The 214,092-nt window shown below is 43.5% G+C and overlaps 6 protein-coding genes and 1 non-coding gene across 10 annotated transcripts; 3 read left to right on the top strand and 4 right to left on the bottom strand.

Annotated features, from left to right (window-relative positions):
• Positions 1–36,197: 36,197 nt before the first annotated feature.
• LOC131740689 (cytochrome P450 3A29-like) lies at positions 36,198–76,952 on the top strand. The gene is made up of 13 exons (XM_059036799.2): positions 36,198–36,268; positions 38,684–38,777; positions 40,625–40,677; positions 43,027–43,126; positions 49,436–49,549; positions 49,811–49,899; positions 51,226–51,374; positions 56,109–56,236; positions 59,961–60,027; positions 63,029–63,189; positions 65,608–65,834; positions 74,015–74,177; positions 76,851–76,952. The coding sequence occupies exons 1-13, from the start codon at positions 36,198–36,200 to the stop codon at positions 76,944–76,946; spliced, it is 1,512 nt and encodes a 503-aa protein (XP_058892782.1). The 3' UTR covers positions 76,947–76,952.
• Positions 76,953–76,990: 38 nt separating this feature from the next.
• Positions 76,991–139,198, top strand: LOC136791942 (cytochrome P450 3A29-like). 3 transcript variants are annotated; one of them, XM_067012148.1, is made up of 16 exons: positions 76,991–77,075; positions 92,839–92,932; positions 94,878–94,930; positions 97,289–97,388; positions 101,344–101,457; positions 101,929–102,017; positions 103,249–103,397; positions 106,224–106,351; positions 107,446–107,512; positions 113,221–113,381; positions 115,803–116,029; positions 119,050–119,212; positions 121,505–121,584; positions 135,830–135,931; positions 138,027–138,079; positions 138,801–139,198. In XM_067012148.1, the coding sequence occupies exons 1-16, from the start codon at positions 77,068–77,070 to the stop codon at positions 138,812–138,814; spliced, it is 1,602 nt and encodes a 533-aa protein (XP_066868249.1). In that variant the 5' UTR covers positions 76,991–77,067; the 3' UTR covers positions 138,815–139,198. The 3 variants fall into 3 exon arrangements, 2 of the variants coding, with proteins under 2 accessions (XP_066868249.1, XP_066868248.1); XR_010836325.1 differs by lacking the exons at positions 121,505–121,584; positions 135,830–135,931; positions 138,027–138,079; positions 138,801–139,198 and adding exons at positions 131,618–131,954; positions 134,830–135,033; XM_067012147.1 differs by lacking the exons at positions 135,830–135,931; positions 138,027–138,079; positions 138,801–139,198 and having other exon boundaries at positions 121,505–122,013.
• Positions 139,168–148,354, top strand: LOC136792605 (vomeronasal type-2 receptor 116-like). Its single transcript, XM_067013711.1, is given in 7 exon segments — positions 139,168–139,184; positions 141,086–141,143; positions 142,040–142,267; positions 142,645–142,704; positions 142,706–142,760; positions 147,434–148,002; positions 148,004–148,354. Coding segments are annotated over 7 exon segments (1,338 nt in total).
• An 8,219-nt stretch (positions 148,355–156,573) lies between these two features.
• Positions 156,574–157,304, bottom strand: OR2AE1 (olfactory receptor family 2 subfamily AE member 1). Its single transcript, XM_067013710.1, is given in 6 exon segments — positions 156,574–156,691; positions 156,693–156,750; positions 156,753–157,058; positions 157,061–157,141; positions 157,144–157,180; positions 157,278–157,304. Coding segments are annotated over 6 exon segments (627 nt in total).
• Positions 157,305–164,660: 7,356 nt separating this feature from the next.
• TRIM4 (tripartite motif containing 4) lies at positions 164,661–182,198 on the bottom strand. Of its 2 annotated transcripts, XM_067012150.1 has the most exons (7): positions 181,546–182,198; positions 179,173–179,247; positions 175,022–175,117; positions 174,098–174,328; positions 173,063–173,085; positions 172,699–172,796; positions 164,661–168,699 (listed from the first exon to the last, which is right to left on the bottom strand). In XM_067012150.1, the coding sequence occupies exons 1-7, from the start codon at positions 181,936–181,938 to the stop codon at positions 168,113–168,115; spliced, it is 1,503 nt and encodes a 500-aa protein (XP_066868251.1). In that variant the 5' UTR covers positions 181,939–182,198; the 3' UTR covers positions 164,661–168,112. The 2 variants fall into 2 exon arrangements, with proteins under 2 accessions (XP_066868251.1, XP_058892816.1); XM_059036833.2 differs by lacking the exon at positions 179,173–179,247 and having other exon boundaries at positions 181,546–182,196.
• Positions 182,199–187,845: 5,647 nt separating this feature from the next.
• GJC3 (gap junction protein gamma 3) lies at positions 187,846–188,676 on the bottom strand. The gene is given in 3 exon segments (XM_059036815.1): positions 187,846–188,115; positions 188,117–188,212; positions 188,215–188,676. Coding segments are annotated over 3 exon segments (828 nt in total).
• Positions 188,677–204,148: 15,472 nt separating this feature from the next.
• LOC131741921 (U6 spliceosomal RNA) lies at positions 204,149–204,255 on the bottom strand. The gene has a single exon (XR_009331274.1). It is a non-coding gene; the product is annotated as a U6 spliceosomal RNA (small nuclear RNA).
• Positions 204,256–214,092: the final 9,837 nt, after the last annotated feature.

Below are 214,092 nucleotides of genomic sequence, written 5' to 3'. Positions count from 1 at the left end.
TGTGTTATTTACAGCTTTGCTAATGGAGGGGTTGGCAAGTCTGTGTCATACTCAGTGTTCAAGAGGAAAACTATCCTTAGGATATTCCGGGTTGAGGGGAGGGTTAGGGTTCATGCTGTCAAGTTAATCAAACAAGGAGACCATTAGAGGTGATTCTAAAGCTTTGGCAGCCTATATAAGCAAACCAAAACCTCCGCCTGTAAATGCCTCAAGGTTAAAAAAAATCGAAACCCAAGGACGGCCAATCACACACAGCCCACTTGACTTTCCTGTATAAGGCGGCCTAAGCTATAGCCACTCAAATAATTTCCTCTGCCTTCTTGTCTTCTCCGTGAATGTCTTGCCCCTACCTCCGGTGGCTGGAGTGATTTTTGCTCAGATAAACTTAACATTTTTACCGTGCCTCAGTTTATCTTTTAACAGTGCTTTTCAACAGAGGTTCTCAAAGTGTCATCTGAAAACCACTTACATCAGAATCACCTGGGGAACTTGCTTAAAGTGTAACTGGGGAGGGAGCAGTTTTCCGTTGGGACCTAGGAGTCTTCATTTTACCCAACTTCCCAGGTGATGATACACATGTACATTTTGAGAAAGACTGCTGTATCATCGCGTGGAATACTGGCTTCACCAGAACACTCATGGAAACATTTGAACAAATCCAGAAATGTCCCCCCCCACCAGCCCAAAGCAGATATGAGATGGTCCTACAAATGAACAGCAAAGCATGATCTTCATGGCAAAGTGCTGTTAATACTTTCAGCTGGTAGCCATAACGCAGGAATCTCTTAAACAATACAGGGTAGTCACATTTTGATTTCACACTAGAAAAAGACTTTGGTGTTTTTTTTTGTGGGGGTGATCCGAAGTTCATTTACTGCTATGTCTTAGCACTCAGCACAATGCCGAGCTTAATAAAAGTGCTTAATAAAGATCTCTTCAATGAATCCATTTCTTCAATAGCTACCTAGTATCTCCTTCTCCGCCTGGTGCCCCTTCCCTAATTTTCGCGGTTGCCATCGCTCCACCCCACTTTACGACCCACGATGAGGGAGGCAAATGAAGCACTTTTCTTTGGGCATCCCAGGAGCGTAGCTCTACAGTAAACACTTGAATTCTGTTATAGAGGAGGTGGTGCTTATCCAGGACCAGGTGCTGGGTTGGGGATGGAGAGCACAGCAAAGCCAGTATGGTGGGGTTGGAGTTGAGTGCTGCGGAGGATTCACCGGGAACTCTCACAGAACCACATCTGTGAGTTATTCTGAGGGCCCAGTTACCGCCAGGAAGACGAGACAGCAAATAAATGATTGCTGTTACTTTAAGTCACTGAGTTTGGGTGGTTTGTTATGAAACAATAGATAACTGAAGCCCTACCCTGCCACGCTCCCTGTCACCCTTGGTCCCTGATCTGGATTTATTTTTCTTTATAGCACTTAGAACTCTCTGACATATTGTATGTTTATTTGTTCTTTTTTTTTTCTGTTCTCCTTCCCTATTCCCTGGCACATCAGCTGCTGCATGAACGTAGAAGCGTTGTTTTTTTTTTGCTGATACATCCCCAGTGCTTATAAGGTACCTGGGATGTAATTTTCCCTTGAGCTCAAATTACATTTGTTAAATGGATGGGGTACCTGTGGCCCCTGGTGTGGAGACGGCACCCGCCGTGAGCAGAGGCACTGTTACGTGACTTGGAAAATGTGATGTAGGAGATATTTTTTATGCTAATTATTCTCGAAGATACTTCCACTTTCCTACTAGTGGTCCTTAATAATACTACTTTAAAAATGTAGATAATGGAACTGTTTTTTTCCCCTTTAAAAAAAAATTTATTTACATTTATTATTTATTTATTTAGGCTGCACCAGGTCTTTTCGTGGCGCGTGGGCTCTTCATTGCGGCACGCGGGCTTAGTTGTGGTATGTGGGATCTCAGTTCCCCTGTCAGGGATCGTACCCGGGCCCCCTGCATTGGGAACTGGAGTCTTAACCGCTGGACCACTAGGGAAGTCCCCTCCCCTTTCTTCTTGAACATTTGATTTTTAAATAAAAATTAACATTTTGGTATCTTCACAGGATTGGGTTTATGCTACCAGGTCTCTAAGAGTGGCTGAGCTTCTGAACTTTTTATAATTGACCTGTGTGCAGGTCATTCCTTCTTATTTACCCTGCAGTAAGCCGCCTCCGGGCCAGGACTAGAGCCAGGCTGCAAAGGTGTTTGCTGTAAGAGGAGGGTTATCTTATCCTCCGTCCTTCCTTGGAAGAGTAGGCCTCAGAGCAGGAAGCGTCCACACAACCCACTGATGAACAAGGTCAGCTGAAGGTCTTTGCAAATTTATTCGTTGATGCCTCCCTCCCAACTTTTACTTTTAATCTTTTTCTTGTTCTTTTTTTTTTTTTTTACCTTGAGGCCAAACCATTGTATTATTCACCATTATAGCAAATGCATACGAAGACCTCTTCTCCATGCTGACGTCAGCTTTTCTTCACATCATTTTCATGGGTTTGAGGTAAGATTTTATTGCTATTATTGTAGTTTTATGATTAGAGACCCAGGAAAGCTGAAATCCAATAATTCCCAACTCCTGAGGGATCCCAAGGAAACAATAGGTTCAAGGAACAGTAGCAAACTTTGAGCCAAAGTACAACTCCTGTTAGCATCTGAGTTATACCCAGTAACCTCCATCATGGGCTCACTGGTAAAAGGGGGGCTGAAAAGTAGCTTTGGCCTCCCTTGCTTCTCACTCTCAGCCCCAGATCTGAACCGAGGACCTGTGTGCTCAGGCATGGTGGCGAGAGAGAGAGAGAGAGAGAGAGAGAGAGAGAGACAAGAGAGCGAGAGAAGGGACTGGACCTAAGTGGAGACTCCAGCCAGACATACAGATAGAAGATGAGCAATCGGGGGCCGGCTAGGGGACCAGGCATCATTCATGCCTGGATGATGACCCTTTCGGGCACACTGCCCTTCGTAAAACATGGACCAGTGAACTCCCTGGGCTCTGATCAACCAGCTTGGTAACTCTTCTTCCTTGTCTGGTGTTGGGGAAATAGAAAAGTATTGGTTAAGGCAAAATCATGGGGAGGAAGGCCGTAAGTGGTCTTTTTCCATGTCTGCTGTCAATTTAAACCAAAACAGTAACAATTAAAAAAAAAATCTTTAAACTCGACTCCAACAATCCTGTTTGGGGTAGAGTTGAGGTGAACTCTGCAAAGTAGAGCATGAAAGGGGCTACAATGGAATTCAAATTATGTGGAGTTCCAGAGGAGGAAAAAATACTTCCTTTTGACTGGGGAGACTTGAGGTGGCTTCACGAAGGGCACGGTATTTTATGCGAGCCTTGAAGGACAACTAGAGTTTTGATAGAAATGAGCAAAACGGGGTGGCTGGGGTAGCATGAGAGGGACAAAAATGCACGGTGTGTTTCGTAGAATGGTCAATTTCAGAGGGGCTGGAGTCAAGCGGCTGCTAATCGGAGGTTAGCTAACAGTCCTTAGGCTAGGGAGCTGACATTTATTGAGCACCTGCTGCACCAGGTTATTATATTAATAATCTGTAAAATGGATAGAGTCATAATATTTGCTGAAAGGGGCTGTTGTGAGGATTAAATGAGAAAATACCCATAACTTGTATAGGACAGTGCATTGCACTTAGTAAGCAGTTAACTAGGCTATTACTATTACTATTATTATTCAGTTCACTTTTAGAGGTAAATATTTTAAACTCAAGCTAAACAAAGACAAAGGAATATTTTAGACCAATTTTGTTCATAGATATGGATATAAATGCCCCAAGTAAAATATCTGCAAAGAAAATAACACATTAAAAGAATTGGTCTTCCCTGGTGGCGCAGTGGTTGAGAGTCTGCCTGCTAATGCAGGGGACACGAGTTCGTGCCCCGGTCCGGGAGGATCCCACATGCCGCAGAGCGGCTGGGCCCGTGAGCCGTGGCCGCTGGGCATGCGCGTCCGGAGCCTGTGCTCCACAACGGAAGAGGCGACAGCAGTGAGACGCCCACACGTACCGCAAAAGAAAAGAAAAGAAAACAAAACAAAAACTGTTAAACTCAAGGAAATCCAATAACCTAGTTCACCATGAACAAAATATAAAAATAATGTAATTAGGGGCTACCCTGGTGGCGCAGTGGTTGAGAGTCCGCCTGCCGATGCAGGGGACGTGGGTTCGCGCCCCGGTCCGGGAAGATCCCACATGCGCGGAGCGGCTGGGCCCGTGAGCCATGGCCGCTGAGCCTGCGCGTCCGGAGCCTGCGCCCCGCAAGGAGAGGCCGTGACAGTGAGAGGCCCGCGTACCGCAAAAAAAAAATTAATTAATTTAAAAAAAATGTAATTAGACCTGGATAAAGCATCCAGATAAATGTATCATTGCCTTATAGATTAAAACTCTGAAAACATAAGGAGAGTTTTTTCTTAATATAATAAGCTGTGTATTTAAAAACAAGATTCAACATCTTGTTTACTGAAGACTTAAACCTTTTCCCTCAAAAGAACAAGAAATGGATGTTCTCTGTTATTATTCCTTATATAATATTTCACTAGAAATGCTGGTGATGGTTATCTTAAGAGAAAGAGATAAAAACATAACTTTTTTACACAATATCTTTTATAACTAAAGTCTTAATAGAAATGAAATCATTGCTAAAAATAAAGTTGAGTAAAATTGTAGGCTATAATATCACACAAAAATCAGTAAATTGGTTACTGATATATCAATAATAAAACCACAAAAAAAGCACTGAAAAAGATGATTTCATTCCCACTAATGATAAAATAGATTATTTGGATTTTAATTCAACTTAAAAATGAAATATTTGTTCAAAGAAAGTTGTAATGGATAAAGGTATATATATGATATAAATAGATTTTAATTGAAAGGTTTAGGTATATTTAGGTGATCATGCTTTCCAAGTAAGTATATAGATATTTTATTAGTAGTAATAAATTAATAAATATATAATCTACAGGAGGCACTGTACTAAGTACTTAAATATTAGCTTTTAAATTCTACCCCAGACTCAACAGATAGGTACTATTATCTAACTTACAGAGGTTTACAAGTTAAGTAAATGTAATAAATGTAGGAATTTTACATTAAGGACTGTATAGCAGGAAACAAATCCTTTGGAAAAATAAGATAATTTGTTCAGATATTTGTTGAAACATTATTCCTTCCTAAATTAAAAAATTGGAACAACCAAATGCTCAAAATAGCAAGAGAATAGCTTTGCAGCTATGATGTATCAATGCAGTGGAATACTATACAGATATTAAAAACAAAAGAATGTGTCAGTATGTGGCTATTTGTGATACAGACTTTGAAAGAAGAACATAAGGTAGCATGTACATACAGATGACATCTATTTCAGAATGTACATCCGCCAACAAAAATAAGGTGTTAATTTGGAGGGTAATGGGAACAGTTTGAGGTTTAATTTCCACTAGTTCTTTCCTTGCTAAGTTGCTTACATTCAACGCGATGTGAAATAGGCCACGGTGGGCAGTCACTTGCTCTGCTTCTGAGCCGGGTTTTTTTGTCTTTTTTTTTTTTGCGGTACGCGGGCCTCTCGCTGTTGTGGCCTCTCCCGCTGCGGAGCACAGGCTCCGGACGCGCAGGCTCAGCGGCCATGGCTCACGGGCCCAGCCGCTCCGCGGCATGTGGGATCCTCCCGGACCGGGGCATGAACCCGCGTCCCCTGCATTAGCAGGCGGACTCTCAACCACTGCGCCACCGGGGAAGCCCCTGATCCGGTCTTAATGTCAGCAAACATTATCAATTGTATCTGCCAGGGATAAGCATTAGAAGTGGGTGGAATTACTGGATAGGCCTCCATAGTCGGGAGTGAGGGCAGGGGCTGAGTGAGGTTGCCCAGGAGTTGAATCCTTTGTGATTTTAGGAAGTTTGTGCTCTGATTTCTTCTCTATAAAGTGATGGGGTTGGAGTCCTAGCTGGTTTTCATGGTCCCGGGCTGGTCTCTGGTCCGGCCTATCTTTGAGAAGTAGAGGAGCTGCCTTTGGGCTTGTATGTTTTGGGGCATTGGGAGAAGAGCGTCTCCTCTCGTCCCTACGCTGGCACTGTCCTGTCCAGTTCTGATTTCTGCCAACCCCACCCAAGGAATCGGCCTCCTCCTGACTTGCTCCTCTTCCTAAGGAGGGGCAGACAGCTCAGAAGCAGCCTATAGCCAGAGACGCAACCTCTGGCCCCATGGAAAGCGGGGCGAGGAGTGCATCTGTGCCTGGAATGCAGGGTGAGCAAGGAGGCTCCAGTCCCTGATTCTTGGACCTCAGCGAGGTGTGTGGGCCTCACACTTGCATTATTTGCCGAGCTACTCGTGGCCTCTAGGGAGCAGTACCTAATGGGCAGTGTTCAAAATAAATGTGCAGTGATTACCTTGGGTCTGGCTAGACCCACTTCTCCTGGGCTCCACATCATCTCCTTTGGATTTTTCTACTGGAAAGTTATTGCTTTAATGGTTTAATCTGTAACTTTTGTCTACAGGGTATATCTTAATAGTTTCTTTTAATCTTCAGTCCAGGGAACTCATCTTGTTTATTCAATCAGATCAGAACTCCAATGTTCATGTTTGGTTTTTTGTTTTTTGTTTTTTTTTTTTGCGGTACGCGGGCCTCTCACTGCTGTGGCCTCTCCTGTTGCAGACCACAGGCTCTGAACGCAGAGGCTCAGAGGCCATGGCTCACGGGCCCAGCTGCTCCGCGGCATGTGGGATCTTCCCAGACCGGGGCATGAACCCACGTCCCCTGCGTCGGCAGGTGGACTCTCAACCACTGCGCCACCAGGGAAGCCCACCAATGTTCATGTTGATGGTCATTTTTAAAAAATTGTGATTTTTAAAATTGAAATATAGTTGATTTACAATGTTGTGTTAGTTTCAGGTGTACAGCAAAGTGAGATATATATATATGAATAAACAATGCTATTGCCTACTTAATAGAATACAGTATAGTGTAAAATAACTCTTATGTACACTGGGAAACCAAAAAATATGTGTGGCTTGCTTGATTTTGGTGCTCTGATACCAAACATGCAGTGTAATATCGCTGAGGTATGCTTTTGTGTGTGTGTGTGTGTGTGTGTGTGTGTGTGTGTGTGTGTATACATATATATATATTATAATAGATATATATATAATAGTAGCCATCCTAATGAGTGCGAGGTGGTATCTTATTGTGGTTTTGATTTGTACTTCCTAAATGATTAGTGCTGTTGAACATTTTTTTCATGTTTGAATAAACATATGGCTTAGCCATTTGTATATATTTGGAGAAATGTCAATTCAAATCCTTTCCCAATTTTTAAATCAAATTTTTAAAAATTGTTAAGTTGTAGGAGTTCTTTATGTATTCTGGATATTAACCCCTTATAAGATATATGATATGTAATATTTTCTCCCATTTCATAGGTTGCTTTTTCACTGTTAATTGTGTCCTTTGATGCACATTTTAAATTTTGATGATCAAGATTATCTATTTTTTCTTTTGTTTTCTGTGCTTTTGGTGTCATATCCAAGAAATTATTCCCAAATCCAATGTTATGAAGTTTTACCCCTATGTTTTCTTCTAAGTGTTTTATAGTTTTATTTTATTTTATTTTTGTTTTATAGTTTTAGATATTACATTTAGGACTTTTATCCATTTTTAGTTCATTTTTGTATATGGTATAAGGTAAGGGTCCTACTTCATTCTTTTGCATGTGGATATTCACATTTCCCAGCACCATTTGTCGAAAAGACTGTTATTTCCCCACTGAATGGTCTTGGCACTCTTGTCAAAAATCACCTAGCCATTTTTATGAGGGTTTACCTTTGGGCTCTCTATTCTTTTTTTTTTTTTGTGGTACGCAGGCCTCTCACTGTTGTGGCCTCTCCTGTTGCGGGGCACAGGCTCTGGACGCACAGGCTCAGTGGCCATGGCTCACGGGCCCAGCCGCTCTACGGCATGTGGGATCTTCCTGGACCGGGGCACGAACCCGTGTCGCCTTCATTGGCAGGCGGACTCTCAACCACTGTGCCACCAGGGAAGCCCCCTGGGCTCTCTATTCTGTTCCATTAGTCTATATGTCTGTCTTTATACCAGTACCACACTGTTTTGATTACTGTAGCTTTGTAGTAAGTTTCAAAATCTGGAAGTGTGAGACCTCCAACTTTGTTCTTCAAGATTGTTTTGTCTACTCAGGGTCCCTTGAGATTTCATATGAATTTAAGGATGGGTTTTTCTATTTCTAGGGAAAAAACCCCTGCTGTTTGGGATTTCATAGAAATTGAATTAAACCTGTAGATTGCTTTGGGTAGTATTGACTTCTTAACAACATTAATTCTTCCAGTCATGACCATGGGGTGTCTTTCCATTTATTGGTGTCTTTAATTTCTTTCAGCAAATTTTTATAGCTTTCAGGGTACAGGTCTTTTCCTCCTTGGTTAAATTTAATTCTAAGTATTTTATTCTTTTGGCTGCTATTGTAAATGGAATTGTTTTTAAGAGTTCCTTTTCATACTATTCATTGTTAATGTATAGAAACAACTGATTTTTGTATTTTGTAATTTTAAAATATTGATTGATTGATTGATTGATGGCCACGTTGGGTCTTTGTTGCTCTGTGTGGGCTTTTTCTAGTTGCAGCGAGCGGGGGCTACTCTTTGTTGTGGTGTGAGGGCTTCTCATTGCAGTGGCTTCTCTTGTGGAGCATGGGCTCTAGGTGTGAGGTCTTCAGTAGTTGTGGCATGAGGGCTCAGTAGTCGTGGCTCACAGGCTCTAGAGCGCAGGCTCAGTAGTTGTGGCACATGGGCTTAGTTGCTCTGCAGCATGTGGGATCTTCCTGGACCGGGGCTTGGACCTGTGTCCCCTGCATTGGCAGGAGGATTCTTAACCACTGTGCCACCAGGGGAGTCCCTGTATGTTGATTTTATATCCTGCAACTTTGCCGAATTTGTTTATTAGTTTCAACATTTTTTGTGTGGGGAATCTTTAGGGTTTACAACATATAAGATCCTTTCATCTGTGAACAGAGATAATTTTACTTCTTTCTTTCCAATTTGGATGCCTTTTATTTCTTTTTCTTGACTAATTGTTATGGCTTGGATTTCTAGTATTATGTTGAACAGAAGTGGTGAAGGCCCTTGTCTTGTTTCTGATCTTAGAGGTAAAGCATTTAACTCTTGACCATTAAGTATGATGTTAGCTGTGGGCTTTTCATATATGGCCTTTATTACGTTGAGGTAGTTTCCTTCTATTTCTAATTTGTTAAGTGTTTTTATCATGAAAAGGTGTTGAATTTTGTAAAATAATTCTTCTGTATCAATTGAGATGATTAAGTGATTTTTTTCCCCCTTCATTCTGTTAATATGTTCTGTTACACTGATTGAGTTTTGTGTGTTGAACCATCCTTACATTCCAGGAATAAATCCTACTTGGTCATGGTGTATGAGCCTTATAATGTTCTTTTGAATTGTTTGCTAGTATTTTGTTGAGAATTTTTGCATCAATATTCATTAGGTGTATTGGTCTATAGTCTTCTTTCTTGTAGTGTCTTTGCATAGCTTTGGTATCAGGGTAATGCTGGTATCATAAAAGTGAGTTTGGAAGTCTTCCTTCCTCTTTGATTTTTTGGAAGAGTTTGAGAAATATTGGCATTAATTTTTAAAAATGTTTGGTGGAGTTCACCATGAAGCCATCTGGTCCTGGAGTTTTCTTTTCTGAGATATTTTTGATTACTGCTTCAATCTCTTTACTAGTAATAGGTCTGTTCAGACGTTCAGTTTCTTCATGATTCAGTCTTGGTAGGTTGTATGTTTCCAGGAGTTTATCCATTTCTTCTAGGTTAGCCAAGTTTTTGATGTACAGCTGTTCATAGTAGTCTCTTATGAACCTGTGCATTTCTGCAGTGTCAGTTGTGATGTCTCCTCTTTCATTTCTGATTTTATTTAATTTATTTCTTTTCTTTCGTTTTCTTAGTCTTGCTAAAGATTTGTCAATTTTATTTTTTCAAAAAATCAGTTTTATTGATTTTTCTCTATTGTCCTCTTAGTCCCTATTTAATTTATTTCTGCTATGGTCTTTGTTCTTTCCTACCTTCTCCTAACTTTGGGCTTAGCTTCTTATTTTTCTAGTTCCTTGAGGTATAAATTTAGGTTGTTTATTTGAGATTGTTCTCTTTTCTTTTTAATGTAGGCATTTACTGCTATAAACTTCTCTCTTAGAATTGCTTTTGCTGCATCCCCTACGTTTTGGTATGTTGTGTTTCCATTTACGTTGGTCTCAAGATATTTTTTGATTTCCATATGATTTCTTCTTTGACCCATTGATTGTTCAGGAATGTGTCATTGACTTCTTCCAATTTTTAAAAATAGATCTTTATTGGAGTATAATTGCTTCACAATACTGTGTTAGTTTCTGTTGCACAACAAAGAGAATCAGCCATATGCATACACATGTTCCCATATCCCCTCCCTCTGGAGCCTCCCTCCCATCCTCTCTATCCCACCCCTCTAGGTCATTGCAAAGCACCAAGCTGATCTCCCTGTGCTATGCTGCTGCTTCCCACCAGCCAACTATTTTACATTCGGTGGTGTATATATGTCAATGCTACTCTCAGGAATGTGTCATTTAATTTCCACATATTAGTGAATTTTCCAGGTGTCCTTCTGTTATTGATTTCTAGTTACATGCGATTGTGGTCACAAAAGTTGCTTGATATAACTTCAGTCTTCTTAATGTTGGTTAATACTTTTTTTGTGGCCTAACATATGATCTATTCTGGAGAATGTTTTGTGTGCACTTGAGAGGAATGTCTATTCTACTGCTGTTGGATGGAATGTTCTGTATGTGTCTGCTAGGTCTATTTGGTCTAAAATGTAATTCAAGTCCCATACTTCCATATTGATTTTCTGTTTGGATGACCTACCCATTGCTGAAAGTGGGGTATATCATTATATGCTTTCAGATATGTTAATATTTGTTTAATATATATAGGTAATCCAAGGTTGGGTGCATGTATATTTACACTTGTTAGATCTTCTTGATTAAATGACCCCTTTATCACTATATAATGACCTTTTTTGTCTCTTATTACAGTTTTTGACTTCAAGTCTATTTTGTCTGATGCAAGTATAACTCCTTTGCTCTTTTTTGGTTTCCATTTGCATGGAATATATTTTTTCTGTTCCTTTACTTTCAGCCTATGGGTGCCCTTAAAGCTAAAGTGAGTCTCATATCAGCAGCATAGAATTGGGTCTTATTTTTTAATCCATTCAGCTACTCTGTGCATGCAGAGTGGTCATGGAGTCAGGGTCTGAAGTGTGGGTGCAGGCAGAACAGCCATGGCTCTGGGGCCTGGGACATTCACAAGGTTAAGGAGGGCTGACAGCCCTCATCCTGAAGTGGTGCAACAGCAACTCCTTCTTGGGAGGGGTGTGGAGTGGTGTCTCCCTCTTCAAGTAGTCTGTAGTCGCAAAGGCTACCTGTGTCCTCTGCAAAGCAGGTCATTGGGATCCATGCTGATGAACACTGTGTGACCCTCCACTGGGGTATCTGTGGGAGCCTGCAGTTTTTGAATTAGAGTCTATTTTGTCTGATATTAGAAGACCCATCCCTACTCTCTTTGGGTTATAATTTACACTGAATATCTTTTTTTAACCTTTCACTTTCAACCCATGTATGTCATTAGATCTAAAACAAATCTCTTATAGACACAGTATCATTGGATTCTATTTGTTTTACCCATTCTGACAATCTCTGTCTTTTGGCTGGGTAGTTTAATCCATTTATATTTATATTTAAAGTAATTACTAATAGGGAAGGACTTGCTATTACCATTCTGATATTTGTCTTCTGTATGTCTTCTAGCTTTTTTGGACCCTCATTTCTTCCCTTACTGCCCTCCTTTGTGTTTAGTTGATTTTTTTTGTAGTGACATGTTTTGATTTCCTTCTCATTCCTATTGTGTGTATTCTATAGATATTTTCTTGGTGGTTACCATGGGGGTTACATAAAACATCCTAAAGTTATAACAACCTGTTTTTTAAAAATTAATTTTTTATTAATTAATTAATTTATTATTTTATTTTTGGCTTCGTTGGGTCTTCGTTGCTGTGCACGTGCTTTCTCTAGTTGTGGTGAGCAGGGGCTACTCTTTGTTACAGTGCGTGGGCTTCTCATTGTGGTATCTTCTCTTGTTGCAGAGCACAGGCCCTAGGTGCATGGGCTTCGGTAGTTGCGTCTCAGTAGTTGTGGCTCACGGGCTGTAGAGTGCAGGCTCAGTAGTTGTGGCGCATGGGCTTAGTTGCTCCATGGCATGTGGGATCTTCCTGGACCAAGGCTTGAACCTATGTCCCCTGCATTTTCAGGTGGATTCTTTTTTTTTTTTTAACATTTTTATTGGAGTATAATTGCTTTACAATGTTGTGTTAGTTTCTGCTGTATAACAAAATGAATCAGCTATATGTATACATATATCCCCATATCCCCTCCCTCTTGCGTCTCCCTCCCACCCTCCCTATCCTACCCCTCTAGGTGCTCACAAAGCATGGAGCTGATCTCCCTGTGCTATGTGGCTGCTTCCCACTAGCTATCTATTTTATATTTGGTAGTGTGTATATATGTCAATGCCACTCTCTCACTTCATCCCAGCTTACCCTTCCCCCTCCCTATGTCCTCAAGTCCATTCTCTACATATGTGTCTTTATTCCTGTCCTGCCCCTAGGTTCTTCAGAACCATTTTTTTTTAGATTCCATATATATGTGTTAGCATATGGTATTTGTTTTTCTCTTTCTGATTTACTTCACTCTGTATGACAGACTCTAGGTCCATCTGCCTTACTACAAATAACTCAATTTCATTTCTTTTTATGGCTGAGTAATATTCCATTGTATATACGTGCCATATCTTCTTTATCCATTCATCTGTCGGTGGACACTTAGGTTGATTCCATGTCCTGGTTATTGTAAATAGTGCTGCAGTGAACATTATGGTACATGACTCTTTTTGAATTATGGTTTTCTCAGTGTATATGCCCAGTAGTGGGATTACTGGGTCATATGGTAGTTCTATTTTTAGTTTTTTAAGGAACGTCCATACTGTTCGCCATAGTGGCTGTATCAATTTACATTCCCACCAACAGTGCAAGAGGGTTCCCTTTTCTCCACACCCTCTCCAGCATTTATTGTTTGTAGATTTTTTGATGATGGCCATTCTGACTGGTGTGAGGTGATACCTCATTGTAGTTTTGATTTGCATTTCTCTAATGATTAGTGATGTTGAGCATCCTTTCATGTGTTTGTTGGCAATCTGTATATCTTCTTTGGAGAAACGTCTATTTAGGTCTTCTGCCCATTTTTGGATTGGGTTGTTTGTTTTTTTGATATTGAGGGCAGGTGGATTCTTAACCACTGTGCCACCAGGGAAGTCCCATAACAACCTGTTTGCAACTTCACTTACATAAAACTCTACCTCTTTACAGCTCTGCATCTTCCCACTTTATGTTATTGATGTCATAAATTATATCTTTATATGTTGTGTACCCATTAATATAGAGATATAGTTATTTTTTATGCATTTGTCTTTTAAATCCTATAATAGAATACAAAGTGCAGTTCAGTTAGAAATCAAAGTTACAATAACACAGGTATTTATATTTGTCCATATATTTACCTTTACTGTAGATATATATTTTTGTATGGTTTTGAGTTACTGTGTAGAAAAGAAAAAAGGTGACTCCATTTCTACCAGCCTGTCAGAGACTAAGGACCTCCTTCTTGAGGGGTATTTGAAAATTTCTGGCTTCTGTTACTGCTAAAGTAACTTCATAAGCGTTGACTTAGTAATTAAATAAGTTAATAATTTAAATAATAATTTAATGGGTATGAGCCTATAATATTTCAGGCAATATACATAAGGCCTTTTTTGGGGCAAATATAATTTCTGGGCATGCAGGTAACAAACTTTTAGGTTGTCTTTCAATGTATATATTCTTAGAGAATTGAAACTGTCAAAGAAATCTTGACTTTTAGTGGCTGGTGCCAGAGTTGTCCCATAATAGTGTGTTGCTGGGGTGAGCTGAATGCATATTCTCAACTTTCCTGAGCTAGTCTGATTATGATCTGAACTTCATAAAGTTCATGTGCCACACTGAGGTCATTGTTTAATATTCAACAAGGATTATGCCAGCAAAGTGGTGCTGCAGGAAAACATCAGTTAAGTGTTGCCACTGGTGTGACTTGATGTGTGTTGCATCATATTCCACCTGGTTAATGATCTCAGTCACCACCCTTGCCTTGTATCTCTGTCTTCTAGGTCTGTAACCTTGTAAGTTTTGAACTTAGCTCATGGAATCCTAGTACCTGGAACTGAGAACATGTTGTACAGCCTCCATATGTGACAGATAGCGAGCTGAGAGTGCAAGGGTCTTGTCCATCAAGTGAGTGAGCGACAGATTGGAGTGGGACCTTGGGGTCTGGACGCCCACGATGACTTTCTCCTAACAGCAACTGTGCCAGTTATTCCTTCATTTCCTCTATAATCTCATGTCTGGTCAGATCCAGCTGATTCCTGCTTTCCACTCCCTGCCTTCTCCAGTGCTCCCTTCCATAGGTCACTTTGCCTCAGAGACCCTCTGTGGCCCTTGACCACATTCCTAGAAGGAATGCTTGGCCTCAGTTTACACAGCTGTTCTGGAGGAAGCCGATGGGAGGCCTGGGCCCTTCTCCACTTGCCATCATCATCTTCTGACCTCTGTTTCCCACCTTTAGGGGTGGTCCTCGCTCGAAAAGAGCTGATCCAGAGGGTCAGACTTGACCCTTTGGCTGACCTTGCAGTGCTCACTCAAGCTGCTGCCCTGTTCCTTTCTGCTCCACCTTTCATCTCTTAGACATATCCTCTGTTCCAACCCAGCAATTCTGTGTGTTGTCTCCCTGCGGAGACTTTGCCTTCCGGGGCTGTGCCGGGCTCCGTGGGGAGAGCTGTAGGCACTTGAGAGTGGCTTGTAGAAGGCTCTGGAACAGGAGGTAAGGCCAGCATCAGCAGTTGGCAGGGCAGGAGGGAAAGGCTGGGCCTCAAAAGGCTCTCACTGTCATTCCGTTGGATAAGCATGTCTTCCTAAGCTCTCTTGCCAGGAATGGTGCTTGATGGTGGAGAAGTAAAAGCAAACTTACTTCCCTGCGTGAAGCAAGTCTCTGAGCACCATTTATTTCCCAGCAGCGTGTGCTCAACTTCGTGTCTCTGTCACGTTTTGGTAATTCTCACAGTATTTCAAACCTTCCACCAGCAAAAGGTTCTGACCTGCAGAAGGGCTCGGATGGTGTTTAGCAATTTTCAGCAGTCAAGTATTTGGAAAGTGAGGTGTGTGTACATGGTTGTTTTTTTTTTTTAAAAAAAAGACATGATGCTGTTGCACACTTAGTAGACTACAACAGATTGTAAACATAACTTATATGCACTGGGAAAGCGAAAAATTTGTGTGACTAGCTTTACTGCGATATTCACTTTACGGCAGTGGTCAGGCACCGAACCTGCAATATCTCCAAGGTGTGAGTACACTGTATTTGCATTCCTACCTTCCTTGAGGCACTTCTTATCCTCTCAAAATACTTCTTGGGATCACCCTCTAAATTAACTATTTATATCCAAGTAGTTATCTCAGGGTCTGTTCGGGGGAAATTAAAACTAAGAACCCTATTATGTGCCTGGGGTTTTACATCTATTTTCTTATATACTTTTCACACAGGCCATGGAATATGCATCGAATCCTTTTTAGAGATGAGGGTGCTGAGGTTCAGAGAGGTTAAAAGGTTCCCCAGGGTCACATAGCTAACGAGGGTCGAACCAGTGTTTGAAAGTATGTCCGTGTGACTCCTAAGCCTGTCCCGTTTCTACCGTTTCAGGGAAAACCCCCTGCGTCAGGGTCAGCGGCCCTAAACTCTGGGTTCAGTTCTTGCTCCACATCAAGGTGTGACCTTGGGCGGACCCCTTGGTTGTTCTTGGCCTAAATCTCATTTACATATTTAAAGGTTATCTCCCTGGAGCTGGACAGGATCAGACCTTTCTTTGGAACGTGCAGGGTTCGGACAACTCAGGTCTGCTGAGTTAATCCTTTACTGCACACTTTCATAGCTCTTTCCTGTCATTCAAGACCCAGCACAAACACGACTTCCTTAGAGGCTTTTGCCAACCGACCATTCTGAACGGCCCTCATCACTTCTTTACCGTTTTGCCTTGGCTTGTGTCATCATTGCTCTTTGCCGTCTGTTTTCTTGTTTGTGTATCGTCTGCCTTCTCCTCTAGAATATAAATTCTTTGAGGGTGGAGATTTCGTTGATCATGTTGCATCTCAAATGCCAAGAAGATGGCAAAGAATAGTCATGAATAATAAACACTTTTTGCTGAAGGAGGGAATCTGGACCACCATAGGCTGATTTCTAATGTCTCTTCTAGCTTTAAACAACCATTAATCAAGTTAAAGTATTCATATTTTTTAAACTAGATTTTGAGTTCTTGTAAAGAAAGACTTTTCCCCGTGATTTTCCTACCTGAAAGTTCTGAAGGCTGTTAGGCAAGAGCAGGTGCTGAGAAATGCTTGTTGAATGAATGACTCTTCTGTCCTCGAACGTCCACACCCTCAGGCTCTCCCAGGGTTTCCTCTTCCCCTGCCTTCCTTCCTCTTCACCCGTTTTGCTAATGTGACTTGTTAATCAGGCTGCTGACCTCACCTGTGGTCTCTCCTGTTATTTGGGGCTCTTTGGTAATGATTTGGCACTTCCTGAGATGACAAGCATGTCTCTCCCTTCAGAACTGTGACTCCTGATGGCTTCACTCCAGCAGGAAGTTCATAAGATGCCCAGTGGAAGCCAATCTTATTAGAGGCAGGTTTGAATGACACTTGTATTAATGCCTTAGGGCGGCCCTAGCAAATTACCATGAGCTGGGTGGCTTAAAACAACAGAAATGTCATTTGAGTGGCAAGGTCAATAGGGGAAAAGGATCATCACTGGTCAAAGCCACATGTTGCCATCATCCTCTTTGCCAGTGACTTGTCTGTTAAGTTTCCCTCCTAAGGGAATGATGGCTGCTGAGTCAGCAGAAAACCAGTTCCATTTCCTGCAGAGGCATGAGACCTTGGGGACAGCTGGACAGCTCACTCATTCAGAGTAAAGAGAGAAAACGCCCTCGCAGGGCCACTGGTCATGCCAGGCATCAGTCACTGTCAGAAGCAATCGGTTCTGTCAGAGGAGACTGGAGCCATGTGGACATGTCTTGCATATGTTCCGCAGCATTCCACAGTTTTAGTTTCTTCAGTCAATCTTTGTTGAACTCTTATTGTGTGCCAGGTACTTTTTCAGTGTTGAAGATATGAGGGCAAACTAGACAGGGTCCCTGCCCTCGAGGGGCTCGCATCCCAGCGGGGAGAGAGACAGACAACAAGGAGACAGATACAGCTATTACATATCACTTAAGCGCCAAGACAGAAGTGAACGTGGTGCTGAGAGGGCAAGTAACGGGGGATCCGATTAGCCCAGAGGGTCAGGGGAGGCCTCTCTGAGGAGGCAGTGTTCTGAGCTGAGACATGAAGAATTAGGGGAGGAGCATTCCAGGTGGTGGAAACAGCAAGTGCAAAGGCCCTGGGGCAGGAAAGGTCTTGGCTTATGTCTGACAATAACAGAAGACCATGTGTCTGGAGGGCCACGAGTGAGGCAGGTAGTAAAAGGAGATGAGGCTGGAGGGGTGGGCAGGGACCTCAGGGGCCAGTGGCAGGAGGCTGACTTTTAATTAGTGCATCTGGAACCCACCAGTGGGTCTTCAGCGGGAGAGCAACACAGGGTGCTTCCCCTGCAGGGGCAGTGGGGAGACTGGCCAGGAGGGGGCAGAGTGGAAGTGGGGGGCCGGCTGGGAGCTGCCCAGGTATTCAGGTGAAAGATTCAGGAAGTGGAGGTGGTTCAGAGCAGACAAAGCAGAAATGCATCCTGTGGGAGGAATGGACAGGCCTTGAGGATGGACTGGAGGTGGGGTGAGTGAGAGAGGAACCCCGGGTCCTGGCCCGAGCAGCCTGTCGTCACTCACAGTGGCTTCCCTTCCGGCCTGGGCCATACATACCTGCCGTGCTCGGGGGACTCGGGTCTGACTCTCTGGGGCTCCATTAGGAGAGGCTAAAGCCCAGAAAAGCGGAACGAGAGGCCAGACGGGGGAACGGGATTGCCCACTTCCTGCCTTGAAGTGCTTGGTCAGCGGCTTCTCAGCCTCGGCTGGGTAACCCGAGCTCCTTGAGTTCAGTCTTGGAGGCTTCCTCACCCTTTCCCGGATCCTCCAAGATGATGTCTGGCGTGCAGGGCGGGGTTAGGCCTTTTGGGAATACGAAAGAGGGCCTCGCGGGCCTCCGTGGTCCGGGGTGGGGTTCACTCGAGCTCTGCCCTGGAGCTTCCAGCCTGGAGGGAGGGTCCTCCCGGCTGAAGGGGAGGTGGGACACTGAGGTTCCTCACTGAGATGTCGCGGTGGCAGGGGGGAGCCGCCGGGCAGGGTGGGCCCCGGCTGCACCACGACGTCTGGAGTGCGGCCCTGCACGCAGAGCCTGGTCTGCAGAAAGCCCGTGGGTCTCCGTCCCCTGCTTCCCCCAGGGACCTTCTGCTCCAAGCGTGGTGACAGGGGCCCCGAGGCGCCCCCCTGACGGAAGGAGAAGGCACTGTATTAGTTACCCAGGGCTGCCATAACAATGTATGACAGACTGGGCGGCTTAAACAACTGAAATGTACTTTTGACAGTTCTGGAGGCTGGAAGTCCAAGATCAAGGTGTCAGCAGGGTTGGTTCCTTCAGTCTTCTCCCTGTGTCTTCACATGGCTCCCCTTCGTGCTTGTCTGTCCTAATTTCCTCATCTTATAAAGATACCAGTGAATTGTGAGATGGGAATTGACATATATACACTCTTGGAACTGTGTATAAAATAGATAACTGGTGAGGGCCTACCGGAGAGCACAGGGAACTCTGGTTAGTGCTCTGCGGTGACCTAAATGGAAAGGAGGTCAAAAAAAAGCGGGGATAGGGGCTTCCCTGGTGGCGCAGTGGTTGAGAGTCCGCCTGCCGATGCAGGGGACGCGGGTTCGTGCCCCGGTCCGGGAAGATCCCACGTGCCGCGGAGCGGCTGGGCCCGTGAGCCGTGGCCGCTGAGCCTGCGCGTCCGGAGCCTGTGCTCCGCAACGCGAGAGGCCGTGGCGGTGAGAGGCCCGCGTACCGCAAAAAAAAAAAAAAAAAAAAAAGCGGGGATATATCTATACGTGTAGCTGATTCACTTTACAATGGAAACTTGCACAACATTGTAAAAGCAACTACACTCCAATAAAAATTAATTTACAAAAAGAGGCACCAGTCGTATTGGGTAGTGCTCACCCATATGACCCGTTTAAGCCTTAATTGCCTTTTTAAAGGCCCCGTCTCCAACCACGGTCACATTCTGAGGTACTGGGGGTTAGGACCTCAACCTGTGAATTTGGAGGGGACACAATTCGGCCCCTAACAGGACCTCGGGAGAGAGCCCGTGGGCCTGCACTAGCTGTCACAGGAGGGCGGAGGGGACGTGCAGCAGTGAATGTGCAGTGTCATCAAGGCTGGGTGGAGTGGGGGGTCGGGCCCCGGGCCAGTGAGAAGGGCCCAGGCCAGCAGGGGTGACTCTCAGACCAGAGAGAACCGGACCTGTGACCTTAATCAGCGAGCTGTGCTCGGTCCCAGCAACCGCATTAGTCCCCCTGCTGGGATGAACCATCCCAAAGGGCAGGGGGGCTTTGAGGCTAATGCTGGCCCCATGGGTGTCCTTTTAGGGCCCAGCCCGCTGCTAAGCACATTGCAGGCCCTCTGCAAAACCATCTCCTGGTTGTTTGTGAAACACGCTGTGGACGCCCAGGGGCACCGCTCATCCTTATGCCATTTGGGCATTTCCCAGCACCCCCTATCAGGAGGTTCATCTGAGCCTCAAACATGCCTGGGAGGTCAGCAGGGGGTTCTTGTCCGGGCTTCTGTTTGGATTTACAGAGATTTCCTGGGTACCTCTCTGGGTCAGGCATGAAATGCTTCCAGTTTGGTGGGGAAATGTCAGACCCAAGAACAGACCAATTCAGTAGGGTGAGAGGTTGGTCCTGGGGCTTTGGACGCAAGAGACGGAGCATTTGGTCCCGAAGGGGTTTGGGGAGGAGGTGACCCCTGAGCTGGCGCTTTTAAAATTTATTGTTAAAAACCAAATTCATAGACATACATGCTTTAAAAAGCGGAACAGTCCTACCCAGTTTACAACGTTAGTGCTGCCTTGCTCTACGTGACCCCCACTCTGTTTTTTCCCTCCAGTGTCCATTTTCACCCCACTTTGAAGTTGCTTCTGGTGTCTGTTGCCATGTCATCAAATGACATGCTTATCCTACTGCTTCTTGATTACGCTGGGAGATGAGAGTTCAGGTTTCTGGTGTCCTTGTTGCCTCACACCCACTTCCCGCCTTCCCCAAACAGGGATGCGAATGGAATTCTTATTTGCTGTTTGCCTCATTATGACCTAAGTTCTCATTATTCACACTGAAGCCATGCACATGTCTATGCTTCTGTTTCTGTTCTTGGCATCTTTTCATTTTCCTTGGAATCAATAATTCCTCTAGTAACGATGAGTTTTCTGTGTCCCGATCTATCGCCTGTTTTCCACCAGAAGTGTAACTCCCCTCTCAGGGCGTTCAAGCCCCCCCCCCAGGCCCTCTCCTTGCTTAGGCCTAGGCTGCTTTTGCTTCTGCTTCTACACGGCCGTCCTCTGGGCATTCCTCTTGCCTCTCTGCTGCACTGAATTACCTGGATCTGTCTCTTTCTTGGTTTCGTCCCTTTCTTTGGTAGAAGGCATCATCTTGTCACTTTCTGGGGAATGAATCATAGGAGTAAATTTTTTTTTAAAGAACTTGCATGTCTGAATAATGTTCTGTTTTGCATTCATGCTTGTTTGGGTGTAGAATTCTAGGTGGGGCAGAATTTTCTGTCTGAATTTGAAGACACAGAGTCTTGCTTCTGGTATTGCTGTTGAGAAGTTTAATGCCCTTCTGATTTCCGTTCCTTTGCGTGTGACCTGTTTCTTGTCCCCACTCCCTTTTGGAAGCTTTTGGGATTTTCTTTTTGTCCCTGGCCTTCTGAAATGTCATGACTCTATGTGTCCTGGTGGATCTGCTTTCATCCATTGTTTTAGGGCAGAGCTGTCCAATCCACCTTTCTGCACTGATAAAAATGCTCTCTAGGGCTTCCCTGGTGGCGCAGTGGTTGAGAATCCGCCTGCTGATGCAGGGGACACGGGTTCGTGCCCCGGTCCGGGAAGATCCCACATGCCGCGGAGCGGCTGGGCCCGTGAGCCATGGCCGCTGAGCCTGCGCGTCCGGAGCCTGTGCTCCGCAAAGGGAGAGACCACAGCAGTGAGAGGCCCGCGTACCACAAAAAAATGCTCTCTACCTGTGTTGTCCAGTACTGTGGCCTCCAGCTGCTTGAGGCCACTGAGCACTTGAAATCTGGCTGATGTGACCAAGGAACTGCTTCTCTGGTTTTATCTAATTTTAAATAATTTATATTTAAATTTAATTAGCCATGTGTGACTAGGGGCTACCATGTTGGATAGTGCACTTCAATGACCTTTCAGTATGGAGACTCTTGCCCTGTGGTTCTGGGAGGTTTTCTTGAATTATTTCTTTAAGTTTTAAAAATTCTCTGTTCTGAAACCCCTATTGGTCAGATGACAAAACTCCTGCAATGATTCTTTATTTTTCTTATTTTCTTCTCTCCCATTTTCCATCTTTGTCTCTGTTTTTCTTTTGGAGTGAATCATTTAACTTCACTTTCATACCTTTCAATGGGATGCTACATCTTGTGTTATTTTTATTTCTACGAGTGCCTTTTTGCTCTCCGTTCTGATTTCACATCAGCACAGCACTCAGGCCCCTGTGACTGTTTTCCAGAGCTCCCGCCCTCCTCCCACATTGCCTCTGTTCCTTTGAGCTCCTTTCTCTGTTTATTGGGATCCTTCCCTTGAACGTTAGCTAGTCCTCGCCTGTCTGCTTGTACTTGAGGGTGTGTGGGAGTTGTCAGTGGTGGGCTTCCGTGTAGAGCTATCTAGCTGGAGGATCCCTGAATATCAGGATCTGTAGATCCTTTGGGCTGTTCAGCTTCCCAAGAAGGAATTCCCTAGTCTTCTGCCCAGGAGACGGAGGCTGGTGGAAATCTCACGATTCCTTCTGCTTTCAGTAATGCATCCTGACCTCCTGTCTTCCGGGCGTCTCCAAGTCCAGAGGACGTCCAGTTCAACATGTGCAGAGAATATCCCCCAGTCTTCTACAGGCTAGGGGAGGTGGCCATGATGAAGTAACACAACCCGAGTGGCTTAAAACAATAGAAATTTATTGTCTCACAGCTCTGGAGGCCAGCAGCTTGGGGTCAGGGTGTCAGCAGGGTTGGTTCTTCCTAGAGGCTCTGAGGGAGAATCTGCTCCATGACTCTTCCTAGCTTCTGGTGGTCGCTGGAGATCCTTGGGGTCCTTGGCTCATGGCAGCTTCACTTCAGTCTCTGCCTCCATCTTCATATTGCTTCCTTCTCTCTGTGTGTGTCTGTGTGTCTCTTCCGTCATTGAATTAGGGCCCACTCTGCTCCAGTATAACCTCATCTTATTTACCTAAGTACATCTGAAAGTCCTATTTCCAAATAGGGTCATATTCTGAAATTGCTGGTGGACATGAATTTGGGGGGAACATTATTCAACCAAGTACAAGAGGGAAGTCTAATACTTTATTACACAGACTTTAAACAGTCCTCTGTTTTCACCCTCACTTAACACTCCCAATCACAGAGGTACCTGGCGCATGCAGTTCCTGAGTCTTTCTGGTCTCCAGTGGCGTGGTTCTGTTTACTTCTGGTCTCCTGAGTGCTGTGGGCTCAGCTTCAGTTTTCTCTGCTCTGCCAAGTGAGTGCTTTCCTGGCAGATACACAGTGGTCACGGGCATAGACTCTGGGGCCAGATGACCTGGGTTTAAAGCTTGGCTCTGTGGCTGTGTGACCTTGTCCAAGTGACCTAACTCCTGTGTACCTGGAAAAAGGGGGCGATAATGAGAGAACCTTCTATGTACTGTTATTCTGAGGACTAAGGAGAGAACTTAGAAAGGTGTCTTGCACAAAGAGCTCTTGATGACTCTTGGCTACATCTACTTGTAGGTTCAAACAGTTGGTGGCTGTGATCTCCTGTCTGTTTATCTTTCTTCCTATGGATTTACGCCTTTTAAGAAAGCTCTTTAGGGACTTCCCTGGTGGCCCAGTGGTGAAGACTCCGTGCTCCCAATGCAGGGGGCCTGGGCTCGATCACTGGTCAGGGAACTAGATCCCACATGCATGCCGCAACTAAGAGTTCGTGTGCCACAACTAAGGAGCCAGCGAGCCACAACTAAGGAGCCTGCGAGCTGCAACTAAGACCTGGTGCGCAACCCAATAAAAATAAATAGCTCTTTAGTGCATTTTATGGGGGCTTCGGGCAGCTTCAGAAGTAAATGCTTGTGTTAAACCCACCATGTTTACGCTTCTGAGAGGAATCTTAAAGATGAAGAGGCATTCAGGAGGGAATAAGCAGATGGGGCAGCCTGGGCCAAGGTGGGGAGGTGTGAGGTAGCGCGGGCTGTGTAGGGACCTGCAAGGACTCCAGTCTAAAGCAGCCTAAGGTCTGAGGAGGGGGAGGGGGGTCTGGGACACAGCTGGGTGTCACCTGTCACCTGGATGAGGCACAGGCCGTGCGGGACCGTGGGAGGCGTCAGTCGGGGACGCCCTGATTAGATGTGCAAAGTCTGCCCTGTGATAGGTGATCAGACAGGAGGCTGTGGTCGTTGTCTAGGTCAGAAATGGTGAGGGTCTGCATGGGGGAGGGGAGTGAGAAGAGAGGAAATTTTTGAAAGATATTGAAACTCTTAAAAATATTGTTAGTTATTCCTTCCTAAAATTTTATTTTAAAAAATTCAAATACAGAAAATTTGAACAGAAAGATGGAAAAAATCTTATAGTAAACACCTGTCTACCACCTTCGGGACTGAATAATTAGCATTTTGCTTTCTCCGTTTCATCACCCATCTTTCCATCCCTCTATCCATCCATCAGCCCATTTCACCTTTTGACCCAATTCAGTGTACGTGCAGAACGAGAACACTTGACCCCTGAACACTGCGGCATGAGTGTCATGAACTAGGTGAACCATGATGAGTAAATAAAACGGATCTACTGATACTGTCTTTCTTTAAAGTTTTGATATTTTGTTCTTCCTAGATTTTTTTGCATCAATACTGATTTTTTAAATAGAAGGTTAGAATATAATTTGTCTTGATCACAGATTTTTGGCAATTTTCTGCTCAAGTGGAATGCCTTACTTTCCTCACCCTATTCCCTGCCCTGCCTGGAAGTCCTGACCGAATTTTATAAATACACTGTGTCTGTAAGGAGGGAATGAGCTCTCCTTACTCCTGTTTTTGGTTCCTTTGGGATTTGTTTTTTCTCTGCCAACAATGCACTCTCTTTGGGAATTTGTAGAAATCATTTCTGCCCGAGGGGAGGAGGAGGAGAGTGGGAGAGATTTCAACCCAGGGTCTTTGACATCCTGCAGGGGTGGAGAGACCTGGGGCTGGAGGTCCTGCTCAGGACCCGGAGCTCACACAGCTGGACACACACCCCCAGCCCCAATTAGAATCCAGGAAATAATGTCCTGAACATTTATGACTCAGTGGCTCCACACACAGCAGGTGGTAAGAAGAGCCATTTAAACACGATCAATAAGAAGGAAAAAGGTAAAGAGTTCAGGGTCAGCAAACTCCCAACCTTTTAATTCGTTTTCAGCTGCAACTTGAACTCATGTCTCCTCCTCTTGCTAACAAAAAATACATTCCGTAATCTGTAATTACTCGATAGTTCTTGTCTTTTTTAGCCACTAGTTGAACAGTTTTATGAGCTCATATGAGTGAACATTTCTAGAGGGTCTGCTGAGGGTCAGGTATCTGATGGGCAAGGTCATGTGTTCTCTTCACTCAAAGCCACCAGGAGGCCAGCTTGCAGGTCCAGGACCCAAGCCCTTCAGGTCACAGACCAGGGTCTGGTCTGATCTGGGCTCCTTTAGGAGGAAAAGACATAACTATATATTTTTTTATTTTTTTGTGGTACACGGGCCTCTCACTGTTGTGGCCTCTCCCGTTGCGGAGCACAGGCGCTGGACGCGCAGGCTCAGCGGCCATGGCTCACGGGCCCAGCTGCTCCGCGGCATGTGGGATCTTCCCGGACCGGGGCACGAACCCGTGTCCCCTGCATCGGCAGGCGGATTCTCAACCACTGCGCCACCAGGGAAGCCCAAGACATAACTATTAACACTCATCTTATAGATTAGTCAACCGAGGTTGAGAGGGTTTAAATGACTCACCCTGGGCCCGCCTATAAGTCACATTTTGTGGATCCCTACTAGCCAGCTGTCTACACAGCAGAGAGCATAGGTGTCCCTGGAGTCCATAGAAAGCTCAAGGACCTCCTGCGACGGGTTCCCAACCACACCCTTTGCTTGTCCCCCTCTACCTCTGGCAAATTCTCACAGATTCTTAACTAATGTGGTTGCACAAAGTCAAAATCCCTGAAATTTTGCTATTTCACAACCACTGGGACGGCTATTTAAAAAAAAAAGAAGAAAAGAACAAGTGTCGGTGAAGATGTAGAGAAATTGGACCCTCATGCTTTGCTGGTGGGGATATAAAATGGTGCAGCCAGTGTGGAGAACAGTTGTTTGGCAGCTCCTCAGGTACTTAGGCATAGAATTACCATATGACCCAGCAATTACAGCCCTGGGGAGATACCTAAGAGAACTGAGCACAGTTTCTCAAACAAATACGTGTACCTGCATGTTCATAGCTGCGCTATTTACAGTAGCTAAAGGGTAGAAACAAGGCAAATCAGTGGAGGAATGGATAAACAAATTGCAGCGTATCCATACAATAGAGTATTATTCAGCCACCAAAGGAGTGAAGTACTGATACACTGTACAAGAGAGATGAACCTCAAAAACATGTAGATGAAAGAATCCAGACATAAGACGCCCCACAGTACATGATTCCATTTATATGAAACATCTAGAAAAGGCAAATCCATGAAGACAGGATGTACTTTGGCGGTCGTGAGGGCTGGGGAGAGGAGAGAGTGGGGAGAAACTGCTTATTGAGTGCAGGAGTTTACTCTGGTGTCATGGGAGCGTTTTGGAACTAGACAGAGGAGCTGGTGGCACAAGACTGAGAAAGTGCTAAATGCCACCGAATTGTTCACTTTGAAATGGTTGGCTTCATGCCATGTGAACCGTATCACAGTAAAAAAAACCTTTAAATCCCGGGAACGTACCCCAGCAAGTACGAGAAGGGTCACTATGGTGCCTGCGAAACCCAGTGGCTTTTTCCAGAGGCCCCTGCACGACTTTCAGCCCCCTGCTGAGCTGTCCTGGAATTGCATATGCACAAATGAACGGGGTTCATTTATTTTCTGGGCATGTGGTTGATTTTTCCCATCTGATTTATCACAGGAGCCTGTGTTCTAACTAAAGATAAAGAACTCAGCTTGTGAACCTACATGATCTCTGCTGAGTGAACCTGCTGAATGAACCCTTGTTTGGTCAGTTCAAACAGCCTCACAAGGTAGAATATATATAATTTATTCAGTGATTTTGCAATTGTTCACCCTGGGATCCACAAGCTGGATTTCTGACAAAAACAAGCAATGACATTCTTTTCATTTACAGCAAAAAGTTAAATTGATGGAATTTTCTTTTTTAAAAAATCAATTAATTAATTTTTATTTATTTTATTTTTGGCTGTGTTGGGTCTATCACTGCCGTGTGCGGGCTTTCTCTAGTTGCGGCGAGCGGGGGCTACTCTTCATTGCGCTGCACGGGCTTCTCATTGCGGTGGCTTCTCTTGTTGTGGAGCACGGGCTCTAGGCTCGCAGGCTTCAGTAGTTGTGGCTCGCGGGCTCTAGAGTGCAGGTTCAGTAGTTGTGGCGCACGGGTTTAGTTGCTCTGTGGCATGTGGGATCTTCCCCGGCCTCGAACCCGTGTCCCCTGCATTGGCAGGCAGATTCTCAACCACTGCGCCACCAGGGAAGCCCTGGAATTTAATTTATTTAAAAAAAAGTTTCAGGGTTCCCTGGTGGTGCAGTGGTTGAGAATCCGCCTGCCAATGCAGGGGACACGGGTTTGAATCCTGGTCTGGGAAGATCCCACATGCCGTGGAGCAACTAAGCCCGTGTGCCACAACTGCTGAGCCCATATGCCACAACTACTGAAGCCTGCACGCCTAGAGCCTGTGCTCCACAATGAGAAGCCACTGCAATGAGAAGCCCGTGCACCGCAACAAAGTGTAGCCCCCGTTCGCTGCAACTAGAGAAAGCCCGTGTGCAGCAGCAAAGACCCCCACACAGCCAAAACTAAATAAATTAATAAAATAAATTTTTTTTAAAGTTGCTTTAAAAAAAGTTTCAAATTTTGAAAAGGCTATATGTGCATGTGGTAAAACGTTAAAATGATATAAGCAGGCAATGCTTTTATACTATGAAGAATGATGTTTTCTTAGATTTTTTGGTAGATACTTTCATTAGGTTAAGGAAATTCCCTGCTGTTAGTAGTTTAAGATCATCTTATGTGATCTGAATATTATCAAATGCTTTTTCTGAAACTATTGGAATGATATGACTTTTTAAATTGGTTAATGTGATAACTGATATTTATATTTATTCTCTGATAAGTATCCTTGAGTTCCAGGGTCAAATCCAGCTTGGTCATGATATCATCACTGCTAGACTTGGTTTCCTCCTATTTTTTTTGGGCGGAGGGGAGTTTTGCATTGATGCCTGTGAGTGAGACTGGCTTGCAGTCTGTCTTTCTTATCCTGTTTTTTGTTTGATTTAGATCCAGTTGATACTATCTTCCTAGGATGAGCTGGGCATGATTGGATTGTTTTTATGTGACGACTCAGAGGCCCTTTTGGCTTCACCTCTGTGGTCACATCCTCTAAGGTGGCTGCCAATAATGCTGCCTCCTTGTAAGTTATGCCCTGTTTAACCCCTCTCCCTGGTGTGGCTGGGACAGGTGACTTGCTTCTAATAAATAGCATATGGCCACAGATATGGGACGCCACCTCTGAGATTAGGTTATGGAAAGACTGTGGCTTCCACCTTGGGCTCCCTCTCTCAGCCCCTCACTCTGAGGGAAGCAGCTGCCATGTTGTGAGCTGCCCTGTGGAGAGAACCAGGTGGCAGGGATCTGAGGAGGGCTTCTGGGCCACAGCCAGCAAGGAACTGAGTCCTTGAGCTTGTGAGGATCTGAATCCTGCCGAGCCATCTAGAGGACCTGAAAGTGGATTCTCCCCAAGTTGAGACTCTGGATGAGAGGAAGCCCAGCCTGACATCGGGACGGTAACCTCATGAGAGAGCTTGAACCAGAGGTAGCCACACCTGGACTCCTACCCCAAGGGACTGCGACACCATAAATCCTTGTTGTTTCAAGCAGTTATATTTGGGGATAACCTGTTAGACAGCATTGAGAACCAGTATACCTATCCTGGTCTCTGTTCCAGCCACGACTGCAGGGACCATCTTCGCGTGGATTCCAGTTTAACTTGTGTAGGCGAAGCCTGGCAGTGCCTCCCAACCTAGCAAATCCTGTGTAATACAAAGTTTTAGAGACTTACTTCCCCATGGGAGGAACATTTTCCCAAAGGGAGAAGGAAATCAGTGGATACCCCCTTCCCCCTTCCTTCCCTTGGATGGGCTGTTCTGGATGTAGTGGTCATATGGCCTCTCAGAAGATGGTCTCTGTTGATCAGAGTTAGTTGCTTTCAATACCAAGTGTTGGCCAGGTTGGTTAAGGAACCTGGTATAGATTCTCCTTTCTTCCATGCTTTGTTCCTGTTTTCCTTCACTCTTGCTCCCCTGGGTGCAAATTCCCACAAGATAGTAGCACAGAAGCCTGTGTCTCGGGCTCTTCTTTCTTGGGAAATCAAGCTAAGTCATATGTGTTCTTTGAAGGGTACCATAAACTCTCTGGACATGATGTTTTCCTCGTGGGAAGATTTTGACTTCCACTGAATTTTATTTTACAACTTTTTGGACTATTTAGCTTTCTATTCTTCTTGGGTTGGTTTTGGTCAATTATGTTTTCCTAGGAACTAGCCTATTCTAATATTTCAACGAATGTTTTTCACAATTCTTAGCAACAATTAAATTAATAGGTATGATTTTCTTGAGTTTGACTTCATCCCATAAGTTTCAGATTTCAGGTGCCCCCAGGCATGTGTATTTTTAAAAGTTCCCGCTGCACCTGGATTGTAATGAGCGTCACGGTCTGAGAGTCACTGTGTGTTTCTGTGTAAGAACTGTGATCGTGCAGACGTGGGGCTCTCCCCACCACCGACATGCGGAGGCACTGGACAAGGGTAATTGGGGAAGATGGTACCCTTCCTCCCAAAGGAAGGAATTCACCAGATGGAAAATGGGTTGGGCCCATTCCAGGTGGAAGAACAGTGTACTTTCAGACACTAGGAGAAACAGTTATGTCTCATTTTGGGGGGCTTGGGAACTGGCAGATCATACCTCGTTTAGAACATCATGTGCACACTGGAAGTGGACTGAGACAAGACTGAGGAAGCTGGCTGAGCCCAGAGGCACGTGGGTCTTGTTTTTTCACCCTTTATTTTATTTTGTTTATTTTTTAATCATTTTTGAAAATTGAGTTATACTTAACATACAGTGTTATACAGCTTAAGGTGTAGGACATAATGATTCCATAGTCTAATACATTATGATTTGATCACCTCATTAATACTAGGAACCATCTGTCATCAAACAAAGTTGGTACAATATTATTGACTATATTCCCTGTGTTCATTGTATCCCTCTGACTTATTTATTATATATTTGGAAGCTGGTAGCTCTTAATCCCCTTGGCCTATTTTGTCTGTCCCCCATCTCCCTCCCCTCTGGCAACCACCAATTTGTTCTCTGTCTATGAGTCTGTTTCTGTGTTGTTGTTTTTTTTGTTTTGTTATTTTTATTTATTTATTTATTTATTTATTTATTTATTTATTTATTTTGCGGTACGCGGGCCTCTCACTGTTGCGGCCTCTCCCGTTGCGGAGCACAGGCTCCGGACGCGCAGGCCCAGCAGCCATGGCTCACGGGCCCAGCTGCTCCGCGGCATGTGGGATCTTCCCGGACCGGGGCACGAACCCGCGTCCCCTGCATCGGCAGGCGGACTCCCAACCACTGCGCCACCAGGGGAAGCCCTGTTTTGTTTTTTAGATTCAACGTATAAGTGAAGTCATAAAATATTTGTTTTTCCCTGTCTTATTACACTCAGCATGATACCCTCTAGGTCAATACAGTAGATTGGCCAAAAAGTTCATTCGGGTGTATCTATAACCTCTTATGGAAAACCGAAATGAACTTTTTGACCAACCCAATATATGTGAAGAACAACCTGATTAAAAAATGGGCAGAAGACCTGAACAGACATTTTTATTTTCCAAGCGAAGAAATACAGATGGCAACAGGCACATGCAAATGTGCTCAACGTCACCAGTCATCAGGAAATGCAAATCAAACCCACAGTGAGATACCACTTCACACCCCTCAGAATGGCTATCATCAAAAAGACAAGAAACAACAAGTGTTGGCGATGAAATGGAGAAAAGGGGGGCTCTCCTGCACAGTTGGTGGGAATATAAGTTGGTCCAGCCACTATGCAAACTAGGATGGAGGTTCCTCAAAAAAATAAGAGTAGCACTACCATGTGAGCCAGCAATGCCACTTCTGGACACATTTATCCCAAGAATATGAAAACATAAATTTGCGCACTGCAGCACTATTTACAGTAGCCAAGCTACGGAAGCAGCCCAAGTGTCCAACAAGGTTCTTGAGTTGCCACCACAAGGCATTTGGATTTTATCCTGTGGATGATGGGAGAGCTTAGAGAGATTTGAACAACAGAAGAATGTTATAAGTGTACCATTTTAGTGGGTTTTATCACGTTCTGTCTGGTGGCAGAGTAGGGGGGTCTCAGGATGAAGCCAGCATAGGGTCAAGCAGAACTCATTAGGCGGTTACTGCAAAAATTAGGAGAGACCGCCAGCCCTTCACCCCCTGTTTTGCAAAATAACCTGTGATGTTCATCTTTCCCTTCATCTGACACTTGCTGTTTCATTAATTGCCTTCCTCATGGTCTTCTGAAATTTGCCTCCCGGCCTGTGATTCCCCTTTCACTCATTGATTTCTTTTATAAATTTATTTATCTTATGTTTGTCTGCGTTGGGTCTTCGTTGCTGCGCGCGGGCTTTCTCTAGTTGCATCCAGCAGGGGCTCCTCTTCATTGTGGTGCGCGGGCTTCTCATTGCGGTGGTTTCTCTTGTTGTGGAGCAGGCGCTCTAGGCGTGCGGGCTTCAGTAGTTGTGGCACTCAGGCCCAGTAGTTGTGGCTTGCAGGCTCTAGAGGGCAGGCTCACTAGTTGTGGCGCACGGGCTTAGTTGCTCCATGGCATGTGAGATCTTCCCAGACCAGGGCTCGAACCCACATCCCCTGCCCTGGCAGGCAGATTCTTAACCACTGGGCCACCAGAGAAGCCCCACTCATTCATTTCATCATTTTTTACTTCCTGCTTCTTGGAAACCCAAATAATTCTGATTGCTACATGTCAGAACTGTTTGCAGCATCCCCTATCTGCTGACACCATGAATTCAGTGAATACATAACATTTAGTAGGCAGAAGGGTGTGCTGTCATTTTTGTGGCCAAAATCACCTCTGCAGTATTTGCATAACAGTGGAAGCATGGTGGGAGGAGTGGAAGGAAATATTTATCCCATGTGATAAGTTATAACCTGCCAAGTTATTTCAGGAGGCCCTTTGGAGCCCAACCGTATATGCCCCCGGCACAATTTTGAATCACAAGATGTGGCTCTATTTCCTGGATTCATGATTTAATTGCTTGGGCAAGACCCTTCCCCACCCTGAGCTTCTGTTTCCACGTCTGTAAAGTGGGAATTAAATAATCCCAGCACTGCTTATCTCACAGAGATTTCCTGAGGATCAACTAAGAGAGACATGAAAGAACTTTATAAAAGTGTACTTTGCAGTAGAGATGTTAGTGGTTAGTTTATAATGATAGAAATTCTGGGACTGTGGAGAAAGTGAGCAGCCAGAGGAAGTCCTCCTCCTCCTCTTCTTGCCTTTGCTGTCAAGTCTATGAAAGTGCTTCTGCTGCTGGGCATAGGGGAGGGGGTGTGTAGCGGGGCTTTCTGCATGGTGAGGTATGTGTGGTCAGAAAGAGCATAGCCCTGCCTTACCCCAGTCCCCACTGACACGCTTGCTAGGGGGCCTTGCCTCATCTCTACGTTGGGCCAGAGCACTGGGTCACTGCCCTCTCAGAGGACCTGGGCTCTAGACCCAGTCATTCCACTAATTCTTGGGCAAGGATGGGCCTGGTAAAGTTAAGACTTTGGGGTATAAAACTAGAAGATCTAGGTTTGAATCCCAGCTCTGCTAGAAGTTATGCGTCCTCGGCTGGTCACTTAACCTTTCTGTGCCCCAGTTTGCTTATTTGTAAAAAAGGGACACATATTTTGTAAGTTTAAGGTGTACAACATGCTGATTTGATACGTGTATATATTGCAAAATGATTACCAAAGTAACGTTAGTTAACTTACTCATCACCTCACATAATTACAGTTGGTGTGTGTGTGGTGAGGACATTTAAGGTCTACTCTCTTAGTAACCTTCAAGACTGTAATACAAAATTGTTAACTCAGCTTTGATTACTCAGGACTGAAAAAGCAGATAAGCCATTTACAGTTGATGAGGACACTGTGTTTCTTATATCTGCATAATTACTTTAACTGGGCTGTATTGTACTATAATTACCTGTTTATTTGTCTCTGTCTTCAACCTGATTATTGTCTGGGTCTTGGTTGTATCTGTACCCTAAGCGCTGAGAACAGAGCTTTGAAAGTACATGCCGAGCCCTTTAGGACGCAGGTGAGTAGATGAGAGACGTGGGGTGTGGGGTCATCTTCAAGCACACGTCTTCCTTCACAATCACAGTCTGTCAGACTGTTAAGTTAGGTGTTCCCTGCTGTGGAATGAAGGGGCACAGAGATCATGCCTTCTATTATTTCCCCTTGCAGAGCAGGGCCATTTGCACTGATTAGAACAGGGTACTTGCAAAATTCCAGTCCTAAACAATGACTAGCCTATCGCCTCTGGGATAGATTCCAACCAGCTGGACCAGGCCCTGAGGCGAGTAGGGCAGCAGATGGTCCTGTGGGTTTAGTGAGAAATATCATTGTAGCCCAGTATGTGTTTTGGAGGAAGATGAGGGCATGTAGTTTCCACAGTGGTTTTGTTTCCAAGAAGAAGAAGAAAGGCTGTGGGCTTAGTTGAGTGAACTAAGTTGTCAGAAGTTGTCAGATGCCACCCCAATCATCCCGTGTGGGATGTATTTTGTGTTCCTGTCAGTTGGGAACATAGAGAGGTGGATCCTACACACAAGACCCTAGGGTCCTCATGACCTGCACCTGTCTTTATTCCTGGTGAGGTGAGATAGGGTCCTTGGTTCTGGAGACCCATGGGGGAGCTCCTGGGCAGGGGTAGCCATGGAGGTAGGAGCCAGAATTGTAACCAAGTTGCTGCTGCAGCCTCGGGTCTCACTATTTCCCATAGTGACCCTCATCACGAAAGAGCAAACATTGAATACTGGCATTTCAGAGCAGAAGATTTGCCAGTCTACCTTCGTGTTAGCTTACATATGACAGGTTGTGATCAATAGCTGTTGGGAAGCCACCTGCAGTCCCTGAGCCTCAGTTTCTACATCTATAAACTGGGCATTGTATCATGACCCTTCTTAACAGCGCCCAGAGAAGGTACCGAAAGAGGGCAGAAATGTATCAGAATTTGTGGGACTTTCTATGCTACTCTTCCTGGGGACCAGCTTCCCAGGCCTGTCCTTTGTTGATACTCAAGCTTGTATCCACTTCTCTCCTTCATCACCTCTCTGTAGGGCTCCATTACCCTGGAGGTTCCAGAGGTATGCTACATACTAACCTTGGTTGTGTGTCTCACTCCCTCCTCTGGGAAGCTGCTCTCAAGGTAGGGGACTGTATGGGCTTCTAGCCCCCAGCCCAGCACAATACCTGCACCTGACATTCACCCACTTGGCCTTGAATCAATGAGTGGATGAACAGATATATTCAGGCATTGTATTTCCAGTGGCAGCTATGGATTTTAACAGGTGCCTCCTGGAGAAAGTCTGAACCCAAAGTTGACAAGCTATGATGGTAGAAATGTCATGTTGCATGACAAGGTCCCAAGGAAATAAAAAAGGCAGGTGACATAGTTGGGACTTACTCTTATTTACCAATGAGACCTCCACCCACTCGGGCCAGTGTTGGGTAACCCTGGGGACTTTCAGGCCAGAGGGAGGGAACGTACTGGCGAGAGGTGAGATCGCTTGCTCCAGAAGGACTGAAAATGAGAAGGATAAAGGGAGAAGGAAGTGCACGAGCACAGCTGAAATGTCCTGTGTTTCGATTGAGCTTTAAGAACTTCTGAGGTTTTGTTTTTCATATAATTCACAGTTTCTCAGGCCAAGGAGATGCAGCATTTCGGTCAGAGGGGAGACAGTCAACCAGTGTACATTTCGGATGCTCAGCCCTCTAATTTCTCCCATGAGCAATGGGGTGGGGGCTCACACATGCCACTGACTTCTACTACAGACCTCCTCCTTAGTAACGCCTTGCTACCCCTTACATATTTCCCATCGAGTCAGTGGTAAGGAAGCATCTGCTCTGACCGCCCCCCCTTTGCCCTATAGAAAAACCTCATTTCATCTTTATGGATGTTATCTTTATGGAGTCTTGTTTCATCTTTACGGAGTCTCGTTTGCTGTATGTGCCACATTACTGGTGGATAAGGAGCTTGGAGGTCCACCTGGTCACTGGGCTGCTTTCTCCACTTCACTCCCTTCACTCTCATTGATTTTGGACTTGTGGCCTTTCGAGAGACAGAGGGTCATTCTTTGGTTAAGAACCTGTGTAACTGCTGTCCACTGCAGGGCCCTCTGAGGGGTGGGACAGGAAGACTGAACGGATACCCCTTGGCGCAGCCACCGCCCCATGGCCCATGTCCCGTCTCTCCTTCGGGGGCCCTCTTGTCAACAGAACCCTGATGGCTCACCCTGAAGGAGCAGGGGTGGTGGCCGAGGCACAGCCAGGCCCTCCTGTTGTATTAACAATCCAGGAAGATGATGCGGTCACCAAAGAGCCACGGGAAACAGACACACAGCGGCCCAGAGTTCTCACTACTACCAGCTCAAGTCCACCAACCTTTCTGATTTCCATGCTGCAGAAAGCATTCTGCAGGGTATCAGGGGCGTAAGGGTGACTGATACTCAGACTGTAGCCCAGACTCTCAATCTGTTAAGGGAAATAGGTGTGGGAACCAACAATGGTTCTGGAGGATAGAAGGACAATAATAGAGTTGTGTGTGTGTGTGTGTGTGCGTGTGTGTGCGTGTGTTGGGGTGGGGGGGTGGGGGGCACGATAGAAGTCATCCAGAAGAGGAACTGGTTATTCCTGTTGGTTGGGGAAGTCTCTCAAACAATGTTCTTTCTGAGCTGGGATTTGAAGGATGAGTAGGTGCCTTCCAGGGAAACAAGGACATCTAGGCAGAGGAAACCGCATGGTAAAGATTAGTAGACCAAGCGTGTCTGAAGGATTTCTAGTTTTGGAGTTCAGGCAGTTACAGAGAAAAGAGCAGTTTAGAGGATACTTGTGGCTAGTGGTTTTATTTGAGTTTCTGTAACCTTTGAAATTACTGATAACACCGATTGAGTTGTTATTGAATGGCCACAGAATATGAAGTCAAGGGAGGTCAAACTGGACCGTCTGTGATGCTTTGCCAACCATCAAGGCAGGGAGGGCTTGTGCAGGTGGAGCACAGGTGGCCCTCCTATTGGCTGCAGCTCCAGCTCCACCCCCTTCCCAGGACATAAACATTTCAGCCTCCGTGAATCATCACTGGGTGTGAAAGGAGGCAGGCAGGCAAAGAGTTAACACACGCGGCTGAAGGGAAACTCAGAGGAGAGAATCACTGAGGGAATTGGCCATGGACCTGATCCCAAGCTTTTCCGTGGAAACCTGGGTTCTGCTGGTTACCAGCCTGGTACTCTTCTATCTGTGAGTATCTGTGATTCTGATCTCCTCTGGGGTTCTCATCAGGTCCCACTTTTCCTTTACTGTTTTGAGGATCAGTTAATGGAGGGAGAGTTGCTTAAGCTGTGGGTGCTACAAACACCAAAGGGGTTATTATCGATCTTAACCCCGTTCTGTTGAACGAGTAACCAACCAACAGCCCCCCTACCACCACCCCGCGAGTTTTTATCTTCTGTAGCTAGGAGGGTTTAGTGACATGATTTGCTCCTGGGGGTGATGGACTACCAGTTTCCATGTATCCAGACTAATCAACCAGAATCCACCAGGGGAAGATTTAAAACAACTGGTCCCTGTGCAGTGGGGTGCTGTCCCCTTCCCAAGCTCTGGGGATCCTGGAGACATGAAGTAACTTGGGATTTGTCTCATGATCTTCACCTTCTGGGTTCAGTATCTGCTGCAAGAGTTGTGTAGAAGGATTGGCCCCTGTGTCACTCAGGGGGTTCCTGCTTCCTTCCCTCCCTGCCCGGATGTCATTTACACAGGGCACCTTGTCACCCAGGGGCTGGAAATTGATCGCCCTTCACTTCCGATCAGCTCTTCCCCCTTTCCTGTGTCCCTCCTATGGCACCCTCTTCCAAGACTCAATTCCCCCACCCTGTCCTATGCAGAACTATCTACCCCCAAATGAGAAATCTTTAGAGGAGAGGACACTTGGAAGAAATCTTGAAATTGTATTCATTTCTTTCAGCTTTTCCTCTCGTCTCTGAGAGCTTTAGCAGCAGCATAGGAATCTGAGAGTTCATGTAACACATTGCAAGTTCAGGAAGAGAAACTGATTTGCCCGGGTTGTGAAGGTGAAGGAAGGAGCTGGGGTGGGCACGGCCCAAGTCACTCCTTGGAAGTTGCTGCTCGCACCTCCACCAGCTTTTCTGGAGGAAGGATCCGAATACCCCGCTGGGCTTGGCCGAAGTGCCTCTGCCGCCTCTTCAAGCACGGTTTCTTTCAGGCAGTTTGGGGGTTTATTTTATCACGTAAGATTTGATGGATTTGTACAGAATATTTGGAACCTGTAAGAGCTTAAAAACTAAGCTTCAAAGAGGAAAAAAGTCTTAATCAAACATTCTGGAACATGTTATGGTTATTCATTCTGTGTTGCACAATGCCTCCTTTGCTATCTTCAGGGAGGTGCCTGAAGTTTGCAAGGCCCACTTTTAGCTAGAAGTGCTTGCAGAGCGTGTTGAAGCGTTTATACATGGCATGCTTTTCAGCCGTGCCTTTCTCATTTGCCCCTACGGAGTTAGGTTTGGCGGCCTTGCACCTTCATCACTAAGACCATTGCCGGCAACCTCTTCCCCTCAACCTCTCTTCTCCTGCCCTCTGTCAGTCCTCGGAAACACCAGACGGAGAAGACCTGCAGGATTTCAAACCCCCCGGTCGTGGGATGCCACACAGAACACGTGGAGATGAGTTGCATGTACACCGGCTGTAGGAAACACCAGCCTTCATGGCTTTTTGAGGTAGTTGGCCCACAGAGGCAGTAAACAGTCTAATCTATGATCGAGGAACTTGAACACAATGAGTGTGCCTGGTACTGGGTTTAGCAGGTGAGTATCACACGTTGGAGGACCAGATACCGTTGGAGAAAGAGTGGCCTGGAAATGGGTCCTCTAGTCATTGGTTCACTTACACGGTTGTATTCAGGGAACACACGGCCAGTCACCCTTCTCTGTAGGGCAAGTCAAGCAAATTACCTGACAACAGGGACTTGAGTGTAGCTCAAAGGTGCTCACATTTCTATGGTGCCAGTGGAAGCCTTGAACACAGTTTGTATTTTATAGAAATAAGGACACTGTTATTCTCTGAGGCTTGATTATGAAGTTGGATTTAAGAGGAGTTAAACCCTAAAATGGGGTCAGATCATAGAGGGAAAGAAAAGCATAAAAATCTCCATGCAAACTGTAAAAACAATGTCACAGTAGGCCCTCAATAACTGTTACTCTGCAGACGAAGTTAAGCAGAATCTCGTTATTGGAACAGACAAAGAAATTTTCCCTTTCTACCTAGAATGAGAATCTCCAAATCATCTAAGAGTCGTTACTAAATAAATCTGAGTGAATTCCCTGGAAGAACTCCAGCCTGAACCTCAAATTAGAAATCACTCAAATTAGAAACATTTATAAAGTATTCACTCTAAGATTGGAACTATGAAGACTTCAGCTGCCTTTAGCTAATCGTCATTACCTTTTATGGGTCTCATATTGGTGGTGGGCAAGGAGATGAGGAGCGAATGTAATGATTGCTTTTGGAGCTGCTGATACGATTTATTGCCTACATGTTATCTCCTTAGGTTGACTCTTCCAGTTCTGAGTCAGTGACTGGCCAGCTCCAGCACCAGTATTCCACAATTCCTGTGACGTGGTTTCCTCTTTCACTTTATAGATATGGAACTTATGCACATGGATTTTTTAAGAAGCTGCAGATTCCTGGGCCGAGACCTCTGCCTTATTTTGGAAATGTTCTGTCCTACCGAACGGTGCGTGATGTTTGAGCTCCAGCTTTGCTTCTTATGGTGGCAAATCTCAGCTGAATAATATAGTAAAACTGCCCCTCCTCAGGAGGAAGTTCTGAGGTTTCACACTTTCCAGAAATATCATGGGCCCCACCCAGCACACGGCCAATTTTACCACACACCTCTATTTTTAGCTGTTAGGAGCCTCAGGTTTTGCCGCCTCAGACAGCCCAGCTCTCTAGCTGATTCAGCACAGGACTTGATGTTCCATCTGGTGAGTACTGTGAAGAGGATTTCCTTTCTGCCAGGTGCAGATGCCCAGGAAGGCACCATCCCCTTAGTATTAGGAGAAAAGCATGAAGAGGGTGCCTGGTCATGGCTTATTAAGCTGCGTACACTATAGTCAGGCTTTTCTGTTGGTAGCGTGAGCTCTGGGTAGCATTTTTTTCTTCCTCCTGGGTTGCTTGGTAACTTCAGTTTCTAACACAGCCTGAGTATTCAGTGTCAGGTAATTTGCACATACTTGAATTATCTCAAGAACTACCGATGCCTGCGGTTATTTCTGTGGCTCTACTCCGGTTTTGCTAACCCTGACATCTTTTGCGTTTCGAGGGGTGGAACAAGAGCTTTTTGCTTTACTTCTGTGCCTCCAAAGAAAGCACCTTATGGATGTATCTGAGCAGTGAGTAGGTGTAACGGAGACAAGATGGTGGTTGTCTAGTTACTTCAGGTATTTAACTACTAAATAAGTTGTGGGGTTTAAAAAAAAAAAAAGTAAGGCAGAATCACATATACAAAATCACTAGAAAGGATATGGTTTGACAAAATTATTAAAAATTGAACTCAATAGAATGTACTAGGTGGCATATTATACTATGAATTCTGGCCAAGCCTTGATATTAATCCAGCTCTGATGCCTTACCTGGGGCCTGGGCCCTGAAATGAAGGTCATGAGCTACGTCCATGTGTCCAGGGGGCAGAGCCTTGTGTGCAGGCTGCTCTCTGGCTCAGATTTCCTTTCCTGCAGACATAAGGCTTGTTTCTCAGATCCTGATTCTCCCGACTGAGGTCTTCATTGTCTCATTACTGCCTATGAACTTCCTGAACTATTTTCTCTCTGAAAAAGCAATAATTTATTTTCCACCTTTCCTGGATGAACTCCTTAGTGGATGCACTCCAAGACCCATGTTTCTGAGACCTTCATTTTCATAGGTAAACCATCAAATATCACAGCAGAAACTTAGTAACAGGAAGTTTTTTTTCCTTTAAGCAACAGAGGGAAAATTCAGGGCAAGTGTTTAAATTGGCGTTGTTGTTTGTAGTTGTGGTAACTCCCCATCTTTTCCGTGTTGAGCTGGAAAACTAGAAGGTGATCTACTTTGTCATTCATTCATTCACTCATTTATTTTCTCACTCAACACACACCCCTTAGACGTATTTAAATCTGCTGGACTAAAAAGGTCGCTGGTGTCTTTAACTTCCTAATTCTGCTAGAAATCTGGAGAGGGCTCATGAGATAAATGAAAAGGCTGCTTAACAAGGAGATGAAAGTGTGTACAGGCCGATCTAACTTACCCTTCGCTTCAGTTTTCTCATGAAAGACAAGGAGGTACTTAGTATTCACAGGCAAAGATAAGCATTTAGTATCTGTAATAGTTAGAGAAAATGCAAGAGTGATTTAAAATTCTCTGTTCCAGTATCTCCTTTTTTTTCCTTCATTTCCCCTAAGACGTCTCTGAGTAAGAACTTCCTTCCAACTGCCAGTGGAGAATAGTAAGTCTGATTTCATGGGTTTCAAGATATTTTTGTCCCCAAAAGAGGTAGGGTTCAATACATTTAGTTTAATAATCTAATTTTGTTTCTCCTTGCAGGGTATTTGGGATTTTGACAATAAATGTTTTAAAAAGTATGGAAAAATGTGGGGGTGAGTATTCTGGAAAGTTCCATTGGGTAGACTTGTTATGATGTGGTGCCCCCCTGTGGTATGGAAGACAATCTCAGTCCAGAGCTTCTTGGGATGAAGTCATCTATTGTAAAGCTTTGGAGTCTTGTTCTTTCTACCAGGGATCCCAGGTGTCAGCCAGGTGCCCAGGTCTACAGTCTGAATTAGGCTTGCAGATTTGCAGGTCATCACTTTTCTCCAGACTTTGAGGCCCAGGGACTCCTAGCATCGCTTTCTGTCCAGTGTCACTCTTGCCCCCTTCTCCATTTTTCTTTCCTTAGGTTGCATTTAATTGCATAAAATGCATTATTCCAGAACATTCTAATATGTGCCCATAAATGCATTTTTGACCCTTTCCCACATGATTCACTTTTAATTAAAAGCCAAGAATCCTTTATTTAAGTTTTGCATTTAATATGTCCTTTTGGAAAAAGAGCTGGGGGTTACAGGTAAAGAAAATAGGAAACAATTTCTGCTCAGCTTTTTACATTCTCTACAAGTATGGAGGTTTTTTTGTTATTGTTTTGGTTTTGTTTTTAATTTTCAGCCAAGACTTTCCAATGTAATTGTATTCAATTATTGTTTTATCTACTATTTTTCTCTGACTTTGAAGAGATGTGGGATATATCTAACCCAGAGTGTGTCATGTGGGCTTACAGATTTCAGGAGTTTTGTAGGTTTGATGAGAGCAGCAGGAGAGGTGTAATGTAGTGATTATTTGCCAAAAGGAAGTGGGAGGAGGCTCTGCCTCTCTGTCCCTCTTCATCTTCTCTGATCAAGTCCCCAGAAACCATAGGGCCCTGCTGAGTTGCCATGGCCCCCAAAGTCAATGTGATTGAGTGGACAGAACACATAGCTGTAGATGACTACTGGACCAGCTCCACTGCCCCTCCAACATTTAATACCTATGAGCTCTGGCTAGAGTCACTTTTTCATTGTGGATCCCAGTTCTCTCATTAGAAAATGGTTCTCATGCTTGTGTGTAAATGAGAACCACCTGGGAGAACTTGTTGTAAGTACAGAACTTTGACCCCACCCATCAGCATACCAAATCAATATGATCTGGGATGGGGCCAAAAATCTGAATTTTAACTGGTAGTGTAAGAAATACTAAGGCTGGAGTGACATCTGAATATAAAGCGTCACCCCAAGCCAGTATCCCTTCTCCACCCAGGTGTTTTTGAAAAAACATGATGGGAAGAAGGGAAATCATCCAAGAAATATGGTCAGTCAGATGAAAAAGCAGATTAAGTGCCTCTTCAATCCCTTCCGTAACTGCTTCAACACTACATGCACTTGACACCCACTTAAACCCTCTGAGTTTTAGAATTTTGCGGGGGGGGGGAATAATGCACTGGTTCTCATCCATTTTGATATGTGATCACAAAACCATTTGAAGCTCCTGTGTGAAGTCAGAGGAATAATAGGTAACATGTAGAAAACCTTCCACTGTGTTCTAGCCATTGCAAACGATTGATAGAGGAAACAAAATGCCGGAAGACAGTGTGATTAACTTAGAGTCAACCTCATGCCAGTGGCCCATTCCCATGAACGGGCGTCCTGACAGTCAGGAGGTCAGGCCAAACTGGGATGTAGCACATGTGAGGAGTCAGCTTTGTGTGGTACATGTGTGAAAAGTGGGCCTGCCTAGCTGCTGATGGATGTCACCTACACTTGGGACCCACGTCGAAGAATAAATATAAATAGTGAAGAGAAAATATTTTTTAAATGAATTTATACATGTTCCTCTGAATTACTTTATTCTCTCAGTCCTTTCATTTCAAATCCTTGATGCTACCAAGGATATCTCCTTATTAGTTAATATAATATTTCCTTTTAAAAATTATGCACTAGAAACCAAATTTTAGAAAATAGAGCAGAGAAAATCTTTCATAATCCCACTCTCACTTGTGGAGTATTCCAAGTCTTTCTTCCATTTGCAGACACATTTTACTTATGTATGATCAGTGTGTCTATAAATTTCGTAGGCCTTTTTCATGCTTTTGCTATATCTTCATAAATGAGTGGGTGGACTCTCCTTAATTAATATTTTTTTCATTCTTAGACAATTTACTCGCCTTCAGTTATTTACTAAGCTAACTTCCTTTTTCATAATGAAATATTTTAAACCTATAAAAGTTATGGAGAATGGCATAGGAAATACCCATGTAAACAACACCTAGACTTAACAAATATTCTAATGTTATTTCTAACCATGATCTCTAGGAGTAAGGATTATGTAATGTCAAGATGAGAGTCTGGACTTAAGCTGTGACTCCAGCGGCAGAAACCGGGTCATTAAATTTAATCACATCTCTTTTCCCTACACAGGTGTTTCGAGGGTCAACAGCCTCTGTTGCTTGTCACAGATCCAGACATGATCAAAACAGTGCTAGTGAAAGAATGTCATTCTGTCTTCACAAACCGGAGGGTAAGCATCCATTTTTTAAGTTTAAGTATTATTTATTTATTAAATATTTATTCTGTAATAATTATAAATTCACAGGATATTGTCAAAAGAGAAAAATACAGGAAGGTGCTGTGAAGGAAACCCTTCATCCTGTTTTCCCCAAAGGTTAATATCTTGCATAATTATAGTACAGTATCAAAGTAGGAAATTGACATTGATACTTTCCACATAGCTTATTCAGATTTTATGTTTTATGTGCATTCATTTGGTGTGAGTGTGTGTGTGTTACTCTAAGAAAATTTATCATAGATGTAGATTTGTGTAACTACCACCACAATCAATGTATAGAAATGTTACTTCCCCATCAATCTCCCTCTAACCATTCTTTTATAGTCACAGAGAGTAGCTTGTCTTTTCCTCTTATCAGGGTCTTAGTAGAGCAGTTTATTTTTGTATTCTTATAGTTTATTATTTTATCCATACTAAAACACTTCATGAAATCACTTACTGTTTTTTTTAACATCTTTATTGGAGTATAATTGCTTTACAGTGGTGTGTTAGTTTCTGCTGTATAACAAAGTGAATCAGTTATACATACACATATGTCCCCATATCTCTTCCCTCTTGCATCTCCCTCCCTCCCACCCTCCCTATCCCACCCCTCTAGGTGCTCACAAAGCACTGAGCTGATCTCCCTGTGCTATGCGGCTGCTTCCCACTAGCTATCCATTTACATTTGGTAGTGTATATATGTCCATGCCACTGTCTCACTATGTCACAGCTTACCCTTCCCCCTCCCTGGATCCTCAAGTCCATTCTGTAGTAAGTCTGGATCTTTATTCCCATCTTGCCCCTAGGTTCTTCATGACCATTTTTTTTTTTTAGATTCCATATATATGTGTTAGCATACGGTATTTGTTTTTCTCTTTCTGACCTACTTCACTCTGTATGACAGACTCTAGGTCCATCCACCTCACTACAGATAACTCAGTTTCATTTATTTTTATGGCTGAGTAATATTCCATTGTATGTATGTGCCATATCTTCTTTATCCATTCATCTGTTGATGGACAGTTAAGTTGCTTCCATGTCCTGGCTATTGTAAATAGAGCTGCAATGAACATTTTGGTACATGACTCTTTTTGAATTATGGTTTTCTCAGGGTATATGCCCAGTAGTGGGATTGCTGGTCATATGGGAGTTCTATTTTTAGTTTTTTAAGGAACGTCCATACTGTTCTCCATAGTGGCTGTATCAGTTTACATTCCCACCAACATTGCAAGAGGGTTCCCTTTTCTCCACACCCTCTCCAGCATTTATTGTTTGTAGATTTTTTGATGATGGCCATTCTGACCGGTGTGAGATGATATCTCATTATAGTTTTGATTTGCATTTCTCTAATGATTAATGATGTTAAGCATTATTTCATGTGTCTGTTGACAATCTGTATATCTTCTTTGGAGAAATGTCTATTTAGGTCTTCTGCCCATTTTTGGATTGGGTTGTTTGTTTTTTTAATGTTGAGATGCATGAGCTGCTTGTAAATTTTGGAGATTAATCCTTTGTCAGTTGCTTCATTTGTAAATATTTTCTCCCATTCTGAGGGTTGTCTTTTCATCTTGTTTATGGTTTCCTTTGCTGTGCAAAAGCTTTTAAGTTTCATTAGGTCCCATTTGTTGATTTTTGTTTTTATTTCCATTTCTCTAGGAGGTGGGTCAAAAAGGATCTTGCTGTGATTGATGTCATAGAGTGTTCTGCCCATGTTTTCCTCTAAGAGTTTGATGGTGTCTGGCCTTACATTTAGGTCTTTAATCCATTTTGAGTTTATTTTTGTGTATGGTGTTCGGGAGTGTTCTAATTTCATTCTTTTACATGTAGCTGTCCAGTTTTCCCAGCACCACTTATTGAAGAGACTGTCTTTTCTCCATTGTATATCCTTGCCTCCTTTGTCATAGATTAGTTGACCATAGGTGTGTGGGTTTATCTCTGGGCTTTCTATCTTGTTCCATTGATCTATGTCTCTGTTTTTGTGCCAGTACCATATTGTCTTGATTACTGTAGCTTTGTAGTGTAGTCTGAAGTCAGGGAGTCTGATTCCTCCAGCTCCGTTTTTTTCCCCTCAAGACTGTTTTGGCTATTCGGGGTCTTTTGTGTCTCCATACAAATTTAAAATTTTTTTGTTCTAGTTCCATAAAAAATGCCATTGGTAATTTGATAGGGATTGCACTGAATCTTTAGATTGCTTTGGGTAGTATAGTCATTTTCACAATATTGATTCTTCCAATCCAAGAACATGGTATATCTCTCTATCTGTTGGTATCATCTTTAATTTCTTTCATCAGCATCTTACAGTTTTCTGCATACAGGTCTTTTGTCTCCCTAGATAGGTTTATTCCTAGGTATTTTATTCTTTTTGTAGCAATGGTAAATGGGAGTGTTTCCTTAATTTCTCTTTCAGATTTTTCATCATTAGTATATAGGAATGCAAGAGCTTTCTGTGCATTAATTTTGTATTCTGCAACTTTACCAGATTCATTGATTAGCTCTAGTAGTTTTCTGGTGGCATCTTTAGGATTGTCTATGTATAGTATCATGTCATCTGCAAACAGTGACAGTTTTACTTCTTCTTTTCCAATTTGTATTCCTTTTATATCTTTTTCTTCTCTGATTGCTGTGGCTAAAACTTCCAAAACTATGTTGAATAATAGTGGTGAGAGTGGACATCCTTGTCTTGTTCCTGATCTTAGAGGAAATGCTTTCAGTTTTTCACCATTGAGAATGATGTTGGCTCTGGGTTTGTCATATACGGCCTTTGTTATGTTGAAGTAGGTTCCCTCTATGTCCACTTTCTGGAGAGTTTTTTTATCATAAATGGGTGTTGAATTTTGTCAGAAGCTTTTTCTGCATCTATTGAGATGATCATATTTTTTCATCCTTCAATTTGTTAATATGGTGTATCACATTGGTTGATTTGCGTATATTGAAGAATCTTTGCAACCCTGGGATAAATCCCACTTGATCATGGTGTATGATACTTTTAATATCTTGTTGGATTCTGTTTGCTAGTATTTTGTGGAGGATTTTTGTATCTATATTCATCAGTGATATTGGTCTGTAATTTTCTTTTTTTGTAGTATCTTTGTCTGATTTTGGTATCAGGGTGATGGTGGCCTCATAGAATGAGTTTGGGAGCGTTCCTTCCTCTGCAATTTTTTGGAAGAGTTTGAGAAGGATGAGTGTTAGCTCTACTCTAAATGTTTGATAGAATTCACCTAAGAAGCCATCTGGTCCTGGACTTTTGTTTGTTGGAAGATTTTTAATCACAGTCTCAATTTCACTACTTGTGATTGGTCTGTTCTTATTTTCTATTTCTTCCTGGTTCAGTCTTGGAAGGTTATACCTTTCTAAGAATTTGTCCATTTCTTCCAGGTTGTCCATTTTATTGGCATACAGTTGCTTGTACTAGTCTCTTAGGATGCTTTGTATTTCTGTGGTGTCTGTTGTAACTTCTCCTTTTTCATTTCTAATTTTATTGATTAGAGTCCTCTCCCTCTTTTTCTTGATGAGTCTGGCTAATGCTTTGTCAATTTTGTTTATCTTCTCAAAGAACCACCTTTTAGTTTTATTGATCTTTACTATTGTTTTCTTTGTTTCTATTTCATTTATTTCTGCACTGATCTTTATGATTTCTTTCCTTCTGCTAACTTTGGGTTTTGTTTGTTCTTCTTTCTTTAGTTCCTTTAGGTGTAAGGTTAGATTGTTTATTTGAGATTTTTCTTCTTGAGGTAGGCTTGTATAGCTATAAACTTCCCTCTTAGAGCTGCTTTCACTGCATCCAATAGGTTTTGGATCATTGTATTTTCATTGTCATTTGTCTTTTTAATGTTTTTTTTTCCCTATAATTGATTTCTAATCTCATAGCGTTGTGGTCAGAAAAGGTGCTTGATATGATTTCAATTCTCTTAAATTTACTGAGGCTTGATTTGTGACCCAAGATGTGATCTATCCTAGAGAATGTTCTGTGCGCACTTGAGAAGAAAGTGTAATCTGCTGTTTTTGGATGGAGTGTCCTATAAATATCAATTAAATCTATCTGGTCTGTCGTGTCATTTAAAGCTTCTGTTTCCTTATTTATTTTCTGTTTGGATGATCTGTCCATTAGTGTAAGTGAGGTGTTAAAGTCCCCCACTATTATTGTGTTACTGTCGATTTCCTCTTTTATAGCTGTTAGCAGTTGCCTTATGTATTGAGGTGCTCCTGTGTTGGGTGCATTGTCGCTGCCAGCACGACCGAGGGCTCGAATTCAGGCGGCAAGGGGATGAGGAAAAAGTTTAAGAGGAAAGAGTGAGGACGGGAGGGACACCAGGAGCCATTGCAAACAAGTGTCAATTTTATTGTTTATATGCACAGCTTTTATAAAATGCAGTTACAGGGAGTTCAGGGAGTTAAAGCATACTAGGTTCTGTTTAAGATTAGGTTAGTTTCTTTCTCGTGGGAACAGTCTGTCCTTCATCCTGCTAGCTTCTTGATAACAATATTTCTACCATCTGTGTTTGCACCCAAAGTTTCTGTTATGACTGGGCATATTGTTCTTGACCTTGTGATAAACATTAGCAAAAAGGGGGCTTTCATCTGTCCAGAATGGGCTTCATGCACTGATCACCTCGGGGGGAAACGTGGGTTGGAGAAGTCCCAAGAGCGTTGGCTCAACCTTATTGAGGCATGCATGAACGCCTGCCCCTATTTTGGGAGCCTGTGCTCAATTGGTCATTCTCCTCCAGGCCGAATACCCTTAACAGGCATGGCGCGCTCCACAGTGCATATATATTTATAATTGTTATATCTTCTTCTTGGATTGATCCCTTGATCATTATGTGGTGTCCTGCCTTGTCTCTTGTAACATTCTTTATTTTAAAGTCGATTTTATCTGATATGAGTATTGCTACTCCAGCTTTCTTTTGATTTCCATTTGCATGGAATACCTTTTTCCATCCCCTCACTTTCAGTTAGTATGTGTCCCTAGGTCTGAAGTGGGTCTCTTGTAGACGGCATATATATGGGTCTTATTTTTGTATCCATCAGCAAGTCTGTGTCTTTTGGTTGGAGCATTTAATCCATTCATGTTTAAGGTAAATTATCGATATGTATGGTCCTATTACCATTTTCTTAATTGTTTTGGGTTTGTTTTTGTAGGTCCTTTTCTTCTCTTGTGTTTCTTTCCTTCTCTTGTGTTTCCCACTTAGAGAAGTTCCTTTAGCATTTGTTGTAGAGCTGGTTTGGTGGTGCTGAATTCTCTTAGCTTTTGCTTGTCTTTAAAGCTTTTAATTTCTCCATCGAATCTGAATGAGATCCTTGCTGGGTAGAGTAATCTTGGTTGTCAGTTCTTCCCTTTCATCACTTTAAATATATCATGCCACTCCCTTCTGGCTTGTAGAGTTTCTGCTGAGAAATCAGCTGTTAACCTTATGGGAGTTCCCTTGTATGTTATTTGTCGTTTTTCCCTTGCTGCTTTCAATAATTTTTCTTTGTCTTTAATTTTTGCCAGTTTGATTACTATGTGTCTGAGCATGTTTCTCCTTGGGTTTATCCTGTATGGGGCTCTCTGCACTTCCTGGACTTGGGTGGCTGTTTCCTTTCCCATGTTAGGGAAGTTTTTGACTTATAATCTCTTCAAATATATTCTTGGGTCCTTTCTCTCTCTCTTCTCCTTCTGGGACCCGTATAATGCGAATGTTTTTGCGTTTAATGTTGTCCCAGAGGTCTCTTAGGCTGTCTTCATTTCTTTTCATTCTTTTTTCTTTATTCTGTTCCGCGGCAGTGAATTCCACCAGTCTGTCTTCCAGACCACTTATCCATTCTTCTGCCTCAGTTATTCTGCTATTGATTCCTTCTAGTGTAGTTTTCATTTCAGTTATTGTATTGTTCATCTCTGTTTGTTTGATCTTTAATTCTTCTAGGTCTTTGTTTAACATTTCTTGCATCTTCTCGATCTTTACCTCCATTTTTTTCCTGAGGTCCTGGATCATCTTCACTATCATTATTCTGAATTCTTCTTCTCGAAGGTTGCCTATCTCCACTTCTTTTAGTTGTTTTTCTGGGGTTTTATCTTGTTCCTTCATCTGGTACACAGTGCTCTGCCTTTTCATCTTGTCTGTCTTTCTGTGAATGTAGTTTTTGTTCCACAGGCTGCAAGACTGTAGTTCTTCTTGCTTCTGCTGTCTGCCCTCTCCAGGTAGCTATTTCTTTGGAGCTTCAAGAATAGGCTCCCAGATCTGGTCAATCACCTTGGGACAGTGCCAATAAGACTCTGTGTTTTGCTTTTGACTCTAGTCTTTTGGTCCGATGGGAATTTTGAAAAATGCCCTCTCCCTGTCTGAGGATGAACAATGGAAGAAAATACGAACGTTGCTGTCACCAGCCTTCACCAGTGGAAAGCTCAAGGAGGTAAGAAAAGAAGAGGACTTTCAATTAGAAACTTAAGGAATGACTCTAGGGACAGGTAGAAAATAAGATCACGGTCCCTTTCCAAAGAGGAGTCTGCTGAATTTGAGTTTTCTAATGATGGTCTTTTATCTTTACATCCTAGAAGAGACATTTTAAGATTCCTTATAAAATGCCACTTACTGCTGCATGCTTGGGAGAGCCAGGTCCTTCTAGGACTTGAGTCTGCATTTAACTTCCGGTGATGTTGTACTTTGTATCTAGATGTTCCCCATCATTAGCCAGATTGGAGATGTGTTGGTGAGGAACCTGAAGAAGGAAGCAGAGAAAGGCAAGCCCATCACCGTGAAAGAGTAAGTAGGGGTGAAGCTGCTGGTACCTGAGCTCCATTGAGACCTTCCAGCTGCCTGCCATGGAGCCAGATGCCCACTGCTGAGTTACTGTAGTGACCAGACAGAAGTAAGTGTGTGGCGGTACCACTCCAATGGGCCACCCCAGAATGAGTGGTGGCTCGCCAAAGAAAGCAGGGCAGCCGGGAGAGAAAGGGTCTTCTCCTGTGCACATGAGCCAGGATGAACTTATCTGCTTAACTGTCACTTTGGATACTCTGGAAGGCAAAAACACATAGTTTAGAAAGGAGAAACATTGTTGTGCACCGTATTGAGTGTAGAGGGTGTGGAGCGGAGGTGGGGAAGGCTCTTCATACATACTGGCAGGCAGTTCACTGGGCAGGAATGTTACAGTGTGGAACTTGAAACAACTTAAATCTCTTCAGTTTTCCTGAGGAAAATGCTAAATATTAATTCTTAACCACCATTTGTTCTTCCTTCAGCCTCAAAAGAGAGAAGGCCCTGTACAGGCTATGGGTAGAGTGATCACAGCATTTGTTGTCTAAACTGAGTTTTTTAAAAAAATTCTGCTGTAACAACAGGTATAAACTGAGAATGTCCCAGGAAAACTGAGGACAGAAGATCACTTAGCTATGGGATTCCCTAAGTCAAATTTGGAGTAATTTATTATTTTTTTAACTAGAAATATTTTTAGTTCTTACATTTCACAGAAATGAGTCTACCCTCAGGGCAACCACAGACCACTGGAGTTGAGGAAGTGTGGGTCTTTCAGGATCCTTAGCAGGGGTGTAAGACAGTGAGGGATGGTGTTCCTGGCAACTCAGAACAGGGTGCTGCTGGTCTGTAATTCACTGAAGAGGAATCAGCTCTGAGCACAGGTTCTGTGGTGAGGCAAGATCCAGATCAATGTCCCCCTTTCTTGACTCCCCCAGGATGAGTTAATTTTACACCTTTGGTTCAGCTCAGACACAGTCCTTATACACCGATTATTGCCTGTAGCCACAACACACTGCTGTGCTTTGTCTGATTATGGGTCCCTGTCCCTCTAGGACTGAGCGCCTTGAGTTTGTTGGGGGGGTGGTCTGACTTGCCTTAGTGTCCCCACCCCTCCCGGCACAGAGCCAGCTGCATCACTGGCACCTCAGACACACCTCACGAGTGAGTGATGGTAGCATAGACTCTTCCATGGTCCAGCATGGTTCTGAAAGAGTGTGGCTCTTTACCTGCCTTGTCTGGGCATCTGATTTTACATGCACTTCTTGTTATATGTGTTGGGTAAGGAGAGTAAAGAGGTGTTGATTTTAGTTGTTCATATCTTTCTCTACGCAGCTTCTTTGGGGCCTACAGCATGGATGTGATTACTGGCACAGCGTTTGGAGTGAACACTGATTCCATCAACAACCCACAAGATCCCCTTGTGGAACATAGCAAGAATATCTTAAAATTTAATGTCCTCTCTCCATTAGCTGTCTCAATAAGTATGTGGACTACTTTATTCCTTTTTCTTTATTCCTTCTTCCATCCCTCCTTCCCTCCCTCTCCACCCTTCCTTTATCTTTCTTTTTTTAACTATTTTTTAAGCTATTTTAAACTATTTTTGTTTTTATTTATTTATTTTTAGCTGTATTGGGTCTTCGTTGCTGCACGCAGGCTTTCTCTAGTTGTGGCAAGCGGGGGCTACTCTTTGTTGTGGTGCGCTGGCTTCTCATCGTGGTGGCTTCTCTTGTCGTGGAGCATGGGCTCTAGGCGTGTGGGCTTCAGTAGTTGTAGCACATGGGCTCAGTAGTTGTGGCACACGGGATTAGTTGCTCCACAGTATGTGGAATCTTCCCGGACTAGGGCTCGAACCCATGTCCCCTGCATTGGCAGGTGGATTCTTAACCACTGTGCCACCAGGGAAGCCCTATCTTCCTTTTAAAAATAATAGCTTTATTGAGATACAATTCACATGCCATGTAATGCACCACTGTAAAATGTATAATTCATTGGTTTTTACATCCTACCTATCCATCAACAGATGAAATGGACAGGCAAAATATATACAACATTCAGTATACACAACTGGATATTGTGTGTGTGTGTGTGTACATATACAAACATATATATGTGTGTATATATGTGTATATATACATATATATATGAGAAAGCCAGGTTCTTCTAGGACTTGAGTCTCCATATATATATATATATATATATATATATATATATATATATATATATATATATACACATACACACACACACACAATTGAATATTATTCACCCAGAAGACGAAGAAAATCCTGCCATTTGCAACAAAGTGGAAGGACCTAGAGGGTATTACGTTAAGTGAAATAAGTCAAACAGAGAAAGGCAAGTACTTACTTGTAGAATAAAAAAAAAAACTAAGCTAAAAAAAAAGAAGAAGAAAACCAGACTCATAGAAAAACAAGATCAGATTTTTGGTTACCAGAGGTGTGGGTTGAGTGGTGGGAGAATTGGATAAAAGTGGTTAAAAGGTATAAATATTCAGTTGTAACATAAAAAGTACTGAAAGTATAATGTACAATGTGAGTATAGTTAACACTGCTGTACGATATACTTGTACATTACTAAGAAAGTAGATCGTAAAAGTTCTCATCACAAGGGAAGATTTTTTTTGTAACTATATGAGGTGAGGAATGTTAACTAAACTTATGGGATTAATTTCACAATATACGTAGGTTAAGTCATTATGCTGTACCCAAACTAATACAGTACTGTATCTCAACTGTAACTCAGTAAAGTTGAAAAAAAAAGGGTTTTAGTACATTGAAAGATATGTGCAACCATCACTACAGTCAATTGTTGTACATTTTTGTCACCTCACAAGCCCTGTACCTGATAACTATAACCTCTCACTCCTCTTAGCCCTAAGCAACCACTAATCTACTTCCTACCTCTATAGATTTGCTTATTCTGGACACTCCGTATAGATGGAATCATATATGTGGGCTTTTGTGGCTGGCTTCTTTCACTTATCATGATGTTTTCAAGGGTAATCTAAATTGTAGCATATATCAGTACTTCATTTCTTTGTATGGCCAAATAATATCCCATTATATGGACATTCTGCATTTTGTTTATCCATTCATCAGTTGACAGACACTTGGGTCATTTCCAGCTTTCGGCTATTATGAACAGTGTGGCTATGCCCATTCATGTACAAGTTTTCGTTTAAATACCTGTTTTCAATTCTTTGGGTATGTAGTCAGAGGTGAAATTTCTGAGTTATATAGTAACTGTGTTTAACTTATAAGTAACTGCCAAACTGTTTCCCCACAATCTTTTTAAGATAAATGTCTATTGAAATATTTTGCCCATTTATAGTTGGATTATATTCAATACTTCTGTTGTTGAGTTGTAAGGGTTCTTTATATATTCTAGGTAAGAGTCCCTTATCAGACATGATTTAGAATGTTTTTTTTTCCTTTCTGTAGGTGTCTCTTCACTTTCTTGATAGTTTGCTTTAAAGTGCAAAATTTTTTATTTTCATCATACACAAATTCTTTATTTTCCTTTTTTTCCCTGTGCTTTTGGTGTCATGTCTAAGAATCCATTGCCAAATCTGAGGTCATGAAAATCTACCCATTGGTTTTCTTCTAAGAGTTGTATAGTTTTAACTCATATGTTTAGGTCTTTGATTTATTTTGAGTTTATTTTTGTATATGGTGTAAGGTAAGGGTCTATTTCATTCTTCTGCATGTAGCTATCCAGTTATCCTAGAACCTTTTATTAAAGACTATTTTGTCTCCATTGAATGGTCTTGTAACCCTTCTCAACATTCAGTTTACCATAGCAAGTGGATTTATTTCCAGAGTCTAAATTTTATTCTGTCTATCTATATGTCCATTCTTATACCACTATGACATTGCCTTGATTATTATAGATTTATGATAAGTTTTGAAATCAGCAGTATGAGTCCTACAACTTTATTCTTTTTTTTTTTCAAGATTGTTTTGGCTCTTTTGTGCCCCTGGCAATTGCATATGAATTTTAAATTCAGATTTTCAGTTTCTACAAAGAAGCTAGCCAGAATTCTGATAGGGAATGCGTTAAATCTGTAGAGTTGCTGTCTTGACAATGTTTAGTATTCTTATACATGTACATGGGATGTTTTTCATTTACTTAGATTTTATTTATTTCAACAATATTGCAGTTTTCAGGGTAGATGTTTTGCACTTCTTTTGTTAACTTATTCCTAAATATTCTTTTTTAAATGTTATTATAAATAGAGTTATTTTCTTAATTTCACTTTTGGGTTATTTATTACAGTGTATAGAAATAGAATTGATTTTGTATATTGACCTTGTTTCCCGAAACCCTGTTGAAATTGTGTATTAGTTCTAATAGGATGTTAGTGGATTATTTAGGATTTTTTATATACAAGATCATGTTATCTGATGGTAGAGGAGTTTTACTTCATTTTCTATACGGATGCATTCTATTTCCTTTTGTTGCCTAATTACCCTGGCTAGAACCTTTAGTACAATGTGGAGTGGAAGTGATGAGAGAGGCTTCCTAGTCTTGTTCAATTTTTTCTTCTTTAAATTATACATATGTATTTTATTTACACTTTGTATTTGATATATTTCATGATAAACAATTTTTTTCCATCTTAAACATTTTTTAAGTGTGCAGTTCAACAGTATTAAATACGTTCACATCGTTGTGTAAAAATCACCTCTGTCTATCCCCATAACTGTTTTCATCTTGTGAAACTGAAGCTCTATACCCATTAAACAATAACTCCCTGTTATTCCTTGCCCCCAGCCCCTGGTAACCACTAGTCTACTTTCTGTCTTTATGATTTTCCTAGTCTTGTTCTTTTTTTGTGTGTGTGTGGTACGCGGGCCTCTCACTATTGTCGCCTCTCCCGTTGCGGGGCACAGGCTCCGGACGCACAGGCTCAGCGGCCACGGCTCACGGGCCCAGCCGCTCCACGGCATGCATCTTCCCAGACCGGGGCATGAACCCGTGTCCCCTGCATTGGCAGGCTGACTCTCAACCACTGCGCCACCAGGGAAGCCCTCTAGTCTTGTTCTTAAACTTAGGGAAAGTTTAAGCTTCGGGGAAGCATGCAGTCTTTCATTATTAAGTATAGTGTTAGCTTAGTTTTTCGTAGATGCCTTTTCTCAAGTTGAGGAAATTCCCTTCTGTTCCTGCTTATTGAGTATTTTTATCACAAGAGAGTGTTGGGTTTTGTCACATGCTTTTTATGCATCTATTAGATGATCATGTGGTCATGGTTTTTTATTCCTTTGACATGGTTTATTATAACACTTTGTATTCCTGGGATAAACCCCACTTGGTTATGGTGTGTATCACTTTTTATATGTTGCTAGATTCAGTTTGCTAGTATTCTGTTGAGGATTTGTGCACCCATGGTGTAAGGTATGTTGGTCTGTAGCTTTCTTTACTTGTGCTGGTTTGATTGATTGATTGATTGATTGAAGCAACGTATAGTGACTTTATTTGGAAAGCCAAATTTATTTAAGTGTGTTATTTAATTTCCACATATTTGTGTGTTTCCCAATTTTCTTTCTGTTACTGATTTCTAATTACATTCCATTGTGGTGGAAACACACGCACCATATTATTTCTATCATGACTATTATTATTATTATTATTTTTTTTTTTTTTGCGGTACGCAGGCCTCTAACTGTTGTGGCCTCTCCCACTGCGGAGCACAGGCTCCAGACGCACAGGCCCAGAGGCCATGGCTCACGGGCCTAGCTGCTCCGCGGCATGTGGGGCCCTCCCGGACCGGGGCACGAACCCACGTCCCCTGCATCGGCAGGCGGACTCCCAACCACTGCACCACCAGGGAAGCCCATGACTATTATTTTTTAAACTCCACAATTAATTGAAGTAACAGATTACAGTCTGGTTTATCCAAAGAGATGCTAGTCCAAGAATTAAAGGCCATGAGGTCCCAGAATGTAATCCAGTTCCTTTGGTCAATCCAAAGATGCAGAAGGGGCCACTGATCTCACTGCTGTAGTGATGGCCCCTATATGTGGACTTGACCTTGCTCAGTCATTGGCTTCGAAGTCTGAGCAAAGGTCGTAGAGGCAATGGGTCATGATCGAGTGTCCTGGTGGTTTTACTTTTTTGATTGGTAGAGCAAATTATGATTGCTCCAAGTAAACTTTGCATTTTCAGTGTGTTTCCTTTTATCTTTTTCCCTACAGTATTCTTTCCATTCCTCACCCCAGTCTTGGAACTATTAAATATTACTCTGATTCCAAGAAGTTCTGTGAATTTTTTAACAAAGTCTGTAAAAAGGATGAAAGAGAGTCGCCTCAAAGATAAACAAAAGGTAAAGTCTGGTGGTGGTTACATGAGGGGGTTCACTTTTTGATAATTTATTGAGCTGTACACATATTTCTTATGCATATCTCTACATTTTTTAAAGGTAGGTAGAAAACTATAGTTTAGAATAGGAGGGCTCTAAAATTTGGGGGGAATGAATAAGGAGGAAGTTGGGGAAGGAAATAAGAGTATGAGCCAGAGAGCAATATTGAAATACAATAATAAGCATGCCAATTAATATGTCACTACATAACTATTATTGAGATAAGGAGTTTACCACTTTTTTTCAAAAAATGGTTAAGGGATAAAAGTTACTGATTAAAAATGATTTCACTGGTATTTCACCAAATATTAGCTTGGCAAAGAATCACTTCAGTTCCAAGCTTCCTATTTCACAGGTTGTCCAGTGGAAGGCCCTGTCAGTCACCTGATGCAGTGAAGTCATTTTAAAAGTTGAGCCCACTCATAGTTGGAGTGGGCAGGAGTCTTCTCTGGCCAATGAAGCCACGAGTGGGTTAAGCCAGCTTTGCCTTCATGAGGGCTGAAGGCCAGCACAAGTATGTCTGCAGGTCGGGACAGGGCTGGGTACTCAGGATGTCACTGAAGAATGTGTAGCATCCTGGAAGGGTGAAGGGCTTGAAGATGCTTCTACAAAAGCTGCTGCTGAACTCTGCCAATATCAGGGGATTAATTTATCTGGTCATTCATTGAGAATTAAAGTTGGAGACAAGCCTCTTAGACAGCCTCATCCACCAGAGGGCAGACAGCAGAAGCAAGAAGAACTACAGTCTTGCAGCCTGTGGAACAAAAACTACATTCACAGAAAGACAGACAAGATGAAAAGGCAGAGCACTGTGTACCAGATGAAGGAACAAGATAAAACCCCAGAAAAACAACTAAAAGAAGTGGAGATAGGCAACCTTCGAGAGAAAGAATTCAGCATAATGATAGTGAAGATGATCCAGGACCTTGGAAAAAGAATGGAGGCAAAGATCGAGAAGATGCAAGAAATGTTTAACAAAGACCTAGAAGAATTAAAGAACAAACACCTAGAAGAATTAAAGATGAACAAACAGAGATGAACAATACAATAACTGAAATGAAAACTACACTAGAAGGAATCAATAGCAGAATAACTGAGGCAGAAGAACAGATAAGTGGTCTGGAAGACAGAATGGTGGAATTCACTGCCACAGAACAGAATAAAGAAAAAAGAATGAAAAGAAATGAAGACAGCCTAAGAGACAGACCTCTGGGACAATGTTAAACACAACAACATTCGCATTATAGGGGTCCCAGAAAGAGAAGAGAGAGAGAAAGAACCCGAGAAAATATTTGAAGAGATTATAAGTTGAAAGTTTCCCTAACATGGGAAAGGAATTAGCCACCCAAGTCCAGGAACTTCAGAGAGTCCCATACAGGATAAACCCAAGGAGAAACACGCTGAGACACATAGTAATCAAATTGACAAAAATTAAAGACAAAGAAAAATTATTGAAAGCAGCAAGGGAAAAACGACAAATAACATACAAGGGAACTCCCATAAGGTTAACAACTGATTTCTCAGCAAAAACTCTACAAGCCAGAAGGGAGTGGCATGATATATTTAAAGTGATGAAAGGGAAGAACCGACAACCAAGATTACTCTACCCAGCAAGGATCTCATTCAGATTCAACGGAGAAATCAAAAGCTTTAAAGACAAGCAAAAGCTAAGAGAATTCAGCACCACCAAACCAGCTCTACAGCAAATGCTAAAGGAACTTCTCTAAGTGGGAAACACAAGAGAAGAAAAGGACCTACAAAAACAAACCCAAAACAATTAAGAAAATGGTAATAGGACCATACATATCGATAATTTATCTTAAACATGAATGGATTAAATGCTCCAACCAAAAGACACAGGCTCAGCGAATGGATACAAAAACAAGATCCATATACATGCTGTCTACAAGAGACCCACTTCCGACCTAGGGACACATACAAACTGAAAGTGAGGGCATGGAAAAAGGTATTCCATGCAAATGGAAATCAAAGCAAAGCTGGAGTAGCAATACTCATATCAGATAAAATCGACTTTAAAATAAAGAATGTTACAAGAGACAAGGAAGGACACTACATAATGATCAAGGGATCAATCCAAGAGGAAGATATAACAATTGTAAATATATATGCATCCAACATAGGAGCACCTCAATACACAAGGCAACTGCTAACAGCTATAAAAGAGGAAATCGACAATAACACAATAATAGTGAGGGACTTTAACACCTCACTTACACCAATGGACAGATCATCCAAACAGAAAATTAATAAGGAACGTGAGATTTAAATGACACAGTAGACCAGATAGATTTAATTGATATTTGTAGGACATTCCATCCAAAAACAGCAGATTACACTTCCTTCTCAAGTGTGCATGGAACATTCTCCAGTATAGATTACACCTTGGGTCAGAAATCAAGCCTCAGTAAATTTCAGAAAATTGAAATCATATCAAGCATCTTTTCTGACCACAACGCCATGAGATTAGAAATCAATTATAGGGAAAAAAACATAAAAAACACAAACACATGGAGGCTAAACAATACACTACTTAATAACCAAGAGATCACTGAAGAAATCAAAGAGGAAATTAAAAAATACCTAAAGACAAATGACTAGGAAAACATGACGATCCAAAACCTATGGGATGCAGCAAAAGCAGTTCTAAGAGGGAAGTTTATAGCTATACAAGCCTACCTCAAGAAACAAGAAACATCTCAAATAAACAACCTAACCTTACACCTAAAGCAATTAGAGAAAGCAGAACAAAAAAACCCCAAAGTTAGCAGAAGGAAAGAAATTATAAAGATCAGATCAGAAATAAATGAAAAAGAGATGAAGGAAACAATAGCAAAGACCAATAAAACTAAAAGCTGGTTCTTTGAGAAGATAAACAAAATGGATAAACCATTAGCCAGACTCATCAAGAAAAAAAGGGAGAAGACTCAAATCAATAGAATTAGAAATGAAAAAGGAGAAGTAACAACTGACACTGCAGAAACACAAAGGACCATGAGAGATTACTGCAAGCCACTCTATGCCAATAAAACGGACAACCTGGAAGAAATGGACAAATTCTTAGAAAAGCAGAACTTTCTGAGACTGAACCAGGAAGAAATAGAAAATATGAACAGACCAATCACAAGCACAGAAATTGAGACTGTGATTAAAAATCTTCCAACAAACAAAAGCCCAGGACCAGATGGCTTCACAGGTGTGGTGTGATGAGTTGGGAGATTGGGATGGACATACATGCACTAATATCTATAAAATGGATAACTAATAAGAAGCTGCTGTATAAATAAATAAATAAATAAAAGAATTAAAGTTGGAGGGAAAACAGGGACTGATGTCATGGATCTTTTCCTAAGCACACAGGTATGACAGGAGAGAGAGCAGGTAACTCTTTGGTTAAGAAGCTGTTTCAAAAGCCAGAGAAACCAAAGATCAGAGAGAGTGAGGACCAAAAAGCAGTTGGGCGTGATGGCTGGGTTTCTCTCCGGGAAACATCATGCTCTCTAAGATTTGTAGGTGGACGTTTTGGTCACTGAGGCCTCAGTCAGTTCTCGTGAGCTTCCTGCTCTTTAAGGGGCCATATTCTCAGGAAAGATGTGAGATATGCACTCCTGATTTATTTCTGACTTCACAGGTGACTTTCAGTCACTGAAATGTCTCTTTCTGCTTCTAGCACCGAGTGGATCTTCTTCAGCTGATGATTGACTCTCAGAATTCCAAAGATGTGGACACCCGTAAAGGTAATCAGGGAGAGCTTACGAGGGGCCGCTGCGGGGAGGCACAGGGCTAGGGGCTGGTTCTGAAAACGTGCAGGAAGTTTTCCAGGCAGCTGCGGATTTCTGCCAAGCTGAAGGAAGGCACACGGTCAGATAGAGATGGTAGCCAGAGGTACTTTCTAGAAGTACACAGGCACAACCTTGTTCAGAGCTCGAAGGGCAAGTGTAACAAGGATGTCATGCCCATCGGTCAGTCATGGTCTGTGGATCACCTACAGCCGGACCTCCGGGGAGCTTGTTTCCAATGTCAATTCTCAGGCTCCTCCGGACCCGGTGAGTCAGAGCCTCTGCCTGGAAATTTGCATCAAGGCTTCATCCCATCAGGAGGCACATTGCCCCAGCGTTGATGGCCTTAACTTGGAACGCTTGGCTAAAGTTGTGTTCACTAGCTTAGTCTACTGTAAAGCTCAATTTTTTCCTTTGTCATTAACAAGCACCTTATGGGGGAAGCCTTTGAGACTGGAAATATACTGTTTCTCTTCAGGTTGTCACCCACTAGTTTTACCATCCATGGATAGTTTTTGACTGAAACTATTGTTACTATGGTGGTTGCAATATGATGACCTTCTAATTCCATCATTCTTCTGTATTTATGAATTGATGTGCTTTTGTAGGGAGAGCTTTCCATTCTCCCCCAATCATTTATTTGTTTATTTATATCAGCATGATCTCATGTGTAACTAACTTACTCTCTTACATCATTCTTCATTTTGATTTTCAGGTTCTTTCAGTTTTGTCCAGTGGAGCTGTTTCAAGTGCGATCTTGTATTCTTTTTTCTTTTCTTCTTTCTTCTTTTTAAATCTTTTTTTTTTCTTTTACAGACTATTTTTTAGGGCAGCTAGGTTCACAGCAAAACTGAGTGGAAAGTGCAGAGATTTCCAGTATATACATCCTACCCCAACTACACACAGCTTCCCCACTATCAAAAGATGATACCAGAGTTGTGCACTTGTTAAAACCAATGAACGTACATTAATACATTATTATCACCCAATGTCTATAGCTGACCTTAGGGTTCATTCTTGGTGTTGTACATTCCGTGGGTTTTTGACAAATGTATAATGAGCTGTATCCACCATTACAGCACAAAGAGTATCCAGTATTCTTTAATCTATCATTTTTTGGGAACTTCCTCACTTTCTGATGTAAGACAGTCCAGGTTTCTCTTTTATTTCCCCTGAGTAGCCCTGGAATCAGCCATTTTTTCCCAAGGAACTCTGGTTCCCTTTAGTGAGCAATGGTATTTAGAAATCAAAATCTGAGATCTTAGGAATGCTCATTGCTACTAGGGTTTCTTTGCTTCTACATCCTCTCAGTGGACAGAGTTAAGAACATCAAATATATTTATACAAGACTGATGAACGTAAGGATTTCTATATCACCCATAACCAGTGATATAAACAGCCTTGCTCTTTCAAACAAGAAGGCCCTGATCTTTAGTTTATTCCATGACATGAACACTCCCACGTGGTTAATTTCAAGCTATGAATGGTCTGACAACCATCTCACAAAATTCTTGAATTTTAAAAAATTGTTCGTGAGCAGGGACGAGCTGACGCCAGCACACCACTATCAATATAGCTAAAGCTGCGTGTCGATCTTTTTCCCACTCATTTTGTCTTGTGTGTGTGTGTGTGTGTGTGTGTGTGTGTGTCATTACCTGTGGACATCCTCTGCCCCCCTTGTAGTGCAGAGACTATTGGCCCAGGACCGACCACTTTACTGAGGTGTGTGTATATGTGTGTGTGTGTGTGTGTGTGTGTGTGTGTGTGTGTGTGTCTACCCGGCCACTTTACTGGTGTGTGTGTGTGTGTGTGTGTGTGTGTGTGTGTGTGCATTGCTTGGTTGGGGCAGGTACCATATTGACCTGAGTGCTCTAAGTAACTACAGGTCCTACTTCAGTCCCATCAAATAGATGAGAGCCTGATCACGCTTCGTCTCTTGGGAGAAAATAAAAAGAGAGACCTATTTATAATTACATGGGCTGTTTAGTGAGGCTAAAGGAGAGCAAAGAGAGGGGGCGGGTACTGAGAAGATGACATTCAGGCCATGATTGAATAAGCATTGCTAATTCCACTCCCTGGACCCTATTTTTCTGTATTGCGTGCTGACTAATACCCTTCTAGGGGCACATTCTTCCTTCTGCTACTTTGATGCCATTGATTAGACTAGGGTCAGTCACAGCTCTTTTAGCTTTCGGTCAGTCTCTGTAGTTTCTGTACATATCTGAGATCCCCCAGAGCAGACTTATGCCCTAGGCCTTCCATTGCCTGATGCCTGTCAGATGTATAATCCATGCTTCTCAGGCCCGGTTTTGCTCGCAAACCATCACATATCGTGAAAGTTCTGATTCTGTAGTTCTAGTTTAGGATTGAAGACTCTGAATTTCTCGTAAGTTCCCAGATGTTGGTGATACTCATGGTCCATCAACACACTTTGAGTAGAAACAGCCTTATGTTGTTCTAAGTTCCCACAAACACGTTTAGATAAAAGATAACTTCATTTTCCCTATAATATAGCCTTAGTCGTGTAATATCTGCCAAAGAATCAAGTTTTACTTTAGCTAGAATAATTTAAATTATTCTGGAAGAGAATGTCACCCCATATTAATTACAGCTAAAGCACTTTTAGGATTCTCCAAGGGACATACTCATAGTACTGTGTAAGTTAGACGAAATTGCTGTCTCTTGAAATTACCCAGCTATGCCGTGGGGGAGGTGGTGTAGCCAGGAGCAGGGGCCGAGGAGAGTATAGACACTGGGGAAAACTGGATTCAGACCATTCTTTCTTTTTTCTGGCTCTTTAAGGAAGACATGAGAACACAAAGCACTACCAGTTTAATTTTCAGTTGCTTTTACATTTTCCCGTTAGGGATTTGGCAGTTTCATTTGGATTTCTCATCATCTAAACTGTGATGTTTTATATTGATGTGGTTTATCTAAAATGTCTCTCCTCTCCTTTTAGTTCTGTCTGACATAGAACTCATGGCCCAAAGTATTATCTTTATTTTTGCTGGCTACGAGACCACTAGCAGTTCTCTTTCCTTCGTTGCATATGAATTGGCCACTCACCCCGACGTCCAGCAGAAACTGCAGGAGGAGATTGACGCAACTTTCCCCAATAAGGTGAGAGAGAGAGGGGGAAGGTGAAGCCTTAGCAAGAATGCCTCCTCATCACTTCTTAGAATATATTTGCAAAAAGCATGAGCCTCAAATCTTTAACCTGTGCTATTTAGGAAGGATCTAAAGCGTACAAAACAAAGGGAAAAACGTAGGTTATGTGTGGCACACACAGGAATATAAGTACTGTGGAAAAAATGCTGGTACTGGCATTTCATATATTACAGTATGCCATGGAAAAATCACAATACCTCAGTGGCATCTAACAGTAAGCATTTATTGCTCCAGTGTCTGCATAGTTAGTTATCTGTTGATATGGCTGGACTTGCTTGGTTCTGGGTGTTGGCTGATGTGGGCTGGCCCTGGCTATGCAGTTGGGGTGGCTGTGCTCCACGTGTGTCTCATACCCCGCATGTCTGCTTCTCAGGGCAGCGGCAGATGGCACGAGCAGGAAGCCCAATCATGTGGGTGACTTTCAAATTTCTGCAAGCACCACACTTAGCCAACTTTCCACTGGTTCAAAGTGAGTCAGTCACCTGGCCAACCAAAGTCAGAATGGGGGGCGCCACTGGGTTAGATGCCAAAGGGCATGGACCCAGGAAGGGCTGGAGAAGTGGGACCATTCATTCAGTCAACCGCCCTGGGTAACCTGCTGACTAGGAGGAGCCTTGTAACAACAAAGGGCTTAAAGCAGGAAACGGAGGACGTGAGTTTGAGTCCTGGCTGTGGTTTTAGACAAGTTTTATCACCTTTCAGAGTCCTGGGTCCTTCAAATACAAGGTAAGGATAGATCGTAGTGCCTACCTAAGTTAGAGATGATCTGTCTTCTCTGGTAAATCTCATATTGGGGTTCTTTTGATGCAATAAGGTGAAAAGGTCACTAAGAGACAGGCTAGCTAAAGCATTGTGTTCTCCCCTTTTTATAATAATACTTATAATAACAACACTACTGGCTAACATTTGCTTCTTACGATATACGTCTATCTAAGTACTTTCTAGTTATAAATGAATCTAACCTTCATGACATTCTGTGTAAGTCAGGAGAAGCTAGGTTATGCCTCAGTAACAGGTTAGCCCTCAAATCTCAGTGGCTTTACAGAGCAGAGGTGTACTTCTAACCCACGTCTACATGGCCAGCATGGCTTGTTAGCGGAGGCTGAGAGCGGGCAGCTCCGCTCCGCAGCGTTACTCGGGGATACAGGCCGAGAGGCTCCACTTCCCGTAGCTGCCTTACCTGCAGCATGAGGGCTTCCCGTCGTCTGGGGAATAAGGGACTCGAGCGTTGCTCACTGGCTTTTCAAATGATCTGTCCCCGAACTGACGTAACGGCCTCAGGTCACAGCCCATTGGCAGAGCTGGTTTCCTGTAACTTCAGGTGGGCTGGGAAATACAGGGAGTGCATGGGTACTGCGTGAGCAGGGAGTGTCTCTGCCACACAAGCCTGTGAAGTGTCAACTCTAAGTGTCTCCGTGTAACATTGCAGAAACCTGAGCGACAGAGATGAAATACTTTCACATACTAGTCGTGTACCTAGTGGTGAAAACGCCAGCCTGTGTGCCGGGGTGTCTGTCTCCTGAGCCAACTCTTACCCTCCGCACTGTTGCCCCTTCAATATAACCCCTCGTGACAGCCACGTGTCACCCCCACTGGCCTCAGATCTCTGCCAAAAGTGGAACTCTTTGTGGTGTGAGGAGAGCTGGCCTCTGGGGCTGGAGTGGCTAGTTTCGGCCTTCGGACCTTACAGTCACCCCGAAGGGACAATAGGAGACGGTTTCAGCAGCAGAGGCTGTGGCTGAGGGTACGGTTCTCACCCTCTTGTCACTTTCCCTGGATCTGAGATTGTGTTCCTGGTAGCACCCAATCTTGCTCTTTGTTTCTGTATTTGGTTTAGAACGGAACTCGTTTCTCCCCACATTATTTATAGAGTTTTCATGTAATATAGTGCTTCCAAACTTTATATGTAATGAAAAGAATTAGCAGTCAGGAGTTTTCAACTAAAAACCTTTATGTTGAACAGGGGATTTGCTCTTTTATACATCTCTTCCCTTGGTGCAGGTGTGTGGCCTCTCTTTCGAAAGGAAACAGTGACTTTGGCACATTTCACTTGAGACTCAGGGTCATAGTCTCTTGGTCACGTTTGTTCTCGTGAGAAAGAAAATACACTAGATGATAACGTGCGGGATTTCAGGCCCTGTTTCGGGCCGTGTCCTAACATCTCCCATAGTCATAACCCCTCCACACACCTCTGCGGGCCACTGAGCGGGTCACAGCACATGACAGATACTAAAACGTCTATAAATGCTGAGGTCCTCTGCCAGCTGAAATTATTCCCTGGAGCTCCTAACAGTTCAGTAGAAGTACACAGATGGAGTTGAAGGTTGATCCGAAATCTTAGTTTATCAAAATCTCTTTTTCTCTTCTCAGGCGCCTCCCACCTGTGAGGCTCTGGTACGGATGGAGTACCTTGACATGGTGTTGAATGAAACTCTCAGACTCTTCCCGATTGCTGGTAGACTCGAGAGGGTCTGCAAGAAGGACGTGGAGGTCCACGGGGTGTTCATTCCCAAAGGCACAACAGTGGTGGTACCACTCTTCGTTCTTCACAACGACCCAGAGCTCTGGCCAGAGCCTGAGGAGTTCCGTCCCGAAAGGTACAAGACCCTGAGGAAAGGTCACCCGCCCTGATCCTTTCTGGTGCTTGCATATTTTGACAACTCTTATTATAGTTGACAAATGGGCGATCATGCAATAATTTATTTGTATATCTTTGTATCGTTGGAAGATTTTTCTCTTTAAGGGTGTTCATTATGTGAGTCAAAATTACACAAACTATAGACTAGAAAAAGAAAATTATAGCTGTCTACATTCCTAATACCTTAAGATAGGCCTCATTGATAATGTGATATATGTCCTTATGGACATGTTTCTATGCATATATCGATTTTAAAAACAGGATGGTATTATACTTTATTTGGTTTTGAACTTCTTACTTTATTTAACAGTAACGTATAAACAACATTCTATGTGTATATGTTTGTATGCATATGCCATAATTTACCTAACCACTGTCCTTCTATTTCCTTTAAGCCTTTCTCTCTGTTCTCTCTTAGCTCTCTGAATTCACCCCGTGTTCCCACATTCCATATTTTTAAACACTGGCTACATTTCCTCTAGCATTACTGTGAGTTTGCAGGCTGGGGACCCAGGGGTCTCATCCCTGGTGGTTCAGGCAGCCTCACTGAGGACGGAGGTGCACACAGGTGCCCTGGTTCTGTCTGGGGCTGCACAGCTGGGTCAGCTCCCTCCTACCTCAGTACTTGGTGACCTTCCACAGAGAGGTCCTCTGCTCTCTACATGTCTGAGATGTCCTCCTTGGATGGGTCTTGAATATCCTCTTCTGGGAATTCAGAGCCAAGATCTGGTTTGGGCACAGATTGGACCCTGGAAAGAGTTAATGCTCTCCCATTTAGTGTATGGTAAGCAAAATTTGGAATGAACTTTTTAGGCCAGTCGCTGAGATCTAGACCTTTATTACACCCTGTCAGCTCCCTGATGGCCAAGAGTTGTTCTGTTTGCCATGGTGTCCCGAGTGTTAGCACGACGGTGACACGTAGCACTTATTGACCGAAGAGTCAGAGTGGACCAAGCCCTCTGTTTTATGGGCCAGGGAACCTCTGCAGTTCCTCCAAGCTCAGTAGCTCCCTGTCCTGCAGCTTCACGAACCTGGAACCAGAGACCACTCACTGTACTTCCCTTTGATTCATTCAGTCGTCAAGCAGAGAATAAATGCTCACCTGTGGTTCAGGGACTGGGTCAGGCAGTGACCTGTGAGAAATCCAAAGGTTAGGGAAAAAGCCCATTATGGAGAATTTTTAAAATATTCACAAGTATGTGTCATTGGACACGTACACAGGAATATTCTATAGGCACAAGCCTATGAAATACTTCATTTAAAAAAAATTTTTAACATCTTTATTGGCGTATAATTCCTTTACAACAGTGTGTTAGTTTCTGTTTTATAACAAAGTGAATCAGCTCTACGTATACACATATCCCCATATCTCTTCCCTCTTGCGTCTCCCTCCCATCCTCCCTATCCCACCCCTCTAGGTGGTCACAAAGCACCGAGCTGATCTCCCTGTGCTATGCGGCTGCTTCCCACTAGCTATCTATTTTACATTTGGTAGTGTGTATAAGTCCATGCCACTCTCTCACTTCGTCCCAGCTTACCCTTCCCACTCCCCGTGTCCTCAGGTCCATTGTCTACATCTGCATCTTTATTCCTGTCCTGCCCCTAGGTTCTTCAGAACCATTTTTTTTTAGATTCCATATATATGTGTTAGCATACAGAATTTCTTTTTCTCTTTCTGACTTACTTCACTCTGTATGACAGACTCTAGGTCCATCCACCTCACTACAGATAACTCAATTTTGTTTCTTTTTATGGCTGAGTAGTATTCCATTGTATATATGTGCCACATCTTCTTTATCCATTCATCTGTTGATGGACAGTTAAGTTGCTTCCATGTCCTGGCTATTGTAAATAGAGCTGCAATGAACATTTTGGTACATGACTCTCTTTGAATTATGGTTTTCTCAGGGTATATGCCCAGTAGTGGGATTGCTGGGTCGTATGGGAGTTCTATTTTTTGTTTTTTAAGGAACCTCCATACTGTTCTCCATAGTGGCTGTATCAATTTACATTCCCACCAGCAGCACAAGAGGGTTCCCTTTTCTCCCCACCCTCTCCAGCATTTATTGTTTGTAGATTTTTTAATGATGGCCATTCTGACTGGTGTGAGGTGATACCTCATTGTAGTTTTGATTTGCATTTCTCTAATGATTAGTGATATTGAGCACTCTTTAATGTGTTTGTTGGCAATCTGTATGTCTTCTTTGGAGAAATGTCTGTTTAGGTCTTCTGCCCATTTTTGAATTGGGTTGTTTGTTTTTTTGATATTGAGCTACATGAGCTGCTTGTAAATTTTGGAGATTAATCCTTTATCAGTTGCTTCATTTGCAAATATTTTCTCCTATTATGAGGGTTGTCTTTTCATCTTGTTTATGGTTTCCTTTGCTGTGCAAAAACTTTTAAGTTTCATTAGGTCCCATTTGTTGATTTTTGTTTTTATTTCCATTTCTTTAGGAGGTGGGTCAAAAAGGATCTTGCTGTGATTGATGTCATAGAGTGTTCTGCCTGTTTTCCTCTAAGAGTTTGATAGTGTCTGGCCTTACATTTAGGTCTTTAATCCATTTTGAGTTTATTTTTGTGTATGGTGTTCGGGAGTGTTCTAATTTCATTCTTTTACATGTAGCTGTCCAGTTTTCCCAGCACCACTTATTGAAGAGGCTGTCTTTTCTCCATTGTATATCCTTACCTCCTTTGTCATAGATTAGTTGACCATAGGTGCATGGGTTTTTCTCTGGGCTTTCTATCCTGTTCCATTGATCTATATTTCTGTTTTTGTGCCAGTACCATACCGCCTTGATTACTGTAGCTTTGTAGTATAGTCTGAAGTCAGGGAGCCTGATTCCTCCAGCTCCATTTTTCTTTCTCAAGATTGCTTTGGCTATTTGGGGTCTTTTGTGTCTCCATACAAATTGTGAAAATTTATGTTCTAGTTCTGTGAACAATGCCATTGGTAGTTTGATAGGGATTGCATTGAATCTGTAGATTGCTTTGGGTAGTATAGTCATTTTCACAATGTTGATTCTACCAATCCAAGAACATGGTATATCTCTCCATCTGTTTGTATCATCTTTAATTTCTTTCATTAGTGTCTTATAGTTTTCTGCATACAGGTCTTTTGTCTCCTTAGGTAGGTTTATTCCTAGGTATTTTATTCTTTTTGTAGCAATGGTAAATGGGAGTGTTTCTTTGATTTCTCTTTCAGATTTTTCATGGTTAGTGTATAGGAATGTAAGAGATTTCTGTTCATTAATTTTTTATCCTGCTACTTTACCAAATTCATTGATAAGCTCTAGTAGTTTTCTGGTAAAGTCTTTAGGATTGTCTATGTATAGTATCATGTCATCTGCAAACAGTGACAGCTTTACTTCTTCTTTTCCAATTTGGACTCCTTTTATTTCTTTTTCTTCTCTGATTGCTGTGGCTAAAACTTCCAAAACTATGTTGAATAATAGTGGTGAGAGTGGGCAACCTTGTCTTGTTCCTGATTTTAGTGGAAATGGTTTCAGTTTTTCACCATTGAGAACGATATTGGCTGTGGGTTTGTCATATATGGCTTTTGTTATGTTGAGGTAAGTTCCCTGTATGCCTACCTTCTGGAGGGTTTTTATCATAAATGGGTGTTGAATTTTGTCAAAAGCTTTTTCTGCATCTATTGAGATGATCTTGTGGTTTTTATCCTTCAATTTGTTAATATAGTATATCACATTGATTGATTTGCATATATTGAAGAATCCTTGCATTCCTGAGATAAACCCCATTTGATCATGGTGTATGATCCTTTTATTGTGCTGTTGGATTCTGTTTGCTAGTATTTTGTTGAGCATTTTTGCATCTATGTTCATCAGTGATATTGGCCTATAGTTTTCTTTCTTTGTGACATCTTTGTCTGGTTTTGGTATCAGGGTGATGGTGGCCTTGTAGAACGAGTTTGGGAGTGAACCTCCCTCTGCTATATTTTGGAAGAGTTTGAGAAGGATAGGTGTTAGCTGTTCTCTATGTGTTTGATAGAATTCACCTGTGAAGCCATCTGGTCCTGGGCTTTTGTTTGTTGGAAGATTTTTAATCACAGTCTCAATTTCTGTGCTTATGATTGGTATGTTTATATTTTCTATTTCTTCCTGGTTCAGTCTCAGAAAGTTCTGCTTTTCTAAGAATTTGTCCATTTCTTCCAGGTTGTCAGTTTTATTGGCATAGAGTGGCTTGTAGCAATCTCTCATGATCCTTTGTATTTCTGCAGTGTCAGTTGTTACTTCTCCTTTTTCATTTTTAATTCTATTGATTTGAGTCTTCTCCCTTATTTTCTTGATGAGTCTGGCTAATGGTTTATCCATTTTGTTTATCTTCTCAAAGAACCAGCTTTTAGTTTTATTGGTCTTTGCTATTGTTTCCTTCATCTCTTTTTCATTTATTTCTGATCTGATCTTTATGATTTCTTTCCTTCTGCTAACTTTGGGTTTTTTTTATACTTCTTTCTCTAATTGCTTTAGGTGTAAGGTTAGGTTGTTTATTTGAGATGTTCTTGTTTCTTGAGGTAGGCTTGTATAGCTATAAACTTCCCTTTTAGAACTGCTTTTGCCGTATCCCATAGGTTTTGGATCGTCGTGTTTTCCTAGTCATTTGTCTCTAGGTATTTTTTAAATTTCCTCTTTGATTTCTTCAGTGATCTCTTGGTTATTAAGTAGTGTATTATTTAGCCTCCATGTGTTTGTGTTTTTTACGTTTTTTTCCCTATACTTGATTTCTAATCTCATGGTGTTGTGGTCAGAAAAGATGCTTGATATGATTTCAATTTTCTGAAATTTACTGAGGCTTGATTTCTGACCCAAGATGTAATCTATCCTGGAGAATGTTCCATGCGCAGTTGAGAAGGAAGTGTTATCTGCTATTTTTGGATGGAATGTCCTACAAATATCAATTAAATCTATCTGGCCTACTGTGTCATTTAAAGCCTGTGTTTCCTTATTAATTTTCTGTTTGGATGATCTGTTCATTGGTGTAAGTGAGGTGTTAAAGTACCCCACTATTACTGTGTTACTGTCGATTTCCCCTTTTATGGCTGTTAGCATTTGCCTTATGTATTGAGGTGCTCCTACATTGGGTGCATAAATATTTACAATTGTTATATCTTCCTCTTGGATTGATCCCTTGATCATTATGTAGTGTCCTTCTTTGTCTCTTATTATAGTCTTTATTTTAAAGTCTATTTTGTCTAATATGAGAATTGCTACTCCAGCTTTGTTTTGATTTCCAGTTGCATGGAATATCTTTTTCCATCCCCTCACTTTCAGTCTGTATGTGTCCCTAGGTGTGAAATGGGTCCCTTGTAGACAGCATATATATGGTTCTTGTTTTTGTATCCATTCAGCCAGTCTGTGTCTTTTGGTTGGAGCATTTAATCCATTTACATTTAAGGTAGTTATCAATATGTATGTTCCTATTACCATTTTCTTAATTGTTTTGGGTTTGTTATTGTAGGTCTTTTCCTTCTCTTGTGTTTCCTGCCTGGAGAAGTTCCTTTAGCATTTGTTGTAAAGCTGGTTTTGTGGTGCTGAATTCTCTTAGCTTTTGCTTGTCTGTAAAGGTTTTAATTTCTCCATCAAATCTGAATGAGATCCTTGCTGGGTACAGTAATCTTGGTTGTAGGTTTTTCCCTTTCATCACTTAAAAAATGTCCTGCCACTCCCTTCTGGTTTGTAGAGTTTCTGCTGAAAGATCAACTGTTAACCTTATGGGGATTCCCTTGTATATTATTTGTTGTGTTTCCCTTGCTGCTTTTAATATTTTTTCTTTGTATTTAATATTTGATAGTTTGATTAATATATGTCTTGGCATGTTTCTCCTTGGATTTATCCTATATGGGACTCTCTGTGCTTCCTGGACTTGGGTGGCTGTTTCCTTTCCCATATGAGGGAAGTTTTCGACTATAATCTCTTCAAATATTTTCTCAGTCCCTTTCTTTTTCTCTTCTTCTTCTGGGACCCCTATAATTCGAATGTTGGTGTGTTTAACTTTGTCCCAGAGGTCTCTGAGACTGTCCTCAATTCTTTTCATTCTTTTTTCTTTATTCTGCTCTGCAGTAGTTATTTCCACTATTTTATCTTCCAGGTCACTTATCTGTTCTTCTGCTTCAGTTATTCTGCTATTGATTCCTTCTAGAGAATTTTAAATTTCATTTATTGTGTTGTTCATCATTGTTTGTTTGCTCTTTAGGTCTTCTAGGTCCTTGTTAAACATTTCTTGTATTTCCTCCATTCTATTTCCAAGATTTTGTATCATCTTTACTGTCATTACTTGAATTCTTTTTCAGGTAGACTGCCTATTTCCTCTTCATTTGTTTGGTGTGATGGGTTTTTACCTTGCTCCTTCATCTGCTGTGTGTTTCTCTGTCTTCTCATTTTGCTTAACTTACTGTGTTTGTAGTCTCCTTTTCGCAGGCTGCAGGTTCATAGTTCCCATTGTTTTTGGTGTCTGCCCCCAGTGGCTATGGTTGGTTCAGTGGGTTGTGTAGGCTTCCTGGTGGAGGGGACTAGTGCCTGTGTTCTGGTGGATGAGGCTGGATCTTGTCTTTCTGGTGGGCAGGACTGCGTCTGGTGGTGTGTTTTGGGGTGTCTGTGACCTTATTATGATTTTAGGCAGCCTCTCTGCTAACGGGTGGGGTTGTGTTCCTGTCTTGCTGGTTGTTTGGCATAGGGTGTCCAGCACTGTAGCTTGCTGGTCGTTGAGTGGAGCTGGGTCTTAGCGTTGAGATGGAGATCTCTGGGAGAGCTTTTACCGTTTGATATTACGTGGAGCCAGGAGGTCTCTGGTGGACCAATGTCCTGAACTCAGCCCTCCCACCTCAGAGGCACAGGCCTGACACCTGGCCAGAGCATGAAGACCCTGTCAGCCACATGGAATTATCAAGATAGTGGTCACTGGCAAGTGAAACCGCAAGAGAAGAGGCCCGGGCTATGCCTGGTCCTGCTGAGCAATTTTCAGACTTCAGCTCATTCTGGCAAGAGGGCAACGGGGTCAGCGAGGCAGGGTGGGGTCCGTGAGGCGGGCGGCGCTCAGCCGGTGCGTGGCCTGAGGGGAAGGCCAACGGCGGCCCAGTCTCTGGCCTCCTGCAGCTGCGGCCTCTTTGGGGTCTCCCTCCTGGTGTCAGCTCGCTCTCACTCCTGCTTTGGCGGCTGTGCCTTTACCCTGAGCTTCTTCAGTAGGCGAATGCTCCCTGAGGTGAGGCACAAAAAGTGTGGGCCTGGCTGCAGCGCGAGAAAAGGGGGTGGAGCCACCTAAAATACTTTCAATGTACCTGTATGTGCACATTCCCTGCTTAACAGCCATCAGCCCATGTCTCTGTCCCATCCACGTGCCACTGCTGCCTTCTCCATGTCATTTTAAGTCACATTGTCTGTAAATATTACAAAACGTTTTGCAAAATAGGGCCTCTTTAAAATGTACATAACTGCAACGCCATTATCACTTTCCCCAAATATACATTTTTTCCTTGACATATTCAAATATCGAGGGGTCAAATTTGAATAGAACAGAGGTCTAACCATCAAGGAATTTATAGGCTAGTGGAACAGATAGACAAGGACATCAGTGATTATTCTGGAGTAGAGTCCTATGCCCATGTACATATTCTGACCTAAGCATCCCCTGTGTGTGGGAGAGAAAGACAGAGAAACAGACAGAGAACAACACAAGGGAATTAGAAGGGAAAGGAGAGGAAAATAATTGAAAAATAACAATTTAAATACTCAGAGACGTTTCTCCAGCTTCCTTCCCCCATGAGCACGTGACCAACATAAGTGGGCGTGGAGATGGGAACCCATGTTTCCTTCAGTCAGTCTCATTTCCTAACTGCCATTCAGAGTGTGAACATCTCACCACCCTGAATGTCATTTTAGTGTTTAAGGAGAAATTTTCTTTAAACAGCATTTATCTCATCTCCTCAACAGGACTGAAATCTCCTGTAGAGTCAGGAGAATGGGAAGGGTCCATTCTCACACAAAATAACCACAGCAGGATTCAATGACTAGACCACACAGGTATCTCTTATGCTACTGGTCCAAGAGTTAAGTGAAAACCTCACATCTGGAGCTATTGTGGTTTTTCTGTTCCATTAACTTGTTTCATCTACTTTTATGGTTACAGGTTCAGTAAGAAGAACAAGGAGAGCATAAATCCTTACACATACCTGCCTTTTGGTACTGGACCCCGAAACTGCATTGGCATGAGATTTTCTATGATGAGCATGAAACTTGCTCTCGTCAGAATCCTGCAGAACTTCTCCTTCAGACCTTGTAAAGAAACACAGGTCAGTAGTTAATTTTCTGCATGAATAACGTTTTATTGGGAGTTTGTTTCTTTAACTGATGGGTCTCTATATATCTAAGCATGTTATCAATTCAAAGAGTAATGTATTCTGTTAGCCAGAGAATCTGGAGCCCTCTGAAATCTTTAATGGTCAATCATCCATGGAGGCTAAGTCTGTGGCTTTATAAAGCCCCAACTATAAAGGTCATCTAGAGTCAATGCAGTTAGCATGAGATGATTATACACAGTGCATTGAACTTCAGAAATATCTTAAATGTGGTTTCAAGTCCACTGGAAGGAAGGGGAAGTGTGTGCACAGCCATGAGAGCACACGCTGAAGAGTCATGGCTTTTCAGTGATGCTCTTCTCCACCAGAACTTACAGAAGCTCTCCTGACAGTGGTCCTCAGCCTCTGCTTGTATAATGAAATTATTGTGGTGCTTTAAAAAATCCTGATGCCCAGGTCATCTCATTTATCCTAAAATCATTCGCCCGGAGTGCGGCCTTCAAAGCGGCCCCACTGATTCTCCTGTGCAGCCGCGGTGAGAACCCCTGATTGGAAGCATTTCCGCCAGGTGTGAAGGACTCCCACCGCCCCCTCACCTTCCAGGGGTGCTGCTGCCGTCGAGATGGGCTCCCTTTACATTCTCCTAATAACTCTATGTGTGCTCTGCCCCGCCCTCCCCCCCCGATTCTGTTCTCCCCCTTCAAGTTCTAGCTCAATCCCGGGGCCCTCCATGGAGCCTTCCCCACCCAGTCCACAGCCCATCTCTCCCCTCGGCTCTGTTATCAGGCACCACAGGCTGGCATCATGGATCCTATCCCTTAACTTAACACTTGGTCATGGAACCGTCCAGTTTGGTTCTTATGTTCTCTTTGCCCCTAAGAATGCCCTTAACTCTAGCTCCTCATTTTATTCCTTTTGTAAACTCTGAACGATGCCTCCCAGTCGCCCAGCAAATGCTTAAGGAGTTAGATGTGCAGTTGATTAGAGTTCTTGGATACAAATTGTGAACAATTTGAACTTTTGAACTTTAACAGATGACATTTGTGTACATGCCTGGTGTACATGTGTATGTCTATCTGCAGGGGACATATATGCATGTCATTCGAAATTTTAAAATAACAAGGTGTTACATTTATAGAAAGATCTGGAATCTCTCCTCCGAAGAACACAAAGAACAGTTACCATTTTTTCATCTCAAGTACGGCCCTATAAGAAGGCTTATTTCTAGGAGTCACACATTTAATAAGCATCTCCTCCCCTTGGGTAGGCTTTCTCAGGGAAGAGGAGGATAGAGACTGTTTCCACTTTACGTGTGGGCATCTGTGTGGCCGTCCTGTAGGTGTGTACAGACAGGGGACTCAGCCCCGAGAGAAAGGGGGCCTCTGGCACCCCTGGGAAGGGCAGATGCTCCCTGAAGCTCCACCCAGGCACCCACAGGCTGGCGCTTCTCCCTCCACGACAGTTTGCTTGCCTGTCAGTCAACTGAGATTAGAAGGTCACTGTTGGTTCCCCCGACTCTGGAGGAGCGACTGGGTGAGAAAGGGGCTAAAAGTCTCAGACCAAACACTGTGGTCGTCAGAAGTTCACCATTCGCACCACACTTGGAGCCAGCAGGTGTTAAGAAACAGGCATAATGCTTCACAACGACCTCTTCCCATCATGAAACTGGGTGGATTCTACTGGGAAAGGTGATTGGATGCTTTAGAAGTGGAGGAATGTGCTTACAATGAAAATTGTAACACCTACTCAGGATTACCTTGTAAGTTCCAACACACACAAAATTACCTCTATATCCTTTTCTGAGAAATTTTGCCGTAATGCCCAAGAATCTGATATGTTTTTAAAACTCAGTATTTTTGCTTAAAACTTAAATCAATAAAGAACACAGGCCAACCTGATTTTGTATCAAGCCTGGTACAGAATAGGTACTCAGTAGTTATTTTGCTGAATGAATGATGGATGAATGCTTTCACTCTCCCTCTTGACACAGCTTATAGAATAAATATAAAGAATCAAAGATAGGTAGGGAAAATTGAATGAAGGTGTGCAAAAGGTACAAACTTCCAGTTACAAATAAATACTAGGGTTATAATGCAAAACATGATGACTATTGTTAATATTGCTGTATGGTATAAGAGAGTAGGTCCTAAGCGTTCTCACAAAGGGAAAATATTTCTTTCTCTTTTCCTTTCCTATCTATATGGGATGATGGATGTTAACAAAACTGTGGTAATAATTTGATAATATATGTATAAGTCAAATGATTATGCTGTACACCTTAAATTTAAGCACTGCTATAAGTCAACTATATTGCAATAAAAATGGAAGTTAAATTCTGATAGGACATGAAAAGGGAATACCGTGAACAACTGTATTCACATATGTTTTATCATATACGTTAAATAGACCAAGTCTCTGAAAGACACAAACTATTAACATTCAGTCAAGAAAATATAGACATCCTGGCTGTCCCTATATCTGTCCCTCTATCTATCAAACATACTGAATCGGTAGTTTAAAAAAAATCAAATATACATGATGCTAAAAGTAGCTTTTACATGTTTGTAAAGAAAACATGATTGTCCATAATGTATCTTGTCTACTTTGCTTTTTTTTGTTGGTGGGGCTCCATTAATCGGTTCTCATGTGTTTGTTTAAATGCTGCAGATCCCCCTGAAATTGTCCACTCGAGGACTTACGCAACTGCAAAAACCTATTGTTCTAAAGGTTGTGTCAAGAGATGCGACCATAAGTGGAGCCTGACTTTCTCGAAGGACGTGGGCTTTGATCCTCAAGGAAGCTGTATCCGAGAACACCTGAGACTTGACTTACTTCGTGATAAAACCATTAAATGAAGATGGGCTTCACCTGCTTCCCCTGATGGATGACTAGGTATTCTGCACAATCATTTAGCTTTCTCACTGTCTATGTGGAGTGTTATATATTGCGTCTTATAAAGGAGGTGACAAGTAAGCGCTGGGTACTCGACTTCATGGGTTCTCCTAGGACCATCTACTCCTCCTGAGCACTGATCAGAATGAAAATTTCTCACAAACTCTAATGAAAATAAGAATGATTGTGGTGACTGAAGTAGTGACATTTATGTCACAGATTTTATTTTGAATATTCTAAATTAAATATTACATTGAGCAAGTCAATAAATACCTCTTTACAAAAATATTATCTGATGCCTTTGTGCACATTAGGGGGAATGTATACAGCAGAATCAGGGAGACTCAGGGGCTAAATGCTTCTGACCGTCACAATCCCTGGTGGGTGGGGCCTTTTAAAAACTCCAGGTTGACATATTAAATAGGTAAGAGTTCATTGGCTGTGACTTTGCCCAGTGCTTAGAAATCTGCCTTTTAAATCTACCTTTGTAGTTTAAATCTACCTGTTTTTGAGCACATATGTTTTCTTTCTTTCTTTTTAAAAATTTATTTATTTATTTATTTATTTATTTTTGGTTGCGTTCGGTCTTCTTTGCTGCGAGTGGGCTTTCTCTAGTAGCGGCGAGCGGGGGCTACTCTTCACTGCAGTGCGCAGGCTTCTCATTGTGTTGGCTTCTCTTGTTGCAGGGCATGGGCTCTAGATGCACGGGCTTCAGTAGTTGCAGAACGCGGGCTCAGTAGTTGTGGCACACGGGCTTAGTTGCTCCACGGCATGTGAGATCTTCCCGGACCCAGGGCTCCAACCCATGTCCCCTGCGTTGGCAGGCGGGTTCTTAACCACTGCGCCGCCAGGGAAGCCCCGGAGCCACGTATGTTTTCATACCTCTTTGTATTCTGTCCTCGACTCCCAACTGTCTTAATGCAATGAACGTGGAATAAAGGTGGCTGATTGGTCAGTTGATTGGGCAGAAAGGCTACCAGCACTGGTCAGTTTCATCTGGTATCAGAAGCAGCACAGGGCTCTTCCTTTCCCTCCCTTTTCCTTCCCCTGCCTTGCCTTCCTGGATAATCCAGCCCTAAGCCAGTAAGTGGGGCACAGAACATGGGCAGCCTCTCCCTGCAGCGCGGAAGCAGAGAAGGGCGCACAGTGACTCCAAGTCAGAGACAAAGTAGGGAATAGAGGGTGTCCACAGGGATGGAAGCCCGGCCTGGGTGTGGGAATCCAAAATACCCACTCACAGGGGTGGCCTGTAACAGCAGCCAGAGCCTAAATAGGGTGTGGAGAACCCAACTAGGGTAAGGGGAGGGGGCATCATGAGTGGAAAAGGATGGATCATGGCTTGGGTACATAAAGGAGGGGTGATCAAGTAAGTAAACATATAAAGGATGGTGGAAGGCAGAATTCTCACTGTTGGAGAAGAGAGCCACTGATTCAGAGAGGGAGAAAACCGGAATAAACCCCGTGGAGTCAGCGATTGAAACTGAACATATCAGTGTAAATCCATGCTTTTCTTTTTTTTTTTAAAGTTTTTATTTTATATTTGAGTATAGCTGATCAACAATGTTGTGAGGGCTTCCCTGGTGACGCAGTGGTTAAGAATACGTCTGCCAATGCAGGGGACATGGGTTCGAGCCCTGGTCCGGGAAGATCCCACGTGCCGTGGGGCAACTAAGCCCGTGCGCCACAACTACTGAGCCTGCGCTCTAGAGCCCACGAGCCACAACTACTGAAGCCCGCGCACCTAGACCCCGTGCTCCTCAACAAGAGAAGCCACCGCAATGAGAAGCCCACGCACGGCAACAAAGAGTAGCCCCGCTCCCGGCAACTAGAGGATGCCCACGCAGCAACAAAGACCCACCGCAGCCAAAAATAAAAAACAATTAAGTAAATAAATTTATAAAAACAAAACAAAACAATGTTGTGATAGTTTCAGGTGCACAGCAAATGGACTCCGCCATATATCCATTCTCCCCCAACCCCCCTCCCATCCAGGCTGCCACATAACATTGAGCAGAGTTCCCTGTGCTCTACAGTAGGTCCTTGTTTGTTATCCATTTTAAACATAGCAGTGTGTACAGGTCAATCCCAAACTCTCGACTATCCCCCCACCCCGTAATGATAAGCTTGTTCTCTAAGTCTGTGAGTCTGGTTCTGTTTTGTAAATAGGTTCATTTGTATCATTTCTTTTTAGAGTCTGCATATAAGGGTTATACAATATTTCTCTTTCTCTGTCTGACTTACTTCGCTCAGTATGACAATCTCTAGGTCCATCCATGTTGCTGCAAATGGCATTATTTCATTCTTTTTAATGGCTGAGTAATATTCCGTCGTATATATGTACCACATCTTCTTTATCCATTCTTGTGTCGATGGAAATAGGTTGCTTCCATGTCCTAGCTATTGTAAATAGTGCTGCAATGAACACTGGGGTGTATGTATCCTTTTGGGCCATGTTTTTCTCCAGATACATGCCTAGAAGTGGGATTGCAGGGTCATATTAAATCCATGCTTTTCTATGTAGTTAGATGATAGTAGATGATATAGACAGATGATAGATAGACAGATAGATAGATAGATAGATAGATGATAGATGACAGAGAGAGAGTTACAGATATAGATAGGTATGTGTGTGTGTTTGTGTAACTACAAAAACACGTAACACCTACTGCTTTCCACGGATATAGTGTAGAAACAGTAACACCCTAATAGCAATAAGCATACCTTGCGCCTAGATCTTGGATTATAAATATCACTTTCCACTGAAAGGAATTGGGCTCCTTAGAGAAATGGCTGATTCCAGGGCTGGGAAAGTACATCATGACAATGGACCGTCTTGGGCTAGAAAGCAAGGAAATGTAAACATTGAGGGGCATGTGTCCAAAGGACCCAGAAGCCAGCCTGAGGGGCTTCCACTGCCCAAATCAGGGACCATTAGAGCAGCATAATAAATAAGGATAGTAAGAGCTGCTAAGCCATTCAAGAAAATAGGAAAACATGAGTACATGCAGATATATGTAAATAAATTAATGAATGAATGGCAATTTGAGGAGGAAACTTACATAGCTTCAAAGCAGTGCTGCTCAAAATTCCCGTGAATTATAGAGGGGAAGGGGTAGCCAGAGCGGAGGAAGCTGGCAGACAGCCCTTTCCTCATCAGAGAGCAGCTCGGGGGCGGGGGGACTCGATCGTGCTTCACCTGATGGGACTCAGTGAGAAGAACTCGTCTCACCTGTGTGCTATTCCTGCCAAGGAGGCAAACCTGAAGCAGATCCGGAGAAGAGGCAGGCAAACCCAAGCGGAGGAACATTCTCCTGCTCGTCTGTAACGGTTTGGAATCTTCGAAGGAGTCAACGTCTTGAAAACCGAAGATAGACTGAAAATGTTCCAGACGAAGGAGACCACAGAGAGGCGACATCTCAGCGCAGCTCGAGGGCTGGGTCCTTCTGCTACAAGGACGTTGTTGGGACAGGTGGGGAACTGGGGGCTCTGAGGTTAGACGGCAGTGATGTGTCAGCGTTAACTTCCTGACTTGGAGGTCGTATCGTGGTCATGTAGACATGTCGTCGTCTGTGGGAGACTCGGGGGGTGTGAAATATCAGGTTGGCGACTTACTGTGAGATGGGTCAGGAAAATGGTTCTTTCAAAAGATTCTTCAGTACGTTTGTGATTGTGGGGAGAGGGTCACAAAGGCAGCTTCCTTTGGGCTTATACAGCTCTCCCCACTCTCTCACCTTAGTTTTCTTTGTCTTATTTTATTCTAAGGAGGCAGCGCCACACCGTGACCAAGGAGTGGCTCTGAAGCTGGAGCTCCTGAGTTTAAAATCCCAGGACTGTCCGTCCAGGACTGAGTCTAGACTAATCAGTGGCTTTGGGCAAATGAGACAAGCCCTCCATCCCTTGCATTGCTTGGCCCACAGAGTTGGGGCTGAATTTCAGTGCTTCTGTGCCCCTCAGCTGAACGCCACTGTGCACACATTAGCTCGGGCTCAGCCACTGTCTTAGGTCGGGTTCCCCAAAAGCAGGGCCTGAGGGCTCTGGCACAAAGAGTTTACTGAGAGAGTGATCTCAGGGGAAGGGAATGAGAGGAGCGGAGTAGGCAAGGGGTAAAGCTGGGTGAAGACGTGCTCTCTGTGGAGGCTGATTCCACAGGAAGCCTGAAAGAGATTTGTAATGCAGAGTAGATCCCATTTGGAGGCACAGGCCAGCCTTTTGTACCCCGTCATAGGCTGGTCTTCTTTCCCCAAGGAGGCACAAGCTCCCAGGTGAAGAGGCTTCAATTTGGCCCCGGGAGATTCTCTAGAGAGCGGGGCAGCCTTTAATCAGTAGCAGCCAGTACCCCCAGGAACTGGCGGAGGAACGTGCAGCTCATCCAGGCGGAATTTCATAAATACACCGTGTCTGTAAGGAGGGAATGAACTCTCTTGATTCTTCTTGTTGTTGTTTTTTTCCCTTGGGATCTGTCTTTTCTCGGCCAACAATGGACTCAAGTTTGGAAACTTCAGAAACAATTTTTGCCCCGGGGTAGGAGGAGGAGAGAGGGAGGTACATCACCCCCAGGGGGCTTTGAGGTCCTACAGGGGCCCTGAGCTCACACAGCTGGACAGACCCTCCAGCCCCAATTAGAATCCAGGAAATAATGTCCTGAACATTTATGACTCAGTGGCTCCACACACAGCAGTGGTAAAAAGAGCCATTTAAAAGCAATAAGGAGGAAAGAAATGAAGAGTTCACGTTCACGTTCAGCAAACTCCCAACATTTTAATGATTTTTCACTACAGCTTGAGCTCATGTCTCCTCCTCTTGCTGACAGAAGATACATTCCATAATTTGTGGTTACGCTATAATTCTTGTCCTTTTTAGCTCTAGTTGAACAGTTTATGAGCTCATAAGAGTGAACATTTCTAGAGGGTCTGCTGAGGGTCCAATATCTGATGGGCAAAGTCACATGTTCTCTTCACTCAAAGCCACCGGGAGGCCGACTCGCAGATCAGGCCCCAAAACCTTCAGGTCACGGACCAGGGTCTGGTCTGATCTGGGCTCCTTTAAGAGGGAAAGACATCATTATTAATGCTCATTTTATAGATTAGGCAACTGAGGTTGAGAGGGTTTTAATAACTCACCCAGCGCCCGCATATCAGTCACATTCAGTGGACTGTCTACACAACAGGAGCATAGGTGTCCCTGGAGTCCATAGAAAGCTCAGGGACCTCCTGGGGCAGGTTCCCATCCATACCCTTTCCTCCCCGCTTTCCGCCTCTATCCCTGGCAAATTCTTACAGATTCTTAACCGTTTGGACGTTTTGATTTTGTGGTTACAAAAGGTCAAAATTTCAGAAACGTTACTGCATCACAGCCACTAAGACAGCTATAAAAAATAAGGTAAAAAGCAAGTGTTGGTGAGAAAGTGTAGAAATTGGGTGGCTCATTCATTGCTGGTGGGGTTGTAAAGTGGTGCAACAATTGTGGGAAATGTTTGGCAGCTCCTCAGCAAGGTCAGCACAGAATTACCATGTGACCCAGCAACCGCACTCCTGGCGAGATAACAGAGAATTGGAAACAGTTTCTCAAAACCAGTACACGTATCTTAGTGTTCATTGCCGCACTATCCGCAAAAGCAAAAGGTTGGAAACAAGGAAAATCCATGGATGAGTGGATAAACAAATGGTTATATATGTCGTATACAATATGATGAAACAAACTTATTTTTAAGGCAAGATGAGAAAAAAAATAATTATACCTTAAATTCCCTCTCGGCTGGGACTTCCCTGGTGGTCCAGGGGTTAAGACTTTGGCTTCCAGTGTAGGAGGTGTGGCTTGGATCCCTGCTGGGGAGCTAAGATCCCACATGCCTCACAGCTAAAAAACCAAAACAGAAAACAGAAGCAATATTGTAACAAATTCAATAAAGACTTAAAAAATGGTCCACATCAAAAGAAAAAAAAAAATCTTATAAAACCAAAATTCCCTCTCTGCCATTTGGGCCCCGCTCCCCCTTTATTTTTTTATTTTTTTATTTTTTTTTAATTTTTGTGGTACGTGGGCCTCTCACTGTTGTGGCCTCTCCCGTTGCGGAGCACAGGCTCCGGACGCGCAGGCTCAGCGGCCATGGCTCACGGGCCCAGCCGCTCCACGGCATGTGGGATCTTCCCGGACCGGGGCACGAACCCGTGTCTCCTGCATCAGCAGGCGGACTCTCAACCACTGCGCCACCAGGGAAGCCCCCCGCTCCCCCTTTAGAGTGCATTGTGCATGTGCATTAACCACAGCTCCTTAGAAGACACAGGAATGCCTGCTTCATCGTCAAGAGCGATTTTCTCTGGTGCCAGCAAGATAGCTCCTTAGAGATAACAATCCTTTTAATCTCCTAAGGGGTTGCAATGTGCAGATCTGGCTTGTGTAAACTGTCAGTATGTCATTTGACGTATAACCCTTTGACTCAAAAACTTACATAACTGTGCTTTGACCTCTAATGGTTGGAACGGTCCTCAAAGCTTTCTGAAAGATTGTCTCCCAGGTTATAATCCTCAGATTGGCTCGAATAAAATTTTCTATTTCTTTCTTAGATTGACTTTTTTTTTTAAGGGAACTTTTAATTTTTATTTATTTATTTATTTGTTTATTTTTGGCTGCGTTGGGTCTTCGTTGTTGCTGCACGTGGGCTTTCTTTAGTTGCGGCGAGCGGGAGCTACTCTTCGTTGCTGTGTGCAGGCTTCTCATTGCGGTGGCTTCTCGTTGCGGAGCACGGGCTCTAGGCACGGGGGCTTCAGTAGTTGTGGCTCGAGGGCTCTAGAGTGCAGGCTCAGTAGTTGTGGCGCACGGGCTTAGTTGCTCCACGGCACGTGGGATCTTCCTGGACCAGGGCTCGAACCCGTGTCCTCTGCATTGGCAGGCGGGTTCTTAACCACTGCGCCACCAGGGAAGCCCGAGATTGACTGTTAATTAATTTTTTCATAAACAAATAGAATTGTATTCAGCCATCAAAGGAGTGAAGTACTGATGCATGGTGCAAGAGGGATGAACCTTGAAAACGTGAATGAAAGAATCCAGACACAAAGGCCACATATTACATGAATCCATTTATATGAAACATCTAGAATAAACAAATCCATAAAGAGAGAATGTACATTGGTTGTTATCAGGGCCTGGGAAGAGGAGAGTGGAGAGCATGTGCTGAATGGGCACACATTTTATTTCGGTGTAATGGAAATATTTTGGAACTAGATAGCGGTGTCGGTCGCACGACATTGTGAATGTGCTAAATGACATGAAATTGTTCACTTTAAAATGGTTAACTTTGTGCCATATGAGTTTTAGCTCAGTTAAAATGTTCACATCCCGAGAATGTACCCTAACAAGTACAAGACAGGTCACTGTGGTGCCTGCAAAGCCCAGTAGCTCTTTCCAGAGGCCTTGCACGCTCTCCAGCCCCCTGTTGACCAGACCAGGGTGAGACATTGACCCTAGACGCAGAGGATCCCTATCTTGGCCTGGGATCTGATCACTCCTTTATTAGCAGTAAGAAAGTTGGCTTGATTTAGACCCTGTCTTTTTCAACCAAGAAATGAGAAGCACACTCAACAATGGTGATGATGGTAAACGTGGGCCGCTCTCCCATCCTGAGATGCCCTCTCCCCTTCGCTCCTTCTGGCCAAATGCATGAGGAGATGGGATCAAGACAAGTCTGAAGAAGCCACTCTTGGCCAGATGAAGAAGAGTCTTCAGATACTACCCTGAGGCACTTAGATTTTATCTTGGGGATGATGGGAGTGGTTGTAGGATTTGAACCACAGAGGAATGTTACAAGATCTGGGGTTTTTTTGTTTGTTGGTTTTTTTAACATCTTTATTGGAGTATAACTGCTTTACAATGGTGTGTTAGTTTCTGCTTTATAACAAAGTGAATCAGTTATAGATGTATGTATATCCCCATATCTCCTCCCTCTTGCATCTCCCTCCCACCCTCCCTATCCCACCCCTCTAGGTGGACACAAAGCACCGAGCTGATCTCCCTATGCTGTGCTGCAGCTTCCCACTAGCTAGCCACCCTACGTTTGGTAGTGTGTGTATGTCCATGCCACTCTCTCACTTTGTCACAGCTTACCCTTCCCCCTCCCCGTATCCTCAAGTCCATGCTCTAGTAGGTCTGTGTTTTATTCCCAGCCTACCCCTAGGCTCTTCATGACATTTTTTTTTCTTAGATTCCATATATATGTGTTAGCATACGGTATTTCTTTTTCTCTTTCTGACTTACTTCACTCTGTATGACAGACTCCAAGTCCATCCACCTCACTATAAATAACTCAGTTTCATTTCTTTTTATGGCTGAGTAATATTCCATTGTATATATGTGCCACATCTTTATCCATTCATCTGTTGATGAACACTTAGATTGCTTCCATGTCCTGGCTATTGTAAACAGAGCTGCAATGAACATTTTGGTACATGACTCTTTTTGAATTCTGGTTTTCTCAGGGTATATGCCCAGTAGTGGGATTGCTGGGTCGTATGGTAGTTCTATTTGTAGTTTTTTAAGGAAACTTCATACTGTTCTCCATAGTGGCTGTATCAATTTACATTCCCACCAACAGTACAAGAGGGTTCCCTTTTCTCCACACCCTCTCCAGCATTTATTGTTTCTAGATTTTTTGATGATGGCCGTTCTGACTGGTGTGAGATGATATTTCATTGTAGTAGTTTTGATTTGCATTTCTCTAATGATTAATGATGTTGAGCATTCTTTCATGTGTTTGTTGGCAATCTGTATATCTTCTTTGGAGAAATGTCTATTTAGGTCTTCTGCCCATTGTTGGATTGGGTTGTTTGTTTTTTTGTTATTGAGCTGCATGTGTTGCTTATAAATTTTGGAGATTAATCCTTTGTCAGTTGCTTCATTTGCAACTATCAATGAATTTGGTAAAGTAGCAGGATACAAAATTAATGCACAGAAATCTCTGGCATTCTTCTACACTAATGATGAAAAATCTAAGAGTGAAATTAAGAAAACACTCCCATTTACCATTGCAACAAGATCTGTTTTTACCAGGCTCTGTCGGGTGGCTTAAGAAGGGAATTCCCTGGATGAGGCCAGCACAGAGTCAAGCAAAACTTGTTAGGAAGTTACTGCAGCAATGAGGAGAGACCAATGCTTTTTCTTTCTTTTCCAACATGCCCCAAGACCCTCTTTTTTTCCCTTCATCTTACACTTCTGTTTCATTCATTCCCTTCCATATGGTTGTCCGATATTTGCCTCTGTTCTCTGATTCCTCTTTTACTCCTTTTCATCACTTTTTACTTTCTGCTCTCCTGGAAACCCAAATGATTCTGATTGTGACATGTCTGAACCATTTGCTACATCTTCTAACTGCTGACACCAAAAGTGCAGTGAACACCCAATTTAGTAACGGGTAGAAGGATGTGCATATCGTTTTTGTAGTCACAACCAGCTCTGCAGCATTTGGAACAAGAGTGGAAGCATGATGGGATGTGTGGAAGGAAATATTTATCCCATGGGAAGATGACATAACCTGCATAGTTATTTCAGGAGGCCCCTTGAATCGAAGCAAACAAGCCATAGGCACAATTTAGAATCGCAAGATCTGGCTCTGCGATCTGGATTCATGGTTTAATTCCTTGGGCAGGACTTTTCTCCACCCTGAGCTTCTATTTCCATGTCTGTCAAGTGGGAATTAAATAATCCCAATACTACTTATGTCACAGAGTTTTCACGACGATCAATTAAGAGAGGCATGAAAGAACTTCATACGGTGTACAGGGTGGTAGAGATGTTAGTGGCTAGTTTATCAGGAAAGAGACCCTTCAGGATGGAGTAGAAAGTGAGCAGCCCTGAGGATGTCCTCCTCCTCCTCCTCTTCCCTTTGCTGTGAAGTGTATGGAAGTGCTTCTGCTTCGGGGCGTGGGGGAGGGGCTTTCTCTATGGTGCAATGTGTGTGGGTCTGAAAAAATACTCTCCTACCTCACCCCAGCTGTCATCGATGGGCTTGCAAGGGGACGTCACCTTGTCTCTGGTTTGGGGCAGAGCACTGCTCACCACCCTCTTGGAAGATCCGGGTTTTAGTGATAGCCCCCCATTAAATTCTTGGGCAAGGCTGAGCCTGGTTTAATTTATGACCTTGGGCTCTAAAGCTAGATAATCTAAATTTGAATCCCAACTCTGAGTAATTAGTGATGCATCCTTGAGTGGGTCACTTCATCTTTCTGTGGCCCAGCTTTGCTCATTTGTAAAAGAGAGATCATAACAACCCCTACCTCATGGGCTTGTTGGGGGAATTGAATCACTTAATGAAGGCTGAGTACTTACAACACGCAAGAGGGAAGAGATATGGGAACATATGTGTATGTATAACTGATTCACTTTGTTATACAGCAGAAACTAACACACCATTGTAAATCAATTATACTCCAATAAAGATGTTAAAAAAATTAAAAATTAAAAAATTTTAGAAAACAAGGAATTGTTAACTTTCCTTGCCTGAGGCTAGGTCTTGCTCTATGCGGGGGGGTGTGTGGTGTGTGGTGTGTGTGTGTGTGTGTGTGTGTGTGTGTGTGTGTGTGGTGTATGCCCCTCTCTGCAGCCCCAGTTGAGAAGCCAGTCTAGAATTTAGAGCTCAAGACCTAAATGGTTGGTTGTATTCTCCCAGGTCCATCCGATTCCATCTTGGCTCTCCATCTTGCCCGCAGGAACCCTTGGTTCCTGACTGGGCTGGGGGACTTGGGGACCCTCAATGACATATAAGGGAAGAAGAATAATGGAGGGAATGTTTAGAAAATCCTCCACAGACGCAGAGGCTGAGAGAGGCAGGCAGTGAAGGGACCACGTGGTTGAAATAAGTTCCTTTTAGATGAATTCAGGTCAATTTCCATCACGGACAGATGAGGGAACAGACCCAGGGATGCCCAAGGTCACACACTCCCAATGCATCAAGCCCTGCTTATTCTGTTGCCTTCATATCTTTCAAGGAGAACAGAGTTTAAGGAAAGAAAGAAAAGTCAACTATATCAATGGTAAGGGAGCTTAAGTAAGGGGTTCTTCTACTTCATAATACATGTCCTGATATGTAACTCAATATTTATTTGAGAAATGATTTGTTTATGTCTCTTTCCCCTTTAAGTGTAGGCTTCGTGAGAGCAAAGATTTTGACTTTTGTATAGTCAGGGCTTGGCATGTGGCCTGAACACAGCAGGCATGGATCCCAACCAACATACAGTGACACTGGGGGGAGGTAGCCACCTCCTCTAAGGCCAGGACAGAACGTCCTGTCACTACCTCCCCACCCTTGATACTAGGAGACCCTGAGAAGTTGTCTACTCACCTCCCCAAGCCACCAAAACTTAGCTATCACCTGTTACCCTGAAATGGCATGCTCAAGTTTTGCCCTACTGAGAAGAATGAGGGCATGGGGGCAGAGATATAACACAGACACATAATCTTGCTTTCATTGCTTATACACTCCAGACTGTGACCTGTGAAGTTTGAGTCCAACACACAAATCACTCCAGAGTAACACTGCCTCCCCATATGGTGGGCAATTCTTTCAGCCAGTGGACATCAGGACAGGCTTCCCAGAAGAGGAGCCACCTGGGCAAACAATATAAAAGGACAGGAATAGCAGACCGACAGTGCCTCTTGCATCACTGAGTCCCTGACACCCTGTTCACCTATTAGTGAGCCTAACGCCTCCCTGAGTGTTATTTGATTTTCAACTCTGACTCATTGCTAAGGACTGAGAAGATAAGCCATTTAGAGTTGAAGACACTCTGTTTCTGAAACTTGTATAATTAGTTCACCTTGGCTGTTCTATAACTACCTATTTGTCTCTGTCTTCAACCTGAATACTGTCTGGATTTTAGTCACATTTGTGCCCTAGGCATTGAGAACAGAGCTTTGAAAGTACATGCCAAGCCCTTTAGGACGCAGATGAGTAGATGAGAGACGTGGGGTGTAGGGTCATCTTCAGGCACATGTCTTCCTTCACAAGCTTAGTATACACGTCGCTTCCTGTTAGGTCTTCCTGGCTGTGAATGAAGGGACACAAAGATCACGCCTCCTGTCATTTCCCCTTTGCAGAGCAGGGCCATTTGCATTGGTTAGGACGTGGCACTGGCTACATTTTATTCCCGGGAAATGACTAGCCTATCGCCATTGGGATAGATTCCAACCAGCTGGACCAGGTCCTGAGGTGAATAGGGCAGGTGATGGTCATATAAGGCTGAGTGAGAAAATCATCATAGCCAAGTATGTGTTTTGGAGGAAGATGAAATCATATAGTTTCTATAAAAGGTTTTGTTCCCAAGAAGAAAAAAGAAAGGCTGTGGGTTTAGTTGAGTGAATTAAGTTGTCAGTAGCTATCAGACAACACCCCAATCGTCCCATGTGGGATGTATTTCATGTTCCTCTCAGTTGGGAACATAGAGATGGATTCTACACACAAGACCCTAGTGTCCCCATGACCTGCACCTGTCTTTATTCCTGGTGAGGTGAGATAGAGTCCTTGGTTCTGGAGACCCATGGGGGAGCTCCTGGGCAGGGGTAGCCATGGAGGTAGGAGCCAGAATTGTAACCAAGTTGCTGCTGCAGCCTCGGGTCTCACTATTTCCCATAGTGACCCTCATCACGAAAGAGCAAACATTGAATACTGGCATTTCAGAGCAGAAGACTTGCCAGTCTACCTTCATGTTAGCTTACATATGACAGGTTGTGATCAATAGCTGTTGGGAAGCCACCTGCAGTCCCTGAGCCTCAGTTTCTACATCTGTAAACTGGGGGCTGTAATATGACCCTACTTAACAGCGCCCAGAGAAGGTACCGAAAGAGGGCAGAAATGTATCAGAATTTCTGGGACTTTCTATCCTACTTTTCCTGGAGATCATCTTCCAGTTTCCCACGTCTGTCCTTTGTCGGTATTCAAGCCTGCAGCCACTTCCTTCCTTCACTACCTCTCTGTAGGGCTCCATTTTTTTCCCCAGAGATTCCAGAGGTATGACACATACTAAGCATGGCTGTGTGTCTCAATCCCTCCACTTGGAAGCTGCTCTCAAAGAAGGAGACCATATGGCTTCTAGCCTACACCCCAGCACAATACCTGCATCTGACATCCACCCACTTGACCTTGAATCAATGCACAAATGAATAGATGTATTCATGCATTTTACTTACCAGTGGCACCTATGGATTTTAACAGGTGCCTCCTGGAGGAAGTCTGAACCCAAAGATGACAAACTATGATGGTCGAAATTTCATGCTGCATGACAAGTTCCCAAGGAAACAAAAGAGGGCAGGTGACATAGTTGGGACTTACTGCATTTTACCAATGAGACCTCCACCCTCTCAGGCTGTTGTCCAGGAGCCCTGGGGACTTTCAAGTCAGAGGGAGGGAAAGAGTTCGTGAAAGGTGGGTATCACTCTGCAGACGGACTTAAAGTGAGAAAGGATAAAGAGAGAAGGAAGTACACAAGCACAGCTTTAAATGTCTTGTGTTTCTGTTGAGTTTAAGAATCTTTGAGATTTTGGGTTTTTACGTAATTCATGGTTTCCCAGGCCAAGCAATCCCAGGACCTGGGTCAGAGTACTGACAATGAGGCCATGTCATTTCCAGACCCTCAGTCCTCAGGTTTCTCTCATAAGGAATGGGGTGCGGGCTCGCAGACAACACTGACCTCTAATGTAAGCCTCCTCCTTGCCAGGTCCTCATACCCATTATGAATTCCCTACTTGTCAAAAAGCAGGAAACCGTCTGCTCTGACCCCACTTTGCCCCGTAGAAAGACCTCCTGCCATCTCTTTGGAGTCTTGTGTGTGTGCTACGTCACTGGAGGATAAAGAGGTGGAGCCCACTTGGCTCTCAGGCTGCTTTCTCCCCTTTACACCTGTTGATCTTGGACTTGCAGCCTCTCCAGAGACAGGGGACCATTCTTTGGTCTAGAGTCTGTCTAACTTGCTGTCTAATGCAGGACCATCTGAGGGCAGGACAGGAATCAGCCTGAATCTATACTCCTTAGTGCACCATCCCCATCCCCTCCATATCCCGTCTCTCCCTCAGGGGCCCTCTTGTCAACAGAACCCTGATGGATCATGCTGAATGTTCACGGATGGTGGCCGAGGTGCAGCCAGGCCCTCTTGTTGTATTAACAATCCAGGAAGATGGTGTGGTCACCAAAGAGCCACTTGAAAAGGACATAGGGTGGCCCAGTGATCTTACCTCCATCAGCTCAAGTCCACCAAACTTTCTCATCCCCACTTGCCAGAAAGCACTGTCTTGGTTCCAGGGACATGACGTGACGAATACCCAGGCTGTGCACAAGCTCTCAGTCTGGTGGGGGAACTAGGTAAGGAATCCAACGATGGCGACGGACATATTAGAATTGTGTGCGGAGGACAGAAGTTTGCCAGAGGAAGAAGAGGTTATACCTGTTCAAGGAAGTTGGTTAGGAAAGTCTCTAAAACAGTGGGTTCTGTCTGAGCTGGGATTTGAAGGATGAACAGGAGACTTATAGAGGAAACAAGGACATTTCTAGGCAGAGGAAACTGCATGGGCAAAGATCTGTGGACCTAGCTTGTTGGAAGAATTTCAGGTATTTTAAAGTGTGGGCAGTTATGGAGACAAGGGTAGTTTAGAGGAGATATGGTCAGTGGCTTTATGTGAGTTTCTGTAATGGTTGGGCTTACTGATAACAGTGATGGAGTTGATATTGAATTGTCACCGATATAAACTCAGGGGAGGTCAAACTGGACTGTCCGCGATGCTTTGCCAACCATCAAGGCAAGAGAGGGCTCGTGCAGGTGGAGCACAGGTGGCCCTTCTATTGGCTGCAGCTCCAGCTCCACCCCCTTCCCAGGACATAAACCTTCCAGCCTCACTGAATCTCCACTGGCGAGGAAGGGAAACTCCACACTCAGAGGCCTGCAAAGAATAGCGCACACAGCTGAAAGGAAACTCAGAGGAGGGAAACTCAGAGGAAAGTGGCCATGGACCTAATCCCGAGCTTTTCCACGGAAACCTGTGTCCTCCTGGTTACTATCCTGGTGCTTCTCTATATGTGAGTAACTGTCCAGGCTTGTCTCCTCTGTAATCTTGGACTTGGGGTGCTAATCAGGTCTCCCTTTCCTTGTCTGTTTTGAAGATCCAAGTTAATGGACCGGAAGTTGCTAAAGCTTTGGGTACTACCAAAAAAAAACCTTTTCCCCTTCTACCTAGAATGAGAATCTCCAAACCATGGAAGAGTCAAGTAACTAATAAACATGATTAATTCCCTGGAAGATTCCTGCTTCAACTTCTCAGGAACACTCAAATTGGAAACATTTATCAAGTATTCATTCTAGGATTGGGACCGTGGAGACTTCAGCTGCTTTTATCTAATCATCATTACTTTTTGTGGGTCTACAGTGCAGGTGGGAAAGGAGGTGATGAGTGAATGTAATATCACTTTTGGAATCGCTGTTATTATCATTCTTTGTTTTTTGCGGTACGCGGGCCTCTCACTGCCGTGGCCTCTCCCGTTGCGGAGCACAGGCTCCGGACGCACAGGCTCAGCGGCCGTGGCTCACGGGCCCAGCCGCTCCGCGGCACGTGGGATCCTCCCGGACCGGGGCACGAACCCGCGTCCCCTGCATCGGCAGGCGGACTCCCAACCACTGCGCCACCAGGGACGCCCCGCTGTTATGATTTATCACCTACATGTTACCTCCCTAGGTGGACTGTCCAATTCTGAGTCAGTCCCTGTGACCTGGTTTTCTTTTTCACTTTATAGATATGGGACTTATTCACACGGATTTTTTAAGAAGCTGCGGATTCCTGGGCCGAGACCTCTGCCTTATTTTGGAAATATTCTGTCCTACCGAACGGTGCGTGACGTTTGGGCTCCAGCTTTGCTTCTTATGGTGGCACATCTCAGCCGAGTTCCATAATAAAAATTCCCCTTCTCAAGAGAAAGGTCTGAAGTTTCACGCTTTCCAGAAACGACACCATAGGCTCCACTCAGCACATGGCCACGTTTACCCCATGGCTCCATGGTCAGCTGTTAGGAGCCTCAGGTTTTGCCGCCTCAGACAGCCCAGCTCTCTAGCTGATTCAGCACAGGACTTGAGGTTCCATCTTGTGAGTACTGTGAAGAGGATTTCCTTTCTGCCAGGTGCAGATGCCCAGGAAGGTACAGTCCCTCTTAGGAGAAAAGCATGAAGGGGGTGCCCAGTCATGACTCATTAAGCTGTGTACACTACAGTCAGACTTTCCTTTTGCTAGCATGTGCTGTGGGTACCCTTTGAAAAACAATTCCTCCTGGATTGATTGGAAACTTCACTTTCTGAGGCAACCCTAGCATTCACCATTTGAGTAACCTGCACATACTTGAATTCCCTCAAGAACTGCTAACCCCAGCAGTTATTTCCATGCTCTAATCCACCTCCTGTACCGGTGACTATTTTGGAGATTTGAGAGATGGAACAAGAACTTTCTGTTTTACTTCTGTGTCTTCAAAGGAGGCACCTCATGCATGAGTTCGAGCAGAGAGAGAGTATAACGGAGGCTAGATTGTGGCTGTCTTCGACTTCAGATATTTAACTACTAAGTGAACTGTGGGTTAAGAAGCAAAAAAAAAAAAAAACAAGGCAGAGTTACTTATGCCAAATCACTAGAAAGGACGTGATTTGGCAAAATTATTAAAATGTTAATTTAACTGAACAGAGTGTACTAGGTGACAGGTGGACTGTGAATTCTGGCCGAGCCTTGATATCAGTCCAGCTCTGATGCCTTGCCCGGGGCCTGGTCCCTGAACTGAAGGTCATGAGCTACGTCCGTATGTCCAGGGGGCAGAGCCTTGTGTGCAGGCTGTTCTCTGGCTCAGATTTCCTTTCCTGCAGACATAAGGCTTGTTTCTCAGATCCTGATTCTCCCGACTGAGGTCTTCATTGTCTCATTACTGCCTATGAACTTCCTGAACTATTTTCTCTCTGAAAAAGCAATAATTTATTTTCCACCTTTCCCGGATGAACTCCTTAGTGGATGCACTCCAAGACCCACATTTCTGGGACTTTCTTTTGCATAGTTAAACCGTCAAATATCACAGCCGAAACTTAGCTACAGGAAGGTTTTTGTTGTTGTTGTTTGTTTGTTTTCAAGTTACAGAAGTGAAAACTCAGGGCAAGTGTTTTAATTGCACTGTCCTTTGTCCTTTGCGTAGTTGTGGTAACTCCCCATCTTTTCCGTGCTGAGCTGGAAAACTAGAAGGAGATCTACTTTGTCATTCATTCATTCACTCACTCACTTTCTCACTCACCACACGCCCTAGATGTTTTTAAACCTGCTAGACCCAAAGAGGTTACTGGCGCCTTAACTTCCTTATTCTGCTAGAATTCTAGAGGGGGCTCATGAGATAGATGAAAAGGCTGCTTAACTAGGGGATGAAAGTGTGTGTAGGAATCTCTCACCCTCAGCTTCAGTTTTCTCACTTGTCCCTGGAGGATTAACTCAGAGGGTTATGAGATTTTAGAGACAACACGTGCTCAAGCAAAAACCCTCAGAAAGACAAGGAGTAATTAGTATTCATTGACAAGGGTAAGTGTTTAGTGTCTACAATACTCAAAGAAAATTAGAGTGATTTTAAATTCTCCATTTCAAATATCTCCTCTATTTTGTCTTCTTTCCCCTAAGATGTCTCTGAATAAGAGTTTCCTTGCATTTGCCAGTGGGAAATAGTAAGCCTGATATCATGCAATTCAAGTCATTTTTGTCCCAATTAGAGGTAAAGTTCAATACATTTAAACTAATAATCCAAATTTTTTTCTCTTGCAGGGTATTTGGGATTTTGACAATAAATGTTTTAAAAAGTATGGAAAAATGTGGGGGTGAGTATTCTGGAAACTTCCATTGCATAGACTTGTTATGATGCGGCGCCCCCCTGTGGTGTGGAGGACAATCTCAGTCGGGAGCTTCTTGAGATGAAGCCATCTATCGTAAAGCTTTGGAGGCTTGTTCTACCAACGATCCCAGGTGTCGCCAGGTATCCAGGTCCACAGTCTGAGTCAGGCCTGGAGAGTCACAGGTCATCAATTTGCTCCAGACTTTGAGGCCCAGGGACTCCTAGCATCACTTTATGCCCAGTACCTTGCTCTTCCCCACTTGGCCATTTTTTCCTTTCTTGGGGCAACTTTAATTGCATAAAGTGCATTATTCCAGAACATTCTAATATCTGCTCACAAATGTATGTTTTTATCATCTCCCACATGATTCACTTTTAATTAAAACCCAAAATTCCTTTACCTAAATTTTGGATTTAATATGTCCTTTTCAAAGAAGGACTCGGGGGTATAGGTAACAAGAAAAGGAAACCATTTCTGCTCAGCTTTTAAAAAATTTCTCTGCACTTATGTAGTTTAGTTTGCTTTTTTTTTAAGTCAAGACTTTTCAGTAGAAGTGTATAGTGGTATTGCTTTAACTACTCTATTCCTCTGACTTTGAAGAGATGTGGGATATTTCTAACCCAGAGTGTTTCCAGTGGGCTGAAGGACTTGATGATCTTGTAGAGTGGCCCCAGCTGATTGCAGTGGCTGGTCCCTTTTGCAGCTGGAGGTCTGGTGAGAGCAGCACGAGAGGTGTAACGTGGTGACTATTTGCCAACAACAAGTGGGAGAAAGTTCTTCCTCTCCATACCTCTTCATCTTCTCTCATCAAGTTCTCAGAAACCATAGGGCTCTGCTGAGTTGCCATGGCCCCGAAAGGCAACGTGATTGCGAGGAAAAACACATAGCACTGGATTGCCACTGGACCAGCCCCAAATGCCCCTCCAACATTTAGTACTTTTGAGCTCTGGATGGAGTCACTCTTTCATAGTAGATCCCAGTTCTCTTTTTAGAAAATGTTTCTCATGCTTAGGTGTAAATGAGAGCCACCTGGGAGGACTTGTAAAAAATGAAGCCTTGGGCCCCACCCGCCAGCAACACTGAAGCTGGAGGATCTGGGATGGGGCCAAAGAATCTGAATTTTAACTCAGAGTGTAAGAAATACTAAGGCTGGAGTGACATCATGAGTATAAAGGGTCACCCCAAACCACTATCCCTTCTCCACCCAGGTGTTTTTGAAAAAACATGTTGGGAAGAAGGGAAATCATCCAAGAAATATGGTCAATCAAATGAAAAAGCAGATTAAGTGCCTCTTCAATCCCTTCTGTCACTGCTTCAACACTACATGCACTTGACACCCACTTAAACCCTCTCAGTTTTAGTTCTCATCCATTTTTATATGTGATCACAAAACCATTTGAAGCTCCTGTGTGAAGTCAGAGGAATAATAGGTAACATGTAGAAAACCTTTCACTGTGTTCTAGCCATTGCAAACGATTGATAGAGGAAACAAAATGCCGGAAGACAGTGTGATTAACTTAGAGTCAACCTCATGCCAGTGGCCCATTCCCATGAACGGGCATCCTGACAGTCAGGAGGTCAGGCCAAACTGGGATGTAGCACATCTGAGGAGTCAGCTTTGTGTGGTACATGTGTCAAAAGTGGGCCTGCCTAGCTGCTGATGGATGTCACCTACACTTGGGACCCATGTCGAAGAATAAATATAAATAGTGAAAAGAAAATATTTTTTAAATGAATTTATACATGTTCCTCTGAATTACTTTATTCTCTCAGTCCTTTTGTTTCAAGTCCTTGATGCTACCAAGGATATCTCCTTGTTATTTAAAATACGATTTCCTTTAAAAAAGTATAAAGTAAGCGTATTTTTGAAAATAGAGCAAAGAAACTTTTCATAATCCTACTTTCACTTGTTGAGCATTCTTAATCGTCTTCCATTTGCAGACACATTGTACATATTTACGATCAGTGTGTCTACAAGTTTCAGCTGTTATTTCATTGCATTTTTCATGCTTTTGATATAGCTTCAAAAATGACAGAGTGGGTGGACTCTCCGTAATTAATTATTTTTTTGTTTCCAGTTAATTAACTTGCCTTCAATTATTTACTAAGCTAACTTATGTTTTGATATGAAATATTTTAAAGCCCTAAGAATTATGAAGTTGGTATAGGAAATACCCATACACACACCACCTAGACCTAACCCATGTTTTAATGTTATTTCTAACGATGATCTCTAGGAATAGGGGTTATGTAACATCTAGTTGAAAATCTGGACTTCTAGTTGTGGCTTCAGCTGCAGAAACTGGCTCATTAAATTTAATCAGCTCTGTTTTCCCTACACAGGTTTTTTGATGGTCGACAGCCTGTGTTGGCTATCACAGATCCAGACATGATCAAAACAGTGCTAGTGAAAGAATGTTATTCTGTCTTCACAAACCGGCGGGTAGGCATGCATTTTAATTTTTAATTAATTAATTATTAAATTTTCATTTTGAAATAATTATAAATTCACAGCATGTTCTCAAAAGAAAAAAATACAGGGAGAGCCCATGTTATGTACCCTCGTCATATTTCTTCTCCCAATGATAATATCTCGAAAAATTATAGTACAGTATCAAAGCAGGAAATCGACATTGATTCTATCCACAGAGCTTATTCAGTTTTAATCAGTTTTTTGTGCACTCATTTTTGTGTGTGTGTTGCTGTATGAAAATTTATCATGTATTTAGGTTTGTGTAAGTACCTCCATCAATATACAGAACAGTTCCATCACCATAAGGCTCCCTCCTACTATTCTTTTATAGTCACGGTGAGTACCTTGTCTTTTCCTCTTATCAGGGTCTTTAGCAGAGCAAAGTTTTTTTAAAAAATTTTGATGAGGCCAGTTTTGTCAATTTTTTCCTTTATGGGTTGTACCTTTGATGTCAAGTCTGAAACCTCTACCTAGTCCTAGATTCCAAAGTTTTTCTCCCTTATTCCTCTAAATAGTATACAGTATTATGTTTTACATTTAAGGCTATGATCCATTTTGTGTTGATTTTTGTATAACATGTGACGCTTAGGTCACAGTTCTTTCGGTTTTTGTTTTTCTGGGGTTTTTTTGCCTGTAAATGTCTTATGTTTTAAGACCACCATTTTCCTCCACCATTTGTGGAAAGACTCCTTCCTTCATTAAATAGCTTTGGCACCATTGCCAAATATCATTAGGGCCTATTTCTGTGGGTCTATTTCTTACTCTCTGTTCAGTTCATTGATCTATGTATCTATCCCTCCCCCAGTGCCACACAATCTTGATGACTGTAGTTGCACAGTAAGTCTTAGCAAGTCGAATATTCCTCCCACTTACTTATTTTCAGAACTGTTTTAGCTATTTTAGGTCCTTTGCCTTTCCCTACAAATTTAGGATAAGCTAATCTATGTTTGCAAAATACTTGCTGAGGTTTGGGTAAGAATTGAATTAACCCTTACATCAACTTGGGGAAAATCTATATTTTTACTAGGTCACATCTTTGAATCTATGAATATAGTATTGTTTCTCAATTTATTCAGGCTTTCTTTGATCCTTTCACAGCAGTTGGTAGTACTCAGCATAGAGATTTCATACATGTTTTGTTTTATTTACACCTAAATTATTTCATTTTCTTTAGAGTGATTCTAAATGGTACTGTGTTTCTAATGTGTTGTCACATATTCATTGTTATTATATAGAAATGGGGTTGAGTTTTGTGTGTTGATCTTATATGCTACAAACTCGCTCAGGTCATTTATTAGTTCTAGAGATTTCCTTATTATTTCCTTGAGAATTTCTACATTGACAATTATGTCAACTGAGAATAGGAACACATTCTTTCTTTTCCAATCAGTATGCCTTTCATTTATTTTTCTTGTCTTGCTGCACTAGCTAGAACTTACTGCACTAGTTCAAACTTCTTATAATGTAGGGAAAGAATGGTGCATTGTTCCTGATCTTAAGGGGAAGCATACAGTCTTTCACCACCTAAAATTTTTTATTTATTTATTTTGGACGAAAGAGTTGTATATACTCAGGGTGTACTCAACATGATACTTTGATATATGTATATGTTGTGAAATGATTACCACAAACTGATTAACACATACATCCCCCCTCATGGTTACTTTTGTGTGTGAGTGGTATGACCGTTTGAGATCTACTCTTTCAGTAAATTTCAAGTGTGCATTACAGTATGATTCACTAGAGTCACCACACTGTAAATTAGGTCTCCATTTATTCACCTGATAACTGAAAATTTGTACCCTTTGACCAATATCTCCTCCCCCTCCCGCTGCCCCATCTCCCACTAGCCTCTGATAAGCACCATTCTTCTCTATGTTACTATCAGTTTGAATTTTTTGTTTTTTTTACATTCCATACATAAGTGAGATCATGTGATATTTATCCTTCTGTGTCTGGCTTAATTCACTGAGCGTGTTGTCCTCAAGGTTCATCCATGTTGTAGAAAATGGCAGGATTTTCTTTTTTAAAGCTGAATAATATTCCATTATATATATAATTATTCACGCACACACACACATTTCTTTATCCATTCATCGTTCGTCTACATTTAAAGTGATTGTAGGTCGGACTTACTGTTGCCATTTTCTGAATCCAGGTGATTCATAGATTCTTTGTTGCTTCTTTTGCTCTTCTTCTTGTCTCCTTTGTCATTTCATGATTTTTTTGTAGTGGTATCTTTGATCCCTTCCTCTTTATCTCCTTATCAACTATAGGTTTTACTTACTGGTTAGTGAAGCTTACAGAAAATATCTTATACATACATATAATAGCCTATTTATTCTCATTCAAAAGCTGAATGTTCTTACTCTCCCTCCCCTACTTATTTTTTGCTTTTGATGTCGTAGTTTACAGTTGATCCTTGAACAGTGTTGGGGTTGGGGCGCTAACCTTCCCTATAGTCAATTTGCATATAACTTAGAGTCTGTCCTCTGTTATGTGGTTCCTTTGTATTTGAGGTTCCTCCTTCCGTCCCTGGTTTCATATCCACAGATTCAACCAATCATGGATCACGTAGTACTGTAGTATTTACTATTGAAAAAAATGCACCTGTAAGTGGGCCTGCATAGTTCAAGCCTGAATTGATTAAGGGTGAATTGTACATCTTTTTATATTGTGTATCTATTAACAAATTATTTTAGCTATACTTTTAAAAAACTCTTTTGTCTTTTAACATTTACCCTAGAGTCATAAGTGATTTGCACACCACCATTACAATATTACTGTATTCTGAATTTGACTGTATATTTACGTTTACTAGTGAGTTTTATTATTTCATATGATTTCATGTTACTAGTTAGTGTTCTGTCTTTTCAGCTTGAAGACCTTCCTTGTAAGGTTGTTCTAGTAGTGACAAATTCTTTCTGCTTTTGTTTGTCTAAAAATGTCTTTATTTCTCCCTCATTTCTGAAGGATCCTTTTCATGGGAAAAGTATCCTTGGTTGGTTATTTTTTCATTAAATGTTTTATATATTTTAACAATGAACTCATTTGGGCCCGGGATATTTTATGGAGAGATTTTAATTAGTACTTCAATTTATTTACTTGATCTTTGCAAAGTGCTGACTTTTTTTTTTTTTGCTATAGTTTTTTTGTTTTGTTTTGTTTTTGGCATATGCCCTTTATCAAGTAGAGGGAGTTTCCCTCTCCTCCTAGTTTATGAGTTTTCATCATGAATGGGTGTTGGAAATACCCATTTTAAAACAAAATTTTATTTTGGAAGAATGTGGAAATTTCCAAGCAGGTTGCTTTGATAGACCAGTCCCAAGTTGAGAAATAAAATTACCTTTTTTTCTTCTTATCCTGGGCAAAAAATGTAGGGGAAAATGTTTTTTGTGTAATTGCATTATTTCTTCACACTGGCAAATAGATTCCTAATCTTTCAAGTGCTAAGCACTGTTTTTAGAAACAATCACCATATCAAGACATCCCTTTTTCCACTTGCTCAGGCTTTAGATATATGTAAAGACAGAACTTGTCTGAGTCAACATACACTTTGCCAAGGCTATCTGGCTATCTGTCACCAATACCCTTGTACTTTGTACAGCCCAGGAGGATGAACTAGGTCTTATGCCTGTCTATCTCTCTGGAAGAACAGTTTTCCTACTATGTGGGTCATTTCATTTAAAAGAAGATTGGCATATAAAGTCTGGAAATGATGTCAGGTGGCTGGATGTCTCCTTGACCCTCACAGGAAGCTATGCATTTGGGATAAATATTTATTGAGCATCTAGCATAGGGCCTGCTTCCAAGTAGACAGTCACTAAATATTTGTTGAATAATCGGTGCACATGTAACACAATTTCCAAAAATGTCGAGACTTTCAAAACTTATGTAGGGTAAAATGTGTTTTTTTCAACTCTAGACGTTTGGTCCAGTGGGAGTTATGAAAAATGCCATCTCGCTGGCTGAGGATGAACAATGGAAGAAAATACGAACATTGCTGTGTCCAACCTTCACCAGTGGAAAGCTCAAGGAGGTAAGAAAAGAGGAGGACTTGCAATTAGAAACTTAAAGAATAAGGTAGAGGGGCTTCCCTGGTGGCGCAGTGGTTGAGAGTCCACCTGCCGGTGCAGGGGACGCGGGTTCGTGCCCCGGTCCGGGAGGATCCCACGTGCCGCGGAGCGGCTGGGCCCGTGAGCCGTGGCCACTGAGCCCGCGCGTCCGGAGCCTGTGCTCCGCAACGGGAGAGGCCACAACAGTGAGAGGCCCACATACTGAAAAAAAAAAAAAAAAAAAAAAAAAAGAATAAGATAGAAAATAAAATCACAGTCCTTTTCCAGGGAGGAGTCTACTAAATTCGAGCTTCCTAAAATAGCCTTTTATCTTCACCTCCTAGAAGAGACATTATGAGATTCCTTATCACACGCTCCATTCATGGGAAAGCCAGGTCCTTCTAGGACTTGAGGCTCCACATTTAACTTCCGGTGGTGTTGTACTTTGTGTCTAGATGTTCCCCATCATTAGCACGTATGGAGATGTGTTGGTGAGGAACCTGAAGAAGGAAGCAGAGAAAGGCAATCCCATCACCGTGAGAGAGTAAGTAGGGGTGAGGCGGCCGGCACCTGAGCTCCACTGAGACCCTCCAGCTGCCTGCCAGGGAGCCAGATGCCCGCCGCTGACTTACGGTAGTGACCAGGCAGAAGTAGCTATGTGGTGGTACAACTCCCAAACGCCCATCCCAGAAAGAAGGTGGCTCACCAGAAGAAGCAGGACAGCCAGGAGAGAAGGAAGAAACGTGACTGCACCAATTTTGAGTGTGGATGGCACGGAATGGTGGCAGGGGAGGGGCCTGGTACGTGCTGGTAGGCAGTGGGTGACGTACAATCACCACAATATGAAACTCGGAACAACTTAGATCTCTGCACAGTCTGGCTGAGGACACCTGCCAGTGCTGAATGTTCAATCTTGCCACCACTCCCCCTTCCGTCAGGACAGAGGGCCTTGGACAGGCTACGGGTAGGATGACCATAGAACTGATCGTCTAAGCTGGGATTTTCTTCACTAGGCAGGAACAGCCAGTAAACTGGGACGGCCCCGGAAAACCTGGGGACATAGGCTCACTTAGCTGTTAAATCCCCTAAGTCGATTTTAGAGTGATTTACTTATTTTTAACGAGAAACATTTTTACTCTTTACCTTTTACAGAAACGAGTCTGCCCTCTGGGCAACCACAGATCGCCGGAGTTGAGGAAGCGTGGGTCTTTCAGGATCCTTAGCAGGGGTGTAAGACAGTGAGGGATGGTGTTCCTGGCAACTCAGAACAGGGTGCTGCTGGTCTCTAGTGTGCTGCAGAGGAATCAGCTCTGAGCACAGGTTCTGTGGTGAGGCAAGATCCAGATCAATGTCCCCCTTTCTTGACTCCCCCAGGATGAGTTAATTTTACACCTTTGGTTCAGCTCAGACACAGTCCTTATACACCGATTATTGCCTGTGGTCACAACACACTGCTGTGCTTTGTCTGATTATGGGTCCCTGTCCCTCTAGGACTGAGCGCCTTGAGTTTGGTGGGGGGGTCTGACTTCCCTTAGTGTCCCCACCCCTCCCGGCACAGAGCCAGCTGCATCACTGGCACCTCAGACACACCTCACGAGTGAGCGATAGTAGCATAGACTCTTCCCTGGTGCAACAGGTGGTTCTGAAAGAGTGTGGCTCTTTACCTGCCTTGTCTGGGCATCCGCTTTTACGTGGATTTCTTGTTGCATGCGTTGGGCAAGGATGGTGAAGAGGTGCTAATTTGAACCGTCCCACGTCTTTCGCTCTCTACGCAGCTTCTTTGGGGCCTACAGCATGGATGTGATTACTAGCACAGCGTTTGGAGTGAAGATTGATTCTCTCGGCAACCCACACGATCCCTTTGTGGAACATACTAAGAAGCTCTTAAGATTTGATTTCCTTGATCCACTCCTTATCTTTTCAGGTACGTGGACTACTATATTGCTTTTTCTTTATTTCCTTCCTTCCTTCCTTCCATCGCTTTCTTCCTTTTATAGATATCTATATTGAGATATAATTTATATACCATGTAATTCACCCATTTAAAATGTACAATTCAATAATATTTAGACCCTAAGTGCCTGTTGACATATGGATGAAGAAAAAACGTGGTATGTATATGTGTGTGCGTGTGGGGGGGTGTGTGTGCGCGTGCAGTGGAGTTCTATTAAGCCATCCAAAGGAAGGAAATCCTGCCATTTGCATAATGTGGATATACCTTGAAGGTATTATGATAAGTGAAATAAGTCAGACAGAGAAAGACAAATACTTAAGTGCTGAATCAAAAAGAAGAAAATCAAACTCATAGAAGAACTATTTCATATTTTTGATTACCAGAATTGGGCTTGGGTGGTGGGGGAATTGAATGAAGGTGGTCAAAAGGTACAAACCTTGAGTTATAACATAAATAAATACTGGTGGTATAATGTGCAATGTGACTACAGTGAAAACTGCTGTATGATGTATTTGGATGTTGCTTGGACATAGAGCTTTGCTTATTGCACCTTCGTGGTATAAGTTTTGAAATCAGGAAGTATGAGTCCTGCAACTTATTTCCTTTTTTTTTTTCCCCCAATATTAGTTTGGCTCTTCTGGGCCCCTTGAAATTCCATATGAATTTTAAATTCAGCTTGTACATTTCTACAAGGAAGCCAGCTAGGATTCTGATAGGGAATGTGTTAAATCTGTAGATTCGCTATCCTGACAACGTTATGTATCCTGATACATGAACATGGGATGTTTTTCATTTACTTAGATCTTTATTCCAACAATGTTGCAGTTTTCACAGTAGAAATTTTGCACTTTTTGTTGACTTATTCCTAAGCATTCTGTTTTTTACATTATTATAAATGGAGTTATTTTCTTCATTTCACTTTTGGATTACTTATTGCAAGGTATAGAAATACAACTGACTTTTGTATATTGGTCTTGTATCCTGAAATCCTGCTGAACTTGTTAGTTAGTTCTAATAAGTTTTTAGTGGAACCTTTATAATTTTCTATATACAGGATTACATTATCTTATGATAGAGATTGTTTACATCTTCATTTCCTATATGGATATGTTTTATTTCTTTTTCTTCCCTAATTCTCCTGGCTAGGACCTCTAGTACAATGTCGAGAAGAAGTGGTGAGAGAAGCTTCCTTGTCTTGCTCTTAAACTTAGAGGAAATCATCCAGTCTTTGATGATTAAGTATGGTGTTATATGTGGGTTTTTCGTAGATGGCCTTCATCAGGTTGAGGAAATTCCCTTCTGTTCCTTTTTGCTGAGTGTTATTATCATAGAGGGTGTTGGATTTTGTCAGTTGCTTTTACTGTATATTTAGATGGTCATATGGTTTTGTTCTTTATGCTATTGAAACTGTGTATTACACAACCTTGCATTCCTTGAATTAAACCCCCCTTTGTTGTGGTGTATACTCTTTTTATATTTTGCTGGATTCGTTTGTTGAGGATTTGTGCATCCATGTTCGTAAGATATGTTGGTCTGTAGTTTCCTTTTCCTATGCTATCTTTGCCTGGTTTTTGTATCAGATTAATACTGGCCATATAGAATGAGTTTGAAAGTATTTCATCCTGTTCTATTTCTTAGAAGAGTTTCTGAAAAATTGTTGCAATCCTTCTTTAAATATTTGGTAGTATTCCCCATTGAAACCTTGTGGACCTGAGCTTTTCTTTGTCAAATTGTTGGGTTTTTTCTTGATTACTAACTCAAACTTTGTACTTCTTATAGGTCTATTCAGATTGTCTATTTTTTTGCATCTGTTTCTGTAGCTTGTGTCCATTTTATCTAAGTTATCTTCTTCATTGGCGTAGAGTTGCTTATGGTGTCCTTTACAGTCCTTCTCATTTGTTTCATGTGAGTGGTAATCTCCCTTCCTGGTTTCCACACTGGAAACTTGTCTTTTGTCTTCTTCTCTTGGTCAATCTAGCGAAAAAGGTCTTTTAAAAGAATCAACTTTTTGTTTCATTGATTTTCCTCTATTGTTTTTTTTATTCTCTGGTTCATTAGTTTCTGCTCTCACCTTTATTATTTTCTTCCTTCTGTTTGCTTTAGTTTTTGTTTGCTCCTCTTTTTCAGAATGTTAAAGTGGAAAATTATTAGGTTATTGATAGGAAATTTTTGTTCTTTTAAAATGTAGGTAAATAAAGCCATAAATATCTCTCTGAGCACTCCTTTTGCAACATTCCATCAGTTTTGGTATGTTGTGACTTCATTTTTATTCACTTCAAAGTAATTCCTGATTGCCCTTTTGACTTCTACAACCCATTGGTTATTTAGGAGTGTATTGTTTAATTTCCACACATTTGTGAGTTTCCCAATTTTCTTTCTATTATTGATTTCAAATTACATTCCATTATGGTTGAAAGACATACACTGTATTAAATCTATCCCATTATATTTTTGAACACCATGATTAATTGAAGTAGCAGACTATGGTCTGTTTTATCCAAAGAAACGGTAGTTCAGTAGATAAAAGTCAATGAAGTCCAAAATGTAATCCTGTTCCTCTGGTCACGCGAAAGATAGAGGGAGGACCACTGATCTCACTACTATAGTGATGACCCCTATATGTGGACTTGCCCTTGCTCAGGCCTTGGCTTGGAAGTCTGAGCAAAGGTCATAGAGGGACTGATCCTGGTTGAGAACCCTGGTGTCTCTGACTCTCTGATTGGTAGTGCAAATTATAATTGCTCCAGGTAAATTTTGCATTTTTACTCTGCTTTCCTTTTATCTCTTCCCTTACAGCACTTTTTCCATTCCTTCGTCCAGTCTTTGAAATATTAAATCTCTCTGTGTTTCCAAAACATGCTGTGAACTTTATCACAAAATCTGTAAAAAGGATGAAAGAAAGTCGCCTCAAAGATAAAGAAACGGTAAAATCTGGTGGTGGTGACATGAGGTGTTCACCTTTTGGTATTTTATTGAGCTGTATACACATGACTTATGCACATCTCAGCATTTTTTAAGGTAGGTAGAGAACTACAGATTTTAGAGCAGAAGAGTTCTAAACTTTGGGGGTAAATAAATATATAATTTACCTTTGGGGGTAAGTTCTTTGGGGAAGAAGATAAGAAAATGAGTCAGAGAGAAATGTTTAAGTTTAAAATAGGTGTGCCAATTAGTCTATCACTGCATAAATATTGTTAAGACTTTACCATTTCCCTTCAATAAATTGTCAAAGGATAAAAATTACTGTTTTTAAATTATTTTACTCATATTTCACCAAATATTAGATTGGCAAAGAATCAGTTCAAATCCGAGCCTCCTATTTTGCAGATTTTCCAATAGAATGCCCCATCAGGCCCCTGGTGGAGTGTAGTCTGCGTTAAACTTGAGCCCTCTCATAGGCTGGAGTGGGCAGGGGTCTTCTGTTGGCAATGAGGCTGCAAAAGCAGGTTAAGCCAGCTTTGCCTCATGAGGCCCGGAGGCCAGCACAAGGAGGTCTGCAGGTCAGGGGGACAGGGCTGGGTATCCCAGGGAAGCACTGAAAATTGTGTAGCATTCTGGAAGGATGGGGCTCTTGAGGCTGCTTCTACAAAAGCTGCCAGTGAACCCTGCAAATGTCTGGGTATTAATTTATGTGGCCATTCCTTAAGAATTAAAGCTGGAGGGAAAAAAAGATTGAGGTTTTTTCTTCTTGCTCTCCTGAGCACACATGTATGACAGGAGAGAGAGCAGGTAACTCTTTGGTTAAGAAGCTGTTTCAAAAGCCAGAGAAACCAAAGATCAGAGAGAGTGAGGACCAAAAAGCAGTTGGGCGTGATGGCTGGGTTTCGCTCCGGGAAACATCATGCTCTCTAAGATTTGTAGGTGGACGTTTTGGTCACTGAGGCCTCAGCCAGTACTGGTCAGCTTCCTGCTCTTTAAGGGGCCATATTCTCAGGAAAGATGTGAGATATGCACTCCTGATTTATTTCTGACTTCACCGGTGACTTTCAGTCACTGAAATGTCTCTTTCTGCTTCTAGCACCGAGTGGATCTTCTTCAGCTGATGATTGACTCTCAGAATTCCAAAGATGTGGACACCCGTAAAGGTAATCAGGGAGAGCTTACGAGGGGCCGCTGCGGGGAGGCGCAGGGCTAGGGGCTGGTTCTGAAAACGTGCAGGAAGTTTTCCAGGCAGCTGCGGATTTCTGCCAAGCTGAAGGAAGGCACACGGTCAGATAGAGATGATAGCCAGAGGTACTTTCTAGAAGTACACAGGCACAACCTTGTTCAGAGCTCGAAGGGCAAGTGTAACAAGGATGTCATGCCCATCGGTCAATCATGGTCTGTGGATCACCTACAGCCGAACCTCCGGGGAGCTTGTTTCCAATGTCAATTCTCAGGCTCCTCCGGACCCGGTGAGTCAGAGCCTCTGCCTGGAAATTTGCATCAAGGCTTCATCCCATCAGGAGGCACATTGCCCCAGCGTTGATGGCCTTAACTTGGAACGCCTGGCTAAAGTTGTGTTCACTAGCTTAGTCTACTGTAAAGCTCAATTTTTTCCTTTGTCATTAACAAGCACCTTATGGGGGAAGCCTTTGAGACTGGAAATATACTGTTTCTCTTCAGGTTGTCACCCACTAGTTTTACCATCCATGGAGAGTTTTTGACTGAAAACTTCATTACTGTGATGTTTGCAAAATGCATTTGTAATTTCATCATTCTTCTGTATTTATCAGTTGATGTTCTATTTTAAGGGAGAGCTTTCCATTCTCCCCCATCATTTATTTATTTATCTATATCAGTACATTCTCATGCATAATTTACTCTCATATCATTTTTTAACATCTTTATTGGAGTATAATTGCTTTACAATGGTGTGTTAGTATCTGCTTTATAACAAAGTGAATGAGTTATACATATACATAATGTTCCCATATCTCTTTCCTCTTGCATCTCCCTCCCTCCCACCCTCTCTATCCCACCTCTCTAGGTGGTCACAAAGCACCGGGCTGATCTCCCTGTGCTATGCGACTGCTTCCCACTAGCTATCTATTTTACATTTGATAGTGTGTATAAGTCCATGCCACTCTCTCACTTCGTCCCAGCTCACCCTTCCCACTCCCCGTGTCCTCAGGTCCATTGTCTACATCTGCATCTTTATTCCTGTCCTGCCCCTAGGTTCTTCAGAACCATTTTTTTTTAGATTCCATATATATGTGTTAGCATACGGTATTTGTTTTTCTCTTTCTGACTTACTTCACTCTGTATGACAGACTCTAGGTCCATCCACCTCACTACAGATAACTCAATTTTGTTTCTTTTTATGGCTGAGTAGTATTCCATTGTATATATGTGCCACATCTTCTTTATCTATTCATCTGTTGATGGACAGTTAAGTTGCTTCCATGTCCTGGCTATTGTAAATAGAGCTGCAATGAGCATTTTGGTACATGACTCTTCTTGAATTCTGATTTTCTCAGGGTATATGCCCAACTGGGTCGTATGGTAGTTCTATTTTTAGTTTTTTAAGGAACCTCCATACTGTTCTCCATAGTGGCTGTATCAATTTACATTCCCACCAACAGTGCAAGAGGGTTCCCTTTTCTCCACACCCTCTCCAGCATTTATTGTTTCTAGATTTTTTGATGATGGCCATTCTAACCCGTGTGAGATGATATCTCATTGTAGTTTTGATTTGCATTTCTCTAATGATTAATGCTGTTGAGCATTCTTTCATGTTCTGTATATCTTCTTTGGAGAAATGTCTATTTAGGCCTTCTGCCCATTTTTGGATTGGGTTGTTTGTTTTTTGACATTGAGCTGCATGAGCTGCTTGTAAATTTTGGAGGTTTTTGAAAATATTTTCTCCCATTCTGAGGGTTGTCTTTTTGTCTTGTTTATGGTTTCCTTTGCTGTGCAAAAGCTTTTAAGTGTTATTAGCTTCCATTTGTTTATTTTTTTTTTTAATTTCCATTTCTCTAGGAGGTGGTTCAAAAAGGATCTTGCTGTGATTGATGTCATAAAGTGTTCTGCCTATGTTTTCCTCTAAGAGTTTGATAGTGTCTGGCCTTACATTTAGGTCTTTAATCCATTTTGAGTTTATTTTTGTGTATGGTGTTAGGGAGTGTTCTAATTTCATACTTTTACATGTACCTGTCCAGTTTTCCCAGCACCACTTATTGAAGAGGCTGTCTTTTCTCCATTGTGTATTCTTGCCTCCTTTACCAAAGATAAGGTGACCATATGTGTGTGGGTTTATCTCTGGGCTTTCTATCCTGTTCCATTGATCTATGTTTCTGTTTTTGTGCCAGTACCATACTGTCTTGATTAATGTAGCTTTGTAGTATAGTCTGAAGTCAGGGAGCCTGATTCCTCCAGCTCCATTTCTCGTTCTCAAGATTGCTTTGGCTATTTGGGGTCTTTTGTGTCTCCATACAAATTGTGAAATTTTTTGTTCTAGTTCTGTGAAAAATGCCAGTGGTAGTTTGATAGGGATTGCATTAAATCTGTAGATTGCTTTGGGTAGTATAGTCACTTTCACAACATCGATTCTTCCAATCCAAGAACATGATATATCTCTCCATCTATTTGTATCATGTTTAATTTCTTTCATCAGTGTCTTATAATTTTCTGCATACAGGTCTTTTGTCTCCTTAGGTAGGTTTATTCCTAGATATTTTATTCTTTTTGTTGCAGTGGTAAATGGGAGTGTTTTCTTAATTTCACTTTCATATTTTTCATCATTAGTGTATTCTCATATCATTTTTAACTTTGATTCTAAAATTCTCTCAGGTTTGTCCACTAGACCCCTTTTACATCGGCTCCTGTATCCTTTTTTATTTCTTTTTTTATTCTTAAATAAAAAATAAAATTTTTTTCGATAGACGATTTTTTGAGCAGTTTGTTTCACAGCAAAATTGAGGGGAAAGTACAGAGATTTCTAACATACATCCTCCCCCCACCTACACACAGCCTCTTCCACTATCAAAAGATCACATCAAAGTACAATTGTTACAGTCAATGAACCTACATTGACATATCATTACCACCAAAAGTCCATAGTTTACATTAGGGTTCATTCTTGGTGTTGTCCTTTCTATGGGTTTTGACAAATGTACAATGACATGTATCCACCATTATAGTATGTAGAGTATCATTTTCTGAGAACTTTCTTGCTTTCTTTTTTTTTATTGGAGTATAGTTGCTTTACAATATTGTGTCAGTTTCTGCTGTACAATGAAGTGAATCAGCTATATGTATACATATATCTGTTCCCTCTTGGACCTCCCTCCCATCCCCTGCCATCCCACCCAACTAGGTCATCACAGAGCACCGAGCTGAGCTCCCTCTGCTATACCACAGGATCCCACTAGCTATCTATTTTACATATGGTAATGTATTTATGTCAAACCTAATCTCCCAATTTGTCCCACCCTCCCCTTTCCCCCTGTGTCCACATGTCCGTTCTCTACATCTGTGTCTCTATTCTGATGCAAGACGTTTCAGGTATCTATTCTGTTTCCCTTGACTAGCCCTGAAAGGAGCTCTGGTTTCCTTTAGTGAGAAATGGTATTTAGAAATCAAAACCTGGCATCTAGGAGTGTTCATTTCTACTATGGTTTCTTTGCTTCTACATCCTTTTGGTGGACAAAGATAAGACCATCAAACATATCATCAAATATATTTACACAAGACTGATCAACATAAGTATTTCTTTTTTATGTTTGTTTGGTTTTTAAAATTTATTTATTTTATTTATTTATTTTTGGCCACGTTGGGTCTTTGTTGCTGCACCCGGGCTTTCTCTAGTTGTAGCGAGCGGGGGCTACTCTTCATTGTGGTACACGGGCTTCTCATTGCGGTGGCTTCTCTTGTTGCGGAGCATGGGGTCTAGGTGCACAGGCTTCAGTAGTTGTGGCAGGGGCTCAGTAGTTGCGGCACGCGGGCTCCAGAGTGCAGGCTCAGTAGTTGTGGCGCATGGACTTAGTTGCTCTGCAGCATGTGGGATCTTCCCAGACCAGGGCTTGAACCCATGTCCCCTGAATTGACAGGTGGACTCTTAACCATTGTGCCACCAGGGAAGCCCCAAGTATTTCTATATCTACTCATAACCAGTGATGTAAATAGAACGTCTCTTTAAAACAAGAATGCCCTGGTTTGTAGTTTATTTCCATGATATGAATACTCCCACTTGGTTAATTTCAAGGTACCGATGGTTTGCCAACCATCTCACAATATTCTTGGATTTTTACAGATTGGTTCTTGAGAGAGGGATGAGATGACTCTAGCACACCACTATAAATATATGCACAACTATGTCCCTGTCTATCTATCTGTCTATCTATCTATCTATCTATCTATCTGACATCTATCTAACTACGTGGTCCGATGCAAATTTCCGTAGGAAATATTCTATATCTGCACTCTTCAATACAGTAATCACTAGACATGTGGCTATTGAACATATGGGTAATGCCACTGAAGAACTAAATGTTAAACTGTACTTAATTTTAATCAATTAAACTTTCAATTAAATAGCCACATATTAGACAGGACAGCTCTAAACTTTTAGTATCCTAGGGTTTAGGCTAAGTGGGGGAAAGAATTTGATAGTTGAATTTACCCACAACAGCTTCACAGAAATCATCATGGGGAAATCAGAACTCTGTAGATCTTTCTTCCACTCATTTTGGATTGTTTTAGCTGTGAATGACATGACTGGGCAGGTACCATGTTGACCTGAGTGCTCTAAGTATCTGGTATAGTCCCATCAAATCGATTGGCGCCCGACCATGCCAATTTATGTGAATACAAGAACCTGTTTGTTTTTATTTTTTGCGGTACGCGGGTCTCACACTGTTGTGGCCTCTCCCGTTTTGGGGCACAGGCTCCGGACGCGCAGGCTCAGCGGCCACAGCTCACGGGCCCAGCCGCTCCGCGGCACGTGGGATCCTCCCGGACCGGGGCACGAACCCTTGTCACCCGCATCCGCAGGCGGACTCTCAACCACTGCGCCACCAGGGAAGCCCCCCATGCCAATTTATAACCACGAGGGCTGTTTGCTGAGCACAAAGGAGAGCGAAGAGAGGGGGCGGGTACTGAGGAAGATGACATTCAGGCCATGATTGAATAAGCGTTGCTAATTCCACTCCCTGCATCCTATTTTTCTATATTGTGTGCTGGCCAATGCCCTTCTAAGGACACATTCTTTCTTCTGCTATTTTAATGCCATTGATTGGACTAGGATCAATCAGCACTCTTCTAGCTTTGTTTTATTTTTCCTGTAGTTTCTGTATATCTGTGATCATCCATTTGAAGACTTGTGCCCCAAGTCTTCTATTAATTTTCCCTACAGTATAGCCTTCGTATTGCAAACTTTCTCAAAAATATTCATGTTATACTTTAGCTAGACTAATATAATTTTTTTAAAGGAAAAACATGGCTACTCCATACTGTTTCTAGCTAAAGTGCATTTAGGATTCTGCAAGGGACATACTGATAATGCTCTGTGTGTTAGACAGAAACGCTATCACTTGAAATTACTCAGCTGTGTTGGTGGAAAGTGTGGCATAGCCAGGAGCCGAGGGCCAAGTATAGTACAGACCTTGAGGAGAAACGGGATTAAGAAAAGTTTGGCCTGTTTCTGGCTCTGTAAAACAGACATGAGAGTGCAAACCACTCCCAGTTTTGCTCTGAATGCCTTTTACATTTTTTTCCCTAGGGATTTGGGAGTCTCATTTGGATTTCTCATCCTGTAACCTGTGACGTTTTACATTGACATGCTTTCCCTACAATGTCTCTCCTCCCCTTTTAGCTCTGTCTGACCCAGAAATGGTGGCCCAAGGTATTATCTTTATGTTTGGTGGCTATGAGCCCACTACTGAGGCTCTTTCCTTCCTTTTCTATAAATTGGCCACTCACCCCGACGTCCAGCAGAAGCTGCAGGAGGAGATTGATGCAGTTCTCCCCAGTAAGGTGAGTGATGATACCCGGAGAGGGAGGGGGAAAGTGAAGCCTTAGCACGAATGTCTCCTTGCCACTTCTCAGGAGATTTTTGCAAAAAGCCTAAGTATCAAAATTTTCACTTGTGCTATTTAGGAAGGATCTCAAGAGTCAAACACAAAGGGGGAAAACATGGGTAATGTGTACTACTCACAGAAATATAAGTAGTTTGACACAAGTGCTGGTCCTGGCATATCAGTTATCACAATAATGCCCCATAAAAATCACAAAACCTCAGTGGCATCTAACAGTAAGCATCGATTGCTCTAGTGTCCGCATAGCTATCTGCTGATATTGGCTGGACTTGCTTGCTTCTGGGTGTTGGCTGATCTAGGCTGGCTAGGCTGACTCAACTCCACACTTGCTTCCCCTGCCTCTCAGTCTCCACGTGTCTGCTTCTCAGGCCAATGGTAGATGGCACGAGCAGGAAGCCCAATCATGTGGGTGATTTTCAAAACTCTCCTAGCATCACACTGAGCCAAACTTCCACTGGTGTAAAGCAAACCAGCTGCCCAACCCCAGAGTCAGAATGGGGGGCGCCACTGGGTTAGATGCCAAAGGGCATGGACCCAGGAAGGGCTGGAGAACTGGGACCATTCGTTCAGTCAACTGCCCTGGGTAGCTTGCTGACTAGGAGGAGCCTTGTAACAACAAAGGGCTTAAAGCAGGAAACGGAGGACGTGAGTTTGAGTCCTGGCTGTGGTTTTAGACGAGTTTTATCACCTTTCAGAGTCCTGGGTCCTTCAAATACAAGGTAAGGATAGATCCTAGTGCCTACCTAAGTTGGAGATGATCTGTCTTCTCTGGTAAACCACATATTGAAATTGTTTTCACTGTAATAAGATGGTCACCAGGCAAGAGAGAATTGCTAAAGCATTGTCTTCTTCCTCTTTTATACGAATACAACGACAAGAACAGTATTGGCCAACATTTGCTTCTTACGATATACGTCTATCTAAGTACTTTCTAGTTATAAATGAATCTAACCTTCATGAAGTTCTGTGTAAGTCAGGAGAGCTGGGTTATGCCTCAGTAACAGGTTAGCCCTCAAATCTCAGTGGCTTTACAGAGCAGAGGTGTACTTCTAACCCACGTCTACATGGCCAGCATGGCTTGTTAGCGGAGGCTGAGAGCGGGCAGCTCCGCTCCGCGGCGTTACTCGGGGATACAGGCCGAGAGGCTCCACTTCCCGTAGCTGCCTTACCTGCAGCATGAGGGCTTCCCGTCGTCTGGGGAATAAGGGACTCGAGCGTTGCTCACTGGCTTTTCAAATGATCTGTCCCCGAACTGACGTAACGGCCTCAGGTCACAGCCCATTGGCAGAGCTGGTTTCCTGTAACTTCAGGTGGGCTGGGAAATACAGGGAGTACAGGGGTACTGGGTGAGCAGGGAGTGTCTCTGCCACACAAGCCTGTGAAGTGTCAACTCTAAGTGTCTCCGTGTAACATTGCAGAAACCTGAGCGACAGAGATGAAATACTTTCACATACTAGTCGTGTACCTAGTGGTGAAAACGCCAGCCTGTGTGCCGGGGTGTCTGTCTCCTGAGCCAACTCTTACCCTCCGCACTGTTGCCCCTTCAATATAACCCCTCGTGACAGCCACGTGTCACCCCCACTGGCCTCAGATCTCTGCCAAAAGTGGAACTCTTTGTGGTGTGAGGAGAGCTGGCCTCTGGGGCTGGAGTGGCTAGTTTCGACCTTCGGACCTTACAGTCACCCCGAAGGGACAATAGGAGACGGTTTCAGCAGCAGAGGCTGTGGCTGAGGGTACGGTTCTCACCCTCTTGTCACTTTCCCTGGATCTGAGATTGTGTTCCTGGTAGCACCCAATCTTGCTCTTTGTTTCTGTATTTGGTTTAGAAAGGAACTCGTTTCTCCCCACATGATTTATAGAGTTTTAATGTCATAAAGTATTTTCAGATTTTATAGGTATAGGCAAAAGAATTAGTAAACGAGATTTCTCAAGTAAAAATTTTATGTTGAATAGAGGATTTGCTCTTTTATACATCTCTTCCCTTGGTGCAGGTGTGTGGCCTCTCTTTCGAAAGGAAACAGTGACTTTGGCACATTTCACTTGAGACTCGGGGTCATAGTCTCTTGGTCACGTTTGTTCTCGTGAGAAAGAAAATACACTAGGTAATAACGTGCGGGATCTCAGGCCCTGCTTCGGGCCGTGTCCTAACATCTCCCATAGTCATAACCCCTCCACACACCTCTGCGGGCCACTGAGCGGGTCACAGCACATGACAGATACTAAAACGTCTATAAATGCTGAGGTCCTCTGCCAGCTGAAATTATTCCCTGGAGCTCCTGCCATTTCAATAGGACTGTGTAGACTGAGTTGACGTTTGATTCCCAGTCTCAACTTATCAGAATCGATTTCTTTCTTCCAGGCGCCTCCCACCTACGAGTCCCTGGAACGGCTGGAGTATCTAGACATGGTGATGAATGAATCTCTCAGGTTATTCCCGCTCACCGCTAGACTCGAGAGGGTCTGCAAGAAGGACGTGGAAATCCACGGGGTGTTCATTCCCAAAGGGACAGTGGTGATGGTGCCAATCTTCATTATTCACAGAGATCCGGAACACTGGCCAGAGCCTGAGGAGTTCCGTCCCGAAAGGTAGGAGAACCCGGGGGAGGGAACCCCCTCTGATCCAGAGTGGTTCCAGCGTATGAGACGCCTCTCGCTGTAGGAGACAAATGAGTGACTGTACAGTCATTTATTTGTGCATCTTTTTATTGTTTGACGTTTCTTTCTTAATATAAGAGTGATCATTGTTCGAATCCAATTTTACAGACTGTGGACTAGAAAAGAGAATTGTAGCTGTCTACATTCCTAATACCTTAGGATAAACCTCATTGATAATGTGATGTGTGTCCGCATGGACATTTGTCTATGCATATATAGATTTTTTTAAACTAGAATGGTAGTATATTTAATTTGGTTTTGAACTGCTTACTTGAGTTAACAGTTGACTGTAAACAACATTCTATGTGAATTCGTGTGTGTATCTATCTATCTATCTATATAATATATATGAGTGATTATATGCATATGCCATAATTTACCTAACCACTATCTTATTTTAGGTGTAGAGGCTTTTTATTTCCTTTAAGTTTTTCTGTCTGTTCTCCTTAGCTCTTTGAATTCATCAGTAATGTTCCCACGTTTCCATTTCTTGAAACACTGGCTACATTTCCTCTAGCATTACTGTGAGTTTGCAGGCTGGGGAACCAGGGGTCTCATCCCTGGTGGTTCAGGCAGCCTCACTGAGGACGGAGGTGCACACAGGTGCCCTGGTTCTGTCTGGGGCTGCACACCTGGGTCAGCTCCCTCCTACCTCAGTACTTGGTGACCTTCCACAGAGAGGTCCTCTGCTCTCTACATGTCTGACACTTCCTCCTTGGAGAGGTCGAGCATCCCCTTTTGGGAATTCAGCATCAAGGTCTGGCTTCGGTACAGATTGGACTCTGGAAAGAGTTGATGCTTTCCCACTTACTCTACAGTGAGCAAAATTGGGGGTGAATATTTTAGGGCCCTAGCCGGGATCTCGACTTTTATGAGCCCCCGACTATCAGCTCCCCGATGGCAAGGACTTTGTCTTGTTCGCCCTAGTGTCCTGAGTGCGTAACATCTACACGCAGCGCTTCTTGCAACAGGAAGTCAAGGTGGACCAAGTCCTCTGTTTTTCTGGTCCAGGGAACCTCGTGTCTCCCTGAAGCTCAGTAGCTCCCTCTCCTGCAGCTTCACGAACCTAAAACCAGAGACCACTCACTTATTTCTTTTTTGCTGTTGCTGTTGTTCATTTGGGTTCACGTCATTTATTTATTTTTTACTGGAGTCTAGCTGCTTTGCAATGCTGTGTTAGTTTCTGCTGTGCAGCAAAGTGAATCCGCTGTATGTATACTTATACCCCCTCCCTCTTGGACCTCCCCCTCATCTCCCCCCACCCCGCCCCTCTAGGTCACCACAGAGCACGAGCTGGGCTCCCTGTGCAGTACCGCAGGTTGCCGCTAGCCGTCTACTTCACACACGGCAGTGTATTTATGTCAACCCTAATCTCCCAGTTCGTTGTTGATTCATTCAGTCGTCAAGCAGAGAGTTAGGGCTCCCCTGCATGTCAGGGACTCGGCCAGGCGGTGAGAAATCCAAAGGTTTACAAAAAAGCCGATCATGGAGGATTTTTGACACATACACAAGTGTATTCTATAGGCACTAGTCTGTGAAAGACTTTTTTTTTTTTTGCGGTACGCGGGCCTCTCACTGTTGTGGCCTCTCCCCGTTGCGGAGCGCAGGCTCCAGACGCGCAGGCTCAGCGGCCATGGCTCACGGGCCCAGCCGCCCCGCGGCACGTGGGATCTTCCCGGACCAGGGCACGAACCCGCGTCCCCTGCATCGGCAGGCGGACTCTCAACCACTGCGCCACCAGGGAAGCCCCTGTGAAATACTTTTAACGTATCTATATGTGCCCATTCCCTGCCCGACAACCACCCCGTGTCTCTGCTCCACCCACATGCTACTGCTACCCTCCTCCATCTTCCCGTATTATTTGAAGTCACAGTGTCTGTAAATATTCCAAAATGTTTTGCAAAGTAGGCAGTCTTTAAAATATACATAATCGCAATGCTATTATCACTTTCCACAATTCCATATTTTTCCTTAATATATTCAAATACTGAGGAGTCAAATTTGAATGGAACAGAGGTCTAACCATCAAGGAATTTATAGGCTAGTGGAACAGATAGACAAGGACATCAGTGGTTCTTCTACAGTAGCGTCATATAGTTATGTAAATGTGACCTAAGCATTCTGTGCTGTAGGGGAGAGAGACAGACAGACAGACACAAAGGGACGGGAAGGAAGGGGATGCAAGGAGGAAATGACAATTTTAATCCTGGGAGTTGATTCTCCTGCTTAATTCCCCCATGAGCACCTGACCGACATAAGAGTGCATGGAGGCAGGAACCACGTTTCCTTCAATCAGTTCAGAGCATGAACATCTCACTGCCTGAATGTAAATTTAGTGTTTAGAGATAACAATTTTTTAAAATTCATTTATTTATTTTTGGCCGTGTTGGGTGTTCGTTGCTGCACACGGGCTTTCTCTAGTTGCGAGCGGGGGCTACTCTTCGTTGCGGTGCACGGGCTTCTCATTGCAATGGCTTCTCTCATTGTGGAGCACGGGCTCTAGGCGTGCGGGCTTCAGTAGTTGCGGCACGTGGGCTCAGTAGTTGTGGCTCGCGGGCTCTAGAGCACAGACTCAGTAGTTGTGGCGCACGGGCTTAGTTGCTCCGCGGCATGTGGGATCTTCCCGGACCAGGGATCGAACCCGTGTCCGCTGTATTGGCAGGCAGATTCTCAACCACTGCGCCACCGGGGAGGCCCGAGAGAGAAATTTTTTTTTAAACAGCATTCATCTCATCTCCTCAACAGGACTGAAAGCTCCTATAGGATCCGGGAAGTGGGAAGGATCTGGAGCTTACCCTTCTCATAGCAAAATCACCACAGCAGGAGTCAATGATTAGCTCACACAGGCATCCCTAATGCTACTAGCTGAGTGTTTAAGTTAAGCCTCAGACTTTGAGCTCTTGTGGTTTTTCTGTTTCATTAATCTGTTTCATCTACTGTTGTGGAACCAGGTTCAGTAAGAAGAACAAGGAGAGCATAAATCCTTACACACACATGCCTTTTGGAACTGGACCCCGAAACTGCATTGGTATGAGACTTGGTATCATGAATGTGAAACTTGCTGCTGTCAAAGTCCTGCAGAACTTCTCCTTCAGACCTTGCAAAGAAACACAGGTCAGTTACCTAGCTGCATTAATTGTGTTTACTGTGAGTTTTTGAAACTGATATAGATAGACAGACAGATAGATAGATAAACAGATATCACACACACACACACACACACACACATATGAATGTGTTCTATTCAAGGAATAATTTGTCATATTGGACATGAATGTATTTGGAGCCACCTGTGACCTCTAAGGGTCCTTCAGCTCTGGATGGCTAAGCCTGTGGCTTTGTAATGACCCAACTATAAAGGTCATCTAGAGTCAATGCAGTTAGCATGACATGATTATCTGCAGTCTTTTGAACCTCAGCAACGTTTTAAATTTCATTTCAAGTCCACCGGAAGGAAGGGGAAGTGTGTGCACAGCCATGAGAGCACACGCTGAAGAGTCATGGCTTTTCAGTGATGCTCTTCTCCACCAGAACTTACAGAAGCCCTCCTGACAGTGGTCCTCAGCCTCTGCTTGTATAATGAAATTATTGTGGTGCTTTAAAAAAATCCTGATGCCCAGGTCATCTCATTTATTCTAAAATCATTCGCCCGGAGTGCGGCCTTCAAAGCGGCCCCACTGATTCTCCTGTGCAGCCGCGGTGAGATCCCCTGATTGGAAGCATTTCCGCCAGGTGTGAAGGACTCCCACCGCCCCCTCACCTTCCAGGGGTGCTGCTGCCGTCGAGATGGGCTCCCTTTACATTCTCCTAATAACTCTATGTGTGCTCTGCCCCGCACCCCCCCCGATTCTGTTCTCCCCCTTCAAGTTCTAGCTCAATCCCGGGGCCCTCCATGGAGCCTTCCCCACCCAGTCCACAGCCCATCTCTCCCCTCGGCTCTGTTATCAGGCACCACAGGCTGGCATCATGGATCCTATCCCTTAACTTAACACTTGGTCATGGAACCGTCCAGTTTGGTTCTTATGTTCTCTTTGCCCCTAAGAATGCCCTTAACTCTAGCTCCTCATTTTATTCCTTTTGTAAACTCTGAACGATGCCTCCCAGTCACCCAGCAAATGCTTAAGGAGTTAGATGTGCAGTTGATTAGAGTTCTTGGATACAAATTGTGAACAATTTGAACTTTTGAACTTTAACAGATGACATTTGTGTACATGCCTGGTGTACATGTGTATGTCTGTCTGCAGGGGACATATATGCATGTCATTCGAAATTTTAAAATAACAAGGTGTTACATTTATAGAAAGATCTGGAATCTCTCCTCCGAAGAACACAAAGAACAGTTACCATTTTTTCATCTCAAGTACGGCCCTATAAGAAGGCTTATTTCTAGGAGTCACACATTTAATAAGCATCTCCTCCCCTTGGGTAGGCTTTCTCAGGGAAGAGGAGGATAGAGACTGTTTCCACTTTACGTGTGGGCATCTGTGTGGCCGTCCTGTAGGTGTGTACAGACAGGGGACTCAGCCCCGAGAGAAAGGGGGCCTCTGGCACCCCTGGGAAGGGCAGATGCTCCCTGAAGCTCCACCCAGGCACCCACAGGCTGGCGCTTCTCCCTCCACGACAGTTTGCTTGCCCGTCAGTCAACTGAGATTAGAAGGTCACTGTTGGTTCCCCCGACTCTGGAGGAGCGACTGGGTGAGAAAAGGGCTAAAAGTCTCAGACCAAACACTGTAGGTCGTCAGAAGTTCACCATTCGCACCACACTTGGGAGACAGGAAATGTTAAAAAAAAAAAAAACAACAGGCATAATGCTTCACAACGACCTCTTCCGATCACACGTGCAACATGACGGCTCTACTTAAACTTTCTGCACGGTGTGTAGGAAAGTTGTTAAGAGGGTAGATCATAAGCGTTATCACCTGAAGGAAACAACAGTTTTTCTTTGTATCTATGAGCTGATGGACGTTCATGAAACGTACTGTGGTGACAATTTCGCGATATAGGTACGTCAGATCATTATGCAGTGCACCTTAAATTTATGCACTCCTGTAAGACAGCTATGTCTCAATAGGTGGAAATTTTTATTTAATAAAAAAGATAATAAGGGAATGGGGCAAACAACTTTACTCCATATATTTTATACATAAATGTGGCCAGTTCCTTGAAAGACACAACTATTAAAGTTCACCCTATGAAAAACAGATAAGCTGACCATCCCTGTATCTAGTAAATACATGGAATTTGTACAGTTTTTTAAAAAGAGTCAAAGGTACACGATGCTAAAACTAGCTGTTATAGGTTTGTAAAGCATTATTGTCCATAATGTAGCTTATATATCAATACTTTGTTTCTCTTCCTGGCGGTGCGTCACTATTCGATTCTCACGTGTTTGTGTAACTGTTCCAGATGCCCCTGAAATTAAGCCGTCAGGTACTTATTCAACTAGAAAATCCCATTATTCTAATGGTTGAATCCAGAGCCTTAACTGGAGCCTGACTTTCCCTGAGGACTTGGGCTTCGTTCTTCAAGGAAGCTGCGTCCCAGGACAACAGAGACCTTGATTTACTTTGTGGTAAAACACAGAAATGAAGATGGGATTCACCTACTGCACTTGATGGCTGACTAGAGAATCTTCACATTCATTTAGCTTTCTCACTGTCTGCGTGGAGTGTTATATATTGTGTCATATAAAAGAGGTGATTAATAAGTGCCAGATATGCAAACTCAGCTTATCTGGTTCCCACAGAACTATCTCCACCCCATCACACCCCACTTGGGACCATCTACTCCTCCTGCACCGACCAAAATGAAAATTTCTCACAAACTCTAATGAAAATAAGAATGATTGTGATGACTGAAGTAGTGGCATTTATATCACAGATTTTATTTTGAATATTCTAAATGAAATATTATATTGAGCAAGTCAATAAACATCTCTTTACAAAAGTATAATCTGATGCCTTTGTGCACCTTAGGGGGGAATGTATACAGCAGAATCAGGGAGATTCAGTGACTACGTGCTTTTGACCATCAAGATCACTGGTTGGTTGGGGCCTTTATCAAAACTCCAATTTGACTCCTATTAAATAGGTAAGAGCCAATCCACTGCGACCTTGCCTGTTGCTTAGAAAGCATGTTCGTAGTTTATACCTACCTTTTTTGGAGCACATATTTTTTGTAACACTCAACTGAGAAACTTATATTATTTGTTTTTTTTGTTTTGTTTTTTTGTTTTGGTTTTTTTTTTTGGTTTTTTTGTGTGTGTTTTTTTTTTTTTTTGCGGTACGCGGGCCTCTCACTGCTGCGGCGTCTCCCGTTGCGGAGCACAGGCTCCCGGACGCGCAGGCGCAGCGGCCGTGGCTCACGGGTTCCCGGATGTGGGATCCTCCCGGACCGGGGCACGAACCCGCGTCTCCTGCATCGGCAGGCGGACTCTCAACCACTGCGCCACCAGGGAAGCCCATATTATTTGTTTTGATTTAGTGTTTTCATCTCATCTCCCCTGATGTTTCTGAAACGGGGGAAAGATGTTTTTCACACCTCTTTGCATTGCATCCTCAACTCCCAGCTGTCTTGACCACAATGAATGTGGAATCAAAGATGGTTAATTGGTCAGTTGTTCAGGCAGAAAGGCTACAAGCACTGAGCAGTTTCAGTTGGTTTCCGAAGCTGCCCGGGGCTCTTCCTTTCCCTTTTCTGCCCCCTCCCTCCATTTCTCCTCTCCCGCCTTGCCGTCCCTTCCTGGATAATCCAGTCCTAAAGAGTCCACAGGAGGAGCAGCCTGGCTTGAGTGTGGGAACCCAAGCAAGGCGCGAATGCTGCCCGCTCACACGCGGGGTCTGGCGAGGGCAGCCAGAGGCTAAATAGGGTGTGGAGGATGCAAGTGAGTTGAGGAGGTCATCCATGAGTGGAAAGGAATGAAGTGAGGACCAGCTACAGAAAGGGGGAGTGATCGAGTCAGTAAGTATATAAAGGATGATGGAAGCCAGAATTCTCACTGTTGGAGAAGAGAGTCACTGCTTCAGAGAGGGAGAAACCAGAATAAATCCCGTGGAGTCAGCAATTGAAACCGAATGTGTAGTGTAAATCCATGCTTTTCTACGTATATAGAAGAGAGCTCGCTAGATGATAGAAAGATAGATAGATGATAGATACATAGATGATAGATAGAAATGTGTGTATGTGTGTGTGTGTATGAGAATGCATATTCCCTACTTTTCTCTACTGATATGGTTTAGAAACAGAATACCAAAATAGCAATAAGCACACCTCGTGCCCAGATCTTGGCTTATAAATATAATTTCCCACTGGAAGGAGCCAGGTCTTCTTAGAGAAATGGCTGATTCCAGGGCTGGTCCGTGGACCGTCTTGGGCTAGAAGGCAAGGAAGTGTTAAACATTGACATGACAAAAGGACCCAGAAGCCAGCCTGAGGGGCTTCCACTGCCCAAATCAGGGACCATTAGAGCAGCATAATAAATAAGGATAGTAAGAGCTGCTAAGCCATTCAAGAAAATAGGAAAACATGAGTACATGCAGATATATGTAAATAAATTAATGAATGAATGGCAATTTGAGGAGGAAACTTACATAGCTTCAAAGCAGTGCTGCTCAAAATTCCCGTGAATTATAGAGGGGAAGGGGTAGCCAGAGCGGAGGAAGCTGGCAGACAGCCCTTTCCTCATCAGAGAGCAGCTCGGGGACGGGGGGACTCGATCGTGCTTCACCTGATGGGACTCAGTGAGAAGAACTCGTCTCACCTGTGTGCTATTCCTGCCAAGGAGGCAAATCTGAAGCAGATCCGGAGAAGAGGCAGGCAAACCCAAGCGGAGGAACATTCTCCTGCTCGTCTGTAATGGTTTGGAATGTTCGAAAGAGTCAACATCTTGAAAACCGAAGATAGACTGAAAATGTTCCAGACGAAGGAGACCACAGAGAGGCGACATCTCAGCGCAGCTCGAGGGCTGGGTCCTTCTGCTACAAGGACGTTGTTGGGACAGGTGGGGGACTGGGGGCTCTGAGGTTAGACGGCAGTGATGTGTCAGCGTTAACTTCCTGACTTGGAGGTCGTATCGTGGTCATGTAGACATGTCGTCGTCTGTGGGAGACTCGGGGGGTGTGAAATATCAGGTTGGCGACTTACTGTGAGATGGGTCAGGAAAATGGTTCTTTCAAAAGATTCTTCAGTACGTTTGTGATTGTGGGGAGAGGGTCACAAAGGCAGCTTCCTTTGGGCTTATACAGCTCTCCCCACTCTCTCACCTTAGTTTTCTTTGTCTTATTTTATTCTAAGGAGGCAGCGCCACACTGTGACTGAGAGATGGGGGGATCTGAAGCTGTAGCTCCTGGGTTTCAAATCCTAGCACCGTCCATAGCTGAGTCTAGACTAATCAGTGGCTTTGGGCAAATGAGACAAGCCCTCCATCCCTTGCATTGCTTGGCCCACAGAGTTGGGGCTGAATTTCAGTGCTTCTGTGCCCCTCAGCTGAACGCCACTGTGCACACATTAGCTCGGGCTCAGCCACTGTCTTAGGTCGGGTTCCCCAAAAGCAGGGCCTGAGGTGGGGGTTCTAGCACAAATACTTTACTGAGAAAGTGCTCTCAGGATAACTGAATGAAAGGAGCTGGGTGCAGGAAGAGGAAAAGCTGTGGACTTTGTGGAGACCAATCCCACAGAGAGCTCCGAGACACTTCTGTAATCCAGAGTGGGTCCAAACTGGAGGCAGGGGCCAACCTTTTGCACCCCATCACTGAGTCATTCATTGGCCCTCCCATCCCGCAGGAGGCACAAGCTCCCAGGTGAAGGGGCTTCAATTTGGCCCCGGGAGATTCTCTAGAGAGCGGGGCAGCCTTTAATCAGTAGCAGCCAGTACCCCCAGGAACTGGCGGAGGAACGTGCAGCTCAGGGTAAGGGATCTGGTAACTGCCTGGAAGTCCTGGCTGAATTTTCATAAATACATCATAAATACACCACGTCCGTAAGGAGGGAATGAGCTCTTTGTTGTTCCTTTGCGATTTATCTTTTCTCGGCCAACAATGGACTCAACTTTGGGAACTTTTCACAAACAATCTCTGCCCGAGGGGAGGAGGAGAGTGGGAGAGATTTCAACCCAGGGGGCTTTGAGGTCCTACAGAGGTGGGGAAACCTGGGGCTGGAGGTCCTGCTCAGGACCCGGAGCTCACACAGCTGGACAGACACCCCCAGCCCCAATTAGAATCCAGGAAATAATGTCCTGAACATTTATGACTCAGTGGCTCCACACACAGCAGGTGGTAAGAAGAGCCATTTAAACATGATCAATAAGAAGGAAAAAGGTAAAGAGTTCAGGGTCAGCAAACTCCCAACCTTTTAATTATTTTTTCAACTCCGATTTGAACTCATGTCTCCTCCTCTTGCTAACAAAATACACATTTCGTAACTTGGACTACTCTATAACGCTTGTGTATTAGCCACTAGTTGAACTTTTGGATCTCGTATTGAGTGGACATTTCTAGAGGGTCTGCTGAGGGTCAGATATCTGATGGGCAAGGTCACATGTTCTCTTCACTCAAAGCCACTAGGAGGCCCCAAGCCCCTCGCGTCATGGAACCGGGAACTGGTGTGGTCTGGGCTCTTTTAGGAGGGAAAGACATAACTTTTTTTTCTTTTTTGGCCGTGCCTCGCAGCATGTGGGATCTTAGTTCCCCAACCAGGGATCGAACTCCTCCTCCTCCCTGCATTGGAAGCGCAGAGTCTTAACCACTGGACCGCCAGGGAAGTCCCGGGAAAGACATAATCATTAACACTCATTCTATAGATTAGGCAACTGAGGCTGAGACAGTTTAAATAACTCACCCAGGGCCCGCATATCAGTCACATTCAGTGGACCCCTACTAGGCAGCTGTCTACACAACGGGAGCATAGATATCCCTGGAGTCCATAGAAAGCTCAAGAGCCACTGCGGGGCACGGTCACAAGCTCAGCGTTTGCTTGTCTTCCTCTGTCTGTGGCAAATTCTCACAGATTCTTAACCATTTTGACTTTGTAGTTGCAAATGTCAGAATCCAGAAATTTTACTACTTCACACCGACTAGGTGGCTATCGAAAAAGAAAAGATAAAAAGCAAATGTTGGTGAGAATGCATAGAAATGGAAGCACTGATTCTTTGCTGGCAGGGCTGTAATGGAGCAGCCAGTGTGGGGAACAGTTTAGCGGCTCCTCAGAAAGGCGAACATAGACTGTGAGCCAGCAATTGCACTCCTGGGTAGATACCTAAGAGAACTTCAACAGTTTCTCAAACAGATACCTATACCTGCCTGTTCATAGCAGCACAGTTCGCAAAGACAGAGGGTGGAAACAAGGAAAATGCATGGATGAATGGATAAACAAATTTTGGCCTCCTCCGTTAAGCTAAATGTACCCAGAGGGAAAGAAAACTTTCAAACATAGGTGGATGGGTATATCAGACCTTTGATATCATTAGGGGGCAAGCCAGTTCTCGGAGGAATTAAAAACAGCTGACCGACATTGTTTTATAAATCTCAACAGGACCAGAGGGGTGGCTCCAGAAACAAGTCAAAGCCCACTAATCTTTATTTACTACTCCCAAACCTCCCCTATTTATCTTAAGAGGATTATAAGTAAAAAAATAAATAAAAATTAAAAATTCAGGCCTTAAGGCAACAAAACTCCTCCTAGGAGGAACTTGCATTTCTCTTCCTACGCCTTTGAGGTGTAAATGTTCTACCTGGTCTTCTCCAGGAACTCTTATCTAGGCCATGGTTTTAAAAAGCAAATTTCAGGAAGGTAATATTTTTTATTTTTTCAGTCTCTTAGCAGATTTTTTTTTTTTTTAGTTGTTACACGGTTATTATTACATAGTAATAAAAACTCATTACCTACACAGAATTAGGCCTTTATTACAGATTGGGCTGTTTCTAGTCTCGGTTCCACCATTTTTTTTCTTAGTTAGTTCTCATTTTATTTTTTTCAATTTATTTTTATTTTTATACAATTTTTCAAATTACTTTCCATTTACAGTTATTACAAAATATTGGCTATATTCGCCATGGTGTACAATACATCCTTGAGACTTTTTGATACCCAGTAGTTTGTGCCTTCCAATCCCCTACACCTATTTTGCCCCCATCCCTCTCCTCACTGGTAACCTCTAGTTTGTTCTTTATATCTGTGAATCTGCTTCTTTTTTGTTATATCACTGGTATGTTTTTTTTTCGAATCCACATATAAGTGGTATCATACAGTATTTGTCTTTCTCTGTCTTACTTATTTCACTTAGAATAATGCCCTCCAAGTCCATCCAAGTTGCTGCAGATGGCAAATTTTTGTTCTTTTTCATGGCTGAGTAATATTCTGTTGTCTATATATGCCACATCTTCTTTATCCATTCATCTATTGATGGACACTTAGCTTGCTTACATATCTTGGCAATTGTAAATAATGCTGCTAGTAATATTAGGCCAGGGTTTCCCTGGTGGCGCAGTGGTTGAGAACCCACCTGCCAATGCAGGGGAATGGGTTCGAGCCCTAGTCCAGGAAGATCCCACATACCAAGGAGCAACTAACCCCATGTACCAGAACTACTGAGCCTGCACTCTAGAGCCCACGAGCCACAACTGCTGAGCCCATGTGCCACAACTACTGAAGCCCACGCACCTTGAGCCCGTGCTCAACAAGAGAAACCACTACAGTGAGAAGCCCACACACCGCAACAGAGTAGCTCCTGCTTGCCACAATTAGAGAAAGCTGCATGCAGCAATGGAGACCCAATACAGCCCAAAATTAATTAATTAATTAATTAATTTTTTAAAAACTCCAGCTCTGTAGCATTTGCAATAACAGTGGAATCATGCTGGGAGGTTAGGTCTTGCTCTGTGTGTGTGTGTGTGTGTGTGTGTGTGTGTGTGTGTGTGTGGTGTGATGTGTCTCTCTCTGTACCCCCGTTGAGAAACCACTCTAGAATTTAGAGCTCAAGACCTAAATGGTTGGTTGTCTTCTCCCAGGTCCATCCGATTCCATCTTGGCTCTCCATCTTGCCCTCAGGAATTCTTGGTTCCTGACTAAGCTGAGGGACCTGGGGACCCTCAATGGCATGTAAGCGAAAGAGAATAAAGGAGGGGGCAGGGTCACAGAAGTTGAGAAGCAGGCCATCAAGGGGCCTCACAATTTGGATAAGGTCCTCATAGGTCAATTCTGGTCAATTTTCCTCACAGACAGATGAGGAAACAGACCCAAAGATGCCCAAGGTCACACGCTTCCAATGCATCAAGTCCTGTCGATTCTCATCTCTTCACACCTTTCAAGGAGAATGGAATTTTTAAAAAGGAAAGGTCAACTGTATCAATGCTAAGGGAGCTTATTTTCTGGCGCATGTCACAAATATAATTCAATATTTATTTGTGAAGTTATTTATGTTTCTCTCCCTTTTAAGTGTAGGCTTCGTGAGAGCAAGGATTTTGACTTCTTTATAATTAGTCTTGGCACGTGGCCAAGAGTTACTTGGGCTAACAATATAAAAGGACAGGAAAATAAGACCATGATGCTTCATCTATACTGATATCTGAGCCTAATGCTACCCAGAATGTTATTTGAGGTTCAACTTTGAGTGCTAAGGACTGAGAAGCCATTTACACCTGATGAGGGAACCGTGTTCTCTTACCTGTATAATTAGTTCACCTTGGCTATACTACAACTACCTGTTTGTCTCTCTCTTCAATTGAATACTATCTGAGTCTTAGTCATATCTGCACGCTAAGCATGAGAACAGAGCTTTGAAAGTACACGCTGAGCCCATTAGTACACAGATGAGTAAATGAGAGACATGGGGTGTGGGGTCATCTTCAGGCACACATGTCTTCCTTCACAATCTTAGTAGGTAAGACTTTTCACGTTAGGTGTTCCCTGCTGTGGAATGAAGGGACACAAAGATCATGCCTTCTACTTTTCCCCTTTACAGAGCAAGGCCATTTCTGTTGGATAGGACGTGGCACTGGCTACATTTTATTCCTGGGAAATGACTAGCCTATCGCCATTGGGATAGATTCCAACCAGTTGGACCAGGTCCTGAGGTGAATAGGGCAGGTGACGGTCATATAAGGATGAGTGAGAAAATTATCTTAGCCGAGTACATATTTTGGAGGAAGATGAAAGCTTGTACTTTCCACAAGGGTTTTGTTTTTAAGAAGACTAAGAAAGACTGTGGGTTTAGTTGAGTGAATTAAGTTGTCAGAAGTTGTCAGACAACACCTCAATCATCCCATGTGGGATGTATTTTATGTTCCTGTCAGTTGGGAACATAGAGGTGGATCCTACACACAAGACCCTAGTGTCCTCATGACCTGCACCTGTCTTTATTCCTGGGGAGGTGAGATAGAGTCCTTGGTTCTGGAGACCCATGAGGGAGCTCCTGGGCAGGGGTAGCCATGGAGGTAGGAGCCAGAATTGTAACCAAGTTGCTGCTGCAGCCTCGGGTCTCACTATTTCCCATAGTGACCCTCATCACGAAAGAGCAAACATTGAATACTGGCATTTCAGAGCAGAAGACTTGCCGATCTACCTTCGTGTTAGCTTACATATGACAGGTTGTGTGATCAATAGCTGTTGGGAAGCCACCTGCAGTCCCTGAGCCTCAGTTTCTACATCTGTAAACTGGGGGTCGTAGCATGACCCCACTTAAAGGTGCCCAGACAAGGCACCATGAGGGGCCAGGAACAAATCAAAATTCCTAGAACTTTCCATCCTACTTTTCCTGGGGATCATCCTCCAGCTTCCCAGGTCTGTCCTTTGTTGGTATGGAAGCTTACAGCCACTTCTCTCCTTAGTCACCTCTCTGTAGAGCTCCATTATCCCAGAGACTCCAGAGGTATGCTCCATACTGAGCTTGGTTGACTGTCTCATTCCCTCCACTTGGAGACTGCTTCCAAGAAACGACCTGCATGGATGGCTTCTAGACCAGCAAAACGCCTGCACAAGGCATACACCCACTTGGACTTGAATCAGTGGAAGAGAGAATAGATATTTTCATGCATTATGATTTCCAGTGGGAGCTATGGATTTTAACAGCTGTCTTCTCAAGAAAGCCTGAACCCAAAGATGACAAATTATAATGGTAGAAATTTCATGCTGCATGACAAGCTCCCAAGGAAGTAAACGAGGGCAGGAGAGACAGTTGGGACTCACTGCATTTTACCAAAGAGATCCATCCACTCAGGCCAGCGCTGGGCAGCCCTGGGGACTTTCAGAAGAACTGAAGGTGAGAAAGGAGAAAGGGAGAAGGAAGTGCACAAACACAGCTGAAATGTCTTCCATTTCTGTTGAGTTTTAAGAACTTCAGAGGTTTTGTTTTTTATGTAATCCACCGTTTCTCTGCTAAGCAGACAGAAAAGCTGGCTCACTGTAATCCTCAGCCCCTGAATCCTTGGGTCTCTCCCGTCAGGTATGTGGCAGGTGCTCACAGGGGACACTGACTTCTGCTATAGGCCTCCTCCTATCAGCTGCATTTTTGAAATTCCCCACTCATCTAAAAGCAAGAAGCCTTTCTTTGTTCTGGATGCTCTTTGCCCCAGAGATAACGTGCCCTCATGTGATCTTTTTGGAGTCCTGTGTACTGGTGGATAAGGAGGTTGGGGTCCACTTGGCCATCAGGCTGCTTTCTCCACTTTTCTCCTTTCACACCCATTGTTCGTGCACAGGTGGTCTTCCCAGAGAGTGCAGGGAGACATATTTTGGTCTAGGATCTGTCTAACTTACTGTCTACTGCAGGACCCTCTCAGCGGGACGTGAATCCGCCTCAATCTATACTCCTTGGTGCAGTCATCACCGTCCCATCCATGTCCCGTCTCTTATTCAGGGGCCCTCTTGTCAACAGAAGAACCCTGATGGATCACGCTGAATGTTCAGGGATGGTGGCCGAGGTGCAGCCAGGCCCTCTTGTTGTACTAACAGTCCAGGAAGATGGTGTGGTCACCAAAGAGCCACAGGGAAAGGACACGCGGGCGTCCAGTGGTCTCACCTCCACCAACTCAATTCCATCAAGCTCTCTGGATGCCAGGTCGGCAGAAAGCACTCTGCTAGGTACCAGGAACATGACTGTGGCCAATACCCAGGCTGTAGCCAACCTCTCAACCCAGTGAGGGAACTAGGTGCGGAAACCCACAATGGTGCCGGAGATAATAGGATTGTGTGTGGGGGACGGGAATCCCGAGAGGAGGAAATGGTTATATCTACTCAAGGAGGTTGGTTAGCAATGCCCCTAACACAGAAAGTGCCGTCTGAGCTCCATTTTGGAGGATAATTAGGAGCCTACGAGGGACACAGGGGCATTTCTAGGAAGAAAAAAGCTGCGTGGGTAACAATCTGTAGACTTCTCTTGTTTGAAGGATTTCAAGTATTCTGTCGTGTGGGCAGCCATGGAGACAAAGGCAGATTAGTAGTGATTCGAGGCCAGTGGGTTCAGTTGACTTTCTGTGACCTTTGGGCTTACTGATGACACCGATTGAGTTGTTTATTGATTTTCCACAGAGTAAGAACTCAAGAGAGGTCAAACTGGAGTGCCTGTGATGCTTTGCCAACCATCAAGGCAGACAGAGCTCTGCAGGTGGAGCGCAGGTGGCCCTTCTGTTGGCTGCAGCTCCGGCTCCAGCCCCTTCTCAGCACAGAAGCTTTCCAGCCTCGCTGATTCTCCACCTGACACGTGAGCGAAGCTTCACACTCCGAGGCAGGCAGAGAGCAGCGCACGCAGTTGAAGGGAAACCCAGGGGATTGAATCACGGAGGAAAGTGGCCATGGACCGGATCCCAAGCTTTTCCATGGAAACCTGGGCTCTCCTGGCAACAACAAGCCTGTTGCTCCTCTAACTGTGAGTAACTGTCCAGGCTCATGTCCTCTGTAACCTTGGACTTGGGGTGCTAACCGTGTCCCCCTTTCCCTTTACTGTTTGAAGATCAAAGTTAACGGAGGGGAAGTTGCTTAGTAGTTGTGTGCTACAAACCGAAAAGGTTACTATTGACCTTACCCAGATCTGTTGAAGGAGTTAATGCCCACCCAGACCCCCCAAATTCCTATTCTTGTAGTTAGGAGGGTTTAATGACAATTATTTACTCCTGTGGATGATTTTCTGATTGACTGCCAGTTTGCATAGACCTAGACTAACCAACCAGAAGCCAGCAGAGGCAGATGGGAAACAACTGGCCCACGTGCAGGGGCGTCCTCAGCCCTTCCCAAGCTTCGGGATCCTGGAGGCAGGAAGAAGGAACTTGGGTTTTTGTCTCATTACTTTCACCTTCTGGGTTCTGTGTCTGCTGCCAACGACTTCTAGAAGGATTGGCCCCTGTGCCACTCGGGGGTTCCTGCTTCCTTCCTTCCCGTCACAGGTATCATTTACACAAGACCCCTGATGCACCCTGACTTTGTTCGGGGTGGGGCTGGAGACTGATCACCCTTCTCTTCCGACTCGGCCCTTCCTCTTTTCTGTGCCCACCTGCACTCCCTTCCTAGGATTTAAGTCCCCCACCCTGTACTATCCAGAACTCTCTACCCCCAAATGAGAAACCTTTAGATCAGAGGAGTCAGGGCAGAAATCCTGGAAAGTTTAGTCATTTCCTTCTCCTTTTCTTCCAGTCTCTGGGGAGGGTTAGCATTAGTATGTACATTTATTTTCACGTTGATCTGAAGTCTGCTAACAGCCTGCAAAGGCATGAGACCTAAAAGCCAGTTTGTATTTAAAATATTTATTTCCCTGTAATATAGTACAGGAGGACGAATCCAAACCACCTCGCGGAGGAATTCCTTTCCTGGCATCATGGAGCAGGGTAGGAGAGCAGAGTGGGTGGGGAAAGCCTCCTCCCATGTCACATTTGACCTCTTTCTCCCCTTGAGTTTCATTGAGTGTAGGAAATCATGATGACATGAACATAGATAATGTTTATCTCATTTCGCTTCTTTGAAAGATGGGTTAGAATTCAAGGCATTGTGGTGACAAATTTTCCTTCTGATAACATTATAAAATTAATTGGTATGGTTTAATTTCATTCTATTTAATACCAGTTTTTTTTTTTTTTTTTTACTGATGTAAAACTCTTTCCAGCATATTTTTTCTGGGGGATAAAAGAGGGCTGCTGTTCAGTAGTTTTTACCATAAAGGTAGGTATATAAACTCACACCTCTAGAACAAAGTGAGAAAAATGAATCTAGTGTAAAAATATATATACATCTATGATACAGATTGTTTTAAACAGACCTGACAGCAGGTTATTTTCATCTCTCAGGGCAGGTGAGAAATTGTTCCTGGGAGCCAGTGATGATGTAAGAGGCACCCAGGTGGGGTCAGGATGAAGGGGGAGAACGTTCCTCGTTCCGCAGCGGGGCAGCAGAGTTAGCATCTCATCTGCCCGAGGCCTGGGGGAAGGGACACCGGCTAAGCCACACCGTGTGTGGTCTGTCTGGCAGCGGGTCCAGCGCTACTAGACAGTGTCACCGTGGGGCAAACATCCCTGCAGCCTTAGAAGATACTGGTGCAGCCAAGAGTCAGTAGCTGCAGGCAAAGCTCTCCTTAATGCCAACACAATGTAAAGACTATAAAAATGATCGGCTTTACCGTTCGCCCCTTCCTTTTTACCCAAAGCAGCATTACTCTACCAAAAAGAGGGAAGCTGGAAAGAAAGCAGAGCATTCACCGAGCCCACCTTCTGCCTTGATGTGGAGCCTTGTGAGTTTAGACACTAGACGAGATCTTTCCTCGGGATCAGTGTTCTGACACGGGCACTCAATTGCTTGGCATCACTTTTTCTTTTCTTTTTTTTTTAATACTTGGAGACTTTTTTCTCTTATATATTTCTTTTATTTCTTATTTATTTTTGGCTGCACTGGGTCTTCGTTGCTGTGCGCGGGCTTTCTTTAGTTGCGGCGAGCGGGGGCTACTCTTCGCTGTGGTGCGTGGGCTTCTCATTGCGGTGGCTTCTCTTGTTGCGGAGCACGGGCTCTAGGCGCGCGGGCTTCAGTAGTTGTGGCGCACGGGCTTCGTTGCCCCGCGGCATGTGGGATCTTCCCAGACCAGGGCTCGAACCCGTGTGCCCTGCATTGCCAGGCAGATTCTTAACCACTGCGCCACCAGGGAAGCCCTTGACATCACTTTTGAATTCATGTAACCCATTGAAAGTTCAGAAGCAGAATTTGATCTGCCCTGGTTGTGATGGCTAAGGAAGGACCTGGGCGGAATAGGCCAGGCCACCCCCTTTTTTGGCAGTTGGCGCTCAGACCTCCACCAGCTGCTCTGCAGGAAGGATCGAAACACCCAGCGGGGCTTGGCCAACGTACCTATTGGGCCTGTCCGACAGACATGTCCTTTCATGCAATTTGGGGGGTTTATTTTATCACGTATTATAAGGTTTGCTGGATTTGTAGAGAATATTTGAGTCTTGTACTACCGTAAAGTCTAAACTCCAAAGAGGAAGGGACAAAGTCTTAATCAACCATTCCAGAACATTTTATGCTTATTCATTCTATCTTGCATGATACGTCTTTTGCTATCCACAGGAAGGTCCTGAAGTTTGGAAGGGCCCCTTGTCTTTCAGGGAAGATGGCTTGTAGAGCATGTTGAGCCATTTATACATAGCATACCTTCCTAATTTGCTCTACAGTGTTAGTCTTGGAGGCCTAGCAAGTTCATGTTTAAAACCTTTGCTGGCAAATCTCTTCGCTCAGCTTCTCTTCTCCTCCACTCTGTTATGTCTCAGAAACACAAGAATGAGAATGCTTGCAAGATTTCAAAACCCCCAGCTGTGGATTCCACCCAGGAAACGTAAAGATGCGTTGCCGGCAGGTCTGTCACGCGGAGTGCCAGAACTTACTGGGTTGTGGAGACAGTTAACACAGAGAGACAGGAAAGGAACTGCTTTGTTACTGAGTATCTTCCCCAAGATGAGTGTGCCTGGGGCACGTAGCAGGTGCGTGTCACTGGTTGGAAGACCGGGTACCATCATGGGGGGAATGATCTGGAAATGGATCCCTTAGTCATTGATTCCTTTGTACAGTTTCATTCATGGAACATATGGTTAATCACCCTTCTCCGTAGCTCAAGTCGACCACATTGCATGACAACAGAGACTTGGGTGTAGCTGAAAGGGGCTCACATTTCTACGATGGCATTGGAATCCTTGAACGCAGTTTGCATTCCATAGCAATAAAGACACTGGTTGCTCCAAGGCCTGTAAATAGATTTCAGAAGAATCAGATCCCCAAATGGGGTCAGGGCATAGAGGTAAGGAAAAGCAAGTCTCCAAGCAATCTGTAAGAACAATGTCACATTAGGCTCTCAGTAACTGTCTGTTATCGAGTGGACGAAGTTAAGCAAGATATCATTATCAGAACCTGAAAAAAAAAATTTCCCCTTTCAACCTAGAATGAGAATCTAAATAAGCATGAGTGAATTTTCTGGAAGAATTCCAGCCTCAGCTTCTCAGGAACACTCAAATTTGGGAACATTTATCAGGTATTCAATCTCGGATTGAGATCATGGAGACTTCAGCGGCTTGTAGCTAATCATCATCACCTTCTGTGGGTCTCACGTTGGAGGTGGGGAAGGAAATGATGAGTGAAGAAAATATGCTTTTGGAGTTGCTGATATTATTTATCGCCCATATGTTACCTCCCAAGGTTGACTGTTCCAGTTCTGAGTCAGTGACTGGCCAGCTCCAGCACTTATTCCACAGTTCCTGTGACCTGGTTTTTCTCTTTCTTTATAGATATGGGACTTATTCACATGGACTTTTTAAGAAGCTGTGGATTCCTGGGCCGAGACCTCTGCCTTATTTTGGAAATATTCTGTCCTACCGTAAGGTATGTGCTGTTTGAACTCCCTCTTTTGATTCTTATGGTTGCAAATCCCAGCTGAGTTCCATCCCAAAAATGTACCTTCTCAGGAGAAAGTTCTGAGGTTTCACACTTTTCAGAAATAGCATCATAGGCCCCACCCAGCACACGGCCAGTTTTATCTATTGTCAGCTGTTAGGAGCTTCAGTTTTTCCTCAGTCAGACAGCCCAGCTCTCTAGCTGATTCAGCACAGGATTTGATGTTCCAACTTGTGAGTATTGTGAAGAGGATTTTCTTTCTGCCAGATTCAGATTCCCAGGAAGGATCAGTCCTATTTAGCATTAGGAGAAAAGCATGGAGGGCTTAGCTGTGTAACTATGGCTCGTTAGCTGTGTAAACGAGAGTCAGACTTTCCTGTTGGTAGGATCAGCTCTGAGGGCTCTTTCATTCTTTGTTCTGGATTGATTGGAAACGTCATTGTCTGAGGCATTTTGAGCATTCACCATCAGCTAGTTTGCACACACTCGAATTCTCTCAAGACCTGCGAAGTCCTGCAGCTGTTTCTGTGACTCTGCTCTGTTGCTACTCGGGACATCTTTTGGGGTTTGAGAGATGGAGCAAGAACTTTCTGCTTTGATTCTCGGCCTTCAGAGGGGCGCCTCTTGGGTGAGTCAGAGCAGAGAGTGAGTGTAACTGAGATAAGATGCTGGTTGTCTATCAGCTTCAGATATTTAACCACTAAATGAATTGTGTGGGGTTTTTTTAAACAAAGGCAGAATCACCTATACAAAATCACTAAAAAGGAAATGATCTGATGAAATTATTAGAAATTTAAATCAGGGAACGGAATGTACTAGGTGAGACATGGATTCTGAATTTTAGTGGAGCCTCTGTGGTTACTCCAGTTCTAATGAATGCTTTGCCCATGGCCTGACCCCTGGATGGGAGGTTTCAAGTTCACATCCGGACAGAAATCAGGCAGAGACTTCCGTGCCAGCTGCTCTCTGCCTCAAATTTCCTTCCCTGCAGCCCTGGGCTTGTTCCTCAGATTCTAATTCTCCCAACAGAGGCCTAAATTGTCTCATTATTGCCTAAGAACTTCCTGAATTTTATTTCCCTCTGAAAAAGCAAATTTCCTTTCCAGCTTTCTCAGGCCAATCCCTTAGTTGATGGACACCAAGATTCACATTCCTTAGACTTTCTTTTCATTAAAATAGCACAACTGGGGGCTTCCCTGGTGCCGCAGTGGTTGAGAATCCGCCTGCCGATGCAGGAGACACGGGTTCGTGCCCTGGTCCGGGAAGATCCCACGTGCCGCAGAGCAACTAAGCCCGTGAGCCATGGCCGCTGAGCCTGCGCGTCCGGAGCCTGTGCTCCGCAACGGGAGAGGCCACAGCAGTGAGAGGCCCGCGTACCGAAAAAAAAAAAAAAAAAAAAAAAAAAAAAAAAAAAAATAGCACAACTTAAACTTTACAACAAGATTTTTTTATTCGCTGAGGTGAAAACTCAGGGCAAGTGTTTTCCTTGCACTGCCCTTTGTGTACTCGTGGCATCTCCCCTTGTTTTCAGTGTTGAGCCGGAAAACAGGAAAGTGAGTCCACTTTGTCATCCATTCACTCACTCACTTTCTCACTCAACACACATGTCTTAGACTTATTTAAATCTGCTAGACACTAGAGGTCACTGGTGCTTTAACTTCCCGATTCTTAAGAATCCTAGAAAGAGCTCAAGAGGTGAATGAAACGGATGTTTAACTAGGAGATCAGAGCGTACATAGGAAACTCTTACTTTTTCTCAGCTTCAGTTTTCTCATGCTTCCCTGGAGGATTATCTCAGAGGGTTATAAGATCTTGGAGACACACATGCACAAGCAAAAACACTTCAGAAAGACAAAGAGTCATTAGTAGTTACAGACAAGGGTAAGAGTGACTAAATTCTCCATTTCAAATACATCCTCCATTTACCTTCCTTTCCCCTAGGACGTCCCTGAATGAGAGCTTCCTTACAGCTTCCAATGAAAAATAGTAAGACTGATTTCATGGCATTCACGTCATTTTTGTCCCAGTTAAAGCTAGGGCTCAATACATTTAGACTAATAACCTAATTCTGTTTCTCCTACAGGGTGTTTGGGATTTTGACAAGAAATTTTTTTTTAAGTATGGAAAAATGCGGTGGTGAGTATTCTGGAAGCTTCCATTGGATAGACTTGTTATGATGAGGTGCCCCCTGTGGTGTGGAGGACAATCTCAGTCCAGAGCTTCCTAGGATGAAGTCATTTACTGTAAAGCTTTGGAGGTTTATTCCTCCAGGGATCCCAGATGTCACCAGATATCCAGGTCCAAGGACTCCTAGGGTCACTTTCTGTCCAGTGTCTCCCTCTCCCCCTTTTCTCCTTTGTTCTTCCTTAGGGCACCTTTAATTGCATAAAATGCATAATTCCAGACTCTTCTAATATGTGCTCATAAATTTATGTCATTATATCTTTCTCATTGATTCACTTTAAATTATAAGCCAGAAATCATTTTTGTAAGTTTTGGATTTAATATGTTTTTATGGAAACAGGGTTGGGGGGCACAGATAAATAGAATGGGAAACAATTTGTTTGGTTTTTTTTGTTTTTTTTTAACACTGTCTATAAGTATGTAGTTTTCTTTTTTAAGCCAAGAATTTCAGTAGAACTGTGTATAATTATTTCATTATTCTATTCCTCTGATTTTGAAGAATTGTTGGATGTTTCTTTTTCATTTTGTGAAATGCCTACTACTTTTTTTTTTAACATCTTTATTGGAGTGTAATTGCTTTACAATGGTGTGTTAGTTTCTGCCGTGTAACAAAGTGAATCAGCTATACATGTACATATGTTCCCATATCTCTTCCCTCCCACATTTTTTCCAGGCGGGGCTAATTGACTTGATGATCTTGTAGAGTGGCCAGGATCGATTGCAGCAGGAGTTCCCTTTCAGAGCTCTTGCAGGTTTGGTGAGAGCAGCAGGAGAATGGTCACGTAGGGCTTGTTTGCCAGAAGCAAGTGGGAGAAGGCTCTGCGTCTCCATACCTCTTCATCTTCTCCCAACAAGTCCTCACAAACCATCAGGCCCTGCTGAGTTGGCACGGCCCCAGAAGGCAACGTGATCAAGTGGACAGAACACACAGCCCTTGCATTACCACTGGCCCAGCCCCAACTGCCGCTCCAACATTCAGTACTTTCCAGCTCTGGATGGAGTCCCTTTTTCATCGTGGATCCCAGTTCTCTCTTTAGAAAATGGTTCTCATGCTTGGGTATAATATGAACCACCTGGGAGGGCTTGTTAAAACCACAGACTTTGTGGGAGTTCCCTGGCAGTCCAGTGGTTAGGACTCAGCACTTTCACTACCGTGGGCCTGGGTTCAATCCCTGCTTGGGGAACTAAGACCCCACAAGCCACATGGGGCAGCCAAAAAACAACAACAAAAATACAGTCTTTGACTCCACACACCAACACCCTGAACCTAGAGGATCTGGGATGAGGCCCAAGAATCTGAATTTTAACTCAGAGTGTAAGAAATACTCAGGCTGGAGTGACATCATGAGTATAAAGGGTCACCCCAAACCACTATCCCTTCTCCACCCAGGTGTTTTTGAGAAAACATGTTGGGAAGAAGGGAAATCATCCAAGAAATATGGTCAATCAAATGAAAAAGCAGATTAAGTGCCTCCTCAATCCCGTCTGTCACTGCTTCAACACTACATGCACTTGACACCCACTTAAACCCTCTCAGTTTTAGGATTTTTTTTTTTAAATAATGCACTGGCTCTCATCCATTTTTTTAACATTTTTATTGGAGTATAATTGCTTTACAATGGTGTGTTAGTTTCTGCTTTATAACAAAGTGAATCAGCTATACATGTATGTATATCCCCATATCTCCTCCCTCTTGCGTCTCCCTCCCACCCTCCCTATCCCACCGCTCTAGGTGGTCACAAAGCACAGAGGTGATCTCCCTGTGCTATGCAGCTGCTTCCCACTAGCTATCTATTTTACATTTGGTAGTGTATATTTGTCCATGCCACTCTCTTACTTCGTCCCAGCTTACCCTTCTCCCTCCCCGTGTCCTCAAGTCCATTCTCTACATCTGCATCTTTATTCCTGTCCTCCTGCCCCTAGGTTCTTCAGAACCATTTTTTTTTTTTAGATTCCATATATATGTGTTAGCATATGGTATTTGTTTTTCTCTTTCTGACTTACTTCACTCTATGACAGACTCTAGGTCCATCCACCTCACTTCAAATAACTCAATTACATTTCTTTTTACAGTTGAGTAATATTCCATTGTATATATGTGCCACATCTTCTTTATCCATTCATCTGTCAATGGATACTTAGGTTGCTTCCATGTCCTGGCTATTGTAAACAGAGCTGCAAGGAACATTGTGGTACATGACTCTTTCTGAATTATGGTTTCCTCAGGGTATATGCCCAGTAGTGGGATTGCTGGGTCGTATGGGAGTTCTTTTTGTAGTTTTTTAAGGAACGTCCATACTGTTCTCCATAGTGGCTATATCAATTTACATTCCCACCAACAGTGCAAGAGGGTTCCCTTTTCTCCACACCCTCTCCAGCATTTATTGTTTGTAGATTTTTTGATGATGGCCATTCTGACTGCTGTGAGGTGATACCTCATTGTAGTTTTGATTTGCATTTCTCTAATGATTAGTGATGTTGAGCATCCTTTCATGTGTTTGTTGGCAATCTGTATATCTTTGGAGAAATGTCTATTTAGGTCTTCTGCCCATTTTTGGATTGGGTTGTTTGTTTTTCTGATATTGAGCTGCATGAGCTGCTTATAAATTTTGGAGATTAATCCTTTATCAGTTGCTTCATTTGCTAATATTTTCTCCTATTCTGAGGGTTGTCTTTTTGTCTTGTTTATGGTTTCCTTTGCTGTGCAAAAGCTTTTAAGTTTCATTAGGTCCCATTTGTTATTTTTGTTTTTATTTCCCTTTCTCTAGGAGGTGTGTCAAAAAGGATCTTGCTGTGGTTTATGTCATAGAGTGTTCTGCTTATGTTTTCCTCTAAGAGTTTAATAGTGTCTGGCCTTACATTTAGGTTTTTAATCTATTTTGAGTTTATTTTTGTGTATGGTGTTTGGGAGTGTTCTAATATCATTCTTTTACATGTAGCTCTCCAGTTTTCCCAGCACCACTTATTGAAGAGGCTGTCTTTTCTCCATTGTATATTCTTGTCTCCCTTTACAAAGGTAAGGTGACCATATGTGTGTGGGTTTATCTCTGGGCTTTCTATCCTGTTCCATTGATCTATATTTCTGTTTTTGTGCCAGTACCATACTGCCTTGATTACTATAGCTTTGTAGTATAGTCTGAAGTTAGGGAGCCTGATTCCTCCAGCTCCGTTTTTCTTTCTCAAGATTGCTTTGGCTGTTCAGGGTCTTTTGTGTTTCCATAGAAATTGTGAAATTTTTAGAACAAGAGTTCTTGACATGCCTGTGTCAGGTCTGGCACTATATTGGCAAATTTAAAATTTTTATCTTGTGCATATATGTGTGTGTGTGTGTGTATGTGTTATGCAATTCATATATATGTATATGATTTCTTGTAATAATTACTTTAGACAGTATTTATCCCCATTTTGCTGATGAGTAAAGTGAAGTTATAAGACACTAATAATGATAGCTAAATGAGGCTGAATTTGACTCTCTGGTCAATATTTTCTGAATTGTGTGAATAGATATTTTTCAGTTCTCATGTTCTCAAGCACTTCATCAAGGAAGTAACTGACAAAAAATACCTATGTTGGGTTTCACACTACAGTTGTTAATTTACAAAATTCATCTAGGTACATATATATTATTGATAGTATATTCTATATATAGTACTATATGTATCATATCACATATGCAATTAATATACATATCATATAATATTAAATATATGCATTTACATCTATATATACTGTCATTATAGTTTATGAAGTTGCTTTCATAGGAATTACCTCATTTGATTTTTATAATAAAAGTGAGTAATTTTTTAAATTTGAAGTTTAAAAGGGATAAGAGTCTTTCCAAAGTCATACAGCTAACAGATGTTGTGTGTCCTCATCAGAATTCTTTCTACCACCCAACCACATCTCTTCCAGCTCCTCTCCTTTCTGAAGAGCTTCCACTTTAACAACAGTGCTAGGGACCAGGTATATTTGGATCAGCAAAGAATCTCTGAGGAACAGTATGATATTCTCAACTTTTGGAACTTTCCCGATGGACTCAGGCTTCAGGTGAAAGTAGGACAGTTTGTCCCAGAGGCTCCACGTGGACAAGGTTTTTCCATCTATGAAGAGCTGATCGATTGGGCCATCAGATTTAAAGAGGTTGGTTGCTGGATATTTATGACGCTTAGGTATTTAGGACAGAGCTGGGTCATGAGCACTTTGGTGACCTTCTCCAGGTCAACACGAGAAGCCGAGCGCCCCCCTTCTAACTTGAGTACTTTTCTAAGTTTCCTTCAAATTTGAGCAATTTTCCCTTCCTAGTGCCTAACGGATTTGGGAGAAATACATCTAATCAAGTATATGCTCCTAACATTTGGTAGAGTTAGTGTCATGCAGTAGAGAAGAGCATCCAGTCCAGTCAATGAATGGGCTCCTTTTTCAAAATAAAGCTTGTTGGCTGTCCCTGAAACACTCTGGTTACACAGGACTAGATCACATGTGCAGGGTTCAACAAGACTTTCCTCTGATTTCTCGAGACTCCTAGCTCTGTGTGCAGCAAAAGCAGTGGCCCTGGACGGAGGAAAGCTCCCCCAGTGGGGACAGGCTGCCTGCTGCTTTGACGGCATGTGCTGCCCAGACAAGGAGATTTCCATCACACAGGTACCGATCAGGAGGAATTCTCTTCCTCACCCTTTCATTTACATTCTTATTTGTCCCCCAAAAGTGAAGGATCCAGACGATGACTGAAATCTTCTAGTTCCCTCATTTATTCAGCAATTTCACTATTAAAGTTAACAATTTTAAAAAAGTCTTATGTGGCTGAAAAACAGCAAGTATAGGGTGGGATGGTGGGACCCCATGATGGGAAGTGACAATAGTCTTGTACTGAAGAACTTTCACACCATAGTTAGTATTTTGGATTTGCCAACAGAGAAGCTAATTAAACGATGAGAGAGGGAAAACACCCCCCCACCAATTAAATTTGTGGACAACATAAATTGGTCACTTTCCTTCCTGTTATTTAACATTGAAGCTCTGAGAAGCCCAACAATGCATGGAACAAAAGGGGCCATATTTATAGAAGAGGAAAATACAAGAGATTAAAGCACATCCTTTTGTACCAAAACTATTCCAAAGAATCAACTGAAACGGTATAATTGCTAAAACTTTCATGTAAAATCTCCTGATTCAAGATACATATCTAAAAATACATGATTTTTCTTTTTATAAAAATAATCAAGTAGATGAAATGATAAAATATTCCGTTCGGGGCTTCCCTGGTGGCGCAGTGGTTGAGAGTCCGCCTGCCGATGCGGGGGACACGGGTTCGTGCCCCGGTCCGGGAAGATCCCACGTGCCGCGGGGCGGCTGGACCCGTGAGCCGTGGCCGCTGAACCTGCGCGTCCGGAGCCTGTACTCCACAACGGGAGAGGCCACAGCGGGGAGAGGCCCGTGTACCGAAAAAAAAAAAAAAAAATTCGTTCGGATAGTAGCAATGTACAATATATCTCGGGTTAACCTTAAGAAGAACTGCATGGTAATTATATCATCAAAATGCAAACTTTTGGAGAGGTATATATATCTTGATTAAATGAACGAAGAACCTTGACTTCTTTACACCCCCTCACTGGGCTTGCCCTCGGGCCAATGGTGAAAGCATGGAAAGGTATCAAAGCAGTAGGTGGTCTAGCTTGCTCAGTTCTGGCAGATTTGCTGTAGAATACCTCAAGGGCAGAAATCCTCAGGCTCCTCCTCCATGGTGCGCGGACCTCTCGCTCTCGCGGCCTCTCGCGTTGCGGAGCACAGGCTCCGGACGCGCAGGCGCAGCGGCCACGGCTCACGGGCCTAGCCGCTCCGCGGCACGTGGGATCCTCCCGGACCGGGACACGAACCCGCGTCCCCTTCATCGGCAGGCGGACTCTCAACCACTGCGCCACCAGGGAAGCCCTTCCGTGCCTTTTGAAGTTTGCTTACAAGCAGTGGTGACAGCGTAAAACAGAAAATGCCGTGGATATGACTGCCTTCTCAGGTAATTGACTGTTAGGTCCGGTGCGCACCCGGGAGCTCTGAGGCGCACACAAGCTCAAATGAATCCTTTTAGGGAAACTCAACCTCTCCTTCAGCATGAACCTTTTGCAAACTTGGCTGCCGACTAGCTCACCTCGAATTAGTGTTGGTTTTACTTGCACGTTTTTCTCATTAGAAGCTCATTGCCGTCAGGTGTGGGCTCATTGCCAGAGCAGCGTGCAGTGGATCCTGTGCCCTGAAAAAGAGCCCTTTGCTTTGCTTGATCCGATTTTTACTATGTTCTGGGCTTCACACACATTTGGAATCAAAAGTACACCGAACACTGCAAAGTTCTGCCAGTTTTCTCTCCCTGTATCCACAAATCAGGCTGTAAAGTATAATTTCTCCTGAATTCACTCATTAACTCCTCTTATTTCTATCTGCTTTACTCGATGACCTTCCTCTTTTCTCTGTCATAGATCCGCCTTCCTGCCTATATAACATCTCTTTATTTAACAGAATACAAATTTGGAATTTGGAAACGTCCTAATCTACTCAGAAATAATTAGTAGGCTTAAAGAAATTTTAAATAACAACGCCAGAACCCTCCTTTTGAAATCAGGCAAAATCATTTCAAATTTCATTTGTAAGAAAAATCAATTCCAAGAAAGTAATTATATAAGAGAGTGATTAGGGTGAAAACCCCATTTAAGATACTGAAGGTTATTAAAAACTACTCTTTCTTCACCATCGTTAAAGCACTCTTGTTTAAAAACAAGACAAAAATGATCATTTTGCCACAATTGGGTAAGTCCGGTCTCTAAATAAGTACACAAAAGTGCAGCAGCTTTTCTATGGACAAATAATAACTGTATTAACTCTACGGCAGAAAAATATTCCAAAATGTAGGTGTGCATTTAAAATATTTAGTAATGAACTGCAAGTGCCCAAGTCCGATACAAAGGTATTCTAAAATTATTTGTCGGGGAAAAATATGGAGTCAATAATCCTGACACAGGCCAGGGATGCTACTCAGGTGAGATGATTCAGGCTCAGTGTAGAGACAGGTGTTTATAGTTAGTTACGTGGAGAGGGAGGAAGTGATGTCCCCGGAAGAAGAGAACGCAAGTGTGATACACACAGGTATGAGGAGAAAGGAGCGTTCTGAGAACTGAAGGTAGATTTCTTTCAAGGTTTTGATAGTAATGAAGGACCTCAAAGGGCTGCTCACCCAACAGGGCACCAGGTCCTGATCAGCTGAGCTGAAGATTCCATTAAACCTTCAGGAAACAGGTAATTTTCACTGAATTTAATAGTACCATAATTTTTTTTAAAGAGGAAAGCTTCATAAATTTTAGGGTTTGCTTTTGTTTATTATAATTCAGTATAAAATTCTTGCCAATATTTGGACTATTGTGAACTCAGGTCTGCCTGACTCTAATGTTCTTTCAAGTACTTTTGTTAGAAAACATTTAAAAATTTTAGCCCCGGTTGGCTGTGGTGTGCTATTTATTTAATGTACTTGATTAATCTTTTCTAAGGCTTTATTTACAATGTATTAGCATTTTATAAAGGAGATTGGCCTATGGTTTTCTTTTTGATGATAAATTTATGAAATTAAATCTTGAGAAATTCATACTGAGATAAATATCAATATACAGAAATATTTCTAAACCCTGTAACTCTAAGAGAATGACAGCTTTTTCAGAGAAAAGGTTGTAATGAACATGAAAACTAGCAAAAGGTGTATAATGGAAAGATCACAGGCTTTGGAATCAGACAAACGTAATTAGGGCCCAGACTACGGTAAGGTAAGTGAGGTGCAGGAGGTATAAACATTAAAGAGGCACTTGGGGTCTTGCAGGGACAGGGGTGGCTCCTGAAACAGAATCCTGCTTGAATTTTGCCCCTGTGGGTGTCCTATTTGGCTCACCCTAATTCAGCCCCCTGGTCACGAGTCTACATCTAGCCCTGCTCGACCTACCTCCAAGATCTCGGGTGAGTTACTTCAGCTCTTTAAGTCTCAACAGTTTTCTTCTGCAAAGTGGTTGCTTCTATCTACCTACCTCCCGAGATTCTGTGAAAATTGAAGGGGAGATATTACACGAAGCAAATTGCCTGGAGTATCACAGGTACACATTAGAATTGGTTTCTTTAGCCTCCCTACTCCACGGCCTCAAAAAAAAAAAAAAAAAACGGTGCTGCGGGAGAAGTAGGTAGAATGTAGATAATAACAGAGCTTTTTGCGTGGTTGGGAGTTTGGACTCAATCTTGAACAGTGATTCTCAAAGTGTAGTATGTATACCAACGACATCAGCGTCACTGGAGAACGTGTTAGAAATATAAATTCTGAGTTTCCCAACCAGAAACTCTGGTGGAGGCCAGCAAACCTCGTTAACAAGCCCCCCATATGATTCTAATGCATGCTAATGTCTGAGAATCACTGATCTAGAAGAACATGAGAATAACTGTGGCATTTGAATCAAGAAGTAGTATGAAAGGATTTAAATAATAGAAACAATAATACCTGTGATTGAATGGATGAGAGATGAGAGGGATTCAAGACAGAAGACAGGGAGACTCATAAGGGAGTAATTCTGTTAAAATACAAGTTATTCAAATTGAAACAACATAGTGAATGTGATCATGAACAGGACATCGGTTTGCAATGATGTGGATAACAGAAATAATGGAAATTTGTAGCTTCTTAAGTGAGCGTTTATGCCTTGGCCCTTCTCTATATGTGCAACAGCTGGGATATTCTCTAGGTCACTGCAGGTTATCAATAAACGCTTGCTTTTGAGTGAATGAATCCAAGATATGTCCTACTCTGCCCATATCTAAGTCAAATAGTTGGGTGTAATTTTTTTTTTTTTTTTTTTTTTTGTGATATGCGGGCCTCTCACTGTTGTGGCCTCTCCCGTTGCGGAGCACAGGCTCCGGGCGCGCAGGCTCAGCGGCCATGGCTCACGGGCCCAGCCGCTCCGCGGCACGTGGGATCTTCCCGGACCGGGGCACGAACCCGTGTTCCCTGCATCGGCAGGCGGATTCTCAACAACTGCGCCACCAGGGAAGCCCTGGGTGTAATTTTTGTTTATATGAAAGAACGTGTTCCTTTGCATGTGTAAGGTAAACAAAAGAGGTGATGTTAGGTTCCTTGGTCCTTGATATACTAAGAAAAACTAGACAGCATTAACTCAGAATTCTTGACTCTGTAATGTTCCTTTATTTGGTGTCGAATTATACAAATTTGACCACATGTAAATATTTGGGGAGCTCAAGAGAATCACTGAACCCAAGGTAACGGCACCTTGCTTTACTTGCTGGATGCGAAGCAATGTATGAAGTGTCCAGACCATCAGTACCCAAATAGTGATCGAGATCGTTGCCTCTCAAAGGCTGTGGCCTTCTTGTCCTATGAAGATCCTCTGGGGATGGTCCTTGCCTGCACTGCCCTCTGTCTGTCTGTCCTCGCAGCTGTCGTTCTTGGCGTCTTTGTGAAGTATAGGGACACCTGCATAGTCAAAGCTAATAACCGGGCTCTCAGCTGCATCCTGCTCACCTCCCTCGTCCTGTACTTCCTCTGCTCTTTCCTCTTCATTGGCCACCCCAACACTACCACCTGCATCCCCCAACAGATGACATTTGGAGTCGTGTTCACTGTGGCTTTTTCCACCATGTTGGCTAAAACCGTCACTGTCCTGGCTTTCAAGGTCACAACCCCAGGGAGAAAGATGAGGCAGTGGTTGCTTTCAGGGGCACCCAATTTGATCATTCCCGTCTGCTCGTTGATTCAAGTGACTCCTTGTGCTGTCTGGTTGGGAACCTCTCCCCCTTCCGTTGGTATGGATACACATTCAGAGCCTACCCTCCTAATCATTGTGTGCAAATAAGGACTCCGTTGTCATGTTCTAACTTTCCTTAGGCTACTTGGGCTCCTTGGCCCTCTCGAGCTTCACCTTGGCCTTCCTGGCCAGAAGCCTGCCTGGCACTCTCAGTGAAGCCAAGTTCCTGACAGTCAGCATGTTGGTGTTCTGCGGTGTCTGGATTGCCTTCCTCCTTGTGTATAATAGCACCAAGGGGAAGGTCATGGTGGCTGTGGAGATCTTTTCCATCTTGGCTTCCAGTACTGGGTTACTAGGATGCCTCTTTGCCTCCAGGTGCTATAATATTCTCCTTAAGCAAGATAGGAACACCCTGCCAAGATTAAGGGGTAAAACAAACTCTGGGGAAAAATAAATATTTAAGACTTTACTTCATGGATTTCATAAAACATTTAGAAAGCTTTAAATTAAGCAATACTTTGAAAACTTCACTCCTCACACCCTGCCATGGGTACCTAAATGTTCTAACATCATTTCCTCCTTGATTTGCAATGCCCTGGTTATAATAAACTAAATTCCTAGATGTAAATCTGTGTTCTGCACTCACTATTCTTTCATTGATTCTTTCTCTGAATTAATACCATGCTGTTTTAACTTTCTGGATTTCATGGTATGTTCTGACAGTTGATAATACCTGTTCTTCGTTATTGCTGTTTTTCAGTTATTTTCTGTTTATTCTTACAATTTTCTCTTTGGCTTTTTGAATGGTCTTGGCAAATTCCATAATACACAGTAAGAGATTTGGATTGGAATCATTTTGAATTCAAAGATTAATTTGAAGAAGGACTGACCTCTTTGCAATTAAAAGTTTCCCACTCAGGAATGTGCATTATCTCTGTTTATCTTAGCATTTTCAGTTTATTTATGAATGTTTTATTATAGTTTCTGACTGGTTATTTGGGTTGTTAAGTAATGTATTGTTTCTTGTACATTTCTTGAGCTTACTTGTTTGGTCCTGTTAATTGTAAATTGATTCTTTTGGTCTTCTAAGCTATGAAAAATACTGTAAGGTTTCTTTCTGCTCAATATAACTTATTTCTTTCCTAGCGTATTGGCAACATTCTTTAATACAATGCTTAATCATAGCAGTAATTGTAGCTTTGTGTCTTGGCTTTAGTGGGAAAACTTCTAATTTTTTTTTTACATTAAAATGTATGTTTGTGGTAGGTCTTTGGATCATACCTTTTTGTTAATCCAAATGAATATCTCATTAATGATTAGAGTGCCCTGTATTCAACCCAACCTATGTTTTTTACATAAATTTTTAAAATTGTGATAAAATGCCCATAACATAAAATTTACCATCTTAACCATTTTTAAGTGTATGGTTTCAGTAGTGTTAAGTACCTTGGCATTTTGTGCAACAAATCTCCAGAACTCTTTTGGTCTTCTCAGACTAAACCTCTACATCCATGAAACAATTCCCCACCCCCCAGCATTCATCATTCTAGCTTCTTTCTCTATGAATTTGACTGCTCTAGGTACCTCAGAGAAGTAGAGTCATGCAGTATGTGTGTTTTCATGACTGGCTTATTTCACTTAGAATAATGTCCTCAAGGTTCATCCATGTTGTAGCATGTGTCAAAATTTCCTTCCTTTTCAAGGATGCGTAATATTCCATTGTATGTATATTTACCATATTTTGTTAATCCATTCCTTCATCAATGGGCACTTGAGTTGCTTCCACTTTGGGCCTCTTGTGAATTATGCTGCTATGAACAAGGGCGTACAAATACCTCTTTGAGATCCTGCTTTCAGTTCTTTGGGGCATATACCCAGAAAAGGAATTTCTGTAATTCTCTTTTTTTTTATTTTTTGAGGAACCACCAAACTGTTTGCTAGAGTGGCTGCAGCATTTTACAGTCCCATCAACAGTGCACACACGTTCTAATTTCTCCACATCCTTACCAACACTTGCCCTTCTCTGCTGTTTAATAATAGCAATCTCAATAGCATGAGGTGGAATCTCATCGTGGTTTTTGTTTGTTTGTTTTTATTCAAGGGTGAGATTCATTTTTCCTACTGCTATTGATCTCAGAGAGACAGCAGTGAGTGCTGGCTTGAAGGGAGATCTTAGTTCTCCACCCAGGAATTGAACCTGGGTAGCCTGTATGAAAACCAGGAATCCTAGCCACGAGACTAGCAAGGGCTAGAGGCTGAAACAAATTTCCCCTGGCCCTTGCCCCCACTGAAAAATGCATTTCTCAAGGAGGCAAAAACTGTAAAGACGGGTACAAAGTTTATTATTAGAGACAGCACAAGTGGGAGAGCACACAGAGAAACAGTTTGTTTAATTAAGACCAACGCAAGGCAGAAATACACACCCAGAGAGAAAGGGTGTGGGAATCCTCCCTAATAAGGAGGAGCCAGTAAAAAGGTGGTTAAACCATTTATATAGGGCAGTTCTTCGGGTCTTTGTTTACCTTTGGCCAATTATCTGGTTTCCTTTTCCACACCTGCCCTACCCTAGTATCCTCCCCAACATGCGCGCACAACTTTTTTCCGAGATGGATTCCAGCCCACCCTCTGGGGGGGGGCCTTAATATCACCTATTATGGGGTGGTACTCCCTCCTTTTTGACCCCCAAGGAGCCTTTCTGCACCTGTGCAATGTCTCCCTTGCCCCAAGGAAGGGAAATATATGACCTCTTGATACTTACTCAGAAGGGTTTAGCCCCTCCATGTTCCTGCCATGACTGTTATAGTAAAGTGCCCTCAGGAGACAGCGCGTGGCTATTTACCCTGTTTTTGTTGTTATTTCTATGTCGAAGTGCAAACAGGAGGCTGGTTGTGAATATCTAACCTGGAGCCCACCTGTCTCGTGTCTCAGGAAATGCAAACAGGAGGCTAGTTCTAAGTGTCCAGCCTGAAGCCCATCTTTTTCTCACCGCAAGAAATGTAAACAGGAGGCCAGTTGTAAATGCCTAGCCCGGAGCCCATCTGTCTCCTGCCTCACTATTAAGATGTAAATGACATATAACACTGTCTTAGTCCAACGGGTACAACACACTGATTTGACAGATGTATGTATTCCAAAATGATTACCAGAATGAGTTTAGTCAGTTCACCTCAAATAGTTACGATTTTTTTCTTGTTATAAGAACTTTTAAGATCTACTCCCTTGGCAACTTTCAAATATGCAATTCAGTACTGTTAACGGTAGTCGCCTCGCTGTACATTATATCCTTTAAACTAATTTATCTTCTGCGGCTGGAAGCTTTTACCTTTTGATCACCTTCACCCATGCCCCCCACCCTCAGCCCCAACTCTGGCAATCACTAATCTGTTCTCTGTACCTAAAAGTTGAGGGGTTTTTTTGGTTCCACACACAAGTGATAGCGTAGAGTCTTTCTCTGTCTGACTTATTTCACTGAGCACAATACCCTCGCGGTCCATCCATGCTGTCACAAATGACAAGAATTCCTTATTTTTTATGGCTGATAATGTTCCATTGTACATATATATGCCACGTTTTCTTTATCTGTTCATCCATAGATAGACACTTAGGTTGTTTCTATATCTTGGCTATTATTGGGTGGGCCAAAAGGTTCATTCGGTTTTTCCGTAAGGTGGCTCTAGTAGCACTTAGCTGTCTCTAACTTCATTCAAAACAATTTTGTTAGATTGTATGTGACAGCTGTCATATCAGTGTACATTTTTTAAAAGACATCAAAATTGGTGAATTTTGGTGTGGCCATTTTAATATTGAAGATGGAAGAAAAAAAGCAACATTTTCAGCATATCATGCTTTATTATTTCAAGAAAGGTAAAAAATGCAACTGAAACACACACACACACAAAATTTGTGCAGTGTACGGAGAAGGTGCTGTGACTGATCGAACATGTCAGAAGTGATTCGCAAAGTTTTGTGCTGGAGATTTCTCGCTGGACGGTGCTGCACGGTTGGGTAGACCAGTTGAAGAGGGCAGGAATCAAATCGAAGCTCAAAATAGCCAAATCAAGAGCTGAAAATCATTCGCACCAGCTTGGTTATGAAAATCGCTTTGATGTTCGGGTTCCACATAAGTTCAGCAAAAAAAAAAACCTTCTGGACCGTATTTCCGCATGCAGTTCTCTACTGAAACGTAATGAAAACGTTCCGGCTTTAAAACAAATTGTGACAGGCGATGAAAAGTGGATACTGTACGATAACGTACAATGGAAGAGATCGTGGGGCAAGCGAAATGAACCACCACCAACCACACCAAAGGCCGGCCTTCATCTAAAGAAGGTGGTGTTGTGTATATGGTGGGATTGGAAGGGAGTCCTCTATTATGAGCTCCTTCCGGAAAACGAAAAAATTAATTCCAACAAGTACTGCTCCCAATAAGACCACCTGAAAGCGGCACTTGACAAAAAGCGTCCAGAATTAGTCAACAGAAAACGCATAATCTTCCATCAGGATAAGGCAAGACCGCATGTCTCTTTGATGACCTGGCAAAAACTGTTACAGCTTGGCTGGAAAGTTCTGATTTATCTGCCGTATTCCCCAGACATTGCATCTTCAGATTTCCATTTATTTTGGTCTTTACAAAATTCTCTTCATTGAAAAATTTCAGTTCCCTGGAAGACTATAAAAGGCACCTGGAACAGTTCTTTGCTCAAAAAGATAAGAAGTTTTGGGATGGAATTATGAAGTTGCCTGGAAAACGGCAGAAGCTAGTGGAGCAAAGGGGTGAACACGTTGTTCAATAAAGTTCCTGGTGACATTGAAAAATGTGTCTTTTATTTTCACTTTAAAAACCTAGGGCACTTTTTGGCCCACTCAATATTAATAACACTGCAATAACTGGGGGGCAGATAACTTTTCAAGATGGTGATTTCACGTCCTTGGATACATACCCAGAAGTTGAATTCCTAGATCATAATTGTAGTTCTAGTTTTAATTATTGAGGAACCTCCATATTTTTTCAATACTAGTTCTACCAATTTACATTCCCAACAGGGCACAAGGGTTCCCTTTTCTCCAAATCCTCTCCAGCACTTACCTCTTTTTTTAAAATATAAATTTTATTTTATTTATTTTTTATAAAGTTTATTTTATTTATTTTTTAATAAATTTTATTTTATTTTTAAATAAATTTTATTTTATTTATTTTTTTGGTTGCATTGGGTCTTCGTTGCTGCTTGCAGGCTCTCTCTAGTTGCAGCGAGCGGGGGCTACTCTTCGTTGTGGTGTGCAGGCTTCTCGTTGTGGAGCACGGGCTCTAGGCGCGTGGACTTCAGTAGCTGTGGCACTCAGGCTCCGTAGTTGTGGCTTGCGGGCTCTAGAGCACAGGCTCAGTAGCCGTGGGGCACAGGCTTCGTTGCTCCACGTCACGTGGGATCCTCCCGGACCAGGGCTCAAACCCGTGTCCCCTGCATTGGCAGGCAGACTGTTAACCACCGTACCACCAGGGAAGTCCCTTTTTTCTTTTTGATAAGAGCCATTCTAACAGGTGTGAGGTGATATCTCATTATGGTTTGGATTTGCATTTCCCTGATGATTAAGGATGTTGAGCACATTTTTATATTCCTGTTGGCCATTTGTGTGTCTTCTTTGGAAAAATGTCTGTTCACTTCCTCTGCCCAATTTTTAATCTGTGTTTCTGCTATTGAGTTGTGTTACTTTCTGATATATTTTGGATATTAAGCCCACATCAGATATATGATTTGCAAATATTTCTCCCATTTTCTAGGTTGGTTTTACATTTTTGGATGGTTTCCCTTGCTGTGAAAATCTTCTGCTTTTTCGTTTGCAGTCCCACTTGTTTCTTTTTGTTTTTGTTGTTTTTGCTTTTGATGTAATATCCAAAAAATATTGTCAAGACTGATGTCAAGGAGCTTATCTCTTATGTTTTCTTCCAGGAGTTTAATGGTTTCAGGTTTTACTTTCAAGGCTTTAATCCAATTTGAGATGATTTTTCTTAAATCATACCCCAGATAACTAGTGAGGTTGAGCATCTTTTCATGTGCTTGTTGACCATTTGTATAACTTTTTTGAAAAATGTCTATGCAAGTCCTTTGCCCGTTGTTTAATTGGATTATTTTATTGTGGTTGCCTTTGAATTGTAGTCATGCTTTATATATTCTGGATATTAATCTCTTATCATGAAGCTTTCCCTTTATGTTTTCTTCTAAGAGTCTAATAGTTTTAGCTCTTACATTTAGGTTTTTGATACATTTTCACTTAATGTTTTGCATAGTGTAAGGTAAGGGTCCAACCTTATTCTTTTGCATGTGGATATCCAGTTTTCACAGCACAATTACTGAAAAGACTGTCCTTTCCCCCATTGAATGATCTTAGTATCCTTGATGATAATTATCTGACCATATATGTGAGGGTATTTTTGGGGTCTCTATTCTGTTTCATTGGTCTATACATCCATATATATGCCAGTATCACGCTTTTTGATTACTGTAAATTTGTAGTAAGTTTTGCAATCAAAAGGCATGAGCCTTCTAAGTTTAGTCTTTTCCATGATTGTATTGGCTATTTGGGGTCCCCTGATTCCATATAAATTTTAGGATAGATTTTTCCTTTTTTTTTTTTTTTTTTTTTTTGCGGTATGCGGGCCTCTCACTGCTGTGGCCTCTCCCGTTGCGGAGCACAGGCTCCGGACGCACAGGCTCTGCGGCCATGGCTCACGGGCCTAGTTGCTCCGCGGCATGTGGGATCCTCCCGGACCAGGGCACGAACCCGTGTCTCCTGCATCGGCAGGCGGACTCTCAACCACTGCGCCACCAGGGAAGCCCGATTTTTCCTTTTTTGGAAACAAAATGCCATTGAGATTTGATAGGTTTTGCATTGACTCTGTACATCACTTTAGATAATAAAGAGCTCTTGATAATATAAATTCTCCTAATCCATAAACACAAGATATCTTTCCATTTATTTACATTCCTTTAATTTCTTTCAGCAATGTTTTGTAGTTTTCAGTGTATAGATCTTTCACTTCCTTGGATAAGTTAATTCCTAGTATTTTATGCTATTTGATTTCTATTGCAAGTGGAATGAAGTTGGACTCTTACCTTCCACCGTTTTCAAAATTTAACTGAAAATGTATCAAAAACCTAACGTAAGAGCTAAAACTATAAAACACTTAGAAGAAAGCATAGGGGGAAAACTTCATTACGTTGCATTTGCAGTGACTTCTTGGATATGACACAAAAACCACAGGCAACAAAACTGAAAATAGATAAATGGGAATATATCACAATTTTAAAACTTGTGTTCATCAAATCACACAATCAACAGAGTGAAAAGCAACCTATGGAATGACAGAAAATATCCGTAAACCCTATATAAGATAAGGGGTTAATATCTAAAATATATCAAGAATAATTACAGTTATATAGAGTTATAGCTCTTCTCAAGGGGGGGGTCATAAAACACTGTACTATTTACTTTGGGTGGATGTTAGCATTACATAAATAACCATCCATCAACTTAGCTTGGGTTGTTTCATTCCCAAATAATCTTACAGCATTCTGGACAAGGTCGTAGTTATGTATGTGTAGAGGGAGATAACAGAAGAACAGACACCTCTCTCTAACTGGGGTTGTGAGCTAGCTGTTTATGCAACACCCCTGTGCCTTCAGAAACAACCCAGGCATCATTTCTCTGAAAATTAGTTCTGCTTGATATTGGAGTGTTACAATGCAAATCCAACCTTAGGGGCTTTGTGGGTAAGATAGCACGGAATTCATAATGGGCAGCTCATCTTATTATAGAATGGCAAAAAGCTGTTTCTCAAAAGAAAATACTTAGTTGTCAAAGAAAGCGTAACTTTGCTTGCAAATGTTAAGTGTTATTCTTCCGAAGATGGCCCCTGGGCTGAACAACTTTTTTAACTGGTAGGAAAAGCAAGATAGAGATATTTGTCCATTGCTTTGGCATCTCTCAGCCCACTAGACTTCAGGAAAGTTCACTGAGATGTCAGGTCTCTGCACTTGCATGGGATTAATATCTGGCTGTCTTTACTTCTATGTGAGATAGTAATAAAATCTAGGTCCCTTTTGTTTATTAATCCACACAACAAACAGTTATTGAGTACTTATTTCATGTCAGGATCTTTTCTTGGCTCTGGCGAGACAATAGTAAACAAAGTGAAGTTCTTGTCTTCTTGAAAATTACATTCTAGGAAGCAGGAAGTAGAATATAATATAACATTATGCAACATCAGGCAAAATAGGATTATAAGGTAGGATCAGGGGACAAAGAGTGAAGATGCTGCTTTAAATAGGGTCATCAGGGAAGCACATTTGGGCAAGGTTCCATCTGAAAAGAGAGCGAAAGGAAATGAGAGAGTGTCTAGCACTTTGAAGCCTTGATCTTGTACTTCTCAGCCTCTAGAACTGTGAGAAATAAATGTTTGTTGTTCAAGTCACTCAGTCTTGGTACTTTTCTTATAGCAGCCCAAATGGACTAAGATGGTGCTCTATGGTGCTTAGATGCCTGAGACCAAGTTAGAATACTGGAATTGTTGGTTAACCACTTTGATTTTGCAGTAGTCATCAGGGATATAGACCCTTGAAAAATCTTTGCAGTTTACAGTGAACCATTTAAGGAGCTGATCGAATTCCACTGTTATACTCAGGGCAACTGCACTTCCGGTCTTTTAGTGATAAGATCTCTCCACAGCACTCTCCTCAGAGACTTAGCTACATCCATATTCTGGAGAGTATAAATTAAAGGATTCGGTGCGGGAGTGAAACCAGAGGGAAAGCACGGTGAGGCGAGAGCTGCAAGTGGAAAAGGCATTTCTCTTACTCGCAGCTGAATGACACTGTGGCGGATGAAGACACAGGATGCAGAAGTCAGGAGGACGCGGAGGAGGAGACGTAGGATGGCGCTGATGTAAACTGTGGGCTCATAAACAATGATGTCTCCACATACCAACTTCACAACAGCTGGAAGCTCACAGTAAAAGTGGTGGATTTCTTGAGGCCCACAGACGGGGACGTGCATCAGGACCACTGTGTGAATGAGGGAGTTTACTGATGCTCCCAACCAAGACAGGGCAGACATCATCGGTCGCACCTTTCTGTTCATGAGAACAGGGTAGCGCAGCGGGTGACGGATGCAACATAGAGGTCATAGGACATGGAAGCTGGGAGAACACACTCAGCGCCACCCAGAGTCAAATAGAGGAAATGCTGATGGCACAGCCCACAAAGGAGATGGACTTCTGGCCAGATAGCTAGTTGGGGGCTTCCCTGGTGGCGCAGTGGTTGAGAGTCCGCCTGCTGATGCAGGGAACACGGGTTCGTGCCCCGGTCCGGGAAGATCCCACGTGCCGCTGAGCGGCTGGGCCCGTGAGCCATGGCCGCTGAGCCTGCCGTCCGGTCCGGACCAGAGAGGCCACGTACCGCAAATAAATAAATAAAAAGAAAGAAAGAAAGGAGGGGGATGGAGGAGGAAGGAAGAAGAGAAAGGGAAAGAAGGAAGGGAAGGGAAAGGAGGAAAGCAAGGTCTAGTGAATTGTATTCAAAGTAGAATGTGAGTTCTTAGAAAGTTTTAAAGTAAGGAAGCATCAAGATAAAACTTACATGTTTTAAAGCTCACACTGGATGGTGTATGACAGTGGATACATATTACTGGGTAAGGACGGAGGCAGTGTAGCCAATTATGAGGCTACTGCTGCATCCAAAGAAAAGAGGACAGTATTTTGGACTGATTGTAGCAGTGAATAATTCCCAGAAATTTTAGCAGTGTCATTAGCCTAGTATAATGATTGATTTTTTTTTTTTCCTCCACTGTAACAGTTCCTTTACTTTGCAGTGAAAATTGATTTGTATATTTTTTGCCTCTGAGTCCTTGTGGGATTTTTTGTTTTTATTCAAACAGAAAGTCACAAAAATTATAATCATCCTCATCAGTTCACTCATTAATTAATTAATTATTTTTCATCTTGATCTTTTGTTAGCACTTTTATGAGTTCATCAGTTTTCCATTAGAGTTCTGAAAATGCTTATTCATTCACTTCAGCAGTACAGTCAGTTACCAGAAACCTGTACTTGTCAGAGTCTTTTCCATGAATTCCTTGAAGATGAAACCCTTTTATAGGAACATTTTTGCAAAAGCATCAGAGTACACCCAGAACTGTCTGTAAATGACAAAAGACTTAAAAATGACCACGGTTAAAGATTTGATGAAAGTTCATAATAATGCAATTGATTACATTTTAAAGTAATAACTAGAATTATGACTTATAACATTATATCAGAATATATACGATTTTTAGAAATTTCATGTAATGTCTGAAACATTTATATTAACATATTTCCATACAAATAACCCAAAGAAAGTTTAGTATTAGTTGTTTTGTTTGTTTCTTTGTTTTTATACAGCAGGTTCTTATTAGTCATCAATTTTATACCCATCAGTGTATACATGTCAATCCCAATAACAACTGATTTAATATGGAGAGTTGAACATAATGGAATCTCATGATAGGAAACTAATAAAACTGCTTTAATAAAAACAGAGGATTAAGGGTATCATGTAAAATTAATTATGAAGGAAACTAGGACAAAATATACAGCTTTCTTAAATTTCAGAACTATTAAAAAGACAAAAAACTAGTTATATGTAGAAATATTTTTTAAATAAGAGCAGAAAGCATATGAATACAATGTGATAGAATTCAGGACAAAGATACCTGGACTATTAATAAATATAAATGAATTTAACCCAGTTATTCAAGAAAAGGCTTTTCAAATTAGGTCACAAAGCAAAATCAAACTCTGTACAGTATAAAAGAATGTACCTCTTTTACAAACTAGTTCATAAAGCTAAAAATAAAAGAATGGGCAGAGATAAATTAAAATTTAAAAAAAATAAAGGATTTTAATCTTATCATCTGAAAAACTGGAATTCAATTCCAAAGGGATGAAAGACAACAAAAATTTTGTAATTTTAAAAGGGCATTCTCTGAAGTGTATATAACAGTGAAACTAAAATCTGTAAAAGATTGTATAAATGGGTGCAATCTATAATAAAGATACACTAGTTATGAAAATGTAAGCACTAACAGAGCACAATATTTAATAAAGCAAATTACAGGAACTATAAGGAGAAACAGAAGTTCACTGGAAGAAGAAAACTTTACCTCTCTAAGTGTAAGAAAGATTTAAGTGAACAAAAATATAAGTAAAGATTGAAAAGAGAGAGAGAGATCCCTAATCAACATAATCGATAAGATAGCTCTCACTGGTCTACTGAGAGAACCTGGGTGTTGTAATAATTAAGCAAGCACAGGATGACAGGGCCAGAGACACTGAGTTCAAATCCCAGTTCTACTACTTATTGGGTATATGATCTCAGGCAAGTTACCTCAATTGTCTGTGCTTATGTCCTCTTTTGAAAAATGATGACAGAAATAATATATACTTCATAGGGTTTGTGAGAATTCAGTAAGTCAATATGTTTAAAACACACAAGATAATGCCATGATGCCTACATAAGTGCTATGTAAGAGTAAGCTATTATTATCCACTGGAATGTAGACTCCATGAGACCAGTAAGTTATGTTTTCTTTTCTTTTTCTTTTTTCTTTGTGGGGGGGGGGGCAGGGTCTGTTTTCTTCATTGATGCATTCCCAGTATCTAAAACAAAATTTGAATTTTCTAACCACAAGCAATTTTATATAACCATATTACCAGAATTGGTTAGAAAATAAACCAGAAGTTTAATACATTTGTTTGAATTTCTCTGATCATACAGCCACATTAGAATTCACTTTATAATGGTGTATATTACACATTAAAGTTATATAATTTAAGTAGAACATGACAAGCATTAGTGCAGTCAAGACTTTCAATTAAATAAAACATGTTGTATAGTGAAAATAGAATCAGAACAAGAGGGAAAGAGATCGTTTGAGTGTGAGAAAAGAATCCTTTTCAAATTGCTTAAAACAAACATGTAACGATTTCTGACCCAGATGGAGTAACATGGTGGTCGAGAGGGGATTTTCCCTTCTGCCTGAAACAACTAAAATAACTACATAGAATGTATGAAACAACAGTTTAGGACACTGGACATCAGACAAAATAGGACAGTGATCCTTGAGAGCTGGGGGAAAATGAGATGAGCCCTACAATTGACTCATATTATTGCCTTGAGAGTTTTCAGGCTGCAGTATTGGGAGGAAGAAACCAGATAGAGCCAAACCACTTCCCTAAGTTGAGGAGATAAAGTTGAGAGTCTAGGGGAGATCAAGCTTACAGGAATTTGCAGGGCAGAGTAATGGAGAGAAAAAAGTTGCACAAAGAGACAAACCCAGAAATGTTCAGGAGCTCTCCCTCGGGCATTTAGCAGAGTATTATTCAGCACATGTGCTTCATGAAACCACTCAAGGTTAGGGAAAAGAACTACCTTGAACTGGACCTGAGCCAGGCCAGGAACAGTGCCTGTTCCCACCAGCCAAACTGGAAAACCAGTCTGGAATACTGGGTGTAATACTCAGAAGGGTCTTGCCTCAGTAGTGAGGAATAATTAGACCTAGAGTAAACCCTGCTATAGTTCTGCCTAACAAATCCTAAAAGCAAAATTCAAAAGGATCAGATTCCCAATGACTGCATTCCAAAACAAAGCTCAAGAATATTTATAGGAATACAAAAATATCCAGCACACTAGATAAAATTCACAATGTCTGGCATTCAATAAAAAATAACTAGGCATGCCATTAAATATAATGAATAGAAAAATCAGTGACTTGAAGTCTACTCAGAAATGATACTCAATAGACAATTTGAGGTATTTTATTGATTATGTTGGTTAGATCAGACAGAATTAGAAGTCAAAGGGAGTTCCCTGGTGGCCTAGTGGTTAGGATTCCAGGCTTTCATTGCCGTGGCCCTGGGCTCAATCCCTGGATGAGGAACTGAGATCCCATGAGCCATGAGGCACAGCCAAAAAAAAAAAAAAAAAGACAAAACATTTATTACAACATATTCCATATGTTCAAAATGCTAGAGGAAAGATTAAACATGTTAATAAAGACAAAGAAGATAAAACAAACACACACAAGTTTCTAGAGTTGAAAACTAGTGTCTGAAATGAAAAACACTAGAGGAATTAGCAGCAGATTGGACATTGCAAAAGAAAATATTGATTCATGAAGACACAGCAATAGAAACTATCAAAAATAAAACAAAATAGGAAAAAAATCTAAAAAATTAATGAACAGAGTATCTGAGCGTTAGAAAAACCTCAAATGGCCCGATATATACGTATAATTGGATTACTGAATGAGAGGAGACAGAAAGGACAGAGAAAATATTTGAAGAAATAATAGAACACTATTAACTAACGACCTAATTGAGAACACTCCACTCAACAAAAGAATAATACACATCTTTCAAGTGCATATGAAACATTTATCAAGATAGACCATATTCTGGGCCATAATAAGGGTATAAATAAATTTAGAATTTAAGTCATACAAAGTATTTCCTCAGAACACAATAGAATTAGAAATCGTAAGAGAAAGATCTGCAGAAAAATCCCCAATATTTGGGAACTAAATAGCATATTTCTAGATAACTCATATCAAAGGATAAGTCAAAAGAGAAATAAGGGGTTATTTTGTTTAAAACACTTTGAGGTATGATTGACATACAAAAAGCTGTACAAATTTAAGAAGTAAAACTTGATAAGTTTGCAGATAAGTGTACATGCATGAAACCATCACCATAATCTATGCCATAAACATACCCATCACTTACAGAATTTCCTCCTGCCTTATTATTTTTTTTGTGATAAGAACACTTAACATAATATCTTCCTCTTAGCAAATTTATACACAATACAGTATTGTGTATAAATCTGTACAGATCTCTAGGACTCTGTACAGATCTCTAGGACTCACTCATCTTGTATAACTGACACCATACATTTTGAATAATCCTCCCCATTTCTCCTGCCCTCAGCCCCTTGCAACCACCATTCTAATCTCTACTTCTATGAGATAGACTATTTAAGATTTGTTATATAAGCGACATAGCGTAGTATTTGTCCTTCTGTGTCCGGCTTATTTCACTTAGCTGATGTCCTCCAGGTGCATCCGTTTGTCACAAATGGCAGGATTTCCTTTTTTTGTAAGGCTGAATAATATTTCATTGTATGTACATGCCACATTTTCTTTATCCATTCACCTGATAATGGATAATGGTTGCTCCCATGTCTTAGTTATTGTGAATAATGCTGCAATGAACATGTGAGTGCAAGTATATCTTTGAGGTACTGATTTCAAGTCCTTTGGATATATAGTCAGAAGTGGTTTTGCTAGATCATATGGTAGTTTTATTTGTAATTTTTTGAGGAACCTCCATACTGTTTGTCATAATCTTTTGTTCTCTTGATGATAGCCATCCAAACAAGTGTGAGTTTTATGGTTTTGATTTGCATTTCCCTGATGATTAGTCATGTTGAGCATATTTTAACTGTTGGCCATTTGTATGTCTTTGTTGGAAAAAATGTCTATTCAGATCCTTTGCCCATCCTTAATAGGGTCATTTAATATTTGGTATTGAACTGTTTTTAGTTTGATGTAATCTCGTTTGCTTATTTTTGCTCTTGTTGCCTGTGCTTCTGGTGTCATATTCAAGAAATCATTGCCAAAGCCAATTTCAAGCTTTTTCTCTATGTTTTCTTCTTAGGGGTTTTATACTTTTGGGTCTTACATTTAATTACTTAAACCATTTTGAGTTGATTTTTGTGTATGGTGTGTGATAAGGGTTTGATTTCATTCTTTTGTATGTGGATATCCAGTTTTCCAAAAACCACTTACTGAAAAGCCTTTTAATTTCCCCATTGTGTTGAAGAACAGTTAACCAAAATGTCAAATTTAAAATTCTTTTTAAAGGAGGTATAGCGCTTTAAAGATCCAACAGCTGAAATAAAATAAAATTTTAATATATTTTATTAAACCAAAAGAGGGCAAGAAAAGAGTAATAGAGAAAAACCAGAAAGGGCAAATTTTTTAAAAGCAAGTTGATAGATTTAAAGTCGAAGATATCAATTTTCATTAAGTATAAATGGACTAAAGTCTTTCACTACACATGAAGTGACATATTGTTTGAAGGTAGATTCAGGTCAAAAGCCAGAGACTTTTACAATGGATAAAGAAGCAAGACCTGAAAGTGTGTGCATCATGCTACATGAGAAACCAAAAATGAGATGATCTGTCAGCAAGCGTTCTGTAGGTCGACACCATGACACCAATAATGGCAAAACTGTGAGGAAGAACAGATAAGATATACTTTCAAGTTTATTCAGAGGACCATGATCCCTTCGACTCTGGAAATCTTTCCCACTTCAGAATCACCTGTCTCCTGAATTCTTTCTTTTGGACTTGAAAGGAGCCCAGGTTACCAAGAATTAAAGGCTGGACTCTCAGCGTCCAGACTCCAGAGCAGCTCTGATTTTCTCTCTTTCCTGAGAGTCTCTGTTGGCTGCCTGAATGTAGTCTATCTTCTAAGTCATCAGCATGGGTATCCTATGACAAACAGCTTTCCAAAATTTCTTATGATTCTTCAGTTACCTGGATTTCTTCATTGTATCTCCTTTCCACTTTTTTTGTTAATAAATTTATTTTATTTATTTAATTTTGGCTGCGTTGGGTCTTCGTTGCCGCACGCGGGCTTTCTCTAGTTGTCGTGAGTGGGGGCTGCTCTTTGTTGCAGTGCATGGGCTTCTCATTGCGGTGGCTTTGCTTGTTGGAGAGCACGGGCTCTAGGCACGCGGGCTTCAGTAGTTGTGGCTCGCCGGCCCTAGAGCGCAGGCTCAGTAGTTGTGGCGCACGGACTTAGTTGCTCCACAGCATGTGGGATCTTCCTGGACCAGGGCTTGAACCCATGTCCCCTGCATTGGCAGGTGGATTCTTAACTAATGTGCCACCAGGGAAGCCCCGTTTTTGTTTTTTTTTTTTTGGTCATTTCATACCACCTTAACAACACTTTTCAACATACCAGAAGATGTTTAAAGCATTGATAGTAACAATGTATTGGGTGTTTACTGCATACCTAAAAGTGAAATGTATGATAAAAATGGAACAAGGACTGGGAATCAAGATTGCACTGTTATCAAGCCCAGGACCCCTGCATTGGGAGCACAGAGTCTTAGTCACTGGACCACCAGGGAAGTCCCAATCCAGGGGAAGACTTTAGCAGAATCTTATCCAGAGCCAGTGTGGGTGGCTTATAGCACCAATGCATGTACCCACAAGCTCTGGGGGCTAGGGGGTGCAAGCTAGATTGAAATCTGAGATGGCCAAGATCACCTCAAGAAAGTGCAGGCTAAACAGTGGTTGCCAAACTATCTTCTGGGGAGTCTTCAATGCTGCTCCCAGAGCTAAAGTTTCTGTGGTAGAGAACTGTGTTCAGTAGCCTATGATAAACCATAATGGAAAAGAATATTTTAGAAAAGAGAGAATGTGTATATATATACATACATATTTTATATATATGTATATATATACACACACATACGTGTATATATGTATACATATATACATGAATCACTTTGCTGTACAGCAGTAATTAACACATTGTAAATCAACTATACTTCAATAAAAAATAAAGTTTCTGTGGTGAAATAAACTTAAGAAATGGTAAATAAATACCCCTCCTAAAGAGTCACATAACACACTTTAATGAAGACTCAGAGAAACTAAGTAAAATAGGAAACTGACTGGGACACATTTATTCTCAATCCGGTTTGTACATCAGAAGCATCAGGACAGTTTATTTTTAACCAATACAACAACTGGGTCCCATTCCATACCTGGAGAGATGAGAGACGGTCCAATATCAAGACCCCAAAAAGAGGCAAAAAATTGTTAATCAGATGGGTAGAAGAGACAAATTTTTTTCCTCAGTAAAAGATGCAAGTTCTTCGCAATAATAAGTAGTGATGGAAACCAGAATGTGTCACCCCCAAATATGCCTCTTTGACATAAAAATTATTCTGAGCTGAAGGCAACTGAGAGGCAGCAAACCCAGAAATCCTAAATTTAGGCAGGATATAAATTCCTCTTTTACCGGAGACAGGCTCAGCCCAGAGGCAGTGCCAGAAGAATCTGCAAACACACATTGACCCATTTGTTTCCACGCATATATTTACCTTCACAGTCTGCCACCCTTGGAAAACTAAAACTGCTTTCCTTTGTCCTATCATCTCTCCACAATTTTATTGTTCTTTGTCGAAGATACTATGAAAGCCAGAATTCTAAGCCAAGGCTTTGAGTTAGTATTCATTTTATGTTTCTCCTGCATGATGTGTTGCATGTGTTAAACCTTTTCTTGTTAATCTTTCTTTTCGTTGGAGTCCCAGCTGAAAACCTCAGATAAGTAGAGGTAAAGTTTTACCTCCGTTATAGTAGTATAAAGGGAGGCTTATAAAGGCCTTTTCTTTGAGAAACGAGGAGGCGGTTTGGAATCACTGCCATCAGAAGATGTGAAAAGGAATTTAAGATCAAGCTTGTCTACCAAGCAGCCCAAAGAGCCTACCTGAAGTCAGAGAACCAGTCTTTGTAGCAGAACGAACCAACGTGGTTCAACAGCCCGGAAAGAAGAGTGGAGGAAAGGTACTAATGAGTTTCCCAAGGACTGGAAATTAACAGTGTAGGTATTTTCGACAAAAAACTAACCAGTGGATCTAAGAAGGAAATGGAAAATTTTATTTGAGCCAAATTTGAGGATTATAACCCAGGAAGAGCATCTGAGAAAGCTCTGAGAACCGTTCCACCCGTTAGAAGTCAAGGCACAGTTATACAAGTTTTTTGAGATGGGGGCTGTACATATTAATGACAGTTTACATCAGATCTGAGCACCGTGTGACCCCTTAGCAAGAAGGAATGTTATCTTTTAAGGCGTTGTCTTGTTGATGCTAGGAGAATGTTGCCCTTCATGGTTAAGCAGGTATTTCTGCTGATGGGGGAGGTTTGGTCGATGCATAATGCAGACACACAATGCACAGTGCAGGCACGGAGACCAACGGGCAGAGAAAATTTTTTATGTTTAAATTTTTCTTGTCTTGCCATAAAGTATGAATGTTATTTCACAGTACTGAAGGAAGTCCTGATGGGCAAGTGTGTTCAATTCCTAAGTTCCACAAATTGGGTGGCTTAAAACAACAGAAATTTACTGTCTCACAGTTCTGGAGTCTAGAAGTCAGAAATCAGGGTGTTTGCAGGGCCATGCTCCCTCAGAAGCTTCTAGGGGAGGATTCTCCTTTGCCTTTTCCAGCATCTAGCAGCCCCAGGCATCCACTGGCTTGTGACAGCGCAACTCCAGACCCTCCCACAGCCATCTTCCCTCCGGGCCCTCACATGGCGTTTCCGTGTATGTAAGCGTATGTGTGTGTGTACAAAATTCCCTCTAAGCATACTAGTGATATTGGATTAGGGCCCACCCTAACGGCTTCATCTTAATTTCCAGATAAGGTCACATTCACAGCTAGGACTTCAACCTATCTTTTTCTCTGGAGGACAGAATTCAACTCACAACAGCAAGTACACTGGAGAGTTAAGGAGAACGCAGCAGAAATCACTGAAGGAGGGGGACTGCTCCAGCCGCAAAGGAAGACAAACCGGGATGGCTGGGACACAGGAAGGGGAGGAGGGATTAGAGAGGGTGCTGGAAGTTTTGTAAGAAGCTGCCAGAAAGCCTATTGCAAGTCTGGGAGGAGACACATTAAAATGTTAGTAGTGGTGGAATTATCAATAACTTTTCATTTTCTTCACACTTTTTATATGTTCCAGAGTTCCTATAATAAGTACATGATTTTATAGCCAGAGAGAAACATTCATTATTTTTCAAATAACTATCCATTAACAGTCACAATCCTCTGAGCGCATACAATCTAGAGCAGGAACGTAAAGAGAGCAGAACACTCATACGGGGTAAAAACATGTAACAAAATAAAAACCTGAAACAAAGGTGTTGGGGGCCGCAGTCAGCATTCAGTAAGTGCTCACGGGCGAACGTAGCGTAGAAAAGACCAGGACTTTCCCCTCAGATCTAGATTCAATCCCAACATGCCCATCTGACAGCTGGGCAGGACTAAGCAAGTTAATCTCACGGTTTGTTTTTTCTTTTGTAAAGACAGGGTTTTAATTTCCATCTCCTTTCCACCTCTGCCGCAAGAGTCACGTGGGAGCATTACGTGAAGAGGCTAGCACGGCGTGAATACGGAACAAGGGATTCCCGACGTTTTCCGGATGCCGTTAATAACCGCGTGCCCACAGGAGGCGGGCGAATGTGACAAACGGAGAGCGCCATGAACCCTTGAGGGCAGAGACACGCTCAGGGGAAGAGTACCAACACGGGCAGAGTAGGGGAGGACTGCCTCCATTTTCCAATCCAAGAAAGTGAGGAATATCAGTACTTACTGCAAAGAAGAGGAATTACATGACGAAACAGAAAGGGATTCTATGAAGCTGTCAAATTGCAGGGAAAGAGTGAGACAGGCCTATACTGTGAGATGTCCAAGCTATGTGCCCATAGCACTGGTTAGGATACTTCAGCCTGCAAGTGACCGGAAGGCAACCAGAACTGCCTTATACAATAAACAAGCAATAATCTCATATAACAAGCAATTCGGGATTAGGGAAATTCCCGCCATTTCACGATGCCAACAAAGACCACACCTCTCCTCCTCCTGCCACTGTTACTGGGCTCCTCTCGGTGCCGGCACACCTAACATCCGAAGAGGGGCTGTGGCTTCCCAAACATCTCTTCCTAAAAGCTAAAACACTTTCCTCAGATGCACCTTAGAGAATTTCTCACCCCACCTCACTGGCCAGAATTCCCTCCTGTGGGCCTGTCTCTCCCTGAAGCATGTGGATGGAGGGCGCGTCCTGAACCGTTCAGTTAGGAAGAACCAGAAGAGAAGGAGAAAAAGGGGGCCAAGTGGCTACTGGAAAGATACCCAGCAGGGACTTCCACGTCTGTCTACGCACATGATGTCCGGGGGGCTGAACAAAATGTGAAGTTGGAATCTGAATGCACAGAACTGAGGGACCACGCAGGATGGATTTATATATGGAGTCAAAGATGAGGGCCAAGGGATGTATGGCCCTGGGCTGGGGTACCAGGCAAAGATTCTTGGGCAGAGAAGAACAGCCTCATTTCCCACCAGTCGCTGGTAGGATGACTAAAGATGCTAACGGACTCAACCAAAAAAACGGCCGGAGACGTGAGATGGAAGGACAGGAAAAAGTGTAGAGGTGCTCTCCATCCAAAGCACTGTAGAATGAGATTTCCCCAGCCCCGTGATCCAGGAAAACTCCCACCCGGTGAAGCGCTGGCTCTAGCTTGGTGGGCCTCGCAGAGACGCCTGTCAGGGGCCAATAGCCGGCAGAGCTCCAACAAAGAGCCCAGATTCCCGTGCGGGGGGACATGGTTGAACCACCAGTGATCCCCATGACGTCCTCCCGACACAGCCCCACAGCAACCTGCGGGCTACCTTGGCGCTCAACTTCCCAGTAATGTTTCCCTGAGGTGAAAACGTTTTTTCCCAAAACGCAGGGTAAGTGCTGAAATCTCTCCACAAAGTCTGAGGTCCTCTGAGGATTCCTCCATCCGGTAAAGTAGCTCCACGCTGTAGAAAATAGTGGCCAAGAACTGGCTGACGCTCCATTTTTCACGTATCTCCCTTCCTGGGAGAAGACGAGTTTGGGATAAGCAGTGTCCTCAGCTAGATTTACAGCCACTGCAGAGAAAACGAGAGCTGAGATCAGTAATGCAAGAGCTGACCGCCAGCCCTCCTCCAGAAGTGCCCGTCTGTTCCCGCTTCACTGCCACCCCTCTTCCCCTATCACGTGCTGTCAGGGGGAAGATGCCTCGCTGTCCTCCAGCTGGTCCTCAGCTGGGCCTGACAGGCCACAGTATGTGTCGGGAACCCGAAACCTTCATCCCCTCTGCTTTCGGAGACTATGATCTAGAAAATGGGGGGCCCATCATTTCACGGCCCCAAGTCTTCACCATCAGCGTAAAATTTGGAGAAACAGTAACAAATACTGACTTGTTGAATCACGACCAGAACCAAAGCCGTCGACTGGCTGCTTCTTTGTACAGGATCACACAGCTGTCGTCATGAACAAGCCGTCCCTTTCCTGGTTCCGGCCGTTCGCTGGGCTCTGCAAGCCCCGCAGGTAACTCAAAACCGAATTCAGGGCATCCCAAGTCCCCGTCCACTCTCTGGAGACGAATCCTCCCTCCCATGCAGACTTCTTGTTTCCTACGTTCTCTAAGGTCTAAGAACATTAGCTCCACCCAGACACTCACACTTGGAAATCTTAAGGTTATTTGAATCTTCTTTCCCTCTGACCCTCGGTGGCTAATTAATCACCAAGTCCTAGCAATTCTACCTCTGAAATGTCACTCAGGTTCCTTTCTTCCTCTCCCTGCCCGTCGCCATTGCCTTCGCTCGGACCTTCAGCACCGTTCGCTGTAACTGTGTCTATAACCTGCTGCCTGGCCTGCCTCCGACTTCTCTTCCCTCCCAGACTCGCCCTGTCTCTTTAGTTTGCTGAGAGTTGTTTGTGTTTTGTTTTGTTTTTTTAATCAGAAATGAACGTTAGATTTTTTTGTATTTAGCATCATCATTGGAGTGTAATCTATAATCGCTTTACAATGTTGTGTTAGTTGCTGCTGTATAACTAAGTGAATCAGTTATACATATACATATATCCCCATATCCCCTCCCTCTTGTGTCTCCCTCCCACCCCTCTAGGTGGTCACAGAGCACCAAGCTGATCTCCCTGTGCTACGCGGCTGCTTCCCACTAGCTGACTGTTGTACGTTTGGTAGAGTATATATGTCCCTGCCACTCTCTCACTTCGTCCCAGCTTACCCTTCCCCCTCCCCGTGTCCTCAAGTCCCAAATGTTAGATTTTGACAAGGACTTTTTCTGTATCTACTAGGTGATCAAATAGTTTTCATTTTTTAAATTTGCTACCGTTGTAAATTATATTGACTTTCAAATGTTAAACCAAACCTGCTTTTCTACAATAAACCCCGTTTGGTTGTGATGTATTATACATTGTTGAATTCAATTTGTGCCCCAGTCAAATTAACACATAAATTAACCATCCCTATTACCTTTTAATGAGATATAAGTAATGACAGAAGTACGTATTTCTTTTTTTTTTTTCTTTTTTTTTTGTGGTGCACGGACCTCTCACTGTTGTGGCCTCTCCTGTTGCAGAGCACGGGCTCCAGACACACAGGCTCAGTGGCCATGGCTCATGGGCCCAGCCGCTCCGCGGCATGTGGGATCTTCCTGGACCAGGGCACAAGCCCGTGTCCCCTGCATCGGCAGGCGGATTCTCAACCACTGCGCCACCAGGGAAGCCCAGAAGTACATATTTCTTTATGTCATTACCATTTCAGAAGATGTTTTACTCCTTTGTGTAGATCTGACTTCCATTTGGTATCATTTTCCTTCTGCTTGAAGGACTTCCTCTAACATTTCTTGCAGTGTTGGTCTGATAAACTCTTTCTGTTTTTGGATATCAGCAAACATCTTTGTTTCACCTTGTTTTTGAAGGGTATTTTTGCCAGGAATATAAGTCTGGGTTAAGTTATTTTCTTTCAGTCCTTTAAAGATTGTTTGTTCACTTGCATTGCTTTCAGTGAGTAATGTGATGTCATCTTTATCTTTGTTCCACTGTAACATGTCCTTTTTAACTTGTTGCATTTAAAATTTTCTCGTTATCACTGGTTTTGGTGTCGTTTTCATCATGCTTAGGATTTGCTGAGTTTCTTGGATCTGTGTACTTATAGCTTTCATCAACTTTGGAAAGTTGTCTGTCATTATTGCTTCAAATGTTTTTTCTGTCTCATCCCCATCCCACTCCTCTCCCTGAGGGGTACCAATGACCAGACATAAGGCTGCATGAAAATGACCCACAGCTCACTGATGCTATTTTCATTTTTTAAGTTTTTTTCTCTAGATGTTTCATTTTGCATAGTCTCCACTGCTCTATCTTTTCAAGCTCACTAAGCTTTTCTTTTGCAATGACCCATTAACCCCAACCAGCTTGTTCTTCATCTCACTTACAGCACTTTTCATCTCTAGAAGTCTGTCTGGGATTTTTTTTATATCTTCCACGTCCCCATATGCCCCTTTACAAAATAGTTACGATAATTGTATTAATGTTCTTCTATGCTTATTCTAGCATCCAGGTAAATCCTGGATCAGTTTCAATTGATTATTCTCCTCACCATGGGTCATGTTTTCCTATCTTTTTGCCTGCCTAGTAATCTTTGATTGGATGCCAGGCATTGTGGTTTTACATTGTTGGGTACTCATTTTTTAAAATTCCTATCCATCTTGTTGAGCTTTGTCCTGGGATGCAGTTAGTTGCAAATAATTTCATCCTTTTGGGTCTTATTTCGTGATTTGTAAAGTGGGTCCAAAGCAGTGCTCAGTGTATGGTTAATTATTCCCCACTAATGAGGCAAGGTTTTCCTGAGTACTCTACCCAGTGCCCCACGAATTAAGCGTTTTCCAGAGGCTGGTAGGAGAACAGGCATTGTTCCTGGCCCTGTGTGAGCACCGGGAACTGTTCCTTCTACTCGTTTTGGAAATTTCCTTCCTCAAGCTCGGTTAGCTCTTCACAAGCATGTACTGGCCAGCATGCTGCTGAATGTTCAAGGCGTGTCTCTGTACATCCTCTGGGTTCTCCCTCTGTCCAGCTCTCTCCTCTCCAGTACTCTGTCCAGTGCTCTGTAAACTCTCACTGCTTTGTTCTCCCTGGACTCTCAGCTCCACTCCTCAACTCAGGAAGCCCACCTGGCTCCACCTCTGTTACCCTCCCTGAGGTGGTCTGGAAACTCTCTCAAGGCTGTAGGCTGGGGCCACCATAGAGCGCACCTCATTTGTTTCACATTTCCCATGGATCGCTGCCCTTCACTGCCTGAGGTCCAGTGTTTTAAAAACTGTTGTTTTATGTATTGTCTGTTTGGGGTTTTTCTTTTGGTCAACCAAGTTTCAGGAGTAAATCCAGTCCCTGTTACTGCATTTTAGCTGGAAGTAGACATCCACAGCACGATTCTTAATCACGTACATGCACATGAGAATTGAGTGCATACCTTTACATCACGTACATGCCTTGGTACTTCCCTGGAGATCTAAAAAGTTTATCTTCAGTCTTTCCCACACTCATCTTCTCAAATTCAGTTCCTGCCTTTCCCCATATGCACCTTATGGTTGAGTCACATCAGATACCCTCTCCTCCATTTTCTCCACACCTTAGCTCACGCTGCCGCCTCTGCCTGGAAGAGGATTCCCTCAGTTTCCACTTGGCAAACTGCTACTCATCCTTCAAACTCCCAAACAACTGTCATCACCTCTGCTGTGAAAAAACTTTCCCACATCACCCCCAACAGAGGTCTTCCTCTGTAGTTTTGCAGTATTTTGTTCATACCACTGATAAACACTGGATCCCACTGTATTAAAGTGCTATGTGTCTGTCTCTCCAATTTGTAAGCAAATAGGTCTTTTTCTTTTTGTATCACTAGTACCTTATAACACACAGTTATGTGTTAAGTGGATGTTTCTTGAATGAAGCATATATCCATTTATTCCTAAGTACTTATTACCATTTTCCTGACCCTCCTGTCAGCTGCATGCTCTGTTTTCTCTTTCCTGTCCAGACTTCTCTCATTCGTTCTCTGAGCTCCAACTCCCAGAAATTCTGCTCACCTTGGAATCGCTTCAGCATTTCCTTCATCATCGGCAGCCGGCACACGGTCTTCACCTTTAGAACTTCAAAGGAGTAGTTCACATCCTGGTTCTCACACCTAAGAGAAGTGCAGAAGGCTGCTCTGCTTAGGAGACAACTAGGACACCCAAGGCCCCCAACTCCCAGCTGAAGGTTCAAATCCCAGAGCTCAGACTGCTTCTCCCCCATTCCTCCTGGCAAAAGTGAACAGTGGAACTCCTCCCGGACAACCCCCTCACGTCAACGTCCCCACTGATCTATGGAGCCCAGGCCTCGTTTCCCCTCTGCTTGGCCTGTATCTTTACCATTCTACTCAAGCCCCCATAAGAATGCAAGAGTTTGTACCTGGTCAACACATCTTTTGGATTCTGTGAAGAGACGAAAGAAAGAAGTTATGTACCTTCCCCTAGAGATCTATTACTCAACTCTGTGAGCAGGTATTTTTCTGTCAGTTGCTTTTATTAGCGTCACATATGCCCTCACGCTGTCAAACCCAATGCGTTAACACAACGTAGTCTTTGTTTCATGTGACCCCTCTGAACTATTTAACAGTGTTGACCAATCCTTTCCTTGAAGCCCTCCTCTTTCTCCTTTGGCACTATGACATTAGCTCGCTCCTGGCTTCTTGCCTACTTCTCCATCTACACTCTTGCAATCACAGACAAACGTTACTGAGGAGGTGGTGGGAATATAAAATGGAAAAAGGCAGTTTCTTTAAAAGTTAAATATAAATATAGCATACAGCCTAGCAATTCTGTGCCTACCACTTACCCAAGAGAAATGAAAACATATGTCCACACAAAGAATGACAGACAAATGTTAAGGCAGCATCCTTCCTAATGACCAAAAGGTGGAAACAACCCAAATGTCCATCAACTGGTGAACAGATATACAAAATGTGGTATATTCTACAATGGAATACTATTCTGGAATTTTTAAAAGGGATGCAAATACAATACTAATATAGGCTACAACATGAATGAACCTCAAAAACATTACACTAAATGAAAGAATCCACATACATAAAAAATGTGTTATTTCAAAGATTCTGCTATGGTATATGTTTGGATATGCAATTGGAACTTCACTGATCAGTCAAGCTGTAAAAGTTCTAGACAATTCTTGGAATCTAAGTATCTCATATTACCTGAGCTCATCAGACCTAAATTTCACATTAATTTCCTTTGAAAGGTGAATCTTTGACTCTTTAATTGTATAATAAAAATAATAACACAACAGCAACACAGAGAAAACGTGTCTTCTACTAAACCCACTCACCAGGAAGGACATTCAGTTCTAAAGGCAAGAGGGAGTTCAGTTAGGGATGTTAACTAACAACTCTGTAAAGACAGAGACTATGCCCTTCCGTGCCGGTCTTACCTGGAGCAGCTCCAGGGTGGAGCTCTGGCTCTTCTCCCCCACCTCGAAGATGAGCTCCTTCATGGAAGTGATCATTTGATTGAGCCTTAATGTGTTCTCATTCTGTTTCTTCTTTGTCTCTTCTTCTTCTTGGCTCAGTGTCTTAAGAAACAATTGCTCTTCTTCAGCCAGGAAGACGTGCAGCTTTGCAAACTCCGCACTGACTCTCGTTCGCTGATTCTTCATCTTCTCCTATAGCCACGGGAGACCGGCTCAGTCCTTGTTCTGCCTGGTCCTTCCTCCTAAATTCCTTGCACATGACTCCCTAACAATCCATGATCCTTCCATCCAAATCACCTCCTCCAGAAAGTTCCTGCCCAGCCCCTACAAATTTCCCCTACTCCTTTCTTTACACCTACTTGATATCTTTGTACTAGTCTATATAGTATTAATTCATTCTTCATAACATGAGTCTCTGCTATGATAGTAATGCCTTGTTTGTATACTTTTTAAACTAAAATGCACTTGCACATCTGTCATTTAATTTAGCTCTCAGATCACCTACCGTTTAGTTATGTTAAATCTTAGACGTGCATACGTGCGCCCACATCATGCCTCCCAACTAGACTAGCATCTCTGGAAGAAAAGTCCATTTGCTTTCCACAGTGCCATAGACCCAAATCAACTCCAATGTAGGAAGCCAATTTAGGGAGAAAGCAGGAAGGAAAGGGACACTACCCTTGAGATGTGAGGATGAAGTGTGTGGAACTCATGTTGCCCAAACACACAAGTCAGTGGAGATAGATTCTTCCCATTCTGTCACCTTATCGGAAAGGGGCCTAACAACTGACGAGATCCACAAGCTCTTCCCAGCGAGAGCCCCTGAGCGGCCTCAGACTGAAAGGACTCCAGGGCAAGAAATACCCAAGCAACTTCTGCTCTTACCTTCCACTCTGCAGCGTTCTTCGCTTCCATGTCCTGCAAATGCATGGCTTTCTTCATCTTGGCTGTCAGACTACGCTGAGTCTTCACAAGTTTTTCCTGTCAGCACAAACACTCGTAAGTAAGAACTCATCTCTCCCAGCATCTTCCTCGTTCAAGAGCTAAAAGTCACCTAATTCAAACAGGGGATGAGACTGAGAAAATGCTGAAGGTGACTACAGGCTAATGCATAAGAATTATTCTGGTCTAAAATCGTCGTAACACAATATGGAGTATGCCTATTAAATAGACAACAATTTAAAATTGTTAGAAGATTAATAAATGCCTGGTCCTGGCAAGGGAAAAGGCCCCTGGCACCATAATAGTAGTAGAGTAAAGGTCCCATCTTTTTGAAGAGCAACTGGCAGGATTTAACAAAATTTAAAATATGCATAATCCTATTTCTAATAATATCCAACAAAACATTAGCAAAAATAATATGTATAGGAATGTTAACTGCAGCATTATTCACTACCCATCAATGTGGAATCATTAAGTTACGGTATATTGATACTCTACATCAATTTCAGGTAGCTCTCTATGTAACTCTTTTGAAAAGAACAAATATACATGTGTCTGTGCAAGTGTGTGTGTTTGTATCTGAACAGAGGGAAAATCTGGAAGGGTATATACCTAAGTATTATTAACACTGCTTATCTCTGGGGAATAGGAATGGCTTGAAAGTTGGAGGGGTAGGACTAGAAATTTTATAAATCTCTGTTTTGTTTGAATTTCTACAAGAGGCACATATTCTTTTTATAATTAGAAAAAAACCAAATAAGCTATTAAAAAATTTGAGTCTATCCGAAGGAACAAAGTAGGCTGCAGAGGGGAAGCACCTAACAGCAGACTCTCAGGGATGACCTTAGAGACAGAGGCAGACAGGTTAGAGACACGCACAAATCACTGTCAAATCTGATATATGTGTGAAGGCTGTCATGAGATAAATAGCTCCTTTGAATGTGAACAAGATTTTTTTTAAGCTTTCACTTTTGTTTGCTAATAAACATAAATATATTTGAAATAGAACTTTTCCGTTTTTAAAAGCCCTTAACAATTTTCAGTATGTATGAATTTTCCTGTTTCATTACCTAAGCTTTTTTGTATCTTGCCACAGTTGGGCTCTTAAAGTGGTCCCCTGAGTAAACTTGGTAACGCTCTGGGATTAGAAAACTTCTTCCCTGCAATAACAGAAACTGCCACGAGGTGGCAGGACGGCAGCACAAGCATTTCAAAGCCGGGTAGACGTACCAAAGTTTAAAAATCACTGTCTTCATTTAACATCAGACAATTGTGTGTACATAAAACTGTAATAAAAGAGCAGACACTTATAGAATGAAGACATTTGCTGACTTGTGATCATGTAGTTCAAACGACATGAAACTTCAAATGAGGTCTGAGTTTCAGTCTAGACCTTCACTAACTAGCTGTGGATCTGTGGTCAAGTCAGCCTCACGCATTTCCTCGGCCACAGCTCCCTTACCTAGAAGATAAAGACAACTAGACTAGATGGTCTTTTCTTAAACACCATCCCAGCACTTACGTTCTGTGAATTTCAGTCCCTGTAACCTCTGTATCCAATCCAAGCAGGGAGGTCTACCTCCAAAATACATATCAAATCTGCCTATCTGCCGTCCCCAGCCACCTCCTAGTTCAAGCCACCTCTTATCTGCACAACTATCATAACCTCACGACTGGGCTCCCTACTTCCAATCCTGTCCTTCTCTTATCCAGTGTCCACAGAGAAGCCAGCATAATCTTCTAAAGACCAGTCAGATCATGTCAGTCCCCTGCTTAAGATTCTCCATTGGCTTCCCGCATCACTGAGAAAATGCAAACACCTTGCCGTCCGACATAACCCCACTCTCGTCTGCATCTCCCAATTCATCTCGTGCTGCTTTCCCCCTTGCTCGTGATGCTCCAGGTGCCTAGATCTTTCAGTTCCATAGATACGTCCTGCTCTTCCCAGCCTCAGGGTCTTTGAATTTGCTCTCTGCGGCCTGGGATGTTCTTCCCACAGTTCCCCAGACGGCTGACTCCTCATCCATCAAGTCTCAACTGAAATGTCATCCCCTCAGAGGAGGCTACCGTGTTCCCTTATTAAAGCCCGTGTCACTTCTCTGGCACGGCACTCTCTCTCTTTCACAGCACATATCACCATCTGTGGTCACTTACTTGTCCATCGCGGGCCTCTCACCCCCACCCCAGCCAGACTGTAAGCCCCGTGGTCTTTTCACCACTGTCTGCCCAGTGCCGAGTCTGGTACCGTAGTACAGCAAGTGACACAAAACGGGTGGTTCAAGAAATACTGAGTATCTGTTAAATGAGTTAATAGCAATGAAGGGATTAGCTCCCAGAGCCACAGACTAAACATTGGCTTGAGGGAAAGAAGAGCTGTGCCTGGAAGAGGCTTCCAGGCTTCCAAAGAGTTTGCTCCCTGAAGCTTAGGATGCTATTCTCTTTCTCTGTTCTCTTTTTCTCCCCAACCACCAATGACTCCATTAAAGACAACTTCTGCTCTGCAAGGTTTCTTTGCGATTCCCTCTGTGAAGATACTAAGATGTAGGTCCATGGTCCTCTATCCTATGTGTACACTAGAATCACCTCGTGAATTTTTAAACAGCGCTGATGCCAAGGGCCCCACCAACTGAAGCAAACACCCGCGGGGGCTGGGGGGTAGCACTGCTTAAAAGTGCGTCCAGGTGTGTGTCCTGAGCCACCGGTGCGGCCCAAGGGGGTGAGCAGACCGGGCGAGGAATTCATCAAAGCGGGTTTCCTGGATGCAGTGCTCGGGGGCTCAGATCCTCAGAGAAGCATCTAGCACACTGTCTGCAGGGCTCAGGTGTGGCCATAGGATCGGGGATATTTTCCATGGATTTAGGGAACTCCAAACTTTTAAGTCACAGTGCACCCACCTGAGTATGTGCTTGGAATGGGATGGTGGAAACAGAACTGCTCCACCCAAGAGCAACTTAATGTTTTTCTAGCTAACTTGGGGTGGGGAGGAGACGGATAAACTGAGCAGCGACGAAGCAGAGGAGGGTGCAGAAAAGGACAGACAACGGGCAATTGTGCCTAATGACCTGACTCCGGAACACCTGGCCAGTCGACCTCACGACAGTCAACCCTCCCCAGCGTTACCCTCACCCACTCCCTACCTGTTGGCCCGTTTTTGTTTAATCCTGAAATCCCGCCTCTTCGGATTAGTCTCCTCAGCTAGATTAGCCGTAGCAGAGTGAAAAGCGATATGGACTAGGAAGTAGAGGATCTCAGTCCAAGCTTAGCCACTTCCTAGCTTCTGTGACCTTGGGTAAGTGGTCTCACATCTCTGGGCCTCAGCTGCCTCCTCTACAAAATGGCGATAACAGAATCCATGCAACGGGGCCGCTATGGAAATTTAAAAATTACTGTACGAAAAATGCTTAGAACTGTCAGTGATGCATAAGTAATCGACACCTGACAGCTATCATTAATATTATGATTATTGCCAAAGGTTGAAGCTTTAAGGGTTATTTTCTCCTTTCATACCCAACCACTTACACTTGCCTCAGCCCTCCCCCATAAATTTTTTTTTTTTGGGGGGGGGGGGGTTTCGGCCATGCAGTGTAGCGGGAGGGATCTTAGTTCCCAGACGAGAGATTGAACCCACGCCCCCTGCAGTGGAAGCGCGGAGTCGTAACCACTGGACCGCCAGGGAAGCCCCGTGTATTTTCTCTTCCATTTCTCTGATGGGTCCTTTCAATCTCTTTTGCTGGCTACTAAGCATTCACGCCCCTCTTTTCTTTAACCCTTTATGTGGTCCCTCCAGGAAAATCTAATCAGCTTCCTCCATGACGTCAAGGGTAGGCTGATGATTCTAATCTAAAATACTGTGTTTCTAGCTTCCTATGCCCGCTGCCTCCTGTCCCTCGTCCTTGGACTTCCTGTCACAGTTACTTTACCCTCAACATGTCCCAAATGAGCACCAGATATCCAGACTGCCGTCCTAGACCCCCCTCTCTCCCCAACCCATCGGTTCCAATTAGTCACAATGTCATTCGGCTCCAGCTCATCGTAACTCCATGCCCTCCTCTTCTCCATCACCCCTGCCCTGCACTAATTCAGGCCCTCACTACCTCCTGCTTGAAGTAGTGCAACAGCAGCCCAACTGGTCTTCTCCAGTCATCCCCGTGGATGACACAATGAACTTTCTAAAACGAAAGAACTGATCGTGTCACCTCCTGCCTTAAAATCCTTCAATGATCCCCATTCCCTGGAAGAGAAAGCTCGGTCTTCTCACTATGGTCAACAAGACCCTCCACAACATGGACCCTGCCTCTGTCTTCGGCCTCAACTCCCACCACCCTCCCTCCCATGCGCTACCCTCCTGCAGCACAGAGTGACCTCTGGTCTTCTTACTTATCACATGCTATTCCACGCTGCCACACTACTGAATATGCTGTTCCCGTGGCCTGAACGTGCTCCCCCCACCTTGCTGTACTCATCCGTCAAGAGTGGACTCACGCTCCACCCCTCTGTGAAGGCGACCCTGACTCCCGTCTGATCGCTCTAGCCTCCGACCTTCTGTGTGTTGCTACAAACGTCAGCAACTCTCACACACGCTGAAATTACAGGACTACATGCTTATGCCCCATACAAGACAAGGCCCATGTCTTTCTCATCCATTTACATCCAGATTCTAGAACAATGACTAGCATACGGGAAGCATCGATAAAGGTTACTGAATAAAAAAATAAATGTACACTTTCTAGTCTAACTTGGCGTGTTTCCTGTTTGTAGTCCGGCTGATAAAACTGTACAGCATTTCACAGTTTACAATACACTTCAATTTGTATCATTAAATTCGTGTTTTCAACAAGTACTTACTAGATACCAATTCAGATGGAGACCACCGGAGTGACACCGTCAGTAATGGAAGGGGGTGGGGCTACTCTGGAAAGGATGATCAAGGAAGGTCTTCAAGCTAAAGTCTAAAAGGATCTAAAGGATGGAAGGTATGAGTAGAGAGAGAGTGAACAGGCTTGAAACAAAAGCAAGAAGGCCAGTGTGGCTGGACCAGAGTATGATAAACCAATTTATTTGACTGAAGCTTCTTAACCCATAAGATAAGGCAGAACAGATAATCTCCAAATTCAAACATTAAGTGATTTTCCCAATTGATGAAGGAAGCTAGTAAAATCCAGACATCCCTGTAAGCCAGGTTTTCCCCAAATCATTAGTTGTCTACGACATCTGTAGGTATAAACCCGTACTGTCCAATACAGCATCTATTAGCCACGTGAGCTCCTGAAATGTGGATAGTCTGAACTGATGTGTGTAAATGTAAAGTACACAGATTTCAAAGACCTATCATGATGAAAAAAAAGGTAAAATATCTCATTGATAACTTTTTATATCAATCAATGTTGAATGAATGTTCATTGCAGCACTATTTACAGCAGCCAGAGCATGGAAGCAACCTAAATGTCCATCAACAGAGGAATGGATAAAGAAGATGTGGTACATATGTACAATGGACTATTACTCAGCCATAAAAAGGAACGAAATTGTGCCATTTGCAGAGGCATGGATGGACCCAGAGACTGACATACAGAGTGAAGTAAGTCAGAAAGAAAAAAATAAATATCATATATTATTGCATACATGTGGAATCTAGAAAAATAGTATAGATGAACTTATTTTCAAAGCAGAAATAGAGACAAAGACGTAGAGAACAAACGTATGGATACCAAGGGGGAAAGGGGGGTGGGATGAACTGGGAGACAGAAACTGACATATATACACTACTCTGTATAAAATGACTAATGAGAACCTACTGTATAGCACAGGGAACCCTAATCGGTGCTCTGTGGTGACCTAAATGGGAAAGAAATCCAAAAAACGAGGGGACAGTTGTATACGTATAGCGGATTCACTTTGCTGCACAGCAGAACCTAACACAACATTGTAAAGCAACTATACTCCACAATGTATATATATGTGAAATCACACTATCTGTGCCCACCCAAGTCAGGGAACAGCTGTAAGAAGAACCTGAGTTCTCCATTTTCTGATTATATTTTGTTTCATTTTCACAATAAAGATGAAACAGAACGAGCTTTAAGGAAAAAAAATCAATGTTGAATATTTTTGATAATTGGGTTACATAAATTATTAAAATTAACATCACCTGTTTCTTTTTACCACTAGAAAAAATTTTAATAATATATGTGGCTCGTATTTTTGTTTCTATTGGACAGCACTGGTGTATAACCTCTCAGGATAACCGTCTTCAATTAGGAGCTCCCGGAGGCCAGTCCCTTGAAAATTCTGCAGTGATGACTGAGCCTTGCACCGGCCCTCCCAATCCCAGTTTTAACTCCAGCTCTGAGATCCGTGAGTCGCCTAACTCTTCTGAGCCTGGTGGGGGTAGGTGGGGATTCATGCTTCCAATGTGAACACTAAACGTTCCCAGGCAATACCGGCAGCCCCGTTAAGGGCCGGCTCACCCGGTAGCTCGCGAAGGCCTCGTCGACGGGGGCCATGGTGTGGGCCTGGTGCTCCTGGGACTCCCTGCACACCAAGCACACGAGCCGCTGATCGTCCTCGCAGAAGAGGCGCAGCGGCTCCCAATGGCGGCCGCACAGGCCGTGGGGCGCGGGGCCCGGGCGCCGGCGCCGCATCCTCTCCGTCAGCCGGGCCAGGGCCCAGTTAGGCCGCATCGCGGCGGGCGCCGACGGCTGCCGGCACTCGGGGCAGGGGACCGGGCTGCCGCTCGGCGCCCAGCTGCGGCGCAGGCAGCCGCGGCAGAAGTTGTGGCCGCACTCGATGGACACCGGGTCCTCGAAATAGTCCAGGCAGATGGAGCAGGTCAGCTCCTCCTGGAGGTCCTCGGCCTCCATGTTGCTCCTCGGCCCCAGAGCCGGAGTCGTGGTTGGATGAGGGTCTGCAGGCTGCGGGAGATGGCCTTCGGACCCGCGGCCGCCGCCTCCGGCGGGAGGGAAAAGTGCAGCCTCTTCCGGGGTTCGGCACCCAGCGGGGCCGCGCGACCGCCGGACGCAGGCCTTTCTCCACGCGTGCTAAGGGCGTCGACCCCGCGAACCCCCGGGTTTCCTCGCGAGGCCTGCGCGTTAGGCGTGACGGGACTGCGGGCTGCAACTGGACGAACAGTAGAGATGCGGAAGTCCCCCCCCAGGAAGCCTAGAGAGGCCTCGAGGAGCCCGTAGTTTGGGGGACGCGCCGGAATGCGACGACTGCGCAGCTGCAGCAGCCGCTGGTGGAGCAAAATGGGGAGGTGCTTATTAACTTGGCCTGGCCTTCAGGTTTGCCGGTTGAGGTCATTGTTCGCCGTCCGCTCCGGAACATGTAGGGTCTGGGGTCCTAGGCGAGCTTCTGCCCAGAAGGGCGTTCCAGGCGGGCAGCGGCCTAGCGGCAGAAGGGCCAGAAGGACGAGGCGCAGCCGGGCCTGGAGTGGGGTTAAGGAGGCGCCGTGCCCCGTAGGCTGGCTCTTCTTGAAGTCTCTCCTTTTTCTTTCAGCCTCATTCTCCAGGAGAGGAAGCCGTTCTTGTCCTCCAACCCCAAGGTCTAGTTGAGTTTCTAGAAAGGCAGGATTTCTGGCTCCCCCCACGAAGCCCACAAACTCGAAGCCCACAAACTCTCCTGGAGTTCGAGGGTTCAGGCGAACTGGAGAGCCAGTTTTCTAAGAGGCGACCAGGGAAGGGAGTGTTTAGCCCCACCACCTAGTGGGGAGCTGTCTGATCACTCTGCACTCTGATTTCCCTCGCTTTCTTCCCCAGCACAAGAGACACACCAGGTAGAGGAAGCCCATTCTTAGAGCGGGGGCCTCACTCACCCAGTGCAGATAGAGGGTCTAATAATTAAGTTAGGGGAAAGAATCTAGGGTTAGATGGTCTTCCCCAGGTTTGAGCCTTCCCACCAGTATTTTAGGTGGTTCAATGCGGAGGAGGGGGTGATCTGCTGTGAGCGGCTGTCATCCTATATGCTGGGAAGGAGCAGATCCTGTAGCTGCTGCTGCTGGAGCAGTTCTTGACTGTCCTACCTGAGGAGGTCAACACCAGGGTGTGAGAGCAGTACCTGGAGAGTGGAGCTGAAGCTGTAGCTGTTCTGAGGACATTGTGAAAAACCTGATAGGACCGGGAGAGCGGTGGGAAGGAAATCAGGTGTTTTAAGTTAAGATTCAGAAGCACAGATGCATTGCCTTTTGATACCCAACTTGAAGACGGCAACCGTTTTGCTATCCCAAGGCACATCCATTGAGGTTTTCAACAAGCAGTGTGCTTGCCTGTTTCAGGGAATTATCTGTTCCTTGTCAATGAATTTTTGATCTTGTGTTTCTGAGGTGCTTGGTTTCTTATTCTTCCCTCTATTCCTTTTCTTTTTTTTTTTTTTTTTTTTTTTTTTTTTTTTTTTTTTTCCCGGTATGCGGGCATCTCACTGTTGTGGCCTCTCCCATTGCGGAGCACAGGCTCCGGACGCGCAGGCCTAGCGGCCATGGCTCACGGGCTTAGTTGCTCCGCGGCATGTGGGATCTTCCCGGACCAGGGCACGAACCCGTGTCCCCTGCATTGGCAGGCGGATTCTCAACCACTGCGCCACCAGGGAAGCCCTATTCCTTTTCTTATGAAAAAATTTTTAATTCTTCTTGTGTCCCAAAATCAGATACCACCTTTCCTGTAATATGCTCTGTAAGTGGTCACTGAATGTATGATTAAATGATTTGGAAAGGGGGTTCCTGCGATCACTATTTTGGGGTTTTGGTGAAAGTTCCACAGAATGTCTTTAAATGTTTACAACAGTTAGCTGTTGTACATTGTACGTTTTCCTTGTACATTGGAATACTATCTTGAGAAGGAATCTGAGGGCATTCCCTGGCAGTCCAGGGGTTAGGACTCCGTGCTACCACTGCAGGGGACCCAGGTTCGATCCCTGGTCCCTTGTTGGGGGAACTAAGATTCCCACGTCTCGCAAGCCACATGGTGCGACCAAAAGAGAAAAAAAAGAGAGAGAGAGAGAGAGAGAGACGGAATCTGAGTCTTAAATATGGACCAAGCAGAATGAGGTGCTCTTATCAGTTACTGATGTTCGCCATGAGTATCTGTGGTGTGAGTGTCTATGTATCTGTATGTCTGCCTTTGTATTGAACTGTATCTCCTTAATGTCTTTGTGTCTTCAATCCTGCCATACTCCTGAAATGAACATCCTTCTTTACTGAAAATATTGAGGCTCCCTAATTTACAAGTTTATTCATATGGAATTTCAGGGGATCCCAATTGGCCAAACAATCTTGAAAAAGAAGAAAAAACTAGGAGTACTCACACCTGCAGTAATCAAAACATGGTACTGCTATAAGGATAGACATGTAGATCAATAGAATCGAATTGAGAGTGCAAAAACAATGCCATACATCTACAAGCAATTGATTTTCAACAATGTGCCAAAACCATTATATGTAGGGAAAATAGGCTTTTCAACAATGGTGCTGGGACAACTGGATATCTCCATGCAAAAGAATGAAGTTGGACCCTTATCTCATACCATATACAAAACAATTCAAAATCAAAGACCAAAATGTAAAGCTAAAACTATAAAATTTTTAGAAGGAAACAGGTCTAATCTTCATAGTCATGGATTAGGCAATGGTTTCTTAACTATAACACCAAAATCATAAGCAACAAAAGAAAAAATTGATAAACTGGATTTCATCCAAATTAAAACCTTTTGTGCATCAAAGGACACTCAATAAAGTGAAAGACCACCCACTGAATGGGAGAAAATATTTGGAATATCAGATCCTTAAATCTGATAAGGATCTAGTATCCAGAATATATGAAGAACTCAACAATAAAAATACAAACAACCCAATTTTTAAATGGACAAAGATTTGAGTAGACATTTCCCCAAAGAAGCTATACAAATGGCCAATAAGCACATGAAAAGATGCTCAACATCATTAGTCATTAGGGAAATGCAAATCAAAACCACAGTGAAATATCACTTCACCCACTAGGATGGCTGGAATTTAAAAATCAAACAAACAGAAAAATAAAAACAGAAAATACCAAGTGTTGGCAAGGATGCAGATTAAATTGGAATCCATTTGTACATTGCTGCTGGGAATGTGAAATAGTAAATAGTACAGCTGCTGTGGGAAAAAGGTTGGCAGTTCCTCAAAAATTTAAACAAAGTGTTACCATATGCCCCAGCAATTTCACTGCTCGGTATTTACCCACGAGAACTGAAAACATAAACAAAAACTAGCACATGAATGTTCGCAGCACCATTATTCATAGTGGCCCCAAAGTGGAAACAATCCAAATGTCCAGCTGAAAAATGAGTAAATAAAATGTGGTATAGCCATACAATGAAATAATAATCATAAAACATAAAAGAAATGAGGTACTGATACATGCTACAACATGGATGAACCTTGGTAACATGATGCTAAGTGAAAGAAGCCAGTCACAAAAGACCACACACTGTATGATTCCATTTGTATGAAAAGCCCAGCCTAGGAAAATTTGTAGAGACAGAAAGTAGATTAGTGGTTGCTTATGTTTGGGGGCGTGGGGATTTGCGGGTAACAGCTAAGTACTCCAGGGTTTCTTTTTGAATTGCTGAAAATGTTCTAAAATTGTGTTAATGGATACACAACTCTGACTATACTAAAAGCCATTGAGGGCTTCCCTGGTGGCACAGTGGTTAAGAATCCGCCTGCCAGTGCAGGGGACACTGGTTCGAGCCCTGGCCCGGGAAGATCCCACATGCCACGGAGCAGCTAAGCCCGTGTGCCACAACTACAGAGCCTGCGCTCTAGAGCCCATGCTCCGCAGCAAGAGACACTGCAATGAGAAGCCCGCGCACAACGAAGAGTACCCTCTGCTCGCCGCAACTAGAGAAAGTCCGCGCGCAGCAACAAAGACCCAGCGCAGCCATAAATAAATAAATTTATTAAAAGCCATTGAATTATATACTTTTAATGGGTGAATTATAGGGTGTGTGAACCATATGTCAATAAAGCTATTTTAGGGACGTCCCTGGTGGTGCAGTAGTTAAGAATCCACCTGCCAATGCAGGGGACATGGTTTCGAGCCCTGGTCTGGGAAGATCTCACATGCCACGGAGCAACTAAGCCCGTGAGCCACAACTACTGAAGCCCGCGCGCCTAGAGCCCATGCTCCGCAACAAGAGAAGCCACCACAATGAGAAGCCCGCGCACCACAGCAAAGAGTAGACCCCGCTCGCCGCAACTAAAGAAAGCCCACGCACAGCAACGAAGACCCAACGCACCTATGAATAAATAAATTTATTTAAAATAAATAAATTAATTTTAAAATAAAGCTATTTTAAAAGGGACACCATCAAGGAGGAATTCCGAATGATGACATTTGCTTTCTTTCTGTCCTTGGTCACTTGGCTGGGCTCTGGCTATGCTAGATACAGGATTCTTTATGAAACACTGTGTAGCAGAAAGAAAACTGTTACTTTGCTAGTTGTTGCCAAAGTGTCTTTGGGGAATCGAGTATCTTTCCTTAGGAATGAGCCTTCCTAATTTACTTGGGGATCATTTGAGATTCAGAGGAGACAACCAAACCTGGAAACTGCTCTTTGTTGAGAATTTGAGGGCAAGGAAGAACTGAGAAGGGACGTGTTTCTGCAGAAAAGGTGGGAGGCTGGGATACTTTTGGACAGAAATGACCGAGAGACTCAAGAAAAGAGAAACCTGATATTCAGCATTAGATCACCTGCTGAATCACACTGTGATATAAATGTCCCTTACTGTTAGCCCTGAATCAGCAATAAACCTCTGCTGTCTTTTCCGTGTACTATTGAGAAGTTTGAGTTTACACAGTAACGACTTGGCCCCTCCCCCCCGTGTGAAACAATGGAGCAGCTGCAACGTACAAAGCAGAGGACGAGGATTGAGCAGAAATCAGAGCTGTCAGTGGTCCAGGGCATGTGAGCCTCTGAATTCACAGGAATCTTCCAGAAGAGTGTGGCTGAGTGCTTGAATACATTGAATCTATATATTAAAGGACCTTGGGTTACATACGCTTGGAAAGCCCGAGTTTCTGAGTACGACCTATGTTGCAGGGCTGGGTGCATTGATAGGTTACAGGATTTTAAAGGTGGGGGGAGCAGAGAATGTGGACAGCAGGCAAGAGGAGCAGACTCATTGAGACAGGAAAGAGGATTGTCCGCAGCAACAGGAGTGCCAGCAACAGTGGTCAGTATTTGTTGCGCAGGACAGAGAGGCACAGTTTTATGGAGGTTTCTGCTGGCCGACTCTGGAACCAAGCCTACGAACACTGTGATGCTGACACCAGGGAATTCTGGTGAGAAGGCACAAGCAGGAGATCTCCAAGGAGAAGCTTCAGACACCGTGCCCCCCCCCCAAGGCTCTTGGATATGCTCCAACAGCCTTTAATTTACCACGGAGATAAACACCCCCCACTCGCTAGATGTTCGGACGAAGATCCAGTCATAGGGTTTCCTACAGAGGTGAGCCAGGTGTCTTCAGACTTCTGCAAAGTAGAGGATCAAGCAGAAGCTGAGACTTTTCCTAAGTGGGAAGAGACCTAAATGGAAGGGCAGGAGGTACAATCAACTGAGCGCGTGGCTCCTGGTTCATCGGAAGGAGCCATCCGGTTGATGAGGACGCAGCTGGGCGATGGGGTGGGATGGGTCAGGACACATCTGCGTAGACCCTGGGTTTCTACTTCGTAACATGTGGAAGTTGTACTGCCCAGAGCGTGAGAGACTTGCCATGAGGGATCACCAGGACCCGTACATCAGGGACAGGTAGAAGGAGGGACATCAGTGCCCCTCTCACCTGCTTCTCCAGACTGTTCTTTCATTTCCACCACTGGGAAGCTATCCGTCGGTTCCTTGTGTCTTTGGGCGCTCTCTGAAGTTGGGAAGTAGTTAGAAGAGGGAGATTTGTGCTTCCACATCTTCCACCATCTCCGCAGGCCCAGGAGCACAAGCTCCAAAAGCGTGAACAAGAGACAGAGCCCAGTGACCCCAGACATGGTCTTCAGGAAGATGGTCTTCTCCGAGGGCGCGAGACAGACTGCAGCTTATACTACCAAGGCAAGGCTCTCGACGACACGCAAAGGAGCTGGGCATCTTGAACTCGTACAGATGGTACTGCCCCCCCCCAAGGCTGCCCCTTCAAGGGCCAGTCGCACCCCCAGCTGTGCCACGTAGGCCCAGAGCACCCCGGGGCTTCCAGGCCCCAAGGCATCTCGGCTTTTCTCCCCTTGGCGGATCAGGGTCTCCTCTTCCTTCCTCACCTTTTCAGAGTCCCCCCTCCAGTGCCAGATCACATGATACAGAGTGAAACCCACGTAGAGGGCCCCGGGGACAGCCACCAGGGTGACCTGGAAGGCCCAGAAGCGCAGCAGGGAGAGAGGGCGGAAGGCATCGTGGCAGGCGGCCTTGCAGCCCAGCTGCTGCGTGTGCCACATGCACTCGCTCAGCTCGTCGCCGTGGACGCCCGTCCCGCTGGCGGCCAGCAGCACGAGGCGGAACCCCAGGAGCGCCGGAAGCGGGGGGCGTCCCACGGGGGTGGAGTGCCGGCTCCCCTCCACCAGCAGCCGCCCCAGGAACCCGCCGCACATCCCGTTAGGGAGCAGAGGACAGCGGTGGGCGCTCGCTGTCCTGTGGGAGGAGCGCCGGGCCAGCTCTTCACTCCCGATGCAACGGTGACCAAGGCACGCTTCCCTGCTCCTCTCCTAGGACCTGGCTGATCAAATACCATGACCTGAGGGCGCCTCTTCCCAGTTAACGGAATCATCTATAAAATATTCATAGTGAGTGAGTGTGGCTGTGGCTTTCTCTTCTGTCCCCCCTCCTGTTGTAGGGCCTTAACTATACTTACACCCCTACTTCCCTATCGATACTTTTGAGCTTTGAGCTTTTTCGGCTGGCAATAAGATACTGGAATGTCCCCCCTGGGCAGAAACCGTTCCGAGCAAACAAGTATGGCGGGGGATGAGACCTCGAGCAAACCAGTATGGCGGGGGATAAGAATGATTAAGCCAGAGTTTAAAGGTCGCCCTAGCCAACCATAACTCATGTGACTCAACCCCCCACCACAAAAACACGAAAATGTAAAGTAGGCATCCGACAGCCAACCAATCAAGGAACTAGAGCCAAGTCCCCACTCCGGTCCGGAACAAACAAACCAATGAGAAAAAAACCCTTGCTATATCCACACTTTGCATAATGAAAAATGAAAGCTATAAAATGTATGTGATTCCGCTTGGGGGGGGGGGGTTCCTCTTCGGCCTCCTGCGTGAGGACCAAGGAACCCCGGTGCACCGGCTCCTAATAAACCTCTTGCGTGTTGCAGCGACTCTCGACTCTTGGCGGTTCTTGGGCGAGCTGGGATCCCTCGGAGACCGTTCAGGTCTAACACTGTACTGCTGGAGGGGAGAGGAACTCTCGGCCTGCCTGCGGGGAGACCAGGATCCGTCTTTGTCTCTCTCTCTCCCCCTCCCTCCTGCTCCTGCTTCCCAAAGGCGAAATAGTCAGAGCCCCGAGTCCTCTGAAAACCATTGCCTCCCTAGGGGATGGCTGCTAGGTCTGCTGCTACTGCCAGTGTCACCCGAGTGAAATCAGTGCAGCCCCCGGGAGGGGTGCGCGCTGCCTGGCCGTCTGCTTTTCTCTGGCTTCAGGCCCCCCAGGCGCTCACAGGTGTGTCGGCCGGGCCCCCACCGCAGTGGTGAGACTGAGGTGAGGTGAGGTTAAGGGGCTTGTTGGGGATCCAGTGAACAGAGCGAATGTCAAGGCTTCCTCTAGTCTGATGTCCTTCAGACCTAACGAGCTTAGGAAAGGAGGATACTTTGAAGAAAACCCAGCAGAATCTACTGGTTAAACGTAACGGTGTTTGGGCCAAAGCCCGAGGTGACTGGATCAAAATTCAAAATTCAACTCCGCTTTGTCATTGCTCCATTGGGTTTCTGCCTCCCTCGCGGGGAGAGGTGACCGTGCTCGAGGACAGGCTTCAGAGATTCTTCTGTCCTCTGGACAAAATGCCATGACGCTACGAGCCCAGTTTGCCGTCTTCTTCTCTGTCCTCCTCAGCAGCCCTCCTCAACGCCAAGCTGCCCTGCCGAACCCTCCCCCTTCAGCCCAAACTCTTACATACCTGGTTCCCCTCACTCTCAGAAGACCATACAGAGCTCTTCTTCCCCAGAAAATAGACTCATCCGGATAGCATTGTCCCCATGAGTCCCCCTCATGGTTGTTATGAGAATTCAGTTTTAAACTATATACCCAGGAGTGGAACTGATAGGTCATATGGTAGTTGTATTTTTAGTTTCTTGAGAAACTTCCATACTGTTTTCCATAGTGGCTGCAGTATGCATATGGATGCGTCCTTAGGGCCAGGAAACTCTGGGCATACAGGCCATTTCCAGCACAGCCACATCTCCTTCCATTCATCTGCTGGATGTCCTATCTCCTGCCTTTTTGGTTTATCAGTCGGGAATCCACACACTGGGGCCCCTGTCGCTAGGCATGAGATACAGGAGGCAGCACCCTCACCCCTTTCCCCTGGGGAGAACTAACAACACATCTCTTTCCAAGGCAGCGTCCCTCCAGAGTTAACCCTCTCTCCCTCTGATTTCCAACAACTCTGCCATTGTATACAACTTAGACGTGGGTGTAGAGTTCGAATGACATAACTTACTTATTTGGTTTTCCTCTGAAATATTGCATTTTAGACTAACAAACCACTTTAGAATGTCATATGTGTTGTATTTTCTAGAATATTCCCTCTTGAAATCCCAGTCCAAATTTCCAATATCTTGTTACACCAACATTTTATTTAGTTGCTTAATAAATGATGGATATTCTAAGTGCTAAATGGTTATTAATTCACACTTCATAACAACTTCATGAACTAAATACTGTTACTGCCCTCTTACAGAGGAGAGAAATGAAGAATAGAGAAGTTAAGTAACTTGTAAAAGGTTGACCAGCTAGTAAGTAAAGGAGATGGGATCTGAAAAAGCAATCTGGCTGCAGATAACAGACCCCTAAACACTACCATACTCCTAGCCTCATCATATTTCAAATTACCAGCCTTTAAAGACCTTTTGATGGTAAATCCGCTATAATTTCATACCCTCAAGAAAATAAAAGTCCTCTGTTGGCATTTTCTCCATCTTAATGTCTAGCTATGCCATCAACCCTGGATTCCAAGCAAAAACTTAGGTGTCATCACTGACAACTTCTCCTTCATTGAGCACATCTTATCATTCTACTAGTTGTACAGATTTCTGCCCCATGAATTAAGAAGGTGCCTTAGTTCAAGACTGAGTTACCAGGACTTCCCTGGTGGCGCAGTGATTAAGAATCCACCTGCCAGTGCAGGGGACACGGGTTCGAGCCCTGGTCTGGGAAGATCCCACATGCCGAGGAGCAACTAAGCCCGTGCGCCACAACTACTGAGCCTGCGCTCTAGAGCCCGTGCTCCACAACAAGAGAAGCCACCGCAATGAGAAGCCCACACACTGCACTGAAGAGTAGCCCCCGCTTGCAGCAATGAAGACGCAATGCAGCCAAAAATAAAGAAAGAAAGAAATTTACAAAAAAAAAAAGACAGAATTACCAAAATGTCACCCTAGTGTCGCTGTTTCTAGACTTGTCCACCTCTAATGCATTCCTTGCGTTGCAGACAATATTTAATTCAATTCTTATTTAGATTTACCAACATGTTTACCAGTTTCTTTGCTCAGTGTTGCTTCTTCAATTTTATGCCTTCCTCCGGATTAAATCTTTTTCTCCTTCTCTCTCTCTTTTTTTTTTCCCTTGGTGACCGTGGTCTTAACCATTTTTGTGTTCATTTTAGCAGTGTTAAATATATTCACACTGTTGTTGTTCAGTGGATTTCCAGAACTCTTTCGTCTTGCAAAACTGAAACTTTGTACCCATTTCTACCTGCCCTCAGCCCCTGGCGATCATCATTCTATTTTCTGTCTCTATGAATTTGACTACTTGAAACCCCTCATATCAGTGGAATCATAGAACATTGTGACTGGCTTATTTTCCTTAGCATGATCTCTTCAAGGTTCATGCATGTTGTAACATCTGTCAGAACTTCATTCCTTTTTAGGGTTAGATGATATTCCATGGTGTGTATGTATGTGCCACATCTTCTTGATCCATTCATCCACTGATGGACAGTTGGGGTGTTTCCACCTCTTGGCTATTGTGAATAATGGGCTATGAACATAGGTGCACTAAATTTTCTTCTTGAGGTACAACCTTTAGTATTTCTTCTACTAGGGAACTGTCTAAGGGTAAAGTCTCTTTTTCTCTTTCTTTTTTTTAAATTGAGGTATAGTTGATGTACAATATTATACAACATAGTGATTCACAACTTGTAAAGGTTATATTCCATTTATAGTTACTATAAAATATTGACTATATTCCCTGTGTTGTAAGATATATTCTTGTAGATTATTTATTTTATATGTAGTAGTTTGTGCCTCTCAATCCCCTACCCCTCTCTTGCCCCTCTGCCCCTTCCCTCTCCCCACTGGTAACCACTAGTTTTTTCTCTATATCTGTGAATCTGTTTCCTTTTTGTTAGATCCACTAGTTTGTTGTATTTTTTATTTTTTATTTTTTATTTTTATTTTTTTATTTTTTTTTTTTTGCGGTATGCGGGCCTCTCACTGTTGTGGCCTCTCCCGTTGCGGAGCACAGGCTCCGGACGCGCAGGCCTAGCGGCCATGGCTCACGGGCTTAGTTGCTCCGCGGCATGTGGGATCTTCCCGGACCAGGGCACGAACCCGTGTCTCCTGCATCGGCAGGCGGATTCTCAACCACTGCGCCACCAGGGAAGCCCTGTTGTATTTTTTAGATTCCACATGTAAGTGATATCACACAGTATTTGTCTTTCTCTGTCTGACTTATTTCACTTAGAATAATACCCTCCAGGTCCATCCATGTTGTTACAGATGGCAAAAATCTTATTCTTTTTTATGGCTGAGTAGTATTCCATAGTGTGAGTATGTGTGTGTGTGTGACATTTTCTTTGTCCATTCATCTGTTAATGGACACTCAGATTGCTTCCATAACTTGGCTATTGTAAATAATACTGCTATGAATATTGGGGTACATGTATCTTTTTAATTAGTGTTTTCATTTTTTCTTTTTTTTTTTTACTATATACCCAGGAGTGGAATTGATAGGTCATATGGTAGCTCTATTTTTAGTTTCTTGAGAAACTTCCATACTGTTTTCCATAGTGGCTGCACCAATTTACAGTCCCACCAACAGTGCAGGAGTGTTCCCTTTTCTCCACACCCTCTCCAGCATTTGTTATTTGTAGAGTTTTTAATGATGTGTTTGCCCCTTTTAAAAATCTCCTTCTCCCAACCCTCCAGGGTATCCATCTTCCTAAAATATATATTTATCATACCTTTATTTTTTTATACTTTTAACACGTATCTACTTTGTTTAAAATCTGTTTTTAATGTTGCCTGTTTTTACTTTTTATATATGTGGTGGAATTATACAGTTCTGTGATTTCCTTTTTGCCTCTGTATTATATATTTTTAGACTCATACATGTTAACGTGGGTATGAATATAAGTAATGCTCACACATGCAGTTGAAGTCCATTAATTTTCACTGCTGTGTAGTTCTTCATTGTTTAGATAAACCACAATGATTTATATGTTCTAATATTGATGATATTTGGGTTGTTTCTCGGTTTTGCTATTTCATCAATATTGTTATGCACATTTCCCATACATTTCTATATCTGCACCCATGCAAGATTTTCTTTAGCGTTTTCATCTTTGAGGAATTACCAGAATGTAGGCTAATGTTAGATAGAATATACCCCATCCTATAAGGCAATGCCTAACAGTTTTCTGTGATCATGCCCTTTTTATTTTAAGTTGCATTTTTCTGAATATTAATGAAGTTGATCTACTTTTCATATGTTTGGGGGCCATATGTGCCTCCTTTTCTCGCCTAGAGTAGACTGGGTAATGCCCCCCAAGATATGCACATCCCAATCCCCAGAACCTATGAATGTGGCCTTATATGAAAAAGGGACTTTGCGAATGTGGTTAAGGATATCGTGGGACTTCCCTGGCGGTCCAGTGGTTAGGACTCCGCGCTTCCACTGCAGGGGGCACGGGTTCAATCCCTGATTGGGGAACTAAGATCCTGCATGCCACTAGGTAGGTGTGGCCAAAAAAAAGGAAAAAAGTTAAGGATCTCCAGATGCGGACATTTCCATGGATTGTCTGGGTGTGCCCAATGAAGTCACAGGGTTCGTTATAAGAAGGTGGCAGGAGGTCAGAGAGTACAGTGGGAGATGTGATGTCAGAGGCAGGAGTCTGGAGTGATGTGTGGAAGGGGCCATGAGGCAAGGAATGCAATGGGGAAGTGTCCTCTACTTTTCCAGACTTTATAGACTGACTTCGGTAAGAAAAGACCTGCACCTGCGGTGAGAGCATGGTGGAGTGTGCTGTGACCCCATATTACATACAGGCCAGGAGGAGAGAAAGAGGAGTATGTTTTGCAAGATTCCTATACTGTGTTGTGAAATGGTCTGATATCACTTGAAGGTAAACTGTGATAAGATGAAGATGTACAGTATAAAATAGTCAAAAAAGGATTGTAGCTAACAGGCAACAAAGGAGACAAAATAGAAATGTAAACATATGATCAATTCATCCAAAAGAAGGCAGAAAAGGAGGAAAAGGGAATAAAGCATATCAGACAAATAGCAAACAAATAGCAAAATGGGAGGTTTAAATCTAACCATATAAATAACCACATTAAGTGTAAATGGTCAACCCACTCCAATTTATAGGCAGAGAGACAGACTGAGTAGAAAAGCAAAACCTAACTATATGCTATGTACAAATAACTCACTTTATTTTTAAAAAATATGTATTTATTTATTTATTTGGTTGTACTGGGTCTTAGTTGCGGCATATGGGCTCCTTAGTTGCAGCTCAAGGGCTCTTTAGTTGCGGCTCGCCAGCTCCTTACTTGCGACACTCAGGCTCCTCAGTTGTGGCATGCAAACTCTTAGTTGCAGCATACATGTGAGATCTAGTTCCCTGACCAGGGATCAAACCCCGGCCCCCTGACTGGGAGTGCACAGTCTTATCCACTGCGCCACCAGGGAAGTCCCGCCAATAACTCACTTTAAATATAAATTCACACATAGTTTAAAAGTAAAAGGATGGAAAAATATACTTTGCTAACATTAATCAAAAGAAAGCTTGGGGGCTTCCCTGGTGGCACACTGGTTGAGAGTCTGCCTGCCAATGCAGGGAACACAGGTTCGAGCCCTGGTCCAGGAAGATCCCACATGCCGCGGAGCAACTAAACCCGTGCGCCACAACTACTGATCCTGTGCTCTAGAGCCCGCGAGCCACAACTACTGAGACCATGTGCCACAACTACTGAAGCCCACGCACCTAGAGCCCGTGCTCCGCAACAAGAGAAGCCACCGCAATGAGAAGCCCGTGCACCGCAACGAAGAGTAGCCCCTGCTCGCCACAACTAGAGAAAGCCCGCGCACAGCAACGAAGGCCCAACACAGCCAAAAATAAATAAAGTAAAATAAATTTTTAAAAAAAGAAAGCTTGAGGGACTATATTAATATCAAATTAGGTTTCATAGCAAAAATATTACCAGGGATAAAGAGGTCATTCCGGTATTATAAAGGGGTCAATTCATCAAATCCTAAGCATTTATACACCTAATAAGAGAGTTAGGTGACTATCAACGAAACAAAGTTTCAGAAAGGTTGAATCACTTGTGAAGGCCACTCAGGCAGTAAGTAGAAGAGGCAGGATGGGAACCAAGGGTGAATCTAGGGTCCAACTCTTTCCCCCTCTCAAGGAGGAGCCACTGAGCCAGGTGCCTACAGCACCTCTTTGCTGATGGCATGTGATCACCTCCTTGGAAACAGAGAACTGTGAACCCGCCATTCGGGGCTATGCAGACAGTCCAGCCACAGTGACCAAAGTCCTTGACTAACTGTCTGTAATGGGGGTGGGAAGTGGGGGGATACACAGGACTCGGAGAATAGGCACATTTTTCAAAGTTGCCTGGATTTCTCCTGATTCCTCAGTGGCTCCATTTATAAGTGTCCACAGTGCCTGGGTCGGTGTGGGTATCAGGGTAGGAGGTTAAGGTTGGTGCTGGAGGCTGTGGGAGGGGGATTGACATCTAGGGGGGGCCGTACATCTCGGCCACTAACTGTGAAGTAAGTGAGAAACGCACCTTTATTTTATTTTATTATTTTTGCGGTACACGGGCCTCTCACTGTTGTGGCCTCTCCCGTTGCGGAGCACAGGCTCCGGACGCGCAGGCTCAGCGGCCACGGCTCACGGGCCCAGCCGCTCCGCGGCACGTGGGATCCTCCCGGACCGGGGCACGAACCCGTGTCCCCTGCATCGGCAGGCGGACTCTTAACCACTGCGCCACCAGGGAAGCCCCACACCTTTATTTTAAGCTTTTGAGATGCAGAAGGGTTTTTTTTTTGATAACTCGGTTTGCCTTTCACGATTAATGCATGAACCTTCCTCTATTTTCTGTGCCCCTTCCGTATTGATTCCCATTTCCACTTTGCTGTCCCGCAAGTGCCTCCGAGGCTCACGGCACCTGCTGAGGGGGCGGTTAGCCTCTCTGGACCCTTGAGCACGCAATCCTCTCGTGCAGGATCTTAAAACCCATCAGTCACAGTTCTTTCTTAGGCTAATGGGCCGCAGCTGCGGCTTTCCGGAGGCTCAGCGGGAAAGGCATTTCCGCCCTAGGGCGCAGGCTCAGTTGCAGCTGCAAGTTATCGCCAGGAGAGGGCGCTGTGTGTCCAGCTAACGGGCTCGCAGAGGTTCTCCCTGCAGCTCTAGGAACCTGCAGGGCTTGGCCGGGAGCCCTGGGTGAGAGGAGAGAGGAGGGCATCTCTCTTCCACTGTATTTGTTGATCCCTTTTATAATTATGGGATCATCTCACTCCGTTTTCACATCTATTCCCCAGCATTGCCCCCTGGATGTCCTGAAGACGTCTCAGAATCACGAATCCCAATTCCAGCAGGACCTTCCCCACTCCACCCCACCCCCAAAGAAAACCAAAGCTGCTTTCCCTCTTCACCATCCTCGTCTTCTCCCGCCTCCTGCTCCTTCACCTCTGGGTTTCTCCTCCCAACCTCCCAAGCTAAGGTTCCTGTCCCCTCCCTTTCATCCCCGGCAGCCTAGATGTCACCAAATTATGCTCTGACTCGGGCCCTTTTCTCCCGCAGACTGCTCCTGTCTTGCTGCACCTCCATCAATTATTCACAGTCCTCACAAGTCTGTCTCCTTTCCTAACATGCTCGATGCTCTGACAACACAGGTAAGATCACGTCATTTCTCTCTTAAATGTCAAGATGAGGTGGAAACAACTCAAGTGTCCATCAAAGGGTGAACAGATAAACAAAATGTGATCTATCCAAACGATGGAACATTATTCAACTTTAGAAAGGAAGGAAATCCTTACTCATGCTGCAACGTGGATGAACCTGAGGACATTCTGCTAAGGAACAGAAGAGCTTGGCTTAATCCAGTACTGGCTGTTGGACCCGGAGACTTCTTGTCTGACTTAACTTCACTTAACATAATGCCCTCAAGATCCCTCTATGTTGTCAAAAATGGCAGGATGTCCTTCTTTCTCATAGCTGAATAATCCCATATACCAGAAGAAGATAGATATCGCATCGTCTTTATCCATTTATCCCTAGATGGACACTTAGGTTGTTTTGGTATTTTTACTATGGCAAATAATGCTGCAATGAACAGGAATGCAGATATCTCTCTAAGATCCTAATTTAATTTCCTCTGGATATCTACCCAGAAGTGGGATTGCTGGCTCATATCATAGTTCTATTTTTAATTTTTTGAAAAACCTCATACTGTTCTCCATAGTCATTGTACCAATTTATATTCCCATCAACAATGCACCAGGTTCCCTTTTCTCTACATCCTCAACAGCTTTTGTTATCTCTTGTCTTTTTGATAAAAGCCATTATAACAAATGTGAGGTAATATCTCATTGTCTTTTTTGAGGGGGGGGCTGCATTGGGTCTTCATTGCTGCGTGCGGGTTTTCTCTAGTTGCGGCGAGTGGGAGCTGCTCTTCGTTGTGGTGCGCGGGCTTCTCATTCTCTTGTTGCGGAGCATGGGCTCTAGGCTTGCGGGCTTCAGTAGTTGTGGCACGAGGGCTCAGTAATTGTGGCTCGCGAACTCTAGAGTGCAGGCTCAGTATTTGTGGCTCACAGGCTTAGTTGCTCCATGGCATGTGGGATCTTCCCGGACCAGGGCTTGAACTCGTGTCCCCTGCATTGGCAGGCGGATTCTTAACCACTGTGCCAACAGGGAAGCTCCTCATTGTCGTTTTGATTTGCACTTTCTGGATGATTGGTGATACTGAGCATCTCTTCAAGTACCCGTTGGCAATTGTTATGTCTTCCTTGGAAAAACGTCTATTCAGGTCCTCTGTCCATTATACAATAAACAGATTATTAGGTTTTTGATGTTAAGTTGTATAAGTTTCTTATACATTTTGGATAGTAACTCTTTATCAGATAGATGGTTTGCAAATATTTTCTTCCTTTCCATAGGTTGCCTTTTCATTTTTCAGACTTTTTTCTGCAAAAAAGAATAAAGAACTGAGCAGTTCTTTATTTTAATGCAATCCTACTTATTTATCTTTGCTTTTGTTGCTTGTGCTTTTGTTGTCATCTTCAAAAAAATTGTTGCCGAGACCAATGTCAAGGAGCTTTTTCCTTGTGTTTTCTTCATTAGTTTTATGGTTTTGGGTCTTATATTTAAGTTTTTAATCCATTTCAAGTTAGTTTTTGTGAGTGGTAGAAGATAGGGGTCCAGTTTCATTCTTCTGCAGGTGGTAATCCAGTTTCCCAACACCATTTACTGAAGACACTCACCTGTCCCTACTGAGTCTTTCTGATGAGAGGCAGCCCCGGGCAGCAGAAAGTGCACTGACTGTGGTGGCACAGATCCGGGTTCTGACCCACTCTGTCAGTGAGAGGCCCTGAGCCCTGAGCCACGGAGAACTTTCTCCAGGTTGTTTCCTCCTCGTCTGCGGGGAGCTAGGATGATAACCCACTGTGCTCCAAACCCTTAGCTGAAACAGGCCTGAATACATTTAAGGGGAGTTTCTCTTGCACATAAAAGTTCTGGATTTGATTTCCAAGTTGTTCCTTTCGATTCACTTTGCTGCCCCTGGAGTGGATCACACGCCCCGGGAGACAGGTCTTGCCTGATCTGGCCCTGGTCCTCTCCCCCCACCTGCGAGTCTGGCGAACCACTGAGGTGTGGGGCCTCCTGGGTCCTAGAGAGGACGCCTCTCCAGGCTGACGCCGACTTACTTCCGGCCTTTGTGTGCCGCAGTCGAAGGCGTCCCGGGGGATCAGTTCTCCGCGCTCCCGTCTGCTGGGGTACGCGGTGAGGCGTGGCTCTGAGGCCCCCAGGATGAAGGCGTGGGTTACCGGGTTACGCGGTGCCAGTCTCGGCCTGTGGGGCCCAAGAAGGCCCGGCGGCCAGTTGCAGGCACCACGTCTCCCTTCCTACCCTCGCATTTTGGGTGTTGCCCTCCTTTTGTGCTCCCAGCCAGCCCGGGGGGACTTACGGAGACTTGGGGCGGGAGCGGGGTTAGGTCCGAGGTTTGACCCCTCGTTCTGGCCTCCTTGGAGCCAGCCTGGCAGCGGAGTTCAGGCCGCCCCCGCCCCCTCCCAAGTCCACAGAAACTCCTTTTGAAAGGACCCAGTGGAAAGTCGAGGTTGTTGAGCCGCAGAACACACGCTGGATCCCTCGGCTTTGCATGTTCTTTATTCTTCCACATGCACTTAATCAGCCGAGCACTGGCCTGGGTGTAGGGGGAATAAACATCAGACTACATTTTTGCATTTCCCGAGCTGGGCGCTCTAGCAAGGGAACTGACGAGTGTTGTCGATATAATGTGAGAGAAAACCGAGAGATGGAGAGATACCGATAAAGAGCTGCAGCGGCTGAGATCAAATCCTGCAGATTTTGCAAAGTGGGGTTGGGGCGGGGGTGGTATTCGAATGAGAGTAAGAATTGGATCTGTGGCACTGCCCTACCAGCCAAGGATATTCCGGATAGAGCTGGTGCAACAGCCTAAAGGTGAAAGGGTGGGGAGAACTGCAGAGAGCGGTAAATATTTCAATACCATTCTGGTAAATGTTTATTCTGCACTGGGTAGTGGAGATTAAAGAATGTGTGGCCACAAATCCCTGCTCTAGAGATTTCTTCTAAAAATAGTGAAAGTGGTCCAAAGGTACAAATTTTCAGTTACAAGACATTCTGGAAATGTAACGTACAGCATAATGACTATAGTTAATACTGTGTTATATATTTGAAAGTTGCTAAGAGAGTGGATCTTAAAAGTCTGCATCACAAGAAAAAAAAATTTTTAACTATGTGAGGTGATGGTATTAAGTAATTGTGGTGGTTATTTCACAATATATACATATTATCAATCGTGTTGTACACCTGAAACTAATACAATACTGTATGTCAATTATATCTCAGTAAAACCGGGGGAATTTTTTTAAATAAGAGGGGAAGGTAGCTTGACGGAAGGGCTGTGAGGAAAGCTTGAGGCTATAGAGTTAGGGAGACATGGGCTAATACACAAAGATTAGGGACAAGTGTGCATAAGCCTTTCCAAAATAGAGCATGTGGCCACCGGAGCTAACAGGAGGAAAGAAGGGGCGAGTACTGTTCTGGATTGCCCCGCACCTTGCTGAGTTCAGCTTCATTGATGTGCTTTGCTTGCAGGCACTGGTGCTTTAGCAGCTCAAAACAGTAAACTGAGAAAACTTCTATATGAAACAAAAGGGCTTCACTTTATACTAATATGGTTCCTCTGTTTACCAAGTGAGCATGCGCTTATTCACATTCCAGAAACGCAAAGTCTAGGTAAACAATCTGGTCACTGATTTCTTCTGGTCCTTTTGTAACGCCTCAAGCTACACTTTTCTTAATTTATCAGGAGGGGATGTGATGGATGATAATCATGGTTCTATTGCAGAGACTCACAATTATCAGAAATTGGGGAACCATGTGGGGGAAAAAATGGGGTGGCGTGGATGTGATTGAAATATACACGATACAGGTAGTCCTCAAGTTACGAGGGTTCAGTTTACAGATGTTCTGTATGTACAGTGGCTGGATGCACCCTGCCTCCTTCTTGCTCCACCCTCCCCCACGCTACCCCACCCCTAGAATCCACCACTCCTGAAGACGCTGACCAGAACCGCAGGAGTTAAGGCGGAAGGACACGTGTGATGAGGCATCTCAGGGAACCGTGACTCACTGCCTTTTCCCGCCGCTCGCTGCTTACCATTAAGTTATGCCGTCTCACACCCTTTCACAAGGGTGCAAAAGCTCCCTCTTTACGTCCCTGCAACAGGCCCCTATCTTTCATCATTTGCCTTTTACCTTAAAAGACACACTGTCCTTAACACAACCTTGTAAATCAATTATACATCAGTTTAAAAAAAAAAAAAAAAAAAAAAAAAAAAAAAAAAAGGGGTTTCCTGGTGGCGCAGTGGTTGAGAGTCCGCCTGCCGATGCAGGGGACACGGGTTCGTGCCCCGGTCCGGGAGGATCCCACATGCCGCGGAGCGGCTGGGCCCGTGAGCCATGGCCGCTGAGCCTGCGCGTCCGGAGCCTGTGCTCCGCGACGGGAGAGGCCACAGCAGGGAGAGGCCCGCGTACCGCAAAAAAAAAAAAAAAAAAAAAAAAGAGGAGGCCATAAGTATTAAAGTGAAATCACATGGGTGCCACCAGCACTTCAGTTATTTGAAAGCCCAGATACCTCACTCAGAATCCCCCCAGAAGTAATCTCTTTTTTCAGTAGTTCTGTAATCCTCGAACACTAGCATGCAAACTAATATAGCATTTCTAACACAATTTTATTGTTTTCCTTTTGTACTTCTGTGCTAGAATTTCTACTCATTTTCACTGCAGGTACACAGGGTTTTATCTACATGATGTTTTACCTAAACTTTTGTGAGAGCATAACTGATGTCTACAGCACTGCTTATTTGGGAAAATAAGCTCCAAATTCCCAAAAGCCAGTCTATAACAGGACTATTGGAATATATTGTTATATGTTAGAGATAACCATTTACATGTTAGTGTTTTACTCTTCGGATATTTATTAATTGTTGTAAATAATTTTTCTGCATTCAATCCCCATTTATTGACCTTTTGCTAATATTTTCAGAAATAACACTTTTAATCATTCTGCATGGAAATCTTTCTAAAATTTATGACACCTGCCTGTGTGTGTGTGTACAATTTAATTCATTTTTCTCTGACTTGGTCAACATTATGAATATCCTTTACACAATGACGCCTTCAGGGTTCTTTGCCCTACAGAAAACAGTCTAACATAACTTTCTTAGCTCCACCGTACATTTCTTTTTCTTTTATTTATTTATTTATTTATGGCTGCGTTGGGTCTTCGTTGCTGCACCCAGGCTTTCTCTAGTTGTGGCGAGCGGGGACTCCTCTTCGTTGCGCTGTGCGGGCTTCTTATTGCCGTGGCTTCTCTTGTTGCAGAGCACGGGCTCTAGGCATGCGGGCTTCAGTAGTTGTGGCGCATGGGCTCAGTAGTTGTGGCTCGCGGGCTCTAGAGCACAGGCTCAGTAGTTGTGGCACACGGGCTTAGGTGCTCCACGACATGTGGGATCTTCCCGGACCAGGGCTCGAACCCGTGTCCCCTGCTTTAGAAAGTGGATTCTTAACCACTGCGCCACCAGGGAAGTCCTGTACATTTCCTTTAAAAGAAAAAGTAAACAGAAGTCTCATATACACAGATAATTTGCTCAGACAATTAAATGGGAATCCTGCTTTCATGGCAGTTCTTATAATAGTCTCTGAAGCTTTTTAAGTTATTTCTAAATGACTCGAGAAGTCTGAATTTGTTTAAAATGGCATTCTTGGCACAATCCTTCCCATTCACCATTTTCAAGACATGGTTTAACACAAATGTTTACTTAGTTATGTTCAAAGAGGAACTCTAAGCCTGCTTAAGAATAAAAGCTCGGGCGGGGCTTCCCTGGTGGCGCAGTGGTTGAGAGTCCGCCTGCCGATGCAGGGGACACGGGTTCGTGCCCCGGTCCGGGAGGATCCCACGTGCCGCGGAGCAGCTGGGCCCGTGAGCCATGGCCGCTGAGTCTGCGCGTCCGGAGCTTGTGCTCCGCGGCGGGAGAGGCCACAACAGTGAGAGGCAAAAAAAATAAAAATAAAAGCTCTATCCTTTGCTTGGGGCTTTGTCCTTATTACTTCTGCAGGCTGCCCTGATATTTCTTATCCCATGTATGTAGTAAACGTATTTACCGGAGTGAGGTGATTCATACACACTCGTTTTCCAATTTCCTTTGGGCAATGGATAGGAAAACATCATTTCCTGGATCCACTCTGTCCTGTCATCACTTATCCCTCCTGGTCCCACTTGGAACATCAAAACACCCTCTTTCTGGGAGCAGGTCTGTAATCACAGTCTGTTCTCAACCACTGGTTCTGCTGCTGCTAGGGTAGGACGGGAAGAGGGGTGAATGATCTTTCAAGGAAGTCCCCTTCTCAATGGCTCTGTCTGTGGTAGAGCGTTGCCCAGTGACGAGAAATGCTACGCCACCAAAGGGTCCATCCCAGAGGACTAGACTGTGCCGAGCCTTGGTTTTGTCGGTTTTTTTTTAAGTGGAGACTTCAAACTCGCCCTCCCACCTCTCCTCCCATCTCAATGAAGAGTCGATGAGAAAGGACAGATGAAAGCACTGTGGAAACTACAGAACATTAACATATGTCACAGCCACAAGGCATTAAGCATCTCTAGGAACCACCCATGGTACTAGATGCTTTGTAGTCACGATAGGATCTTTTTTTTTTTTTCTTGAAGACTATAGTGTTTTTGTTTAACTGCATCGATCTTACATGTTTTCTTTGTCTCATGCTAAAAATCTCAGTTCTCAAAGAAATCAGTATAATCATTCATTTACTTTATCCCGTGATACACAAAAACTATGGAATGCTTCACGAATTTGCATGTCATCCTTGCTCAGGGGCCATGCTAATCTTCTCTGTATTGTTCCAATTTTAGTATATGTGCTGCCGGAGCGAGCACAGGATCATTTTTAAAAGTCAGAACAGTTGCCAAAATACATCAGCTGCAGAGTGGCAGAGGCTAGTCTGTTCAGGTTCAAAGCTCAGGCTCTTTTCACTAAAATCCTCCAGATATAGGCTCCTACTGTGCTCACATTATAGAACAGGCCCCAAGCCATCTGGAAAACCCATGGGCTCTATGCGTTAGGGGGAGTTTTGCTGCACAATATTCAAGAGGAAAACTGAAGTGTTTAAGACAAGAGGGTAGTATGGTCTTGCGTTCTGGAGATAGCCAGAGATGCTGGAATATTCTTTACCCCAAATTTTGTCTTCTTCATATTATCCATATAGATGCACAAATGACAAACGACATGGAAAAACAGAAGGACTTGATTGGTTTTTTTGAAAACAACGACAGCAAAAAAATGTTTTTCGTTTTTTAAGAAATGCAAAGGAGTCCTTTTCCACTGGGGCTAAAATGTTTTCTTTCTGTTTTGAGAACAGTTCAACTTATCACCTGAATACAGGCATGTATTTTACTCTTTAGAAAAATTCTGGAGCTCTCGCTTCCTGCCCCAGAAATACCCGGCTGCTTCTCAGTCCCGTGCTGGTGTCACCTTGGGACCATCCCCACCCCACATATGTTGGATTTCCTGCTTCTGGATCCCCTTTCTCTCCTGATGACTCCTCATTTTGGTGGAGCGCACTCTTCTATAAGCATCCTGAGATAGAGTGCCTGTCGGAGTTCATGTTTTGAGACCTTGCATATCTGAAAATGTCTTTTTGCTCTCCTTTAACGAAAACTCTGTTTTTTTAGTTGGGGCATAAAATTCTAGTTTGGAAATTATTTTCCCATGGAATTTTGTCTCCTAACTTCTAATATTGCGATTAAGCCACCCAGGAACATTCCGATTCTTCGCCCTTTATATGAGAAATCTTTTTGATTTCTGGAAATCTTTAGGCTCAAACATTTCACATCTATGGTTTGTTTCTTTCCCATTCATTTTGCTGAGTATTCAGTGGGCATGCTCTCTATTTCTGCGAAATTATCTTAAATTCTTTTACTTATAATTTCCCCCACTTCATTTCCTCTGTTCTCTCCTTCCAAAATTCCTAAAATTCAGACGTGGGACCTCCTGGGTTGCTTCTCTCATTTTCATTTTCCACTCATTTAAAAAAATTTCTCTGTCTTTTTTGTTCTGTTTGCTGTCCTATTTCCTTAACCTTCTCTTCTGTTGAATTTTCCATTTTTGCTCCAATAATTTCCGTTTCAAAGATACTCCTTTTGTTTTCTGAGCGTTCCTTTTATAGAGCGCCCTGCAAGTTCTTCTCGTATCTCTGAGGACGTTAACAGCAGAGGCTCTCGTTCACGATTTTCTCCTGCTCCCTCCATTGCCATGGTGTCCTGGTCTTTCTCTTGTTGTGGCTGCTGTTATTTCATGGGCTAGAGATGACCTCAGTGTTTTTTACTTCTTCACAGCAGGCTCCAAGCCCACCAGTGCTAAATTCAAATCCTCACACATCCGATTGCTTTAAATATAGCCCAAAGGAGGGTATTTTTAGCCACCTGAGCCTGCCCGCTTTGCAAAACTGCACTCAGCATCAGCTTACCTTAGATAAGACAAACCCTGAGGCCATTAAAGACCCCAAATCTGCTCTTGCCCTTCAGGCGTCTCTGACCTGGAAACTCCCCACCGCACTCTCTCCTGGGAGTTCCCTTGCCCTGTTTCCCCTCTGGGTGCCACAGCTGCCCCCGTAAGGTCTCCTGCAGCTGTCTGTAAGGTCCTTTTCACGCAGTCCTGACCCAGTAGGCCTGTTCTGTGATCCTGACACGTTGTGGTCCCGTCTCTTCCTCGATCAGCCCCGAAATTCTCCACCTCACCAGACGTCAAGGTGGGGGCTTTGCTCACGTGTCTCGGCCGTCCACTCACATGTCATTGTGGGAGCCCGGAAGGCCCTGGCTGTGGGCAGGCCTTGTCCCCCGCGAGCTGCTCTCAACTCCCAGCTGTCAGCATCTCGATCTCGTCTCTCGGTCAGTTTCTTCGGGGGAAAACCCTACAGTCTCCCTCCTGAGGAGTCCAAGCCGGGCCGCCAACACGCCGGATGCCCGGGGAGGAAAGGACCTGACCCTTGAAGGGTAGGGGGTGAAGGACAAGGCCACTCCCCCACTGTGGGTCTGGGAGCCCGTACCCCTCAGGCTACCAACTAGACCCAGCTGGATCGAGGCCACCAGGCGCAGCTGAGGTGTGGCTGCTGTACCCAAAACAAGGGGTTAAATAAATATCTACCTCCTGAATGGTGAGACCCTGCCCCCAAGCCCCTGCCCCAGGCACATCGTTTTTCCTAGGACAGGAGATGGCAGACTTCTTCTGTAAAGGGCCAGACAGCAAATATTTTAGGCTTTGCAGGCCACGTGGTCGATATTACAACTCTTCAACTCTGCCATCCTAGCGCAAAGGCAACTGTGTAGACGAAGAAGCGTGGCTACCTTCCAAAGTCGCTTTATTTATGGGCTGAAATTTGAATTTAATATAATTTTCACACGTCATGAACAATGATCTTTTGATTGTTTTCCCAAGCATTTAAAAACATAAAATTCTATATATAAAATAGGTGACCAACAAGGACCTACTGTACAGCACAGGGAACCCTATTCAATATTCTGTAATAACGTATATGGGAGGGGCTTCCCTGGTGGCGCAGTGGTTGAGAGTCCGCCTGCCGATGCACGGGACGCGGGTTCGTGCCCCGGTCCGGGAAGATCCCACGTGCCGCGGAGCGGCTGGGCCCGTGAGCCGTGGCCGCTGAGCCTGCACGTCGGGAGCCTGTGCCCCGCGACGGGAGAGGCCACAGCAGTGAGAGGCCCGCGTACCACAAAAAATAATAATAATAATAATAACGTATATGGGAAAAGAATCTGAAAAAGAATGACTCTATGTATACGTATAACTGAATCACTCTGCTGTACACCTGAAACTAAGACAACATTGCAAATCAACTATACGCCAATAAAATTTTAAAAAATAAAAATAAAAACATAAAACTCTTAGGTCGCTAGCTCTACAAAAAATGGAGCAAGCCGCAGCTGGTCCAGTGGTGGAAGTTTGCCCATCCCAGTCCTAGAACATCATGGTCGAGGGTTTATTGTCAAAGGGCTCTGAACCTCTCTTACTCCTCCCCTTAGCAATGCTCCCAGCGCCGATTTTTACCTGTAGGTATAAGGGTTACCGGTCCTCTCTCCCTCGTGCAGCCTCCAAGACGTGCCATGGAAATGTAGACATTTACAAACTGCCTTGGAGTGGAAAAGGTGGTGACAGCGCTTCCGAGAGTTCCTGCCAAGTTCTACCCCGGCTGGAACAAGTCGCTGATTGTTCTCTTTGCCTGGATTTTACCCAAGGTGATACAGGAATGCGGTGAGAGGAGAGGTCTGGGGAGGGCGAGGCCCCTGAGGCAGAGCCCTGACTCCCAGGCCTTGAGCTTATGAGTCAGAACCTCTGTCTCCGGCGAGAAAGATTGTTTTCCGTAGGCCAGGACCTTCTTAGCTCAGCCTCCAAGTTGTCAAGGAAAGAAATCCTCAGTCGCGGGGGCAAAATGGGGGTTTGGCAGAGAGAAGAGCTGCTTCTGCCACTTCTTTTTATTTTTTAGGTAATTTTTATTGGACTGTAGTTGATTTACAAGGCTGTGTTCGTTTCAGGTGTGCAGCAAAGTGAATCAGTTATACATACACATACATCCACTCTGTTTGAGATTCTTTTCCCATGTAGGTCATTACAGAGCATTGAGTAGGGTTCCCTATGCTCTACAGTAGGTCCTTATTAGTTACCTATTTTATATATAGCAGTGTGTTTATGTCAGTCCCAATCTTCCGATTCTTAATGTGCATTTTGGGGGCAAATCAGGTCTACCTGCTAAGCCTCAATTTCTTTATCTCTAAAATGGGGAAAATCATTCCCTACCTCATTGGGTAGTTGTGTGGATTAATAAAATAACATACCCCCTAAAGCCCCCATCACATCAAAGGGGCTCAACAAATGGCAGAGAGTAGAGTTCTAATTTATCTGGACAAGGAAACTCAGAGAGGTTAAGGCACCATCCAAAAGGCACACAGCTCATTAAGGGTGGAGGCAGGAATAGAGTTTGTTTTTTCGACTCTCCAGCTGATATTCTTTCTTCTACCCTGCACTGCTGGAAGAGGAGGTCTTCGTTCTTTTTCTCACCACACCTGAAATTCTACAGTAGGGAAGGTGTCAGGGCTGAAGGATATCAGGTCTGTTCCCCCCATTTTCTCACAGCCCGCTTGGTTTCTGCCGCAGGGGACAGACCCACTCCTCCCATGGCCAGACACGGGGCAAAGCAGACCTCTCTGCATCACACGGCACAGGGAGTATTGATGGGTATCACCTCTTCGCCACCTCCCCTCTCCCCCCTCCCTGCAGCCACCCCCATCTCTACCACCACCCGCTTCCTGATTCAAGCTCCCTTCCTCTGGACAGTTACAAAGATTCTTTGTAATGTGTTTACACGGCGAGGAGTGAGAGCAGGGGCCCGGCTGTACTCAAACCACAGGGGCCCCCAGCCCTGTTTACATAAAGAGAGAAGGAGCCAAGACGGATGACCCCATTCCCCCGGGGGCCCGGATTGAAAACAGAACCCAAGTCCAGAGCCCAGGGCTCCTCGTTTCCTGGGGTACATCACACAGAAGCAGCACGGAGGTGCCGCTACCCGGGAGGCCTGTTTACTCGGCTGGGTGAGAGATGTTTGCACAGGGAGGGAGGTGGCAGTGCCGTCTGGCTGTTCTCTGGCTGAGCGGGGAAGCGGGAGGGGGACCTTCGCAGGTCAGGCCCTGTCTGTGTTTCAGGGCCTCGGAGAAGGCAGGCCCCTGACCACAGTCTTTTGGAGACGCTCTCGTCTCTTCTTTGAGAGTGAATCTGGCGGATTTGGGAAAAATTCTCAAAACAGTGCTAATTATTTTCCCCTTTAATTCATACCCACACCAAATAAATCATCTAGGACCTTCAAAGTGGGGAGAAATGCCATTTTCAGCACTCAAGGAATGGTGGTGTTTCACACACGAGGTACAGTTGACAAAGCATTGTCATTTCCACCGTCTCACATGACCCTCAAGACAGCGAGGAGGTGGGTAGCTGTGGCCAAAATCATCCCTGTTTTACCGATGAGGAGCTGACACTTAGAGAGTCAAGTCACTGGCACGAAACCACTCACCCAACAAGAGGCAGAGGCCCAATGACTGCAGGTTATGAGTTTTTTCTACTCCGTCCCCTGCCTCCCACTTGGCTGTAAAGCAAGGTGTGCGGAGACCTTGTTTTAATATGTTACGTCCTTCCAGTGGCTCCTGGGAGAGAGCCTTGCATCTCAGGGACCTAGCGGAAAGCAAAGGCGGTGTGAGCTGCAGGGCACTGTGCCCGGACACAGAGCACAGGGTCTGTCCATGGGTACCGCCAATGGGGCGTTCCCCGGGCACCAGACAGAGCCTTACGTGGACCAGCCAGGTGAAACGACACAGAACATACACATTCTTCTACCACCAGCGGAATCATGGCGGCAGGGGAACGTGCTATAGGACCACTGAAGCTTTCCTCCAAGTTCATTTCTCACTGCCTCCTCTTGGGCTTGTCCCCCTGCATTCAAAGCTGTGCGTGTCTACCTGAAGCCGTTACCTGAGTTCCAAGCTCTGTCCCTCAAGTCCGGCTGCCCTGCTCCATCCAAGTTGCTCTGACCTGTGAGGTCAGCTGGAACTTCTCAGCTCTGCTCCCGCCCCCACTTAGCCCAGCTCCAGCACCTGGCCGGCCTCACCTCCTGGTCTTTCCCGCCGCTGTCAAATCCTGTCTCCCCTCTTTTCTCACCAATCCATCCTTCAGGGACCACTTTTCTGTGACAACTAATGTGCTACCATGTTTTACAGCTTGCAAAGTCCATTTGCCTATGGACATATAGACAAACATTCATATATATGCATATATGTCTATGCATATAGACAAACATTCATACCGACTCACATTTAGGAGTTAGCTTCTCCTCCCTGCTGGGTCTCTATTCATCCCCTGCCTAAACTACCAATACTGGGTTGTTATTTTTTCTAATATTTATTTATTTGTGTATTTATTGATTTGGCTGTGCTGGGTCTTAGCTGGGGCGTGAAGATGAGTGCCTCCCTTGGCCGGGGCCTGTGCTCAACAGATGGACAGCCACCCACAGTCCCGCTTCAAGCTCAGGTAACAATTAAATTTATCCCAGCCACTGGCTGCCTGGCCCCTGTGGGCACTTGGGGGTGGGGCGGATGGACGTACATAAAGAGACATCGATGTTCAATAGAATAAAAGCTCCAAGAGATTGTTAAAATCCTAGAAGGAAGAAGATGAGAGGGAGAAACTGGGTAAAGCAGAGAGTTTGTGCTGCGGGGGCGGGGGGGCAGGCTAAGCATTAGCGAGCTGGGCAGGTATAAATTCCCAATGGCTGCAGTGGTTGCAAATGTTGGATATTCACCTTGAGTTTGATTCCAATCTGCATGTTATCATCTTCCTCATTGATTCAGAAACTGAGGATTAAATCTATTGTGCACAACAATCTTTTTTCTTCCCAGCATTTTATCCAGAAATACGTTTGCATAGCATATCAGAGGTAACAGAGCAGGTGAAAGGGGCGACCATGCTGGAGGGAAGCCCAGCTCAGGGACAGAGCCACTACACCCAGACGCACTGACAAGGGCCAGATAGCAGGCTGGCTGCCGGTGGTTTTCTCTCTGTGGAGCCACAGGAAGCAAGAGGGGACAGGTGGGAAGGCCAGAGGCCACACACAGTGGGACAGCTGGGGTCACAGAGGATGTGCCATGCAGGGGCAGGGGGCGGGGGGAGGCGTGAGGCCCAGGCCCTCCGTCAGCACAGAGGTGGCCGACCTGAGAAAGGTCCTCACGTGGGGACTGCTCCTTTCCTGGCCCTGCCCACAGCCTCGCTGGCACAGGTGCACAACAGTCTTGTGTTATGGACCTTTCATAAGTCCAGGAACTGAAGAAGAGGCTTTTCCAAGCCAGGGGACTCAGAGTAGACAACAGAAGGCAGTGGCACTTAGGGGCAGCAGGAGGAGAAGCTGACCTTGTCACAGCTGACCTTGTCACAGCTGACCTTGGAGCAGGTTTGAGACAACCCCTTTTTCTTTTTTTTTTAAATTAATTTTTATTGAAGTAGAGTTGATTTACAATGTTGTGTTAGTTTCAGGTTTATAGCAAAGTGAATCAGTTATACACATACATATATCCACTCTTTTTTAGATTGTATTCCCATATAGGTCATTACAGAGTACAGAGTAGAGTTCCCTGTGCTATGCAAGAGACAACCTCTTTTTCTACTACCAGAGAGTAACCTTTGGAAGAGGGTTCCCACAGATCCCTTAATTCTGCCCTGGGAAACCTGCAGTCAGGACAGAGAAGTGTATTTATATGGCTCTGGATATATACATCATTTCACTTTGTATTTTGGTGACCCATGCATTGATCTAATATCCCCCCACCAGACTTTTAACTTCTCAAAGACCAGTCCTATGTCATTTTTGTATCCTCCAAAGTCAAGCATAATCCCTGATATATATTATATGATCAATGGTTATGAATAAATAAATAAGTTTTGCCACAACTCTGATGTGACCCAATAAATTAAGCAAGGTCAATGGAAGGACATTTGCCACCCCTCTGGTGTAAGTAGATTTGCTGCAGGACAAAGATAAGAATTAAACCCCTCTGGGGAAGAAATATGGTTGTATGCATATTTTTTATAGAAGTGTATAGTTGATATACAATATTTTATAAGTTACAGGGGAACTGTGATTCACAATTTTTACAGGCTATACTCCATTTATAGTTATTATAAAATATTGGCTCTATTCCCTGTGTTGTACAATATATCCTTGTAGCTTATTTTATACATAAGAGTTTGTACCTCTTACTTCCCCCACCTATATTCCCCCTCCCCTTTCCCTCTCCCACTGATATCCACTAGTTTGTTTTCTATATCTGTGAATGTTTCCTTTTGTTATATTCACTAGTCTGTTGTATTTTTTAGAGTCCATATATAAGTGCTATCATATGGTATTTGTCTTTCTCTGTCTGACTTATTTCACTTAGCATAATACCCTCCAAGTCCATCCACGTTGTTGCAAATGGAAAAATTTCATTCTTTTTTATGGCTGAGTAATATTCCATTGTATACACACACCACATCTTTGTAATCCATTCATCTGTTGATGGACTCTTAGGTTGCTTCCATATCTTGGCAATTGTAAATAATGGTAATATATATATATACACATATATATGTATATATATATATATTTTTAACTCAGTAAACTTGCTTGTCAGAATCTGTCCTATTTAAATAATCCAAAAGACATCTGTACAGAGATCTTCATTTAAATATTTCTTAACCTAGTGAAACTTTTGAAGTATTCAGCATGTCTAGAAATACAGGAATTATTAAATAAATGGTACAGCTGCTTGACAGAATACTATACAGCTATTAAAATGATAATTATCCATTCTGTGTAGCAAAATTTTTAATGTTAATGATATGATAGTAAGCTTTTTTAAGTAGCATGCATTTTTTCACATCAACCACATCTGGCTTTTCTTTGTGGCAAGGAACAAAGTGAGACTCTTTTGTTGGCAAGGGATTTAGTCTAAGGACACACGGACACGAGGAAGTAGGGAGACAGGATACAAAAGCATCTGCAGCAAAGTCAAGCGGTGCAGAGAATAAACCTTTGGGACCTGAGGGTTATTCAGGCTGTCACCCCCTTATGCTGTGGGGTCTCAGCACTAGGTGGCTGGGCTCCCTTCTGTGAGCTCTGCCATGTGGTGCATCAGCCCCTCTTGCTCTTTGTTTCTATAGCTCAGTTGAGTTTTCTCTACTGAAACCACTGCTTACCCATGACACCCACGGCTTTGTGGCTTCTGTCATCTAATGCCTTCTGCTGACTGATTTCTGCTTCACCCCAGTTTTCTGTGTGCCTCACATTTGAACTCCCCAAGAAAGATCTAGTTGCTTTAGTTCCCTACTGTCCCATTCATTAGAGCTCTCAGACCAGACGACCTCAGCATATAAGCTATGCTTCCATCAAGTGCCCAAAACTGTTCCCATCAGCTCTGGTCCAAAAAGTGGCCACACAATATGAATGTGGCAGGTGCTTCAAGTACACCAGCCACATATCCAATACAACCATAGTTTTGAACCATGTTTAAAATAATAAAAACATATACATATGAAAACAGATAGGAAAGGGATACATTAAAACCATCATAGTTGGGTTATGATGGAGGGATTACAGCTGATTATTTTTCTCCATTTTGCAATTTTCATTTAATGATACTGTAATTGCCTTCTAGTGTTCAAATGTTTTTTAAAAAGTAATCTCCTCCAAGCAATAGGAGTCATGCAACCAAGCTATTAAGTTCAGTCTCTCCCCCAAGTTTGGGGAGAGACTGAACATTAAAGCCTGTGGTCACCCTTGCTCAGCAGGCAGAATATTATTTCTGCTTTATCTTGCCAGGTGAAGGCCATAATTGTTGTAGGTTGTGAAATCACCTTGAAGGCAAAAGTGTCTGTTACTATTCTGAAAACTTCTTTCAAATCGCTATAATAGCATATGTCACACGAGCAGAACATAGAACCTGTAACTAGCTTGGTTGTACAAAGACGTCCTTCATCCACAGGCCAAGTATTTAAAAATACCACCCACTTGGGCTTCCCTGGTTGCGCAATGGTTGCGAATCTGCCTGCCAATGCAGGGAACACGGGTTCAAGCCCTGGTCTGGGAAGATCCCACATGCCGCTGAGCAACTAGGTCCGTGAGC

This window comes from Kogia breviceps, chromosome 14 (genome assembly GCF_026419965.1).
Source record: "Kogia breviceps isolate mKogBre1 chromosome 14, mKogBre1 haplotype 1, whole genome shotgun sequence".
NCBI lineage: Eukaryota > Metazoa > Chordata > Mammalia > Artiodactyla > Physeteridae > Kogia > Kogia breviceps.
This window is presented reverse-complemented; position numbering and strand designations above follow the sequence as displayed.

Excerpts from the sequence above, each read along its gene's own strand:
- LOC131740689 (XM_059036799.2), top strand. The coding sequence starts at position 36,198 with ATGGACCTGATCCCAAGCTTTTCCGTGGAAACCTGGGTTCTGCTGGTT. Across the intron at positions 43,127-49,435 it reads CTGTCTTCACAAACCGGAGG|TCTTTTGGTCCGATGGGAAT; the intron begins GTAAGCATCCAT and ends TTTTGACTCTAG. Across the intron at positions 63,190-65,607 it reads ACGCAACTTTCCCCAATAAG|GCGCCTCCCACCTGTGAGGC; the intron begins GTGAGAGAGAGA and ends TTCTCTTCTCAG.
- LOC136791942 (XM_067012148.1), top strand. Across the intron at positions 106,352-107,445 it reads GCCTCAAAGATAAAGAAACG|CACCGAGTGGATCTTCTTCA; the intron begins GTAAAATCTGGT and ends TTCTGCTTCTAG. Across the intron at positions 121,585-135,829 it reads GTTGAATCCAGAGCCTTAAC|CTTTATAGATATGGGACTTA; the intron begins TGGAGCCTGACT and ends GTTTTTCTCTTT.
- TRIM4 (XM_067012150.1), bottom strand. The coding sequence starts at position 181,938 with ATGGAGGCCGAGGACCTCCAGGAGGAGCTGACCTGCTCCATCTGCCTG. Across the intron at positions 179,248-181,545 it reads AGGCCTTCGCGAGCTACCGG|AAAGTTCATTGTGTCATCCA; the intron begins GTGAGCCGGCCC and ends CTTTCGTTTTAG. Across the intron at positions 168,700-172,698 it reads AATGCTGAAGCGATTCCAAG|TGGCTGTAAATCTAGCTGAG; the intron begins GTGAGCAGAATT and ends TTTTCTCTGCAG.